The sequence below is a fragment of the Castor canadensis genome, chromosome 6, assembly GCF_047511655.1.
Source record: "Castor canadensis chromosome 6, mCasCan1.hap1v2, whole genome shotgun sequence".
Lineage (NCBI taxonomy): Eukaryota > Metazoa > Chordata > Mammalia > Rodentia > Castoridae > Castor > Castor canadensis.
In genome coordinates, this window is record NC_133391.1 from 23843272 (window position 1) to 24131629 (window position 288358).

At 42.4% G+C, this 288358-nt stretch overlaps 1 protein-coding gene, 1 long non-coding RNA gene and 1 pseudogene across 45 annotated transcripts; 2 read left to right on the plus strand and 1 right to left on the minus strand.

The window, feature by feature from the left end:
* Positions 1 to 6136: 6136 nt before the first annotated feature.
* Positions 6137 to 207970, minus strand: Plekha5 (pleckstrin homology domain containing A5). Of its 44 annotated transcripts, none has more exons than XM_074075941.1 (33): positions 207671 to 207964; positions 207473 to 207552; positions 205390 to 205447; positions 88741 to 88824; positions 87792 to 87912; positions 85876 to 85980; positions 82982 to 83054; positions 75485 to 75587; positions 73897 to 73960; positions 72380 to 72495; positions 71989 to 72006; positions 67657 to 68124; positions 60825 to 61278; positions 56706 to 56789; positions 53288 to 53407; positions 52495 to 52548; positions 38412 to 38492; positions 34500 to 34535; positions 33928 to 33990; positions 32964 to 33044; positions 32681 to 32830; positions 27103 to 27204; positions 23473 to 23584; positions 22484 to 22530; positions 21541 to 21729; positions 20278 to 20398; positions 15632 to 15750; positions 12739 to 12948; positions 11316 to 11456; positions 10537 to 10661; positions 9712 to 9851; positions 8179 to 8263; positions 6137 to 6971 (listed from the first exon to the last, which is right to left on the minus strand). In XM_074075941.1, the coding sequence occupies exons 1-33, from the start codon at positions 207760 to 207762 to the stop codon at positions 6953 to 6955; spliced, it is 3915 nt and encodes a 1304-aa protein (XP_073932042.1). In that variant the 5' UTR covers positions 207763 to 207964; the 3' UTR covers positions 6137 to 6952. The 44 variants fall into 44 exon arrangements, 39 of the variants coding, with proteins under 39 accessions (XP_073932042.1, XP_073932037.1, XP_073932038.1 ...); XM_074075936.1 differs by having other exon boundaries at positions 72380 to 72540; XM_074075937.1 differs by having other exon boundaries at positions 8162 to 8263; positions 72380 to 72540.
* On the plus strand, positions 80061 to 80781 carry LOC109683104 (small ribosomal subunit protein eS6-like; annotated as a pseudogene).
* A 79652-nt stretch (positions 207971 to 287622) lies between the features above and the next one.
* On the plus strand, positions 287623 to 288052 carry LOC141423854 (uncharacterized). Its single transcript, XR_012448625.1, has 2 exons — positions 287623 to 287774; positions 287914 to 288052. It is a non-coding gene; the product is annotated as an uncharacterized lncRNA (long non-coding RNA).
* Positions 288053 to 288358: the final 306 nt, after the last annotated feature.

The window sequence follows — 288358 nt, forward strand, 5'->3', positions numbered from 1 at the left end:
TTTAATTTGGTCACTATCTACTGGAAACCGTGTCAGGTTCCACAGGTGAGGTTCAGCCTCCAAGATGGCCCCTACTCACCTCAGATGATGGGCAGCAATTTGGGCCACCTGTACTTCGGATCTATTGCCACAGGCTAGGACAACTCATGGAACTCAGGAAAGCACGTACGCCTGGGGATACCCATGATGCTGGGAGGACAGACATCCAGAGAGCAGGATGTAGGAGGGACAGGGCCCCTGGGTCCACTGGTGTGCCACCCTCCAGAGGTGGAGGCCAGCTTTGGATACCAGGCCCAAACTCCTGGGCTTCCACATGTCAGGTCTAGCCACTTGCCCCTATACACCAAATAAAGAGATGTGGTGAGGGACAGAGAAAGGACATTTAGTACCCGGTCCAGAACATGCCATGGGAAGAGGAAAAGTGAGCACTTAGCACTCAGCCATCTTTGGGGTACAGAAGTGAGCATTCTTTTTTTTTTTTTTTGCATTATTGGGGTTTGAACTCAGGGCCTATACCTTAAGCCACTCCATCAGCTCTTTTTTGGCCTGGGCTGGCTTTGAACCATGATCTTCCTGATCTCTGCTTCCTGAGTAGATAAGATTATAGGCATGAGCCACCATCTCCCAGCTGAGTTTTAGCGTTAAGTAGACAAAGGATTAGGGCATGGACAAAAGCTGATAACCAGCCCCAGTCGCAGGTGTGCTCCAGTGGGTCACTATCTCAGGCCTTGTTTTGGGAGAAGCTCCCAGAAGTTGTTATCCAGACTCATTGTCGCCAGGCAGGTGTCCATCCTGAGGAGACACCACTGTTCTTTAGGGGTAGTTTCTCATAAAGACGCTGTCAGTTCTTTCTTGGAACCCAAGGTGATTGCAAAGTGACCACAGAGAAAATGGCTCAGAGCGAAGACAGGTACAAAATGGAGGCAGGGAGGCCAGGCGTTGCTCCAGCCTTTAGTTAATCTGTAAGTAAGTAAGGCTCAAGTAGGGAGCCTGTGCTTTTCAGCAGAAGCAGTTTAAGGACCTCTTACAGAACCTCCCCGAGTCCCAGGGATGGGAAGCTCAACAGTCTCTGTCCTTCTGGGTTTTATGAAACTGTTGACCCACTCAACCTTCAGCCCTTCCCCTCTCCCCGCAAAGGTCCACCTGTAATCACCGCCCTCAGTAGCCGCAAGACAACCATCTCGTCAGTGTGCACTTAAAGTTTTCTTCTTTCTCATCTTTTTCTGCCATTCATTTTATTAGCAAAAGATACTGTCTGGAGATTCACCTTTCTTCTCCTTCTTCTTCTTGACATGGATTTGCCCAGGCTGGTCTCAAACTGGTGACTTAAGCCATCCTCCTGCCTCAGCCTCCCAAGCAGCTGGGACACAGGCCCCGGCCTGGTTTTCACTCTGGAAATCCTAAGGAGTTTAGGAGCTGTCAGGACACAGGACAAGACCAAATCCACACATTTCACTACATCATAGAGCCATCAATGGATGCAGCTGACAATGCGTCTTCAGCCTCCTCTGCATGGGGTCAGGGGCAGTGCCTGAGATGTGACCGTCCAGCTGATGGCAGAGCAGGGACTCAGGGATCCTTCCCAGCAGCCATGGACCTGTCAGACTTCCTAAGGCACAGCATTAAATACATCCCACATTCAGCCCCCACGCACAAACCCAGCAGATCATATCTTTGAAACATATTCCAGGAAGTAGAGTTGCTGGGCCAGACTATGCAGAGCTTTCCCCTGCACTCCCACCCACTCCATGTCAGTACGTCCCTTTCCTGTGTCTGCTCTGACCGTCATCACTCCTGTGTTTTGGCGGTACTGGGGTTTGAACTCAGAGCCTCATGCTTGCTACTCCATTTTGACATGGAATAACATGTTTCATGTTTCTCTTATTTTTTTTGTGGGGTGGGAGACAGGGTAGCATCAAATTTGCAATCCTCTAGCACCAGCCCAAGTGCTGGCACATTTCTACTTTTATGTTTTGTAATTCTTCTTTTTTTTATTGTTGTGCTGGGGGGTACACTGGCGATTTACAAAAGTTCTTATGATGTATCAAATGTGTCATATTTGAATTCACCCCTCCACCATTTTCCCTAATCTCCCCATGGCCCCCATTCCTGGAACAGTTTCCACAGGTATCATTCTACTTATAACTGAGGTTTTGTGATCACTCACTGCTCACAAAAGCTAAGTTTTTTTAATTTTTTTTTTTTCAAACCCAGGGCTTTGTGCTGCTAGGCAAGCCTGCTACTACTGAGCTACAGCCCCAGCCCCCCAGATTTTTGACATGGGATGCCACTATGTTGCCTAGGCTGGCCACCAACTCCTGGGCTCAAATGGTTCTCCCAACTTGGCCTCCCAAGTGCAGGGACTACAGGCACACCCCTATATGCCTGACTCAAAAATAAATTTCAGGTGAATATGAGGGCTGGACTCTGGGTAAGAGCTCTTCTACGTGAGCGAGGTTCTAAGTCCATGTGTGCCTAGAGATGGAGGCAGGACACAAATGTGTGCTGAGGTGACACAGGACAGAACAGCTGGCTGAGGGAGCTTCAGGTTTTCAGATCGTGGCACGTATGGGCTCTGCCTTTCCAAGTCATTCTTCATGAGTGACTCACAACCCACAGGTCTGATGGCATGCACAGTACTCATCTCACTGAGGCTTCTGGCTTAGGGTGCAGACCTGATGATCCGCAGGTGACAGCGCCATCCTTGGGACATGGGTGGGTGGCTTCTGTCTGCCCTGTGGGAGTTCTCCTTTCTCAGCTGTGCACAGTCACAGGCGGCTGACAGCAGATTAACAACTTTTGGGTCTTAGAAGTCTCAGCTGCTCAACAACTCCCAAGGACCTGAAATAGCTTATGAAGGTGACACTTAGCAGAATTTGCTGCTGTGGAAATGTTCAAGTATTTATTCAGGGCTGGGTGGAGCTTAGTGATACAGCACCTGCTTGCACACACGAGGCTCTTGCTTTGATCCCCAGGATCAAAAAACATCTGTGGGAAGTCTGAGAACTCAGCCCATTTGTTTGCTGGGTGTGGTAATCCCAGCCTGTAATCCAGCACTCAGGAGGCTGAGACAGAAGGATCTCAGTTTGAGGCAAGCCTATAATATAGTGAGACTGCTTCAAAAACTGAAGAAGAGGAAGGCACCAGTGGCTCATGCCTGTAATCCTAGCTACTGAGGAGGCAGAGATCAGGAGGATTTAAGTTCAAAGCCAGCCCAGACAAGAAGTTCATGAGATCCTATCTCGAAAATACCCATCACAACAAGGACTGGTGGAGTGGCTCAAGGTGTAGGCCCTGAGTTCAAACCCCAGTACCAAAAAAGAAAAAAACTAAACAAAACAAAAAAGGGCTGAAGGGGTGGCTCAAGTGAGAGTGCCTGCTTTGCAACTTGAAGGAAGCTCTGAGTTCTAACCCCAGTCCCACCAAAAATAAAAACTAGTTAATTCATCTAAAACAATAATAAACTATGTAATAATATGACATAGATATATGTATTTGTGGTGCTGGGGTCTGAACCCAGGGCCTTGGGCATGCAAGGCAAGTGCTCTACCATTAAGCTACATTTCCAAACCCAAAAACCTGTATATGTGTGCATATATTTTTTATTTTGGTGGGGCTGGGATTTGAAAGTGCTTCATTCTTGCAAAGCAGGCTCCAGCCCATTTTGCTCTGATTATTTTGGAGATGGCATCTTGAGAACTATTTGTTTAGGCTAGCTTGAGCCAAGTCCTCATACTTTTTAAATAAAAAAGTTTCCCAAAACTAAACTGAGGTGACAGCTACATTTTCCACCTTGTAACTTTCTTTAGTACCCTTAGCAGAGTACAGTTAAGTTCTCACATGTGCGACCTGCATTCAGGTCATTATTTTTGTGGTACTGGGTTTGAACTCAGGGCCTCATGCTTTCCAGGCAGGTGCTGTACTGTTGAGTCACAACTCCAGCCCTTTTTGTGATGGGTATTTTTGAGAGAGTGTCTCAGGAACTATTTGCCCAGGCTGACCTTGAACTGTGATCCTCCTGATTTCACCTCCCAAGTGGCTAGGATTACAGGCATGAGCCACCGGCACCTAGCTTCACGTAGCCTTTTAAAACTTATTTATTTTTGAGACGGGGTCTTGTTATACAGTCCAGGCTGCCTTTGAACTCATAATCCTCCTGCCTCAGCCTCCTAAGTGCTAGAATTACAGAAGTGCGTTACCACAGCCGGCCTCTCTTGGGACTTTCTGTGTATCTCTTCAACAGGCTGGGGAGCTGGTAAGGTAAGTTCTAGGTAAGATAGAAATTACCAACCTAATTCAATTTTCTGAAAACCAGTATTCCATTTCACTGTATCTCTTCACAAGTCTCAGTGCTCTGTGCTGTGGTACTGACTTTTCACCTGGTTTTCTCAAACGTTGAGAAACAGAAACTACTTCCTACTGCTTTCTCCTGGCTCCCTGGGATTCCAGCAATCCTAGTAAGAACAGCTCTTCCTTCTTCCACTAGTTAAAAAAATATTAGCTGGGCATGCCTGTAATCCCAGTCCTTGAGAGGCTGACATAAGAGGGTCAAGAGTTCTAGGCCAGCCTAGGTTATATAGTGAGACTTTGTTTTTTTGGTGGGACTGGGGTTTGAACTCAAGGGCTTGGTGCTTGCAAAGCAAATGTTCTACTGCGTGAGCCTAGGGGCTCATGAAATATTTGCCTAGGCTGGCCTCAAACTACAATTCTCCCAATCTCAGCCTCCCCAGTAACTAGTGTTCCAGGTGTGAGCCACTGATGCCTGGCTGCAAGGCCCTATCTTTGAAAACAAAAACTGTTGGGGATGGGATGCAGTTTGGTGGCAGAGCCCTTGCCTGGCATGTCTGAAGGCCTGGGTTCAATCCCAAGTACTACAAAAAAAAAAAAGTCGTACTTATAAAATCAACATTTAAAACCACATGGCTGGGCACTGGTGGCTCACGCCTGTAATCCTAGCTACTTTGGAGACTGAGATCAGGAGGATCATAGCTTAAGAGCTGCCTTGGCAAACAGTTCATGAGACCCCATCTCCAAAATAACCAGAGCAAAATTGACTGGAAGCATGGCTTAAGGAGAGTGCTTGCTTTGCAAGTATGTAGCCCTGAGTTCAAACTCTGGCTCCACCAAAAAAAAAAAAAAGACCATAAATACACACGTGTGCAGATTTCTTAAATACTAAAAAAACCCCTACAAAAAGACCAAAATTCAAAGAATAACATAAACTCTGCCCCAACACAGACACAGAATCTGTAATAATCATATCATAATTAAAGGGACATAATGATCAGAGACTTGTGTGTGACACCTTAGAGGGTGGTGTGTGGTTATAAAGAGCGAGGCGGTCTCCTGTCGTCACCTCTCTCCACTCAGCTCCTCCAACATGGACCGTATCGACTTGCATTTTGTGTGCTTTTCGCAGATGACCTTTTATACATCTGCATCTTGTATTAAATCTAAATCCTCTTTGGCGTGGCACCAGGAGGGGAGATTGGCCGGTGACGGTTTGGCCTGGGCTGTTTTGTAGAGGAATCTGAAAGCATCGAGCTTGCCTGTTCTCTGGGAACAATATGGGGCGCACAGCAGGTTATAGGGAAGAGAGTGTAACTGATTTTGAGGAGCGTGGACAGCTGCAAAGAACGCACCGTGAGAGAAACAGCCCCAGAGGCCCCCCTTTTGGTGACATGGGCTCTGTCCCCTCAGGAGGGACTACACGCTCCTCTCAAATCCCAGCTCCTGAGCCGGGGGCTACAGACACTTGAAGCTGCTTAGCAAAACTTGGAAAGAAACAGAAGTATGGGGGAAGACCTCAAAAAAAGTTTTCCCACTGGTGACAAGCTGATGGGTTTATGCGGAACAGTCAGAAAAAATTATATGCTGGCCCAAATTCTGTCACCATATGTAATGGGATTATGACGGGAAGCCAGTATCTCTCAAGGCCTCAGGTCCCTTGACTGTGACAGGAGAAAACAGACAGACAAGGGCCTTTTATGACGCGGTCCAGGGTTATAAGAGTAACAGGCTGCTTTTTCTTTTCAAAGTCTCTGATTTTTTTCCTTTTTCATACTGTGGACTGAACCACTACTCACCCAGCCTCAGACTTAACACTTTAGATGGAAAGAAAAACAATTCCGACAAGTGATTTAAGAACATCAACATTTATTTAACATGATAAAAAAGAAATGAGATATGAACATTTGCATTTAAACAATAGTAAGGAGCCTGGGCTACATTACAGGCGCTCACGTGCACCGTCCACACGGTGAGCGTAATTACATTTGTACACAGACTAAGCAGTGATCTGAAGACCTCCTTATTGCTGTACACATCTATTCCAACGAAGTGTAAGTCCAGAACTTGAAAATACCTACTCGGAGTAGCTCTGTAGGAAAAGGGAAGGGTAAGGCCTGTGCAGAAGCGGACGCGGCAGTAACTGGCTGACGTTGCGATCTGACCGAGAGAACTATAGCGGGCAACAGGACGTACTTCACTGAGCAGTAATAAAGTAGCACATTTTAAATATATATATATATATAAAAGTCCTTTACAAATCAAGTGTGAAACAAAGCATTGCAGGAGCCATAATGGGAAGGGGAAACAAAAAAAGTGAAACGAGCTTCACTGCAGATAATAGCTAACTTTCTGTGCTTTAGTGCTGACTTAGGAACATGGAGCCCTAGAGCGAGAGGAGGGGGGGCGAGCTCTGGAGACGGCACACTGAGAAGCACCTTACTGACGTGCTGACGTCACAGCGGCGAGCTAATGTCAAGGGACAGGCTGGAGACTGGAGTGGACGGAGGCCGTTAAAGCTGCTCTGGAAGAAACATTTTCCAGAAGTGATAAAACGATGCTCTGTGGCCAAAAGCATCAGAACTATGAATTTCATAGATTTAAAATATACTGTACAATATCTTCTCACATTGCTGAAGGGCCGTGTCTGAAGCTCTGAGCGGGCTCAACAGAAGTCAGGAGAGCTGGAAAATAAGAGGGGACATGCTGTGACACCTGCAGTGTTAATGAATGACCATCCCCAAGTAACCAACAAACACAGGGCAACAGAACCACTGGCACAGCTAGAGCCCAATATTGCCACAGGACACCTCAGCTCCCTTCCATAGGCCTGACTCACAAACAGAATATAATTCAGTAGCAATTCAGAGTGACAAATGTCCAAATCAGTGGCTGAATCTAAACTTCAATAAAGTAAACAAAGGTTTGCAGAACTTCATTAAAATATGTAATAACATACTAAGTCATATGCGAAGTTTTGCTTCGTCCTATGGAAATGACATGTACCCAGGGAGAAGACATAAAGCTATGTGAATTCTGTGCCACTAGTTGATAGTGGTGGCTGATAGAAAGGATCTGGCAATGACCATACAATGACACAACCTGGGAACACACTGGGCTGTGGCTCTGGACATTCTTGATTTTTTTTTTGCAGTACTGGGGTTTGAACTCAGGGCCTACACCTTGAGCAGCTTCACCAGCCCTTTTCTGTGATGGGATTTTTCAAGATAGGGTCTTTCAAACTGAAATTCTCCTGATCTGTGCCTCCTGAGTAGCTAGGATTACAGGTGTGAGCCACTGCTGCCCAGCTTCATGCATGGTTTTTTTTTTAAGCTGCTATACTGACTGAAAAACTCAGTTGGGCAGAGTGGTACACACCTATAATTCCAGTTATTGGCAGGTGGAAGCTGGAGGTAGAGCCTGGGCTACATAGCAAGACCCTGTCTCAAAAAACAACAGTGAAAACCAAAAACCAAACCACCCCTCCCAAACCAAAAACCCCAGAAAATCAAAAGCCCAAACAAACTAACAAAGAAAAAAGAAACCAAGAAAAAGTTTTTTACAAGTCATTTCTAATAGCTCTTAAAGATTGTACCAAGTTGAGTGGATCATAAACATTTCTTTGTCCTTTCAGATGAAAATAACACGTTACGGTGGACAAGTCACACTGAACGTATAAAGGATCTGCTGGCCATACAGTGGCTTAGGCAGCGCTCTGGGCTCCCGGCACCGAGGCTGGCGCTGGCCCAGGCCGTTCCCCGCACAGCGGAGCTACTGCGGCCTATGGTTCAGGTTCATGGCCAGCTTGTGCACGATCCTGCACGTGCAGTCCACAAAGTACAGCAGCTCTGTACGTCCCAGCAGAGCCACGTACTTCGAGACTACACGCACATGAAGTGAGATCCTTCCGTGAGCTGCCGCTGAGCCGGTGCATCTGGGGATGCTGGGGACTCCGGAGACGGAGACAGGCTTTTCACTGAAACATCAAGAAAACGGGAGAAGGTAAGAATCTTGAGGACATGTCTGGAGGGGTGACCCCTTGCTGTGACCCCACAGCAGTGAGGACGTGCTTGGGAAGGAGGCAGTAACAGTGTCATGTTCTGCTGTGACTTTCTAACCAACAGCTTACTGCTCAGCAGGAAGGGTCTCCGAGGCCTGGCGTAAAATTCTTCCCCACCTTTTTGTGCTTTGAAGTTGTTTTTCAGAGGCCTTGGGATGGGTTCTGTAGGGTCTTTCCTATTCAGCAGCTAAACACTAGAGTTCACGTGGCCGGTTAAATGCAGTCACTGCCTTTGATTCAGAGCTGCTGTACAATGACCAAATGACCAGTGACAAAAAGATGACACTGTGCTCACTGCCTCATCGATGACGGAGGACATGGAAGAGTGTTCAGTGTCTGCTGGGGAACCTCACCGAGGACGCACACAGGCATGTTTCATGAATGTGAGACACAGACCCCATGGCCTTCCTAATATGTCCTACAAGTGAAATTTCATTGCTCTGACCTTCCACACAAGGGGGCCGAGGGCGAGGGCAGGTTTATTAGGGATGGCTTGTTTATGAACCACAAGAGGCAAAGCTGACACAGGCACTGGCGGTGTGATCCCACCGCACTCTCACGCCACCCCTATGCCCACAAACCCTAAAGAAAGAAAAAGAAGTCCAAATCACAGAGAGGGAGGGGAGGACGAGGTCAGTACTGGAGCACCTGCCCAGCACTTGCAAGGGCACGGGTTCCATTACTCACCCCTCAAAAGGAGAAGAGAACAGAACGGCACACAACCATTTTTTTTTTTATAGCTATGGACAGTGATGCTCTATCAAAGAGAAATTCAGACGTGGACTGCAGCAGAGGCTGGAGAAACAGGTCACTCTGCCACGTGAGACAGAAAACCTCCCACCGGAGATGGTCCAAACAATGTATACACATATGAATAAATGTATAAACAATTTTAAAAAATTAAAAAAAAGAAAACCTCCCACTGCCTCAAACTGTCAGGTTGTGAAAGCTGACAATCCAGCCCTGAACCAATAAAACTCCAAAGTACTGAAGAATATTCTTCTTTTTTCCTTCTTTCTTTATTTTTTTGGTGGAACTGAGGTTTGAACTGAGAGTTTCCTGCTCGCAAAGCAGGTGCTCTATTGCTTGAGCCACACCTCCAGTCCTGACAGACCTTGTCAGAAAGTTCACCACCTGTGTTATGACTGGAAACCAAATCCAAAGCAAAACCAATCTGCTGATCCCCAAGGCTGAGCACTCAGTGGTGGGGTGTCCTCTCTGCCTTGGTCCATCACACCCCTGCAGGTGTAGGGAGGTGCAGGCCTGTGATCTGCAGTCAGGGTATGAAGCGACTTCCTTGTTAGAAATACACTCACAAGTTCAGAGAAGTACCTGGAAGGAATGTGTAAGTCGTGTTACTGTACCTGCTGGCGTCCGACTCTCTCTGGCAGTCTCAGGAGCTGGTTCAGAAGTCACCATCTCGTCCTGCTTGTCACCACTGCTCTTCCTTGCTTCAGGACAGTCTTCTGGTTTATGACTGGCACTCTGTGCCTCACCCGGAGGGCTATGGGAAATACACTGCAATGTTAATATTTACATTGGAAAATAAGTCTTTTTTTTTTTTGAGACAGGATCTTGCTGTGCAGCCCAGGTTGGCCTCCAAACCATAGTCATCCCGGGAGTACTGTGATTACAGATGTGTGCCATCATGCTTGGCTAAAATTTATTATTTTTTTTTGGTGTTCTGCGGTTTGAATTCAGGGCCTTGCGCTTGCTACTTGTGCTTGGATGTCCGTCCTGTCAGCCTCTACTTCTTGTGTAGCTGGGATTACAGCATGAGGCAAAACATTGGCCCTGGATCTAGTCTTTTAGTGAAGAACTTTAACTTTGGAGAGAAGACGCCACAACCTTTTTTAGCAACTGCTAACATTTTGCTTCTAATTACTCTTATATTCTTTTCTTTCTTACGGAATCTCCAAACATAAAAAAGATTATAGAGTCACTTGCTAGCCCTTTTTTGTGTTGGGTATTTTGGGGATGGGATCTCTTGAACCGTTCCCCAGGACTAGCCTTGAACCTTGATCCTCCTGATCTCTTTCTCCTGAGTAGCTAGAATCACAGGCATGAGCCACCAGTGCCCGGCTGTTACCCACATTTTGGAAGAGGACTGTGCTCAGGAAGGCTGCGCTCTGCTGCAGTTCACTACTCATGAGCAGTAGGTAGCCTGGCTTGTCTGTGCCCATTATTACCTGTGGGTGACACCTGCGGGCTCTGTTCCCTCGTCCTCTCCTTTATGCAGAGCTTCCTCAGAATCTGTTCCATTTGGCTCAGGTGTGAAAAGCATTTCATAAAAAATATTTTCAGTTCTCTTCAACTACAGAATTAAAAAAAAAGTCCTTTTCAAATCATTCTTAACCACATTTAATGTCAGTATATCTAAAAGGATCTCAAATGTTTATTAAGTTATACCCAAGTGACAGCCTATTATTACCAGTAATAAATCTAGATTCATGTATATTAGAAATGTCATCATTATCTATCACTAGAATACAAAAAGCAAATTACACAAAGAGAGGTACATTGGTACACTGCTAAGACCCAGATGCTGGGATTTTTTTTTTTTTTTTTTTTTTTGCAGTGCTGGGGATTGAACTCAGAGACTTGCACATGCCAGGTAAGTGTGCTCTACCACTGAGCTACATCCCTAGCCTGGGATATGAAATGCTTTCAAGTGGGTTAGCAATACTTTATTATTCAGCTTTATTTTTTACATTTTCTTTTTTGGTGTGTTTTTGTAGCGCTGGGGATTGAACCCAGGGCCTTGCACATGCTAGGCAAGCATCATACCGCTGAGCTACACCCCAGCCCACGTTTTACTTTTTCAGTTAACGCATACATGTTTTGTGTGGCTGACTATATCACCCAGGTGAAAGGAAATCTACCATTCCTTCAGGTTTATGGCCTCTACTTTGAAGCACCTGGGCCAATCTGACCTTCAGGAATCTACCCCTTGGAGCACCATCGCTACCTCAGTGCTGATATCCGTGCTTTGGGGTTCGGCTTCGTTTGGTTGGACAGTGTCTGCCATGGAAGCATCGCAGCTTGGCGTTGTATCGTTTTCTCTACTGCTGGAGTCCAGCTCCTTATTGTGATCTTCCCTCCTTCGAGCCTGCCCAAAAGACACATTGCTTTTTATTTATCTTTGGTTTTTGTGTTTTTGGGACAGGGTCTCACTTTGTAGCCCAGGCTGGCCTGGAACTCAAAATCCTCCTGGCCCCCACACCATGCAGAGCCTACAGGTGTGCACCACCAAGCCGGGCCACATAGCTCTTTTAGATTCATTCTGTGCATGCATGTATATTTTAGACAGTGTCCATTAGTTTTGAAGACAAAGCTGGAGCTCCACTCACAAGGAAAATCTTTGTGAACACCAGCAAAGGAAAGATACACTTTTTTTCCCTCCCTTTTCTAAATCACCCATCTTGCAATTTGTAGAATGTAACATTATTCAGCTGTCACTTTGTCTCTCTCCAGTAGTGAGGGTTGTTTTTTTTTAATTTTTTGTTTTTTTTTTAAAAGACAGGGTCTCACTGTGTAACCCATATTGGCCTCAGACTTGAGATCCTCCTGTTGCTGCCTCCCGAATGCTGTGATTACTAACAGGTAAAGGTCTGTCTTTGATTACAGTAGGGGACGTCTATGAGGGCAGGGAAGCACTGTCAGCTGATGCAACCATTTTATGCTGTATGGATCAGTTTTATGCACGGGTGACCACTGTCCACTGACAGGGACAGAACAGAGGGAGCAAGCCACTGCAGAGGCTTGCTGGTCCGCTGTCTCCTCCTGTCCTTAAGAAGGCAGTGGACAAACAGAAGTGGCATGGTGATATTTTACAAGCATGACACTGAGAGGTGATGGATAGCAGGCTAACAACTCTTATTCAGATCTTTGCTGCTACAATTTAGGTCATGTTACATTAGGATAGAGTAAGTCACACTTTATTGGGAGGGGAACTGGGGACTCTCTTGGTACCCTGCATGGCATTTCACACTGTTGAGAACTCTCTCACGTCGTAGCGTTTGTGCACGGGCAGTGAGGCTGCACTGCTGGATTACAGCGGAGAAGGTGAAGTCCACCCCAGTACAAGGGTGTCCACCAAGTATTCTGGCTTTTACATACTGGGCCTGGGGTCCTTTCATTCTGCTCCTGCTGTTTTACCTTATCATTGTAAGAATTAAATACAGAGTTACTATCCATACGGTAGCCTTTTCATTTGTTTAGGTTGTACCAGGGATTGAACTCAGGGCCTCCAGCTTGCTGAGCAAGTGCTTGATCACTTGCACCACACCCTGACCCCGTAGACCTTTAAAACCCACCACTCATGTAGCTCATGATTGTGACATTCGAGCGACGGCAGATGTGTACGTGAACAACCACAGCATTGGCTCTACCTGCGTGACCCTGAGTGGACTGTCCCTCAGGTTGGAAGGACTCTGGAGGGGGACTGGGTCTGGAGCCCCGATCACGCTCAGCGCCTTCTTCCTCTCCCTCAGGCAGGCCTGCTGGTGCCTGCGGAGCCTCCTCATCTGCTCTTCCACGGTCATGCGAGGTCGAGAGCTCTCAGCCAGACACAGCTGCTCCACGGCGCTCCTCGGCCTTTCCTGGAGACGGAAGAGAAGCCCGTGAATACTTAAATTCAGAGTTCAGAGCAACTTTGGAAAAGGTGAAATAAAATGTTAGAAAGGACATTTACTTTTGTTGCTTTCATTTATTTATTTAACCAAAAGTGAGGTTTTGAATGCCAATACAGCATCATCAGAAGGCCACTCGAGGTTACACTCACTGGTGCCCGGTGAGCACGGCTAGCATTAGAAAGAGAGACATGAAGGAGGCCAGAGAGAGAGGAACACAGACGGGGCATTGTCTGCTTTAAAATGAGGCAGAGCAGGGCAGAGCAAAGAAAGCGAAGCAAAACCAACCAGGAGAAGGTATTTAGGGCTGCTCTGGAATACGCTGCCCCAGGGCCCTGGAACAGGAAGGTGCGCACGTTAAGCTCAGACTAGAAGCGGGGAGCTGCAACGTGGCCTTCAGATACCAGAGATGTCTTTCATTTTAATGCAAATGTGAAGTTTAGCTGGCGTTTACTGTGAAACTGCCAGTCACAGCAACGCCTCAGATAGTTCATGACCAACGGTCAAACGGTGGACATATTTACTTTCTATAAACTAGGCGGTTCCATATTTGAAAACATGTTGGTGGGACTGGGGTTTGACCTCAGGGCTTCGTGCTCGCAAAGCAGGTGTTTTACCTGACTCATACCTCCAGTCCATTTTGCTCTCGTTATTTTGGAGATGGGATCTCTTGAACTATTTGTCCCAGCTGGCCTTGAACCTCCATCTTCCTGATCTCATCCTCCCAAGTAGCTGGAATTACAGGTGTGAGCCACCAGTGCCCAGCTGACATTTTTTTTTGAGGTACTAGGGACTTAACTTAGGACCTCCCGTTTGCTAGACAAGAGCTCTACCATCTGAGCTATACTCCCAGCCCTTTTGGCTTTATGTGTATTGTTTTTAAGACAGGGTTCCCCAACTTTTCCTGAGCTGGCCTCAAACTTGCAATCCTCCTTCCAGTGCCTCGCAAATAGATGGAATGACAAGTGTGCACTTCCACATGTGGCTCTGTGAGAAAGTCTGAAGGAAGTGCGGGCTGTTCCGAATTATCTGAAAAGGCAATAAGGGTAGGTGCCAGTAATCCTGGCTACTTGGGGGCTGAGATCAGGAGGATCACAGTTTGAGGCCAGCCCAGGCAAACAGTTCTTGAGACTCCACCTCCAAAATAAGCAGAGCAAAATGGACTTGGAAGTGTGTTTCAAGCAATACAGTGCCTGCTTTGCAAGTGCTAAGCCCTGAGTTCAAACCCCATTCCCACAAAAACAAAACAAAGATTATGTAACTACACTCCCCTATGTTTATTTGTCACATCTTCTAATATTTAATATAGTTGTAGAACAGCAAGAATCTACTCGTATCTTTCGGTTTGATCTCGACATGTACTTTTACTCCTTTCTCTTTTTTTTTTCACCTTAAGTAAAGTGAGAGAGTTTATCAAGATAGAAAAGGAGCGAAGAGTAGAGCTCCCCAATTTGGGAGGGGTCCCAGAGAGGGTACCTCCTTTCTCTTTTGTTATGGTTGCTGGGATTGAACCTGGGGCCTTGCACGTTACCAAGTGTTCTAACACTGAGTTAGGTTTGAGCCCATAGTCTTCTTTTCTTTTTTTTTTGGTGGTACTGGGGTTCAAACTCAGGGCCTCATGCTTGCTAGGTAGATGCTCTACCACTTGAGCCCCTCCACCAGCCCTTTTTGGTGTTGGGTATTTTTGAGATAGGATTTCTTCCCTGTGTTGGCTTCGAACCTCGATCCTCCTGATCTCTACCTTCTGAGAAGCTAGGATTATGGGTGCTAACCACTGGTGTCCAGCTAGTCCTACTTTTTTTGATTTGTTATTTTCCCATTATAATTTCCAAAGAAAACACCCTTCTGCTCCATAAAAAATGTCATTTGGGTGTGGTGATGCCGCCTATAATCCCAGCCTTCAGAGACTGAAGCAGGAGGATTGTGAGTTTAAGGTTAGTCTGGGCTACATAGTGAGACCCTTTTGCAAAACAAATAAAAGTAAAATAAAATCAAATGTCAGTATTAAAGAAACAGCTGGGTGTGGTGGTGCAAACCTGTAATCCCAGTACGTGGGAGGCGAAGGCAGTAGGATCCTGAGTCGAAGGCCAGCCTGAGCTACAGAGTGAGACCCTGGGTCAAAGAAACAAACAACAGGGCAACCTTTCTTGGGACCCCTCCCAACTCTGAGAGCTCTACTCTTTGCTACTCTTCTATCTCAATTAACTCTCCTGTTTACTCACCAAAAAACTCCCCCCAAACCAAAACAATCAACAGCCCCTCACCCCTAACCCAACCCATCACATGGTCAGTGCACCTTTCAGTCTTGTCACTTGTTTTGTGGTACTGGGAATTGAACTCAGGTTCTCCCGAGTCACGCTCCCCGCCGTCAGTCTCTCCTTATGTCACAAAATTAGCAGACACCAGTAAGTACAGCACGTATCTGTCTCAAGCTTTGGCTAAGATCCCAGAGGGAAGGCTGCTCAAGACGCCTGGATTACAAACTGATTAGGTCTGTCCTCCAAGGTGCTCGCTCTCTAGACGTAATTAAAGAAAATTACCAACTTTTTTTTAGAGTACGTAAAAGAATTTTAATCGAATGCTAGATGTGGAATGAAGTAAGAGCGCCAGGTAGGTTTAGGGTCCTTCCGGAAGGTAATTTCTAATTCAGTACCGTTCTGAGATCCATCATCTTCTTACTTTTCCTCAAGGTCACGTAGGAAGCTATGGTGGAGGACTCGGGGGTCGGGGATTTCGTTCTTGGAGGGACCACTCCCACTGGAAAGTGAGAACCTGAAAATTAACACACCAGTAAATTCCAGAACTGCTGTCTACACAACATGGCTTTCTCCTACAAATGTTTTGGTCATGCTGGGGACTGATCCAGGCCCTTGCACGTGCTGAACCAGTGTTCTACCAGACCCTCTCCTCTCCGCTGCTCTTCTGAGGCTTTTGTAATCAGAAGGCAAATTTTCAAACTGAAAGAGTCATGGCACGGTTGGTGACATTACTAGACAAATTCACGGTTAACCTTAGAACCAAAGGTTTATAGTTGGCAGAGGTCACTAAACTTCTTGTTGCACTGGCACCTACCTCTCTGTCGTAATCTTAACAGCCGGCCGAACCTACTCACACATGACAAGCCATGAAAGCTGCAGCCTACGTGGCGCAGTGACTTACCGAAATGTTCCTTATTTTTCAATCACATTGCATTGGCTCAACAACGCACCCATGTCTAGTGTGACCGAGTCAACTAGAAGTAACCATTACAGTTAAGTCCCCAAGGACCATGTGTTAAAGGCCTGGTGTCTTTCTGAGCTGCTACTGGGAGGTGGTGGAACCTTCAAGCGGTGGACCCCCATGGGAGGTCTTAGTCACTGCCACGTGCCCTCAGAGGGACTACTGGACCCAGCCTCCTCTTCTCTGTCACGCGTTTTGACACACATAGCTTTGCCACAGGCCAGAGAACAGGGACAACATGGCCCAAAACCTCCAAACTCGTGTGGCCAAGGAAACCTTTCATCTTCCAATCTGGCACCCCGGGTATTTATGCAGCAGTGGAAGGTTAACACAACAGTTAATTCTACTTCTTTAAAAGTTGTTCCAATTCTACTCTCTACTGAACACACACACACACACACACACACACACAGTTTAACATGGCAGTAAAGACCAGAAACTCACATTTTCACAGACATCTTTTGTAAGCAGAACACACGCCACTTGTCCATTCAGACACCAGTAAAAGAAGTAATTATTAAAATTTCAATGGTTTTGTTAAAAAAAAAAAAAGAAAAAGAAAAAGAAAAAAAGCATCACAGGGCTCATGGCAGAGCTCCTGCCCAGCAAGCTCAAGGCCCTGAGTTCAAGCCTCCATACCACCAAAAAAAACACTACAAGTTGTAATTCAACATTTCAATATATATAAAGAAAAATATGATGACACAGATAATAAATTTTGATATTATTGATTTTTTTTCATGAAGAAACTTATTAAAATGAGAGTAGGCTGAGGAACATAGGTTGGTAGCCCAGTGCTTTCCTAGCATGCTTGAAGCCCTAGGTTTGATCCCCAGCACTGGAAAGGAAAAAAAAGAATAAGTGAAGACTATGATATGCCAAACCAAAGCTGGCACCACTGCCCAGTGGGAAAAATTCAAAAGCGTTCCCACTGCAGCCAGCAACAGAACTGGGACATCCACTCCCTCCTCAGTTTTCTTGCTTTTCTTCTTTTGTGAGATGGTCTTGCTGTGTGGCTCAGGTTGACCTTAACCTTAGGATCCTCCTGCCTCAGCCTCCCAAGTGTTGGGATTACAGGTGTGGAGCAACCCAGCTTCTTTCATGTTTTCTATTTTTATTTTTATTTTTTGCGGTGCTAGGGATCAAACACAGGTGTCCAGCATGGTAGGCAAGCCATTTAAAGACATATGCAACTTTTTTCCTTTAATTTTATAATCTTGTGGAGTTCATACCTTCTGAGAAGGAAGACATAAAAATCAGAAGGAAAAATGGAAATTATACTTGATACAACTATATCTGGGAAATCCAAGAAAAGTCAATAAACAGTTGGAATAATTAAAAATATATTGTCAAGCTGTTTGCCAGTGGCTCATGCCTGTAATCTCAGCTATTCAGGAGGCAAAGATCAGGAGGATGGCACTTCGAAGCCAGCCCTGGCAAACAGTTTGTGAGGCCCTATCTTGAAAAAACCCATCACAAAAAAGAATAGGGCTGTTGGAGTGGCTCAAGGTGTAGGCCCTGAGTTCAAGCCCCAGCCCTGCAAAAAAAAAAAAAATCTATATGTACATCTACATCTATCTGTCTATCAATCAGTCAGTCAGTCATCTATCTATCTATCTATAGACATAGATAGTATTAGCCAGGTGCAGGTGGCTCACGTCTATTTGAGAGGGTGAGATTGGGAGGACTGAGTGTCAAGGCCATCCCAGGCATATAGTTCTCGAGACCCCATCTCTAAAATAGCTGGAGCAAAGTAGACTAGACGTGTGGCCCATGTGGTAGAGCACCTGCTCAGGTGAAGCCCTGAGTTCAAACCCCAGGCCCACCAAAAAAAGAAAGATATTGCCAGTTGTTAGTGACGGTGGTATGGTGTAGGTTATCGCACTGGTTTTGGTTTACATTTCCCTGGTAAAGACAAAGCCCTAAGCGCCTTACCTAAGTGTCCTTGCTGTGTGAGTACAGTCTTTCGTGGGGTCTGCACGAGGAGTGTCCACCCCCTAATTTTATACTGTGCCCATGTATTATGTATTCACCAACAAGAATGAGAACAAGGATCTGGGTAGAGATGGCTAGCTGTGGCCCTTTGGTTTACTTGTTATTTTGTATTTTAGCAATGCTGGGGATAGAACCCAGGGTCTTGCACGTGGTAGGCCAATGCTCTACCACTGAGCCAACCTTTCTGCACCTTTACTTCCTACGCACACATACCTGGTATTTCATCAACTCCAAGACTACCCAAGTCTTTATTTACCATCTACTTTTTCTTTCAGTGCTGATGACTGAAACCAAGGCTTCACGAATGCCAGGCAAGTGCTCTACCACTAAGCCAAATGTCAGCGCAACTACCGACTGGATAAACAGTATTTCCTTCTTTCTTTACTGTCTTTATTCAATAGAGGAGATGTAACATGGTAAGTGTAAGGTATGTGAAAGTAGGAAGAAGAACAGATCAACTGAGCAGTTTGTGCCTTCAGGTAAAGTTCTGTGTCACATCCTGGAAGCATCTTAAGGCTAAATAATTCCCTTCCACTGAATGTATCAGAGCCATTCCCAGTTATTAGTGTGCTGTTTTGACTTTTGGTTTTTGATCTTAGCATGTTTTAGTAAATTATATGTGTGAGTACTACAAGTGAATATATCTGAGAATATATTGAGAAAAACCTGCTCAATAAATGTTAAAAATGACACATCTATTTACTGACCACCTATCTCAAAACAAACCGTTCACATACCACATTCTCCTCCATTACCAGTACCATGGTATTACTAACTAGTATTTAAAAGATGTTTAAATTTCCACAATTCTCCCCCAAAAATGTCTTTACAGCTTTTTTCTTTGTCATTGTTTTTTTGAGATGGGGTCTCATTTTGTAGCCCAGGCTGGAGTTCAATTCCAGATTCTCCTGCCTCAGCCTCCCGGTGCTGGGATTACAGGCATGAGTACACATATCCAGCTACAGCTCTTTCTTTCAAACAACGGTTCAGTCAAGTTTGGGTTTATTTGTCTCCTCTTCATTTTTTGAGACAAGGTCTCTTATGTAGTTCAGGTTAGCCTTCAATTCCCCATCCCCCTGCCTTCCCTCAGCCAGCGCTGTGATTACAGACATGCATCGGCACTCCCAACTTTGTATTTGTGGAGACTGAATCCATGGCTTCTTGTACGCTAGGTAAGCATTCTACCACTGAGCTACTTTCCTAGTTTTTTTTTTTTTTATTCTTTAATCTTTTTACTTTTTGCAGGTATGGGGAATTAAACTCAGGGCCTCCTGATTGCTAGACAAGAGCTCTACCACTTTAGCCACACTCCAGCCCTCTTTTTAATCCAGAAGAGTACTGCTGCTACTTTTTCCTCCCTCCCTTCTGTCCTCACTTTCTCCCTTCTCTTTTCTTCCTCTCCTCCTCTCTTCTCCTCTCCGCTTTTTTTAGACAAGGTCTTGCTATGTAGTCCCAGGCTGGCCTCAGACTTGACATCTTCATGCCTCTTTCTGACCTGACTTCTCGAAGACGAGCAGCGTTCATGGCTGGGGTAAAGCTCAGTGGTAGAGTGCTCACCTAGTATGTGCCAGGCCCTGGTGTTTGTTTGCAAACAACAAACAAAAACCCAAACAAGAATGACAAAAATTAAACAACAGTAACAACGAAAGTCACAGTTAAGAAAGTGTTATTTTAACATTGATTTTCTAAAAATTCTGTGCAAATTTCTTTCAGCTATTAACCTCCTATGAATAATTTTGAAATGGGGAAAAACCCTCAGTCAACAGGAAGAGTTCAGTTTGGCATTAACTTATTTCTTGGTAAAACACTTTCTGGTCTTTAATCGGCTTGGGATGAACATTCTAGAAAAAGCAATGTGTTGAACGGGGTGCTGCCTCATGCCAGGCTGAGATGGCATGAATGGTTATGGAAGAAGCCATCATCCTCACATCTTAGTTCAGAAGCCTACAAGATCCCAGAAGGTTCAGGGAAGGAAGTGTTGACTACCAGGTCAACATGGAAGTTAAATTGATTGTTAAGATGTCTGCAATCAAAGCCAAACCAGTGCAAAACAGACAAGGGGATCCCGCACCCCTAAATGCTGACCTTTAGTGGAAGGGGTGTCCGTCTCCAAAACAGGCTCAGATTTTTCCTCGCCGTTAGATTCATCGACCTCAGCCACCGTGCTTAACTCTGGCTCACTCTTGTACAGCCTATAATCTGGGCCCTTGGAAGGAAGACTCAGAGTTACAAAAGAGCTGCAAGTTTCTTTTAGAATGTTTGCCTTGGGCCGAGGTTGGAGCTCGGTGGGAGAAGCTTTTGCCTAGCATGTGGGAGGCTCTGGGTTCAACCCTCCAGCACCGAAATGTAACAACAACAACAAAAAAAGAGGAGAGAAAGTTTACCATTAAAGAATCGGCTGAAACTAAAAACTAAAAGCCCCCATTGGCTCTCTTGGCTATAACACAATCCGTATGTGACAACTAAGTAGAAAAAAGTAATTCAAAGGTTGGCCTCAAACTCACAAACTCACAATCCTCCCACTGTAGTCTCTCCAGTGCCGGGATTACAGGTGTGCCCCCCACCATGCCTGACTTCAAAAGATTTTTAACTAGTAAAGTTTATTGCTTTAAAATTAAGAAAAAGTCACACTTTCTTAGGAACAAAGTTACTTTTTTTTTTTTCTTTTGTGCTGGGATTGAGCCTTGCAAACATTGTACTACTGAGCTATACCCTCAGGCCTCTGAAGTCACATTGTTATCCGGGTAACTAAGATCTAAAAATAATCACATAGCTCAATAAATTTTCATTTAGAAGGAGATGAAAGAGCCATCCCACACTAAGTTCTTGCCCGAGAGCTTTTAATTTTCTCAAAATCGGCTCAGTCTGGTTTTGTTACTCTTTTCCTGTTGCTTACTACATTTCACGCTGACCTGCTTTGTGCTAAACCTCTCATTTCTGGTTCCCAGGGGTGACATCATTACACAGCAGTGTCACACCTCCAAGTGGCTTTCCTACAGCGAATTAATGTATCGTCCACTTGGCCATTCCCAGCAAACACCCTTTCCTTTCTCCCTTCTTTCTTGTAAGACTCGATTTTGCCTTGAATATCCTGAAATGGCATATTTAAAATGTGGCCCAGTCAACAAGTGCAAAGTAACGACTTTATGAAAAAAAAAGTGAAATTATGAAACATTAAAATGTGAGAATGACCAAACAGAAGCAGGAAAAGCATGAATGACAAAGTCATATGTAAACAAAAAGCACTGGCTACACGGGGCGGGGCGGGGGGGGTAACAAAAATGAGCTTGACTATGAAATAAACCAGTCTTCAGAACTGAGCTTCTGGTGGCCATGGCAGCCACTTACACAGTGAGATCCATTTCTTGGATGTCCTTGAACTTGGGGCACCTTCTTCTCTTCAGGCAGATGCACTGGGCCCCTGCTATAACAGAGCAAGGAGCTGCTGTCACTGGGCAGAGGGGGGACTATGGGAGGCTGCTCTGTAAAGTCATAGGACCGAGGAAGTGGAGGACGAGGTGGGACTACTTCCTCTTCCTAAAGATTGTAGAACAGTCACCTTATTTAGACAAGCAGATTGAGTTAAGCACATCTCAATTCTTTGCACAGGTGCATGAACTTAAATCTATCATATGTAAAGGGACACTGCCAAGCAAAAAGTACCATTGAAAAGTGAAAGCCCCAATTTTTATGATAGCCAGCAGTGGGTTTAAATACAGTTGCCTCTGGTTTTATCACAACACACAAGCTGGCTCACTGAAGCTCACCAAAGCAGTCTGCTGCGTGAAACTACAGCATTTTGCTTTAAAAAGAGAAGGAAAAGATTCCTTTACCAATATTGCTATTTTTTTTGTAATTTCTAAGAAAAATAAAAACATTTCTCTTTGATTGGCTTGTCTACAAAATTCAAGACCACAGAGTCTTTCATTAGGTTGACAGTATCTCTTTGTAGTTATAATTTCTCTGCATCCATCATGCATCACACAGAACCAACTTATCTATCAATTATCCTACAAACTGTACCCATTAGAAGAAACCATGATAAATAGTCAAATTGCTCAGAAAAAGTATGAGTTAAAGTTCTAACATAGATGAAAAATTGTGACTTTTTAAAATTTTGCTTTAAGGGAAGAAAAATGTTAGAAGCACCAAATTGCTGAACCAATAAACGTCAAGACTAAAATGATTTCAATATAGTTAAAAACACTTCTGTTATAAAACATGAATTATGCCTAATTTCATGTGTTAAACGTTTAAAATAACTTATAGTTAGAAAAAAATCCAAACATACCTCACTTTTGTACTTAACTGTTGAGAAAGGCTTTGATCCAGCCATACCTGTTGGAAAAATATTAGAAAACATTACTTAAACTAAACACACATTCTAAATCTACACAAAGAATGATTTCACTTCACTTATTTCATTTACTTATCTTTGTGTTTTTTGAGACAGTCTCACTATATAGCCCACACTGGCCTCAGCCTTATGATCCTCCTGCCTCAGCCTCCTGAGTGCTGCCATGCCCAGCTCATGCAGAGCTTTCACTTTTTAGGCAGGTGTTCTACCACGTGAGCCATACAAACCAAAACATTTAGGTTAAATAAAACTATGGGGAAAAGGAGAATGATGGAGGGTGAATTCAACTAGGATATATTGTAAGAGATTTTATAAATATCACTTTGAACCCCAAGTACAACAATAATATGATTAAAAAAAAATCTATGGGAAATGGATTTTCTCAAACATAGCTGGTATAAGGATAATATGATATAAACTTTTAGGTGGGCAATTTGGCTACAGCCATCCCAATGGGAAATATGTGCTTATTTCTCCCTTGTTAGAGTCTGTAGTCATCAGCTGGTGTGTTCAGTTATATGAATAGTAATGTTCCCTATAGCATAGCTTACTGACAGTTAAAAAACAAAACAAAACAAAGTCCTGGAAACAAAGTACATGTCCACCAACTGGAAACAGACAGATAAGTGAAGCACTGGGATTTGAAGTCAGGGCCTGTGCTTAGGCAATCTACCGCTTGAGCCCTACACAACCCCACATAACGAATCCACATGCTCAAAGAAGGTGCAGTAGGAACTCTCTCCCCCATGAGAAGCTGCAGGAGAAAACGCTTATTTCTGTGTGGTGGTGGCTGGCAGAACCTTTTACTTTACAAACTTGTGCACTGACTCAACATGACACAGTGCTTGTTTTCTGATGTGACAGAAGCCACTTAAACAACAGAAGGACTCAGTGCCGTGAGCCATCCCGTGTAGGCAGCTCACCCGCCTCCGAGACGCCTCTGTGCTGCTTGTGCTGGCTCAGCCCCTCCATGACGTCCTGGATCCTCCACAGCTCCTTCTGGATCTGTGCGCGCTGGATCCCTGCAGACTCGGTCTGTCAGCAAAGCCCACAGGCCGCACGAGAGAGAGGAAAGCTGTGAGCGCCACTAGTCACGTCCATACACGAGGACTGCAGTGGATTAGTTTAGGAATATTTACCATTTTGATCCCCAGTACAGGCTGGGGAACGTAGCTCAGTGGTAGGGCACTTGCCTAGCCTGAATCTGACCCCCAGCGACACACACACACACACACACACACACACACACACACACACACACACAGATGGATAGACAAGACAGACACACACAGATGCACACAGACAGAACACTTAGCATGATGTATCTGACTCTCCTAATTGTGTGACTCCCATGGCAAAGACGAAGGACAAAGCAGAGAAAGAGAGCATTTAACTTTTCAGACTGGCACAAGTCACCATCCCAGGAAAGCATCCATATGAGGAGGGACTTCAAATGGGAAATAGAAACTCACTAATCCCGAGTGAAAGGAAGTACAGTAGCCCTCCCTCCTGTGCACTTCCACCTGCTGTGGTTTCAGATGCCCACAATTAACTGTGCTCTGAAAATGTTAAATGGAAGATTGCAAGAATAGGTATCATGTTTTTCTTTCTTTTCTTGTACTGGGTGTTGAACACAGGCCTTGTGCACAGTAGGCAACCTTTGTCATTGAGCTCCATCTCCAGCCGTTTATTGTATTTTGATTTATTCTGGAGGTACTGGAATTTGAACTCAGGGCACTGCGCTGACTAGGCAGGCACTCTACCACTTGAACCACACCCAGCCCTTGCTTCTAGTTTGTTTTTCAGATAGGATCTGGTACTAGCACTGGGGCTATCCTCAAGCCACAGTTCTCCTACCTCCACCTCCTGAGCAGCTGGGACCACAGGCCTGCACCACCAGCCAGGCCTTCATTCTACTTGATTATTAGTTATTGTTGCTAACCTTGTACTGTGCCCAATCCTATAATAAACACTATCATGGGAATGTATGTCTGAATGGTGGTGTAGCAGGGGTACAGCTCTGACTCAGCATTCCAAAGACTCTAGGTTTAACCCTCAGCACCCCATCCCCCATAAAAACAACAACATTGCATATGGGGTTTGGAATATTAGCAGTTTCAGGCATTCACTGAGTTTCTGGACACATCACTGAGGATGGGAGGGGTGCTATACCACTTCTTAGGTCTTAGAACGTAAGAAGGCCACCAAGGAAATACGCTCAGATAAGTTTGTCCGACAGGATTAAACAACTGTGTCTACAGGACAGAATTTCAATCTTGGAACTCAAATATTTACTTTTTAAAATTTTAATACACACGTCATGTCTTTAGGCTAAACATACCAAGTGACCAGAATAAAATTGCACTGTTTTCACTCACTAAGGTTCTACTAGAATGATATGATATGAGTCTCACAGAAAAGTAAGATAGTAAGAATACACTTTTTAGGAATGTAACTTTGTTTTTAAAACGGCATTAGGGCTGGTGGAGTGGCTCGAGCAGTAAGAGCACCAGCCTGGCAAGTGTGAGGCCCTCAGTTCAAGCGCCAGTGCCATCAAAAAATAAAAAATAAAAAATAAAAAAACTTCCATAAACAGGGGGTTGAGGGTAGGTCAGTTAGTATGTGTGAGGCAAGGACCTGGCTCAGTCTGCAGCACCGAAACCAAAATAAAAACTAGAAGCAAAATGACCCCCCAAATCCTACCAAAACCCAAACCCTAAAACTGAAACAAAGTCACGTTATACAGAAAAACCCTTTCTCTCACCAGGTATCATTTTTGATACTCAGTGTACAGGTAACAGAATACAGTATTTATTTCATCAGTATGCTAGAAAGTCCTCTGAGGCACAGAACCCTGGTTGTTTGTCACTGGGGACCACCGTGCCCAGCTCAGTAAAGCCAAACATCTTTAGCAGTCCTTCTCCCTCTCGCCCCTGACCTGTGGACAGCATATTTCGGGATGTGTTCGAGAAGTCTGTCCTCAGCCTGCATTTCCTATTTTTATTTTTATTTTTTTTTGGTGGGGAGGATTGAGACAGAATCTTCCTATACAGTCTAGGCTGACCTCAAACTTCTGATCCTCCAGTCTCAGCCTACAGAGTGCTGAGATTACACCTCTGTGCCCAGCTTCTTTGCCTTTCATGGGCAGTGGGCAGGTGTGTCATGCACTTGAAGTTCACCTCTGATATGAGGGCACAGTAAGGGAGTCCAGGAAGCTTGCACTCCAGCACCTCCGATTATAATCTGTCTTTGTCTTGCTATAAGCTCTCGCCTGCATTCTTGCCCCAGTCGACCATTTCTTCCTGTCCACATTAAATACTGTGGTTCTGTGTTACATTGGCTCATTTAACAAATGCTTATGAAGTGTTTTCTGTGACTTTATTCTATCCTAAGTGTTTCAAAAGTATCAACACATTTAGTCCTTATAATAACCTAATACAGGAGGAAGTACTATCATTTTCTTTTTATTCTTGTGAAAAATGAGACAGAGCTGCTATGTAACCCGTCTAAGGTTAAACGTACAATGCTACATTCAGTGTGCCTTCTAGTTCTTTACTTATTTTGTTTATTTAGAGACAAGGTCTCTGCCTCAGGCTCTTCAGAAGTGGGATTACAGGCCTGCAACACCAAGGCTGCCCCCCTCACCCCCCGGGAATATCTTAACTCTTGTGACTTTTAGTATCTTTTTTTTGGGGGGGAGGGTGTGCAGAACTAGGGATGAACCCAGGGCTCACATATGCCAGGCAAGTGCTTCACCACTGAGGTACACCATCCCCACTCCTGTTTTATTTTGAGATAGGGTCTCGAAAAATTGCCCAGGCTGGGCACAAACTTATGAACTTTGGGCCTTAGCCTCCTCAGCACACCTGGATTACAGGTGTGCACCACTCTGTCTGGCTTCTTACTTACCTTTTATTTGTTGTACTGATTTTTCTGTTCCAATGCAGATTATCATATTTACATAGGATTGTAAGTATAAAATGACATTTATTATATTTTTAAACATATATGTATATATATGTGTATGTATATATGTATAAACAGGGTTGTTTATACTGAATGAATCATTTCCCCATTCTAATAACATGCCAGTCAAGACACAAGGTTAAATACAGTCTGGCAAAAAGACTGGTATTTAGTACAGAATGGATCAGGACAATTTTTAAAAATTAAAAATAAATATTATATGATAAATATTCATGTAACTCACTGGGCATTGTGGTGCACACCTGTAATCCCAGCACTCTGGAGGTTGAAGCAGGAGGAGCTCCAGTTTGAGGCCAGTCTGGACTACATTTGAAAACTGTCTCAAAAACAAAATCAAGTGACACAGATGGACTTGTCAGAGTCTGAAGCCAAACTTCTAGGCACTGCTGACTGAGCTAAGGCAGTTATGGAGCAGCAGAGAACACCTCAAGGCTCCCCAGGTGACCCACAGAGGGAGCGGTTGCTGCGACAGGAAGACTCTTGTCACTGACAAGTACTCGGGGGCACAGACGGTTGCGGGCGGCTGATGAAACAGTCAAAATCTATAGAAAGAGCTCGGACCATACCTGAACCTCACCCAGCCGGCCCAGCTGCTCCTGCATCTGGTCCCGGGTGATGGTGACCTCGCACTCCAACTTGTCGCACTCTCTCCAGGCCCGTTCCAGCTCCTGAAGCAGAGGGAAGATGGCTGTCACCGTTATCACGCACACAGCACTGCTAGCCTTGAGAAAGTGGTGTCGTTTACAGTGGCCAAAGAAAGCTCACCTTCTTTCCTGTCTTCTTTTTATTCAGTTCAATAGACCTGTGTGAAACAGAACTAGAAAACCTCCTGCAACTGCTTTAAATTCGGCGGGGAGGGGACTAAAGGGGAGAGATGGTGGGGCAATGTAACTAATGTACAATGTAAGTGCAGCCCGAACTGTCACTACGAAACCCTCCTGTGTCATGAATAGAGCCTAATAAAATCTACTTAGAAAAAGAATTTACTGGGCAACTTAAGTATTTACACTGTGTTCCTGTTAACTAAAATAAAACAAAACTCACCTGAACTATTTTTTATTCCTTCATGGTATCAAAATATGTATGCCTATCATTTAAAGAGTATTATTTTGAGGAAATAGCTTAGCAATGTGGTAATTTATTGAAGGTAATTTCCTTAAATGCAGAAGAAGTATAAATAAAATATTCCTATTTGCTCTGATTAAAAGTTTTCCATGAATAATGAGGGAGAATGATGAAGGGTAAATCCAATTAAGATGCCCTGTAAGATAAATGAAATCCCCCAGTATAACTAATACACGATAATAAAAATTAGAAATAAGTTTTCCATGAATAAAAACAGTAAATTTTCTATATGTTAGTGTATTGGATTTTCTGTAACTTAGAATAATGCACAATAATGCAACACAACAAATTAATTTTGCTATTATATGAACAGTTCAGTGAATCTTCTCATAGAGACTCAGTATAGAAACTACCTGCCTAGACTTTTGCCCTTTGGAAAAAGGAAAATCACCCCAGAAAATAAAATCTCAGAAATGTTTGGTTCTTCTTTTTTGTTTTTTTTGGGCAGCAGTGCCTCACACTTGCTAGGCACACATTCTACCACTTGAGCCACTCCATCAGCCTTTTTTTTTTAATGCTGGGTATTTTGAGATAGGCTGGCTTTAAGGGAGATTCTCCCATCTCTGCCTCTCTAGTAGCTGGGATTACAGGTGTGACTCACTGGTGCCCAGTTTTCATTAACAATTTGCTGGAGGCATGGCTCAAGTCATAGAATGCTGGCCTAGCAAGAGTGGAGCCCTGAGTTCAAACCCTAGTACTGCCAACAAAATAAAAAATAATGGCTTATACCAGTACAATGTTAAAAACGTTAAGAACAACTTTTTTGGGCTGGTGGAGTTGTTCAAGCAATAAGAACACCTGGTTAGCAAGCTCAAGGCCCTGAGTTCAAATCATAATGTGCCAAAAACAAGACAAAACAAAACCTTTTTTTCTGGCCAAATGTATATATGTACACTTAGGCAATTAAAAAGGAGCAGTAACTCACAAATACGTGTGTGTGTGTGTATGTATGTATGTATGTCTACATATATATTGTCCATTTTGCTCTGGTTACTTTGGATATGAGGTCTCACAAACTTTTTGCCCAGGCTGGCCTTAAACTGTAATCCTCCCGAGCTCAGCCTCCCAAGCAGTTAGGATTACCTGCGTGAGCCACTGGCACCCAGCCTCCCCAATCTGCCTTTTTTTTCTGAAAGGGTCTTGGTATATAGCCCAGGCTGGGTTCAAACTCCTGAGTGCTGAAATTATACACGTGTACTATCATAACCTAACTTACTGTACTTGCTTTCTGATGCCAGACATTCTTTTGTTTATTTATTTGGTGGTTCTGGGGTTTGGACTCAGGTCCTTGTGCTGCTAGGCAGGGGTTCTATGGCTTCAGCCACTCTACCAGCCCCTGAAATCCCTTATTGAGCCACTAATTTTAGATTTTTTTGTGTGGTGCTGTAGATCAAACTCAGGGTCTTGTGCATGCTAGGCAAGTGGTCTACCACTAAACTACACCTTAATTTTTGACTTTTAAGTGAGAAAAATTGAGATTTAATCCTAAATAGCAGAAGATTGAAGTTACAAAACCAGACAGTGAAGCTGAACAGATAGAGCAAATTAAATTAAACGTCCTTGGCTAGACACCGATTGTCTTCCTCATTCCTTATGTCACCTCCACAAATCACTCAATCTCCACAAACCTCAGCTTCTTCACCTGTGGGTGGAGGTGCTAAAAACAAGAATGAAATGGAGAAGCTCTTCCCATTGTTTTGCACAGGGTTCTTCTAAATTCCGACCCAGATAATTCACGGGAGAGGTATCAATACACATAGCTGCTATTATCAGTGGTTCATTCTCTGAGCCTCTGGTTCCTCATCTGTGACATGAGTAACACCAGCTCTATCTGCTCCCTGAGTTGTCGTAAGTCACACATACACTTCCTCTCACATTTACAGAGACAGATGTGACTTCCCAGTGGTGATGGAGCCGCTGATTGTGGAGCTCCCTGCCCTACTGCCTTGCAGAAGTGCCAGGGAATGAAGGATCCCAGGGCGATGGACCCCCAGCTTCCCACTCCTTAGTGGGTGATTCTTCGGTGTTCTGCTCATGCCCTCACAGGGAAAGGAAGCCCCATTGTGCGTCGTGGTAACCGCTCAGCAGCACTATGTTTACTGGCTTTTCTTCTTTCCTGTCTCCTCCTCACACCCTCATTTCTTCTTTCTGCAATCATCTCCCAAATCAGCTCTCAAAGAGCCCGGTTTACATCTCAAGCTCTGTTTTCAGATCCAAACTGCAACAGTGACACCTTAAAAACTGGTTTGAAGATATATCTGACTATTAGTACAACCTTTTAAATAAGAAGTGGAGACAGGAGCGATCCAAAGGCACCAGGCGTGAATACCATTGAGGGGTGGGCATAGGACAGGAGCTGTGACATCAGGAGCAAGCAAACACTCAGGGGAAGCTGCCTCTGGCTTAACCCACGCGCATCCTGGTCTATGTGCTCTCGTGGCCTGCCAGGTGAGGAGTGGCCGTCCTCAAAACTGAGGCTCTGATCTGCAGAAGCTCAAATGTTGTACCTCTGTGCCCGGGGCTTGGATCTCAACGAACTAACTGTGAAAGAATCACGGGAACCCTTTGGGACTCAGTCAGTGTAAGTAAACCTAGTCAGCACTCTCGAGTGCCAGCCGTATGCCCAGAAAGTGTGCACACACCAGCGTTTGCAGCATGAAGTCCCAAATATAAGTAAGTTACCATAAAGACACAAATAATCATTTGCGTTATATGTGGGAAGACATGTCTTAGAGGAACACATTCAGAGCATTTGTCATGGCCACTGATCAATGCTGAAGGCAAGGAAAAAGAAACCAGGAGAGTGGATATAGAGGGCAACAACCAGGAAGAGGGCATTCAGACAGCATAGCTTCTATCAAGACATTTTTAATAAACTTCCTCCAAGGGCTGTAGTTAACCTTTGGGTGGAATAAGTTCTAAGTCTCTGGATGAGATTTAGGGTACTAAATCCAGCTGGTAAAGGAAAAACCTTTCTAAAATTGGAATTTCAAGAACAAATTAAGTCATTTGTTTCCAACTCAAAGTCAGTACAGCCGCCATTTTGATTTGACTTGAGTTTTTGTTATCTTGGCATTGACATTTACTCCCTTCTCTCTTTCTATTGTCACAATGTCTGTCCTCTACAAGGGTCTACAAGGGTCTTGTCCTCCAGTCAGCAGTTAGTTCTGTTGAATGCGTCTCCAAACATGTCCCCTGTATTCTCATCCCTTGAGCTGCAGGTCACGGTGCTTTATCCTGTAAGCTTCATGCTTACAAAGAAGGCTCTCTGCCACTTGAACCATACTGCTCTGGCTATTTTGGAGATGGGGTTTTGAGAACTATTTGCCTGGGCTGCCTTTGAGCCTCCATGTTCCTAATTTCATCTTTCCAAGCAGCTGGGATTACAGGATTGCGTCACTGGAGCCCAGCTGTGAGTACTTTCTTACAGTTAATATTTCCTCTATGACTGTATCGTAAAAGTCCACATAGACCCTTGTCTTCAGGCCTATGATGATGAGACTGGGATCAGAGTTCTAGGCCTATTATTTATTAGCTCTGTCACCTTGTGTAAGTGATTCAGGTCATCAGTCATCGAATTTTTAATGCATGTTCCTACAGAGCTGCATCCGTGTTGGATGCTAAACCAACACGGATAAATGCTACACGGTTCACAATGGAAAGGGCATATAATTTTTTAAGTCTATAAATACCAAAGCATAATTAAGAAAGTCAACTGAGATAATGGAAATAGTAGTATTTCAAAAACGGGAAGAGAAATATAAGACAGTGCCACATACTTATAATCCCAGCACTTTGGGAAGCTGAGGAAGGACGATTACAAATTTGAGGTCAGCCTGGGCTATATAGTGAGACTCTCGATCTCAAAAAAACAAACAAAAACCAAAAACAAATGTAAGATACTTTAGAATCACAAAAACCAGGTTGTCATTTACTTAAAACCAAGGTATATTCCTTTAAAAGTAAGTTAAAAAAAACAACTCAAGGGCTGGCTGAGTTGCTCAAGTGGTAAGAATGCCTGCCTGGCAAGGGTGAGGCCCTGAGTTCAAACCCCAGTGCCGCCAAACAAACAAAAAACAACTCAAACAATATTTGGAACGTTACGTTGGTGTTCAGAAGGCAGGCCACGTAGATTCTGCTACCCTGAAAGTTTGGAAAGACCCCTTAGTCAGGCTGTGCTGTCTGTGGACCTCCCCACTACACGGCCATGGGAGGTCCAGTTTTCCGTAACAAGGTGGCTTCTGTGAGCCCTTCCTCAAGGGGCTGCTTGGTGAGGCGTTCACAAATGTGTAAAGAGGACAATATCACAGGGTTAAAACAGACTGCCAAAGCCCATAAAACAATTTATAAACTCTAACCAGGACTTGGCGATTTGGTAATCCCAAGAGACACATAAAAAGTCACGCAACTAAAGGTTAAAAGATCCTGCCAATTAAACTTCTTACTCAAACCTATCATCAGAACTCAGACCACACAGCAGCTCTGAGAGGCACCACTGGTTTCTTTAAACTTTTATTGACATGCCTGTTTGATCCGATTACCAGCATCCCCAAATTACCCTAAATCCTCTAAAATTCACAAAATATTTTTCTTAACACTATGAACATTTAAACATTCAAGGATTTTTATTTGCGTAAGACATAGAAAATACTTATCTGCTCTGTAAAAGCCCATTTCATAAAGAACAAAATGTCTACTACTTACAGAAATAAAGATCACCCTTCATTTTTATTCTCCTAAACACAAATATTGGGATTACAGATGTGCACCACCATGCTTGGCTAATATTTCTTGCTATAATAATAAAGAATAATCCTAAAGACTGCCTAATTATAAACAGTGAGAAAGGAAAAAAGAACTGTGTAATTTTCCGTGATTTTTTTTTTTTTTTCTTTTTCCTTTTTAGACAGGGGCTTCCTCTATAGTCCAGGCTGACCTTCAATTCGAGATCCTCCCGCTTTGGTCTCCTGAGTGCTGAGGTTTTCAGTGACTTTTAGTAGGAGAAAAAAATGTACTTACAGCAGTGGCTCGAGAGAGCTCCCGACAGGTGCTCAGCAGTCCGTTCTGCAGGTCGTCCCTCTGTAGTACCACTGTCTGGATGGCTGCCGGGTTAGCGGCATTCATTTCTATCTCCTGGCTGGCTGACAGCAAAGCCTGCTCGAGTGTGTACTATTGCAATGAAAAGAACACCCTTAGTATTCTGTCCCACTGAAGGAACACTGCTTACTTTCCTCATCAGTGTCCTGATGACATAGAAAGCAGCATCAGCATCAGGTGTAGGGAAGGAACCTAATTGTCCTACTTTCTCCTTGTGGAGCTGCTGCAGCCTCTCTTCCAGGGCGTGTACCACTTTGTCTTGCTCACACAGGCGGCTGAGCTTGGCCTGGGTGGGGAGGAGAGGGGAGAAGTATTTTGTTAGCAGTTTTTAAATTTTTACTGTAAATTGGGGTAGGTGGCCATTTAGAACAGCTGCATAATACATAATTAGGTCTTTTTTTTATTTCAGTCAGAGCCATTAAAATGAGTACACAGCCTATAAAGATGAAATATACTTAAAAAGTAATATGCATACAAAATTTGATGAAAAACATTCCAGCTATACTTAACTTACACGGCTCAAAATGTCCTTAGTGATTAAGCAGTCTAGGACTCCAGTTCTAATAATTCAGTATAGTTAAGAGTTTTCCCCTAGAGTCTATTAGATGGGCCAAGTCCTTCCTTCAATGCAATAAAAGAAAAACATTGCTTGTGGAGAAAAATCTTTTTTTTGGCAGTTCTGGGGTTTCAACTCAGGGATGCACACTTGCTTAGGCAGGTGCTTTACTACCTAAGCCACACCTCCAGTCACAGAAAAATCCCTTTTGATATTAATTTAGATGGGGTCGTGCTATGCTGCCCAGGCTGGTCTTGAACTCCTGGGTTCATGTGATCCTCCCACCTCAGCCTCTCAGGAGCTGGGCCTACAGACAAGTGGCTTGGTACATGGTCAGTCAGTCAGTCTGTTTGTCTGTCTGTCTATCAGTCATCTTTCTCCCTGAGGGTGGAACCCAGAGCCTCATGCATGGTAGGAAAAAGTGCTCTACCATCAAGCTGCATCCCTGGCCCTAGTTTTATTCTTTGGGGTTCTTGGTACTATCCTACTTTTAAATGCTGAGAATCTGAGAAGTGACTCTGATTTCAACAGGGTAATACACCACTTCTCCTAATGTCTCAAAAAAAAACATGGACAAAGCTTTATCAGCACTGACAACAGGTATCATACTTACGTCAGTATCTACTTCTTCAGGTCTGTATTTGTACATTGTGCCTCTACATTCATCTTGTGACAGCTACAAGAAAAAATGCCACATTGCAACTTTAAAAGTCATGTTTAAGAAATCTGCTTAGTCTATAGTTAATACTTTAAATTTATATCAGCTATATAACAATATGACAAGGAGGATTTTAATGACCTTAAACTTTTAGAAGTTTAATTAAACACAGACCATTACAAAAGTAGAAAAATGCTTTACAATGATGCAATATGCAAGACACATCAGAATGATGTAAACTGAAGCTTCTCAAACAATAAGCCGGCCAAACAAAATTAATACGGCACCTTACATTTTCCATCTTGAAGACAAATGTTACTTTAATGAAAAATGGACCGATACATTCATAGCAACTGTACTGAATAAAGTACTCAAATCAAGCATAGTTCAACAGTTAGGACTGTCCTTAAGGCATACACATAACCACACTGCCTACGTGTACACTGGAATGCGAACACATCTCAGTACAACTTTCTTAACAAAGCCTGTAACATCGTATACATATACATAATATAAAACACACATACACAGTATAAACTTATCTTGTTCTTCTGTCTTAAGAACTAAAAGATAATGGAGGAAAAGGATGGGTTTAATTGAAAAGAGGAAATTATTTGGAACCTCATAAAACTGAAAGGCTACATTATAAACTCATAACGGTCAAATTTCATAGAAACTTTATAGCTGTTGGTTGATACCAATTGTATTAATATGGTACAAGCAATTCTTATTCATTACTGTTTCTGCTGTGCTGGGGATAGAACCCTGGGCCATGCACGACAGGCAAGCACTCTACCACTATGCTACACCCCCAGCCCTGGAAGGAATTACTTTTCAGTGTATTTACACATCACTTCTGTAGCCTCTTCACTTCTGATGTGCTTACCAAGATTACACCAGGCATCTCAATCAACTATGCGATGTGAGAGCCTCTGTAGGTCTTACTTCACTATCTCGCCTATCTTTTGATTTTGCATCCACTGCTAGACAGTAGCGAAAACCTAGCAGGAAAATGAGGGCTCAAATTGCATGTGCACTAAAGGGCACACTTCCTCTTGAGATAGGGGATGGGAGCGGCATGCCCAACTACAGCTTAGTTTGTAAAGGTAAGTTTTGTATATATCTATAAACACATAAGAAGTATAAATGCATGCTTCCCCTCTGTAAAAATCAGCTTGGCAGACGCATCTTTAAAATAAGCAGACAGCTATTGGGAGCAGAAATACTGGGATGGGGAAGAGGTTAAAAAATATGAGCATTCCAAACATTCAATAAATCCTGGATCTGCATGTTTCATCTCAAGACATCACTCCCACTCCTCATGCAAATGAGTCTGTGACTAGTTAAGGATATGCACGGTGATCGTTAAGCCACATTTTCATAGAAATGAACATTACATGAAAAATGAATTTAGTGGCAAAAGGCAGAATACCTGTGTGCTACTGTAAATAAGAAGTCAATTGTCATTCTTAATTAAAGCACCTAGATCCAAGAAAAGCATCTACATTTCTACCTGGAAAAGCAATGAAAATGAATTTAACAATGCTTAGATCTGTGACAGAAAATCTAAGACAATGACAGTTAGTTCTTCACATTTATAAGAAAGAAGAAAGGCCTGAATATATATATTATATATATTCCAATATATTCTGCTTAATATTTAAAGTTAAACGCAACACAGCTTTACTAAACCGTGGAATTTGAACTTAACTAGTGGACAGTACCACACTGAAGTTAAAGGGTGAGAAGAAAAAAGAATTGCAGAATAAAATGGAAACAGAAGGGTGCCACCTCATAAGCACAAGGTCCCCCAAAAGAAACTGTAATGTATAATAAATATTTTGAAACTGGTATACTATTTTTATTTAAAGAATGTTACTACAGATTCATTTTAATATCAGTTGGCATATTATAAGACATGTCCAACTGTGTAGTTACAACTGTTGGACGGTGTCTTCACAGTCACATAACTATATTATACATATACAGTGACATACTGACAATGGCTTCCCTGCGCCTCCTTTTCCTCTGTACTGAGCATTGAACCCAGGCCCTTACACATGCCAGGCAGGTGTTCAAACCACTGAACTGCAAGCGCACACCTAATTTGCTTATATTTTGAGATAATGTCTGGGTAAGCTGCATCCTCTGGCCTCAGATTTGTGACCGTCCTGCCTCAGCCACCTGAGTGGCTGGAATTATAATGTATACCACCATGCCCGGCTGGAAATTTTCTTTGAGCTTTTTTTTTTTTTTTTTTAAATTGATTTACCCAATAGATATTCATTGGACACCAACTAACTAAATCCTCAAATCAATCCAGCCTCCCTACTTACTGTTTCTTCGTGTGAGAAGAACAGCATAAGATTATTCTCTTAAAAAGCCAAATCCAAGCATGGCCTAGTTTCCACTGCTGATAGTAATTACTGGGGCTTTTTGATTTTTAAAGAAAAGATGGATATAATTTACTTAAGAAAATCTGTCTATCTAGGATTGAAAATTTTGCTATTTGGCCTTAAATTAAAAAATTTTACCAGTAGGAAAAACATAAATTTCACATATTCTAATTAAGTTTTGCATATTTAGGCTCATGATTATCTATATATCTATCATTTATCGATCTATTTTTTTTTTTGTGGAATCGGGGCTTCACGCTTATGAGGCAGATGTTCTACTGCAATAACATTCAAGAGACCCTACCTCGAAAATACCCATCACAAAAAAAGAGCTGGTGGGGTGGCTCAAGATGTAGGCACTGAGTTCAAGCCCCAGTACCGACAAAAAAAAAAAAAATCAAATCAGTAGTGCTAAAGTTAGCAAGATGATCTCAAAAACAAACACAAGCCAGGCAGTGGTGGTTTACACCTGTAATCCTACCTACCTGGAGAATGGGATCAGATGGATCATGGTTTGAGGCCAATCTAGGCAAAAAGTACATGAGATCCTATCTCCAAAATAACCAGCATAAAATAGACTGGGGGTAAGGCTCAAGTGGAAGAGCACCTGCTTTGCAAGTGTGAGCCCTGAGTTCAAACTGCAGTCCCATCAAAAAAAAAAAAGAAAAGATATAGCTTGAGATTCCCTACTCTTGCCACCAGGGGTAACATTGATTTTCTAGTAAACAGGCAGGTCTGGCTGCCGAGAGTAAGATATTCAGACCTTTCTATGTGTACAGTTCTGGTTTTTGTCTTTCAAGTATTAACATGAAGATATATACAAATACACTGCTCTTTCAGGATTCAGGTAGGTGAGGCTGTCAGACCAGTTTCAGACATTTCCACAAGGAAGCTTGCAAGTCCCAGGCCATGTAGGAGACTGTCTCGAAACACCAAAAAAGAACCAAAAGATTCTTTCGTCTTTTGAACAGTAAAGCTGTTTAACTTTAAATATTTAACCTTTTATCTCTTTACTGCAAATTAAAAACTTTTCAATCATGAAATGTATTTTGAATATTTTGCAAGCTGGGCTTGGAAATAGGAGTCATCCTCTCACTCTCATGTCCATCTCCTCGTGACGGAGCCCAGGGTGAATCCCGAGGACAAACACGGGCCTTTACGGCCAGTGGGAGCCAGGGGTGGGTAGGGGGGGCTTCTTTTCACAGGTGCTTTACTACGTTCTGATTAAACCCACATTCATTTTTCATGCTAGTCAATTTTCTTCTTCTGGATGGTTTTAGATACTGTACCAGGCCACAGCCCGGAGTCCCCCCAGGGGCTGACATGGAGGAAGCTGATGTGGACACACGGCCAGGGACGTTTAGACCATGAATACAAAACAACTGGAGAGAATGTGCATGACTTCTTTTGCAGATCTGCAGATCACCAAGGTCCTAAATTAGAGCCAGCTTGCTTCAGGTCACATATTTGGATTTAGAGAAAAGAAAGGGGTAAGATGATGACTGTAAGACTGGTAAGAATTCAGGGAAGACTCTGCTCATAGGTAAGGAAACGGGCTAGGTTTTACCCCGTCTCTCAGAGACTAGATTCAAGTAACTCCCATATGAATGCAATCTCTTCCTAAAACACTGGGGTACAAGAGGTTTGGGGGACTGTGTCTGAAAGGAAAACAATTTTAAAAGCCCTTTCCCTACAATTCAGTTGTTATGCTTTCAGAGTTAGTAAAAACATGGAACGCTAGTAAAAATTTGCATCCGTACTGCAGACCTCCAAGTACACATCAGTCAACTACTCTACACGAGAACTTGAGGGAAATGACACACTTAGTGTTCAATGGAAGATGTTCAGCAAAGCCATGCGAAGAACACCGCAGCATCCCGGGAAGCACGGGTGAAGTATGGTTTCCCAAATAAACAAAAAATAAAAATGAGACAAGGAAAAACACTGATGTGATGTGATGAGCGGATCTGAGGATGAACCAAAACTGTCACTGAGGGGTTTTGCAGATGGCAAAGCAGTGTCATTCACTGTCCAAGACCTTACTTGCTGGTACAGCTGTGGTCTTAGCGCCGAGTTCTCAATCATTGTGTGAACCATGGTGATAATAGGTTCATTTTCTTTCATCTATTTCAAATCAGGAGGAGCATACAGCAAACATCAGTTTACAGCACAGCTAGATTTGAAAGACGACACTGTGAATATAGCCTCTAATTTAAGACTTTCCCAACAGTGCACTGGTTTACATTTTACCCTGCCGTTGTACATATTTAATTTGTATCAACAATTTCAAACAAGTCTGAAAGGCTGCAACTTGATTTTACTTTATAAATACCACCAATATAGCTGATTAACAAACAGTCATGCAAACATTAAGACAGATCGTAAAGCATTGTAAGTCAAAGGACAATTTTAAAGGGTGACAGCCAGTGACTCAGATGGAGTTTAATTCTGTTCAGTAATAAAGCTGAAACAATACTCAGTTCCTTATAAGGTTAATTAGAAAAAAGTTAGCTCTACAGATATTAAAATTTCATAACATAAACTCAATAAATCTTGTCACTTAGACAATAACATATTTCATTAAAGCTAACCTCGATAAGCATTTGCATTACTCTCGGCATTTCTCACAGTATAAAGCTGCATGCAGATTTACTCAAGGACATGGGAACTGAAACTTATTCAGCAAAAACTCAGCCAATCTTGTTAGCTCCTGACAAGGCAGGTAGAAAGCACGTTCACATTTCCAGCTCTGTTGCACTTAGTTACTGCCTCTGGAAAAGGGCTCTGCACTGGAGTTCAGCATCCAAAAGACAACCATTGTGGTATGTAGAGTACATGGTCAAGAAAAACTGAGCATTTGTAAGCAGACAGGTGTGGCGTTTACAGCTGTAGTTTGTGAATTTTATATTACCTAATTTTCACCTTCTACACAATAAAAAAGGAGCATTTATTTTATTTTTTCCTGGTGCTAAAGATGAAACCCAGGGCCTCACACATGCTAGGCAAGAACACTACCACTGAACCTGAAGGTAAGTGTTTCTGTCATGGTTAACAAATGCTACTTAACTGGCCTAGCTAAGTTTATAACAAAAATAAGCAAAATCTTGGAAACTACTTCTAGACAATTTTATTTTCACCCTTGTTACCAAAGAGACACATACCTTTCACAATATCCCAATTAGCTGTGTTGATGACCTTGACAAAAGTACGCACTGGCACAATCACCGCTACAATCAAGATCGACATCACTTCCATCTACCCAGAGCATTCCCTCATGGCCTGAGACCACCAATCTCTACTCTCTTAGGCAATCATCAATCTGCTGTCTAACTACAAATTCATTTCACCCATTCAACTTCTTACTTAAATTTATCTGGAGCTATATAAGGTACAACTCAAAACTCTTAACTTCCCCTAGTGTTATCCAATAAGGAGCCACGGTATTTATATATCGGTGACATTACTATGCAGTATAGGACAAAGTTTTTACAATGTTGGAAAGTACAAGTAGACAATTACACTGGTAGAGCACCTGCCTAGCAAGCAGGAGGCTAAGTTCAAACCCCAGTGCCGCCCAAAACAACTAGACAATTACACAATAGGTTTTCTTTAGAAGGAAAATGTTTCTATTACAGGAGTTCCAGAGCTGTGTTATATTTTTACCTGCCTTGTCTGCTTTCTAATGGGGTGGTGGTTATTTCAGTGTAGTGACACACGCTCTGGGAATGAGGCCTAGCTAGCTGGCTTTGCTGTTGCTTCCGTCACTGCAGAGGCACACGCTTCAGGTGAGATCGGGCACCTTCAGGGCAGTACGGCCATAGACTTGACACACTTTCAACAGCACACGGTCCTTGAGTCATCACTCCTAGTATTATTTAATTTTAATTTTCAAAGTAAGTTCATCTATACCTACCATTACCTGACTCAGGGTTCATGGGCAGGGAGGTGACAGGAGTAGGAGCACATTAGAGAAAAAAGGATCAGAATCCAAATACAAAGAACAATCACGCTCAAAGTGCAACTGTCTGCTGAGTTTTGGGGACGTGGTAAACTGGCCACTGTATCAGGTGGCCATCTGCAGTTGAGTGGGATGCTGGAGAGGGAAGGCACATGCACATACAGGACTTCAGGTCTGGGAATTCAAAACGTGTCTATCTATGTCACACATCAAAGACCATTTGACACCCACTGAGGGGCCCCTCTGCAAGAAAACTAACTTAGGTACAGAAAAGCTAAACGCATGAACACCACTTCCGATCATTTCTGGACTTGGCTCTTTTTCCTCATGGAACATTTCAGACATACACACATTCCATTCTTTAATACTAAAAACTGGAAGGCATCCTTCAACTCTTTTTGTTCCCCTGGAGGTGCTGGGGGTTGAAGCCGGGGCTTGCGCACACTAGTGAGCGCCCCAGCACTGGCAACACCCCAAGTCCTCTAAGGCATCTCTGAAAGCCAACAAGTTATTACAAAATAAAGAAAAGACTAAAGTGAGCATCATGATGGCTTGTATTTTTTTTCCTATATGCCTCTTTATATCTAAACTTTCTACCAAGAAGATTGCTCTCCTTCCTTCTTTTTTTGGCAGCATCGAACTCTGGGCCTCACGGTTGCTAGGCAGGCACTCTACCACTCGAGCCACTCTACCAGCCCTGTTTTGTGTTGCCTTAACTGTTTGCCTAGGTTGGCTCTGAACCATGGTCCTCATGATCTCTGCCTCCTGAGTAGCTGGGATTATAGGTGTGAGCCACCCACACTCAGCAGAATGCTTTTCTAATAAAAGTTATTAAAGAATGAAGGATAAAAGTATTTGAGAGTGAAATGAAATAAATTCAATCAATGGACTAACCACATCCTCTGGCCAATGCCCTTCCTGACACACAGAAGCTGGGGCACTCATGTCCTCACACCAAGTCTGGGGCTGGAGGCTTGGTAGCACGCACGAGGCTCTGGGTTCAACCCCAGCACCTCTGGGAGCCCTCTAGCACTATGCGTCCATTTATAGAGGCCTCACCTGGAGTACTGCTCTCCCTACCTTTATTCTGTCTGCATGAGAAAGTATGGAAGACATATTACCTAATTCAAAAAAAGACATTACCAATTCACACATAAGTGCACACGACTATCTTGTAACACCTCGCTGTCTTATCATTGCTGCTTCTGAAACGAAGTCCAAGTTTTATTAGGAGGTGCTCCTTCACCCACACTGGAACCTTTCAGGAGCTTTAAAAGTACAAGCACGCCCTGATTCTCAGCAACCCACAGTGACTGGGAGCCTGTGGTGTAGACGGAATCATGAAGTGGAGGTGGCCCCTGGCGTTTAAAGTTAGTCCAAAGCAGCTTGTGCCAGTGAACGGGTGCTCGTTCTCCTTGGAGCCCACTTTACCCGAGCTGGAGAGACATGAGACTGCGTGTGGGAAGTCTGTCACATGGACTTCACCACGGGTTTCTGGGATGACTGGCAGTGGCATAGGCGAGGCCAACTGAACACAGCCATCAGTCCCACACTCAGGGCGTCGGTACCCTACGAAGCCATTCCTATACCTGGTTGGGGACTTCACTATTACCACGCTTACTGAGTTAAAAATATTAGAGCTGCTTTATTTCCTAACACATTCTAGAAACAGACTAGTGTTTCCTTTCACTCAGCTAATTTTGAATTATTCTATAAGCATTTTAATACTTAGAAACTGATTGTTTCTGTAACTTCTATTGAAACACAATAGAGCACCTTCTATCTGACTTCTGCCATAAAATGTACTAGAAACTTTAGAATTAAATCAACAAAGTATGTTCTAAAAAACAAAATACATGTTACCCGAGTTAACTCGGGATCTTTGTGCTAAAGTTCTTAAAAAATAAAAGAAAATGGAAGTTCCCAGTAATTCTCTTCTGGTTCGAATACAATAATCTTAGGAAGCATGTTTTGTTTTTAGGAACTCAGAGTAAGACAAGGCAGTAAGTGTAATGCATGTAATGATTTACTCGAGAAAGAGTTCACCGTTTTGATTCCTGCTTTAGTTCTTTGAAGTAACAGGTATTGTCAATTTGGATTTCAGTTAATTGCTAAATTATAAAGCTATTATAGAAGGTTCATTATTTCCTAATAATAAAAACGAGAGATTCAGGTATTACACAATTTTCGTAAATAATTTCAGCAACAAGTCCGAAAACACCGTGGAAACACTCTAGAAAGACACTTAAGTGATGCCAACGTATTTGTTTTCAATAAAATCATAATTTTACTTGAAATTTCTAAGCCTAAATGTTTAGAAAAACAGCTAGAAAATCTGATACTTAATCCTAATCTGTTTCTTAATTTGAAGGTTTGTTGGGCTAGTATGGCTATTTTGATTTCAAAAACGTATCTAGCTGGGGGATGTAGCTCAGTGGTAGAGCTCTTGCCTGGCATGAGCAAGGTCCTGAGTTCGATCCCCAGCTCTGCAAACAAGCCAAACCAAATGAAGCCAAAACAAACCTATCATCAGGGAGAGAGGGGAAGCCAAGAGAGGACAGAGGAGAGTAGACCTGACCAAACCATGGTATGTGCATGGATGGAAATATCACAGGGAAACCCGTTAATCCACACAGTTAATGTGTTAATAAGGATAAAGGTGGAGAAAAATCAGATTCCATTATCAAACACCTTCACTCACTGCAGTCACACATAACTATGTTATACTCGCTAGGATCTTGAGCAGAACATTCCACCTGTGGAATTCTTAGAAGTGGATTCTAAATGTGGTCAAGGGGCTACCGAACGTCAGGAGGCCCAGGGCTTAGGACAGCACCTCTGCCACTGCATCACCGTGCTGTACAAGTACACATAGTCATGTGTGTTTCGGATTTCTTCCCTTGGTATTCCTTGTGATTATGTATCCGGATAGTTCTCAAACATGACTTCCTGTGGAGATTTAAAGCACGTGTGGGCCAGACCCCAGCAATTCTGAGTGGTGATTGTCTTTCTGATGATGCACTGCTGGTGTTGCTCCCTTGGCACCAATTCAAGGAACTGTCATCAAGAAGGAATTTTTATGAACTTTTTTGGCAGTATGGGGACTTGAACTCAGGTCTTCTACTTGTTAAGCAAATGCTTTACCACTTGAGTCACCCCCAGCAAAATGACGTTCTTTTTTGGTGGTACTGAGGTCTGATCTCAGGGTCTTGGGTTTGCTAGGCAGACACTGTACCCTTGAGCCACTCCCCAGTACGAAGGACTTTTTGAAGTTCCAGATGAGTTGGTACTAGACTTGTTGGTCAAGACACCTGCACAGGTGTCAAAGATGAAATATCTCAAACTAGGTATCTAAGTACTGAGTACTGCACCTTTGCATGAGAGGTAGCAGTAACAAACCTAGTCTCTTTTTACAATAAGCTACAGGATCTTATAAAATAATCTACTGAATCTTTTTATTAACATTAGTGGACTCAGCAGAATCACAGGAGGGAGATGTGGTGTCATGAGGAACCCAATTTCCAAACTGCCAGGGCTTCTATCCCAGCTACTATTTCATATATGTTACCAAGTCTCCATTTTGGTAGAAATAAGACCAGCTCTAAATAAGAAAGGAACAGTATATTCAAAGTCTTGAGGAGTCTGTGTGTGTGTGTGTGTTTGTGGGGGGGGGGTCTGGGGGGATGGCAGGGAGAAGAAAAAGAAATGGAAAGCAGTAAGGAAACCCAAGGAGATGGTCATTTGTATAATCTATCGTTGGAGAAGATAAATTCCCCCAACCTCCTTTAAGTACAACTGGTTAAATGGTGGCTTGATTGCTTTTTTATTTTCTGGGTGCTACTGGGATTTGAACTCAGAGCCTCATGCTTCCTAGGCAGACACTCTACCACTTGAGCCACTCCACCAGCCCTGCCCAATTACTTTTTAAAATTTATATAATGGTGTGGTGGCACTCACCTGTTAATTCCAGAATTTGGGAGGCTGAGGCAGGGGGATTAGGCCAGACAGGGCTACATAGTGAGACCTTGCCTCAAAAACCCAGGGAAAAAAGTTTATCTACTAAATTGGCTAGAACGGTACAGTCCCATTGAGCTTCCTGTAATGGTGGACGGGTGCTGTATCTGCAGTCTAACACCACAGCCGCCAGACACAGATGCCTGCTCAGCACCAGATGGGCTCCTGTGACTGAGGAAATGTATGAATGCAATTCACAAGGTCACATGTGGCTGGTGGCTTTCATATTGGACAGTGGGCCTATAAATTTTAGACCAAGAAAATAAGGATGATCTTCCCCTCTCTGGATCTTATTTCCAGAAAGTACATGTGCCCGAGCTGTCTTGTAACTGAGTCTTGATCCTGTGCTAACAGTGCCCTGCTAGTCTGGAGGAGGCCCTATGGACGGATTCTGAACAGAGCCATTGTCTTGCACTGGTAACTAATGAGCAGAACCATCTCAGTACTGCCATCTTGCATTTAAGTGGAGTTCTGTCCTTAATAACCTCTTAGGAGAAGATTTTTTTAAAGTTGGGATTGTATTTTAACAATAGGAATCCAAAACAAACACAAATGAACCGGCAGCTGCATCACAGAGGTCTATGTTCCTCAAGAATGTCTTCCTGTGTCTAGGTCAACAAACTTTTCGGATGGGTGGAAAAACTAAAAAGCTCAAGAATGTGAAAAGCCCAGGTGAGGCTGTGGAGAACTCAGGCCTTTATAAACAGGTCATTTAGATGGGCACAACTGACAATCCAGAACTTGGGATGGAAGAGCGGAAACCTTTGAGGCACTGTTTCACAGGAAGCAGGGAGGTCTTAAGTGACCTCAAGGGCACTCGTGGATTGGGATCATCTCAGAAATTTTTAAGCAATCTGAATAAATTGTCCACATTAAATTTTCCTCAAAGTAGAACAATGGCAAGTTATTACTCTTGCTGCAAATTCAGAAGACGCTAAGAAGCTTTAAGAGAGTTAGACGTTGCGATACGTCTCCTTTCTGAAAGAAAATACATTATGTCCCTAGGAATACCTCCAAGGGCTGGGCTACTGCTTTCCTGGGCCATTTACTTATAGTTGACTGGCTACTGGATTCATGTTTTGAATCTGATTTTTATTTCAGAAACTTAATCTGTTCCTTTAAGTGACAGATTATCTGATGTTATTTCCACATCTATTCCTATCTAGGACAAGAGGGAATACTAAAAGAACTCTGTTGACATCATGTTAGAAATGGTCACTATTTGCCCGCGCTGCTTCGAACCATGGTCCTCCCGATCTCTGCCTCCTGAGTAGCTAGGATTACAGGTGTGAGCGTGTGAGCCACTAGTGCCCAGGTAAAATCTACTGTTTTTAAGGGATAAAACATTCTCAAAGTAAAAATCTTGCATGTCTGCTAGTCATAGTGTTTGTTTTCGTCATAGGTGAATCTAAAGTGTATCTGAGCTTGAAATCAAAATAAAAATGTCTTCTAGATACAATCTGGATTTTATCACTAGAAAATGTGTTCCTGTGGGGTTAGAAATGGTACCAGGTAGCTAAAAGCCACCACTGATGTCACACTGGGGGGGATACACAACAGAATCCAGATATGAGCCTGAGACACTGCCGTGTGTGTGTGTGTAACTCAGGAGACGCTCTGTAGAGGCGGCAGGCATTGCTGGACTGATGATTACATGCTAACGAGGCACTCAGGATACAGGTGACATGGTGGCCTTTAGTCCTTACCATACATGACGCAAACACACCACCAGCTAAAACACCTGTCCAGACAGTTACAAGCTTTTCTGCTATTAGCAAACTGGCTTTTTTTGTTAGCATGTAATAGTTGTGCAGGAGGATATGGTACAATATTTACATATGTAGCAAAACTGTTCTAAAAGTCCATTTAATTCCAGCTTCTTTTTTTTTCTGTGGGACTGGGATTTTTGCAAAGCAGGAGCTCTACTATTTGAGCCACACCTCTAGTTCATTTTTGCTCTGGTTATTTTGGAGATGGGGTCTCTCAGATCCTTGCTGGGTTGGCCTCAACCATGATCCTCCCAATTTCAGCCTCCTGTGTACCTAGGATTACAGGTGCACTGCCCCCCAGTTTAACTCCACTTTCATTGCACTTTAATTTTTTGGGGGGAGGAGGAGTCTTTTTTTTTTTTTTTTGAAACAGTGGAAGTTAATAGTGATATTACATTTTGATTTTTCAAAACTTTCATTAGCATAAATTGCAAAAAGTTTCCTTCTGCTACTTACAACATGTGTACAAACCTACCCTGATAAAATTTCCCCAGCTATGTCACTCTTTCTTGACCACTTTCTCTCCTGCCCTTCCTTTTTAAACTGTTTTTGGTGGGTCTCATGCTATTTTCCACACATGACATGTTGAACTGTTTTTAGTGTTTTTTCTGGGAACTGAGGGACAGAGATGATACACTTAATTTTGGACATACTGGGCATGTGTTGAGACAGAGCCTGTGAGTCTAAAGTGAAGCATGGAGAGAGGGGCTGAGGTCCTCCCCACATCTTGTTGGCTGGTCTTTAACTTCTGCAGATGGGAGCACACTGATGCCCAAGTATGCACGAATAATCTGGATTCATGGAGACTTAGTGTCCGGGGTCACTGTGCAGTCTCTACTCACCTGGCTGAGCTGCCTATGGTGACTGTTCTACGCACACGTTCATCTCCTGCCTGTGTCATTTCCAGGTAACCCTTCCTGCAGACAAGCCCTCACCAGGGAGGCCACACAGCTCTGCCTTCTGGGAGAAAGCCCGGGGAGGCTAGAGAGGAGGGCCTAGTGACAGGCAGTGAGGTGAACAGCTGAATGCTCAGCTGAGAGCTGGCCAAGGACACAGGGAATGCTCCTGCTGAGGGTTAGCATGGGCAGAAATAGTTGGCAAAAACAGGCAGATTAATATTGGTGAGAAACAGGAGGACTGCACATTGCACCAGCACTGGACAGAGGGTGTCAGAGCAGAGCATGACATGCATGGTAAGTCTTTCTGCATTCTACATCCTATCCAATGTCCAGATGCTCTTCTTAAGAATTCCACCACCATGATGTCCTGTGCTACTTAGGGATTTCCTGAGTTAGTGGAGTGACTCAACTGGTAGAGCACCTGCATTCAAATCCCAGTACCATGCACACAAAAAAGAATTTTCTGGTTTCACCCCCATTCTCCCACACCTCTAAGCTCAAATATGCTGAGGAAGGGAGAGAGAGAAAAAGCAAAAAGGGTAGCAGGTGTGAGGGAGAGCCGTGCATGGCCATCCTGAATAGTAGGAGGCAGAGAACATGCAACATTGCACCGCACAGTTTGGGAGAGTGCATGGTAAACACAGGATTTCAGTTTTGCTGGCCTCTGTACTTCACCTCGTCCAAATGCCTGTTCTGCATCAGCCCCTCCAATGCCACCTCCAGGTGCAAGGAGCTCCAGGGCTCCTTGCGAGTCACAAGTGGGGTATGCTCTACGGCTCAAGAGAATGAAGCTGCCGAGTTGATGGGAACAAAGAACGCACCAAGAATCTTTTCAATGGTCTTGTTAGCGTTTCTTCCCTTGCAGGGGTGCTGTCTTTTGTGAACACAAAGAACAAAGTGCACAAAGTATCCTTGGAATTTTATAGTGAATAGTTCCAGCACGATACGTACGACCAGTTAAGAGTCCCCTTTTATATTTTCCTGGTTTAAGTCTGTTTAGAAATGGTACAGGTCCTGTCTGCACAGTTTTTCCCACTGTTGTTTCTCAGGAGAACCTACAGATGGCACACTGGTGAGGAAAGGCCACAGCAATTCATGGTGGAACTGCACATTTCACCCATGTCACTAGCACAGTTCAGAAAATGACGGGTTATAAAAAAAGAGTCACATCATTAAATGTAAATGCTACTGCAAAATACCAGCAAATTAGAAACTCTGGCTTACTCTTCAAGATGCTTTATTAAACAACGTTCTCACTCCCCAAATCATTTAGTTATCCCTTAAAAATGTACTAGGTGACATGAATGTGTGGAAATTTCACAATGAAACCCTGCTGCACAACTGATTTTATGCTAATTAAAAGGACAAAAGTGTGCTGCTGAAATATGACAGGTTCAGCTACCAGCTCTTAAAAATCTCAACATCTTGTGCAACAGAGTGCACAGGGGCAACAGTGGGGGATCCTGTTCTGTCTCTGTGCTGTGGCAAAACGTTTGCTGTGAAAAACCTTCAGCCTCCCCGGGAGCTCAAGGACGGTCTCTAGCCGCTGGTGGTTAGAGGGGAGGCTGGTCACCAAAGTGACTTACAATCCTTGGGGACTTGGCATGGGTGTGGTTTACCCACAAGGGGGCAGCATGCTCACAGGAGGCTTGCGAAGCTTACCTCCAGAGCTCTGGATCCTTCCATGCACCTCTCTTTCCCTCTCCCTCCGTCGTGGTGCTGGGGAATTGAACCAGTGCTTCCCGCATGGCAGCCGAGTGCTCTACCACTTGAGCCCTTGGCCTTTTGTTTGAATTTATTTTGTCTCAATAACTTTGCCTGGCCCAGCCTTGAGCTTGGTCCTCGAGTAGCTGGGATTGCAGGCAGGCACACCACACCCAGCTTCCTGCTCTGCATCTCTACTTACCTACGCTGGAGTCACTGCTTCTCATGTCTCCCCCGTTACGCCCGCCTACCCAAAAGCTGGCAGGAAGATTTAGGAACATCACCTAAATTCCCTCACATCATTCTTCAGTCACTCAGGGGGAAGTGAGGAGGTGAAGGGAGGAAGTCAGAAATGGAAAGAACGAAAAAGGAGGTGAGGAAACAGTTGGAGGGTGGGACGGGTTGACTTCCCCATCCCATCACCCTCCCTTCACGCTCTTCACAAACACGCCTGAGGCCTTGCCCAGTCCCCCTCTTTGGCTCTGCCAAGGTCCAGGCCAGCACTCTAAGCACGCCTTGGGAGAGAGGTTTTCCTCAGGGTGGCCAAGCTCTATGATACTGTTACGCACTGTGAAGACTATGTTATTTTAAAATTCATAAAAATGGTGAATAAACCTGGGCTAATATTAATTAATATATACTTTAATCTCCTTTCTTTTTTGTGGTACTGGGGACTTGAATTCAGGGCCTCAGGTTTACCAGGCAGGCACTCTACCATTGAGCCACACTCCAGTCCCTAGATTTTAATCTGCTAACTGGACTGTATGAACAGAAGCAAAATTGTAACAGTGCACTTCAAGTAAAGCAGAAAACATCAGGTACTTGTACTATGTAATTAGTACAGGTATTAGCTTTAAGCCACTTTAATCCATGGCCTGTCTGCACAGGTGGTGACGAGAAACCAAATTACGCTAATCAAGCCACAGTCCCAGGAGTCAAGACTTTCTGACTCTACCACAGAAATCTCCACACTTTCTAAGAGGCATTTCCTTCTCCTGTGCTATTTGTAAGCATTCCTTAGCATCCGGGATGAGGTTACCTAGGAAACAACTCCACCTACCCAATTTTTCATGAATAGTGGCAGGATGAACAGAGGTTAAATCAATTACGGATCTTCTTTGGGGGGCTGTGGTATCAGACAGGGGCAGGAGGAAGCCTGCATCTTAATACCTCTGATTTTCTGGGGCAAGGAGAGCAAAGGTTGCAAGTGGGAATTGATTTAGCACATGTTCATTTGGTGTGACACACAGTGCAAGATGTGATCAGAGCCTTTTCCACTGACTTTTGAACCCTAGAATCCACTTTCCAATTTGTAGTTATCTAAAACTGATGAATCAATTTGTGAATCCAGGCAACCGATAATGCCTACAAAACAACAGGCCCGGGATCTAAAATAGGTTATGGCAGTATCAAGAGAAAAAGCTGGAAATGTGGGAGCTTAATGAGAATTCCATTCAATTTCACAATCACCAAGTGTTATTTTACGTAACTTTTGCTATAAAATATAGTTTAGTTCAAAAGTGCAAAATTTCATTTCAATGCAATTATTAGAAACCTTAAAAAATTTCAATTTATTTAAAGAGAGACTTGCTTTAGGTAACCTTAAGGTTATATACAGTTAGGCATATTTGAATTTCTGCCCACCATACTTTTATGTACTAATTATTATCTAAAAATGGTCAACTATTTTTGCACAGCATGTGGAAGGCCCTGGTTCAATCTACCAAACATCGTTCAAACCATCCAATTCTGTAATTCTTTCCATTGCTATAAAATTTAAAAACTGAAACAATGTAATCACTTAATACAACAAGCCAAATTACTGGAAACCTTTGCTAGCCTGCTGAGAGCACAGAGAAGAGCAATGCAAGTCACCGGAAGAACCAGAGCCCCGAGCAACGGGAAAGGTGCAGTAAAGCATGCTGGGAGAGGAAGGCCAGGGATGCAAACCCAAAGGGAGCTGTGTTACTCCATCAAGGATAAAACACAGCCTGACTTGGAAAAGGTGCTAAGGAGAGCACCTTAGCAAATGCGCTTCCCATGGATCGACCTGTCCTTCCCTACAATTTCCAAAGTCCCAGGGCTCTGGAACCGCACCACTGATTTCACTGATATGTAGGAAGTTATCCCAGAGACCTCAGGTCACTTTCGATTCATGCTGTGTTACTGTCTTTCAGTATAACTTTTGTTTTTCATGACTGTCTCTAGCTTTAAAAGCAAAGGAATTTAAAAGGTTTATTTCCTATGTATTCTAGAAGCTTTTCAGAGCTCTGAGGGCAGATGTATTTCCTTATTTGTTAGCTGACATACCTTTCCTAGACTGCTTTCCAAGTGCATATTACACACTGGCTGATGCAAAGCACTATCTCTGCAGAGAGTACTTGAATTTGAACACATGAAATGCTCAGTTCTAAAGCCAACAGGCAAAACCCACGCAAACCAGTTTGAAAGGATATAAATTTTATATTGAGAAAATGTGCAAATATATATGCACATGAATACATATATATCTATGAGCACTTTTTGTTGGCAGTTCTGGGGTTTGAACTCAGGGCCTCGCACTTGCTAGGCAGGCACTCTATTGCTTGAGCCACACCCACAGCCCTTGTTTGGTTATTTTTGAGATAGGTCTTGCTTTATGCCTATGTCACAATCCTATTTATGTGTCCTGCCACAGTGGGATGACCGGTACATGCCACTACACCCAGTCACTGACTGAGATGGGGTCTCATGAGCTTTTCACCTAAGCTGGCCATAAACCCAATCCTCTTAATCTCTGCCTCCCAAGTAGCTAGAATTAAAGGCATGAGTCACTATGTCTGGCAAGAAAAGTTTCTCTCTTTTTCCTTACCCTTTTCCCTCTTTTCCTCCTCACCCCCTCTCTCTTGAACTCGGCTTCACTCTTCACTTTTGCTTGACTGGCCCTCTATCAGCTCTTTTTAAAATTTAAATTAAAAAATGATTTCATACCTTTTGAAGGGTTATCCTAATGCAAAACCTCTCTTTAAATAGTAATTTATAAATCTGTACATTACAGTTGTGTTCTAAAAAGGCAAATACAAACATGTGAGCATTCATCTTACATTTTCCATAGTGAACTCTATTTGATAAAACATTCAAGTCTGGATATTTTAAAACAAGCTAGAATAAGTTTTACCTTAATTCTGATTAAAGAATGTGTAATTTTTATTCAAGAAATATGTATTAAAAAGTAAAATTCCCATGCTCTAAAGTCTGAGTGTCAGTTTTGCTCACTGCCCCTCCACTTGGGAATGGACCCTGGGCCAGCCACGCTGGGGTAAGACAGGACCTGTAGGTCACTATGGACAGGCTCTGCACACATGGGCAAAGTTGGAACGTGGAGGAGACAGCAAACAGGGAGCCAGGACAGGCAATGGGGGCTGTCAGCGTACCTGTCCCCATCCTAACCTCCCGTGGGAACATGGACACACCATGTTGCTCTCCTCCCAGGTCCCAAATGCATGGGCAGCTCAGTGCTGTTCTTCCTGATGTCAGTCCCGAGCAGACCTGAGCCTCAGTGAGGAGCCCTCAGGGGCTGAGAGAGAAGTTAGGCTCTGGACTTCAGGTGACCTAGTGTTTGAACCCCCTTTACTTCCAAATTGCCCTTTCTCCCTGTTTGTTGTGCTACACCTAGTCACCTGGTCAGGGCTGTCTCATTCTGTCACTAAGGAGTGACTGAAATATCTAAGTAGCTAGAAAAATGGAAGTACAATCACGCAGTGGTATTAGGTATCAAGGTAAGAAAATTCCATGAATCCCACCTGGTGATCCAAATATATGGTGTTCCTTTGAAGATGATGAGAAAGAATTTCAGTCTAGTAGGCACAAGCAAGGAGAAAGGGACAGAGAAAGAGGGCGCAGAATTCATGAGAAGGTCAGTTTTGAAGTAAGAAAAACAAGGGAGTCTGTTACATTCTATGACATCACAATACACAACTTTCATATGCATGATCCCATGAATGGTACATGACACATTGAAGTAGTAGAAAATGAGACTCAGTTTTGTAAGGAATTAAGTAGACAGACATACACACATTGAATTACTAAGTAGAAAAACTCTTCAAACGGCTGCAGGGGACTGAATGTTAGACACTGTACATGCTCATACTTTCCTGCCATATAATATTCCTTCTTTCTGTAAGATGCTTTAAACATAACCAAAGGCTATTAAACCATTTGAGAAATATTTATGTGCTCGTTTTTCTCATCAAGAACAAAATACTTTTGGGATTAATCTTTGGGATTTAAAGAGGGCTGCATCATTACAGTTACACTGAATTTTCAACTTACTACTTTACTGGAAATCACAGGCCCCTCAGTGTGTTCTGCCAGCCATGGAAGTCATGGTATTCAGGGAATCCCAGCCTCTGTGTACAGCCACCATCTGGCAGTGAGCAGGTGGATAAAAGACTCTACCTGTTTCCTCAACATACAGACAAGCAGGGCTCTCAAAGGGATGCCTGTCCCTTGCTGCTGAGATGGGCCAGGCTCACGCTCAATGCAGTGACATGGACACACTGACTGATGAGTGACAGACACGTGCCGCACGCTGACCTGCGGGCTGCGGGCCTCCAGCTTGAGCTGCGTGAGCTGGGCCAGCGTGTGCTCCCGGGCGCTGTTCAGCTCGGCTTGCTGCCGCCTCAGCTGAATCAGCAGCAGCGTGAGCTCCTCCGGCTGGGACAATTTAAGAATCCAAACAGTGGAAAAGAGATTAATTGTTGTCCTAAGTGACAGACAGTAAACAAGATTTCCTCTGAGGGCTGGCATGGCGCCTAGGCCCTACGACAGTCCTACATAAGCACAGGTATCTAGAGAGACAGAAGGACAGGGTTACTGCACAGACAACACAACAGCAGCCATCTTCTCAGAACTCGAGAGAGCATTCCAGTGCCAGTGTACAAACACGGAAGTTTGAGAGTGTGTTACAGGATACTAAAAGTCACACCTAAGACTTCCAGGAATGGAACAATACCTGCATGTCCAATACTCTAAAGAAAAGAAGGCAAATAAAAAGATTTGAGGTTCATGTGAAACTTGGATGATATTTTCATCTTACCAAATTCAGTACCTGGGGGCTGTGAATTACTTCCCAGTTACGTTTTGTAATGCAATGCAGCATTAGAGTTTTCACAGCAGTTGTATGAGTCAAACACTGACTTTTTTTTTTTGGTGGTACTGGGGTTTGAACTCAGGGCCTCACTCATGCTAAGCAGTTGCTCCACCACTCCAGCCACTGCACCAGTGCGGTTTTCTATTTTAAGAAAAAAAGACATTTCCCTGGGTGCACAAGCCCTGCTTGGACACCGGGGAAAGCAGAGAGCCTGTTGCTTCCTCACTGGTTACTGTGAGCCCTAAGGAGAATATTGTCGGTGACGGCTGAAATTTCTTAAGACTGACCATGGGAGGGTCAAAGGTCCAAGGTCAGCCTAGGCTATATGGAAGTTCCAGGCCCACTGAGCTATCGAGACCCTATCTCACAATAAAACGAACAAGCAATAGCTGCTTGCTAGACTTGCTCCAGTAATGTGGTATACCAATTTTGTTGTTTCCCTTCCCCTGCAGTGCTGGGGATGGAACCCAGGGCCTCACCATGCTAGGCAAGCACTCTACCACTGAGCTACACCCCTGGCCCCTGGTTTCTGGAGTTGTGGTTTCACTATGCTGTCATGAGTTCACTCTGAGCTCACTAAGTGGCCCCAGCTGGCCATGAACTTGAGATGCCAGCGATGGGTTTGGTAGTTGTGCTGCCAATAGAATATTCTCTGGTGTTCCTCTGAGCTTGCCTGTGATTAGAAGCTGCAGGTGAAGGAGAGGAGCTGCTTCCTGACCCAGTGTCCTCATAAGCCCTGGGCCAGGCTGCCCGTGGCTTTGGGCTTTGCATCGTGTCCGTCGCTCTCCTCTGTGCTGCTCACCTGCTCTTGCTCCTTGTTTTCTACACCACGGGTTTTTTTTTCTTAAACACACAGAACCCATTTTTAACTGATATTTGAAATCATGTTAAAAATTGTTGCCTTGAGACAGGGAAAGCATCAGGAGCAGAGAGCCACAGCCACTGCTGGGTCCCACAGATAGAAGTGGGCATCGGCAGAGGAGCAAGGCAGTGACCCTTCACACTCAGTGGCCGAATGCTTAGTGCATGGGACTTCAGAAGAAAAGCCCTAAGTGAGCAAGAGCGGCACCTTGGGGCCCGGGGACAGCACGTCCCGCACTCTGCCAGGGGTATGGCAGGTGAAGGCAGGGATTTTGAAATGCTAACATACAGAGTGGTATCTGACAGAAAACCCAAAAGAAACCCTGAAATTCTGGTTATTTGTACAGCTGAAAAGAGGGAGAGCTTTTCAGAAGAACGAAAGGTGACAGGAAGTTTGTTACACATCTGAGTTTTGAGGCCAAAGAAAAAGGCCCATTTGAGAGGAAAACAGATGGCCGTGGTGAACCAGGTTTACCTGAGATGTCCACTAAGGGGAGCAGAGCAGAAGAGCAAATAGGCACGCTGTGTCAGATCAACAATGTAACATTTAAAGGATTTACAATCTTTACATGTGCAAGTGCTTTAAAACAAGGGACTATTTCCTTGTACCTAACTATGCAAAAGATGAAATAAGACAATGTTTATTAAAAAATGAGATAAATTTGTTTTGATTGTTGTAGAAGGGAATTCTGAGTAATGAGCAACTGTGTAGGTGCTAAAATTATATCTTCACAGAAATTGAGACTATCTATTGATATTAAAGCCGATTCTCTGATAAGAGTGCTATTGAAATAAGTCGAGGTGGCCGGGTGTGGTGGCTCACCCTTGTAATCCTAGCTACTCAGGAGGTAGAGATCAGGAGGATCATGGTTGGAGGCCAGCCTGGGTAAAAACACATGAGACCCTATCTGAAAAATAAGTAAAGCAAAAGGGGCTGGGGGTGTGGCTCAAGCGGTGGAGCACTGGGCTTACATATCTGAGGTGCTGAGTTCAAATCCCAGTACAGACACATTAAATAAATAAATAAACTGAAGTGATGAAAAGCCATCTTTTCTCTTTGATTTGAAGACAATAGTACCCTGGTAATAAAAATCTTTCCAATATGTGTCTAATACTGACAAGAAATGGTAACAGTAAAACTGGCTTTGGCCAAGCACTTTTTTTTTTCTTGATCCTTCCACCTCAGCCTTCCAAGTGCTGGAACTATAGGCATGTATCACCACACCCAGACCCGGCTGAGTATTTGTACAGTTTTTCTTCCTCTGCATAAGAACATAAATCAGTTTCTTTTGGCTCTAAGGTAGGTAATTACATAAAAATTCATAGGAAAGCCAGGTGTGTGGGTGCATGCCTGTCATCCCAGCATTCAGGAGGTTGAGGCAGGAGGATCAAAAGTCTGAGGTCAGCCTAGGCTACATAACAAGTTCCAGGCCAGCCAGGCTACACGGTGAGACCCTGTCTCAAAATAAAAACAAACAAAATTCATAGGGAAGACTTCTTAGTAGGCCTGTAGAATGGTGACAAATGGCTGCTTGCTGGACCTGTTCCACCACTCACTCCAACTTCTTGCTCCCCTGGACCACCCCCAGTGCGGGGGATGGAGTCCCAGCCTCACGCATGCTGGGCAAGTGCTCTGCCCCTGAGCAGCATCCCTAGCCCTTGGGTTTTTGAGACAGGGTCTCCAGTGTGGCCAGGGCCATCTGGCCTTGAACTTGCGATCCTCTGCCCTTTGCCTCCCAAGTGCTGGAATTCCTGGCGTCTGATAAACTTTAAAACATAATCCTTAGGTAGATGTTTGGAGAAAGGATCTGCTGAGACACTGACATGGCTGGATGATTCTGAATTCTTCTGATGCAGAATCTCTGGCACAGAAGCACTCATGTTTTTTCTTTGGGAGACAGACACCTCTAAAAATTCAACCTAAAGACGAGGAAGGATGTGTGCCTTCCTGGGCAGCACATAAATAAAACATGACACAGAAAATAAAGATACCACACTCACCGTTTTGCCTTGGAGGCTCTGGGGACTAATCGACTGTAAAGTTAGGCCGGCTGGCATTGACCTTCTGTCAGGCACATAGACATGCTAGGAAGATACGAGCACAGTTTCATTGTGAGGTGAATGCCAGGAACAGAAACATTACAAAACACCAAGTTAAAACTGCCAACTGTGCTCATGAAGATGACAGTAATGTTCTTCTCCGGCTGAAGTTCAGATGCTGATGGACTGGGGAATGCTGTGTAGACCGTGCGGGCCATGACCCAGGGATCACTGGACCCCCTTTATACTCTGCTTTTCCCGCAGTACAGGGATTTGAACTCAGGGCCTCACTCTAGTTAGGCAAGCACTCTACCATTTGCATCATGCCCCAGCGCTTTACTATTTTGAGTTAATTTTTGGATAGGGTGTCACATTTTTGACCCACCAGTCTCAGATAGTGATCCTCCTAGCTATGCATCCCTTAGCTGGGATGGCAGGTGCACACCACCCAGTCCAGCTTACTGGTCGAGGTGGGGTCTGGCTAACATTTTGCTGGCCTGGAACCACAATCCTCCCAATCTCAGCCTCCTGAGTAGCTGGGATTACAGAGGTGAGCCACTATGTGTGCCTTCCCCCTTTACTGTCACAGCAAGAAAACTTAGTGACAAGAGTGGCACTGTTTGACAGTTTTACACATCTTAATCTGGCTAGATTCTTGTATCTGCTTCTACATTCAGTCTGCTATGATAATCCTTAGTAAACGTATGTGAAGAAAATCTGATACCTATAGTTGGAAAAAGAAGAACTTAAAGGTTTTTTTTTTTGATGATTGTATTATCTTTGATATGGTATTAAAGCTAAAAAAAGTGGCACTTTCTTAGTTTGGTTGCAAAGTGGTATCTGAGCCCACACCAGTGAGCATTTGATATTTAACTGGTCTGTTAGCACTTTTTCTTTCATTCTTTTTTTTGTTGTACTGGGGTTTGAACTCAGGGCCTTGCACTACCACTTGAGCCATGCCTCCAACCCTACTAGCCTTTTAAACCTCAGTTTCAAACAGTGGCATTATGGAGTCCTGGTTCAGTGATATTCAAGTTCCCAATGGTGACACATTTCAGGATGCAACAGCAAAAATCAAATTTCCAGGCTTGAGGGCTCTAGGAAGCCATGAAGCTCAGAGTGGCAGATACTTGATTTCCAAAATTCTCGTTTTTGGGAATAGGGTCCCACTTTATGCCCAGGCCAGACTGGACTGTGATGCACCTGTTTTAAACTTTCCGCCATCGCTGGGATGACAGGCGTGCAAGATCAAGCGTGCTTTTCTGTGGAGATGGGGTTTTGCAAACTGTTTTTGTTCAGGCTGGCCTGGAATCACAATCTCAGCCTCCCACCATTGCTGGGATGATGGGTGCATGCCATGAGCCCAGCTGTTGGTTGAGATGGGGTCTTGTGAACTTCCTGCCCTGGCCAGCCTTGACCAGGATCCTTCAGCTTTTAGCCACCTGAGTATCTGGGATCATGAGCCACCAGGGCACAGCTTCACCAAGGAATTCTTAAGTGAACCTGCTACTGTACTGGCCTTTGTGCTCCAGTGTGTGCTAGGGAAGTGTACATGACCTCTACAATGGGTTACAGCTACCGTCTTGACTTATGAAAGGGCACTGCTTTGGCAGCGTTAGCACAAATGCTAATAAGATGAATAATGCCTCATTATTACAAAAATAGTTCTGAGTCTACAGACACCTGGACTCCCTCCCCGAGGGCTCATGGACCGCACTTATAGACCTACTGATGTAGATCAAGGGAGATGAATGCAAACTCTGTCAGTACTGGAGGCCTCCTGAGAAGAGCAGTCGTATTGAGTTGCCTGGGGAACTGGGCGCTAGGACACACTTGTCTCCTACAAGTTGACGTGCTGGCTGAGCATATGAAAACATCCAAAATCATGAGAATATATGCAACTTCTCCACTGTATATAACACAGAGTTGTAATAGATCAGATTTTTCTTACGTGCTATTGCTATTTTCATTAATCGCGATTTGGCCTGTGGCTATACAAAGTGACAAAATCCTCGTTACAATGGCAGTTGAAGTGAGCCCCTTTCCCCCTTTCTTCCTGCCTCTCTCTTTTCTCTTCTTCTTCTTCTTTTCTCCCCCTGACATTTTTAGGAGCTGGGATCTGTCTACTTATTCCAGGCTGGTTCCAACTTATGACCCTTTGCCTCAGCCCCGAATCCTGCTCAAAGGGAGTCTTTCTTCTTCTCTGTTTAATTTTCTGGTGATGCTAGGGGTTGAACAGCGCCTCACACCTGGCACTCCAGCACTTGAGCCACACCCCAGTGCTTTTGCTTTCACTTTGTTTTTCAGGGTACGGTCTGTGCTTTTGCCTGGGCTGGACTTGCACTGTGATCTTCCTCTCTCTCCTTCCTGAGTAGCTGGTATTACAGGTGAGAAACACAGATTCAGCCTAAAACTGAGCTAAAGCTTTCTTCAAAAGAAAGTCCCTGATTGATTTATTAATTTCTAACAAATGCTTACCTATGGAAATATGAAGTAAACACTTGGTGCAATAATACACCTGAATGATTTATGCTGTCAAAGATAAGAAGGCACATTTTACAATGGTGTAAAGCAAGAAATTCTTTAGGGTTAGAAAGAGATAACATTCCTTTTCTTTTCTTTTAGTGCAGACATTAAAGCGCTGGGTATAAACAGGCCAGATGATAAAGAACCACTTTAATGTTATGCAAAACTGACCCAAAGCACTAAATTCACCTTAAATAATCTACAAAGTAATCAACTAAAGGCACAAATTAAAACGTCATCTATGGAGCTGGGGATATAGCTCAGGAACAAGAGTGCTTGTCCAAACATGTGTGAGAGCCTAGGTTTGTATCTGTATCTTAAATTTTAAGGGTACATATACCATCAAGCATTGTTAGACTCTCTATTGAATTGGCTACATGAGGAAATCTCAATATACCACATAGGCAGCTAGTTACAAGATGAAGTTAATACTTTTAGTAAGAAACAAGATGAAGTCAGGTGAGGTAGCTTATGCTGAAGAAGGAGGATCATGAGTTGAGGCCAGCCTGGGCTACACAGTGAGACTGTGTCTCAAAAGAAAAAGAAAAAAACAGAAAAACAAACAAACAGAAACAACAGATAAGCTTGCAGGTGTGCCACAACTGGCAAGTGTGCAGAGCCAGGAAGAGTGGACTGGGAAGAGCCAATGACAACACATGTGGTCATAAGCTATTTATATGCTGAGGTGCTTTGAAGGTGATCAGGAGAGTGCAGAACGCCTCTGAATAGAGAATTTTAAACCTGTTGAAATCACTGTAAGAAGGGGACTGAGGTAGAAAGGAGAAAACTAGAAATGAACCAATTTGGTTATAATACATGAGAATGTCACAATGAAACACCCTGTATAATTATCTTAAACGAATAAAAATGTCATTTTTTTTTTTCTTTTACAAAAACAGAGAACAGAAAGGCAAATCAGGTCCTGCCTGGGGACTGGTAAAAGTGGGAGGGGAGGACACAAGGAAAAGGTGTAGGAGGGTGAATATGGTAGAAATATTATGTATTCGTGTATGAAAATGGAAAAATAGGTCCTGCTGAAACTATTCCAGGAATGGGGAGAAGGGAGGATAAAGGAGAATGACAGAGTGGGTGAATTCAACTATGATATATTGTAAAAACTTTTGTAAATGTCACAATGTACCCCCAGTACAACAATAATTAAAAAAAAAAAAGAAAAAGAACTTTTCTCTAGGCACAGGTAGCTCATTCCTGCAATCCTTGCTACTTGAGGGGTTGACGTCGGGAGGACTGCGGTTCAATGCCAGCCTGGACAAATAATTCCTGAGACCTCATCTCCAAGAAGTTACCTAGAGCAAAATGGACTGGAGGTGTGGCTCAAGCATTACAGCACCTACTTTGCAAGCTCAAAGCCCTGAGTTCAAACCCCAGTCCCACCAAAAAAAAAAAAAAAAAAAAAAAGGCTTGCTTCACTTCCTCTTCCACCTCCTGCCTTCCACCTCCTCTTCACTTCCACCTCCTGCCTCTCACCATTTTGGAAAGGAAACGTGACCTCTATCAAGTAGCGAGTTGAACAAACGAGCAGACATGGCTTACCTTAGGCTGGGGCACCCTGTGCCTGCGGTCTATGGTCACATCCCCTCTCTGAATTGGCGAGGATACTTCTGGTCTGTATGTTCGCTGAGGGGAGAATCCCTGGAAGGCAGCCATGGACCCATGGGACGGGGATGTAGGTATAGGGTACATCGTCTGCTCAGACACGTTAACCATGGCCTTGGGGCTGTGTCGAGGGAGCGTGCTCTGTTTGTTGTAGAACTGGCGCTGCTGCCACTCGTACAGCTGCCACATGGTGTCATCTCTCATGGACCGCCGCTTCTCCTCCGGCCCGGGCCCCCCCGTCTTGTCGTGGCTGGAAGGGTTGGCCCCACAGATGCTTTCAGGCCTGGTCTTGCTGTTTCTCGGGAGTGTTCTGTAACCTTCAGGGTAGCGGGCCACCATCTGGGCTCTGTGGCTTGGCATATTTCTTGGTAATGTTTGGTAAGCAATTACTCTAAAGTAAAGAAATGGAAATGTAAAAATGAAGGAGAGCGTTGATCCCCAAATTTCAAACCTCAGAACAGTTCTTTAATTCTGGAAGTAAAATATACATCAGGACACGTATTTTAAAGGATCGAAATACTGGAATGGGGCCATAGCTCAGAGGCAGAGCACCTGTTTATGTGAGCAGGGCCCTGGGTTCCATTCCCAGTGCCCCTCCTCCTCCCATGCAGGCACACACAAATACACAAACAAAAACCAAAATACTATAAAAGTATATTCATAGACCTAAACATTTTTATGAAATTCTATTTGATGAATACATTATATAAACAACACCTATGACAATTACATAAGACTATTCCATAATATTTAGTTCCTAAATTAAACATTATTTAACAATAATCAATATTATCATTAAATAATAATTTAGTTCCTAAAATAAAAAGAACAGGATTAGGCCTAGGGTGGAGGCATGCTTCAAGTGGTACAGTGCTGGCCTAGCAAGCTCGAAGCCCTGAATTCAAACTCTAGTATCACCAAAAAAAAAAAAAAGGACAAGTATTCATCTTATGCTGTCATCTCCACGGGAAAAAATTCATATTATTTATTTTTTTGTAGTACTGGGGTTTGAACTCAGGGCCTGCACCATGAGCCATTCCACCAGCCCTTTTTTTTGTGTGTGTGAAGGGTTTCAAGATCGTCTGTGAACTATTTGCCCAGGCTGGCTTTGAACCTTGATCGTCCTGATCTCTGCCTCCTGTGTAGTTAGGATTTCAGGCGTGAGCCACTGGCACCTGGCATAAATTTGTATCTTCATGTCAGATTTAACACCATCCAATAAACAAATAGAAGGGGGTCTGGGGACCCCCATGCAGCCAGGTTTCCTGAGCACTGTCTCCTAATTAGGCTTTGGAGTCTGGGCCTGCACAAGTGCAGTCATAACCACCCCTTACCGAGCATGAAAATGTTAGGGGTCTTGGTGACTGCAGGAACCACAAGGGGAGAAACCAGGTGTGCAGGTTACCTGACTTTACTCTTAATGACCTGAATCTTCGCCTAACAACGTGGACGCAGACATCTCTTGCCACAAGAAGAGTTGTCACCAGCCACAATGCACAAGTATCAACTATTAAAGTATAAAAGGTTACACGGTGATCAGGTATAATGAATTGTGTGCCTCCTGGTTAGGAGGCGTGTTAGGAATAATCCCTCTGCGCAATTAATTCCCATTGAATGTAAAACTATGCTACTTTTATACTAAAAAAACTCTCACTTCTGTTCCACACACCTTCCTTCTATGGGTTTACACACCCATAAAGGGAATACGGCTGTGACAAACAGCAATGCAGGGGGAAAGCATGTGATAAAAGTCAGAACAAAGTTTGATTACTGCTTTCCTACTGAGCACTTAGACCTGAGATGAGTTATCTTCTGGGGCTTTCGGAATGTTGGGGCCGTGGTGGCCAGGGGCACAGAGACCCACAGATGACATCATTTTAATGCTTAGGGTCTTACAGTATGTGACCTACCTAGACCTCAAATGCACCACCTGCTTCCTAAAGTGGTCCTCTTCACTATGCCCGAGGCCTCCTCCTTTTGTATTTAGTGAAAAAACAAGATAATCCTTTCTTTTTAAATTTTGCCACAGGTAAGACCATTTTTTAGGGGGAAAAAAAGCAAACCATTCACCTATCAGAATGACTTAACGAAAAATAAAAAGACACAAACAAAACCCTAGGAAGAACACTTAGGAAGAATGCTCGGGAGCCCTCGTAAGCTTCCAAAGTCTAGCTGAATGGCCAACCAAAGCTTTTTGGGATTTGCTTTCTCATTCAGAAGATGATTTTATCACAAATCCCATCCCTTACTTTATATTCAAAACCATTTCTGATCCTTCAACCATCTTTCCTAAGTGATGTCTTCCATCTGTTATTCACATTTTCAATGTTCTACTCAAAAACAGGCTCATGCAAAACTGAACAAAATGCTCCCAGGGAAGACCCCTACCTTGGGGACACCCGTCTGATGACAATCAAGATGGAATAAGTCAGAAAGTTACCAACACCCTTCTAAACCACCACAAAGCATTCAATACTTAAGGCCTTTCCTGTCTTCATAATTCCAATTTTTCCTTCTCCATCTCCCTCCCTATCCTTTCCTTCTCTGATAATAGGAAAGCCAAAAAGCGGGAAAAATCCAAAGCTGGCAACCCCGTGGCTGTCTCTTTAGGAGGATGTCAGCCAGTGGTTTAGCCATAATTTCCTAATTTCTGAGTACTGAACCGTATCAGGGAAAATATTCACAGGAAAGATGACACACACTGTCAGTCTAAAACACACCAAACACTGCCTGTGAGCTGTGCACAGACTGCAGTTCAGAAACTACCTTGCCATGCTCGCACTGCGTGGACACATGTGATAAACTTAACCTGTTCACCCATGATACAGTCGTTAGTAGCCACTTTCTAGTTAGCTTGGCTAAATAATAACCAGAAAGTTTTAAAGGTTCTTCTGCCATTTTTGGAAGCCACTTTTGGGGACTTTTCATTGGCAACTCTGGGGTTTGAACTCAGGGCCTCATACTTGCTAAGCAGGTGCTCTACCACCTGAGCCACTCTGCCAGCACCACTTTTGGGGACCTTCAATAGAAAACTGGGTGATTATCAAGTAAATTCCCAGACACTTTCTAGCATTTGGGGACTTGTTTAAAAAGTACGATTTCCTTCAGCATTTCCCCCTGAAGAAATTCAAATTAAGCCACGTGTGATTCAGTTTTCAGTGCAAGGTCCTTCCCATGGCCAGGGCCACTCAGCAGCAGCAGCTGTCAACACCACGGAACTGGTCCCTGTGAGTCTGCCATGTGGAACAATGCACTAACACCCCACCCCAGCAGGGTGACCCACAAAAAAGCCCCAGGCTTTGTCCACAGACTCCAGGGAAACATTTAACCTGCCTCCCTCCTATCTGGACTTCAATAATAGAGGAAAGCCTTTCACACCATTAAAAAATACACGAAACCATGAAGTAAAATTATGCTCCCTTTTACCAAGAAAAGTACCACAACTGCTTCTCATGACGAAGTTTATTTAGTAATGCACTTGATCTTTTCCAAAGACCCAAAGTGCACTCAGCCATCTCAAGAGCACCAAATGAACAGCGTTTACAGAAGCTGTAATCACTGTGCACCCGAAGATAAGAGGAGCCCAGAGAAAACCAGGGCTCAAATCACTCCAAACACTTTCTGGGGACTGGGGCGCGCTCAGAAGAATGGTTCTCAGACAGGCCTGATGAAGACTAGTCCTCTGCATCAAAGGATCCTGAAAGCTAAAAGTAAAAGCCTCATTTCCAATACTTGTTGAATGGCTCTATGTCCTTTTACACTTAGGAAGAATTGTTCCATTCAAGGAGAAGTGATTTTTTTTACTAGCTAGCATTTGTTGCCCTTAACGCAGAGAAACTAAAGCAGATACCTTAAAGCAACTGAGGCCAATAGGAAAAGGCGAACAGGTACTAGAGAAAAGGTTAGATCAAAAAGTATTAACCTAGAAGGTAACACCCACGCACAGGAAATCAATGTGAGTCAATGCCCTGTATAGCTATCCTTATCTCAACCAGCAAAAACCCTTGTTCCTTCCTATTACTGCTTATACTCTCTCTACAACAAAATTAGAGATAAGGGCAAAATAGTTTCTGCTGGGTATTGAGGGGGGGGAGAAGGAGGGGGCGGAGTGGGTGGTAAGGGAGGGGGCGGGGGCAGGGGGGAGAAATGAACCAAGCCTTGTATGCACATATGAATAATAAAAGAAAAAAAAAAGGAGAAGTGATTTTTTTTTGAGGTGAGATTTAAGTTGACTGGAAGAGATCTGAATTGTTGTTGTGTGGAGGTGATGGGTATACCAAGTGTACCCACATACCTGTCATTTCCTGCCTCAGAGCCACCACCTGTTTTCTGGCTAATCAAACTTTCATTATTAATTTATAGTTTCCTGTTAGTAATGGATGAGTCTGTTCATTTTGTCATTTTCTCTTCAACACTTAAGTAATTCAACTTTGTTTCTTTATTCATGTATTAATTAACTCACTTCCTTATGATGATTTTAGCCAATCTGGTAAGTGAAAAATAGTACCCCATTTCTAAAATACACAATTTCCTGATTACTGAGAAATTGGAGGATTTATTCCCATTCCTTTTTTTCTTTTTTAAGAATTGACAAATAGAAGTTACTGATGGTGCACAGCATGATCACTTGTGGAATTGCTAAGTCAAGCTAATTATCATATGCATTACTGTGCACACTTTTTTTGTAGTGAACACTACACTCAGGTTTTAAGTTTCTCTTCGCAATTTTCAAATTTCTGACACATTGCTGTAACTGTCAAAGCCATGACATATGACAGATCTCTCCATGCACACGTCTGGCCCAGCAAACGTCTCACAGCTCTCCCTCGGGGGAGCAGGCCAAGGGTGGGGAAGAAAGCAGGTGAGCCCCACATGACGGGAGCTGGAGCAGAGTTCTGAGGTGGCAGTGCGTGGAGCCAAATGCACGCAGTCCTGAAAGGCACACCCCTGACCACTGCAGGTGTCAGCCACTTAACTGAGCACAATGGAAGAGCATTCCTACACCCATGAATCTCACTATTAAATAAATCAGTCTTCATTCAATTGAAAACATCATTGAAGGGCTAGGGGTAAGGCTCAGGTTCAAACCACAGTACCACCCACCCCCCCAAAAATAATCATTATAAAGTCATTGTTTTCTACTATTCAAAACTTACCACAACTGTCTGTCTTTATATATGCCACGAGCTAGGCAACCACTCTGCCACGAGCTATAGCCCCAGCCTTAAAACTGATTTTTTAAAACGTATAATTTTCTCTTCCAGAGACAGTTACTTTTTCTCCATTTCCTTTGGTCTATGTTTTTGGTATTCTTTGTAAGGTCCCCTTCCTCTAACTCCTTAAATGCTTTTAGTTCTTTCTTTCCTTTATTTATTTATTGTTAAATTGAGACAGTCTTGCTGTATAGCCTGAGTTGCCCTCAACCTCTTCAGCTTCCTGTCTCGGTCTCATGAATGCTGGGATTATAGGTGTGCCTTACTGAACCCAGCTCTTTAGGTTTTTTTCCTCTCCGCAGAATGAATTCATCTACTTTCTTGCTCACTTTTGACTTTATTTATTTATTGGGCTGGGGTTTGGACTCAGGGCTTCACGCTTGAAAAGCAGGCGCTCTACCACTTGGGCCTCCAATCCATTTAGCTCTGGTTGTGTTGGAGATGAGGACTCTCAAACTATTTGCCCAGGCCGTCCTCGAACCACAATCCTGCCAATCTCAGCCTCCCAAGGAGCTAGGATGACAGGTGTGAATCACTGGTGCCCAGCCTACTTTTGTCATATTGGTGATATTCTAAAGTTCAGATCCCTCTTTGTAGACAGGCTCACAGGAACCCTGAACTTAACTTGTCTAGCCACACGTTATTCTCTTCCCGAATCTTCTCTCTGTGGTGAGAGACACCACACACCCTTGCTGCCCAGGGAGAAGGCAGGTGTCTTTCCTGACGTCCCCCAACACTGAGACTGAGCGAGGCTAGGCTCTGATCCAGCACACAGAAGCAGCTGACCAGTCCTGTCAGCGACATCGTGGACACAGCCCATCCTCTCCTTCCACCCTCTCATGTAGCTTCTGACCTTTCTCTGCTTCATTCTCCAGATGTGATGCCACAAGGACCTTTCCTTCCCTTTTCTTGCAGTGCTGAGGATTGAACCTGGGACGCCAGACATGTTTGGCACATGCTCTCCTACTGAGCTATGCCCTCAGCTCCACAGTGACCTTTTGGTTTTGTTTTGAGACAGGCTGGCCTTGAACTTATGGTCCTTGTGCCTCAGCTTGCAGAATGCTCAGATTACAGATGTGCACCACCATACAGGTCATTCTTTATCTCTCAGTTTGTATTTTTCTTCCTCCAGAAAGAATTTAATGAACTCTGAATCTTTGAGATTGCACTGGTTGACACAGAAATGTGTTCTTCCATTCCATCTGGCACACTATCCTGCACTTGCTTATTCAACTGTCTCCACTACTAGACAATTATCTTTGCGAGAGCCTGGAGTAAGTATTTTCCTAGTCTACTTGCTAGCCCCATGACTAGCATATAGTAGACAAATAAATCTATGAAGAAAAAGTCACACAATGAATGGATGCATAGATGAATAAGTTTACTTGATCAAAAGCAAAGCTGGTGACAGCACACTGAGAGATGGAGGAAAAAATACTTATGTCTGACTCCCCTGAGCAACAGACATGGTGATGAAACAATAGCACCTAAGATGCAACTGAAACCATTCTCCCCCACCACAGCATGGAGACCTGGGATTCTAACAAGACACTCACCCCCTGGTTTCCTCTTCATGACCCCGCCCCTTCTGGATTTTAATCCACTGCTCCAGCTGCTGCATGGAATTCGTTCTCTGAATGACCCGCTCTGCCTCCACGTGGAAGGGCCCTGTGTTTGAGTGACTCCCGCCTCTGACATCAGCGAGGCCGACGCTGCCTGCTTTGTTCTCTGAGCTGTTCCCGTTGACTGGTCTGTAGTGTGCTGTCTGGGCTGGGCACGCCGGCCCACTATCATATTCAGATGGCAGAGAATTCAACTTTACACTATTAATTTTTGTTAAAGGCCTGTCTTGACCATCCTTCTGAAATCCGTATTTTTCAGCCTCTAAGGCCTTTTTGTCTTCAATTTTGCTTATTTCCTTGTTTTTCTGGTTGTTCTGGACTTCTGGCTTAATTAGCACTCTGTGGTTGGGAATGTTGTTGGTTTCTTTCGTTGGTGCACTTTCAGATGTAATCTTGTCCACTCTGAAATCAGAGAAGAAAGTCAGAGTAAATCAGATGAAGTAGGCATGTATTATCTCTGACAGTCAATGTAGGAAGATTTGACTTTACACAAACACACAAACAAACCCAGAAAGAGTCAGGAGAAGTCTGCCCCAATCCTCAAAGCCGTGGTGTGAACATCCGCGCACAAGAGCAGCACGCACACATGGAAAGGAGGAGGGAGGTAATTCAAAACTACAGGGCAAGGTGTGTCCTGTACTGGGAAGCTGGGAATGAAGCAAATGTATCTCTCCTCTACAGGTGAGCCACAAAATCCACATGCAAGACCACTATGGCTCCCAGCCATGGTGTCAGCTCATTAAAAGGCAAACTGGAGTCTTACAGTGCTTCAGTTTCCACTCTGGTAAATGGGCACAATAGCAACAATGCCGGAGGGCTACTGTGCTACCTACCAGGTGAGGTAGCCAGTGGAGGCAGAGCCCCGACCCCACTGCTGTTCTGTCTGATCACTCAGTCTTGGACTAGAAAGTGGCATGCCCTGTCCATGCGCCCAGCAGAAGTGCTGGTCAACAGTGTGTTGGGCCACTTGACAGTCGTTACTCACTAGTCCAGGTGCTATATCTATGTCCTTCTCATGCTTCCTGAGCCAGTCACATGCAAGCTCTGACAAGACTGAGCCTCTCAGTATTTGGCCAGGCTTCCACATCTCAAACAGGGCAACAGTCCCATCAGATGCAAGCTGTATGATGTGCCGGGAATCCACACATCCACACACACACACCTACATTCAAGTGCAAAAGAAGGCAGGCAGGTGTCTGTTGGTAGTCTGGAATAGGGTCACTGGGAAAAAGTGAGATGTGCCTGTTTTTCTTATAGCAAAGTTATAGACTACGAATATGTTTAAGTGAGATAGAAACCACAGCTTCCTGATGGGAAACAGGACAAGACACTGGACAGGTCACAGAGGCACTGGAGCTTCACAGGGAGCTTGTGCTAAAGCACACTTACCTTTGCTAAATTCTGCAGGCATAGTTGTTTAACAATGAATATTAAACATTTCAACATTTCTTAAAACTCTAGTCTACCTCAAGCTACTGTTTTAAATTAGAACTGTAACACCTTTTACCCCTTTTTCAATATCAAAAAAGATATACATGACTTCTCAAAACAGAACAAGACTGACTGAGAAAACTATGCTGAGATAACAAATAATGCAAAACTTGGGATCTAATTTCAAAAGATGACACTAAACTATTACAGAAAACATACTGAATGTTAGTGCAGCCACTACGGAAAACAATAAGAAGGTTCCTCAAAAAACTGGAAATAGTTTTGATCCAGCAATCTCACTACTAGGAATATACTTCAAAGAAAATGAGATCAGTAAGTTAAAAGATGTCTGCATTTGCAAGTTTAGTGTAGCACAAGAAACTATTGTTCCCAGTAACCAAGACGTGGAATCAGCCTGGGTGTCTACCAGTGGATGGATGGATACAGAAAATGAGGAATGTGCACACACTAGAATATTATCCAGCCATGAAATGTTCTGCAATTCTGTCACGTGTAGCAACATGGATGGAACTGCAGATCTTTATGATAAATGAGTTAAGGCGGGCACAGAAAGACTTGTATTTGGAATCCCAAATAGAACAGAATGGGGGTTTGAGGGCCCGGGCAGGGTGTGCGGAAAGGATAGGATGGATGATGGGCTGAGGGATGTAGGTGGACGGGAGGAGAAACTGTACTGCTCTGCAGCACAGCATGACTGCAGCGAGCTTTTTCTCACTCCTGTTACTACCAAACCTAACTGGTGTAACTGGGAGCAATGGGAGATGCAGAAAGGACAAACAATAGAGGACAGACATGCAGAAAGTTGGGGCCAGGTAGGCTGGGCAGTTGGATGGAGATGCACAACAGCCTCGTTGCTTCTTTTCTCTGTAATTCTCTTCATTTACTTTGCTTCTTTTCTCTATCTTTACTCCTTAAAGCTTTGCTTCTAAAGTCTTCTTTTCTGTTCTTGAAAGTCTCTTTCCTTAGACTCACTCTGTCCCATGTTTTCTCTTAGCTTTTCTTTAGCATAATCTCTCTTAAAGCCTTTGCCCCAGACTTGCACTGTCCCACGTTCTCTTTAGCTTAGCTTTTCTAAAGCCCACGTATAAAGTTCTCAGGGCTGAAAGCTACTCTGGTGGAGACACACAGCAGCCAGCTGCGTCATTCAGCAGCAGCCTCACAAGCAGCCTGCAGGCAGCCAATCAAAACCCATCAAAAAACCTCATCCTCCTTCAGCAAGTCTTTTATATCCAGTGGTAAACAAGGAGGTGGAGCAACAGTTCTCAGGGACAGGTGTGACATTGTAACAAAAACCTGCATTCCTACTTCTCTGAACATAAACAACTTAGGAAAAGCAGCTGCACTGCATCCTCCACTCTTCTGCCGCTGGGGCCGTGCCAAACTCAGCCTGCCAATTATTGGGCACAGCTGTGCTTATGTCAAATTTTCATAGGCTTCTCATAATCCACTCCCCACACAAGACAACTACAGTGGAAAACAGTTAATGGAATATTTCAAAATAACTGGTGGAGGGGATTTTCAGTATTCTCAGCACAAAAAAATGGTAAGTGCTAGGAGTGCCAAGCACCCTAATCTGACCATTATACACTGGACACATACTAAAATGGCACACAGTTCTCCATGGATATGTATAATTATTATACGTCACTTGAACATAAAAATATATGGCTGAGGCTATAGCTCATGAAGTGTTTGCCTAGCATGTGTGAGACCCTAGGCTGCATTCCTAGCAGAGAAAGAACACAGATACACATTCACACACACACACACACACACACACAAAAAGAGGGGCTGGGCATGCTGGGTTATCCCTATAATCCTAGCTACTTGGGAGGCTGAGATTGGCAGGACTGAGGTTCGAGGTCACCCGGTGTAAACAGGTCACGAGACGCCATCTCTAAAACAACCAGAGCAGAATGGACAGGAGGCGTGGCTCAAGCAGTAGAGCACCTGCTTTGCAAGTGCAGAGCCCTGAGCTCAAACCTCAGTACTGCCCCTCCACTCCCCAAAAGAAAGGGGACAAGAAAGATCAAACGTGCATGTTAGAATACTCCCTAGGTAAGATGTGTACCTTATTATCACTGACTGGGAACAAAATTTAATTGACTCACCAATATTTTTTCATATTACAAGAATACACACACACACACACACACACACACACACACACACACAAAAATGTATATCTATTCAACTTCTATTTATGTTGTTTGAGAAACAGATTTCGTCTGACTAGTTCCTCCCTCCCTTCCTTCTCTCTCTCTCTTTTTTTTTTTTTTGAGACAGGCTTTTGCTATGGAGCCCAGGTGGGCCTTGAACTCACCATTCGCCCACCTAAGAGTGCTGGGATTACAGGTGTGCACCACCATGCTGGTGAATAGTTCTAAATATAGTTGAAGATTATTAGCATGATTCATGTTTTCAATCAGGGCAGAGAAAAATCGTTCTTAGACCTGCTTTTACAATACCTATCTACATTATCAAGAAGTCTAAGTACTGGAGTTTTAAAAGAAGGACGGTACAATTCATCAAGAAAGAGATATATTTAGAAATAATCTAAGTGGTTGACAAGCTATTTTCTGAAGATATTCATCATAAAACAATCAGAATGAAGCAGAAAATGTTGAAATGAAAATCTCACAATTTCTTACTGTAATTTATTAAACTCACAGAATGGAAGCATAATATAAAAACACAATTAAATTAACTTCATAAAAATAAACTCTCTTCTAACATTTAGGGTGTTTTAAAAAATACTGCCGGGAAGGAGAAAAATCTTTGTAATTCTAAGGTAACAATGAAAAATGTACTTACCGAAAATTAAAGGTAATTCTGTAAGAAGAAAGAACATTCAGTTTGAACGTTAGGATTCTAGATTCACCTCGGTACACTGACGGGTGAGCATGAGTGACAAGGAACGGTGGAGTAAGAACACGGGGCTGGTGGTGTGGCTCAGGTGGTAGAGCGCCTACCTTGCAAGGGCGAGGCCCTGAGTTCAAAACCAATACTCAAAACAAAACAAAACAAACCCCCAAACAAAAATCCCCACAGGTGGTATCTTAAGCAAAAGGTGTATTAATTGAGTACAGAACATGGATGAATGCTTGCCTTCAGAGGGAAAATGGTTTCATATGACTGTTAAAATGACGCAGACTAGGACAGTGACATGACGCATCGCGAGGTGAGCATGGAGGGATGCTGGTACCTTTTCACGGGCTCCGTGTGCACCAGGGCGGCGTCCAGCATGGCTCTCATCCACAGCTCCATCTCCTGCCCTGTGTCAGTGCAGAAGTAATAAGTCCGCATGTTTGGATGAGCTGCCTGAGTGAAAACGACACCATCATTTCCATCGTGAGAACACGGGCTCTAGAGGAAGAGGAGAGAAGGTAAGCGGGTCCTTACCTAGTCACTGGTACCAAATTTAAAGGAGGAGACGTGCCTTTCTAGAAGATATAGAAGTGATTTTGAAATACATAAACAGTGATATCAGAAATGGTATGATATTAATGATTTTCTTCTAATTTCTCATTTAGCTGTGTATACCCTGAAGTCACAAGTGCTTAGGCACGGTGCAGGACATGAAGCACTGGTGGCATCTGGTCCATCCCTGGTGGCCCTCATCCTCTTCAGCGCCCCAGAGTAATGCACTGGCAATACCAAGTGAAACACCCAAATTCTCTAATCTTCAAAAGGTACCATCTTACTGACACCCATATATGAACATCAACGAATTATAAATGGTTGTAAACGCCATCTTCAAGTTTCAGGGTTTAAGAGGAAGAATGACTATGCAATTGGATGTAGGTCTTTATGTTGGCTTGACCTGCTTTTTGTTTGTTTGTTTGTTTTATTGAGACAGGGCCTCAGCCTCCCAAGTGCTGGGACTGCAGCCATGCACCACACACCTGGTACAGTGTGTTTTTCTTTTCTTTCTGGTGACACTGGGGTTCGAACTCAGAGCCTCACGCTTTCTAGGCAGGCGCTCTAACACATGAGCCACTCTGCCGGTCCTCAATGTGTCTCTTTATCAGAGAAAAAGAAGGAGAAAAGCAGAGAAGATGCTGGTGTGGGACTGGACTGCTACCCATGGCGTGGGCACCGAGCACTCATCTTAAGCCCTGTTCAGACGTGGCAAATATGGGAGCAGGAGGAGCTGTGTGAGACAGGCAGAGTGCTGCGGGCAGAGGAGGGAGTCTTGATTTCCACTTAAGATGCTGGTGCTATTTCCTAGCCGACATTCAAAGACAAGGACAAAGAAACAGGCTAAAGCGAGGTAAAGGGGAGAGTAGCAAACACCAGCCTGCTGGGTACAGAAGGCAAGAGGAAGAAGCGTGGGGCCATAAACTTGACTCCTATCATCTCCAGGGCAAATTAGCTTCTTTTCAGGATAAAGTCAAGAACCATAGTTGTGAAAATGCCGACATAACCAACAGACTTCTCCTGACTAGGTGAGCAGTCACTGCATGGGAGCTGTCAGAAGAAGCAGCTCAAACATGCTATAGGACACAGCCACCACCAAGTGTGGGGCTGGGCAAAAGGGACAAAGACCACCGCCCATCTGCGATCAGTGGAAGGAACACTGTGCTGGAGGCACGAGGATCCAGTGCCAGCCCCAACTCAGACACGAGCAATGCCCCAGTAGAAGTGTTTGCGGGTGACAATGAGGTGCCCGTGGGCTGTGTAGTGCTTGTGCTCAGTCACTGTCCACGGAGTTCCACTTACCATTCTGATAAGCAGTAGCAGCAACGTCAACAACAGTGATAAAGCCACTCCCGGACTCAGGGACACCAGAGGAGAGAATTTGGAACAGCAATTACTACTCTTGTTACAGGTAAAATAAGACAAGTCATTATAGAGAAAATGCACTAATGTACATGTGCAGTCACCTGTAATGCTCTTTCTACTATATTTAAAAAGTCTAAGAATCCAGGCAAAATGTCCAACAAATAGAACAAACTCAATAGCCAATTAATCTGTAAGCAAACAAAAAATTTAAAATAAATGTTAACATTACATGGAGCTATGTGTATACTTTATTGTTTAGTTTATTTTTTGCTGTACTGGAGTTTGAACTCAGGGCCTACACCTTGAGCCACTCCATCAGTCCTTTTTAGTGATGGGTTTTTTTGAGAGAGGGCATTACAAACTATTTGCCCAGGCTGGCTTTGAACCACGATCCTCCTGATCTCTGCCTCCTGAATAGCTAGAATTATATGTGTGAGCCACTGGTGCCCAGCATAAAGTTATTATTTTAACTTATCACTACTAAAATTTGTCATTACACATCAAAATATCTCATTGTTTCTCTAGTGTACCCATGCTGACAGTGTATTTTGATAAGCTTTACTCCTATCTGAAGCTACTTCCCTTTTGTTCTCAGATGTCTGCCTCAGATTTTTCCTTCTCCATGAGGCGATCCACCACTCCACCCCCAATCCATCCCTAAATCCTTCCTCCTCTTGTCTCCACAGTTAATAAGCACTCCTGTTTCAAGTTAGTTGCAATCCTCAGTTACTCTTTAAAAGTGGATAGGAGTTTAAAGGTGAATTAAACATTTCATTTTAAAATAATGATTTATACTATCCTTATTTGGCCCCTTTTCCTTAAAATAAAATTTCTACAATAAGCCCTTTATAGTTCATACAAAAATAAGTGGCCAGGAAAAAAAGGAGGGAAGCAAAATAATGTGACCTCAACCATAATTATAAAGCCAAGAATGTAGCATGGTTTTTAAAAAAAAAAATTTGCCAACTTAGCATCAAAGTGGCCTCTTTCTTGAGAGTGAGCCACAGACCAGCACTGCCCAGAGGAGAGGGTAAGGTGAGTCACCACAGGGGGCCTGGCTTTAATTTCAGGAACCTGGGCAAAGTGTCTGATGGTCATTAATGTACTTACACCTAAGAACAGCTTTTAATTATCCCACACATCCACAAATGTACTCCCACTGTGCTGGAAAACTCAGTTTTTTATATGTCTTCCAAAAATTTATCATGAAAAACTCAAACACACAGTAACCTTCACAGAACACACACTAATCACCAAGATGCACAAAACTGTATCACCTGGGACTGGAACTGTGACCTGCTTCCTGTACCCAAAACCTCTGGAAGCCATAGAACTGAGAACACCTGAGCCCTAACCACCTTAGCATGTGCTTCCAGAGGGGACGTGGAGGGGACAATCTCCACACAAAGACAGTTACATTGGTGTAACTGAAATGCCCTTTTCCAGTCATCCTTGGGTCCATCTCTGCTTTTTACCAGGTGCGGGTGCAAGTTTCAATACAGAATAAAACACAGGTTGCTTCCTTACCTTAAAGGCGTACTTGCGGTTGATGTGGTCCTCTGAGCTAAGCACGGCTATCTGAAAACTCGGCAGCAGGATGCTCCCCAGGATCCCCTCCTCCTTCTCATCTAGGAGATCATTCAATCACTGGTTAGAATTTTAATGTTCTCATCAAACAGTGCATTGCCTCAGAAGTCACCTGGGCCAAATCAAAAGGCTCTTGCACATAAATGAACTATATTTAAGTTGTAACAGGTCTTTATAAGATTTTAAATAATAATATCCAAGAGCACAAGGATTTTTTTTGTGGGGGGTGGATTCTGACATAGGGTCTTTGTAACCTAGGCTGGCCTTGAACTTACAATCCTCCTGTCTCAGACTCCTGAGTGCTGGGATTACAGGCCTGCACCACCATGCCTGGATGAGATTTCTTTACTTTCAAAAAGTGTCTCTGTTCTAAGCAAACACAAAATTGGTCTCAAAAATGAAAGAAAGCCCATTTACATATAAATACATCATACATTTGTTGTTGGTGTGCTATGTTTGACAAAACTCTTTCATATGAGTTACTGAAAATATATATAAGCATGTTAAGTGATGACAAAGAAACCTTAAGAAACAAATCCATCCACATTTAGGGCAGGACTTAAATATCCAGCCGCTGTAATTCCAGTCAAGGATGAGGCTCACTGGTCACATCTTTAGCCACTGTTTGAATGTCTCATTGATGAGGTGTTCGGTGGTCTCTGTGACTTAAAGTGCTTTCCACCCCAAACCACTCCAGTCCTCTTATTCTTCTCTGGGGACTTCACCACTTCCTATTCCCATTCTCGCTCACATGCTACATGCTTTAGTTATGTATATTTCTTTCTCTCCTCTCTACGTTCTAAGCTGTAAGATAATTAGAATGGAAACGGTAGATACCCAAAAATATCTGTTAAACAAATACACACGTGGATACGCACTTTAAGCTATGCTGTAAAAATTTTAGCTTTAAACAGTATGTAACTTTGGCCTGGCATGGTGGCACACAACTATAATCCCAGCTCTTGGGAGGCAGAGGTAGGAGGACTCTGAGTTTGAGGCCACTCTGGATTACATAGTGAGACCCTGTCTCAAAACAAAACAAACCCCTTAACTTTGAGGTTTATTTTACCAGCTATTGTGATACATAATAAAGCCATGGGAATAAATTAGAACTCTGCAAGGCAAGCTCACACAACATATCTAGGAAAAGGACAAACACAAATCTTGACACAGCTGGGTCCACGCTATTCACTGTCACTGGTGCTCGAGAAATATGAAATGTACATTTGCTACAGACCCATCAGACAGGATAATATAAAGCCATGCCCTGGGCTGACAAACTCACCAGTGGGGAAACCGTGACATCATCACTTTTATTACACCTGCTGATGTTTAAAAAGTTATCACACGGTTAACAAGAAATCATATTTATTTCTTCCTCATTTCTACAGCACATGGCAAAACTTCCAAAAAGGGAAAAAAGGTACATTAAGTGGAGGTTATTTCTATAGTTCTTCTCATAAAATGGAACAAAAATTTGTTTTTATACTGTGAATGAACAAGAGTGCAGACTAAGCTTTAAAAAAAGGTAAAAAAGAAATGCTGGAAAGCAGCCATCAATTATGGAAAATGACAATTTGAAAGTGATGCACACCATAAATCTGAGCCCAATTCTCTTTCTTTCTTTCTTTTTTTAAAACCCAATTCTGTTTATATTTAGGGAACAATCAGAAGCAACTCCTGAAGTCATCTTCAGTGAAAATCATTTTTATCACATCCCTTCCTCATCATCCCACAGTGACATCATCTCTTCCTAAGCTGCTTCTGAACATACCGAGTGACATCCTTGGTGACCTGGGACTGCTGGTCAGCTGGACACTAACCACCTCTGGGATCCTGGGCAAGACCTTTATTTTTGGTTGGACCAAGGTTTGAACTCAAGGCTTTGTGCTTGCTAGGCGGCAGGCCCTATGACTTGAGCCATACCCCACCCCTTCTTTCTTCAGTTATTTTTTCCAATAGGGCCTTGAGTTATGCACAGGCCAACCTGGACTATGCTTCTCCTGATCTCACCTCCCAAGTAACTGGGAAGACAGGTGTGCCACCACGCCCAGCTTTTATTGGTTGAGATGGGGTCTTGTGAATTTTTTGCCACGGCTGGCCTCAAACCAAAATCTTCCCTATCTCAGCCTCCCAAGTAGCTAGGATTATAGGTGTGATATGCTGTGCCCACCTTGGGCAAATTATTGATGCTCAGTGCATCAGTTTCATCATTTTTAAAACTGGGGATAACAGGACTTAATGCAAAAGATTGTTATGTGGGTTAAAAGAGTTAATCACACAAAGAACTCAGCACATTGGTAAATGTTTAAAAAATCCTGCCATTATGCAAGATTAAATATAATTACCATTACATATCAAATCGTTCTCTTCTGTCAACTGACCATCCTAAGAGTCCTTTCCTAGATTCTCAAATGCTCCTGATCTCGACCTTCTTCTGTTTGGCTCCACATCAAACCTATCCTAGGCACCTACATGCCTTATTCTCTACCGCCTGGAGCCGGTCAGACACGAGCAAGGAGCAGAGCTGAGAACTGCTGCAGGATGAGCGGGCTTGCCCTGGGGCTGGCTGGGGCCTTTTACAAACCGCATGGTATCTATTGTCTCAGTCCCATTTTCCTTCCTTCCCTTCTGTGCGACAGCTAGTGTCCCAAAGACTCCCCAATAAACCCAGCACAGAGTTTGTTTCCCTGAGAACACACCTGGACAGGAGTCATAAGAATCTCAACATTTTACTGGATTCAAGTGATATTTTAGATCTCGTGTTCTTACTTTAACTGTATTTGTTTGTTTAAATGGTATTCTTTCTCGTGTGGTACTGGGTTTTGAACTCAGGGTCTTCTGCTTACTTTTGCTTACTCTACTACTTGAGCCATACCCAATCGTCTATTTTAACTTTAAAGACACTTGAGAACAAGACAAGACAATATATATAATTAGAGCTAGGTAAATGTATTAATACTAATTATCATTTCTAATCTGGAATACTATGATACTCTGTTACCTGGTCTCTTGGCTTCTAGTTCAAGTGTTAGTAATTTTTCTAAAATTATCTGATCTTACTATTATTATCATCTAAGACTGAGTTCAAATTTACTGGGGTGGCATACAAATGACCTTTGTGATCCACCTTTTAAACTTGCCTCCTGCTGGGTCTCCAGACTTAACTTTCATTCCAATTGTGTATACCACATGTGCAGCTTTAGAATTACACCAAGCACACTCCCGCTTCACACGTAAGTCATGTGCACACACACCCTGCATTCCCGAGCCCTTCCTGGTGCAGTGTGGGCTCACTCCACCCAACTGAGCACTTCTGCCGTGACATTCTTTTAGCGTCCTTCGGGCTTATTTTCTGCATCTCTGCATGCTACTCTCTAAAACGGTATCTAGTGCCTCAGACGACTCACTCCCTTAGTTCATCACCTCATCATCTGTGTAGTAACTATCTAAGACACCTGCTCGGAGTACTTATCCAGAGACCTTTCGCTGTTCATCTTTCATACTGTGACCTTACTTTCCTAAAAGCACCTACATGGTCTTCAACATTTCAGCTTACCTACCATGTTCTGATCCCTCCACAATGGAAGTTTCATGCGAGCTTTTCACACTACTGTTTTCACAACACCTGGAACGAAGCAGGCCTCGTTCAGTAAGTTTGTCAAATGAAAGTTCTGTCAGTGGAATGACTAACCACAGCATAACGTAAGTGCTGTGTAGCCATGGGCTCACCATCATCTAGTGATGGGGCAAAGAACAGAAGGAATGTGGGTTCCCATGCAGTATGGGTTGTTAACCTCTCAGATAAAAAAGTAGCAAGTCGTTTTAGTTTCCATTTCTGTCTGTAAAATGTGGAAATTCTGACAGCACACTTTGTATATCAGAAACTGTGAGAAACACAGCAGAAATGGTCAGGACTATTGTGCTCAGCGGGTCAGCCCTGCAGCTAGAGCCTGGGTGCAAAATGGTGGAGATCCAAGCAAGCTATTTGCCCGCCTGTGTGTCAGTTCTGTCTTGGGTAAATGAGCACAGTGATTTCCCACCTTAGCAGGAGGTGGTGAGGAGGCACTGAGATGGATCAGGTATGTCGTGTGCTTTTCACAGTGCCTAGCACATGCTAACACTCTGACAGATGCCAGCTGCTACGCTCACCCAATAGCTTTTATTCAAAACCTGGTATTTCTTGTTGTTAAGACTTTCATATACTTCCTCGCCACTTGAAGAGCAGAGTGAATGAAATGTTTCCTTCCTTCCTGTATTTCTTTCTTCTTTTTTCCTATTTCCCCTACCTGGCAGACAACTACCATTAGTAAAAACACAAATATAAGGTGGAGGTCATTAACAGCAGTAAGAACTCAGACCCAGACTCATCAAACACAGGACAGACTTTGTAGATTGCAATAGAAGTGATGGGCAGTGACAGCAATGTTGTCAGAAATTTGGTGTTATTTTCATTGCAAACAACTAACACTGATAGACTTTCATATTAAGAATTAAAACAATTAGGCACCAAGATGAAGCCAAATCTGTCCTCCCCGGCCACTGGCTGTCAGAAACTCACTGAAGTGGATGATGAGTGCAAACGTCATGCTTTCTATGAGAAGTGGATGGCTGGGTGAAGAATGGAGGGCTGTGTGGTCTGAATCAGTGGTGGGAACATCAAACAAGGTTTCCCATGAGGCAGGGTGCCCTGACCCATGGCCAAGTTCTCCTGCTACTAGGAAGGGGCATTCCTGTTACACATCAGGGAGGATTGGATCGAGAGCGCAAATCTGCTCAGGGTTGCATTGTGGATGCCAACCTGAGTGTTCTCAGCTTGGTCATTGCGAAACAAGGAGATCTGAAGACATTCCTGGACTAACAGAGCCTACTAGGCCTCCTCCTCCTCCGATCCAAAGAGTCAGCAGAATCCGCAAATTTTTTAGTCTCTCCAAAGAAGATACTGTCTGCCAATTCATTGTTAGAAAGCCCCTGACCAAAGAAGGTAAGAAACCCAGGAGCAAAGCACGCAAGATTCAGCATCTTGCTATTCCACATGTCCTGTAACACAAAGGCCAGCATATTGCTCTGAAGAAAGAATGTGCTAAGAAAAATAAGGAAGCGATTGCAGAGAATGCTAAACTTTTGGCTAAAAGGGCAAAGAAAGCCACAGAAAAGTGCAAGGAACAGATTGTGAAGAGAAGGCTGTCTTCTCTGAGAGCTTCTGCTTCTAAGTCTGAGTCCAGTCAAAAATAAGAATCTTTAAGAGTTAACAAATAAATGATTTTATCAGACCTCAAAACAAAAAAGAATTAAAACAATTACAAAAAGTAAGCATTTTCCTGTTCTTTCTTTAAACTCAAATTGTCTACAAATAGACTGAAAAGGGGAGGAAACTGGAAATGACAAGCCCTAAAGAGTGGGAAGCCTTTAAGGAGAACTGCAGAGCAAGCCTGGTACTCAGCTGAAGTGAACCCCACAGTGATGTTGACTGCCATCTCTGTGGCCAAGTGCAGCTCCAGGGCTCGCTTGCTTGTGAGCCGGCAGCACTGGGCCACACTCTGCTAAGGAGTGAGATGGTGAAGAAGATTACGCTGACTCCAAGGTCTAAGCATTAATGCGAGTTAGAGGCTTTGTTGGATGACCACAGAATTTTGCCACATATTCTTTGCAAAACTGAAAAGTAAATTTAAATTTAAAAATCACTAATTGGTCTTAAAAACCTTTGTGATATCTTGTACCTCTAAAGAACAGTCACAACTCATTAGGCATGGACTGATAATCTCTTTTTTGGTTGTTTTGCAGTTCTGGGGGGTAAGCTAGCACCTGCTAGGCATACCACTTGAGCCACCTTACCAGCCTGACAGCCTAATTATTTTCTTTCCCCCAATAATCTAATTCTCCCAGCCCCCTGACAATCTAGAACTTCAGTGATAGTTTCCCCTCAGATTTCAAAGTAGGGAAGGAGAGATGGGCCAGATTCACAGATCATATTCCAGCTGTAGCAGATTTCTCTGGAGTGGGGTGTCCTGGTCTCCTTTCTCTGGCAAGAACCAACCCTGTAGTAGCTAAGAGACCCACGACACATTCGAACAGACTTCTCTGGACTTTTATTTAGAACTGAGTTAGTCAGCTGGGCATTGTGGCAAGAGTCTGTGTCCCAGGTCTCAGGAGGCTGAGGCAGGAGGATCCCTGGAGCCCAGCCTGGGGAACAATAGTGACACCATGTCTCTTAAAAAAAAATGTAATCAATACTTTACTGAGAAAGACAAAAGAAATTTCTCATAACCATACAGAATATGAAGTCTCTCAGTGCACACCTAAAATAATTCCTGTGTTTCTTCACTGCCAACATTAACAGTGCTATATATGTATCTCTTACACAACTTTCTTCATGTTTAAGTGAGACGGTTCTTGTTTGGATTTTTAAGGTTTAAAGTAAACTTATTTCTTTGTAACTCATGTTTTCTATTTGTCAACACATGAGAGTGGTCCCTGATAGGTCCACAACCATTTGCACACAATCCTAGCTCTAGTGTTAGTGGGACAGCTGGATCTGACAAAACCAGCATGTGAAAAGAACCTCAGCATGCCAAGGATTTTATCTGCTGGGCACTGAATGCAAGAACAGTGTAACAGTGTGAAGATACACATGCCCTCCACACGAACAAATCAGGTTATAGGAACTTGGCGAAAATTCACACTCATATGTTTGACGCGCTCAAACCCCAATAACTCAGACTCTTAAGTCAGTGAAGAACGCATTTCCTTCAGACTATTTGCTGATAATAGAACAGCTAAAGTGGCAATATTTTTTCTTTTAAGAAGTACTCAAGGCTGGAGGTGTGGCTCAAGTGGTAGTATAGCAGGGAGGAGGATCAGAAGAAAACAGTTCTGATAAAGTAGCAGGGGAAAGGATGGCATAGCAGAGAGATAAAACCTAAAGAATTCAAAGGTGAAGAAGGTCACATAGCACTAGGGGTAGAAGGGCACTTAGCACTAGGCTGTAGTAGCCTATAGAATTGCATAGAACCATATATGGGTTAAACCTTGTTTTTAAATTTGAACACAAGTCTGCTGGGTCTGTGCCGGCACAATAAAACATTGCTTTCTGCTAAACTCCTTCAGTGTCCCCTGTCTCAGCTAGCAACTTCCCACAACAGTAGAGTGCCTGCCTTGCAAAGCACAAAGCCCTGAGTTCAAACTCTGGTACAGCCAAAAATGAAAATTCCTAATTTTTCCAGGCACCAGTGGCTCTCACCTGTAATCCCAGCTGCTTGGGCGGCTGAGACTGGGAGGACTGCCGTTTGAGGTCAGCTTGGTGAGATCCCACCTCCAAAATCACCAGAGTAAAATGGCCCGGAGGCATGGTTCAAGGGGTAGAGCGCAGCGCCTGCTTTGCAAGCGTGAAGCAGCCGTTATAATAAGGTGCACCAAGGGTTCAGGGGTGGCTTACCTCTGTAGTAGAAGAGGCAGAGGTCAGAAAGCACGAACCAGCGCTTCTTCCACAGTTTCATACCAGTGCTGTCCTGTGGAAATGGACAGGCTTGAAGGAAGGTTTTTATTTCACACCATTGAATCTCACTGCTGAGGATTTCTCTCCAAATGCCTTTGGAACATGAGTGTGCTGTTCAGTAATATTCATCTCTGATACGCATGTAACTAATGGAGTTCAAGTTCAGGGTAGTAAGCTTCAGTTAGAGAGGAGAAATGCATTCTGGCGAGTGCCAACAATGGTGCACTGTGCACTTCACAATACGCTGGAGGAAGGACGCTGAGTGTTCTTACCACAAAGAAATGAGAGGTGCTGAGGAAGCATATGCCTCGTCTGCCCTGAGCGTCACATAACGTCTACATGTACTTCCGTGCATTAGATGGTACCCTGTAAGTACGGCCAATTCTCATGTGCTGATCAGAGAAAACTTAGAGGGACTTACAGGAAGATATCCCCTGGTGGACTGGTCTCTGAAGAGTAACACTGTCACGTAAAAGGAAGATGCTGAAGCAATTTAGTTTGGTTTTCTATTTATCAGCTATTTGAAATTCACTCTTCTCAACACACAGGTCTGCTAGGGTGAGGACAAAGTCACCCGGCAGTTGTGTGCTGACTCTGGCAACCAGACTAATAAATATGCTAAGCAAACAAGAAGCAAAACATGTGAACTGAAATTATTCTCAAGGTAAGATGATTTGAAATGACTGTGAGTAAGAAAACCTTAACATATAAACACATTGCATAGCCATCTTTTCTTCTCTTGTCTACAGATTGGGTTTTGCTCACCTTGCAGAAAAGACTGCCTATTTGACAGCTATTTCTAAGTAATTTAGTTCACAAAATACCAGGCTCAAGCAAAATTACTATTTGAATAAAAATTACCTTCCCACATGCAGTAAAGCAAAGATGCAAGATTAAATTAGATAGACACCCAGAAGATGCCAAAGAGGCCAGCTGAGATTAAATGAATTAATGTTTCTTAATTTATTTCTAGTTGTGACAATCATCTGATGGTGATTTATTTACTTATTTCTGGAGATACCAGGGTTTGAACTCAGGACCTTATGCTTGCTAGGCAGGTGGTCTACCACTTGAGCTACTCCACCAGCCCTGACGGTGACTTCAGAACAACAGAAATGAATATGGGTAAAAATCCCAGCAGTGAAAGATTTGTCTTTTCAATTAACAGCTACCCCATGGAAGAGACAAAGGAGGGGGATGGTTAAAATGATACGTGGCATTTTAGTCCCTTAAGTATATTCTTTCTTTCGTACAGATAAGGGACCCTCCAAACATCTTAAATCACATATATACTACAAAACAAACCCTTAGGTTACTTGGCAACACTTTTGTCATACTACATTAACCAAGAGAGCAAGAAATAAGAACAAAAATTATTTCAAGCAAGGAGTCCCATTATCCTCCATCAGGTTCAATACTGCAATGAACTATCTGAACATTTGCATAATTATTAAAAGACTGGTTAAAAATGAATATGGAAGTTCTTTTAGGAACTAAATGTGAGAAAATGTGAGAAATCTTTTAGCTTATACAAATTTAAATGTCAAACAGTTAAAATATAAAAATGATCCTTTTTTTTGGTGGCACTGGGGTTTCAACTCAGGGCTTCATGCTTGCTAGGCAGGTGCTTTACCTCTTGAGCCACTAAAAATGATCATTAAATAAAAATTTTTTATCCACATTACATATTAAACCAACTCAGTGAGAAATTGGCAAAATTGGTTTTCTGGTATGATATGAAATTCTCTTCCAATGCATCCGTTTAGTCTGCCAACCAACTTTCAGACAAACAATCTCTAATGCTTCACAGTAAGTTTATCATGAGTTTTAATGAAAGAAAATTAGGTCGGCTGAAGGCAGTTAACAATATCAAGAGAACAGATTAGCACCATCAATGAACTCATTTTTAAAGGATTTTAATTTTCATCAGCACAGCAAGTGTGCATTTTTATGAGTACAATGTGATGTTTCAGTACCTGGATACAACCTGTTAATGACCAGATCAAGAGAACTGGCATAGCTAACTAGTATAACAAACTGGTTCCAGGAAGTAACATTTAACTTGCTTTGTATTGTCTATATACATGTAAAATAAGAGCAAATTGACAAAAGCTCTGAATGTTGCTTATATCATTTTGGTTATCTGGCAGTCACTTATCTGAAACCCAGCTGCAAACTGGAAAGAAAACAACAGCTCAAAAACAAGAAACACGATGCCAAAGTCTAAGGGAGTAATGTCTATGCATGTTTACTAATTCTTGAACTAGTCTACAGTTTGCAAAAAAAGCTCAGTTATCAAACATCCCAGATAGCATCCAGGTGTCTGAGAACAAACCCCGTTTGAGTGAACAGTCAAACGAGAAAAAAAAAAAAAAAAAAAAAAGGCAAAACACAGCATAAAAACGTGAAGAGGAAGAGAGAATAGGCTGAAAATACAGAAGCAAAAATCTGAAAAAAAACGCAGAAAAATCAAAACATCAGAGTTCTCTATAAAGAAGGGTCAAAGAATACATAAACAGAAAATGAGCAATACCCATGGTTTCAGCTCCATTTTGACATTTAAGAAATACTTCTGCCCAGATTTTAGCATGCTATTCCTAACATACAACATATATTTAATTTAAAATTTAGGAAAACCTATAACAGACATATTAACAGCCTTAGCCCTAAGTAACGCCCACACCCTTTCTGTAGGGGAAGTCACAGAATATGGGGGATTGCACTTCCCTTTCCAATTTATATAATTTTATACAATTGTCTTAGCAACATTTGGCCTCAAATATTCCTTCTGATTCTATCCTTTTACTTCACACCAAATGGAAGAAAGGAAATACCTGTTTATAAAGCCAGCCTCGTCTGACCACAGGAGCATTGGGGTTCCTTTTAATGGAATTTGACCTCTTTCCAAAATTATGAACTTTTTTTGAAGCCCGTGAAGTCTAAACAGAAAAGAGCAGGACAGATCATAGATTTTACAATCTTCCCTTTAAAACCAGCACAAATGTTAAAAAGACACAGTATGTCGCACTATTTCATCCTACCTGAATAGGACTGTGAATAAAAAACCACTAAGGAACGTTTAACCATAAAGCAAGTGATAGGAATTTTGTTTTGTATCTGCTTCTGGTAGTGTTTCAGCTAAAGGAAGCTGACAGTGGTATGTCAGAGAGGAGGTCAGTATGAAATACAAGCAGACACCAAGTCAGTTAGGCAGGGAGGACCGCCAATGCGCAGCGCTGTCTTCTCTCTGGACAACTCCAGACAGACGGTGTGTGTCCCAGAAGGCACACACAAGGACACGCACACTTTCACACCACCACTGTACTCAGCAGGAACATTTATTTTGGAAGAATGGTAGTGGCAACCAACAGACCTTAAAACAAGCTGTTTTACGTAATAGAATTTTGAGAGCCAATGCGACATCACTGGAAGAAAGCTCCAACGGCACAAAAAGACAAGGAGCAGTGTGCCTCAACCCTGGGACCGAGCACCCAGCCAATCCCACCCGCAGCCCTGTGTGCTGCCAGCACCAAGGTGCCTGTCCACGTACACTGGCTTCTCACGGCTACGGAAAAGCTTATTTTCTCAAATGACTGTGCAGACAGTCCCACTCTTCTCTTCCACTAGCCCCTGAAGCTCACTGCAGAGACGATGCCCATCTGCTGTGCTGTGAAGGCCTGCAAATCTTAAGGTAAAAACACCAGTGTCTTCTCTGGTTATGATTAACATTTTTCTTATTATGAATGAGGCTGTACTTAAGGATAAATTCCACTATCTTTTTTGGTAACTAATTTTATATAATTTGCCCGTTTTTAAACTGGGTCATAAGGCTCTTTCTTATGGACTCATAGCAATCCTTTAATTATAAAGAATTATTGTTTAGTTTCTGTATGAATTATAGATATTCTACATGCATGGTAATTATAGATGGCTGGATTTCTTATTTTTTATATGATTACTTCTGGGTTTTATGCCATATTTTGAAGGTCTACCCGCATTCTAAGTTTATTCTTTAAAAAAATCTTTCCCTTGCTTTTTCTAGTGCAATTATAGTATTGCTTAAACATTTCAACAAACCATCCATCTGAAAAGTTTTTGGTGTGAATTAAGAAGCATGTGTCCAATTTGATTTCTAGAGAATGACTTAGTGGTCCTCAATCTATTTATCATTTCTCTAAACTTTAATTAAAAAATATTAATGAAGCATTACTCTCAGTAATCCAACTGAATTTCTAGTGTTGTTGATAGTAAGAATTAGAAACTACTTATATTGCTTGAAAATTTATTTCCTTATAATATCCTAAAAACTTTACATACTTAACAGCCATTTGCAATACTACTATAACTCTGTTATCCATTTCCTTGAACCTAAGTTATTATTAAGTTGTTTTGTTACTGTAAAATACTGTTTCCAAACTTGTGCATTCTTATAATCACAGTGTGATTTCTAGGCTATTACTTTTCCCTCAGTTGAGTCAATAAAGTGCCAATTCTCTCACATAAATATCCATTACACTTGTGAAATCACTCAAAATCTGAACCCAGCATTTAAAGGAAATGTTAGCCATTAAATCAAAATCTTATTGCTTTATATATCAAGCTATCGCTCCATCCATCAATTACTTCCAATATCATTAAATTCATGTAGCAATAAAAACATAACGATAATTCTATAATTTCAATTTTAAGTGTGTTATGCGTGACAGTAATAGGAACCCATGAATAATTAACAGTAAGTAAAACCACTCACTCTGCCTACAGGGCTCATTGGATGAACCGCATAATCTGAAGTCATGCTGTAGTTAGAAGCTTCATTTACCATGCTTATCGGTCGTTCCTTCTTTTCTTCAGATGTCATGGTTGCAACAGTCCTGAAAATATAGCATGTCAAACACTGGAACCTGCTTTGTGTGTAAACTGCTTTTCTAGAGTTACCAATGCAGGTGTCCGGCTTTTCCAGATGGGGTGGACGCTAAGTTACTGTGGAGTGAGATGTGGAATACAAAGCATTTACAATTACTTTAACTATAACCATCAAATCTCCTACGTCCAGTGTAAGTTCGTAGCATGGTAGGACGTGCAGCTCAAGCAGTGGAGCACCTAACTAGCAAGCAGGAAGCTCTGAGTTCAATAAGCACATTTATATTAAAAGGCACAAATGCAGACATTCTACTTGGTCATCCAGCTGGAAAATGAAAAATGAATTATGAGGGCACTGCCCCGGGTTCAACAGTTAACATTTAAAATAAGAAAAAGGCCAAGATGAACCACTATACCACTCACTAATGCTGCTGGAAAGGTTTACAGCATGTAAACACCTGTTTCATTTGAGGCTTACAAAAACTTGGTGAAATGGTAATTGCCACAACCCTAAATTTAAGTATGAGAAAACTGAGCTCAAATTATGTGAATTTAACTACCTGATCAGGTTTACAGTTTCTTTAACCTTGCATCTTGGGCTCTAGAGCTTACTTCCTGGACCTCAACTCTCATAAAAACAGCTTCTAAAATTACATTCCCCATGAAAAATAAAATTTAGGTCATGTTTCTAAACCACATGTAGCAAACAGCGGACATTCTGTCCTACTTGCCTGCAAATATGCAGAAAGGGAAACAGCTAAATTGTAGAGAATAGAACACGGTTTTACAGCAGTGATGGTAACCCCTTGTGAACACACATTCCACGACACTCTACTTACTGTTCATTCACTACAAAAATGCAATTGTCCTGAGACGGCTGGCCAGTGACTGGGTGTTTGCAGGTCACTTTCCTTTCATTATGGCTGAAAGAAGAATAAAAGAAAAGGAGCACAAATGTAGATAATTCTGCAATCAATAACATCTTTCTCATGTACCTGGGAGCAAAACACACATTTCTTTACTGTGACATTAAGGTTACTGAACAAAGGAGATGAAACTTAAAGCACCGGCTTTAAATTTAATTGAGATTACTGAAAATCCCTTCCTACCATCCACCACAGGAATAGGTGTGCAAATGCCATTTACAGTTAGGATATTGCTAAGCTGTGGTCAAGCTTCGCGCTCCCATGTCGTCAAACACCTCCTCCCAACCTCCGCACTGCCTGAGACCTCATTCCTTTTCCTCAGTATTTTACAAACAAAGGTAAGTTGATTTGGATAAATCACCATGTTTTACATTTTATAGGTGGACTATGAAAAAGGAGTATGAGTATCTAGCTACCTCCACTACTGTGTGGCCCATTTTGTGCACATTATAGGGACCAAATTTATATACGGGTCGGAGTATCTAACAAGTACTGGGGCATCAGTACACTAAAAAGAAAAGATATCACTGAACAAGCAATCATCTGTGCCACTTCCTCTGCACAGAAGGTGTCTTACAGAAGTATAAATAATGTAACAGTAGTGATTTTTGTGAAGGTGTGCTGGAGATAGATGGAATCTGATGGGGAAACAAAAATTTAAATAAAGAAGTGCAGAAACAGAGAATAAGCCTTGTTATACTTGTTCGAAGAAATTGCAATGAATTAAAGGATGATTTTTTTTTTGGAGGGACTGGAGTTTGAACTCAGAGCTTCATGCTTGCAAAGCAGGCATTCTACTGCTTGAGTCACGCTTCCAGTCCAAACGTTAAGTATTTCTGGAGAATAAGGCCTTTGTAGGAAATATTATTTCATCTATGTTGACAGGGAAGGTTTCTTACTATGTTCTTGAAATAACAAGGTAAGAACCCCTATTTATCGAAGCCAAAATTTGAGACTCCCCAATACACAATTTACACGGGTATACTGTCCACCTCACCATCTGCACATAGCACAAAGCAGACTGCTGGAAAGAGCTATCGCCGGTGCTTCTGAATTTAGAAGACTTACTTTCTTTATGGAGAACATTTTCAAGATGTTGTGATGAGTGTTACCGCTTTTTCAACCTTACAAAATCATCACTTGTGGTCTGTCGTGTGGGAAGTCTGTAGCCATGTGCCGAAGTTTTCTGGTAAATTTCATATACTTAAGTTTTTCTAAATCCCAACCTTCATTACTGTATTTTCAACTGGCAAGTTGGTACACTGAAAATTTAATCCACCAAAATTAAAAACCATATGAAAGCCAAGGACTTTTTTTTCTGGTTCCTTGGTTGCATTTTCCATCTTTACTTCCTGGGAGGTTTTCTGGGCAGAGGGAGCATGGTACTATATATAGTTTGAACTCAGGGCTTGAGCTACACCCCCTTCCCTTTTGCTTTACTTGTTTTTCAGCAAGGGTCTCCCAGTTTGCTCAAGATCAGTCTTGGACCATGACCCTCTAACCTTGCCTGTGAAGTAGCTGGGGCTGTGCACCGTCAAGTCTTGCCTTTGTTTTGAGACAGGGTCTCACCACATAGCTCAGACTGTCCTCAAAGTTATGATCATCTTGCCCCCGGCCTCCACTGAGGGCTGGGACTACAAGTGTGTGCCTCCATGCTCATTTTGGAAATTTTAATGCTCTAACAGAGAATAAAACTCTGGGGCAGGGGAGAAGTAACCTGAGCAGGACAAGACCTTAAATAAAATAATGAATGGAGGGTACTGTCCTTTCTTGGATGCCTCACCTCAATGAGCCTTAAAATGCTAGAGACAGTTCAATGGTAGATGAAACACAAATAAACAAATTATTTGTACTACAGAAAGAAAATGAGGCAGGAGTGTGGCTCAAGTGGTAGAGTGCATGGCCCTAGCAAGTGCGAGGCCCTGAGTTCAAACCCAGTGCTGCCTCTGCCAGAGTAATGTAGCAGATTCTACTCTTAAGTGTTCTAGAAGCTCTCAGTTGTAAGAACAAGGCTCTGTGGTGGTTAGAGAGCTAAGGTACACCTCTGGCCTCTGAACACTGAGTGGATCAAGTGCCCAGCAACTGGGCAGGGGACATGTTTAGACAAGGAAGGACTAAGAGGAAGCCCACACATTCTTTCCCTCAAAGTGGATGCCATTTCAATTAAACAGACATTTTCAGTGTCCAAGCACTTTTAAGGATCACAATGTCTTAACGTAAATAAACCTTTGGCTTTTTAGCTATTAGATCATTAACTAAAATCAATACAATTTCTATCTTTTTACTTTAATACAATGGTGTATTTTAAACTGCAGCCACATGATCACTAGAGGCTTCTCTAAAACTCAAAACCAGAAGACTGAGATTTTTACAGGTAATGAGAATGAGAAACTCTTGACATCTCCTATGAAACATACTTACAAAGCAGAAAAACCATTTTATCAAAAGTGAATAAAAAGCATGACAAACCAAAATACCAACTCCAGTTTTAATTGTTTAAACATAGGAGTTTTCTATTGAATAGTTAGATTGTCATTCCTTGCTACTCCGGTGTTCTTCCTGTGTAACTATTTTTATCTAGACTTTTGTATAGTTTATTGTAAATTTCAAAATCGTTCCTCTTTGCCATGTTAGAATTTATACAGTTTGCACTAATGTTGTGTTTTAGAGAATCGCAATGACAAAGGATAAACACAGAGTCTGAACCACACAGTGTCTGAATGAGCTAATGAATGAGGCTTCTATGGAGCATGGCTGTTAACACAGAATTTTTTGAATGGACACAGCACTTGACACCATGGGAGGTGGGTGGCCAATTGTTAGGTACTGGGCACTACCCTTGGCACAAGGGGTGGGAGGTGACTGCTCCTGACCATGGAGAAGACAGGGCCAACAGTGATTGACAGCTTTTCCTTGATTCTACAAAATCTGTCCCCTGCATTATTAATAAACCAGATGCTTTCACACTGTACTTGCCATCCTTCTATGGCTTGCCAGGACTGATTATTCTCTATTTGTTCTGAATGGCCTCAAGATGATACCAAGAGAGTCATGAGGTCTACTGTATTGCTTATCTGGAGACATGTTCCAAGGACATTCATATGGTAGAGAAGGAGGTAAGTAAAATTCTGTTTGCCAGAAACACTAAGTGAATGCAGAAAACCACACCCAGCGGAGCCCAGCCACCTGGGAAGTCATCAAACACTCATCTGCACACACCTCAGACTGCTCCAGTGACTTTCAGTCATTGGCTGTTTCATGAAACACATCCACCCACATCTGGGACATGATTTCCCACTTGCCTTCCCATAATCTGTCTTCTAACATTTCCCACTAACAAGTCTGTTTTTCAAGGCCAAGTATCATATTCATGGTAGCATCTGTTTTGCATTTCATAATCAATCAACATGTGTAAAACTATATTAGCATTTTAATTTGATTTTACCTTTATTTTTACATGTCATTAATGAAATTTGTGTTTGTTGATTGAATTTCTCCCCCCTTGGTTGACATGTCTGTTTTGGTGCCTATACCATGCTATCTTTGTTTGTATGGCTCCACTGGATAGTTTAAAGCCAGCTACTGCAATATCTCCAACATTGCTTTTTGCTCAGGATTGCTTTGGTTTTTGGAGGTCTTTGGCTATTTGTGCTTTCATATGAATTTTAGAATTATTTTCCTATTTCTGTGAAGAATGTACTGGAATTCTGATAGTGCTGCACCAATTTTGTATATTGCTTTTGGTAATATAAACATTCTAGTGATCCACGAACACAGGAGGTCTTTCCATTCTCTAGTGCTTTTCTTTGTTCAGTGCTTTATAGTTTTCATTATAGAGGTCTATTAATGTCTTTGGTTAATTAATTTTATGCCTGAGCCTTTTTTTTCTTCTAGTCTATAGTAAGTGGGATTGTTTTCCTGACTTCTTTCTCAGTGAGTTTGTTGCTAATGCAAAGAAAAACTTTTTTTTTGAATGTTGATTTTGTATCCTACACCTTTGCTAAAATGGGTATTTTCAGAAAGTCTCCATCTGCAAACAGCGAAAGTTTGACTTCTTTCTTTCCTGTTGGAATCCTTTTCATTTCTTTCTTTTGCCTTATTTCTTTGGCTAAGAATTCACACATTCTATTGAATAAGAGTGGAGAGAGTGTGGATATGTAATATTGAGAAACATTCCTTGTATTCCTACTTCCTTCAGGGCTTTATCATAAAAGGATGTTGGATTTTGTCAAAGGCTTTTTATTTGCCTATGTTGAACCAACCTTACATTCTTGGAATAAAGCCAGCTTGATCATGATGTATGATCTTTTTAATGTGTTGCTAAATCCAGTTTGCAAATATTTTTGCATGTAAGTTCATCAAGGAAACTGGTCTATAATTTTCTTTTTTCTTGTCGCATCCTTGCTGGGTTTTGGTATCGGGGTAATAGTGGCTTTGTAGAATTAATATGGGAGTGCTGCTTCCCTTTGTATTTTGTGGAATAGTTAAGAGAGCACTGGTGTTAATTCTTCCTTAAAGGGTTAGTGTCATTCAGCAATGGACCCCTCTAGTCCTGGGCTTCTCTTTGATGGAGAGGTTTTTTTCTTTTTTTGGGGGGGGGTGGGTGGGGTGGGACTGGGGTTAGGGAGGTTTTATATTACTGTTTTAATCTTATCACTTATTATTCACCTGTAGGTTATTTGTATCTCCCTGGTTAAATTTTGGTAGGTCACATGTTTCTAAAAATTTATCCATTTCTCACACACTTCCTAATTTGTTAGAGTATAAATTTTCAAAATATTTCCTAATGCTCCTCTGGATTTCAGTGGCACCTTTTTGCCCCTATTTTTTATTGATTTATGTCTTTCTTTTGGTTAGTATGGTTAAGGGTCTGTGAATCTTCAAAGAAGCGAGCCTCTGCTTATTGATCCTTTGCTTGTTCTTTTCATTTCCATTTTATTGGTTTCTACTTTTATTTTTATTATTTCTAACTTTCTACTAATTTTGTGATTGGCTCATTCTTGTTTTCGTAAGAGCTTGAGGTGTATCATTAGGTTATTTGAGATCTTTGATTTTTTTACTGAACACACTCAGCTATAAACTTCCTTCTTAAAACTACTTTTATTGTATCCACAATAAAAGTGCTTCCATTTTTGTTTCTAGGAACTTTTTTTTTTAATTACTCTCTTGCTTCTTCAATGACCCATAGATCATTCAAAAGTGTATTGTTCAGGCTGAGGACTCGGCTCAAATGATAGAGCACCTGCCTACCAACCATGAGGTGCTGAGTTCAAATCCAGGTACTGACAAAAGAAAAAAAAAATCCTGTTCAGTCCCCATGTGATTATATATTTCCCGTACTATCTCTTGCTGTCAATTTCTAGTTTTATTCCATTGTGGTCTGATTAAACACAAGAAGTTATTTCAATTTTCTTGTATTTCTGAAGACTTGCTTTAGGTCCTGAAATAGGATCTACTTTGCAGGAAGTTCTATAAGTGCTGAGAAAATGTGCACTCTGTGGCTGTTGGGTGGAATATTCTGTAGATGTATGTTAAGCTCATTTGATCTTTAATATTGTTTAATATTGGGTTTTCTTTGTTGATTTTTTTTGGTCTGGATGACCGCAACAGCTTGATTGGTGAGTGCGGCACCTACTATTACTGTGTTGGATTTTACCTGAGCTTTCATGTCCAGTAGTGCTTCCTTTATGAAACTGGGTGTACCAATGTTTGATGCATATGTTCACAACTGTTATATCCTTCATCAGTATGAAGTGACCTTCTTTGTCTCTTCTAATTTTCATTTGAAGTCTGCTTTATCAAATGAGTATAGTTACTCCTTGTTTTTAGGCTCTATATGCCACACCTTTAATCGGAGAACGTAGTTCTGAGCTTGACAGCACCCCAGATAAAGTGAAGCCGATGGAGTACAGCTCCTATCACATGTTAATGGGAGCAGAGAGACTCACCAGAATTGAATCAACTCTGTAAGAATAACTTAACTTGCATGGCAGCACTGAGTGAGAACGGGAAGCTGGCACCTCTCTCCCTTCCCGGGGCCACTGGAGGAAAATACTGCACATGCAGGCCATGATGCTACATCTTCCTTCAGGAGACTTACAAAGGAGGATGACAATGCCAGTCCTGTCAAAATATTGTTGCACCCCCATGATGCACAGAATGTACGTTTCAAACATAAACCACTATAAAATGGTCAGATTAGAAAAAAAGATTTGTTTGCTAATATGGTGTTTCAAATTTCTAGCTTTTAAAGTGATAAAAGCCAAAAGACCTGAAGGAACTACTTCATTCTTAATGGAGTCTTATTTCAAATCACGCAAGGAAAGAAATTAAAAGAATTCAATGTACTTAACTATGGACTAACAAAATGAAATGTGGTATTACAACTCCTGCTGTTTCAACAATAATCAGGCCTAAGCTACACAAACTTTTGTTCAATGAAAAGTTCAACTAAAAGAACTAGATTTAAAAAAGTAGAGTAGTGCTATGTATAACAAATGGTATATGATAAATTCTTTAAGCCAAGTATGGAAAGCAATGATTTTCAAGGATTGAACACTTGCCTACCATGCATGGGGTCTTGAGTTTGATTTCCAGCACAGAAAAAACAAAAAGAAGAATACTCATGATTTCAGGGAGATACGATTCCAGACTTCCTTAACACAGTATCACTGTCATCTTCATTAGGTCAGCACGTCCTTTTTCAGTTAGGCATTCTCACAGGCCCAAACTAGATGATGTATCCCAAGTATGATATACACAAACCACAAAGTTCAGGTTATTCTTGGCACATCCTTTTTCAAAAATTTCCCTAGTGTTTCCTGGCTATCTTTCCTTAGAATCTCATTAGCCTGTGATATGAAAATCCATCACCAACTGAACAACTGGCAAAAGAAATGAGACCACTATGGAAAGAGTGCACCAGTCAGGATTCACAACTTTGTTTGCAGCTTGCATTGAGGGAGTAAATAAAACAAGAATACATAATCTCTGGAAAGAAGAGAGGGGAAAGGCTAGTTAGCCAAGAAACATCCTATTTTTCTTAGATACAGAAACTTGTGTACGGTTCAAAGAAAGTACCTACGCTTGCATATTCAAACCTCCATTCTGCGTGGGAAAAGAAGACAATGGTTTTACTAATTTTTCCTTTGGAGAATTCTGGAGGTTGATTTAACTTGAACTTAAGAACTCTAGAGGTTTTACTTCCACCCTCAAAAATATCTTAATGTTTTGGTTAATTAATAACGACATACTAGCTAGTCCTAGTACTGCAATTCTTTCCCACGGGAGCATTTGTTTTTGTGGGTTTTAAAAATCACTTTTGTTTTTTTTGTTGTTGTTGCTAAAACGATCTACCTGTGCTAAATAACTTGAAAGAGAAAAGGCATTAGGCTCACAGCTTTGGCAGTTTCAGTCCACAGTCAATTGATCTCAAACCTCTGGGCCTATGGTGAGGCAGGGCGCGATGGGGGAGCACACTGTAGAGCAAACCCGCTTACCTCACTGCTGGAAGCAGAGAGAGAGGAGGGCGCCAGGGTTCCAGGCACATCCTCAACAGTCTAAGGACCTCCCACAGGTCCCACCTCCTGAATGTTCCCCTACCTCCCAACAGCACCACCTCAGGGACCAAGCCCTTTAACACAGGAGCCTTTGAAGGACAGGAAGATCCAACCACAGCACATGCTAACAACAGTACCAAGCACAAAGTTGGTTGTTTTTAAATTTAAGAAAAAAATACTGAAAGGGCACAGGGGAGTGAATATACTACAAATACTTCACACATGTATGCACATGGAAAAATGAGAGCTGTTCAAACTGCTCCAGGAATGGGGGAAGGGGGGAAGAAGGAGATGATGGATAGGGTGAATTCAAATATGATACATGATACGTCGTAAGAACTTTTGTAAATGCCACAATGTACCCACACCCAGAACAACAATAAAAAAAAAAAGAAATACTGTAATTGGTACTAACATGTTGCCAATAACAGCTAATTCTATTCTTCAGAGTGATATATTATAGCTAAACAAAGCAGGCTTATTAAGCAGTGTTTTCTGTGTAAGTGGCAATATCACTGAAAATATACCCGCCTGCAAAAAAAGAAATATGTAGTTTAGAAGACTCTGTCTCTTATTAAACTCAGATGAAAGCCCATTTATATGATTCGCTCTGAGTCATGCATTTCCCTGAAGGGAAAGAGAAAAGGATTTAATTTAGTCTAAGCAAAACAGGGTATCTGAGTGAGGCTGGGCAGCTGCAGCTGGGTAATTCTTCTGGCAACCCTGGTAGCAAAGCCAGTACCATGATCTGGTTTTCTATGAAGGCCAAACTATAAAAGTTGCCACACAGTCACAAGCTGTAGACAAGAGGGGCACAGGAGACCTGCGGAAACTGTAGAAGGTTCTGTATCTCTCCAATTTTGGTTCTGCTGTGCAGCACATAGCTCAGAAATATGCTCCCAGCTCTGGGTTCTGTGTACGTCCACTTGAATGAAAGACAGCATGAGGCCAGACAACAAATAACCCAAGACACCACAGACAATTAGATTCTCCTGCTCACTTCAAATTTGAAGAGATTTTAACAATGGAAATGATTCAGAAGCTGGGGACAGGGACAGAGCTCAGGGGTGGAGCACTTGCCTGCCACAGCAGCACAGGCCCTGGGTTCAATCCCCAGCATCGCCACAAAAAGAAACCATAGAGTAATCGCCTTATCACTCAAAAATAGTTAGATTTAAAACACATGTCTGCAGCAGCAAGTTATTATTAAATCGACAGGTTCTATGCAGGCCCAAGGCAATCTCTAAATTATTACTAAATGTAAAGTCCACTACTGTTTATATAGGGTATGATTTTAACTCACTTCATTCTAATACAATGGAAGAAAATGGTATTCTGCAGTCTGGCTGCCACGATGACTGCTGCACTCATTTCTTTTTAAACTGAAAATGTGCTGGCATAGAAAATTATGCCTGTAATTAAAGACACTGCTTTAAGAACAAAAGAAAACACCGAAAGCAAGCGGCCTTCCTTGAGAAGCAGAATTCCTGAGCGTTGCTGATGTGAAGAAAAACCACTGAGTAAGCGATCTGAGTGACTCGTTCCTTTCAAAACCAGCGAAGTATATATTTCCTTCCCCACATTGGCTCTTGGTGCCACTGGAGGTCACTCAGAGCTAACTGCTTCCACATGTCCTTAGACTGTGGTGACTCACTTAAGAGATTAACCCTTCGTCTGCCTTCCTCTCCTTACTTACAGAACGGGTCACCTCTGATCTTGGGGACAGAGAGAGGACTTATCAGGTGTGCCAGTCTCATTCCGAGCCTCACTCCCATGACAAATAGCAGCAGCACTCAACAGCAGCTCTCCTGGCACCTGCACCCAGTGCTGTTCCCAGCACTCCGAGGTCACAGTCCTCTGCACAGACCCCTCTGGGTCAGCGCCCAGAGCTGGGTGCTGTCGTCTGACTTTAGGGACGAGCAAGCTGAGGCTCACGTGAGCCTGGGGTGGCTGTGGGCCGAGCTGATTCCTTTTCAGACCCCATCTTTGCACAGTTTGCCCGCCCCTGGCTCCTACAGAGTTGGTGGGGATTTTTGGTTCTGCAGATGACCTCTCATTTTCTGTACAGTGCCACCAAAGTGAGACAGAGCAGGCTGTGCTCAGAAGTCATCCCTGCCCAGAGCCACTGAGCCACTCCTCTTCCATCTGAAGCACCACTCCCAGCTCCCATTTAATTTTAAACTCAGTGCCTCTCTCCCATCTTCCCATCCTCTGAGACTCTGCCATCCCTTTCTATCCTCAGTCAGCTGTGCAGCCAAAAATACCACCACAATCGACTGAGGTGCCACCTCACATTCCCCATCACAGGTACCTGAGCGCCGAGGCACACACATCAAGGACTGTGAGTCAGGGTCACGCCAACAGGAGCTGAGAATGTGGCCTGACTTAGGCTCAGCAGGGAAACAGGAGGATGCTGTAACGAGCCAAGTCCAAAGCCAAAAGTATTGCTATGGGCTTGGAACAACAAAGGGAGAAAACCTAACTTCAAACAGAAGAGCTCACATCCCAACCTCACCTGCTAGAGTTTTGGCTATTTACAGAGAATTTATAAATCACCTTGTGAAAAAGCTTTTTAAAATAAAAATAACATGTACATTATAAATCTACTCAATACTTTGAAATGGATTTTGTACTGTATTGGAAGTATGCAACAATAATTCAATTAACACCATGCTAGTTAAAAACGAAGTGTACCTATCACATCCATTGTGAGTGTTATGACACAGTTACATTTTAGAATACCTGATAAATTAAAAACAAAAATGACTGCAGGAATTTAGACAGTTCTTTTCCCGGAAGTCATCCCAGTGAGTCTGACCCTAAGAAGGTCTTAAGTGGGCCACTGGCCAGTAGTACTACCTGATTCAAAGAGAAGGATGGGTCTTAGAATGTACATAACTCAGTCATCTTCAGAAAGTGCCAAGAATTAATGATACATCTGGTTGCTCCTAGAAACCACCCCGTGAATTCAGACAGCCAGCAACATCTCAACTGCTAGACTCTTTTTGGGGGCAGGGGTACTGGGAACCAAACCCAGGGCCTTGCATGTAACTAGGCAAATGCTCTACCAGTGAGCTACATCCCAGCCCTAAAAAGTTTTATCTAATTCTTAAAACTTACTAAACCAACAAATAAGAACTGTGTGCATCTGTGAAGTACAACATGTTGTAAAATCCTAAGGACTCATTTTAAAGCATCTGAGCTGACCTCATCACACCCCCCTCTCTCCTACATAATCCATTCTCCTGCTGGAACCTCAACTTTTCTATAAAATGCACATTGAAGGGAAAAAAAAAAACCACAAAAGAACAAGAAAAGATGAAGTGCTTGGTAGCTCCTTGGTCTCCTACCCAGGTGTAACAGAGTCCTCGGCAAATGTAGCTGAACTGGAATGTTGGAGTCGTTGGCTGGGCACTGGTGGCTATAATCCCAGCTACTTGAGAGGTTGAGATCAGGAGGATCACAGTCTGAGGCTAGCCTGTGCAAATGGTTCTTGAGCCCCTATCTTCAAAATATCCAGATCAAAAGGGACTGGAAGTGGGGCTCAGGTGGTATAGTAGCTGCTTTGCAAGTATGAAGCCCTGAGTTCAAACCTCAGTTCCTCCCCATAAAAAAAAAAAAAAAAGAGCTGGAGCTCTTGAAAACAAGTAAAATCATGTCATTTCTTTGCTTTAAACCTTTGTTGGTTCTCCTGTACCACATGAAGTCCAATGTGAAGACAGTGACTTATATAGAAGCATAATTTGATGAATGAGGAACACCAAAAATGCAGTCTAAGCTTAAAATTTATTGTTGAATCATCTATGGTAAAAAGAACACATATAAAGACATCAAATAAATGATCAGTGTATATACTAGTGATCAAAAGACTATTTGCAAAATTATAACCTGGATAAAACTATTGTTACAAAAGTCTTAGAAAAGGAACTTTGAAAACAAAACTAATCAGAACCTCAACTCAGAACCATGTCAACAGTCAGAAACACTCTGGTCACTGAAAAGCAAGAACATGGCATTTGCCAATGTAACCAAGAATTCCATTAATTCAGGCAGCTCTCCTACTCCCTAATGAATGCTAAGCAGTAATGCTTTATTGCAATGTACATTAAATAGACATTTACTATACCAGTGAGAAGGAAACGAACATCAAATTAGAAAGAGGTAAGTTTAATCACTAATCTATTCCTCCCTCCTTCTCTCCCCCGCCCTCTTCCTTCTTTCAACTCACTATGTAGCTCAGGTGGGCCCAAAATGTGACCCTCCGGCCTCTGCTTCTCAAATGCTGGGATTACGTATGTGCACCACCATGCCCATCCAACACATACCACTTACACAACTTTAGATAGGTGACCTAAATTCTAACATACATATAAGTTACCAGTTATTTTATTGTAGATGAAATACGTTCTTTTATGTTCTTTTTGCTTGTATGTGACACTGAGGACTGAACTCAGGGCCTCTACTACTTGATCCATGTCACCAGTATTTTGTAGTTTTTCAGATAAGGTCTCACTCTAACTTTAGCCAGGCTGGCCTCACATCCTGATCCTCCTACCTTCACCTGCCAAAGCTTGGATTCCAAACATATGTCACCCTGCTCAACCTGAAACTCTTTTCAACAGAGTCAGCTGACCAAGTAAATAGTTCAATCAAATAGAAAACATGCTGATATTATTTTCAAATACTACATGAGCTTTACCAAAACAATCACTTTAAGCGCGTAAGTCAAATGATGCCCTTATGAAACAAGATTCTGTAAAAAAAAAAAAGGTAGTTTTTCTCTTCAGATGGCTGTATCACAGTGCAGCAAATACCCTTATCTGTTGAATGAGCTAGGCCCTGGTAACACGGCCTTCATAACGTTTTTATAGGCAAACGAATAACCATGAAGAGTAACAGAACTATAAACCAAACACAAAGACAACTAGTAGCACTTAATTAAAGCTTAGCTTAGTCAATAAATCATTATCCCCAAGCAGAAAACCTCACAGACGGGCAAGACAGGGAGAGAAATGCAACCCAGAAAGCAGGGCGAGGCCACTTCCTCCAGCACAAATGGAGCAAGGACAGTGGGTAGTGCCGGAGACACTGGGGACAATAGGACACTGTGTGACTTTGGGGTGTGTGACACACAGTGCCCTCAGACAGCGGAATGCTGGCCAGGTTGTGACTGGCAGGGAAGGTGGGGTCTCTCTAATGCAGACTTGGTATCCCTTAATCCTCTAACGTGCCTGTCCACTTTATGCACCCATGGTGAAACACTTGTCAAGCATCTGCTATGCACATGTCTGGCGCTGTTGGCCACCAGACACAGACCATAGCTTAGGCCTCTGAGGCTCCAAGAGCCACCTGGGTTTGCCCAGCTACCTCCAAATGAGGATGCTGTGATGGTCCGGGAGCCTCGCACCCTGCTGTGCACAGTTTTAGTCTCGGCAATGTGTCTACCTGGACCTCCAGACATCCCCCCACAGCCCGCTCGCCACCCTCTTCTTCCTTTGCTTTGGCAGATCTAATTTCCTGTTCAGACAAAAAGAAGCTGAAGCAGCCCCTTCTCACCCACACTTGAGGGGCAACCCGTGACCTCTGATGTCATAATGCCTCAAAACCATCTTTGTCTAAAATCTGCATGGAATACATTCCAATTCATCAGCACCACACCAATTTACTTCTCATGTTTTTTTTTGTTTTTTAATACAATTTAAAAACCATGTTAAAATGTTTAAGTGGACTCATGATCAGTTTTTAAAGGGAATAGAAATATTCATGAATCTTTCATACAGTACTTAAATTTTCAAGCTTTGGGCAGAATTTTAGCTGGAAGTTGAAATTCAGCAACTTAAGGGGAAAATTGTGGTTCTTGAATTATGACTGTCAAGTTAAATAAAATCAGCCTGAAGCCCTACTTCTTTATTTCTGTGTTTCTAATTACAACAGCATAATGGACTGGGAGTCATAATATAAAGTAGTTATTTATTCCTTAAATCTGATATTTTTACACATTCACACATAAAAAGCTGATTTAAAACACTTCCTTTCAATACCACAGTGTATAATTCACCTTAACGTAAAAATCTCTATCCCTTAAGAGAAAACTTTGAAAATTCTTCTAATAGATCTTAAAATCAAAATTGCTACTGAAACTTTAGTAGTAGAACAATTTTGCCAGAAATGTCAAATTATACATATATAAAAAAACCCAACTTTCAAGGCTTTAGTTTGTGTATTATATCAAATGAAATTATAATAATGTCACTCATCCATGTAAAGTAGAGAGAAAGACATCCCAACCCAAATAGAAACAAACCCCTCACCCGACACAGGGTACTTCTTACACTGCTAATGCTCTCAGACTAACTGAATCGATTCATGCCACAGGAAGTGACACTGCTAATAAGAATAAATCCTTGAATGACACGTTTCCCAGACTCCCACCAGTGACAGTGGAGTGTTTTTAATTTCTTTACATTTCTGAAATTTTTCCAATGCTAAAATACTGACTATAATATGTAATCCCTGCCAGCTGGCACACTGCTCTTAAACTTTGTAAGTAGGTTAGTAAAAATTCCTATTCTGAATCACATCACAGAAAATGACCCTCAAAATTCAAGAGTTCAAGAAAATATCAGCAATTTCAAGCACTTGCTAATGAGGCTAGCGGTGAAAGTATTTAAGAACATGGCATAAAGATACTTCCAGTGCACCTAAGAACACGTCATCTCCTGAATGAGGTGTCAAGCTCTCCCTCTGAGTAAGTTCAAAGATAAAGAATTTTAAATAAAAACCTTTGGCTTTAAAGCAACTTGTGACTGTGACATATCCATGTCGCTTGAAGTTAAGGAGATCCAAGAAGCATTCCTGATCCCCACATCTCAAAATGATCAGGTCGCTGAAAACCTATCAGGAACAGTTATGTTTTGTGAGATGAGAGTTCTAGAAACATTTATGATCTGTGCATCCTTTGCAGTAGACACCCCGCCAGGCTTCAGGGCTACAAAGATTGTCTACCACAGGATCGTTAAGTGACAAAAAGGGTACCATGCATTTAGACATTAGCTGTAACACAGAAAAGTAGAAAGAACCACTCACCAGCCTTCCTCGGACTCAGCCCGGAAAAGACATTGCAGTGCAGCAAGGACGCTGGCATAAAAGTAAGGCTGGATGCCTTTGTCTAGGAGCTGCTCCACACCGGCCTGTGGGACAAGCCCCGCGGAGGCAATGTGGCTGTGAGCTGGCTTGCCACTCTGCAAGTCTGACACCAGACTGACGTCACAGCTGCCAAGTCCCCGCAGCCGCAGATTAAGGCAGCCTCTCCAGGAAGAAGCTGCTAAGATTCTGTATGCCTCTGGCCAAGAGTAAAAGATGACTTCCACCTCCTTAAATCTGGATGAGTGTGGGGGACCACAACTTCTGGAAGTGCTCAGTGAGAATTCAAAATAGCCTCAGCCCACATAGATGGACACTTCCTATTAAAAACTTAACCCACAAAAATGACCCCTTTCAAAATACTGCTTTTGTTGCTGCCTCCAAAGTTGGTAACATTGTCTCACAATTCAACCAATACAGGCATGAAAAAGGCTACAGCTGTCTAGACTCCCACCACACAGAAATGATGAGGATAGCTGCTCAGACTTATACTTACGATGTCAAGCACTCAACAAACCCACTCAAGCCTCATACCCAACAGGGTAAATTCTGTTATCTTCATGTTACTGAAGAAACTGAGGCACAAAGTAATTGAATAATCTACCTATGGTCACAACATACGTGTAGACATTGTCACTAGGTTATGCTAAGTAGCAGAGACACAGGCCGCTGTGTCTGGTAAGCACACTTTCAGACCAGAGTTCACACATGTGATCAGCATGTGCAGGTTGCTGTGCAGCCGCTGGTTTTCATTCTGCACCTGTCCGCGGCAGAACTTGCACGTCTCACTCCCCCTTTTTAGGCTTTGCTTTTGGTGGCACTGGGGCTTGAACTCAGGATCTCAGGCTTGCCAAGACAGCGCTCTCTCACTTATAATTCCTTTTTGAGGTTGCCTGAAACAGTTACCTAATCTCACATCCTACTGGCCACTTAATTTCAAGGTCTTGCTATATTAGACAAACAAACAAACAAAAAAAAAAGCAAAGAAAAAAACTTAAAAAACTAACGAGTGTCTCTCATTGCCCTGCTATGTTCGTTATATGGGGTCAGAGAACTCTCAGGAGCAAAAGGGTGGAATCAAAAGTCATGCTCAACCCCGTCCTCCAAAAAGAGGGAACAACTTCTGTTTGTCTCAGTACATGTGGGTTTTTCCCCACATCCTCACCCAACCGGAACCCTGACATGGTTTTTCTCTGGAATCTAACAAAAAACTCATCGCAGGCCAAGGCCCCGCACCTGCGCCTGCCCTCATGGGACTGGGGGGACAGTGACTCCCTCAAGGGTTCACATCCCAGGTACTCACTGAGCTCCCCTGCCTCGACCTTCTCAGGGGATGCACTCAGGAGTCAGGCAGTCCTCATGGGACTGGGGAAAATTGAATAAGAGAAGCCAGGGAAAGACTCGAAGCAGTGGGTCATCAAATTTTCTAAGCCACCGGTAATGGCCGCCTGTCCTTCTGCAGCCATTCAGGTCAGAATTTTCAGGTATCTCAGTCTGGGTTGTCTTAAGACTAAAGGGGACATGTCACCTGGTCGGTGCTTTCACAGAAACAGCTGCAATGAAAATTAAAAACAGCACCTCAAATCGAGAAAATGAACCTGTCTCATCGCTGGTCTGAAGTAGAGAAAGGCAAGCCGACAGTCTGCTGTAGCTAGAAGGCTCTGCATATGTTCTTGAAAAGTAGTGATTCATGGTCTTTCCCATTTTGCTAATTTCAATTATATTCAGTTTAAACTTTTTATACTACGAAAGAAAAAAAAACTCACTCTGGGAAATATCAAAAAGAAGCCAAATCTTCCTCATAATCCTAAAAGCAAAGGTATTATGCCTTTCAGGAATCATAAATCATAATAGCTACAAACAGAATACGTGAAGGTTAAAATGCAGTTAAATTACAATCCCTAACCCTCACATCAGTCAGACTTTCTACTATGGAATAAAGAAAGATTGGCCATTGGATAGCTGTAACAAAATTTAATTTTATTTACTTTTTTTTGGCAATACTGGGGTCCGAACTCAAGGCCTCATGCTTGCTAGACAGATGCTCTACTACTTGAACCACTCTGCCAGCCCACAAAACCTCTTCAGAGATTTACCAATTGGTGTAGCATCCACCTGTAATCCCAGCACTTGCAAGGCTGAAGTTGGAGGACCGAGAGTTCCAGGCCAGCCTGGGCTACAAATGGAGAAGCTTTACATTCCTCCAGCAGGTCTGGCTAAGGTGTGCTCGGTGCGTTGTGGTGCAATCTTCTGTGAGGACAGATGTTTTATGTCTGGAATGGAACACAAGGTGCTTAGGCTGCGGGTACAGAATGATCAAACCAAGCAGCTGAGATGTGGGGAGATGGAAGATTATGGAGCTTTTGAGGAGCGGGGAGCAGGCCGAGCTCTTGGTTCATGGCCTCTTTACAGGGGATCCACAGGGAAGCTGAAGTGGGGCATGGGGTGTAAGAGAGAACAAGACAAGGCCTCCTCTGGAGGCCCTAACAGCCTGAAGGGGTAGTGAAAAAGGGACAGCGAGCTGTAAACAGATTACAGCAAACCTGATCTGCAGAGCTCCAAAAGGAAATGCTCACCACCTCAGGGACCTAGACCAGGCTTAAGGAACTATGCCACAGCAGACCTGACTATTTATCTTGAGGTGAGACTTCAGGTAGTGGTACCCATAGCTCTAAAAGCACACCTTTAAGAGAACATCGAAATTTCACACCTATGAAATGTGCCCAATTAACAGGGACAGTATTTACTTAAGGTAAAATATGTATTACCAACAGGGCAAGTCCCACTAATGTTTGTTCTGTCCAGTTTGCTCAAAACGTCCGCCCAACCCTACTTGAGAAGTGGATGGGCGACATCCCTGTCACAGCTAATGAAGTTTAAATCAGTGGGGAACCCTGAATCTCACCAAACCCTCATTCTCTTTCGGTGTTTATACTGTATAGACAGCAGGAATCATGCCTCATTAAAAAAGCCAGAGTATTCAAGTATGATATATTTGATACATTTTAAGAATCTGTGTAAATGCCACAATGTTCCCCACCCAGCACAACAATAAAGAAAAAAAAAAAAAAGAAAACAAAGAAAAAAAAACCAGAATAAAAAGAGATGTTTTGCATTAAAACCCTGTCTTAGGATCATTTCTGCGTAAAGAAAAAATTAAACTGTCCAACTACATTAAAAAAAAAAAGCCAAAGAGAAGGTCAGAGACGGCCTGCTAAGTACGCCACACCGAGTACCATGTTTAACGACTGAAGATCCTGTGGGGATACCCATTTTTCAGCTCTTATGTTACTTTACCTCCCGGTGGTATTTAAAACCCAATCACTCTTCTTAAAATGCCACCCTTGACCTTGACCTATACAAGCTGGGTCCCCACTACTCACTCTACAAAAAAGGCTTATGTGCAAACAACTCAACCCAACACCTGGCTGCACCCATAGTGTGGTCCCAACTTACAACCAACATCCAAAGGAGAAGCTCTTCTACTGGGTGAGACTTCCCAGCAGTGCCTAGCTGCTGTCAAGAGAAGTGTGCACACAGTTCATGTGTCATCTCACTCAAACCTGTCAGATCAGAAAATACTAACAGGATGAGCAGAGAACCATTGCACACCCAATCCCAACTCTTTGCATAGGCAAAGAATGTGACAGCTTCCATTCCTTCACCCAAATTTCCATATTTATCTTAGACACACCAAAGCAACATTAAATGTAAATTTAATATAATTTGAAAATACGATGTCTTTCTCTCATATCTCATTTATCTAAGTTTAGTAATTAGGTAAGGTGCACATCAACTCACAGAACTTAAACACACGCCTAAGCAAGGTTCCCTGCACTTAATGTGATGGGTGACTCCATAGCAACTCAAGTCTAGTAGAGGAACATGCCCTGTCTCACCAAGGCAGACAGTCCAAGTGAGTGCTGGGCCATCTAAACAGTCACTTTCATTTGACAGACCTAACAGTTTAGGTATGTTCAAGGGCCGTTCCATGATGTCATTTTGGAGATCTTTTAGAGCTCAAATTTCACAACACAGCAAACTTCTGGCAAAAATAATTGGAAGACTTCAGTGATTTAAGACTTAAGTGAATCCGTAAACACCTGCTTAGGGAGACCCAATTATAATGAAAAAGCCTCCATAGGACCAGACTCTTCCTCTGGGATGTGGACTAACATTCAGAACCTTTTGAGAATGTGGAGTTCTCGGGTCCTTAATGAACAAGTTGCCCCTTGAAGGCCGTGCAGTAGAAACTGACTTGAACATTTTTAATTCTCTTTCATTCGTTTCTTCTTCCAATTCTTCCTAAATTCTTCCAGTTTTGGTGTGAGATTAGTTGTAACTATTCCTTGAACAACTTTCTTCTGAACTATGTAGGAACTTGCGTATCCGACCAACTTACATTACTTGGTGCCGTTCAAATGCTGCCCTCTCAGAGAGACCTAGCTCAGGGACAATCACAAAGCCTTCCACCTCAAGGAGTGTGGCAGTAGGGGATGCATACTAAAGTATGTACTCATGGAGACTGGACTGCCTACACAGCACACAAAAGAACAGTGGAGGACAAAGGTGGGAGGGTGGGGATGCCAGCACTGGCCATCATCTCTCCTTCCTTCCTCCTTGCTATCCTGTTATCTCAGCTTCTAAGCTACAGGAAAGATGCATGGTTACATTTATGCCTCCTTTGGCATACTTGAACTCTCTAACTTTGGATGCTTTAAGACAATTTCACTTGATGGAAAAAATGGCCTCTGAGTGCTGAATCTTTAACTGTATCTTCATCATAGTAATCACAGCTCAGAAAAACCTCCAAAGTTGTATATGCAACAGTGTGAAAACTTTACATTTATGTGATCACTTATTTTTGAATGTTTGTTGCTAATTATAGATTTTTTTTTTAACTCTGAAAAAAATCATAAAATCTAACTGATTTTCTCCATAGTCTGGTTTACCAACAAAACATCTATTATTCAAGTACTAACAGTCATTTTTCACTTGTCCCATCTGCTTGGAAGCCACATGGTCTGCTTTTGATGCAGGAATAGAATCAAACACATGACAGTATTCCAGTTTCAGCCATAAAAAACAGGCCTCAAAGAAAGTCTATAATGGTTGCTTTGTATTCTGGCTTTACTTACTTGGGAAATCCAGCCGACTCTTCCGCAAGGAACCAAGGATACCCATGTGTTAGAAGTTTCACCACTTACAAACGTGATGCGTTGCATTATGGAGACTCATGACTAAGACATGGCCTTGGGATGTAAAAGACACTCTCATCCTGAGAAAGTAACTGACTTCCTAAGTGGTCCTTACCCAACATGAAACGCACATCAGACAATCAAGAGTGTCTTGTGTCAACATTCCCAACAAGACCATTTGCCTGCCAAGACCAAGTTTAATTGGGGGTGTGAGCGTTCTCTGTTAAACAAAAACTGAGCCAGGTGTGGAGGTGCACGCAGAGGCGGGAGGGTAATGAGTTCAAGTCCAGCCTGGGTCAGGGGACGCTATCTCAAAAAAATTAGAAAACAAAAGGGCTGGGGTCGTAGCAGCTCAAGCAACAGAGCACTTGCCTAGCAACTACAAGGCCCGGGCTCAATCCTCACGCTGGGGTTGGGGAAAGAACCCATATATTTCTTTGTTATATGACTTAAAATACAAAGACCAAGTCTTAATTCGCCATATTTCTATACTTACATTTCTGGAACTGGAAAGTTTGTTTGTTCTTTGCCATACTTTATTCACACACATTCCTTTGCCAACAGGCTTTATCTTTCCTTTAAATGAAAACCTTATTCCTATTTTAGAAGTTTAAAAATGTTACCCATATTTTGCTGCCTAGTATTTAAAAAAAATTCAAAATCAAACAAACCTGGGTTGAGATTTAATTTCCTTGGCTAATAATAAATTTGTCATTTACTTAACAAACATTTACAGGGTATATATTTTTTTCTTTAAAACAAGTACTTTCCTAAGGCCATGTGGGAGAATTAAAAAGTGGAAAAGAAATGAGACCTCCGCACTGACTTGTGGGCAGGTAAGCAGGATAAAGAAATACCTAAGTAAAATACAAGAAAGAATTTTTTTTTAAATTTCCTTTATTCGTATGTGCATACAATGATTGGGTCATTTCTCCCCCCTTCCCCACGCCCCACCCTTCCAAGCAGATACTGTTTTGCCCTTATCTCTAATTTTGTTGAAGAGAGTATAAGCAATAATAAGGAGGACCAGGGGTTTTTGCTAGTTGAGGTAAGGATAGCTATATAGGGAGATTCCTAGTTTTGCTTCCTGTACATACGTGTTACTTTCTAAATTGATTCTTCTCGAACTAACCTTTTCTCTAGTTCCTAGTCCCCTTCTCCTATTGGCCTCTGTCGCTTTAAAGTTTCATCATTAGTTCCTTTGCATTGAGGACATCAAATACTATCTTTTTTTTTTTCTTTTGGATTACCTACCTATCCTCACACCTCCCTTGTGTGCACTCTCCTTATCATGTAATCAAAGTCCAATCCCCTTGCGTGTTTGCCCTTGATCTAAAGTCCGCATATGAGGGAGAACATACGATTTTTGGGCTTCTGGGCTTCTGAGTCCCTCTGCAAAGGAGGGGCAGGGTGCAGAGGACAGTAAGGATGAAAAAAATATTGGGTCCGAAATGAGCTGGTCAGTTGGTGTGGTTAACACTCAGTGGTTGAGAAAGGCAGAGGAACAGAGTGGAAGGTTGTGAGGATTCTGCAACAGGGCCTGGTGAGTGGGCACGCTGACATATGCCTGTAATCCCAGCACTCAGGAGGCTGAGGCAGGAGGATCTTGTTCAAGGACAGCCTGGGCTAAACAAGTGGGCTGGCCTAGGTTTGGAATTGATCACAAATGGCCTTGAGAAAACTGATTACCCCAGGAAGCAGTCTCACTCACAGTGGTACAGGACCAATATCAACAACCCCACTGCAGTGAGTAAGGGCCAAGGCAGGGATCTCGGTGGGAGCCACTGGTTTTGTTCTGGGGGTGGACTCTCACCATGCTGCCAGTGCTAGAGGCGCACACTGCCATGCCCGGCTAGAAAGTGAGACTCCATGCTGGGACACGGGTCTGACTTAGTCTCTCCACTCTCTAACTCGGAGTGAAATGTTCTCTTACAAAGGTTTTTCCAAAGCACTCACTGATGAACTCTCAATAGGTCTGAGACCTGCCACTGCCATGGCCCGGCTTCTCTGGCACAGAGCTGAGATGCTGCGGGGCCCCATGGGACCTCTGCAAGGAGGTGTTCAGGGACCGAATTACATCGTTTCCTTCCGATTTGCGTTCCTTCTGGATGTCATTTTGGACCATAAAGTAATCTTGAGAAGTGAAGTCTGACTTGAGGCGGGTGAGGCAGGAAGACGGAAGGAATTCAGGGCGCCATTCCATCCCTCCCATCCCTAGACAGGGGCTGGTCTTAAAACAACGGCTCTGTCTGTGTTCAATTCACTCAGCGCTCTTCATCTCAAACCAACCACCATCGTGGGGAACAGAATTAACTCTTCAAGAACGGTTAGTGTCTGCCCCGGGCTGAGGAAGCTCACCTTCTCAAAGCACAAGGGGAAGAAACAAAACCCACCCACTAGAACAAAGTCTGGATTATTTCCAACAGGAAGAATGGTGAAGGGAAGAGTGGTTCCCAGTTGTCACATTCTGTGACAGATTAATAAACCACACTTAAGTCAATCAAAATGCAATTATCGTGAAAAAAGCCAGTTCAAAGCATTAAGTGACTGGAAAACAAGAACAACGAGCAACAAAGGGAAGATTCAGCTGCCAAAGCTTTAAGCTCCGCCTAACAGAAACCACCACAAAAGATGTATTCAGCTGGAAACGGGAAGGATATATAGCCCACTTCCTCACATGGTAAAATTATCATCAATCACATGAAAACATCTCGACAACTGTGATATAGGAATTTTCTTAGTCTAAATAATTTAGCTATAATTCTGATCCCTACATCAGCTGAGTATCTTAGTGTTACTCATATATTAGCTATAAAAGACAAAAGGAGAAAGGAGTAAGGTACACCCATTTAAATAACAGAGAAATTTCTGTTTTTAAATACTACTTTAAAATTTTTAGTGCAGATACGCCAGGATCACAAATTATGGATACCTAGACAGACTTTGGAAATGGACCAGTTTTAGACTTCTTTTAAGATTTCATAGTAATATGCATGCCAGTGTTATGTAACAACAAAAATTCTTTTTCAAAATCTAATCTGGAAACTATAGAGTCAGTTTACAAACTCGCATAAATATTTAGTGCTAACAGGAATGGAAAATAGGGCACAGCCACTGTGGAAAAGCGTTTAGCTCAAAAAAATTAGACACAGAAATGCCAAACCAATAGCATAGATGGACACTGTGGTACAGGACTCTAGTAGGATCACCTGAGCCCAGAAGTTTGAGGCTGGCCTGGACAGCACAGTGAGACCCTGTCTCCAAACAAAACAGAAGAAGAGGAGGGGAGGCAGGGAGGAAGGAGGAAGGATATGCACCATCAGAGAGCTGAAACTAGGTACTCAATAAAAATCTGTATGGGAATGTTCGTGGCAGCACTACTACCAGAGCCAAAAGGTGGACACACCCCAATGCCCATCACAGATGGATGGGTGAACAAAATGAGGCATACGCACACAGTTATTCAGTGACAGAAAATAAAGCTTCTACACATGCCACTACATGATGAAGCCACAGCAACACAGGGAGTGTGAGAAGCTAGACAGGTGGTCTCATATTTCATGACTGCACTTGTAAGATATGCCCCAAATAGGTAAATTCAGAGACAGAAAGTGGACTAGCCCTCCTTGTCAGGAACCGAAGGAGAGTGAGATGAGAAATGACTGATAGGCACCAGGGGTCCTTTGGGACCTCTGTGTTTTGGAGCCAGATCCAGGCAATGGGTGCCCACCACTGTGGATGAATGCATCACACCCTGATAAGCTGCATACTTTAAAATGACACATTTGATGGTGCATGAGTTTTCCCATAATTTAAAAATAATTGATGTGCTAATATGAAATCTGTAAAGATCTAAAGGAAGATGAGCTTGGAACTTAATCGGTTCTGTCCAGCAGGTTTCAGCTTGCACACAGACAGACCTCATAGACATGGCGGAGTAGTTGCCAGGTGCCCGTAAAGCATGTCACACAAATGCCTGGATTCCCACCGGACCATCAAGTAAGCACGCGGCAGCACTGTGTGTTAAGAGTTGCACACACCTTCACCTCGAAATACTTTATTACTGAAATATACTGATGGCTGCCGACTAACCAGGGTTCTGGTCGCCGGAGGCTGGACAGCTGTGACAATGTCTCACACGTGAGACAACAAGGAAGTGTGTCACAAAAGATGTCTCTGTCACATGTGCCACTGCTTGATGGCACTTTGCCCACAGCAGACCTTCCTTCCAACTCGGGAGTCAGTTCTCTCACTCGGCCGCTCTGTGCTAACCAAGTAATGTCATTCGCTAAAACTTTTATTGTCACTTCTGCACAGCAGAATCGCCAGGAGTAATTCTATTTCTCAAGAAACCACCTTCCTTGCTGAGCCAAAAGAAGCAACATCTCATCTATTCCATTTTTTAAAAAAGAATATTTATTCACTGTCAGACAAAAGTCTTTATTCTTTTGATTCCCTCACCTTCATCTCCTCCATTCACCCTCCTTCCCACACACCGCACCTATTTTACAGTCCTCTCTTTCCTTATTAATATTTAAGTTGATGCTCAAAGGGGTTTCTTTTTTTTTATTATTATTTTGTTATTCATATGTGCATACAAGGCTTGGGTCATTTCTCCCCCCTGCCCCCACCCCCTCCCTTACCACCCACTCCACCCCCTCCCTCTCCCCCCTTTCCCCTCAATACCCAGCGGAAACTATTTTGCCCTTATTTCTAATTTTGTTGTAGAGAGAGTATAAGCAATAATAGGAAGGAACAAGGGGTTTTGCTGGTTGAGATAAGGATAGCTATACAGGGCATTGACTCACATTGATTTCCTGTGCGTGTGTGTTACCTTCTAGGTTAGTTCTTTTTGATCTCACCTTTTCTCTAGTTCCTGGTCCCCTTTTCCTATTGGCCTCAGTTGCTTTTAAGGTATCTGCTTTAGTTTCTCTGCGTTAAGGGCAACAAATGCTAGCTAATTTTTTAGGTGTCTTACCTATCCTCACCCCTCCCTTGTGTGCTCTCGCTTTATCATGTGCTCAAAGTCCAATCCCCTTGTTGTGTTTGCCCTTGATCTAATGTCCACATATGAGGGAGAACATACGATTTTTAGTCTTTTGGGCCAGGCTAACCTCACTCAGAATGATGTTCTCCAATTCCATCCATTTACCAGCGAATGATAACATTTTGTTCTTCTCCATGGCTGCATAAAATTCCATTGGGTATAGATACCCAATGGGTATCTTAATCCATTCGTTGGTGATGAGGCATCTTGGCTGTTTCCATAACTTGGCTATTGTGACTAGTGCCGCAATAAACATGGGTGTGCAGGTGCCTCTGGAGTAACCTGTGTCACATTCTTTTGGGTATATCCTCAAAGGGGTTTATCAATGTGTCCCTGCTGTGGGTGTGCTTTACTTTGGCCCATTTGACCCCCTTCACTGCTCTCCCTTACCCCTTCCCTGTCACCCCCACCCCCATTTCTCAGCAGCTTTCAGTACACATCCTTATTTCCTCTACCTTCCCAGAAATTATGCTTTATGATATTGCTGATGCTTTATCATTCTCTTTTCCTTTCTCTCTTTCCCCGAGTTCCACTGTTACAAACATATTCTACATCTGAGTTTGTATATGATCATGCTTGTTTTTGTGTATATGTTTATCTTTGGATCTATCTTCCATGTATGAGAAAGCATAAGATTTTTGTGTTTCTGATCTTGGCTTACTTCACTTAACATGATGTCCTCTAATTGCATCCATTTACCTTCAAACCACATCTTTGTTTACTGTGGCTGAGAATACTCCATTGTGTATGTACACCACAATTTCTTGATCCATTTATCAGTTGCAGGGCATCTGGGTTGTTTCCAGAGCTTGGCTATTGTGAATAGTGCTGTGATGAACACTGGTATACAGGTGTCTCTACTGTATCCTGCCTTACGTCCCTTTGGGTGGATGACCAGGAGCGGGATCACTGGATCATATGACATTTGAGGGATCTCCACACTTCTTTCCATAGTGGTTGTACTAGTTTGCATTCCCACCAGCAGTGTATATGGGTTCCTTGTTTCTCCACATCCTCGGCAATATTTGCTGTTGTCTGTGTTCTGATGATGGCAGTGTTCTAACTGGGTGAGATGAAACCTAAGTGTGGTTTTGATTTTCATTTCTCTTATGACCAGGGATTGATTCACGTATTTATTAGCCATTTGTACCTCCTCCTTTGAAATACTTTTTATTTTTGAGACAGTCTTGCTACACAGTCCAAGCCGGCCTGGAACTTACCATCCTCCTGCCTATTCCTCACAAGTGCTGGGCTTACAGTACTGCCATGACTGGTCTCTTAACTAATACATAAAAACATAAAAGACCGTGCACACTGGTGGAAGGACGCAGTGTTTCAATACACGTATATGCTGCGTGATGTGTCCTAATATTCATCATCATGTGGAGATAAATCTTCCCTTTCCTTCTGGCAGTTATTTGAAAGGCACAGTCCATTTCTGTTGCTCTGGTCTAAGGTTCATGACGTCACAGCAACTCACACTCTGCTTCTAGACCCGGCTCTCTGCTATCTCTACCATATCTGCATGTACCCAATGGAGTACCTTGTGGACCCGAAATCGTCCACAAGGGTGGCAACCAACACCGTCTAAATGTCTCTTCCTGCCCCGAGTCAAGATGCTCTTGGGGTGGGGGCAGGGGGGAGAAATGACCCAAGCCTTGTATGCACATATGAATAAAATTAAAAAAAAATAATAAATAAATAAATAAATAAATAAAATGCTCTTAACACCATCTGGAGTAGTGAGTCCTTTCTAGAAGATTTTTAATTTACTTTGCCCACATCCCTCAGACATCACTCTCTATAGTGCCTACTGCCTGATGAAATGAATTTCTTATAAGTCTCGAATGTCAAAATTACTCCTTGGACAGCAGGCTGCAGACACATTAATCTCTCTCAGAGCTCTCACGTGACCAGGGACAATGAAACGAGCACTAAATCCTTTTAACCTCAATATTGGGCTGAAAATATTCCGTAAACCATCCCTGGGTTGATGGACTGGCACAGGTGGTAGAGCGCCTACTTAGCAAGTGTGAGGCCCCGAATTCAAACCCCAGAACTGCCAAAACCAAAACAACAAGACCAAAAAACCCCAAACATCAACTTAAATATTAATAATGAAAGACAGGACTATAAAATAGGTACAATGTGTGTGTGTGTGGGGGGGGTACTAGTGGGAGGGAGGAGGGTGAATGAAGGAGATTACGGTGAGGGTGTATGGTTGATGGACTTCATATATGAAATAGAACAAACCTCTTGCAATTGCTTTAAAGAGGTGGGGAGGGGAAGAGACGATGGGGGAGACATAACCAATGTACAATATAAGTCTAATCAGAAATGTCACTATGAATCCCCCCTATATAATGAATATATCCTAATAAAATTCTTTAAATAACCCACAAAACCCAAAACAAAACAATACACAAACAATAAAAACCTAGTTTGTTCTTCCAACAATTCAGCCAGGCACTGCCTGCTCCTCTCCAGCTGTGAATGCCGTTGCTGGCGTCTTCTTACAGAAAGCTCTTCCATCTACACTTCACAGCTACTTGCATCTGTCACTTGGGCCATGTGTGCTGGATCACTGGCAGCCTCCACGTCCACACCTGCTGCTCTACCTGACTTTCAAGTTGTGGAGCCGGCTTCCTTCCTGAGCCCTCGTGGACCAGCCTCCCCTGCTTTCAGACTCTCTTCTGCACCTTCCTCATCCCTTCAGCCTCTGCACAACTGAAGACAGGTGGGGCCTTGCTTTGGATTAGGCACTGGTGTAAGGGAGAGTAGTGAGTAGTTTTATCTCCTGTGCTGACCAATGACACTTTCTCCCTGTCAGCAATAAGGCAGGTTCTGATTTCTTATCAACCCTGTGTTCACTGTGCAGCACTTTTGATTTCCTTCAAGAACTTTCGCTTCACAGGCATAACTTGGCTAACAGGTGCATGCTTTTGACGTGATTTCTCGCTCAGTTAATCACTTATGGCTTTTGAGTTAAAGTGAGTGACTCCTATTTGCCCTCCAATGCTTATAGGCCATGGCAGGGTTTCTACCTGGCCTAACTTCAACACTGCTAGGCCTCAGGGAAGGGAATGATGGGGAAGGAGGAGACAAGAGCTGGGCAATGGTGGGGAAGGGGGTGGTCTGAACATTCAGCCATGACATACACGAGCATGGCTCATGGTACTGAGATCAACCACAACAGAAACTTAAAGAGCTTAAAGATAGACAATGATAAATCACTGTAACAGATATAGTAATGATGATAAAAAGGTTTGAAATATTACAGGAATTACTGAAATGGAACACACACAGTGCACTGCTGGATTTGCTTGACATGGGGGTGTCACATGAAGTTCAGTACAGCAGACCACAAGAGAGCAAGGTATGCCTGAGCACATCCATCACAGACACCTGTGACTGTGTGGCTCAGGTATTCACACCTAACAATTAACCACACCCACCCCCCAGATTGCTCAGCCCAGCTCACAGAACACCTAAAACTCATTCCATGAACTCCCAGTGACTTGTGGAATATGTTTTGGGAAATGCCAAATTAAAGTTGTACCTTAAAAAAAAAACTAACAAAAAATAATCTAACAAAACAACTATAGCTATGGGCTATAGTCTTCCCAGATTTCCCAAGTGAGTTGTTTTTTGTTTTTGTTCAAAAGCATTACGATGGGCTGGGGCGTGGCTCAAGTGGTAGACCGCCTGCCTGGCAAGTGCAAGGTCCTGAGTTCAAACCCCAGTACTACCTAAGCCAAGTAGCTTATGCTATGGTCTGGATGCAAAGTGTCCTCTCAGAAGGCTCACGTGTCAGGGCTTTTGAGAAGCGACTGCATCATGCAGACTCTAACCGCCCCCCAAGGGACTGATCCACATGGGGGTTCGTAACTTATGGCATTACAGGTGCTAGACACTCGGGAGGTGGGGCCGCTTGGAGGAAGTGGGTCCCTAGAGGGCGTGGCTGCCCCCTGCCTTCCTGGCCACCATGAAGAGCAGCTGCTCCCCCTCCGCTACGCCGCCCTGCCTCACAGAGGCCACAGCTGTGGAGTCAAGCAGTGTGGACGGGACCCTCTGAGACCATGAGCCAGAATAAGCCTCTCCTCCTTTAAGTTGGTTACCTTAGGTGCTCTGTCACAGCAGCAGAAGGCTGTTTTCACCCTACAGTCTCAAAGCCAACCAGACAGTTTAAAAGTTGTATTTGTTCATGTGTTTATCTTTACTAACTAAAGTGCCTGGTTTATTTGGGTCCCCCATGTTTTCCCTACTGTCCCTTTCTGTTCCTCCGTCCTCAGGCTCCTCTTGGCTGTGATGTTTCTCAGCCTTCTGTTTGGACGACCTCTAGAGGGAAAGCGTTCACATAGTCTCTTTTGTCTTCAGTCCCAGACGCTACCCATTCCCTTCAGCAAGTTAAGTTCTTTTTCATGGTCTGCATTCTGTCCTGTGGTCTCGGAACCTCTGAAATTACTTTTTGCACAGTCAGGTTTTTGTCATTGTACTGTACTGTGACTTTAACAAATGCTCTGTCACACACACAAAAGTTCCACCACTCTAAAAATCTCCCTCATGTCACTTACCCCTTCCTCCTGCTCCCATCTCCTGATCTCACTACCACTATAGGATTCCATTTCCAGGATGTCTGTGGAAATCATGCTGTGTGCAGACTTTTTAGACTGGGTTTCCACTCAGCAATATGCATTTAAGATCCATCTATGTCTGTCAGCTTGACAGCCCATTTGTTTTCACTGCTGAGTAATATTCCACTGCATGGATGGGCCACAGTTTGTCTATCCACTCACCTACCGAAGGGCATCTTGGTGACTTCTGGTTTGGGCAGTGAACCATGAAGGTTCATGTGTAGGATGATGAGTGAGCATGCTTGCAACTTGTCAGAGCACATGCCTCAGAGCACAAGTGCAGGAGTCTGGAGAGATCATGCTTTGGTGAGAGGCCATCAAACGGTCTCCACCTGTGCACTCCTTCCAGCCTCATTGTGAGCGCCTGGGACCCTCAACCCTTTGGGTCACAGCCACTTCACAGGTGTGTGTGCTGTCTCACTGGCACGGGAGGTGCAGTTCCCTAAGGACTAGTGTATGGAGCAACCCTCGTAGGCTTATTTGCCATCTGTGGACTTCCTTTGGCAAAGCGTGTGTTCACATCTGTTGCTCATATTTTAATTGGCGTGTCTGTTTTCTTATTGCTGACGACAGACATTTTTAAGGAAGGAATTATGCTCTTTCCAGACCCACACAATTTACAGAGAATAGATTACAAACCAATCTTCTCAAGTTGTTCAGGAACCAGCAAACTAATTCAGTCTTCGGTTTTCTTTCTTTTTAAAAGTAGCAGAAAAGAAAAGAAAAAAAAAAAAAAAAAAAAAAAGAAACCAAAGACTCTAATTGCTTATGGAGAGATGACTGAAGAAATTCATGGTACACTCACAGAACGGGGCAGGACGGAGCCTTGGATGTGCTCTTCATAAATTCTGACCACACGTGGTTTTATGAAACATTTAGAATTGTATTCTTTAAAATATGAGCCATGATACCGGCACTCGTGGCTCACACCTGTGACCCTAGCTAGACTGGGAGGACCGTGGTATGAGGCCAGTATGGGCAAATAGTTCTTGAGACTCATCTCCAAAGTCACCAGAGCAAAATGGACTGGAGGTGTGACTCAAGTGGTAGAGCACCTGCTTTGCAATTGTGAAGCCAATTTCAAACTCCAGACTCACATGAGTCCTACAAGCATGTCCACCAGTGGGGCTTTGGCAAGCATTCCTGTTTTACCTTCATACAAACTCTAGCAGACTACATCCTCCAAGTTGGTTAAGTGATGACTTTTCTCAGGTCTTAGGTGTTTTACTGGAAGTGTGTCTAATCACAATTTGGGGATAATCGCTTCTCTATTGTCTGTAGAACTCACAGTGGCATCAATCAGTCAACATGACTGACAGGTGCATTCAACCAAGGGTATAAAAAAAATAAGCAGCATTGGATTTTTCTTTGTGTCAATTTCTTTTAGGAGAAAAAACACCCTCAGCACGGGTATGAGCTGCAGCGCTTGACTCGAATAGAAGGAAAGTGTGTGTACTGTTTCCACTGTTAAATGACTCTCCATCCATATCCACCAAGCCAAAGGTTAAAGGCCTTTCATCAGCGATCCTCCGCTGGATGACTCCAGGAATTCAGGCTGCACCTCCCCTCTGAAAAATTCACAGGAAGAAATTCAATGACGTCTAAGACCTAAAAGAACTGAAATGTATTTCAGTCCTAAAGCGACATGTGAAATATTATATCAGCATGCTTGTTAAGTGCTGAGTAATCTTGAGGTATTGCACATAAGGCAGATCAGTCTTCCTATGCAAGTTATGATTGCTGGCTCACTGGAGGGACTAATGAAAAAGAGGGAACAGAAATAATCTCCAGGCCAGGTGTGGGGGCATATACCTGTAATCCCAGCCACCTAGGAGGCAGAGGCAGGAAGATGGGAAGTTTGAGGTCAGCCTGGACAAAGTTAATGGCATCCTATCTCAAAGACAAAATACAAAAGGGCCCAAGTGGTAGAGAGCACTTGCCTACCAGGCTCAAGGCCCTGAGTTCAATTCCCAGTTCTGTAAAGGAACACAAACAAACAGAAAGCCCCCCAAAAGAAGCAGAATATGGAATACCAAAATCCAAATAATGCACAAACTTTTACAGTTGTTTCTAAAAACAAAACAATATAATCCCCAGAACGAACAACAAGGAAAGCCAAAAATAATAGCGCCCTACCAGATTAAAAACAGTAGGGTGACAGATTTATTATTAAAATGTTTCCACCTCAAGTTTGGAAATAGTTATTTTCCAGAAGTACTAGGATTTGAACTCAGGACTGTATACTTGAGTCACGCCTCCAGACCTTTTTGCTTTTAGGTTATTTTTCAGATAGGGTTTCACTTTTTGCCTGGGAATGGCCTTGAGCTGCAAAACCTCCCACATATCCCTCTTGCCAAGCCAGAGGCACAGGCAAACTCCACCATGACCAGCTCGTTGGTTAAGATGGGGTCTTTTTAACTTTTTCCCAAGGTTGGCCTTGAACCACAATCCTCCCAAGTAGTTGGGCTTTCAGGCCCAAGCTATAGCACCCAGATGGAAATAATTACATTTGAAAACATTTTTATATTGTATCTTCCTACACAGTTTCCTTTAAAATGAATTATATTTATTGCTGTTTTTTTTTAATCCAGTGACATTAGAAGAGACTGGAAGTGGTTCACTGATGTCATTGCCCAGGATGATTTGCTGATATACAAAGGTAAGTAAATGTGGTGTCTACACGTGACAGATAACACAAAGGCTCTGCACACAGTCTTCATGTATGCAAATTCCTGAAATCCTCCTGCTATTTGCAGAAGCAAAATCAACCACATAACTTTAGATGTACTTTTCCAGAGAAGAGAGTCCATGTTAGGAAGCTATTTCCACTTTGCTGCTAACCTGTGTATTTCTAAGTGCTGGAGCTCGTGTTTTTATCCTGCTCTCTGTGGGTCTCATGAAATGTGCCAGGTGGGTGTCTGGCACTTCCCTACATTCTTCTTGCCAACTAACTATGTTTTGCTTTTATTGTTTTTAAGCATCACTGGTGTCTCCAACTTCTCAAACTACAAAGCAGGTTGTGAGAGCTGGGGTTTGGGCAGCCTAACCCTGTTGTATCGTGTGGCCCTGCAGTGGACCCCACTCCACTCTGCAGCAGTTCACTGTGAGCCAAGGCCATGCTGCTGCACAGTGTCACCCCTCCCCCATGGTCATACCCCAACCTCCAGGTAGGCCCCCATCTCCTCCCCACACTCGGCAGGTGGGCTCACTGTCTCACCTGCTCAAGTGACAAGGGTTCTCCATTTCTTCTCCTGCAACCACCAAGATGCACCCATCGGTCCAGAGCCAGACCACCGGCTGCACGGCAGCACTTCCTGACCCCCAGATGCCCCTCTTGCTTTAAACGTACATCCTGGATGACTGTTCTGTACCAGTAGACCATGTAATTTATTTATTGCACTGAAGCCTCAAGTCTTACATAGGCCCTCTCAGATTTAAAAGGCCCTCTTGCCCACCCAATCCACTCCCTCTACTCAAAGGCAATCAAGGCTCTAGATCACCACACTAACCTGTTTCTTCTCATACCTTTGCTAGCTATCAGCTTTATAGGTGGGACTGAGGTTTGAACTCAGGACCTCACACTTGCTGGGAACACACTCTATCTCTATGAACTTTTTAAAGAGTGGGACTGGAATTTGAACTCAGGGCTTTGCAGTTGCAAAGCAGGTGCTCTACCACTGGAGCCACACCTCCAGATCGTTTTGCTCTATTTTAGAGATGGGGCCTCAAACTGAGATCCTCCTGATCTCAGCCTTCCCAGTACTATTATTACAGGCATAAGCCACCAGCACCCGGCTCTATGAAACTTTTCACAATTGGCTATCTTTCCTTCTTAGCCTCCACAACGCTGGATCCTCCTTAGCTCTGACCTGAGGTCTGGGATGACTTTCTAACTTGATTCACACACTATGTTCTTACTCACAGCACTGCAATTTAAACCCCACTGTTTGCCGCTGTAGGCATCAGGGCAGCAACAGGGTACCAGTGCCAGGCCTCGGGCAGAGCTTTGCACACCACATGACCATCTTTCCATTAGGTCCTTGTTGCCAGAATACTGTGCAAATCCAGGTTCCCTGTTCCTTTAGTGAAACCTACTGTGCAGGTCTTCCCGTGCTCCATCATCCCCCGGGCATCCAGGATAGTGTTCACCATACAACAGGAGTTTGCAGAGCAGAGCAGATATTCGCTACATAAGTGACTGGAGCACTCCACCCTGCCGTACACCCTTCCCACCACTGCATCATTGACTATGGTTAAGTTTAAAAATCATGATTGTAACAGAACCGAGTCACCCGGCATTGCCACTGTTGAAGGTCAAAAACAAAGAGTGGCCATGCATTTACTTAATTTAGATAGTTTCACTGCTTGGGCTGTAAAATGCAATGAAAACAACTCCACCGTAGTTATATGGAAGGACTGAGACAAGTCTTGGAGAACACTTTCTGGAGGAGAGAGAAAAAGAAAGGGAGGTTAGAAGTACCTCAGCCTATGATCAGAAGTTGAGTTAAAAGTTGACAGTGGTGGTAGATCCAGAAGACAGCAATGTGGTTTGAACCCCACTTTCTGCTTTCATTCCCTCCATGTTCCAGCACTGTGCTTGGACCTCAGCCATCCGGGCAATAAACCCCCAGGCAGTCTACGCTCTGCCCTTACCAAAAGACTCAACATCCAGAAGGATCCCGGCAGCTAAGGGCCTCTAAGACTTGTCTGCATTAAGATGTGGCCTGTATGATTGTCACAGTTCTTCTTTTTCTCTCCCCAAAGGCAGATGTAATGAAAACCCTAGGAAGCTGGCCTATTATGCTCAAAAATTTTGTAGAGCAAACTGTCTGTTACACCACCCTAGGCTCCTAACCAGAAACCCACAGGAGAAATTCCACTCAAGGAAGAATGGCCTGTCTGGACAAAGCAGTCCACCTGTCTGTCCTGACCATCTGTGACCTGTGCTGCCTCTCTGCTACTCACACAAGCCAGACTGAAGCTCGATTTTGACCGACAGCATTCCCGTTAGCAACTCTCATTTCGTGACATTCCTCAGTTATGAACTTAATGATACTGTTTTACTTTTTGTTGTAAGTTTTCTAGAAAAACTGACAAAACCAAATGTAATTCACACCCAACTCCACATTAAACTCACTTTTCTGGTGCATCTTATTTACTGTTAAATTACCATCTTACCTTTGGAGATATAAATTTAGTCACAAGGCCAGACTCCAGCACCTGTCGACCTGTTGGAGTGGGTGCTGTTACACTCCTCACGGTGGCAGTTACTGAGGACCCTCATCTCAGGGAGTTGGCAAGAACACATCTGTAAATCCTGCTGAATAGCTAGAGATGTCTTTAAAACAGCTAAACTTTTTAAAAGCGCTCCAGGTATAGCAGTGCGTCTTTGTACGGTGTATTTTAGGACACATTCCCAGGAGGCTATGAATAGACTGTTTCAAATACAAAAGTGCTTTAAATTTTTAAGAAAATACAACTTGAAGTGCGAGGAGGTGGGATGGTTGTTATTTGCAATTTACACACCCACTCCCACTCGCACACAAGCAAACACTCAGCTACAAACCTGTCAGAGGCTGTATCCACCAGGCCCCCTGTGCACACGAGCGCACTAAACACTGAACAGTTACTCAGTGTCTGAGTTAACCCCGAACAATTTATGAAACTCACGATATGTTTGGGGGGTGGGCGTTCTATCACTTGAGTCACACCCCAGCCCTTTCTGACTTAGTTATTTTTCACATAGGATCTTCCACTTTTTGCCCTGGCTGGCCTCAGACCACGACCCACCTACCCATGCATCCCATGTAGTTGAACTGACAGGCGCACACCACCACACCCAGTTTGTTTGTTGAGATGGAGTCTCGGTAACTTTTTGCTGAGGTTGGCTATGAATGTGACCCTCCTGATCTCTGTCTTCTGAGTAGCTGAGATGTATGCCACCGTGCTAGGCCTGTGACTCTTAACAGTTTAATATTTCACAGTAAAAAAATCTTTTGGCTAACCCAAATAATCTTAAACCGACAGGGAGATTCCAAGTACTACAAAAGAACAGTTTTTAGTAAGCAAATGAATTTTGGAGAAAATAAGGGCAAAGAAACATGCCTGCTTTCAAAGACAAGTGGTCACGCGTGCAGATCGGCACAACCGGCAGTCTGTCCTTCCAGCTTCAGATGGGTCTGGATACCAGTTGGCAGGAGCCCTGTCACTGCCTCTCCTTGTCTGTTCAGCAGCATGGTGACATTTTTGTCCCTCTCCTTAAGCCACCTCCCTAATCACTCCCATGTATCTGTGGGCCAGCAGCAGCTTGAATTTCCACTGCAGTTAAAACCCATTCTTCCCTACTTCAGAGAGTGTGGTCCCCTCTATCTCCCCCACTCCCCTGGGACCTTCTTCTAAGGACTGGTCCCCTCCTTCCTCAGTCTCCCTCTTCCTCTCCTCACCGGGTGGAAAACACCCTGCAGTCCTTCCCATTCTGTGACGCCCGTCACTCGGTTCCTCCTTCTCCCTGGCCCCACGCAGCACACTGGCTGCTCCCACCCCCACCCCCTTTCACCCCTCCCTTACTCCCCCCACACCCCCGCCAAGGACACTGTCATCTCCCAGGTGCAGGTGAGAGGCTGCTTTTCCCCTTGTCCCCCAGGACAGTGGGTGGTGCTAGTGCCTCTGCTGGCTTTCCCAAGTGCAGGTCTCTGCTGCCCTCGCACGCACCGTGTGCTGGTCCTGGGCTGCCTGGCCCCTGCTGGTCATCGGTGACACACCAGCTCCTTCACTGTTCCACCTCACCCCCACCCTGAAGTGACTGAACTCATTTCTTATTACTCAGCTCCTGTTATCACTCAGTAACAATACTGATGTTCTGCTTAAAACTATTTTCTAATCTGTTGCCCTACTTCCCTGTCTTGCTATATAACCCAGGCTGGCCCAGAACTCACAATCCTCCTGTTTCAGCCTTCGGGGTGCTGGGATTACAGGAACATGCCACCATGCCCAGCCTGCTGCCCTCATTTTTCTTGCTTTGTAGGAGCTTAACATCCATTTCTTGCTTCTCTCAACAAAATGCCCATACTTCTTTACTGCCAGTCAAGCCGTTGTCTCCTGGTTTCTCACCTCAAAAAGAACTCACATGCTGGAGAACAGTTCTTCCTTCATGTTTGCAAACCCACCCTAGTTCAGCAAACCCCAGTGTTCTGCTTCCTTAACTTATGTGTGTTTTCTGGTACAGTTTAAAATCACTGCACTACTGTAAACATCAAGGAATCCCAGCTCAGCGTTCCCTCCCTTCAGCTCATCCTCCACACTGCTGTAGGTTTGTCTTTCTAATACATAAGAATGTCCTGTTCTGCTCCTCTTAAGCCCTTATAAATGTCCTATCAAGGCTAGGCATGGTGGTGCAAGCCTGTAATCCCAGCTACTAGAGAGGCAGAGGCAGGAGGATCACAAGTTTGAGGCCAGCCTGGGCCACAGCACAGGATCCTGTGGACGGAGAGACAGAGAGGGAGGGAGAGGGAGCAGGAGAGGATTGTGTGATGTTTACAAGCTCCGTGTAAACACGACGATGTCTTCCCATGTCTGAACTGAGGCAGAGGCTGTCTGAGATAAGTAGACTCAGTCACTGCCAACAGAGTGCAGGTTACATTTGAGGATTCATGAACATTCCAGCCATGCAACATTTCAAAAAGCATTTCAGACTAAAATCTAACTCAGAAGGTATGGACTGACTTCTCAAATCCTACCTACCAACACGCTTATTGACAATCATATTTTGAAAGGTGTGTTATATTTTTATTTCCCTTTGGACTTTGGCTGCTAGTGCCTCTTGTTTAAAGTCTTTATAATCCTTGTAATAAAGAGAAACAGGAAACCACTAACTTCATCTACTTTCCCCAATGCAACATGACTCAGTTTCAATTGCTTCCTCTTCTCCATACTTGGTAACTCTGGTGCTTAAAATAAAATTGAAAAGAAGGTAACTGAACTAACAGACACTAGAAAATTTGAGAAAATACATTAGATATAAAAAGTCATTTGGACTCAGGCCAATCTTGATTCAACAGCAGCAGTTAAAACAGAACACAGGGAGAGGCTAGAGTAATAGCTCAGAGGCAGAGTTCACCTCAGCATGCATGGGACCCTGGATTCAATCCTAGCCAAGGGAAAAAAAAAAAAAAAAGAAAGAAAGAGTCAACAAAATATCAATATTAAAACAGTAGGGTCATAGGTGACTTTTGGGGGGGGGGGAGTATTAGAGTTTGAAATTAGGGCCTCATGTTTGCTAGGAAGGAGCTCTACCACTTGAGCCACTCCAGCAGGCTGTTTTGGGTTGGGCATTTTAAGATAGGGTCTTGCTTTTGTCACCCAGGCTGGCCTCAAACCTCAATCCTCTTGACCTCTGCCTCCTAAGTAGTTAGGATTACAGGCATGAATATCTGGTGCTTGGCTCATAGATGACTTTTATTTGCCCATTTAAAAAATTTTCTATAATAAATATGAATTACTCTTCATAACAAAAATTACTACAAAACCACTCTGAAAAAGAAACTCAGGTGAAAAGCAAATTGTCAAACAGTATGTCCCAAACCATCCCAACTATGAAAGCCACTGTGGCTGTGGGAACTTGTAAGGTCCTGGAGATTAAACAGAACCCTCTGCTAAGTAAAATCTGTTGGCTCCTACATCAGGCCAACAGAACAAAGGTTGTCTATCTGATGAGAGAGAATGAATACAAGGAGCTGCTCAAATGCCTGTTTCAGCTGGCACAGTAAGGAAGTCCTCGCCCTAACCTTCACAAGGCCACACCTTTTTTTGTTCTGCCCTTTTCTGTCTCCAAAGCCAGCTCTCCACTCCGTTCTCCGGACATGTACTGCATTTTGTGGGAGGTGTTGCTTACTTCTTCTGCATGTATATGTGGATCCAACTGAGGTCTCAAGCTACATTTGCTGTAATTTTGGCTTTGGACTCTTGTACTGACTTAAAACAGTAGAAATTTATTCTCTTGCAGACCTGGAGGCTCTACAGAAAAGCAGCCTCTTGCTCTTGCAGCTTCTGGAGGTCCTCGGCTCGTGGCCCCATCCCTCTGTTGTTGTCCACCAGCCACACCACTTTCTCTGAAAGCTCTGCCCACCTCCTCTTATGAGGACACTTATGACTGAACTTGCTGTGCACTCCCACAGGAACATAATCTCCATCCTTCACTTGGTCACATGTGCAGAGTCTCTGTCAAGTCAGGCAATCTTCCCAGGTCCAGATGAGGTTATCAGTGTACACCCTTAATGCAGCCTGGGTGGGCTTTGTCTATGAGACTTGAGGACAAGCAGCAAAGGGCAACTCCCCACTGTTTAAAATATATTCACAATCTGGTTGACTGAGGTATAAAAACTGTTCCTACGGCTCTGACCATCCCTGGATACTGACAAAAGCCTCCATCCTACTTACCTACTCACGTCACATAGCTGCTTCTTCAACTCTTTGTTGTCGCTCATGCTGGTCTCAAACCTGTGATCCTTCCTAATTCAGCCTCCTGAGTGCTATGATTACAGGTGGACACCACACTCCTGGATTCTATTACCCTTGCAGTATTTTTTTATTTAGAAGAAAAGACTGTCTAGATTTGAGTTTCTTATAACAAAAATCACAGTAAGAAAGGGACCTAAACAATATGCTATTTCTTTTTAAATGACTTACAAATATATGCATGCATATGTGTGTTACATGTATTTGCTGCAATATATAAATCTAACAGAAAAGGAGGAATTAGACATTTAATATTAAACCACTCTTCTCAGCTCCGAGAAACAACAGAAATGTGTATGATCCACAGTGCTAAATGATTCACAAGCAACCATTTATCAAGCTTTTTTCCCCCCGGTGGGACTGGGGTTTGAACCCAGGACTTTGCACTTGCAAAGCAGGTGCTCTACTACTCCAGTACATTTTGCTCTGGTTATTTTGGAGATGAGGTCTTGTGAACTATTTGCCTAGGCTGGCCTCAAACTGTGATCCTCTTTATCTCACTCAGCCTCCCATGTAGCTGGGATTACAGGAGGGAGCCACCAGTGCCCTGGGGAATATAAATTTTTAAATGTACTAGCATCCCTCTCCCTCCTGGCATATGGGTGCTAATTTATGAAGTAAGAGGCTTACTTGGCTTATCATGCTGGTGGCCACAGTGTCCAAACAGCATGACGGTGACCTGGAGAGAGCCTGGACTGCGTTACAATGTGGCAGAGAAGCAGAAAGGGGCCTGGCTGTGTGTGAAAGGGCCAAGTGTATGGGGTGGGCCTGCTGTACAAACCTGTTAGACCTGACCTTCCAAAAGACCAGCACTGACCTGTTCTTGAAGGTACAGCCCTCACGACATGGTATTTTCTGCTCACCAGGGGCTGTGTTTCTAGCACAGGAACCTTCATGGACAAACCACGCCAAACCAGAGCAGCATCCTACGTGTCTGCACCAGTTTTATAATAATAATTTAAAATTTTTTTAACATTATAAAGAAAAAGAGTCCAATCTAATTCTCCTCCGTCAGCTCCACATTAAAGTTACATTAGTAACGCTGGGGTGTTACTGTGAAAATATATTAAAAGATCAATTCTTTGTGTGTGAACACATTCTTACACCTGTAATCCCAGGTACTTGGGAGGCAAAGATTGCAAGGATCATGGTTGGAGGTCAGCCTGGGCAGTTTGCAAAACCCCATCTCCAAAATAACCAGCACAAAATGGACTGGAGGCGTGGCTCAAGCTGTAGAGCACCTCCTTTGCAACTGCAAAGCCCTGAGTTCAAATCCCAGCCCCACAAAAAAAGAAACTATATTCCAGAGGACATGAAACTGTAAAGTAACGTCGTGAGCTGGTGGTGAAGGCCAATAAAGCAGCTGGTTTTACAAAAACAGGCCTTTCTTTATAGGCGGCGAGTGCTCTGCTGTAACTTCCTTGGCCACACAGCCCAGTCTGGGGAGCACCACTCAGGAGCTCTGAAGCACTACTGAGTTTATAAAGGTTAAGAAAATAAACATTCCTTAATTATGGGGGCCGAGTCTCCCTGCTGTCGAAAGTGTTCTTCCCACAGACCTCTCCTTTCATTTTCCCCAGTAAATTCCTCCATGCTTTTCTTCAGCAGAGCTTCTGTTGATTATGTTCTGAAGATCTAGAAAGATGTATGAGTAGAGGAAAATGAGACTAAACATGTAAGAGAAAACAGTGGAAGTTCAACCCTGTCATGAAAAGGTTAAGGTTATTTAGTCTTGAGGAAATACAGTGGAAGATGAAAACCAAGGGCCGGGGTGCCGCCCAGGGCAGAGTGTGTGATCAGCACACAGAGGAGAGGCTCTGGGTCCCCTCTGCAGCACTGGGAAAAATTAAAATCTTACCGGTTACATAACGTTCGTGCAGTATGCATTTCTGGCAAGTTGGCTTCAGAGGTAACAGAGAAGTTACTCATTTTGCCCATGTGAAGTATCTCTAATTAAAAAAGGAAAGCCTTAAAAGAACTGTAAAATGGAACGCTGGTTGGCTTTCTCTGTGAGTGAGTTCTAACACTCACGGAATCTTTGCCCCGGCCAGCATCACCTTTTGACTTCAGCAGCCTCACTGCCACCAGGAAGTGCAATTTTCTTCTGAAAATCAGCACAAGCAAGCAGGGTGTGCAGGTGCCCAAGGTCACACGGTGAGTCAGAGTTAAGGAGTGGGAACAGACTTCCTGAGTTCCGCCACCCGTGCGCACGTCTAGCTGCCAGCCCTCCCTCCTTGCACGCACACAGGAGCTCAGTGCACGCCCACCTCCTGCACATGTGCCAATCCTGGGAAATGGCACGGTGGGGGCAGCGCACAAAATGAAGATATTTCAGGAACGCACCACACCACTGCCTGCACTTGGAGGTACTGAGCTTCCAGCGTTCCTTGCGCCCTCCCACCCTGCTCCCCGTTTTCCCAGCAATAAGGCACCTTCTGTGCCGCAAATCCCCACTGGCATTTATATGTACTAACAGGATTTTCCCTAAGGAAACACATACAGAAATTTTATGCTTTCTCTCCAAATCTTCAAAAACACACTGATCTCAAGAACAGTGACGCAATTTTAATATTCAGGAGAATACAGGAGGGTTGGTTGCCGAGTTTATCTATTACAAATAAATAAGCAAAATCAGGTGCATTAGGAAGCAGTAATATAGGTTTCAAATATCACACGACAGCATGAGAATAAAACCTGAAAACGTATAAAAACACCCATCCTTTAACTTTGTGGTAAAACATAAAACATTTTGGATTTAAAAAGTCACAAAATACTTAAGTATGGTTACCTTCCTAGCAGTCCCCAGGGCATGGTTTCAGGGAAGAACTCAAAGCAGTGAAGCTATTACTGTGCCCCAACACTTGTGTAGTTAATCCAGTAACTACAACCAGACCTAACTCAAACGGAAGATGCAGCAACAGCACACACTTCACAGAGCTGTTCTCATCCTTTAGACAATCTATTATCTCAGTGACCGAGTACACCACAAAGCAAACTTTTATTTTTGAACCAGCAGTCGATACACACACGCAACTATAGTAAGCCCTTTTCTTTTCTTTAAACCACCACCGACCTCATGCTAAATAGGTCTCACCTATCACTTTGATATAGTACAGAAATGTGAAGGCAAAAATTTTAATTTCATTAAACTACAAGAACAAAAATATTAAACCATCCAACCCCCCCAAATCCTGAAGCTCTCAGGACACAATTCTGCTAGCATTATTCAGCACAATGGAGCAAGGGAAATTTGCGGAGAACATGAAGTATTATCACAGTGATTTAAGGACTGACACCTCAGAGATGCTCTGGAAAGAGTTCTAAAGAACAGGATTCAGGCTGCAGAAACAAATTCCTCCCAGTCTTAGCTAAGTCACTCTACACAAAGCTTCAGCTCAGCATAAAAGCTGCAGATGTAAGTAAAGCCACAGCCTTGCTAGGAATAAACAAAACAGTCTAAAACAGCTAATTAACTCACCAAATAGCCTTTTGCTAAAAACCTGCATTCTTCTCTTCCCAGCTCCTGGTTTCTGAAGACAAATCACATGCTTTCTGACAGAAGGATGAGCCCAGGTGGGCTCTCTCCACTAGAACAACTGAAACACTGCAACCTTCAGGAGTAGGTCCCTCCTGTGAGCATGCTCAGTGTCTGCTTTAAATGACTTGGTATTTCTTCTCAGCATGTGATGACCTACTTCCAAACAAACTCAGAGCTGCAAATTCAAAGATCATCAAGTGTAATGAGCTAAATGGAGCCACCAGTGATAACTAACTTGTTCTTCATGATTTTTGTGGCTCATTTAGCTTGATGTCACTGGACATGACTCTTTCTACACTTAACAAGTCCTTACGTTTCACTATTACATTAACTAAGTCAACACAGGTATCCCCAAATGCTAGAACAAACTCTAATCCAAAGACCTCCAGGAGGCTGGCAGAATGGCTCAAGTAACACAGCACCTGCCTTGCAAGCAAAAAGCACTGAGTTCAAATCCCAGTACCACAAAAAAAAAAAACCCAAAAAAACAACTTATCAAAGACCTCCAGGATGTGATCCGAAAATGTATGACCACTGCTGATAAAGTAAGCAAACTGTGAGCCATCCTTACCTCGTTTTTTCACCTCTGATTCTGTCCCCACCAAGTAAAACAAGTTGCAAACTATGTAGTGGTATTTTAATTTCTCCTGTGGAAATCCTGGTAACCTGCATGTCCTTTTTTTTTTTTTTTTTTTTTTTTTTTTTTTTTTGTGGTACTGGGGCTTGAACTCAGGGCCTTCACCTTGAGCCACTCCACCAGCCCTATTTTTGTGAAGAGTTTTTTGAGATAGGGTCTCATGAATTATTTGCCCAGGGTGGCTTCAAACCACCATCCTCCTGATCTCTGCCTCCTAAGTAGCTTGGATTACAGGCTTGAGCCACCAGTGCCCAGCTCTTTTTTACTTAAGAAGTTGTTCTCTTCAAACTACAGCAATAGAATTTTCCTAAGCTAGAGATTACACATGATGTAACAGATCACAGATGACTGCACACCCAAATATTGATAAACCTATAAAACAGAATCTTTTAAAAAACTGTACTTTAAAGAACAAATTTTGCAAAGATGCCACAAAACCAAGCAGAGTTTGCTCATAGAGATGTCCATGCTGTCACATAAATAACCTGCCTGATAGTTTTGGAGAATGAGAATACAGTCAATAGGTTTAGCATTCGCTCTGGTTCAGCCCCCACCAGACCAACCAAACAGCTGTCAGACCTAGTTCCCATTTTCACCTCAGGCAGGCAAGAAAAAACGGGAAGTGTCTGTGTGCTTGACACGCACAGAGCTCAGGTTAGTAAGCCACCTACCAGGGCTGACCCATCTTTCTTCACAGCTGTTCTGTTCACTTGGTCACACAAATGGAAATGCTACCCTGTGATTCCAGCATTCAGTAGGCAGAGGAAGGAAAACTGTGACTCTGAGCTTGCCTGGGCTGCACAGCAAATCCAAGGGGCAGCCTGAGCTAGTCAGGGATATCCTGTCTCAAAACAGCAAGGGCCAGGGATGAGGCTCAGTGAGTGCTATAGCATTTTTACATACAGGGCCCGGAGTTCAATGCCCAGCACCACAGACAGACAGGAATGTTAAAGGGAGTGAGGAAGTCAAATCTAAGAAAGGGGCAGGTATAGAAGAGTAACAGGGACAGGTAGTGGTGGGAACTCTAGCAACACGGCACGCTCCTTTCAGACTCACTTTTGAATTTCTCTGTATCACTTAGTTATTCTTTAACATGAATTCCCCTCTCCAATACATTCAACTTAAGGTTTTCTTTTGATTAGAGGGTCTGGTTTTGCTGGAGTTTTGTTTTTGTTTTTCTGCAGACAAGGGTCTTGCTATGTAGCTCAGGTGGCCTCAAACTTGAGTCTTCCTTTGTCAACCTCTGGAGTGCTGGGATTATAGGTGTGTACCACGATGCCCAGCTGTGTTTTTTTAAACCTTCGCTTGTCCTTTGATTTACTGGATTACCCTTTCTCTACCAGCAAAGCCTAATGCAATGCTACCCCAGTTGGAATCGATGTGTACAAATTCAACCAAACATATAACCCATTTCCCTGACTACTGATTGTCCTCTTCATGGAGATGAACAGACATCTCCATGACTTAACATTACCTGGCTTTCATTCCATTTTTAAAAAAAAAATCCTAGGTGTGTTATTTCCTTCTCCCAACACTGGGTATTGTTAGTGGTTGTCAAGGCTTAAACTCTGAACTGATCAGATTTTCCAACCTGTTCTCTCTGTCACTGGACTCGGTCTCTTTTAAACGCGTCCTTCTTTCCTGCCTTCCTCATCTGTGCCCTCTGACTGGCTTGGTGACTGTCCTGCACCCCCTGCCTAGCCACCATCTCTGGTAAACTCCACTTTTCCAACAGCTGTCTTCAAAGTGTCCCAGGTTCACTATTTTTGCTTCACCCTTTTCCTTCAACTGCTGCTTCAGGGTGTCCCCGTACCTCTCGCCCTCTGACCTACTCTGCCAAGCTTCCTCTGCCCACCGATTTCCTACAGGTACCCACCAATACCACATTTAAAAACAGAAGCAAGACCACATCATTGCACTGCTTAAAAACATTTAGTGTCTGAAACACATGCAGGACCGACCTCCTGCTTTCATTCAGCAAACTCCGGGGTTATATCTATCAACAGTCCACTCTCTGCTCTGCCCCTCACCAGCCGCCCTGTGCCCACACCATCCCAGCTCCTCTTAGTGAAGTGTTTCCTGTCACTCCTGCTCAAGTCATTCATCTGTGGCCTGCCCCCTGGCAAAATGATTATACCTGTATCATACTTTCTTCCCAGTGAGTATTTTGTGAATCAGTTTTTATTGGTTTGTATTAAATTGTACTTTTGCTACCTTGGAGTTTTTTTTTCCTAATTTTTTTTCATTGTTTTGTTTTCCCTAGAAAACGTGGGCACATTTACTCACTGTTTCACTTACTATTCACAACTTCCCTATGCAACAACAGATCCTGTCACTATTATACCTGTCTAAGGCTGAGGCTCAGAAGCTTGTGTCCAGTGTCACCCAGGTAAGTGAGCACAGCTGCATTTGGACCCAGATTTTAAGACTCCAAGAGCCATGTCTAAACAAGATCTAAAGGGCAACACACTTTTAAAGGAGGCAAAATCCTGCTGGCTGAGTAGCTCAAGTGGTTGAGCGCCTGCCTAGCAAGTGTAAGGCCCAGAGTTCAAGCCACAGTGCTGCCAAAAAATAAATTAATTAAGTAAAGAAGGCAAAAATCCTTCTAGAATTTTCAGTAATTATGGAAATACAGGTGTGGGAAGAGGAGGTAATAACTGAAGAGGAAGTCCAGGGTGATGAAAAAGCAAGCATCAATGGCGCAGCTTATTTAGCTTCAGAAAACCCACCTACAGTGAGTTCATATGGTCCTACAACTACCACCATCACCACATCTCCATCCCTGTGAGCCTCCTCTGCAGTCAGTTCCCAAGTCCACTCTAGCCATAAATACCCACTGATGTGTTTTTCCCAGTAACTTGCCTTTTTGATGAATTTCACCCAAACAGAACCATGCAGTGTGAGCTGTCTGCTTCTTCTGGCTGTGCCACATCCGGCCAGCTGTTTCTCTTTACTACTGCACAAGGGAGCTGGCTTGTTTATCCTCTTAAGGCAGATGACCAACATGGGGATGGGATCCAGGCTGGGGCTCTGAGGGACAACAGCCATCACCATTTCAGCGTGACTGCTCCACTGACTTTGCAGGTCATTTCTGCACAAGGTGGCCATCCCACCTCATGCTGCACGCAGACCTCAGATAGCTCATCTCTCCTCCGTCCTCTGCAGGACCGTCAGGTTTCACTCTCCCCACCCGATGCCACCTGCAGCTCCCAGTGTCTCCCACTCTCAACATTTCTTTCATGCATCTTTTGTGTGATGTTTGGAGCTTCTGTCCACTTTCACTCGTTTGCGATGCATATGTGGCTTGCTCTGCATTTTCTTAAGTGTCTTACATAAAGCAGTATCATTTTATTCTTTTATGACTCTTCTAGTATCATATACAACAAATCATTTGCCAGACCCAAAGTTACAAATATAAGTTTTGTAGTTTTTTTCTCTTACATTTAGGTCAATACGTTTGGAATTAATTTTTGTGTATGATGTGATTATTACATGGGCCTATAGTTTTTTTTTTTTTTTGAGACAGATCTTAACTATATTGTCCAAGCTGATCTTGAACTTGCTATGTAGCCCAGTTGGCCTCAAATGAGATCCTCCCGCCTCATCCTCCTGAGTGGTGGGATTACAGGTGGGTACCACCATGCCCAGTTGGGTTGTTTCATTTTTGTTTTTGCATTTGGCTTTCCAATTATTACATCATTACAGTCTGTTGAAAAGATTATCCTTTCTCCACTGAAACTGTCTGGTACCTCCGTCAAAATTCTTCCCTTGATTTTGGAAAGCACAAAAAATAAACAAGGAAACACAGAAAATGAATCAAGATATAGACAGATTTGGGTTAAAAAAACAATAAACTAATAAAGTTTATGCCTGATAGTCTCTACTTTTCTCTCCCAGTCTACTAGGAATGAAGAAAAGTGGAGTGAGAGCAGCACTGGGAGGTGAGTGAGCAAAGCCTTAGCACATTTGCTGTGGGGAACTTTCCACCATCACCTTGACAATGGAGACGGTCGGTCTAGATGCGCCATTTCCTCTACTGCTGTTTGTGACTTGAGTAAAGCTGGGGAAATGGAGGGTAGCAGGAGAGGGTCATGATGGGTGAAGACAAAACTAGAATAATGAAAGCCCAAAAAACACTGTTTGGGGGGTATAAGAAAGAGTAACAGAGGGGGTGAATTTGATCACAGTACATCATATGAGATATGGAAATAACATAAAAAGACCTATTGTGCAACTAATATATACTGGAAAAAAAAAAAGAAAAAAACAACCAGAAGTGTAATCAGTCATGCTTGTGCAGACCCTGGGACTTCCACGACTTCTCCATTCCCAGGAAGCCCGAAGAAGAAGGGTGGGAAGAGGAGAAGGACAAGATCTGAACTGTGATCTTTTTCAAATAGTTCGAGATTATACCGGGTTAAGTTGTAAAATACAGAATCACATGGCTCCTCCAAAGTGCAAGTCTTTAAAAGCACTTTGTACCAAAGGCGGCTGGGGTCTGCAGGCTCAAGGCCGTTTTTCACCAGCACTGAGCACTCAGTACCTTGCAGCGTCCATCAGCCATCATTAAGGTGTGGTGACGACTGAGCCACTATACTGCAGCCCCAAGACCTCTGAGACAGAAAGAAGTAGGATCAACCAGGGGCAGGATAGGGGGGCCAATGGCAGCAGAACCTAGAAAATGAGACACAAACCACAGGATAGAAACGGCCACCACTGCCACTGGCTCCAGGGAGAGAATCGGGTTGTGAAGGACCGACTGCTGAGTGCACACAGGCCTGTGTATAGGTCACCACTTGCCCACCTAGAACGCTTCAGAAAGCCTCAGGAAAAAGTGGTGGGGACCACTGACGAATGGATTAAGAAAATGTGGTATCTATACACAATGGAATTCTATGCAGCCATGAAGAAGAACGAAATGTTATCATTTGCTGGTAAATGGATGGAATTGGAGAACATCATTCTGAGTGAGGTTAGCCTGGCCCAAAAGACTAAAAATCGTATGTTCTCCCTCATATGCGGTCATTAGATCAAGGGCAAACACAACAAGGGGATTGGACTTTGAGCACATGATAAAAGCGAGAGCACACAAGGGAGGGATGAGGATAGGTAAGACACCTAAAAAACTAGCTAGCATTTGTTGCCCTTAACGCAGAGAAACTAAAGCAGATACCTTAAAAGCAACTGAGGCCAATAGGAAAAGGGGACCAGGAACTAGAGAAAAGGTGAGATCAAAAAGAATTAACCTAGAAGGTAACACACACACACAGGAAATCAATGCAAGTCAACTCCCTGTATAGCTATCCTTATCTCAACCAGCAAAAACCCTTGTTCCTTCCTATTATTGCTTATACTCTCTCTACAACAAAATTAGAAATAAGGGCAAAATAGTTTCTGCTAGGTATTGAGGGGGTGGGGGGGAGAGGGAGGGGGCGGAGTGGGTGGTAAGGGAGGGGGTGGGGGCAGAGGGGAGAAATGACCCAAGCCTTGTATGCACATATGAATAATAAAAAAAAAAAATAAAAATAAAAATAAAAAAAAAGTGGTGGGGAGGAAGAAATTTGATTTTTAAAAAAATATTCTTAGTAACTAAAAAAAACTAGAAAATGCACCCCAGGGTTATGAAAGGACAAAGGAAGAGTAACAAGAAGATCCATACAAAAGCAGGGGCACAGGTTTGCAAGTCTTTGCAGAGGTGTAAATTCTACATAAAAATTTGTTACTATCTGACAAAATACTGCAAATTTTAAAGCACATTTTTATAAGATAAAGTTAAACATCCCAGTGACTTTTTCTGCAGCGATAAAGCCTTAGCATCTACTTAGCACGTGGCACGGTAATGACTAGGCCTAATTACACACTATTTTGGCATTTAAGCTGTCTCTTGCTACAGACAATGCTTAAACCAGAAGAAAATCGCACGCTTCCCCAGAAAAACAAAAGCACATACTAAATAATTTTGCTGCTGAATGGAGGTATTAGAGGAAACTAGTTTTTAAATATTGCATTATGAAGTGAAAAGAAAACTGGGGGTGGGACAGCACTTTTCCTGCCTTCTGCTAAGAGAATAATAATAAGCATGTCTAAGTGCTCCTGCCCCAGTCACAAGTCATGTTCCCATTCTGCTAAGGAGTCCAGCTCACCAGATGGCTAAAGGGTTATCTTTAAGTATTGCAAAAACCTGCAACTTTTGAAAATAAGTTGTTCCCAATAAATATATGCTAATAAAAATCCAAGTTGTTCCCTCTTGTTCACTCAGTCTACAGATATTCACTGAGCACCAACCTGTGCCAGGTGCTGTTGTGCATACTACAGACAGAATGGCAGAAGAAGCAAGCCCTCAGAGAGCTTACATCCTCACAGGGAGGAAACAAGCAATCCATGACAGCAGAGAAGGTTATGCAAAGAACTGTGGTAGGTGACTAGTGAATGGAGGATCAGAAAAAGCCTGAGGAGGCAACATGGAAGCCCTGACTTAAATGGCATCTGGGCACCAGTGGCTCACGCCTGTAATCCTAGCTACTCAGAAGACAGAGATCATGGTTAGAAGCCAGCCAAGGCAAATAGTTCATGAGACCCTATCTTGAAATTACCCAACACAAAAAGGGCTGGTAGAGTGGCTCAAGTGGTAGAGCGCCTGCCTAATAAGCATGAGGCTCTAAATTCAAATCCCAGTACCACCAAAAAAAAAAAAAAAAAAAAGGCACGGAAGTGGGAAGGAGATGGAGATGGGATGGACAGCAGCTGTAGTTTCGGCTCTAAGCCTGGCTGTCCAGAGGAAAGGCGGCGAAGGCCTGTGCAGCTGAGATGGCAGGAGAGGAGATGACCGAAGGATGAGGTTGGAGAGGCAGGAAGTCAACTCTTACTGGACTCCAAGCCCGAGATGCAGTCGGATGTGAAGAAGATACACCAGCCACTGTGTACAGAATGAATTACAGAAGGTCAAGAGTGGAGTCGGAAGTGCTGAGGGGTAGGGCTGACAAAGTGGCTCAAGAGACAGAGTGCCTGCCTAAAAAGTGTGAGGCCTGGAGTTCAAACCCCAGTACCTCCAAAAGGAAAAAAAAAAAAAAGAAAAGGAATTGCCGAGAGACTACTGCAGTTGTTTGGGTAAAAGATGGTGGTGGCCCAGCTGGGAGGTGTGGCAGCAGAGGAGAAGCAGGGACATTTGGAAAACCTTTAGGAGGGGAGGAAGTATCAACAGGGCCTACTGACTGATGGGAAATGTGTGTGTGTGAATAACAGAAGGAGAAATTAAGAATGGTGGGGAAGACTGCAAACTCCTTTTCTTGACTGTGTTATAGACACTATATAGAAAGGTAAGGGAACGTGCAGATCTGGTAGAAGAGGAGGTACAGATGCACATGTGGCTGGCACAGGGTGCACACAGGATAAGTGATGCATCCTTGTCACTCACCAGTGACTACCGTGTTCCAAGCCCTATGGCTGGGATGTCTGTGAAGACCCTGCTCACATGGAGCCTACACTATTAGGGAAGAAAAGTACAAATGTGGCAAAGTAAATGAAGGGCTAGGTGTAGCTCAGTAATAGAGCATTTGCCTAGCATGCAAGAGGACCTGGGTTCGAGCCCCAGCATCACAAAAGTAAATATGTAAATGGTGTAGTTTGTTAGGAAGTGGTAAGTGCTATGGACAGAAAGGGGGCATCGGGTGTGGCTAGAATAATGCAGTTAAATGGGAATGGGGTAAATGGGGCAAAGCAAAGGCCGGTCTGAGCCCCGCAGTGGGCATGGGTAAGATTCCACAACTAGTACTGCTGGTTCAGGAAAGGAAGACAGGGACAGAGTAGGGACAGCCGGTGAAGGGGGGGGGCAGTCAGAAAAGCAGTGTGAAACCATGAAGTTTCATAGAAAGGGTATCAAGGACCAGCAACACCACATTCTGCCGAGATGGGCACAGAGCAGTTCCTAACACTGCAGGAGTGGTATGGAGCAGTGGCGAGAGCCCAGGCCGACCGTGGGCAGGGGACAGTGGGCGCGCCCTTCTGCAGCTGATGGACAAGCCACTGTCAGGAGAGCCATCTATCACAGCAAACAGACAAGGGCTTCAAATTCCTAGTAATGCCAACATCGCCAATTAATTCTAGAACCCAAACATCTGATTTTGTTTATTTTCTCACTCAATTACAAACCTCGGGGGGAAAAAAAATCACTGCTCTCAGCTGTTTCTCAGATAGCTGAAACACACAGAAAGACAAAAAGCTAAAGCCCACAGCTACAGCAGAAGTCCCGGTCAGCAACTGCTGAGCCCTCGCCTCATGGACACACGGTCATCTTTTGTTCGCATGGGAATGCTGTCAGAAAGGTTCACTGCTCACAGAGGCGAGGAGCGGGGGGACAGACGGAGGCTGCCAGGACACTGAGGCAGGGGCTAGGAGCTGAAGTGCCTTCCACTGTGTCATATGCGTCTCTCTTCTACAAGAGGAAGAGGGAGCGGTTTTCTTCTTGCTTTGTGAAATATTCTTGTCAACTCAAGGGAGGATTTCTTTATTCCTTACATCCTAGTGGAACCATCTCACCACTATGCCAACAAGTGAGAACCCCTCAATTACTCTTTTTCTAGCCACCCACCTGTCCATTAATTTAATAAGAATCAAGGCCTCGGCTTCAAGCCCACACTCTGTAGCTCCATACAATGGTAAATAAGCCTTGCTGCATTCTACAAGTTAGTTTTCTTTTAAAAAAATCTTCCAAAATAAACACTGCTGCTGTACGAAAAGCACAATTAGCCAGACGACCAACAATGATGGTAAATTGTGCTTGATCGAGATAAACTACTAAGATGACACCAAGAATTCAGTTAGTTCTGTAAAGCTCGTGTGGAAAAATGAGTTACTGACAGTGTGTGGTTCAAATATTTTTCTACTACATTCACTTAATAATTGTAAGGTTTCACAGTCCAATGACCTATGAAGAACCAACTACTAAACCATCTTTAATGTGGTAACTTAAACATCTGCTTGAAATATCTGATCCCTAAAAAAATTTAAATCAGTACTGACATGTGGACTATAATGCTGATGGGCCTGAGTTCAAGTCCCAGTACTGCCAGGGCCAGGAGGAAGAAGGTCGATAACTAAAAAACAAGAGGACAGATTTTTTGAGTTTATGAAAATGTCACAAGAAACTAGTGTTGCTGCAACGCAATACTATTCAAGAAACTAGACTCCACAAAGTATTTAAAATCACAGAAAGAATGTAACCATCACGTTTGAAAAATTAAAACTGGACAGATACACTTCAGTTCTCTCCACTGGTGGAGGTAAGACGAACACCAGATGTTCCTTAAGCAAAACTATAAATAGCAACAAAGAGAGAGCAAGATGGCAGAAGTCAAGAGAATACTGCACAGAGAACGGCTCCAAATTACATCTTATCTACACTATGGAGCACTTCACTGAGCTGCTAAGAGAGCCGGGGTGAGCGTCCCTCCATGCAAGATGTGACACACACTATCTGGAGTACACAGGGCAGTGACGCACAGTAAACGCTGTGTGGACAGGGCCACTTTCACTTTCTGTGTTATCTGCCATGAGCTTAGAACCATGTATTAGCAGAGAGAGGAGGAAAAAAGGGACGGAGAAATGTTAGGAGTAGGGATGGCATTATAGGTACCCAGGTTAGCAGTGTGGTGCCAAGAGATACGGAATGACACACTTCAGATTCAAGTCCTAGTAGCTCAGGTTCAGTTCCCTCGGCGCTGAGTGGATAACACTTTTTTACTTCACAGAGTGGGGAGAGTGTAGTTCATGGTACAGCTTAAATGCCCAATAAATGACATGAATTTTATGTTCTAAAATTAAAGTGCCAAAGCTGCTTGTCCTTTAAGCCATTTCCATTGTTTTGTTCATCCTTTTTTGTTTTGGAGACAGGGTCTTACTACATAGCCCAAGCATCCTCCTGCCTCAGCCTACCAAGTGTTGGGATTACAAGTGTGCACTACTGTGTCCAGCACCATCTTCTTTTTGTTCCTCAGTCTTAAAATATATTCTATATATTCTATTTGATAAACATCCTTTTCATCAGTTCAGAAAAGCAGGCTTTCATTATGATCATAGAGTAGGGCTAAGTACAGCACACCTATAAGCCCGGCTACTCAGGAGGCTGAGGCAGGAGGATTGCAAGTTTCAGCTCAGTCTGGGCAACAAAGTCAACTCCGGACTCAAAAACAAAATGCAAAGCGAGACAAACAAGAACAACCTCAATGCCCAGCAGTAGACTCAATGTTGGTGGTACTATTACAAATGCTTTCCACCTGAGATTTCCTGTTGCAGTTGTATAAATACTTAACTTCCTGACTTTGCTGACACAGACCTGAGCCCTGAGTCCTGTGCCTCCTACCCAGAAATGTGAACATCTGGTTTGCCTGCAGAGTAAGATGTGGATACCCACATCTTCAAGTCATTCTAAGGAGAGTGCAGAGGGAGACCCATTGAGGGCATGTTCTCATATCTTAAAGAAAGAACTCTTCCAAGTAAATAATAATAAAATTACATCTAACTTCCAACTGAAATAGAAAATGGGGTAAAATTTAGTCAACAGTGCCTACACACTTGAGGTCAGGCACACTTTCTTGATCAGCCAGGCCTAAGGAGGCACCATTTGGGCACCGGACTGTATTCTGACCCTTTTCTCATTACCAAGACTTGCCTTCCACAAGCAGCAGCCACAACGCTAGCACCGGGGCCTTTTCCATGTTCAAGCTCACTTACATGCCAGCATCCAGTGTCAGTGTGTCTTCTGAGCACTCCCTAACCTTCAACAAGTTGAAAATTCAACTTCTAAAACACAGGCCAGCATACTGATTCCACACAGGATCAGACAGTACATATTTTTGGCCTTATGAAGCAAACAGTATCTGTCACGGCTCTCCACTCTCCCATTATAATGAGAACTTGTTATGGACAATGTATAAACAAATGAGCGTGGCTGCCTTCCAACAAAACCTTATTTATGCTGAGCGCCAGTGGCTCACACCTGTAATCCCAGCGACTCAGGAGGCAGAGATCAGGAGGATTGCAGTTCGAAGTCAGTCCAGGCAAATAGCTTGCAAGACCCTATCTCAAAAAAATCCAACACAAAAAAAGGGCTGGTGGAGTGGCTCAAGGTGTAGGTCCTGAGTTCCAACCCCAGCACTGCAAAAAAAACCCACAAAACTTTATTTATAAAAACAGGTTGGGTTTGGTCCATAGCTGCTGACCCCAATATGGACTGGTGTCATCCCAATTAAGTGAGATGTCTGTGACCGTTTACAGCCACTCTGTAAGAGTTAGCACTCGTGTTTCTGAGCAAGTGTTTAGTAGATCATTTCACTTATTTAAGACTGCCCATTACTGATTTTACAGAGTCAACTCTTTTCTATCTTCATTTCAATTCTCCTATTTACATGAATTTTTATAATTTTGCATTTCACTATCTAAATAGACTTAATGATCCAGTCTTTCCTTATGAATACCATCTTGTAATAGATGGTATTTACACCCTTTGTGATACTTGAGTCTGGCTTAGTTTAGAAATATGAAGCTCTCCAGCTCTATGCGTTTCCTGCAAACAACATGAACTCATTCTTCTGAATGGCTGAATGCTACTCCACTGTGTACACACACACAGTTCCCTAACCCCCTATCTATCAACAAGCACCCAGGTGATTTCATGACTTGGCTATGTGAACAGTACTGCTGTAAACAGGGGTGAGGGGGTACACGACCTGCAGGAGTGCTACTGCTGGATCACACAGCAGTTGTACTTCCAGGTTTCTGAGGAACTCCACACTGATTCCCACAGTGGCTGCACTAATTTACATTCCCACCAGCAGTGGCTGGGGTTCCTTTCTCCTTCACATCCTTGCAGCATACTTTTGGTTTGTTTTCTTAGTGATTGCCATTCTGCCTGGGAAGAGATGGAATCTCAATGTCACTTTTTCTTTTTTTTGTACATTTTAATGGGTTCCATTATAACATTTTCATACATGTACATAACGTACTTCCGTCATTATTCACCCTCCATCATCTCTTCTTGTCCCTTTCCTCTTCCCAGATAGTTCCCCTTCTGCTTTCATGTGTTTTTTTAAATTTAGATTCCACACCTAGAGAACACATACAATGTCTGTCTTTGTGGGTCTGGCTTATTTTGTTTAACGTGATGACCTCCCGTTCCATCCATTTTCTAGCAAAGGACGTATTTCCATTCTTCTTAATGGCTAAGGGAAACTCCACTGTGTACACTACACATCTTTACCCACTCATCTGTCAATGGGCCCCAAAGCCTGAATCTTGATGTAGTTTTGAATTATATTTCCCTGATGGCTAAAGACACCGACCATTTTTCATGTATTTATTGGCCTTTTATACTTCATGATTTGATAAATGTCTGTTCAATTCATTTGCTCACTTCTTTATTCTCTTGGGGTTTAATTTTTTTTAGTTTTTTTATGTATTTTGGGTATTAATCCCCTTCTGATGGATAACTGGCAAAAATTTTCTCCCACTCTGTAGGCTGCCTCCTCACTCTGTTGTTTCCTTTGCTGTGCACAAGTTTTTATTTTATTTTGATGCAATCCTGTCTGTGAATTCTTGCTTTGAATATGTTCATATTTAGGGAAACAGCACACTAGAGGGTCCTGGTTCTGACCCTCTCCCACTCCTTTCCCACTTGTCTTTTGACTTCCCTTTAAATAGCAGGGCTTCTCACTCACTTTGTTTTCACATTGATATACCAAATTCCCTCTTAAGGGCAGTTGTGCCCACCCTGAGTGTTAAGAAAAGGAAGGTCTTGTTTAGGGGAGCCCCATTTAAAGCACACTTAGGTCAGCAAAGAGGAAGATCTTATACGGAATTTGTAGTGACTCTGAGATCACCGAAACTTCTAGCTAACTGAGTCAACCTCACTTCTCCAACATGGCAGAAGTAACCAGATACCCTGTGCTGGCGAGGCTGATCTTTAACTCTACGATGTTCAAGCAATAACTGTCATTCTTATGAGGTGTAGTTGAAGGCTGTTGTCACGGGTAGCAGGTCCCGGCTCTTCACTGTCGCTGTCGTGACACGAATCCTGAACACAGGCATCTCCTGCTTTGTGTTCGGCAGTGCCTGGCACAATGCTGTGCAGGAGACTGATGAATGAATGAGTGACTAATTCCAACAAGTTATCTGGGAATCAGAAGACCAAAACAAAGCCATTTCATCCAGCTGAGAACTTGCGCACTTATTTGTAATGCTTCAGAAGAAAAGCACTGTTATCCAGAAAGAAAGTTTGCTAGCTTTGCAAGTGTGAGGCCCCAAGTTTAACCTCTAGTACTGTGAAGAAAAAACAAGAAGTTTTGCCAGCTTTAAACCAGTATTTCTACCACTGAAAATATAACTGCTAATAAATACGACTAGCCAATCACTAAAACTTTCTGAGAAGAGGAGGGAGGGTTTCAAGATTACTCAAAGTAAGAGAGAAACCAAGGGGATGACTGCAAGGATGGGTTTCTCTCCATCAAAGGGACGGCGAAAAGCCATGAGAAAATGGTAGGAAGGAAGACTCACTCAGCTGCAGTAATTTTAACTATGTGCCGTAAGGGGAGATGGAGAATCGGCATGTTGTAACCAGATTTCAACAATCAATATGGAGACAGATTAATGTCTTGGAAAAGCACATACAAAAAAAACCAATTAATCAAATTCCTCTAGAGTGAGATCAGGAACAGAAAGAAGGCATTAAATTGCAGAAGGCTCTACTGAAAGGGAAATTTTGGCTGTTATCAAAAGAGCCCTTTAAAAAGCAGCTTCCCAAGTTTTTGAAAATCTTTCAAAAAGCAATTTATTATTCATGTCAAAAAAATTTTAGCACACTTAGGTCACCCCATGCAATCCTGTCACTGATGTAAACAAGACTTGAGAAGTCAACACGGGGGATATGCTGGAGTGAGCCGACACTGCTGTCCTAGCTCACTCCTGAGTTCCAGACTGGGACACTCAACTGCCTGCCTGAAATCTCCACCTAGCTTTCCCACAGCCATCCACACTGAACCTCCCCAGGACAAATCTGTTCACTTCCAACCCAGCTCACAATTCCTTCTTAACACCTCAGGCCTCTCCCAAAAAGAACAATCTTCCCCATTCTAAAATACTGAACCTCCACCTGCTGCCTAAGTGCCAAAGCCGGAGAGCAACCCTTTCCTCCAGCTCACCCTCCCCCGTCTTTGCTGCTACTCACTTGATCCAGCCACAGCCACCGCCCTTTCTCACTGGACAAGGGCGACAGCTCCTTCACCGTTCTCCCTTTCCTCCCATCATTCTCCAGGCATCACAAATCTGACCAGCAGGGTCTCCCTGGTAAAAGAATCAGCTGCCTAGCCTTAGCTTAGATCCCCAATTCACCTGTGAAACCGTGATCTAACGCCGCCACTCCTTTTGCTGGCAGCTGCAGTAATTCAGGAATGGTCCCGTGCTGTTCATCACCACAGTGACGCAGAAGCTCTCAGAGGCTTTTGCACGTAATGAAGGCTCGGTATGCATTTGTTCAGCTAAAGGAGTTTCTCTTTTAAATTATCCCACTCACTATTAAGTATCCACAATACTTTACACACAAATTGTAAGTGTAAATAAGCAATCAAGGTAAAATAAGAGAATAAATTAGACTCATAAAAATTTCTAAAGGAAATATATTCTGTAGCATTCTTTTGCCTCTGAGATTACATGCTTATCAATATAGCAACATCATAAGCATGCAAAACAAGGCCTTAAGGACAGGCACTCGACTGCTCAGCCTCTCCGCTGACACGGCCACTGGAGGCTCACCTTTGCTGGGAGCACTAATAACACTTCAGAGCCAGGAACGTCATCTCTTTTCTAGAACAATATTATATAAATTACTTGTCCTTCTATACTTGAAAGTATCATTGATGCACTGTCAGAGTGCACATGCCAAGTGGATTCATGGGAAAATGTGCTAAGGCTGGATCTAAAATGGAGAAGGAAAGTAAGCTGAAGGGAAGGTGGGTGAGACAGGATCGGTCACTTTAATATTCCTTTCAGTTTTACTTGGAAGTCCTAATGCTCTTAAAATGAAAGTGAAATTCCAGTCTTTATACTCAGCTCTCTTCACTCCTCTTCTTAATTAATAACCCAGCAATGTTTGAAAGCCACCTGTGTGGGATGCATCCACACTCTCTACACCACCCCACCAACTTCATGTGCTCTATTTTATGTCATGACTTTGAGGAAACTAGCAGGGTCTAACAGATGGTAAACCAAAAATGGTGCTCACTGCTTGAAGACAGAAACACAAACATGTACCTAATTTGATGAAGAATCCTAGAAAAACAGGAAGTTGTTTTTGAAGCTTGGTGAGCCATCATTTACTAAGCACTCTCTCTGTAGCAACAGGTCTCACCCGAGGGACACAGAAACATAAATTAAAGATCGCATTTTTTTAAAGAGTAAAATGGTCTAGTCTCCTTTTCAAAACATATGCCTCAGATGTCCCTTTGACGATTCTCTATCTCAGGGACGTACGAAGATTCCCTCCCCGGTGCCTACTGCCATTCTGTTCCTGCTGACTTAAGTGCTCCATCTAGACCAGTCAGTTGGGAGCACTGAGGACATAGCTACATCCTCCCAGAGGAGTGAAGAATGGAAAATAAGGTGAGAATGAGCTGGTCTAAGGTCTCCACTTACTTTCTACCTCACTCTAAAATACGCCAATTTGAAGACTAACTTGTGTTTCCTTCATCTGGGCTCAAGTTCACTGATACGGGCTTGCACACACAGGGTCACAGTGTGCAGGAACCATCTCCAAGGTGGCCCCAGTGAATCTCACCAGCCTGGCATTCAACCCTTATATAGTCTTCTTCCATGTTAAACAGACCCGACTTTTACATCCAGCAGGATATTGCAGAAATGACAACACTTGACTTCTGAGGCTAGATCACTTAAGATGGCATGGCTTCTCTTTTGCTCTCTCTTGGATCCCTCCGAGTGAAGCCAAGCACAAGGACAAAAGACCTGTCAACACAAGGATCCACCCGGAAGCAGATCCTCCAGTCCCATTCAGACTTCAGATGACTGCATCAACCTGGAAGTAGATCCCCTGGTTCCGTTCAAGTCCTCAGTGGCTGAAATTCTTCTAAGAGAACCTGAGCCACACCACTTGGCTAAGTCACTTCCTGGCTCACAGGAACTCTGGCATATTACATTTTTACAGTTGTTTTAAGATACATGGCTTCTTACTTTTCATTCATCACTTGAATAATCAATTTAAATCTCAGGAGTTAAAATTTTGGATGCAGATAGGAAAGCATTTTACAACCCACATGTAGGGTACAGAAAGTCAGATTGAGGTCTGACAAGACACCTTGTAATGTGGCCATCCAGAATGTGCTCATTTCCTGTTTGACACAGTAGCGAACCAATAAATGCAGTAAAATAAAACTTGGATGCCAAGGATGGTTAGCGGTAATTACTTTTTTGCAACCTCTCTTCCAACCACCAGAGGGCAGGAGTGGCACATTGTTCGTCCTTGACCTGGCACTTGACATATGCCTAAGTAGTCAGAAGGACTAAAGTAAAAGAAAGGAAGGTGCTGGTAATAAAAGGAAGAGATTAATTTTGGCTACAAGCCCCACCAAAGCTTCTTGTAGGTGAAAGCTGAATTACAACACAGAACTTCAAGAGATGGACACAAATTCATAAACAAAGTATACAAGTAACAGAGGCTGAGAACTTCAAGCCAGTGTCACGGAACATACAATCAGAGTACAAGACATATGGCCTAAAATGTTGTGATCTCACATTTCAGGATTACTTCTTTTGCTCTACATACTAATTAGAAATCAGCTGATATTGCTATCTTATTAATGTCTGTTTCTACAGAAAAAATAACTCTGGTACCCTAAATTCAGAATTATTCTCACTCATCTACATGCGATTAGAATTCAACTCCTTGTTTTGTTTAACCAAAACAAATACCACTATCTGCCTGGCTCCCTCCTTTGCAACTGTGGTGCCCAGAAAGGAACAATCACCCTCCCTGGGTCAACAAAACTCAAAGCTATTAAGTGGCTGCAGATGTGACAATGTGACAAAATCCTCTTAAATCTTATCATTTCAAGGACTTTCCACATACTCCATTACCTTCAATGCTGTCTTCCAGCAAATAGTTGACTGAATTCTATTTTAAAGTATCAATCACTTTCTACAGAATTGGAACCTTTCGCCTAATAGCAAAATTAGTAAAACCACTCCCTTTTTTTCTTCAAGTTATTTGGCCACAGCCAGGGACAACTTTCTATTTTATGGGGCCTTCAGCAAATTATGCTTCTTCTATGGTTTATGGTCTGATACCTAAATCAAAGACTTGTGGCTCACAAGTATATTTATATAGCTATAGAGACAGATAACAAATAAAACAGAACCTGAGTATTTAAAAAATGATATCCTTGTGAAAGAGGCTGAGGAAATAAAAGTGTTAACTGTAGACTATTTTGAAAGGCATTTATCAATGCCTCTTATTATTTAAAAAAAATCCCTCCTCCTCGATGACAATGACAGAGGTTGCATGTAGTAAAGAAGCTGCACCAAAGGTGGCCATTGATTGATTGGATGGTAACAATACTAAATCTGGATTTGTGAGGCATAATATCAAGTAGAACAGAGGCACTTGTTTGGGTCAGTGGTTCCCAACACGTGCATGAATTCCTGAATTATGTGCATACTTTTAAATATGTAAGTGCATCAGTACTCTTCAGGGGGTTAGGACTCAGCTTCAAATTCGCTCCTTGTAAGTCCTGAAGTTGAGCACAGTTTAGATCTTGAACTCATCCCTGCCACTTTGCCTGCATTTGAATCTCCTTCAAGTCATCAAGTTTTGATGGTGCTTGTTTTCACTGTTGGCTTTTACTCTCTGTTTTACTGCTGTTCAGAACTCGACTTTCAAAACGGTGTGATAAATTTGCTTTGCTCATCTGTGATGGCAAGAGCTTTGCTGGGGGACTTTAATGCCAACTTCAACATCTGTCCTGTTTTCTTCTGAAGTCTGTTCACATGGACACAAAATAGTTGCAGTGTGTATCACTTTAGCATCACTGCCATACACACAGCCTTAGAAACCAAATCCTATTCAATACAGCCCTGACAGCCATCAGTACAAATTAAAAAGTCAAGCACGCTGTATTTCTGGTATTTTACTTATACTTGTTGGACTGTAGTGCTGATATTTATTCTGGCTTCCAGGCAACAAGAAAAAAATGCTTCTGGAATTTTTATTTCCTCTCCATTTGTGCTGAATGCTTCTGATGAAGAGACAAGGCCACATTAATTCAATGTAAACAACATTAGGTAAGAGAGGAGAAAGCCTCGTCGATGCCACTTAATCTTGCTATGGACAAACTAAGAGTGCTCCAATTAGGTTACAAGCTAATTTCAACATCCATGGATAATTAGTCCAAAATTACAAATCGAACATACATTTCTAAAAACTGCCTGTTCCATAGAAATTTTGTCAATTATTTTAAAGTTTCCATATATAAAAACTTTGCAAGAAACTGGAATTTTGCTTTTTAAGATCGATCTGCAAGAATACAGCATAGCCAAAACATCAAGGCCACCAAAACAATTTGAGAAGAACACTGGAGGCACAGATCTGCCTCCCAGCTCACTCAGAAATGAAAAGAGAAAGCGCCTTCATCTGGCCAAACACAAGCCTAATGCTTCAGTACATGGATTAAGTCCTGTTCAAGAGTGCTTCCCAGGGCTTTAAGTAGTTCATAAGAAAGTCTGAAAAAAATAAAAATAGTGATCGAGTGGTATACATTTTTTGCTGCATTTACAAAACTATTTACTGATAAAATCCATCACTATTTAAACCATAAAATATGAAGCGAATTAAATCCCAACCAGATATACTGGAAATACACTAGAAGAACATAAATTGTTATCAGTCTCCTTACTGGCAATCATTACAAAATAGCATAAATCTGGATTATAACATGATACACTTACGACTGTCACATGCTAAGATGTGGAAAGTAACTTTGCAAAATTTAAGTTTGCACTATTTTTTTTTTCCCTTTCTAACTACTTCTAAAAAAGAATACAGATTGAGCATCCCCTGTCTAAATGGTTGGGACTGAAGGCATCTCAGATGGCAGATTTGGGGATATTTACATAGACATAACTAATTCAGCATCTCTAATCTGAAAAACCAAGATTTGAAACTTTTTGAGGACCAACCTGGCTGGCACAAGTGGTGGAGTTCTTGCCTAGCAAAATCAGGCCTTGACTTCAATTCCCGGTATCAGGATGATAATGATGACAGCAGCTGTAATTACCTAAGTATTTGAGTGCTGACATGATGCTGAAAAAGTGTTCGCTTCTGGAGCATTTTGGCTTTCAGATTTTCAAATCAGGAATGTTCAACCTGAATTATTAAAAGTTAAATTTGGTAAATTATTTGTAATATCAGACTGACATTCCTGAAAGCCAGACCCAATAGAGCCCTGAATGAAAGTTTTTAGCCTTCCTGTGACACTAATGTTACACTGAGATACAGCTAATGATGACAATGATGGTAATACTATCAGAAATGATCAAATGTCAGCTGCTTGCCAGGCACTGTGAGTGACAGGCAGAAACATGTCCCACCCCCTACCCCAGAAGTCCAAGTCCTAATCCCAGAACCTATGACTTTGCACATGTGGTGAAATTCAGATGGAGCGATGGGGCACAGAGATTATTTAAAGGACTCAACATGACCACAGGGTCCTCGCAAGTGGCACAGAGAGGCAGGAGGCAGAGGGAGATGTGGCTGCAGGAAAAGGGTGGGCTTTTTTTTTTGTTTTGTTTTTTGGCAGCACTGGGGTTTGTACTCAGAGCCTCAAGCTTCCTAGGCAGCACTCTTACCACTTGAGCCCTTTTCTTATGATGGGTCTTTTCGAGAGTCTCACAGAACTATTTGCCTGGGGCTGGCTTCACAGCATAATCCTCCTGATCTCTGCCTCCTGAATAGCTAGGATTTTAGATGTAAGACTGATGACTGAGGGAGGAGACCAGGAACCAAGGAAATGGGCAAATTTTAGCTGCCAGAAAAGGTAAGGGAATGGAGTCTGCCTTTGAGCCTATGGGAAGGAATCCAACCTGCCAACACTTTATTTTAGCCCAGTGAGGCATGGGCTCGAGTTCCGGTCCACAGAACTGAAAGCTAAAAGATCTGTGTTGCTGTAAGTCACAAAGTTTTTGGTAATTTTTACAACAGCAACAGAAAGCGAACACGCTGAGTTAAACTCAGGCTACAGTGTACACCTGACGGAGGTGCTTCTGTTAACCCTACTTCACATGGAAAGAAACAGACTTAGGAAGTGAGATGAAGTTCGCCTGTCTGAGGTCACACAGCTGGTTAATCGTCACACCTGGGATCTGTCCACTTGACATCAATGTCAGATGAGGATGATGCCACATCACTGGCTTGAGCATACCTTCACAATCAGAATGCCTCCCACTCATTCACTATCCCAGCCGCACACCCAGTGACGGCTTCCTCCTCCCTTTCCCTGCTCAAACAGCCTTTGGATCATTCTACCTCACACCCATTCTCCACATGTCATGTCTGATGCAGCCACGCTGAAGCAGGTACAAACCACCAGGATAAAAATAGTCTGCCTCACTTCCCTCCTCTCAGCTCGGGTGACATGGAGTCCCACCAAGAATCGGACTCCCATCTTCTACCACTTCTTTGCACAATCTACAAAACCCATCCAAGAGCACTCTGCAGCCCCAAATTCACCCTGCCGCTGTCATTCCCACATCCTTCGTGGAGCCATGACACCTAGAATGTGTGCCTACCAAGTCACATCCACTCCTTAAAAATACCACATCAACACAAAGCCTTGCCCTGCCCTACTGCATTTAGTTTCAGATCCTGAAGACCCAGGTAGGCTGGAGGTGGTGTCACAGCAGTTTTTAAAAACCAAGGCTTTGAGGCCAGCCATTCTGGGCTCAAATCCTAGCTCTGTAAACTTCCTTGCTTTGTAGTCTATCAAGGTCACTTCATTTCTCTGTTGTGAGATTCCCCACCTGCTTGTATGTTGTATGTAACATGGCTTCTTTATAGTTCATCTAAAAGCCCTTTGGGAAAAACGTGTGGTCTCATTTCCCCCAGCAGGGAAATGCTGTTAACACAGCAGGGGTCACCATGCCTCCTCCAGTGGCCCACCTTCTGGCTGCCATCTCTACCATGATGCAAAGTGGCAGACATGCGGTCCACACCCTCATGTTACCTCCTAGGGAAGACTGTAATTAATCTATGGCTAAAAGGTGTAAGAATGCTCTAAGTTAATATAATTGTATGTACATCTGCTATTTGCATATTAGTCTATCAGGCATTGGCCAAAACTTCTTTTGCTTCTTTCCAGAAAACTGTCACTTTTTTTTTTTCATTTTTATGCACGTTTTAGTCTTGGCATACTTAATTTAAAACTTTGAGTAGTTTTGTATAAACATCTGTAGGATGGTTCATAAATTGCTACTATAAAGCAAAACAATTTTCCTTAACTGAAAAAAAAAAAAAAAAAGGAAAAATAATAGTATTCCCCACAGGGAATTATTTCAGGGCTAAATGGATTACGCCCATGGTACAATAGCTGGCACAGATGCTGGGTTCTCACCACAGGTCTCTCGACAAGAGGCTGACCTCGGCAGTGTCAATCTGTTTGGCTGGTCACAATGCTCACTGATCCCTCCCCTCCCTTCTTCCGGGAGGCCGACCCATTGCAGTGCCAAGTTATACCTCCTCCCGTTGGATGCATCACAACTCCCAAACCACCAGAAATCTCTCTCCCTTTAACATCTTTCCCCTTCTCCTCCTAACCTATCTCCTCATCTCCAGATTATGCTTTCCAAACATACTTCACCCACTTAGAAATTATGACTATTGACTGCCCTGTAAAAGGACCAGCTCTGTAGCGGGGGAAGCCTCCAGCACAGGCTTCTTCAGCAAATCCCTCTTCCTTATAATCACACCAATGGAAAAGGCCAACAAAAACCCGTGAGATTACTTTTTACCAGTGCAAACATTCAAAGGCACGCCTGCAGTTACTTTCCTACAAAACTCAAAGTTTCTTGAGAGCACAGAACCATGTAGTAGTTAGTATCACCTTCGTGTTTCCCCACACTCAGTTTGGGTTCTGTAAGCTACTGAATGGAGGGCTGAACTGCAGCTGAGTACCAGTCAACAAAAGCATGTTCTTGTCCACTCCCCGCCAATCGCGGCACTAAAGGACAGACACCATGCATTCATCCTTGCTTACAGTGAAACAGCACCACTGCACTGCTCTCAGGGTTTCAGCAACATTACCTAATTATCTTAATTATCTGTGATCAACAAACTAATGCACTCTTTGGAAGGCTTTTAAAAATACCATAATAACAATCCAGACACACTGACGTTTTCTGTATTATCTTTTGTTATATCAAGCAACGTTACAAAGTTACTGTGCTTCATTCAACAAGAAATTTCAAGTATCTTTAAAAGACAATCCCGTACCGCTGTTCCACTTCATTTAACTGCAGTCTTCCCATTTAATAATCTTAGTTTATTGCTAAATTTGAGTTGTGTGGCCAAAATTGGCTATCAAATAGTCCATTTATCTAGGCCATCTTAAGTAAAAGGGGAATTTTATTCTATTTAATTTTTCACCTGTTTTCTAGAATGGTAAGGAATTTGAATCGATCACTGTAAGATAACTGGAAGACTTTCATAAGCTGACCAAACATGTTCTTTCAACTCTCTGCCCGCCCACGTGGAGCACACAAACTTTCTTGTGTGTTCTGAGCCCTGACTGTGTGTAGCCAGCACTGTGGGGTTGTGACTTGGATCCCCAGGCTCCACGTCACAGGATCCGGCCTGGCTGGCTGCAGGTGAGCCTGAACTTAAACTTTGTTGCGATACTTTGGCCAGAGCCACAAGTGACCACCAAGTGCAGCCTAAGGAATCAACTTCAAACAAAACGAATATAATGGAGTTCAAAGATACATATTTTAAAAATATGAATGTTATTCTATGGTTACTCACTTGATCTTTAAAACCCATGTTACCAACACATTGTACGCAGGTGGCTTTGAAGTCTGATTTCAGCATTCATTGCACTCTCCCACCTGACCAGTCCTCTAGCTCAGCCAAAGTAGCAACACAGGTTCCACTCTAAACATGTTTACTCCTCAGAATCCAACAAAATCATTCCCTATCTGCTGTTGCCAACGTAAGACCCGTTTTCTGGATTAGCCTACAAAACAACCCCCTGTGTTTTTATTCTTACATGAAGCACCTCGTGGGCCTAACAGTCTTGAGAAGGGAACGCCCTTGACTGCTGCCAAATGGCCTAGTCTTCCAGAGGAAATTTAAATCCCAGAAGTGATTTAAGGTCTACCTTCAGCTGCTGAGCCCTTGTGGATTCAACAACAAACACACCTAGATCTCCAAGCTGCAGGTTTGAGATTTGCTTGCTACCTCTGGCACTTCATGCCCTAAAAACATCACTGGCACAGGCATAAAAAAGAAGCATGTAACATTAACTGGCTATGGGGGAGGGGTCTGAAAGATTTCTCTTTAATTAAACACCACGTTTCCACTAAGTTGTCACTGCTGTGAGTTCTGACAAGTAAGAGGTACACACACAGCTCCTCTGGAATTAACCTGCCTTTGGCTCCTGCAAGGAGCCCCCCTCTCGCCCACAGTCCAGAGGCTAAAACCTCTATATGGGGCCAATGCTTTGGAAGGTTCCATCATCTCTCAAGTTTCTCTTCAGTCTTTAGCCACATGCACAGATTTACAAAGCTGAGATCCTGTACCTCATAAATGCTGTCTACATAAGTGATGTAAATTATCTATATAAATAATACCATTAAGCAGAGGCCCTGGCAATTGTGCGTGGGATGAGAACAGAAGGGAAAAGTACCCAGGAATTCTGCACTTAGATAAGTCACTTTCACATTTAACAACTGCACTCAAGAAGCTGACTTTTCAGTGCAGTGCAGGGGAATTAAACGTCCTCCTCAAAAACATACCATCATCCTTCCAAAAGAAGGCAAAGCGTCACTGCAGTGACGGTCACACAGATGTAGGACTCACCCTTCTTCACCCTGAGCATTCGGTTCCAACTCCTGAACCTACTAAACCAAGACAGACAGGGTTTCCTACAGTCCAACAAGTTAGGCACAACATAGCCTACTAGAAATAAATAATTCCACTTTTTGGTTGTTTTTAAGGAAGCAACTCACAGACATTGTAGAGTGTGATTCCTTTGTACAGATGAGCAAACAGCCAGGATGGCACACTGATGACAGTGACAGGGAGGAAGGCCAGTTGAGTCAGAGCCCTGCCAGCTCAGCCCAGGACAGACCTCCATCAACCTCAATAAGCAGAAGCCAGCAGGCTCCCAAGGCCACCAACCATGTCACTCTACTACCAACCTTGTCCTGAAAACTGAGAATAAAATGGCGTGCCACTTGGTGCAACCCCATGTCACACCCATCTCTCTGGATGCAGATCCCTCTTTTCTACCAAATGAGGGTGCCAGCCTCAGGGTCAGTAAGCCCTGAGCACAGCAGTGTCTTTAGCTAACAATAGGTCAGTGTGACATCCCACTATCTCTGCAGTGTCCATGCCAAGAACAAGGAATTGTGAGCAAAATGTACTATAAAAGGGAAATCAAACCAATTCCTGTCTGCACTCATTCATGAATACATGGTATTCCAGGAGTGCATCCTCAACTCCTTCCACGTCGAGCACACCCAGGAAATGACAACACTTGCACTGGAGTGGCCAAGGACACAGCAGGGGGTGCGACTCCAGCCCTGAGGGTGGGTGGGGTGAGCGTCTGAGCTGATCGAGTCACACCACACTGCCATGAGGAACACGCTGCTCATGGTCAAAGCTGGGCTTGCACCTCCACGGTGACTCACAGACTGTGCCATCGGTCACACAGAGATTAGCAATGGAAGCCAGCCATCCTACCATTATAAAGTACACAGCGCTGAGCAAGAACTTGCAAATGTACCCACAGTCACAACTTCTCAAGTACACGTGAGCATGGGCTGACTGTTCTCCACTATAAGCTGAAAATGAGAGACAGAAGGGAGCCATCCTTGGGCATGCTGGAGTGCACGTGTGCTCCTGCACGCTTTTAAACCACTGCTGTGGATCACTTGAACATATCACCAAGATGAAGGCAAAGCTTCTTCCTGAGGGCAACACAGTACTGGAGCGCGCTGCGTGGGTCAGGGTAGGAGGTGGTTCAGGGCTTCCTCCCATGTTGAAGGAAAGCTCTTCTGCATGACGACTGTCTAACACCCTCCCCTCGGTTTCCTTGTCTATCATATGTAGTATGTTCTTCTTCATGGGTGGTTTTGGGCAGTGCTGAGGATTGAACTCAGAGCCTTGTGCATGTTAGGCAAGTGTTCTGGCACTGAGCTATACCCCCAGCCACGTTTGTTTGGAGTGCTTGTGTTTTGGTGAAGATTACAGACAATAATGAAACCAGATTTCTACCATGCTCGTCTGGTACTGAAATACACTCAAAAGGCATACTAATAATCCTTGATACAGATCTGTACTGCACTTTTGTTTACTCAACATTAATTAATGCATCTTTTTACAAAGTACCTGTACTCGACATCTTTAAAGTTGCATAGACAGTTGATAACAATGCTCTACTACTTGAGTCACACCCCCAGCCCTTTTTTACTTCAGTTAGTTTTCAAGCAGGGTCTTGCTTTTTTGCCCAGGGCCTCATGCTTGCTAGGCAGGGTCTCTACCGTGGTAGCCCTGCCGCCAGCCCCAAAATATTCTAAAGTGTTTACAAATTCAAGTAAAACTTCTCATTACAAAATAATTCTGAACACTGGCTATAGTTACCTATTTGGCATGAGTTGCTTCTTTAGAAGTCTTGAACCGGACAGTGATGGCCACATGTGGATTTGTTTTTACATGCATAAATCTATACAAATAAATAAAAATGCAAACAAGTGACACCTCAGTGTGAAAGAAGTGAACAGGACATGGCATCCTGCAGGTGGATCTCACTCTAGCTAAACTCTGCTACAATAAGCTGAGTAACCCAGCTGTCTGTCACCTTAGCCCTCAACGTTATCAGCTCCTCAATCGGCAAGGTCCAACAGGTGGGCAGAATGGCCTGCAAGTGTGCTGTAGGTGCACAGACCATGAGTCCAAAAGGGGACAGTATTTTTCAGGATCATGAAAAACCTATAGCCCAAAGGGCAATAACCGGATCATTGTGAAGTAAGAAGGAAGTAACAGATACAATGTCAGAAATAAGTGTTTTGTGGCATTGGGCTTTGAACTTAAGGCTTTGCACTTCCCAGCAGATACTCTACTGCTTGAACCACTCCCTCACAGCCCAGAAAAAAAATTTTTCAAAAAGTAAAGTTCAAGTCATTAATATGACAAGATTATCAATAAGATAATATTCATAGATATTTAATGTTTTTGTAGTGAAAGTGATGGTAAAGTTTACTAGAAAGGGAATACACTTTCAATACACTGACAGTGGGTCATCTCTAGAGAGACAGAAAGAGAATGACTAGATATTTAATTTTTAAGTCACCAAGTTAGGACTTGGGAAAATATGCTCAAAGCATTGTCTTCCAAATTTTGATGTAATCTTCTTATAATCACTTCATGAGTACCTCAACAGAAGTAAACTGATAAAAAAGCCCTGCTCTGAGAGCCCACTGCTATTAGAAGCTTCTTGTTGCCAGACAAATATCATGACTTTTTAATTGCTATTTTTTCAACTTCTATATTAAATGAGACATATCCACAAATCAAATTAGACCTTCGGTTGGGTTTTCATGCTTCTACAGATGAATTTATTAAAAACAAGTCCCTTTTCTTGTGATCTGGAGAATTATTTCTGAGCTACAATGCCTATGCTTATTCATTTTATAGTTTTAAAAACTGTGTTTAGGAAAAATCATCTCAAACTCAGTTTCCATAGGGGAAATCATTGCTATAGCAATAGCAGCCTGAGTTTCTATGACCTGAAAGGTAAAAAACTCACATTTCTAACACTGAGAAATTAAGGACCTGGTTTCTCATGGCAGAGAGCACAGGACAGTAGTTCTTGACCTTCTGTCACTGCTGCCACGAACTTGGGCCCCCACGGTGCCCAGCCTTAAAGGAAAAACGTGGTGTGTGTTGAAATGATAGGGTTGGTTACTATAAATCAAGCATGGTTTAAGGCTACCCTCCAGGCTGGTGTTCCTCTTCTGCTCATGTTCCTCAGAGCTAAAAGAGTTAGGGGGACAGTGACACCCTCAAACAGTGAGTGACCTGTGCTAGTACAACACCATAGCACCACGCGACCACCATTGAAACGGTAACAAAACCCCGCTGGTGCCAGCCAGCACTGGTTTCATCCCAGCCTCAATCATGTCTGGCTCCGGTCTTCTTCTGAGGACCAGCCTTCTTACTGTGCTGATGGGCAGAGGTTAGAAACTATTAGTGGGGGGACTAAAACTTATTTTTTTTCCTAAACAGATGACAAAATTGTGAGTATATGAGTGTGTATACATGAAAGGGAGTCAGAAGCAATTTGCAAGTGCTTTCTCCTAGTCACTTGTCTCTTGCTCCTCTTAATCTTTTACACAGAGTAAAATTTATACATAGTAAAATGTATACAGAGCAAAAACTTACACAGTAAAACTTTTATACACAGTAAAAATTGTCAGTTTTGAGGAGTTCAACTTACCAATTTTTTTCTACTTACAAACTATGCTTTTGGTGTCATCGCTAAGAAATCTTTACCTAACCCTAGATCACAAAGATTATCTGATGTTTTCTTCTAGCAGTTTTATAGTTTCAAATTTAGGTGTATATTGCATTTCATTGCTAGCCATCAAACCCAGGGCCTTGTATATGCGAGGTAAGCACTTTACCACTGACCTTCATCTCCGCCCTATTTTTATTTTTATATAAACTATATAAGGTAAGAGAAAAAGTTCTCTCTGTTCTATGAATGTCCAGACGTGCTAGGGCTATCGTGACAACAGACTAACCTTTTCCATTGCAATGTCTTTGCATCTTTGCCTCCTCTTCCCCCTCAAAAAAAAAATAGCGTACTGACCATGTACGTGGGGCTTCTTTTGGCCAGTAGGTATGGTTCTATTTACCTTCTTCTCACTGATGCTGTCTTGATAACTTACAGTAAGTTTTGAAATCAAGGCAATATGAATCCTCATACTTTGTTCTTTTTCAAAATAAATATATAGCTATAAATTCACACAACATGTAGAAAGCTACACCAAACATTCTGTTTAAAAGAATTTGGCGGGGGGGTGGCTGGGGGTTGTTTAGGGAACAAACATGCATGAGCCACAGCCCAGCTCTTCACCAAGCACTCTTTAGCCCACAGATAATATTGGAGCCCTCTTCATTCTTATATTAAAAAAAATTTTAGTCTTCCCAAAGGCAAAGAAACCGATGGCCTCCACAGTTTCCATAAAGTCTTCACAGTGACAGCGCTCACCTGTTATCTATTTTTCTTATCCTCTCAGTCTGTTCAGGCATAACGGACATGCCAGTCCTCAAGCCAGGGTGAAGCTACTTCTTTCTAGCATGTCCCCTATGAGCCACACCAAAGTGTTTGGGGATTCTCTCTATAACAGGGGAAAGGAAAAGGACAGGAGAAATAGCTCAATTGTTCATTTTAACTACTATTTCCATTTTACATCTCAAATGTAGAAAACAAACCATCACTTGATTAAAGATTTTATGAAATTCTGCAATTGTCTGATTAGCCAAACACCAAAAGACACAGCAACAGTAGCAGACCACCACCCTTGTGGTCAATAAGGATTTGACCACTGTGGGCTTTTTAACCACATAGGCTAGGACAGTCGTCCTCAACCATCTGCCAGTAGAGCAGGCTACTTGCTTTGGGACCAAGGTATGTAAGGAAAGACAGAAAACCATGGTTTCAGAAAACCATGTGGTCTCAGAAATGAAGGATGACACGTTTCTCATAAAACCATTAGAGGGAGACTTCCATCGTAGTTAGCACAGAAAGTTATCCTGGATTGAATGACAAACAAAAAACCCTAGATAATTATAGCACAGAGGCCTTTTCCCTCTACAGTCTGTGGGTGGGGGGAGGCTCAATAAACACATACAAGTGACACATCAAAACTTAACATGTAAAAGAAAGGTAATGCATTATTCATTTGATGTTGTCAAAGCTAGGTTTAAAATTAATCTCCTACATAACAAATAACATGGGCTATCCCCCTTCCCCCATTCCACTTTGAGAGATTAAGAACAAACCTATGAAAGGTGTCTCACTGTTAAAAGTTCTACCTGAGTTTCCTACAGTTTGACAAAGTTAAAGCCAATGAGAAAGAGAAAAGGTGAGATTAGGAAACTTCTGAATTGCTGCCTCCCCCACGTGGTCAAATGGTTTTACCTTACTTGTTCCTACACTCCCAACTCCTCCCACTCAGAAAGAGCATTTCCAAGGATAAGCATTATACAGGGCTTAGTTTTTAATTCAAGGAGGACAAAGAAACATTCCCAGTTAAGCCAACCACAAAAAGGTATTTGGGTCATACAGCAAAGGTCACATATTTGAATTGTACCAATGAATGAAAACAGAGCAATTCATGACTCTCAGCTCTGGTTTTCATACTTTAAGGCAGGATGACATGTGGCTGCTTCCTAAAATGGTTCACTCTGGGCTAGAGGTTACTCAGCTGGGACACAGAGTCAGAAAAGACCGTTAGCAATGGATAATAAATACTGATAAACATTAATGCATCTTTTTTATCGACTGCCCTTCCTTGTATGTGTAGTACTTAACGTTCATTTCTAACCTCACACCACTCTTAACAAATGGCAATGACAGGGCTGGTGGCATGGCTCAAGTGGTAGAGCACCTGCCTAGCGAGTGCCAAGGCCCTGAAGTTCAAAGGATGAGAATGACACAAACAGGTTACCAAAAAGGAGAGCAGAAAGTTACACCAAAAAGAAGTAAAAGCACTGTGAGTGATCAGCACTGGCCACAAAATGCTTGATCCAAGCACTATCTAAGATACTGTGGCCCTACCTGAATGGGAGCCACTGATGGTATCACAGGACGGAAGACAAGACTGAGACCTTAAGAGTCAGCAAATGCAAGGTTGCCAAAAAGAAATCCTTACAAATGGGCTCTCCAAATTACACTATTTCCTGTGTTGATACATCTAGTTTCACATTTTACTGTGCATGAAACCAGGCTCACCTTATCGATGTGTACATTTAATGGAGTACTCTGTTTTCCCAGAAGTTGGTATTAAACTTCTGATGAATTCTTCTGTGTTTTGGGAGGCACTGTGACACTCCAGTCTGTCACTGGCAGGCAGAGCCGGCTGAGCGTGGTTCTAACAATCCCTGAAACTGATGGAGGCCAGGAGACTGTAGGCCTCGCCAGTCCTGGGCAGGGAGCGGGCACAGGTTCCCTTCAATGTAATGTCAGCAGGAGTCAAGTAGGCCAGTAATGCCAACTTCATTCATTCATTTATTCACTTGTGGTGGCTTTAAATAACAAACATTTTTTTTTTTTTTTGGTTACTTTTAAACAGCTATTAATAGACCTTTGCTCAGGTTCAAAAATAAAACTCAAACTCAGACACTGGTCTTTAAGTTAGCCACCTGGATGTAAAGTAGCTGTAGAACATTCCCAAGGCAGTTATAAACCCATTACTGATAGCTCAATTTTTCTTGAAGTGTAAAATGAGGAAAAGATGCCTGCCGCGTTTCTAGGACTAGGAACAGAATAAAATTAATTCACTAATTTATTTTATCTTTGGTCAATTGTTTTAAAACAAGAAATACTATCTTGTTATTTGAGTTCTACTAGGTGTCATTACCTTTAAAAATATCACTTCAATCTTAACGGCAGCTGTTAATTCCACTTTACAGAAAAAGACATGGCTAGAATTAGGTCTGGGGTTCAAATACATGTCCCACTGATCCCAAAACCTGACTCTCCCCACTTCACCCAGTTGTCTCCACTTATCAACCCACTACTTACTCATTGCTTGTTTGTCTCTTGCCTTGTTTTTGAAGACAAACACTCATATAGGACAGCTCAAAACTTGGTGCTCTCTGCTCCTATTGCTGCCATTACTGTCATTGTCCTCTCATCTGAAGGGCTCGTTCTTGTTGCTGTTACTATCTGAAAAGTAGCATTATGAAAACCAGAATGTGTGGCGTGTGAGTGTACACAGTGGGGGAATACAGGGGAGATGCAGATTTTTAAGTGAATTTAAATAAAGACGAGTGCTAGTCTGCTTTCCATCACTGTAACAGAACACCTGTGATGAACACCCTGAACGGAAGAAAGGCTTGTTTAGGTCCCCTGGTTTTTGGTCCATGGAGAGGCAGTCCAAGTTGACAGAAGCATATGGTGGAGGAAACCTGCTCCCTTATGGTGGCCAGGGTGCAATGAGGGACAGGAAAGGGCCAGGACCCCAATATCTGGTCAAGGGCACACACTCAATAGCCTAACTCCCTTCCCTTAGGCCCCACCCCCAAGAGTTCCACTGTTTCCCAATGGTGCCACAGACTAGGGGTCAAGCCTTCAGCATCCAGGCCTCTGGAGGACAGTCAAGATCCAACTATAGCAACAAATATTCTGGCACCAATTTCATTTCTCCCACCCAACAGGAATTGCTACAGAACTATTTCTTTGTAAATCAATGCAATAAACTGCCTTCAATTCAGAGTCTAGTAGTTTCCACAAATGCACTTGCCATGATTGATTTGTTTCATTTGCAGAGTAAAAAAATATAGCTTACTTTAATTGTACAAACTGTGAACTTTTAGTTTGTGCTAGAATAACCTATTTGCACACAAAAGAATTTTTTTCCAGGAATCAAATCCAAATACACAATTTCAAAGAAAAGTGAATCTCAAGCCCCATTAAACCAACCAAAGGGAATACTTTCAGCATAAACAAAGTAAAATGGCAGCCAGCAGATGGCTTTCTGTTGATCTGAAAACATTTTAATCCTGAAGCTAATCTGAAGATGTCTCTATTCAAAACACATGGCTTTATGGATTAAAATCTACATTTTGAGGAAATCAACAAGTCCTTCTAGAGCAGGGGGAGGGAGGGAACAACACATAGAAGACTTCGTCTGGTATGAAGGAGAATTCAGTCTCTCCACTAACTGGTACCACACCGTCTAACTAGAACAGGAGCACGCCTGTACTAAGGAGAACCATGACTAATGCTATGACCACAGGTGCCATACAGGACAAGTACAAGGAGGACAGGGCAGCATCAAGAGCTATCACTTTCCCCAGCAGTATCTACCTTCCCTGGAGAGGAAAGCTGATCCAGATTTAGGGGTCTTATGGGCTATGCCACAAGACAGAAAGGAGTGTAAGGAATCTGAGATCCATGGAGCTGAGATGATAAAAGGACCACGAGTGTGGCTTATTGTTACCACCTCAGGGCTCTCCAGCTCTTTTGTAAGAACCCCTCTGCTATCAGGCTGGAGCATTAAGCTGTGCCTCTGCTGTACTCTTGCAGGGTCAAGAACAGTCTGGGACTAGCCAATTCATACAATTCAATCCACTACCTCTGGCTCCATCCTCCCATCCATCATCACGTTCTTCCTTGGGGACTGAGACCTGGGTGGAGAGATGGGCAGAGCCGTGCAGTCTCAGTGGCTGCACTCCAGAGACTGCAGAGGCTCCCACTGCCAGTGGCCGGGGTTCCAATGGTGCCCACAAGCTGGCTGTACAGCAGTCCTCACAAGAGGCAGGCTCATAATAAACAGCTTCTTTTGATGAAGTTTGTACTTTGACAAATACAAACTGTGAGCCTGGGAGGTTTAGGCAGGTAGTTCTGGCAGGCGCTTGGGCTATTCCTCCAGCAACCAAGTTTTGTTTTTCTGTTCCCAGAGCTTGTGCAAGTTTTGTTTTCTGTTCCCAGAGCTTGTGCATGAGACCAACAGAAGCACAGCAGGCAAGCAAGAAAGGTTCCCTTCCACCTCTCTTAGACCTTGCGACGGCTGCATACATGCAGACCTGCTCCAACCAAGTGTGTCATGGAATCCCAGGGAAAATGATGTTAACACAGTATCTAGCCAGGCTCAAGGATTTCGGTTATTTTTACCAGTGACTTCAATACAGTCCCACATATTAAACACATTACATGACAGAAATGCTCATGAAGAAAAACCCAGTCTCTAAAGCAGTCACAATCTCAATTTCCAGTAATTAGACTCTTTCAATTTCAGTCAGCACCCAGCCAGGCAGGGACACTAATCTCGGTGAGAGATGGCATCAAAAGCAGATGAAGAGCCGGGTACTGGTGGCTCACGTCTGCAATCCTAGTTACTTGGGAGGCTCAGACTTGGGAGGATCTTGGTTCAAGGCCAGCCCAAGCAAATAGTTCACGAGACCCCCATCTCCAAAATAACCAGAGCAAATGGACTGGAGGTGTGGCTCAAGTCGTAGAGGGCCCACTTTGCAAGTGCAAAGCTCTTGAGCTTCAAACTCCAGTCCCACCAAAAAAAAAAAAAAAAAAAAAAAAAAGAGCAGATAAGGTAGCAGCCAAATATAATCCCAAAACAAATTAGATGGCAAACCCATCACTGGGGACCAGCATGGTCCCCTGTGGACCAGCATGGAGATTTGATTTGCCTAATCTAAAAGGATGCTGCACCTCTGAGTCAATGGAAGGCAGCTGACCTTGTCCATGATGAAGCACTGACTGCCTGGGGGAGGAGGCGTTCTGCTTCTTATTTGAGGCAATATGGCTTCATCTGCTTCAGCTGATACTTCCTATCTACTCCATCCTAATCGTTAATCATAAAGATATTTTTAAAACTTTTCAATAGTTTTATATAGAGTTCAAACAGTCTTACATTAAAAATGCTACTGGGACAGCCAAACTATCATTTGGCAAAAACTAAAATTGGGTTCTATAGGTAAGGTCATTTCCAGATGGAGTGGAAACAGCAAAGTATAAACACTTAGAAGGAAAGATGGCTGTTTTTTTTTTTTGTGGGAGGTAACTGGGAATTGAACCCAGGGCCTCATGCATGTTAGGCAAACATTCAACCACTGAGCTACATCCCCAGCCCCAAGAGGGCTATTTTTATGACCTAAGGGTAAATTCAGCATGACACCAAAAGCAGAACCCAGAAAAGAAAGAGTGACAGATCTGACTACATTAGAACAAACACTTTGCTGGCAAGAACAAAATGATATGGAAAATGCCAAGGGCAAAACTAATTTACTCAGAATCACTTAACTCAAGGGCTATAGTTAATAAAATTGCATTTTATTAGAATTCTTAAGTAAGTAATAGACTTTAGCTGCTCTGGTGTGAGGTGACACATAAGTCTAATCATTTTTACTGTCTATATGCATCCCATGACGTCATCTTATAAGCCTCAAATACACACAATAGAGTCTATTTTTAAATCAATTAAACATTTCTGTTTGTTTGATAACAGACAGAAATGGACACTGACGACTGTCTGGAGACCAACTTGGGACTGACCTCAAAAGTAGGCCTGCTTTCTTTTTGACCCTATTGATCTACTGCTAATAATTTATCCTATGAAAGCAATTTTCTTATCAAGGTTCCCCTCTGTATCACTGTTGACAAAAGCAAAAATCTGTTCAATGAAATAATCCGCTGCCATTAGCACAGCAGTGACAAGTGTGTCCATTGACACAACAGACAGGCACAGTGTACTAGAACATGAGAAAGGAATCGAGAAGAAGGTGCCTGTGCAGGACTCCCACATCTCTCCCCGTCACTCAACAGGGTGGTGCAGTCATGACTGCACCTCTGCAACAGAAGGTGAGCAGTTGAGCCTCGAGCTATGTGCTAAAGATGGCAGAGTTGATACTGGCCCAAGTCCTGAAGGATGCACTGAGTAGAAACAGGCCCTGCCTGACCCTGGTCTGGAATGTGTACCCTAGACTGCTGTGTGAGCAAAAACCACACTTCTGCCATCTTTGTGCCATTACGTTTTGAGCCTATTTTCAGTACCCTGACCTACCCAACAAAGCAGGGTACCAACAGCTTTTAAAGAAACCTATATGCATAGATCAATATCACCATTTCTATTCTTTTTTTGAGATAGGGTCTCCCTAGGTAACACAGGCTGGCCTCCAACTCGCAATCCTCCTGCCTCAGCCTCCCGAGTACAGGGACTCCCAGCTAGCTAAATATCTCAACAGTATAGGAAACACACACATCGACCTTACCTGTGTGATATTTAACCATCCTGCTGACACAGTTGTATATTCTCACTGCCACACATCACTGTACTGGAACACAGTCTATCTACCCACTCCTGGCGGGCATGTGGGCAGCTTCCAGCTCAGGGCTACTGCTAATACAGTCTTGCGCGCGTCTTCTGATGAACATTTGCACATGGTCCTACCAGGTGCTTTCTTGAGAAGGAGCAGTTAGGTCTTAGGTCTTGGACTGCACTTGCTCGGCCTTCAGATACCACCACACAGCATCCAAACTAAACACATCTCTACCCACAGGACCTCCAGCCAGGCTGTGTCTGCATCAACACTTGATTTTCCAACTTTTTTTTTTTTTCCACCACGGCCACTGCAGTGGGAAGCACCATCCACTTCTAATCATTCTCATAACAAAATGTATTATTATCTAAAATTAAAAGACGCTCAGTAAGTTACAGTGCATCCCTAAAAGGAAATTCGATGATTTCAAAATTTTACATAAAATGTGGTCTCAATGATGTAAAATACTGTCTAGAAAATAAGAAAGAAGATGGGTGGACACTTTGTAGTGTGATCTACTGCAGACACTCCCTGCATTAAAGTAAAGTACTCTCCGGAAACACAGCCTAGGTGTAGCTGCCCTGACTTCTGCACAGTGTTACCCTGGCTCTCCCTAACCTTGCTAGCCCTATGTCAGCCTAGATGCTAGAAGTGAGCTATGTCCAAACCCTCTTCGGTGACTTTGCAACTTTTAGACTTCGTCCTCATCTGTAAGCAGGGAGGTGGAAGTTCAATGAGAGAAAAACCACGTGCATATGTGGCGGGCTGGACAGTCTGACACCTAAGCTGTACTATCTCTACTACTTCTGCCACTGCTGCCACAGCACTGCCACCATGTCTCCTACCTAACAGCAGACAGGCAAGGACAAGACACCACTGACCTCCCGAGGGACAGAGGCAGCACCTGTACCACAGTTCATCTGAGCCTGTTCTCCAAGAGTGACTAACAGCTCATCATCTCAGGCCACATGGCTGTGGGGTCTCAAGTGACCTTCTCTACACTCACTCCAAGTGCAAATGGAGAGACACGCCCCCATCATGCAAAGCACAGGACTGAAAGTTGACACCATTTTATATCTGTGAACGAATTACGATGTGCAATACCCTCCTAACTAACCTCCCTCCATCCGTCAGGCTTCTCCAGCTTCCTCTCATGGGAAGAGAGTTTCAAAACAGAAATGTGATCTCCCCCTCTCCTGACCTTAGATAAACATGGAAATCTTCAGCGTCACCTTCCTGGTCCACACCTACCTCTCAGCCAGCCGCCTTCCCTGTGTCCCTCCAAGCTACCATGCTGCCTCCTCCGCACGCTGGCAAGTCCTGTCTATGGCTGGTGTGGCCCGCCATCCATTCTTGGCATGATTCCTCCTTCTCCTTTGGATGTCAGGTGAGGCAAGGTCCTGGATACCGCATTCCTCTTCCTTACCAAGCTTACCACCACTGTAATCCTACATTCATCTGTGACAACTGGTTTCATGACTTCCTCCCACCAAAGTGAAGACCCATGAGGACGGTGACCATGTCTGTGTGCTCAGAACACAGTCAAGAACACACTGCCAGTGTACACTGGAGGCTGACTAACCATCTGTGGTTGGCTGAACAAAAGGAATGCATAGAAGAAATGAGATGAAGACTGGACCAACACAGGTCAGACTGAGAGGGAAGCAAGGATTCTCAGCTATCAGCATGGCTGAGAATCACGAACACAAAATTACCTCAGCATCAGGCTGAATCGGCCCCTACATTTTCAAAGCAAAAAAAAAAAAAAAGTCCCAGAAGACTTGCCGTCTTAGGTGAGCCAACATTAAATCAAGTCTTCTACACAGGCTCCTGAATCTGGTAAGCTGAGGACACCTTCACCACCTCCTCAGAGGCTGCTTCCACTCGCCCTTCTGAAACACCTTCTTCTTCACTCTCTGCCTGGACTCTTAGTGACCAGCCACTGCTCCAAGGTCACCCTGGAGACTGCTGTCCTCACCCGCCTCTATACAAAGTGTAGACACAGCAGTGGGGTGGGGGTGTGTGACTACATCAGTTGTCTAATGAAATGCCATGTGTACAGGGACTGGTTACTAACTTTCTGGATGAATAGATGCTTGACAATTGTAGGGTTTTTTTTTTTTTTGGCAGTAGAAAGATAATATATAGAAGTTTTTAAACCAATGGCTTGATAAATTTAGTAACTCAATTTCAGAAAAACATAAGAAAGGACACACAATAATAGATAGGAGTAACAAATCAAAGGACCGATGATGCAAACAAAATCAGGGAAGTGATTTATGTTGCTACAGTGGCTACTACTTTGAAAAAAGAGAGGTTATCACCTACGCCAGTGTACCAACATACACGGGGAGTCAGCACAGAGCTGCAGAGGACAGCAGACTGTGTCACCTTTGCATAGGTGACAGGGAGGAACACTCCTGACCCCATCACCAGTCAGCTACGGTGGAAAGGACTGGTCTGCAGATGGCAGGCGTGCAGGGGTCATCAGACACAGTCACCGGAATGAAGAAGAGCCACAAGCTGGGATGACAAGGTGACCCTGTCATCTGTGCCTTCTAGGCACAAACATCAGGGGGAAGGCATTAGAACCGTGATGTGTTTATGTAAGTTCCGTATATTCGATAAGGTCAAGACTACATGGAATAAGCTAAATAAAATTAAGTGTTAGGTTAGGTTAAACTCTGTTCAACCCTGTTCTAATTTGAGACTTCTTTTTATTTTAAAAGCCCACACATACTTTATTGCAAAAAGAGCATTTGGAGAGACAGGTAACCCAGCTCAAGAGGAAGACCTGGGAACCAGACTCCACCTCCCTGCTTGCTGCCTATGTGATGGTGGGTACTCACTGCCTTCGGTCTGCCTCAGTTTCCTCATGTAAAATGTCTTAAGGTTACTAGACCAAGTGTCCCAATATTTATAAACATGCAAAGTTCTAAAACACAGTATTCCTATGCAAGCATGTGGTAAGAAATACAATTTCCATCTAGGGGTCTGTTAATCGGGTTTCAAGTAGATTTATGAAATCCCAGGTCACAACACATGAAAAACTTCAAGCATATTGCAGAGGCCTAATTGCTCATCCCTTCCCAATAACTGCTATTAAAAGAAAAGTTCAACTTTTACCCTTTGGTTCAGCTTAAGTAAAGAAATGAACCTTTTATGTAACTATCACTCACTGAGTATGTACTATACATCATACACACTTTATAACTTGGTTACCTCATCCTTATAGCAATCTTTTTTTAAATAAAGACACAATCATCTACATCGTTTAAGCTGGCCTCATACTCACAGTCCTTCTGCCTCAGCCTCTGAGAGCTGGGGTTACGGCGATGATCTCCCACACTGACTCTCATGACAATCTTGTAGACAGGATATTATTATTCTCACTTTACAGATAAAGAACTGAGGTTCGGTGATAATAAACACAGACCATGAGCTTCAAGCTACAATTCTAACCCAGAACTATCTGATTCCAAAATCTGTTCCTTCCCCACCCTACCCACAACACGCACCCCCTGGTTTTTTTGAGGTAGGGTATCAAAATGTAACACTGGCTGGCCTTGAACTGGTGATCCTCCTACTTCCACCTCCCAAGTGCTGGGATTATGGGCCTGAGCCAGCAAGCTCAGCCCCTAAGTCTATCTTCTTAACCACAAAGTATCATGTTTACAAAACAGCCTTTGCTATCTACTGAGTACAGTAATCTTTAAATACTTAGCATAAACACAGAAAAACCAAAAAAAATCTAGATCATTTTAAAAAGCAGGGTTTTAAGTAGTGGATAGGTATTAACTACTTCCAGAATCAAAATGACGAACTGAAATGTTTTTGTATTAACAAGTATCACAATAATGAGCTGAGATTTTAGTACCGTAATTTCAGAGTGTTATTTTGATAATCCTGGCATGGATAAGCAGACACACTAACTGGTTTCCTCTCAATAGCTAAGAGTCTTCCTGTGCAGTCCAAGCAGTAATTTGACTGCTATCGGTATACAGCCAAAACGGAATTAAAATGCATAATTTCTGAATATTTTTATTCTTAAACGGGTCATTCACAAAGTAGAATATGAAAGTAATGACTCTAAATGCAGTACTCAAGTCCTCTTTAACAGTGAGGAGGCAGAGAATGAGGCACACAGCGAGCCTGGGTCCATCAGTGACCCTGGAGCTGGTGGCGCTGGCAGCGGTGTTCAGAAGGTCAGCAGACAACACGTGGCTCCCTGAAGGGGCCCATGCAAACCCATTTCCGAGTGTGTGATCTTGCTTGCATGTGCCACGTCCCTTGGGAACGGGAGCTTTGAGTCCATGCTGTGTTCTCTAAGGTTCCAATGACAGTGCCTTTGAGAACTGGCCTTAGTACACCTCTGCTGCTGAGTGAGAAGTTCCTACGGCTTACCCGCAGCTATGGAGTTTAGAAACTGAAGCCAAATTTAAAGAATGGCACTTGGGACAACTATTGCAACTATTTCCTTTTGTCAACCTTCTTCAGAAGCGGTCACTGTATAAGTAGGAGGCCTCGGTGGAGGGACAGCAAAGCAGCACAAGCAACTGCACCATGGAGGAAGCTCCTCAGAGGCCAGCACAGGCTGGATACTCCTGCAGGTTCTGCTCGCCCTGCACTTGGACCTTGGCTCTAACACCAAGATTCCATCCCTGTCCACTCAAAACCAGCAAGGCTGACACGAATACTCTCCAAAGACCTGAAGAATGAGGTCTAAGACACTAGACCCAAGCTCTAACTTCAGAGAAAACGAGAGAGGGCGAGGCCCTCCTATGCCAGATCCCCAAGTAAAACAGCAGGTGTTTGCTGAGGGGCGGCATGTACCAGCTAGAATCAGCTACAGTGATATGTGTGCATGTGTGTACTTGTGTGTGCGTGTGTGTGTGTGTGTGTGTGAAAGAGGGAGAGAGAGAGAGAGAGAGAAAGGAGAGAGAGGGAAAGAAGAAAGGAGGGAGGGAGGGAGGGAGAGAAAGAGAGAGAGAGAGAGGGAGGGAAGGAGGGAAGGGAGAAGGGGGGAAAGAGGGAGTGAGTAACTTTCAGCAAGTCCAGAACTGTGGCCCTTAAGGTTAAGGTTATTTTACACGATGTGAGTGGCTCACGTCAGCGAGTCTCAAGACTGGGAAGCTTGGGAAGGATGGGCCAGGTTTCTGTTGCTGCTTTATGTTGTTTTGTTTGTGTGTTGGGGTGGGGGGTTAGTTGAGGTGTAGCTTTGGAGGGGAAAATGGAGGCGTTGAGGTGGGGAAGGGGCAGGGACTGGGTATACTTTGGAATTCCTTGCACTGACAGTGGAGAAATGGAAAAGAGGCTTTGAAGCTGAGTAAAGAAGACAAGTAGAAGAAAAACAATGCAAACCATGGGAGGTGCCTCGGAGGGACAGCCAGAGCACGGTTGTATCAAGAACTAACACATTTGATGTGGCGCACCATACAATGGAGTATCATTCAGCCATAAAGAATGAAATTTTATCGTTGGCTGGAACTGGAGAACATCATCTTAAGTGAAGTTAGCTAGGTTCAGAAGGACAAAGATCACATGTCATTCTTATGTGGAAGGTAGATCCAAACTCAAATATAAGCATTATCATTTATATATATGTATATGCACATATGTATATTATATATGCAGAATGTGTTTCCCAAAGTCAGACTGTTAGAGGAGACTAAGGGAGGAAGAAAAGAAGAGAAGAGTGTGAGTAACTGAAATACAGCATATCTGTGTAGGAATAAGACAAAGCGAAACACACTGACAACTGCTGAACAACACAGGGTAGGGAAAAGGATGAGGAAGGGTGGGTGATAGACTGGGTTAGACTCATTAAAGTACAATATATTTACAGGCAAAAAACCCCCACTGAGCAATAAACAGACACAGAAACAATGAAGGACAGGAGTGTAAAACAGGCCATGCAAAGGAGAGGACACTGGTGGGAGGGGGAGGGCAAATGAAGAGGGAAAGGAGGCGAATATTCATACAGGTATGAATATGAAACATGGAAACCTGTCTCAGTCATTTTAAGAAGGGAAGAGGGAAAACAGTGGAGGGATGAACTAAACTGAGGTACTAGTATATGTATATAAGGAAATGTCACAACGAAATCACCTTATAATTATCATATACTAACAAAAACATTTTTAAAAAAGAATCAACACATCTGAAAGATACCAGTATTTCAGGCTGAGGACGCACAGTGCTGGGAGATCTGGGAGGACAGTGGCTGGGCCAGGTAGTGGTGTAGAGAAAGGTAACTCATGGCCATCTCAGGAGCAGAGGGAGAGAAATGTCAAGAGTGAGAGCAAGTTAGACAGGCCTTCTCAGAAAAGCAGAGGCTTGAAGCAAACTTTTGATCTGAAGAAATGAAACAGAAGGAGAAGGACAGCCCCTGACATTCTACAGACACTTCAGGTGGGGTTAGGCAGAGGGAAGAAGAGAAGAACGGGGGCCACCCTTTCACAGCGGAGCAGCAGTAAACATGGGGTCAAACTGCTCTGAGTTTGGAGAGGGAAAAAAACTGAAAGTTGTCAGCCAGCCTCACTTTTCTCTGTTGGGCGAGAAGGCACTGCTGGGTACTTCTGCATGTGACCTTGGGACACTGGGTATGACTAAGAACCCACATGGGACTTGGAAATCAGACATCAGTAACAGCCCCAGATGACAGTCACTATTTTTTGAAAATGAGTAGAAGACAGAAGTATGGAAAGTGCACACTGAAAGTCCTGGAATAAAAAGGACCAAGAAGTCCACCAAGACTTCCAGAGAACACTGAACTTGCCAGCTGTGGACAGCAAGACAAGACATGGGGGAATACGGCCTCCGGCAACAGGGGGCTCGAACTCTTGTCCCCACTAAACCAGCCACGACGCTCAAAGAACAGACTTCATGTGACTGGAGTAAGGGCAGGAGAAGTAAACACCCCTCTGCGGATTACTCTGAGTATCAGGGGAGATGAGATGAGAAATGAAAGGACCACTCTTTCTGTCCCAGGTCAGGCACCAGCTAGACGCTAGTTTTTTCTCTGCATAAAATGAAGACTGTGGGCCTCACCAGCTGGTGTCCATCCCACTGCACAGGGCCATCCTCACACCCTGTGACCCTGAGTTTCTCTCAACAGCACCATGGCCGCTCTGGGGCACACAGGAAAGGTGACCTAGGAGCGCGAGGAACCTGTGCAAGGGCAAGTCAGTGACAGGCTCTAGATCTGGTTAACATTCACCAGGTTCTCTGTCAGGGATGGTGCTGAAAGAAGTCCATTGAAGAGGAGGCAACCTGACCTGTGACAGACGACAAGTAGGCACTGGCTGGGTTTTAACTAACTCACCTCTGGTTTCGTTCCTATCTGCTTCGCACAGTGCTTTTGTCACATAAGCTCCGTGTCTTCTCTAGGCCAGGGTAAATGCTACGCACGAATAAGAGAATATTTAAAGTGAGATGATACAAAAGTGCCTAGATCAGTGCTGAGCGTAAGTGCCCAACTAATGCCTGATGTGCAAAACAGCTTTTGATCGACCCCAATAATGTCTTCACCTTTCACGCCTGTCACGTATTTGCCTGCACTCTCTGTTGACATAGGTAAGAGGACTTCACTGGGGAGGAGACATGATTTCAACGTGACCTCTGCTGTCTGATGAAGTAAACTATTTTAGGTGAAGATTTTCATGATTCACGTGAAAATCATGCCTATGGAATCCAGGAGCCCACGGGCCTAGGGACAGAATTTAGAACCCCGGTTAAGTTGTGTGGGAAGGAAATTATTCTTTACATCTGTCTGTCCATCTCTATCTGAAACTTAGCATTTCCTTCAACCACAAATACAGGCAAAAAGCCGCAGTGTATAAGCACCTCTGACTTTTGTCCGCAGTAGGATTCAGACACCTGGAAATACAGTATTCCACCTTCAACTACCTGTGGTCAACGTCAGTCCAGAAATATGAAATGGAAAAGCTACAGAGTAACAATTCACAAGCTTTAAGTTGTCCACGTAGTGAGTGGCCCCAAGCTCCCTAAGGCAGCACCCCTCTGTGCAACATGTTCACAGTGCACACCACGTGCCCGTCAGTCACCTGTGGGGCCTTGTCCTTGTGCTTAAGGACCTTTATTTTGCTTAATCACGGGCCCAAAGCACAAGAGTAGTGGTGCTGGCAACTAAGATATCCCAAAGAGAAGCACTGAAGTGCTTACTTTAAATGAAAGGCTCAGAGTTCTCCACTTAATAAAGACAGAAGAATACTGCACGCTCAGGTTGCTGAGAGTTACAGTAATTAGGTACCTGGAGACAGAGGCCACACTCACATAACTTTATCAAGTCTATTGTTGAAACTGCTCCATTTTATTAGTAGCTGTTGTTAATCTCTTACTGAGCCTAATTCATAAGTCACCTTTATCGAAGGTGCGTATGCACAGGAAAACACTGTAGGCACGAGGTTCGTATGTCTGCAGTCTGGAGCATCCACTGGGGTGCTGGAGCGCACCCCATGGAGGACAGGGCGGCCGTGTCATTCACACTCATCACTACTTCAAGAAGACTTTATCTAATGTCGAATTTGTTTAAATCTTCACTTCCGTATCTCCACACAACCGGTCTCCCCTCCAACCGTATGTATGTATGTCAGATGAAGAGTCACAAGGACCCAGCTGTTTGCGCTCCTGCACTCTCCCAGAGTTTCTCCTCCTTTCTTCTTCCTGGTTGACCCTCCTGCTGCTCCTGCTCTCCTCCCTGCCTAGCTTCCCTGCAAGAAACCCAGAAAGAGAAGGCGGGGGGAAGAGGGAAACCTAAGGGTAAGTGGCCTCTTTTCTTCTTTCCTCCTAGGGCACTGAGATCCTGCCCCCTGGACTATTAAACGTCTTTTGTCATTCCTAAGCCCTCACACCAGTATCAGTGATAAATGCACAGTTTTCAAAAGCGTCAATCTGAAAGTCACACAGTTGCTTTTTAGTTCCCCATCCCTACAGTCTGGGTGGCTAGACAACAAGCACAACCCAGTCTACCAAAAAAAGGAGAAAAGGCTGGGATGGGAGAGGGGCGGGCAAGTAGACAGGGGGCAGGAAAGGCAGGTGGAGAGGAGAAAGAGCCTACTTACTTTTGACCTTCCTACTGATAAGGAAGAGAAGCAATGAATAAAAGAAAGTAAGGTTACATCACCCACACCCACATGGACTGCGGAACTTCTTTCGAAAAGCCAGAAGAGGGAGCATGTAACACAGATTAGAAGACACACGGGATGAAACTGAGGACAGTGGGAACAAGAGTGGCCAGGACCCGGCTCAACACCGAGAAGTTGCAACATGGAAGGCCCAGGCTTATCAGCCTTCCAACTTCTGTCCTCCACTTCCACGCACCCAGACAAACCTCCACTAGGCCACAGAAGCCATCGTCAGGCTCAGACTAGAGAAGTCACCATCACAGCAGCTTAAGCAGCAAGGGCAACACCAAGAGCCCTACTGAGGTCACGGTTGAGGGGCATATCATACAAAGACATACCACAAGTGAATTTACATTCTCCTTCACCATCAGTACTGTACATGCTGAGGATGTAACTCAACAGGAGAGACAGTGCTGTCATGATACAGTAAATGTTATCCTTTCAGATAAAGCAAAAATTATTATGCATTTGTAAGACTTACGTGAAAAAATAAGAAAATTTTACACCTCATTTATGAATAAAAATTAGCCTTAGAATAACCTAGCACTTTGTTCATCCAGTGATTAATATTCAAGTAAGAATATTTTAAACCCAAGTTATGGTGACAGCATCCTGACTTTAAAACACGGAATGAGACAGAAGATACATCAAGACTTAAGCATGTGAAGAAAATGAAAAGGTCCACATTCGCAGCCAGCTGGTTTTCAACAACTGTGCCGGGAACGCACTGGGGAAAGGACAGTCTTTTCAATGAAGTGCTGAAAAAACTGGATATCCACATGCAGAAGGATGAAGTCAAGCCCTCCACCTCACCATACACAAAAGCAACTCAAAATGTATTCAAACGTAAATGGAAAACCCCAAATTATGAAACTACAAGAAAACATGCAGTAAATGCTTCAAGACCTTTTGCTTCAGGGCAAAGATTTCTTGGAAATGACCTCAAAAGCAAAGACAACAAAAACAAAAACAGACAAGCAGGATCACATCGTACCAAAACACTTCTGTGCAACAAACAAAACAAGCAACAAAACAGGATAGGAGAAAATATTTGTAAACTATACATCTTTTAAAGAGTCAACATCCCAAATTTATAAGAAACTCAACTCGCTACCAAGAAAACAAATGATACTATTAAAAAATGGGCAAAAGACCCAGACAGACATTTCTCAAAAGACCACCTTCATACGGCCACTAGGCACATGAAAAAATGCTCAACATTAGAGAAACATACGTCAAAACCACAAGGAAATGTCATCTCACCCCAGTTAAGGCATCTTCTCACTCTGCTGTCAGTAAGACTCGAGAAGGAGGGCTAGCAGGTGTTATGGAGAGGGAACCACGGCACTCTGCTAGTAGAATGCAAACTAGTACAGCCATTATAGAAAATTGTGTGGCAGCTCACTGAAGTACTAAAAAATAAAACTAGGTTTGACCCACAATCTCAATGCCGGGCATATATCCACAGGAAAAAAAAATCAGTATATTAAAGAGATATCTGCATTGTCATGTTCTCTGGAGGGTAATTCACAATAGCCAAGATTTGGAAGCAGCCTAGGTGTCTGTCAACAAATGAATGGATAAAGGAAATGTAATACAAACGCACAGAGGAATACTACTCAGCCATAAAAAGTACATGCAAACAATGCAGATGAATATGGAGGATATTATGTTAAATGACATTAAGTCAGGCACTAAAATACAAATGCTGCATGATCTCACTCATGCTGAATCTAGAAAAGTCAATCACATGGAAGTACAGAAGAAAACTCACATTGTTATAGAGGCGGGAGGATAGGGAAAAGCCAGTCAAAGGACAAATAACTATAGTCAGATAGGAGGAGAATGTCCATAGCAGCCAACGTGAAGGGCTCAGGCAGGACTGAGAGCTTGCCAGGACTGCAAGGAAAAGATGGGGGAGGGGATGACTACTAAGAGTTATAGGATTTTGAATTTTATTAACATAAATTAATTGTACAAAAGGGTTTCGTTGTGATAGTTACATCATGCTTACAATGTACTTTGATCAACCTTACCCGGTTAGTTTCCTGAGTGATGAAAGTGTCCTACAACTGATTGTAGCGATTGATGGCTGCACAACTCTGTAAGCATACTCGGAACCTTGAAATGGGTGAGCTATATATGTCAATGCACCTCATTACAGCTGTCTTTTGACAAAAAGGTGGAAAAGTATGGCGATTTTTCCAAAGAAATTAGGAATGCTGACCCTTGTATACCAACTACATCGTAATTTCTGGAGGTACACTCCACAGAGTGTTATTTCTTCACTTCCTTGCTAATGTTACTTTACTTTATATGAAACATAATACAAATTTGTTCAGAAGGTTCACATTCTTATTAGATGAAATACTTCAGTGCTATGTTCTTGAGCTGAATTCACAAAGCAATCTTGATTTGGAATATTGGACCATCCTAAAACTGACTTGTCAGTTAGGAAGTACAGGTAGAGGCTTCCTCAGAATTTTAGTTCCTTTAAGTCTTAAAACATGACAAAAGAAGTGGAAAGGTCATCAATGTCATGGTTAAATCTATTTTACCTATTTTCTTTGTCTAATTCCCTTATCAGAAAACATTTTCCCTAAATTGCTCAGCATTACACATACACAGCAGAAGCATAAACAGAGACCCAGTTCTTATGAACTGTGCAGTGTATCGGGATGTAGCTCACAGCAGAGCGCTCCTCTGGAATCTGCATCTGATCCCAGAACCACAGGAAGAAGACAGAGAGAGACAGACAGGCAGACAGAGAGAAAGAGAGGGGGAGAGAAAGAGAGAGAGATCAATGGGGAGGGAGGGAAGATAGTGTAATAAGAAGTTAGTGGCCCTCATCTCAAAACCATCCATCCTAATGCTGACCTGGGAAAAATTAAGCCTCATGGCACATAAGAACTCTACATGTAAAGGAATTTAATGCTGAAAACCTCCTAGTGGGACTCAAACGAAAGGTGGACCACCACCTTCCTCCTCTCCTGCAAACTGTTGAAAGCAAAGTACGGTAGTCAGGATAAACTCACTAAACAGCAGCAAATATATCATAACATCACTTCCAATCAATGCAATGCTTCTTTAAGCCTGAGATCTAATTGTGAAGCTCTTGTACTTTCCCAAAAATTCTTTTATCAGAGTGCAAGTCCTTTTGCGAAGTTGAAACATTTTCAGTTCAGATTATATGACTAGTTTTTGCTACTTACTTAAGCAGATGTATGTGAGTCCATGTTACTGGAATACAAGCCAACTTTGTAACCCCACAAAAATCTCATTCTGTTTTAGAAGGGGCATCTCACTTGAATAATGAGGATTTTAGTTCTTTCCCCTGAAGGAAAGAACTTTCCGTCTGTTTTGAGTTTGGCACCACAGACACTGGATCTTAATTAACTTGCAAAAGCACATGTGCTGTGGACATCCTCTTCATTCCATGCCAGGTGGCTTTTGCTCCAAGAATCAGCTTACCTGGGATATTTGCACACCAGTGTGTCCTATCTGCTAACCTAGGAGAAGCAAGAGTTACTGACACACTGAGAAAGAGAAGGTTCCACTCTAAATCCGCAAAAGGCTGAGTGTTACTCTGGGCAAGATCCTACCTTCTCAATCTGGAATTCTGGGGTGACGCCCATGAATTGAGGCAGGGGGACACAGGGAGCTGGAGGGCAATGACTGTGTTTGAATTACCAGCTATCAAACCCTTAGCTCTTAATACACCAAGGGTTTCTTATAAATGAGGTATCGACATTTCAGTCTTCGGAAAAGTACAGAAACATATTTTGGCTAATTCCAATGGAATTTTACAATGTTCGCTGAAGTGTTTTTCCAGAGAAAACCCAATGATTGACTTGGGGGGCAGTGTGGATCAGACTGTGCATTTGGGCGCACAGTGGGGACGCTTAGCAAATTTCAATTTCTCCTCCTTAAAAAAGTGAAGTGAACACCAGTAAGGAAAGAAAAAAAACAAAGTATGCAAGTTTCTATTCTCTTTCTTCGGAGAACTTTCCTTCTCCCTTTTTCCAGGTAACGGTCTGAAACGTTTCTAAGTGTAAATATTAGTACTTTCCTAACAAGGAACTTAGACATTTGGAAGCTTAGATTTAAAAAAAAAAGAACCAAAAAACTGAGTGTAGGACATTTCAATAATGACTAGGGCCTCTGTAATAACAATGAAACCAAAACCTGACTGCTTCTTTGTAAGTCTGAGCTGTTACTTTGATTAATGTGGTTGGAATCGATCCTCTCAGCAGATAAAAGTATAGAAGAAAACTGAAAAGCACATCTGCCAATGGTCCAATGCACAGTGGTCTGGGGTACTATGTCCACAGGTGCTCTAATGGGAGCATGCATTCCTTTTATAGTCAGAAAAAAAATTTTATATAACATAATATTAGTGCCGTATATGGCTACAAATTAACACCTAAAATTAAAAGTTCTTGGGTTAGTGCAAGTTATAAAATCATACTACAAGATGATGATACAATGACGACAAGAGGAATGGCCACGAAGTGGAGTCTCTGATCACAATGGCTTTTAAAACTGACAACCTAGAATTCTGTCTCCACGTCTAATAATGAAAGACAAAACTGCACTACAAAAAGTTGACTGCTTTTTTTTTTTGGCAGAAACTCAGGGCCTCATGCTTGCTAGACAGGTGCTCTACCCCTTGAGGCAGGCCCCCAGCCCAAGTTGATTGCTTTGTATATGCTAAAACAATGGATTCAACAGGGAAAGTAAGTGTGTGGATGACAGAAAAGTAACAATAGGTCACTCAACACGAGAGCTGTGTGGCCCATCGTGGCAGCTCTCACACACACTACCAGATCACCTCCATGTCACCATGGGTGCACCAGAAGGACCCACGTCAACCCTGCACAATGATGGCTTACCAATTATCAGTATGGATGAACATGCACTCCTAAGTGGATATAAAAAGAAACTCACCAGACCCTTTGATGCAACCCTTAAGGCTTTGCCTATATTTAAGATTTAAGAAGTGTTTCAAATACTGAGTGTTGATTTCAGCTGTTCAATGAAAATTTCTTATTTGCCCATGAAGTACTGTCTTGAACTGAAACCTGCAGACCTATGGCAATTTGCATAGCCTAAATGGCTTAAGGAGAATGTGCTAACATTTAGTGCAGAAAAGACATTTTAAAAGTAAAATTTTAAATGTGTGCTATTCATCACTGAAAGTAGTATTCTTTTGGAATTAAGGGAGCTGTCCCAAATTTTAAATGAAATGTTTAATAAGAAATGCCAAGCAGAGGTTACAGTTATCGTGTTGCATATGTTAGTGCAGCCATCAGTGCAGAGTCCACACTAGATGCTACCCACATCATGGCTACAACATGTGAAAACAGTTTACAGTGATACTGTGGGTGACTTTCAGAAAGTACCTAAAGACAATGAATGTGTCACTGCCTAAACTGAAAAGGGCAGTGGACAAGGGACCTAAGGCGATTTCTCTAACCTAGCAGCAGCTCACTTTTGAGATGCACGTTCTAGTAAAGGAATAGGAAGATAAACTGAGCACACCTGTTTGCTTCTAGGAACATAAGCAGGAGGAGATACAAGGATGCAAACCGCCTGCTCCCAGCTGTGTTTTAATCTGTCTTCCAAACAGTACAAAGCCCCTTTTTATAACAGAGGCTGAGATTTTCCATTTGTGCCCAGCCAGACTTACAAGCACACTAGAACTATCTGGAATGGAAGTTCGGCAACTCCTCTGGTCCAGCTTCTAAACTGGATCAAAACCTGTTGAATTCTTCCAGAGTTAAATGACTCTGATATGAATTCAGCAATGGCAAAGGTGCTTGATGGCTCACAAGTCACTTAACTAGAGGAGGGTGAGCAGTTCCAGTCACACCCTGGGTGCTGCAGGAAGAAAAGTGACAACAAAGCTGGAGTGCCGAGGGGAGCTTCCGCCACTGTGTCACAACCCCTAGTGCTCTGCCCTCCACCTTTCAAAGGCTCCAGAGATCAGAGACACAAGGACAGGGACACGGACAGAGACAGATGGCAGTGAGGCAATGCTAACGCAGGTGTGTGGCTTTTATCAGAGCTCATCTTAGATGCAAATTCTTTCATCTTCTTTTAAATGGAAAATCATAAAGTCAGTACAAGTCCAGAACTTTAAAGACATCAGGAAAGAGACATCCATGAACTTTACTGAAGGGAGACATTCTTCAAGTTACCAGTCTTCCCTTCTATCACATAATATGAACACCTCCACCTGAAAACCTGGCTGTAGGAAACACGCCAATTTTATTTATTTATTTTTTAGCAGGACTGGGATTTGAACTCAGAGCTTCACACTTGCAAAGTGGGTGCTCTGCTGCTTGAGTCAGGCCTCCAGTTCATTTTGTTCTGGTTATTTTGGAGGTGGGGGGGGGGGTCTCGTGAACTATCTGCCTGGGCTGGCCTCAAACTGTGATCCTCTGTATCTCAGCCTTCCAGGAAACCAGGATTACAGGTATAAGCCATGAACCAAGAAACTCACTAACTAACTAACTAACTAACTAACTATATATATATATATATTTTTTTTTTTGGGGGGGTGGTACTGGGGATAGAACCCAGGGCCTTGCACCTACTGGGCAAGGGCTTTATCATTTGAGTCACACTCCTAGTCCAATAAGACTTTTAAATTTTGTCGTTGGTGTTGTTTATTTGCAGTATTGGGGATTGAACCTAGGGCCTTGTGCATGCTGGGTGAGATGCTTTCTCAAAAACAAAGTCCTAAGTTTCAAACTGCACACTGTTGTGTTTGCCCATCCTGCTGCTCCACCTGCCTGGGATGTGAGTCCTCCCTTGTCTGGCGAAACCACATTGGATGGCCGTCCCAAGGCATCTGCAGGGATCTGGCTTTGCAACCCTGCAGGTACCCAAGATTCATGGGCTCCAGTCCCTCAGCTAAGATGGTGATGCATTTGCACGAAACTTGCACGCATCCTCCTATGTACCTCACACCATCTCTAGGTGACGTGTAGCACCCAGCACAACGTGAATACAATGTGAACAGTTGTTACACTGAATCGTTTAGGGAATAAAGAAGAGGCAGGAAGTCTGTACATACTAGCATAGAACTAAATATCCTCATCCAAGGCTGCCTGAATCCAGGATGCAGAGGCCACTGGATGAATACCTCCTCATCAGCTACTCAGTGGTCAGTTACCAAAGCCTCAATCACATTACAGAAGTGCTGGGTGCTCAGGTCACCATTAATTTAATTAGTGGTGGCCCCAAAGCACAGAGCAGTGACACTGGCAATTTTATTACAGCATGTTGTAACTATTCTATTTTATCATTAGTTATTGTTGTTGATCTTTCACATAATTTATAAACTAAATTTTACTGGAGATGTACGTATAGGGAAAACGTTTTGGTTTTGGTACTACCTGTGGTTGCAGTCATCTACTGGGGGTCTTGGAATATGTGCAGATTATCCACAGTAATCTGATAACGTATTTTTTTTGGCGGGGGGGGTGGTGTTAGGGTTTGAATTCAGTGCCTGATGCTTGCTAATCAGGTGCTCTACCACTTGAGTCACTCCTCCAGTCCTTTTTTGTGTGACACAGATGGTCCTGCTTGTCACCATCGTAATTCCTCAGAGTTCGTAGCAAGCAAACGTCCTGCAAGGCTATGGTGAAAATAGCATGGCACACACTAAGGAAGCAACGGGTGGAGGCATGGCAGACACTGATCTCAGTCAGTAAGTCAAGTCACGGTGCCAATTTCACCTCAAAGCTTTTTTTTGTTTTGTTTTGTTTTTTGGTGGAGGGGGTGTCAGGGTGCTGAGGATGGAACCCAGGACCTCCCACATGCTTGGCAAAGCCTCCCACTGAGCCACATTCCCAGCCCTCCTGTGCTTTCTTCTCAAAAATAAACTTAGAAATCCAGTATCACAGATGTCACTTTACCAATATCCCACAGTTTTAACCACACAAACTCCCCGCAGTCAGCTTCCTAGTGCAAAAGGCTGCGTGCTCACAAGGCTGCACAGACACTTCTTTATGACTTCCTCTTCTGTGTTATGCAAGTTGTAACCACTGGCTCAGTTCTTATCCCAAGGGTAAAGGGGGCAAGGCCAGGAATCACTCCCATCTCACCCTCTGACCCTCCCAACAGTCCAGGACCCCACTTCAAGGATGTCCCTGCAATACTAACACTGAGGCAAACTCATACAGGAAGCCTCAAAAACTTACCTTCTGTAGAAGAAAACCTGCCTCACCGATTCTGAATAGGTCACATCACAGTTCTAACTAACATGAATGCTGGCTAGGCTTCTACAAAAGCCCCCAGATCCCCAACTGTACCACACCAGTCAGACGGCTGACTAGAGACCAGCAGCAAACCATGCGTGCTCCCAAAGGGACCAGAAGAAAACAGCGAGGTCTGAAGACTCCAGGAAGGAATCTACCTTTCAGCCCTCCCCGACAGGGGCTCTCCTCCCAAAAACAGTTAGGTTCGTGACTCAGAGCTTCTGCTGTAAGTGTTTTTACATAATCCCATGTCGACACAGGGTTAGGACTGCTTAAATCACCTTCCTGACAGATAATACTTATTTAAAATAGCCTTGGTGAGGTCTTCCCAGTGACAACCAGCTTTTAGATAAAGACTGAGTTACTATGACAACTTTTAAGGAATTTTCTTAAAGATCCAGTTGGGCTGGGGGTGTAGTTTGGTGGTAGAGCACCTGCTTAAAGTGGGCCCTAGGACGACTGTAGCACCACAGACAGACAAAGAGAAACCAAACCTGGCAACAGAAGGCACCTAGGCCACACCACAACCTCTGGAGTGTTCTCTCTACTTTTCTAACTGGCTCTGGTTCTTGCTTCTTCGTTTTCCTCCTTGCCTCAGCTACACCAGTGTAAATCTGGAGGTCTGGCCCAATACTGCCATGGAAAGAGGTTTCTCACTGTTACCTGGCAGTAACTTTGTCTCAAAACAGCCAGGTGCTGGTGCACAACTGTAATCTCAGCTATGCAGAAGGCAAAGGCACAAGGATCTGCCTCCAGCAACCCTATCTGAAAAATAAAGTCAAAAGGGCTGGGGCATGCTCAAGTGGTGAGTGTTTGCAAGGCTGAAGCCCCGAGTTCAAACCCCAGTACCAGAAGAGAGGTGGGAGAGGGAGGGAAGGAGGAAGGGAAGTAATGCTGGGCCTCTGAGCCCTCAGGGGAAAGCCTGTCATTCCTGTGTCTGCACAAGCTACAGGTCAAGCCTCACAGAAGGTACTCAGAGCTAGCTGGTATCTTGATAAAAGATGAGAGTGTGTCTTAAATGGCAAGAAAGCCAATATAAATAGCAGACCATCAAGAGAATGTTTCCACTTTTAATCTAAAAACACACTAAAAATCTTTCCATCAATGAATACAAACAAGTGAGAATCATTTAACCAGGTATTTAATCATTCCCACTAATCAAAAGAATAATTGTTCTCAGGCCAGTGGTGTGGCTCAAGTGGCAGAGCACATGCCTTGCAAGCATGACACCCTGAGTCAAACTCCAGCACCACAAAAAACAAATAGATAAATAAGGCCTTTTATTGGGCATTTTTTCTAATAATTTCATACTAAATTTGTGGGACATGTTTTTTACTACTAAGTATTTTGGTATGTGCAATTTAAAAGAATATACAGATTATCCTACAATCAAAAAAGCAAGAGAAGAAAGCATAAGACAGTAAAGCACAAACTACGAACACATCAATAAATCTAAATGAACCCACAATCCTAAGATAGATATAATGTGACTAATTTTCCATAGTTAAAAAATATAAATTTATCAGGGCATGGTGTCACAGGCCTGTAGTCCCAGCAGTCGAGGCGGAGGCACGAAGTTGAAAGGTTCGAGGCCAGCCTGGGTTGCACAGGGAGTTTGAGGCCAGCCTGGGGGGCAGTGAAATCATGTCTCAAAGAAAAAAACAGAAAATACTGAGAGAAAAATCCAAACAACACAGTGACAAAGGATTTTTAAAAATTTGTGTATATTAATTGAACAAAGGGGTTTAGTTGTGAAACATATAAGGTAATTTAATCAAGTTCTTTCACTATTACTCTTTCCTATCACCTCCTTAAACAAAGGTTTGTTTTGTGTTTGTTTTTAATAAAAAATTTAGAAGATCAATGGAACATCATAGAGAAATCAGAAATAAATCCACCTACTTACAGTTGTCTATTTCTTTACAAAGGTGCCAAGAATATACAGTGGAGACAGGAGCAGTGGTTCACACCCTTAATTACATTTACTCAGAAAGCAGAGACAGGACCCAGGTTAAAAGGGTCCTGGGCAAAAAGATAGCAAGACTCCATCTCAACCAACAAGCTGGGCAAGGTGACACCCGCCTGCAGTCCCAGTTCTATGGGTGGTGTAGGTAGGATTGCAGTCTGAGATTGGCCTCTGGCATGAGCCCTACACCTGGCTCAGTATTTCTTATTATACACTTACATGCACTGCATTCTTTTCTCATTTCCCAGGAGAATGAAGCAAAGCATCTTTTATCACAGAGGTTCTTGCTCTGTGAAAAAGTGCCTGTCTATGTCTTCTGTCCACTTTTCTTACCATTTTTCTTAATAATTTTAGGAATTTTATTATAAAAAAAATTTTGAGACAGGAACTCACTACGTCCCCCAGGCCGGTATCAAACTCCAGGGCTCAAGTGACCCCCTGCCTCAGCCTCCTGAGAATTGGGACTGTGGTGCTGGTCCACAGTCTGTGCCACTATGGCTGCACGGTTTATCACCTTTACGTCTTGTGTGTGTGCGGGGTCTACTTGCCTCTGTCCTCCCTTGAGGATCAGGGCTTTTAATTCTAATGTGACTGGTCATCAGTCTTCACAGACCGTTCCAGGCCCTCGGTCTCCACTGCTGCCCATGTCCCCGGGGACAGGGTGAGAGAAGCGACTACAGCTCAGACCTGAAACCACCTGCTTCTAATTTCCACCACCGAAACTGAGACTGTGAAGATTTTTGGAAGATACTCTTTTCAGGTTAAGGAAATTCTCTGCTGTTCCTAATTTGGTAAGAACTTTTGTAACAAGAGAGTGTTGAATCTTATCAAGTATCTGTTCTGTGTCCCTTGAGATGAATTATTTTCTTTTAATTTGCTGACCTGGCGAATTACATGAATTGTATCAGCACACTTGTTAATGCCAAGCTAACCTTATATCGTTTAAATAAACCCAACTTGGTTATGTTGTACCTTTCTTTTAGTGAGGAAACTTTATTTTTTTAAGAGCAGTTTTAGGTTTGCAGCAGAACTGAGCAGAAAGTACAGGAAATCCTGTCCTCACACACATACACAACCCCCTACTATTGATTCCATGTCCTATAGTGATACATGTCACAATCGATGTACCTACGCTGACAGGCCATCACCATCCAACACCCAGTGCACTGGGGTTCCCGCTTGCTGCTGCACGGCCAGTGGGCTTTGGTAACTGTGCAATGACATGCACCCCATCTTAGACTCCTACAGAGTGGAGACACTGCCACAAAATCCACCACGACATGACAGAAGGCGATGTGCCCTCACTGTCTTTAATACTAAGGTTATTCTGGCCTCAGGAGGTGAGGGGATGTCATCTACTCTTTCTTGCTCTGGAAGAGGTTGTGTGACATTGGAGCCAGTTACTGAGAGAGGTCTGTGACAGTTTTCTGCTATGTGACTGCTCTCAGTGTGCAGCTGTCACTTTTTAAAAAACTGTTGTGTGATGCATTTAAGTACAGCACTGTTCTTTGAAGTGTAGACTATGTCATCAGAATGAGTCCAACATTTTATCACAGGAGTGGACCTTTGACCTCCACTAATACTCGTGACCTCCTCTTTGATTTATGCATCAGCTTTGTATTATTTTGCACTTACTGACTGTAGTTTTTCTACCGTTCTGCTTTTCTCATATTTTAATTAATACGTAATAACTGTACATATTTAAAGGACACCCTGTGATATTTTGAGACCTGTGCAGTGTATAGTAATCAAATCAGGGTAGTTAGTGTGTCCTTAAGCATCATCTCTTTGGGTTGGGGACATTCCAAATCCTCTCCTCTTGTTACTGTGAAGTCTACACTCAATCATGTTGACCTCAGTCCGCTACCATGCTACAGAACTCCAGCACTCCCCACACACTACAATTTGGTGCCCATCAGCCAGACTGTCTCCACCCGCTCTTCTCCTCCACTTCCCAGCTTACGGTCCACCATTCTCTCTCTTCTGCATGACAGCAACTTGCCTAACTCCCAGCTGACTGAGAAAATGTGGCATTTGTCTTTTGGTGTCTTCTGGTACCTGACTCAGCTTCACTTAACATAATGTCCTCCAGGCTCACCCATTTTTCCACAAATAGCAGGATTTCATCTTTCTTTGTTCTACTTTACGGCTGAGTGTTGTTCCATATCTGTATCACAACTTTCATTATCCATTCCTCCACTGATGGCCCGAGGGTTGGCTCCATAGCTTAGTGTTGCTAATAGTACTGCAGTAAACATGGGAGCAGGTATCTCTTCAGCGTGCTTGTCCTCTTCCTCTGGAGAGGTTGACATAGGGAAGTCAGCAGTGCCAGGCCAGTCCAGGCACAAAGGTCATGAGACCCAGACCCAAGCTAGGCTTGATGGTGCACGTCTGTCAACCCATCTACTGCGTAAGGATACAGTCCAGGTAGGCCAGGAATGAAGTGACACCCTTGCTCCAAAATAACCAGAGCAAAAAGGGCTAGGAGCATAGCTTCAGTGGTAAATCACCTGCCTAGCAAATGTGAAGCCCTGAGTTCAAAACCCAAACTACAAAAAAAAAAAGTAGAGAAAGATTTGATCCAGAGAGTCCAGACTATTGCCAGTTACATAAAATGAACTGATGGAGGTTGGGGTGAGCATGGTACACACAGTACTATACTTCAGACCTAGATAGGCGAATGGCCCCCAAAAGTGTGTGGGTTAAAGGCCCAGCCTCAGTTTTGTGCGTTTAGGAGGTGGTAAAACCTTTTAAGGAGCGGGCTCTAGTGGTAGGTCTTAGGCCACGACATGTGCCCCGCTACAGGCCCAAAAGCAACGGGCCTGCCTGACCATGGACTGAAACCTCCAACCTGGGAGCCAGAAACCCCTTCCTCCTTATAAGTGGATCCTCTCGGTTATTTCGTCACAGTGATGGAGAGAGCAAGGTCCTGAGTTCAATTCCCACCACCAAAGTAAAAAAAACTAACCTCATTGCACAAGCACTTTAAATTACATAGATTTAACCCATCTTGCTCCTTTCATGGGAGCAAGAAATTGCTACTCACGATTCTGTGTGTTCAAAGTCCCTGTCTATGAGCTCACAGCCAAATGCTTTTCCTAAAACCATTTGCAGGGGGTCATGTAAAACCCACTGCTTGCATTCCTACTCTGCTGCCTGTCAGCCAAAGACTATGAACTTGTGTTGCAGTTCGTCACGCATTCTGAACTTTCAAAATGACCAACAGCAAAATAGGAGATTAAATGTTTACATTTAAAAATGTCTGCTGTGAATACCAATGGAAAAAATTCCACCACTAAAAAACAGAAAATACTAACCTGAAGATCTTGATACTTGGATTTTAGATCTGACTCAATAAACAGCATTGTATCCATTAATTAAATCATCCTTCAGTGTTTGCATATATCATTAATGTTTTACATCTTTGAAGAGTTTACATTTGGAAAATGTCATACCTAATTTAAAAAATGATGGTAGGGCTGAGGTAGTATAAGTGGTACAGAGTTGCCTAACATGCATCAGGCCCTGGGTGTGACTCCCAGCACCGAAAAAATGAATTAAATAAGTAAATAAACGTGAAATATTCCAGTAGGGTACCCGTGGCTCACACCTGTAATTCCAGCTACTCAGGAAGCAGAAATCAGGAGGATCGCAGTTCTGAGCCAGCCCAGGCAAATAATTCACAAAAGCCTGTCTCAAAAATACCCAATAAAAACAGAGCTGGTGGACTGCCTGCCTAGCAGGTGTAAGGCTGAGTTCAAACCCCAGTACCACCAAAAAGAGAAAAAAACTGGAAATTTTCCAAAAAACCTACAGTGAAAAACATGAAAGCTATTAAACGAGCACATAGTCAGTCCTCCACACACCTGCATCCCACATCTGAGATTCCAATAGCAGATAGAAAACATCTGGGGAAAGAAGTCAATGCTCTAAAAAGCCAAACTAGCATTTGCCACAGGCAGTACGCTGCTTTGTGTGTGTAAAAGACACAAGGCACCCCGTGGTGGCCAGAGGTCCTGTCTCTCTCCAGGACTCCCAAATCCAGTTCACGTGTCATAGTCAGACCTGTGATGGTCGTGTTGAGTATTGAGCACAGACAGATGTTCCTCTGGCCAATGTAGCATAACAAACAGTAAGGATCACTTACGCTGAATCAGGAGCAACAAGTAAGCTAGACATGGCTTAAGTGTACGGAAGGAAGTGTTTAGCTCTACACAAATGCTACATCACTGTATACACGGGACTTGAGCATCTGTGCATGTTGGTGACTGATGGGCTTTCTGGAGCCAATCCACTGGGGACACTGTGGGGGTGCTGTTTGCATTCAGTACCTAAACTCCCAAGCATGTACATGTGTCTACTGAACACCCTCGAGAACACAGAATGCACCAGAAACTCCTAGCGTGACCGCTACCCTTGGCCAAGTGAACCAAGGCCTTTACTAGCTCTGGGGTCACTTTATCTACTGAACCAATGTCCAGCAAACCTTTCAATGCCCCAATTCCATCGTCTCATTGCCTTTCCCAGTCCATCCATCAAGGCTGCTCTTTCTGTCCCTGTCCTATTCTCTGGTCCACCTCTATCCTTCGAACAAAACATCTACGCAAACAGTGCTTCATACTCAGCCAACTCCCTCGGCCCCACATCCTCACCTGTTTTCAAAGCATTTCCTCAGTCTTAGCTGTTAACAGTCCCTGAGGACACAGGCTGTCCTACTGAGCGCTCTCAAAGAGTACCAACTTATTCTCTGCCCCCAAAGTTCTTCCTCCGCCTGAGCCAGCCACGCCCTTAGCCCCAGGACCTCCTACACCCATAATCTGACACACATGAAATCATAATTTCAGAAGCACACTGCACCACGGCCCCCAATCTTCCAGTAACCATGTTTGTTTACTCCCTCCATGTGGGTTCTCTGGTCTTGGCCCAACCTCCACCCTAACCCATCAGATTTCTTCCTGCTCCACTTCCCTCCTTATCAGTCTCAAGTCCAATGGTCCAACGCTTTGACAAATTTATCAGCTCCTAAACCCCCCGTCATCAGGCTTTCACTGTATTCACCAGGGATGGGGGCAGAACCCTTTGTGGTTCCATTCATTTCTCTGAGCTCTCACTACCCATGAGCCTCCCTCCAGACTCCACAAACACCTCATGAGTGTCTACAATATACCACTCATAGTCTTTAGTATCTGGGATTTCAACAAGTTGCTGCAAAATGTGTATGGCAAATGTTCAATGAGTATTTATCATGCATCTCCTAAGAAGAGCTCCGAGAATTCACTAGTGAACAGGGTCACAGGAGGTTACCACACTTACAAAGCTCCTGTCACCAGACAAAAAAAAGTAAACAAGCAAGAACGAGCCAGTAGTGAGTCTATCAGTGAAAATGAAACAGGGCACCAGGACAGCAAGTGCCTGGTAAGTAGGCTTTGGAGTGGACAGAAAAGGGGAGGTCCTTCCTGGAAATACGCTGAAACTCACAGTACGTCCCTCCACCCCTTCACCCAACGGAAAAGAAACCCTCAGCCCATTCTGGACCTTAAACTGACTGCAACAACTCCAATGAGACTACCAAGCCACTACACACAGGGCCAAAAAGATGTCACCTTCTTCTCCAGGAGCAGGACTCAACTGTCTTAGTTAGAGGAGGAACCTTCACACGGGTCCTCTTAACTTTCTATACACCGAAGAGAGTGCATGATCAGCAGTGTGCCCACAGACACGTGTCATCCCATAGTTGACATCAACAGACCATAAACTTGAGTGGCTCGGTGGATAGGGTCCAGTAATTTTCTCAGCTTCTGTTATACAGATTACAAAACCCCCCAATTTTCTTTCCTCATGTCCAGTCTTTGCAATTTGAATCTGCAACTCCTCTCATCAAAAGATAGTCTTGCTGGGCGCTGGTGACTCACACCTGGAATCCTAGTTACTCGGAAGGCTGAGATTAGGGGAGATTTGAGGTTCGAGGCCAGCCTAGGCAAATAGTTCATGAGACCTAATCTCCAAAATAACCAGAGCAAAATGGACCAGAGGTGTGGTTGAAGCACTAGAGTGCCTGCTTTGCAAGTGTGAAGCCCTTTCTGCATTCCCATACAGGACTGACTAACTGGAGCTGGACTCCACCTGTCCTGCTCTCTGCCCTGTAGGGTTGTTCTGAGAATCGGATGCGGGGAAAGAGAAGAGAGGGATCGGGGGCCTGTGGCCCACAGTGCACAGGATTCACAGCTATTCCCAGCCTCCTTGCAGAGCCTGAGTAGTGATCTAGTAAACACTCCACACCCATGCTCTTCAGTCCTTTATGAACAATGAGGGACTCATTCTCACTCTGTCACTTGTCCTTCCCCTACTTGCCTCCTTCACTGATAACAATTTATTCTCACTTTGGAAACTTAAAAAAGGTATTTTTTCAACTCCAGCAACAAACACCTACATTGGAATGTGCCTTTCAGAGTCCCTACTGGGTACACTATGTCCTGGGTACGCTGCACTGCCTTGAGTATGCCCTGCCAGCGCTTCTGTGCCACCCTCCTGCATAATATCCCAGGTTCCGATGCCTGAAATTCTCCACTCTGGAGAAAAGCTTATGCTAGGTACTACTGCCTTTTACCTGCACCCTTAGACAACAGCTATGTCAAGTTTTCAGGAAAGTTCTCCTTAGGCATTTTCTAAAACAATTGGTTTCTAATTCCTGACCACAGGGCTTTCTTAACTAGAATACAGCACTTTAAAACCTCATTTGCATATTATAAAACACACTGTTATACATACTAGGCCTTACTCTCAAGAGAGATAAGTCCTACACAAAATGAAGACTTTATGACAAGGTTTTAAAACTGCTATCTGCGGGCCATCCATGTGAAACTTTCCCAACACAAAGGAAAGTGAAGCATGTTCTCTTAGACAGCCAGTGCCAAGGACTTGCAAAAACAAATACCCACGCGTTTCAAATCTGCACCATGTTTTATTTTTCCAAACTCTGTTCATATAAATCAACAGTACCAGAAGCCTGTAAATAGGCAAGAATTACCGTCTTCACTTTGGACCAGAGGAAGCTGGCACACATCAAAGTAACCTCGCCAGTAAGGTGACAGAGCCACAGTGTGACGACAGCTTCTTCCACATCCCTACCGCACTCAGTGCCCACAGGCACTAAAAACTTCTTACTTGTAGGAATATGCACTGAAACATTCTGGAGACCTCTACTAAGCTAACTGGCATAGACATCAAAAATACAAATAAATACCTAATGTGAACCACTAAGAAAAATAGCTCAAGAGAAAAACAGAAAACGCACGGGGCAGGCAATTCACAGCAGAGACCAAAACAGGCAACACTTGTTGGAACGAGGCCAATTCAGGCTCAAATGGGGAATGTGCAGATGCAGACAAGAGCAATCAGCCCAAAAGATCAGCCAAAACTCAAGACTAGAGTTCAGGAAGTGACTGTGCTGTTATCACTTGGGGCTTTTTGGTCAGTTTTAGAGTCAGTTTCACGATTATCACTTTTGTGGGGGTCTCTGTGACTACAGATTTACTGCAGTAATAATCTTACAATTATGCACTCAAGCATTTTAAGATTTTTCTGGACCCACTTACTGTGCTTAGCAGGATGTCTTTGCAATAATTAAAAGCTAAGCTATACATATAGTCCAATCCAACAATTCCACAGCTAAAAAGGATTTTATAAAAATATGCTTAGCACTTCAAAGTTTATGTGTATGTCCACTAAGGTAAATAAAAAAAGGTAAGCAAGACAAATTTAGAAATTTCTCGCATTTAGAAAGTTGAGAGCCAGGCATAGGTGCTTCATACCTATAAGTAATCCTAGCTACTTGGGAGGCTGAGATCCAGAGGATCATAGTTCATGGCCAATCCAGGCAAACAGTTTGTGAGCACTCTCCCCACAACAAATAACCACAGCGAAATGGACTGGACGTGTGGCTCAAGTGGTAGAGCTCCTGCTTTGTAAGCATGAAGCCCTGAGTTCAAACCACAGTCCCACCAAAAAAAAAAAGAAAGAAATTTGGGAGGAGGGGAACAACTAAATGTCCAACAATGGGGTATAGCTATAAAAAAGAGTGAATTTGATCTCTAGCTACTACTGTGAAAAGAGCTATGATATTTATTAAATAAAAAGTTAAAGAATAGTGTATTTAAGACTACTCCATTTTGTTAAAATATACATTATGTACACCAGCACAGCTGTGTAAATGAAAGACAGGGAAGTAGAAGGACGGACACTTACAATAACCTTATAGGGGTGGGGGTGGGGGTGGGGGCAAGAAAGAGAACTTCACCTCTGGATCAGGAGGAACAGGAACTTTTCCCTGTAGATCTCCCTTGGAAGCTCTGGAGGTAGAGTGGCGACTCTTGCTCAAACGTTGCCACTGATAATAACTGTACAGCACCACAGTTAACCCAAACGTCAACTTGACAATTCAGTCAAGAACGTCCCTGTCTTCCATCTACCTATCTCGCAAGTACAGACACACGTACACACGGAAGATTTCTATCTACCCACCCAGGATACTGGCATCGTGACCCCTGGTGTAGACGCCAGGACACCTTCATGCGGTAGCCCTGCCACAGCTTCTCACTCAGCAATGGGAAACAGCAGCCCTGGTATAAAACAGTCTACGAGCTAATGTGGCTCCTACAACAGAATGCATGCAAGTTTAAGACTCACTCTGCTCCAGTAAACTGCTCCAGTGCTTCACTCAGGGGCTTCTCAAGAATTCGGCTTCTGGGCAAGCCACGACTTGCTCTCTTTAGGGCTGTGGCTTTGTGCAAAAACTCACAGGTGTCAGGCATGATGTGCACACCTCCTCACCTGGGCCCTTGCACATGCACTACTAGCTTGTCACAGAAGCTGGCCTCCACGTTCCACTTTCTTGAGAGTGCGATAATCCACACACAGAGGAGCAGTGCTGATTTGCTATCGCTGAGGTCCATTCATTAATGGTCTGCAAGAGGAAGTAACAGCCCTGGGTTGTCCTCCTCCCATGTGTGACTTTGGCCTTGGCCACATGACTCAAGATAGACTACTGAGCAGCGAGAGCCCGCAGGTGCTCGAGACCTAGCCAGGTGCCAGTGGAAGATGCCCCAGGAGGTCAGCTGCGCCACACAGAACACAAAGTCCAGGTGAGCTGAGCTCAAAGGGAGAAATCAGAGACCACTGCTGTCCTAAGTCACTAAATTTTGTGTGGTTGTTTATGCAGCAACGGATAATGAAGCAACTTAATCCCTACTCCAAACCTCTGAGTCACTAACAGCAATCCACACAGACCACAGACACTCCATCAATTACCTGTGAATTTCATCTACCCAATCAAGAGCATTTACCGCCAGGTGTGGAGAAATGGGGCACTTTCACAAGCTCAGACACTGCAAGTGAGAACACACACCGGCACAAATTTCCTAGAGGGCAATTCACAAAATGTTAAATAATAATCTTTTAAAAAGCTCATATCTAGCTTTTTGAGGTGGGGGGCCTCAAGTGGTAGAGTGCCTAGCAAGCATGAGGCCCTGAGTTCAAACCCCAGTACTGCCAAAAAAAAGAACTCACATCCTCTCCCAATAATTCCAATTCTGAGAGGCAGACCCGCATATAAGAATGTTCATATATAATTTCTTTCTCACAGCAAAAAGTTGAAAACAACAAATCCATCAAAAGGTGCAGTGATTCAAGAATTACATATTCACAAAACAGGTCTGGTGGTGTTGCGCACTGGTAGAGCACTCACCTAGCCCTTGGTAAGCCTTGCATTTGATCCCCAAACAAAAATATTCTATTGAATAAAAGAAAATGACATGAGGACACACAGTTATCACTAGCGAAATTAGGACGTAATGTTTAAACATCTAGTGTATGCCTGTCCATGTATACAGAAATATTAGTAAAAATTTTCTCTGTGTAGCAGGACTGCGGTCAATTTCACACCGGCTTATCACCAACTTCTCCCCTGCAATCCATGGCAAAAGCTTCCTTAAGACCACAGGCACGTCGCCCTTTCTCTCAGGAGTGTGCACCAGTCAGACAGACGGCATCCAGGCATTCTGCACTATCTGCAAGGGAGGCACCAGACGGCTGGTCCCTGTTTTCTGCACTCTGACTTCCTCTCTAATCACGTTCACGTTAGGGTCTCAGCCAGCTAAGAACAAACAGCTGAAGTCCAGTGGCCCAGTGTCTGCTCCAGGATCAGCCATGTGACCCAAGCTGGCCCAAGATTTCTTTCTTTTGGCTTAAAAAGGATATGAGTAAATGAATGAACAACAAAAAAAAGTCAAAAAGGTGTAACTCAGGGCTATGGGTAACCATCTTCTGGTTAAGTGGAAAGAATCCTGCACTGAAAACAGGTAGGCAAGGGCAAGCCTTGGGGAGTCATCTCTGTCACTCCTGAAGGACAGTGGAAATGCAATCTCCTTTCTGCTTATACCAGCTGACTTTGGGCCACTCACAGCAACAAGCTACCATCCCAGCTGGAAGGTACTAGACAAAATGCACCCTGAGGTGTTCAGGTGAAAGACTTGCTTCTCCCACAACCTGCTCTCAGTCTTCACTTCTATCTCCCCGTCATGTGCCGGGCACTGGAAATGCCCTTGACTAGAAATGACCTTGAGACTGCCTCTGTCTTTGGAAAGCTAGTGCTAGAGGAATTCTCTCACGTGCTCAGAAAGTCACTGTCACTTCAGAAAATACCCAAATAGCTCAGAGCACACCTAAGTGGTCACGGTGCTCCTAGTGGCTCAGAAATGTCTGTCACCTGTACTGTCTGGTGACCATGTTCTCTTTCTCTCAGGTCTCTACTGGACCCCTGAGTTAAGTGTTTTGAGTGTTGGTCTACAACAGATCTCTAAACAGATCCTTCTTCCTCCCCCTCTCTCTCTGAGTAGAATCGAATCACACAACCAAACTAGAGAGCCAGGTGACTTACTGATTCATTTTGAGATAGGTAAATGTCACATGGACAGAGTATTAAAACTTCACAAACAGCCAAATGACAAGGCTTCCGAATAGCACAGAATTAAGTACAGCACAGTGGGGTGAGCAGAGCCCTTTCAAGCAGTCAGCAAACAGTACTGAAGAGCTACTACGGAAAAGGCTGAAGCTAAGGGATGAAAAGACTGAAAATACACAAAGTGACCTAATGCCTGGGTGCAGGGAAGCCAGTATTAAATGAGGTTCTCTTGACGCCAACATGTGCTTTTCATATATATTAACGCTTATTTAACAGAGCCGTGTCTCCTCCCTCCTAAAAAACTGCTATCAAATCAATGGTTGTAACTTATGCTCACTGGCAACTTAAAAGAAATATGGTAATTATGCAATTAAATATTTCATCACAATCCTGTAAGTACTAAAAAGAGAAACATAGAAAGGGGAGCTGAGGGGGACAGACGCTTTCTGTCAGTCAGAGGGGTACTTTCAAAGGGCAAACTCAGTGCCATGTCACCTCTCAGGGCTGCCATGGTCACACATCCCTGAGTTACAGCCAACATCCAAACTCAGCCCATGAGCCCTCCAGTCCAGCCCTGCTACCTGGTTCATTTCACCTCCTTGCTCCACCCTCTCTCCTGCATACTCTGGCTCTGTATTTTTCTTACAGCACTTACATATTCTTACAAACTGTAAAATTTACTTATTGGTCACTCTGTCTGACTTTGTCCCTCACCCCCCAGGAGCACAAAGGGTTTCACTCTATTTTGTTTGCCCTGATCACAAAAACACACACATTCAAAACATGCTGAAGAGAACAGAAAGGACTCCTTGTATGAATGATTAACTGCAAGTCCCTGGCTGCTGAAATCATCATCAAATCCAGCTGGAGAAGCCTCATTTCTGCACAGTCTTGACCTTCCTCCAGATGCCCAGGCCACGCCAACTCCACCTTACTTTGTTCTGTTTTGACTGTGCTTTCCCTCTGCCTGTGGGACAGTATCAAGACCAGATGCTGTCTATTTCCTTATTGGTCAGGTGGCTTTGCATTGGTCTGTTCTAACCCAGAGAACAGAGCTTAGCTTTCTTATGTCGGTGCAAAAGGCCTCTCCCAGCAACTCTCTCACTGAGCCAAAGGCGTCTCAATACACCTGCAGTCAATGCCTTATTAATAATTATTTCTAGCACTGGCCACAGCTCACTATACATTTATGTGACCATTTTACTATCTCTCTCAGTAATTTGACCACGAGCTCCCTCAGAGTAGGGCCCACATCTGTTTTATCCTGAACCCTACAGCACTTGGTAGCATAGCAAATACTAGATATTTGTTGAATGAATAATTAGACAGGGGAACATGACATTCCTAGCTTGGATCTATATTTAGGTAGATGGTCACTTAGGTACCTGAGATTGGATTTTTTTTGATGGGGAGGAAAGAGTTGTTTGCTTTTTTGTGAGAGATAGGCAATAAAGTTGGGAGTTCTTTGTGAAGGCCAAACCTCTAGGGTTAGCTCATCTAATTTGCCTCTTCCTGCTGTGAAATCTTAGGACATCAAATGACAGCTGATATTGTGTTCTGTACCATTAACTCCAACTGACACTACATATGCACCTTTTCTCGTAAACCCCAACAGACAAATGAAAAGGTCTCGGAAGAGGACCTGTGAACAAATGCTAAGAAGCTCTCTTTCACAGAAGGAGAGAGATGGGCATACAGGGGTGTTTTGCTTCTATCAGGCCAGTCTCCGGGGCCTCAAACTCCTATACTCTTTCATCCCCTCTGTCTCAGTCTACTCTTCACTCCATCTTCATTCCATGCCCCCTTCCCAAATATACAACTTTGAGAGTAGCAACAAAGTGTTCTTCCCCACTGTGAGCGAGGGGAAGATCAGCTGAGAAATCCAGAAAGTATTCTCAAAACTCTTGGGCTGTAGGGGCTCCTCCTGCTCTACCTTTACTAACTCCTTAAAAGACTGGGAGTCCCTAGAGAGGCCACCTAGAGGCAAGGCACTAAGCTGTATCAGGGGAGCGGAACTACAAGGCAGGGGCGGTACTGAGCAGGCCTGGTCCTAAACAGTGTCCTGGGGCCAAAAAGCAGGGAAGGCAATCCCATCAGGAAGCCCTCGCTGGCTGGAAACTCTCTCCACTGATCATCAGCTATGATCAACTGTCCTAACCATTACAGCATACTGCACTTCCCCTTTGGGAAGGCGTCATTTTTAAATTACATGTTCTTTTATCTGTTATTTTTTGTCTTAATGTCTGTTTCTCCAATTAGACCAGAGGATCGAAGAAGGCAGGGTACCTGTGAGGTGGCCATTCATCCCCCGCCCCACCTTCCAGAACAATACATGGGTTTACCAGGCACTCCAGGTGAATGTAAAGGAATGACCAAGTCACAAAGTCCTGTAAATACTAGTCAGCAGGGAGGATTAAACAAACCTTCTTTAATGGGTTGGTCTACTAACCTAGCCACCATACCTGTTACGTGTTACACACTTGTTACATCTCCAGTCCCAAGCAACCGATTTATAGAGAGACACATGCTGCAGGACCTGCATAATTATACTGTAGGGCATTTTAGCCCAGAAACCTTAATTTGAATGCGAGTGACTACAGTAAAGCTTTATAGCCTACCTAAGATAGAAAGGTCCTTACAGCCTCTCGGCTTCATAAAAAGCAAGGAAAAAAAAGTAACAACAAGAAATAGTACTGAGGATTGTGAGCCTTACACAATCTGCAGTGCCCAGCACTGAGTCCCTCGCCACCTGCCCACCAACACCTGCATGTTTCTTGTACATTAAAAAGTCCTCGAAGGTTACGTGCACAGCTGTGTTGTGCCTTGTGAACTAGCATAAAGTGCTTCATACATGTAAGAATTACACACGACAATCCAAGTCTTCTGCCATGAGTATGGAAAAGAAATATAATGTCCATGAATTGTTCTAAAGATTAACTTTATATTACTCCACTAGTCAAAACTGAATTATAATGATTACAGTACTAAACTATAAAACAACTAAATTATCAAACACAGTGGATCTATTTTAATGCTCATATGGAAGTGTGTTTCATTTCCTCCATCCTTATTCGTATTTAGAATTGTGGTCATCTATACAGAAACATGTTCTTTTCTCTCTTGCAACCTTAAATGACTATTTCATACTAGAAATCCCCTCACTGTGGGCATTTTGGAATTCCTGGCACACATTCAATCCCAGCTATCGAAGATACTGAAATGAAACCTCATTACCCCAAATCAAACATTGGTTTATTTACTTATCTAAAAAAAGTTCAAATTTCAGAACTTTATAGTTTAAGAAAAAAGCAAGATGAAAATATAACCTCACAAAACCTGCATGTTACTTTACTAGGGCGCCAGTCCTGTTTTGATCCTCATTGCTTTAAGACAATGGCTTTAAATAACCAGAACAAAGTTTCTCACTAGGCAGACAGCATTGTTCTCAGACTTGCTGGCTCTTTTAAGTTACCATCGTAAAGCTCTGAAGCATCCAGCATCTGGTGACACCTGCTCCATAAGCCACCGTGGCCTGTCATTAAAGAATCATTAAGCAACACTTCCCAGGTCTATAAGATTATCTTCTGCACTTTATGAGTTATTATTTGATTTCCAGTAAGAATCCGGACTACTCAAAGCTATCCTTTTTAAGTTACAAAATTCAGTGATAATAATTTTGAGCATTTTTCCTGAAAATAAATATCATGAATTGAGTTTTTAAAAGCAGTACGGAAACCTAATAATAAAATTCAAACTTTGTGTATTAATTTATACACACATGTAATAAAGCAACCTACAGGGGGGATGGGCGATAAAGGAGAATGATGAAGGGGTTGAAATTCAACTATGATATATTGTAAGAACTTTTATAACTGTCATAATGTACCCACAGTACAACAATAATAAAAAAAATTCATTAAAAATAATTTAGGGGCTGGCTGACTTAGGGCACATTGAAAAATTAGTTATTCTCACAAAAAATTTAAGTATTATAATTGAGTAGTTTTGAAATAAAAATTTTGTTATGTTACCTTTTGGGGGCCGAATGGCCACAAAGTAAAATACATTCTCTCAATTTTATATCTTGTGACCTAACTGCAAACTTACATTAAAGTGCATTTTCTGTATTTCATACCTTGTTACCTAACTGTAAACTTGTATTAAAAGAACCAGTTTCTAGAAATGCATGAAACAGACTGATTTCCAGCTGAAACCTTCACAACTCTTACTTTGATCAGGTTTTGTTGATCAAATGAGGCCTGCAGAGAGATGTGTATACAAACACTCTTTACAAGGAAATGCATCAGCAGAGAATGCACACAGCTCTGGCATGCACACTTTACCCTGACCCACAGTTATCTCGAGGAGCCCTCAAGAGAGAGCAAGACAGTCATGCGACACAAGGGAGCTCAGTGCCTTTCCCTATTTCCCATCATCCCTTCTTGTTACTGTGAGTTTTCATCAGACTATAACTGAAAGCAATTTGTAAATGGAATGTAACTTAGACGTTGACTTTTCTGCTAGCCTCACTAAAAGATGTAAAGACTGAGCACCATGATTTTTTGATGGTGCTGGGGTTGGAACTCAGGGCCTTACCCTTGCTAGGGAGCTCAAGTTGTTACCAAGTTTTTATAACATCCTCATTTCGATTGCTTTCTCTCCCTTCCCACCTATGGAGAAGCAACTGTTGATACCACAATATTCTCCAAAGATAAATTCTTTTTGGCAAGCTGCCATTTTGAATAGTCACCAGTATTTTTCTCAGCAGCAGAGTAATTTTAAGGTTCAATGTACTTCACCACTTGAGAACCAAAGCAGAAATGACCCAAGTTCTTTAAGCCTCCCCACTACAGGGGTAGGGGGCCTCCCAGAGCACAGGAGCCAGAACAGCTGGAAGCCAAGGGTCTCTTACTGGCCTCTCTATTTCCCCCTCTAGTTTCCATGTGAACATAGTCTACCCTGGTTACTCTATCACTTCCTTTTCTTATAACCTGATCTATAACCTCCACCAAAGAAACAACCAATAAATGAAAAAGTGTCCACCAACATGAATCACTTCTGACATCAGACCACTGTCTTTTCTCTACTCTGAATATCCTAAATATAGGGCAGGTCCCTGCTGTTTCTCCTAGCGCTGTCTTTGCAGAATGTACATTTCAAAGGCGTGTTCCTGTTTTATTACTGCGTGGGACAATGGGAGAAAGATTCTCCTGATGACGTCCACCATTAACAGGAGGTCCATACTTGATGATCTGTGTGAAAATACTCTGTAAAGACATTAGACAAAGAAAGAGCGTCCCTAATTACTCAGAACAACATAAGGGGAAAGATTCCGGGGAAGGGCAGCCTTCCTTAAGGATTTTAACTAATCTTTAAGGAAATTATGCTCTGGTAAAACCCAGAGGGTCAGCACCTACCATTCATTCAATGATCATGTATTTGTGTATGGTTAATTTACATAACAGAAGCTTAGTGACTGATGTATTTCTATGATGCACCCAATTTTAGAATGAGCTATTTTCATCATATAAGTTTATTGCTACCTGAAGACACAGTTATTGACTATTTATTAATACCACGATTAAAACCCACTATTTAAGAATGTCCTTAGAGCACAATCATTACAGATTTCCTGTAATAATCTTCCTCAGTTACTTAGGCATTGTACTGAAATAAAACTCTAATTTGTTTAAGTCAAAATAAGAGAAAATCTAATCAAAATGGCTAGGAAAACAAAAAACTTTCAGTCCTTCTACCAGCTCAGTTCTAAATTAAAACATACATATTCAGCCTACACAAATAACATTCTGTACTGTCAAAAAAAAAATTACCAAAGGATATTTACACTCACAGAAATTAAATATATTAAGAATTTTAAAGTGTTATCCTGTGAGATCAGGTAGGCTTAATGTACAGCAGTCGACATTGTATTAAGCAAATGAAAATCTAAAAAAAAGCTATCTTTCTTCACAGCATCAACACTACATCCAAAAAAAGGAAGCACCCCTCTTCATAGCAAACGAAACTTGCTTTAACTCAGGATGAAAGCAACCACCAGGAAAATACTTGCTGGCTCCTTAAGTTTCCAGTTTTCAGGCATCTAATAATGCAAAGCATGATCTCCAAATTAAAAATTTAACAACAGAACAATCCAGAGGAAGACCACATTGTGAAAACACTCCTCATCCCTGTGTCTCACTTCAGCTCTGTTCCTACATTCAACAGAAGCATTACTAATACCTATAAATATCCCTTGACATTTTATATAAATATCCTTCAAAAAACTGAAACAGCCACACAATTATAATTTAGTGGAAATATAGCATGATCTTAAAAATATCATTTTTCCAGGCACTGGTGGCTCACTCCTGTAATCCTAGCTACTTAGGAGGCAGAGATCAGGAGGATTTCAGTACAAAGTCAGCCTGGGCAAACAGTCCATGAGACCCTATCTTGAAAACACCCATCACAAAAAAAGGGCTGGTGGAGTGGTTCAAGGTGTAGGCCCTGAGTTCAAACCCAGGAACTACAAAAAAAAAAAAAAAAAAAAAAAAAAACCATCATCTGTCAGGCTGGGGAGTGGCTCAAGTGGTAGAGCACTGGCCTAGGAAGAACAAGGCCCTGTGTTCAATCCCCAGTACCACCAAATAAAAATAGCCATTTGTGGAAACAGCTTGCTAAGCCAAATAAAATGAATAAATGCACCTTTATCTAGGCTATGGGTCATTAATAAACTGTCACATCGCCACCAAATCTTCTATTTAGGCATCTTCTTTCGACACACTGCACTCTTAAACAACAATAAAACAAAGTTCTTAAAGAGTTTCCAATTTAAAACTAAGACAAACACAGGTTTCCCTTTTTACATTCTTTTGGGACATTAAAATTTGTTCTACATAATGCTGGCTATGTCTGTATCCAAATATCGCCCACCAAGTTCAACTGGACTGGAAACTAGTTCCGTGTTCTATAGAAGTGGGCTGGGGCACTCATCTGTCCTCTCAAGCTCACTGAAAGCCTTGTACTCCACCATAGACTATTAGTAAAACACAGTGACTTAATGGCAATAAGCTGAAGCAACATTACAGACAATGCTGCGGACCATTCAGTATTCATCTCTGTTTGCTTTACTTTTACTTTCTTGTCATTGCTCCTAGCTTTCTCAGCTTTGTTACTTATTAATAGCTCTGGTCAAAATACCCAAGAACAGGATTCACTTTTAAAAAACCAAAAAGATGGCAACTTACAGACTTTGTGTGTGTGTTTGATATCTCAGCACAGGTAATCAAGGGTCAAAACTTTTAAGTTACATTGAGCTAAAGACGGAAGACTACAACACTGTACCACCCAGGAATACATACAGAAGCAGAAAACATCACATCGTGGCCCAAATGATCTAATTTTCAAATCAATAAATCAACAAATATGCAAATAACAAGAAAACTAAGACTGTCATTTTTTCTCCTCTCAAAATTTCAAAACTATATAAAGAATACATTATATGATAAGCCTATTAAAATGTCATGATGTCTCAACTGTCATGATCATAGTCTCCAATTATTAAAGTCAAGATTAAGCACCGCATTTGAATTAGCAAGAGAAAAAAATCAAAATTTTTAAAAACTCACTTTATATAGTATCTTGCACCTTCAAAAGTATATGCTTCTTCCCAGCCAGTGGGCAAATCTAAAAAACATATATATATGTATATTACAATTAGTATTACTTCAATGGGATAGCAAAATAAATTCCAATCATTTTAATTATTTATTTTCATTAAAGTAAGTTTCTAATAGGGAAAAAGTGCTGACTGGCAATAAAATTAGTAGTAGATAAAATATTGTTTTGGCAAGGTAACAATTCACTTTCAAGCCATCAAATAAGTCCTGACAATATTAACGACTACCTTACATGATTACGTATACCCTTTAGTATCAGAGTGCACAGGAACTACCCTTAGGCATCCAGAAAAGCAACAGGAAGTGTTCTAAACCCAGGTAAAATGCCCACCAATGATGGACAAAAAACCCAAAACCATGCGTAACAGTTAACACCTGCCTCTTTTAGACAGATTGTGTCTATTGAAAACCTTATTTTTCAGCTACATAAACAATCCATCTAGGAAGTGTCAATGATACGAAAAGGAAAACCTTCCTAAGTTCTTAAATAGTGGAGAAAAAAATCTGAGAGTGAGCACTACGTGGTATGTTTTACACACTTGACCTTAGGAGAAGTGAAGTTTCAGGAAATGAAACTGGGAATGACTCAGGTAAATGATGGTATTGTTACATGTTATAATGATAAGGGATTTGGATTTAATCATAACACCTCTTCAAAAAAAAAAAAACATTGATGTGTACACAAAACCACTGTCCAACCAAATGAGAAGAAAAAAATTAATGTGAAATCACATTTTTCTGTGGTGTGAGTTATCAAATCTGTGGCAGTGCTTAGGACACATAAGCAAAATAAGCACGCAATAATTCCACTGGGTTGATTAGGCTAAGTCATTTTAATACCACATTGTGTTCTCTGAAATGAAGCCATCAGTGAGGCCATCAAAGCTGAAATATGTATGCAAAACACCTAAAAGGTATACCAAAGTCAAAGAACTGCACAGGGGAGGTAAGAAATATGACGGTGTATTAGTCAGAAATACCCTAAAAATGTAACCTCCTCATGCTTGCTACACCAGCCTTCCCTTTCCTCCTCCACCTTTTTTGCAAATTTGGACCCATTAGTCACTTCGCTGAACTCCAGCGATGACTAGAAGAGGCAGGTTGTTCACCATCCAGGCAAGTTCAAGAGATCCACAGAACCCCAGAGTTGCAGAGAAAGTGCCGGGGAGCAGGCAGCTAGCTCTGCAGAGCAGGCGGGTGCCGGCCTCACCTTGCAACCAACCCACCTCTGCTCCAACCCCGGCGATGGCCAGGCACCGAGGCGGGCTGGCCGCCCGGAGAACACATGCTTCAGCTCAGACAAACAAGTTCCACGGATGTAAACAAAGAATGACAAAAGCAAGCCGGACCCGCGCTGAAGTTACCCCGAGCCCCTCTGCAGCTGCATTCTGGGCGTGCAAGCCAGCCAGCCAGCCCGAGGGGCCTCCCCTACAGCGGGGCCCAACTCCCCCCGGCGGGCCACCCGCCCCGCGCTCGCCCCCCGCCTCCAGGCGCCCGGTGCAACCCGGCGCCGCCGCGGGGACCCGGAATCGGGGTCTCCGGGGTCGGGCACTCCTCGGATGCAGGAGAGCAAGCGCCTTCTGCGTGTTCCCAGCTGACCCCCGATCCCGGGAGGGTGGGGGGGGGTTCCCAGCTTCCCCCAGATCCCCGCGCCTCCTCCCCATCAGCCGCCTCCCCGTAGGTCCCACCGGGGACGAGGCGGAGGCTGCGCGCGCGGCAGGAGGAGGCTCTCGGGGGAGCGGGGCCACGCACCGCGGCGGGGTCCTGGAGTGCAGGGCACAAGGGAAGGACTTCGGAGAGGGCGCTGGGGGGCGACGCGGCTGCAGGGGGACAAGTCGGGGTCCCTAGTTCCAGGGTCTGGGATGGGGAGAGAGCGCCGTCTGCGGATGAAAAGAACAGCGCCTCGTGCCAACTCTGGCCGGCGCCCCTCTACCTGCGGCCGCCCCCGCCTCGCCCCCGGCGGCCCGCTTCGGCCCGTCCCGGTCCGGTCCGGCCCGGTCCGACCCAGCACCGTCGCGCTGCGCCGCCTTACCTGTGCTCTGCCGCCGGTGTCCGGTGACCACGGCCTCGCCGGTGACCGGGTGCAGCCAGGTGGTGCTCTTGGCCTCCTCGCTGCGGGGACACAAGGGGCAGAGACCGAGCGTGAGCGGGGGCGCCCGGCAGCCCAGGGGGATTGGGGGGGGACAGGACCCCTCCCGCACGCCAGCCCTCCGCGCCCCCCGCGCCTTACTTGATGAAGAAGACGCGGCCGCCCCTGGTGATCCCGTACGTCCACGAGCGGGGCAGGGAGCAGATCCACTCCAGGTTCAGATCCGCCGCCATGTCTGCTCCCCAGCCGCCGCCGCTGCCGCCGCCTTCTCCTGCTGCCGCCGCCTTCTCCTGCTGCCGCCGCGGCTGCCGAGGGCGGAGGGAACGAGCGAGCGAGCGAGCGAAAGAACGGAAGAGAGAGAGCGAGAGCGAGCGAGCGGAGGGAGCGCGGCCCGCGCGCTCCTCCCCGCCCGGCGCGCCCCCGCGCCCGCCCTACCCCCTTGGGCGGCGCCCGCCCCGTCACCCCGGCTGGGTCCGGCCTGCGTCGCCACCCCTAGACATCGTCCCCCGGCCGCCGGCCGGTCGCCCCGCCGCGCTCGGGGGGAGGGGCGACGGCGCCGCGCCCGCCGCAGGCCCCGCCCCGGCCGCAGGCCCCGCCCCCGCCCCGCCCACCCCGCGCCCGCGCGCAGGTTCAGGAGCGGATAGGATTGGGGCGGGGCGGGCACCGCGGACCCCCGGGCTCTGCCCCCGGCTGCAGCCCCGCGCGCTGCGTCCCACCCGCGCTCCAATCCCGATCTCTCGGTTTTAAAAACCACGCACCCGAGCTGTGTTTGGTCAGAGTCGAGAGGGGCTGCACGTCTCTCTGGCGTTTTAAAATAGAAAGCTGTTTTGATTCAAGCACACGGAAGGGCTTTGCTTATTTGTTTGGGCGTCGTGTGCCAAATCTCAAAGGTTTGAGTAGTTACTGTGGACCTAATAAAATCTGAGTGGATTCAGACTTGACAAAACAAGTTTTTCCCTTTTCCGAGGCCCCTTAGGTCATTTATTGCTTTATAATATAAAAACTCACCTTTTTCCTCTTCCTTTAAAAAAAAAGGATTCACTTATTAGCCACGTGAATTTATACTCTCCTTGTCTCTCAGCTATTCCAATAATAGCCCTTGGGATGGTGCTTATCTAAACCACCAACAATCCTACAGAAACTAGTATGTTCCCCGTTTTACAGATAGGAAAACTGAGACTTTAAAGAAGCAAATGGTGATTTGCTCAAGGTCACAGTAGTAAATGCCAACGCCTGGATTCAAACTGGCTCTAGGTTTTCAAAAGTCTAAAACCACCTTGCTGTACAATACTCTAAAAATAAGTCTTGTCCCCTCGCCTTCGCTCTGTGAGCAAGGGCAGTTTTCACACAACTAAGATCTTCTCCAGAGCACCTCTAAGAGTACTCTGCTCGCCTCTGACCGTCTCTGGACCTGGTCACACTTGGCTTGCCTGTGCATCTTTGCAGCAAGATGACTCATGCCAGCAGGATACGGAGTTCAATAACAGTACCAGTTGGTAATCTCATAACACCTTGCTTTGATCAGTTTTGGGTTCTGAAGCATATCTCATGCGACCTCCCGTAACTAAATAGGCAATCTTTTACAGTATTTAAGGAAACTAAGGCACGGAAAGGGGAAATGACCTTGGCCAAAGCCACATCCAGCAAGTCAAATGGGCCTGGAGGAGAATGCAGTTTCACTGGACTCTCCTCCCATGTTCTGCTTCCCCAAGGCAGTTGTGTCTTTGGAGAAAAGAAGACAGCAATTACTGCTATAATTTTCCTGTCCATCTGCATACACAGGGGAAAAAAATAACATCACTTTGTTTTCTTTCTGGTCCCTTTGCATTCTGCGCCTTCATTTCGCTACTTATTACTTCTTGACATCTTATCTCCTGCCCACTCTCTGGAAAATGTGTTTTGTTTTTTTTTTTAAATCGATGAATAACTAGCAGGAAATATTCTACCTTTGCACCAGTGGTCGGTCTTTGGATATAGCATAGCAAGAAAATCCAGAGCTGTTGACCACTTTGTATTGCTATCATTACAAATCTAAAAAAAAAAAAATGTAATAACATGATAAGTTTCTAAATCCAGTACTTGTTAGCCCAGCTGTATAATGTGTGCATACTACCAGGAAGTCTGTAAATTGACCATATGCTCTGCTGGGATTCCTCTTACCTCTGAATCTTTTGATTTGACAAGATTCATTCCTGCAAGGCATAAAAAGCAACAGAGATTGACTTAGGGTGTGTATCTTAGAAATCACATTTGGAGGCTAAGGGTGTAGCTCAGTGGTAGAGTCGCAGTAGACCATGAGTTCAATTCCCAGCACAACAGATTGGAGAGAGAGAGAAATCACAGTCATGGTGCTCAAATGGGAACCTAGAATCTTAAGTACAGTTCTATAAATTGTCAGCAAGTTTAGGAAAGCAGCAAATAAAAAACAGCAGCAGATACACAAAATAAAGTATGCTGATTTGGGGAAGTAATAGCCTGTTGAATTCTAGAGCCAAGAAAAACAGCCTCCTATGTTAGAATGTTGGACACTCTAAATTAACAAATAAAATTAATCTCTCTTAAAATCTTCCTGGAATGCCATTCTCTGCACCTACATTTTTACCCAGGTCTGTTTCTTCTGTGGCAGGGTAGGATTCGTGTCTTTCCCTTTGCCAAACCTTCAACCCTTGAGTCAGCACTGGAATGGTTAGTGAGTTTAATTTTCTTCCCAATACCTTGACCTCCCACTGGAGTTATTTCCCACTAACACATTCCCTTTTTATCACCCTGTACCTCCTCAATAACTGACTCAGACCTAAACTCATATCCAACCTCTGCTTCTTATTGTATCTTTCATATTTCCTTCCTTTTCAGTTTCTTATATCATGATCTGACTCTGGGAGAAGTATTATTCTATGACTGTCACAGCTACCTCTAAAAAAGAGAAGGTTTAAAAAGTACTGAGTGCTAAAAATAAATGTCACTCTCTCCATCTATAGAGGACAGTCCTTGTTCTAAGGTGCTAACAGGTCAAATCAGAAAAATACACACGATTACAAGAAAAACCCAAAATTGTTTCCTAAAATACGTGAAAGGAAAGGGAACAAGGTGACATTTTAGAAAACAGTAAATCAATGTTTCCCCTTTTAAAGGGAATAAAAGAGCCTGGAGGCATGGATCAAGCAGTAGAATTCCTGCCTAGCTAGCGCAAAACCCTCAGTTCAAACCCCAGTATCACCAAAAAAAGTGGGGAGGGATGAAAAAGTGTGAGTTCTAGAAAGTGGAAGAGTCTTGTGAATCTTCCTTTTATTATCAAGAGACACTTGTTATTCATACATATTGATGACTATTAAAATCTACCAACTGGGCCTGGAGACATAGCCCAGGGGTAGAGTGCTTGCTTAGCAAGCCTGAGGAGCCCCTGGGTTTGTCCTCAGCACCTTAAAAGAATCTACCAACAAAGTTCTATGACATTAAGTTGTCTTTCTCTGTCTTATGTCTTTCTATGACATAAGTTGTCTTATATATATAACTTGTGAAACTATATTTTTTTCTTTAATTAGTTTATAAGACAAAGAATATTATAAATATTTCCTTTAATTTTTAACTAGTCAACTGTAGGGTGGTATATTCAAGGAAAAGTCTCTAGCAATGGGCAAAACGTATGATCCAATTAGCTTAGTGAAAAGCTAGCCAGAAAGGATGGAGACTGAGGTTGCAGGGAGGAAAAGTAAGTCAATTTATCAAGGATTTTTTTTTTCTGTTAAGAAATAAGCTGATATGGAGTTATAGGTAAAATGATTTCCTTCATTTATCCTGGCTGTGTGCAGCCATTCTGCTGCAGGATAAAGAGGAAAAGTCTTGGCCTGCTTTGAGTAGCTAAGGGAAGGAGATAGAGGTAGAAATACTTGAGTGGCAAGTAGCATGTCTGTCTTTGTCATGGGATATAAACCTTCCGTTGTGTTCCAAGGGTGTCATGTGAACCATTCAAGTTCTACCTCTAACTGCTGTCTGTTTATTGTTGATGTGTTGGAGAGGTCTTTAATTAGGAACGTGGAGAGTTGAGAGATATGTGTATAGTACCAGTTCCTTCGCTACTCTAGCCCGAGTTCTAGACTAAGTTTGGGTGTCTGTCTATGGGCATGGAGAATAAGAGAGAAAGAGAAAGTTTAAAAATGTCTTCAAGGAGCTTGCATCTGAGCCTTTGGACTTGTTCAAACTAAAGACCTCTTTCTTCACCCTAGTCAGCATAACTCCTGTGTCCTACTTCTCACTTTTCTATAAAAGAGAAAGATTAAAATGGCAGAGCATAAAGAAGGGAAGTATAAGACAGGAACAGAGCATGAGTGGGGCAGAGGGGAACACTGAGTCAGGAGTCTGGCTCCATTTTATACTTAGCTTTGTCTTTCATTCGCGCTGTGACTTTGGACAAATCATTTGACCTGCATTTCCCACTCAGAACTCTGAATCCTCTCTGTAGAGTCAGGAAGGCATTGGTCTATTTAATGACATTATATATGACTCTTTTTTCCCCTGAAATCTGGTGGGGCATTTTTTTTGATGGGGGGAGGGCACTCCAATGACTGGAGTTAGGGATATTTTGTCACAGTGGAAAGTCACAAGTAAGATAACCGCTCTGTAGTAATCGTTTAAGGTATCCTGCCACTCAGATGGCTTGTTAATAGAAAAAGTTTTTCTATCATACTTACCTTGTATGAAGGTCTTTGTAACATAAGACCATACTCACACGCCATAAGCAAGAACATGAACTTTGCAGAAATACTATATCTACAGCCATTAAGTAGCAGACTCAGAACTTGGACCAGGTCCTTTGGCTGTTAGATTTCAAATTCTGTTTGCAAGCTATTCCGTTCCTAGACAAGCTTCATGCATTAGTGTCACCCTAGTAGGCGTCTGTACCAAACACCCCCTGTACTGGTCCCTCCAGGTCATCACTGTCTCACTACTGGTTGTAGATCTTTTCAGTTCCATGTTTTTAGGAGCTCCTGCTGTGCTCACAAAGTCACCACTCTTATTCCTGGAAAGTCTCCACTTTGGGATCTTCTAGCATCACTTTCTTGCAGTGTTCCTTTTGCTTTGTTGGCAATAGTTCTAAAAATTGGTTCTACAGATCATATGCAGCTTTAAAGATTGACTGCTGGACTCCTCCCCAGACCCATCGCACCAAAACCTCTGAGGGTTAGACCAAGCAACCAGCATTTGACGAGCACCTTGGGAATTCTTACATATACTAACTGCTCAATATGGCGCTTATTCCTAAATCTGTATTTCCAACCTACGCCTCTCTCTCCTAAGTTCTAGGCCATCTAACAGATTTCCTTCTAGACATATTCTTTAGGTCCTTCAAACTCAACATGCCCAAAAGGCCACTTTTCCTCCAAATTCTTGCACTATCCCACGCATTACCTTTTTAGCGACTGGCATCCAACCAAATACCCACATCAGAAGCTAAAGACCACCTGTAATCCCAGCTACACAGGAGGCATAGATAGGAATATCACAGTCCCAGGTAAAATGAAGACCCTATCCCCCCACCAAAAAAATAATAATAACTAAAACAAAAAAGGTCAGAGGGTGGAGGCATAGCTCAAGTGGTAGAACACCTGCCTAGAAAGCATCCTAAGGTCCTGAGTTCGAACCCTTATCCCACCAAAAAAAAAAGAAAGAAAGAAATTAAGACTCATTCTTCCACAACTAGCCAGTTAATAAATTGTATTAATTACCCATTAAGTGTGTCATAGTTACCTCTTCCTCATTTCCCGTATCCTAACCTGAACACTCATTGCTGCCCTCAGATTCATCTTCAATTTGCAAATCTGAATTTTTTTTTTATTGCTCAATATCCTTTCATGGCTCAAAAACTTAGAGCTAAAATTCCAAACCTACTGTTTGTCATCTGGGGACCTTCCTGATCCAGACCCTGCCAGCCTACATGCTAGCCATACAGAATGTCCTACTGTTCTCCAAACAAGCCAGGCTTTTTCAAGTCTCTGGCATGCTACTCTCTTCTTAAAATCCCTTCTTTCTTGTTTACCTAACAAAGTCCTACCAATGTTGAAATTCCTAGATCAAAAGTTACTTCTGCTAAGAAATCATCTCCTTAGGACTGGAATCAGTTATCCCAGCCAACCCCCATGTCTTCTCCACTCAATCACCATTAGTGTCTGTATGTCTTTTTTCTCCTTAAACTTCCTCAATGAAACATTTTGTTCAACCTTATCATCTAACATTTTAATCAACATTATTTAAGTGAATAAATACTACTACGTACATTGACAGAGTGCTCTATATTTTGCAAATCTCTCTTATTTCTGTTTGTATTACTGCAACCTGCCATGAATCACATTTCTATCCTTCCTTGGACTTAACACTCCCTGTGGCTTTTTATAGACTATCCCATATAGAAGAGACAAAATGGCAGGGGCCCAAGAGTGGCACAGCAGTATATGAAAATAGCTGCGTCTACAGAGCTGTCTACCTGTCTTAAGGAACACTGAGCATGTCTACTTGTTTTGAGTGATGTATTGAAGAACACAACTCAGCATTATATCTAGTTCATTAAAGAGCTCTATGGAATCTTTCTTTGAAAATAAATTCTTCCTAGAGAAAACAGCACTGGTTAAAATAATATGTAGTATCTAGAAAATCAAATATTGTAGCTGAGTGAGCTAGAAAAAGAAGCTATATAGGGCTGGGAATGTATCTCGGTGGTAGAGGACTTCTCTAGCACATGCAATAGCCTCAGCACCGTATACATGTGTGTATATATATATATATATATATATATATATATATATGGATCAATAATGATATGTGTGCCTGTAAGTAAATGACAAAGGTTATCAAATCTCACGTTGAATTCATCAGCTTCAAGTTACTACAACAAAATCCATGAGGAAAATGACTTATAAAGAGAAAAAGGTTATTTTGGATCATAGTTTTGGAGGTTCCAGTCCAAGACTGGGTACACCCATTACTTGGGTCCTCTGCTGTGGGTCCAGATGGCAATGGCAGGGAGCATGTGACAGAGAAAACTGCTCTCATCAAGAACCAGGAGACAAAAGAGAAAGACTGGATGTCACTCAAGGGCAGGACCTCAGTGACCTAAGTACCCTTCCCAAGTCTCCACCTCCCAAAGGTTCCTATACCTCCCAAGAGTGCCACCCTAGGGACAAAACCTTTAACCTATGGGCTTCTGGGGGACCAGTGCCTTCAGCCCAAGTGATAAATGGAGATTAATTTTCCTCCCTTATCACTAGCATTTTGTGTGAATATTCTCTAGACTATTTTACTTTAATGTTTTGGATGACTATTTTCTTAAAACAAAAATTTTTCCCACCTGACAACTTAGGTATTTTTATAAAATTATATATACACATGTTGATATGCATACATTTACTTTTTAACCAATCTCCTGAGTTTTCAATTCAGTGCTTGATTCAGTTACATGTGGATTTATATAAATAATAATCAAAAATAGAGTATCACAGCTAATTATAATGTAACATAAAGACCGAATTAAGGAAAATGTAATGCAAATGCAAATTTTTGCATTATCACAGGCACTGTCTTGTGCATCATTTGTATGCAACAATATTTAGTAATTGAATGAATCATAAAATAACAGTGTACAGTGCTGGGGCAGGAAGTGGAGGCTTTTTAACAAAGCTCTTCTATTTTTGCATACATTTCTCTTAAAACCAAGCAGTTGTAAATTCAGAAGAGTGTTGTCAGTTGAATTTCTGATCTGAAGAACATACGTGTATGACCTAAGAAAATAGAGGAAAAAGTTATAAATAATTACATTAAGGACTGCCAATAGGTTTAAAATGGAAAGGTCTAAGAAAATGAACCCTATCAGCTTAAACTTCATTCTTTTGTAGTAGAGGGAGGTAGAGACAGAGCTGTGTGGAACCATTTTGGTGACAGCCTTGTTTTTCACCAGAGACCTGCCTGGCTGGGATTATGTGAGTAGGACCTACAAATGCTTAGAGCATCAGTGTGTCATTTTAAGTGGGCCGTTCTGAGACGTTACCATTTGTATAGAGTGGATACAATTAGCGAGGTGTGCTTTTTCACTAGGATATTTTAAGAGAGTTGATTTTTTTTCTTTTTTTTGGCAATCTGGATCAAAGAGTGAGTTTAGAGCTGTCATAGCATTTATCATTGACAAAAATACAGCTAATTCTAAGTTTGCCAGCAATATTTAGCATGTTCAAAGATCAAGTGATACTCTAAATATTGATGAAAATAAAAGATTTGCTTGTGTTCATAAGCCAAAAAAATCGGTATTAAACATTTTGATAGCTGGTGAAGTTCTCTGTATACTATTGTCCTATGCATTTGATCAGCAATGTCTGTACACTGTTATTGCCTTTGATTAACGATCTTTTATTTGCAATTTGTTTATTCAAACAATTCAAGTAGAAAATACTTTCCATGAAGCTAGTGTATGTATATCAGGTATGGGTGGGTGGGAGATACAAAATTCAGTTTGTTGGATTTTTTTTTTCCCCAGAGAAAGATTTAATTAACCCATCCTTCCCTTGCTGACATTTGCTTTCTGTTTAAATAGAGGAGGAAGATTTGGGAGAATGGGGAGAGAGCGCTGCATAACTATTAAACAGTTCCAGTTCTAGCTGTGTTCCAGTGGGTGGGCACAGGTGGTGGGCACAGGTGTGTTGTTTCAGGATTGATCAGATGGGGTCTTGTTAAATAAGAGTCACTGCTGCCTGGTGGGTGGGTAGCTTTGTTTTCAGTCCTTCTTAGATTCCAAGATGGATGCAAATCGACTGCAGGAGGGACCAGCTCAGAGCAAAGGACACAGATACAAAATGGAGGCTGGGGTGCCAAGGTACAAAATTCAGATTGTGACCTTCAGGCTTTACAGTCAAGTTGGAAGGGAGAGGCGTGAGGAAGATAGAAACAGTTACTGTATGAGAGATAAATGACTTGATAGGCAGTGCACAAGAGGAAAGATAAAAGCTTGTAGAAAGGGCATTGAGCTTGTGACAGAGGAGAGATAGCTAGGGAAGCCTTCCCAGAGAAAGTGGTACCTGAGTTGTGAAGATAATTAGCATTTCCTTTACAGGTTTCTCTCTTCTCTCTCTCTCTTTCTTTTTTGGAAGTCCTGAGGTTTGAACTCAGGGCTTTGTGCTTGCTAGGCAAACTCTCTACTACTTGACCACACCACTAGTCCTGTAGGTTTTTCTTAAAATTGGTAAATTACACCTTGAGCTAACTCTGCTCTCTTTCCTCTTTCCTCCAGCCCCACTAGGGTGTTATAAACAAGAGATCTGGGGCCAGGTCTGGCAGAAGTTGCCAAGTGCTTACTCCAACATCATTTCTTGCCTGATTTTCAGACACATGGATGCCTGAACTGAAGACTTTTCCCTCCACATGAGAGCCCTGGGATTGGGGTTGGGCAAATGAAAACAGGGAAATGTTTGGCAGGTTATGGGCTATTTTCTTGTTCTTTCTTTTATTTTGTCATTTTTACATTTACTTACATGCGTATACATTGTTTGAGGCACTGCCCCCTCTCCCCCCAAGGGATATTTTCTTAAAAGATGGCTGGCAGGTACTTGGTACTACTTCTCTCCTTCTTCCTCTATCTGCTGCCTGGGATGAGGATGGAGGACTGCAGCTCTCCAGACAATGAAGACAGGGACCACACCCTAAGCATCGCTGAGCACAAACCTGGATACAACCTGGCCCCTAAGAGCGTTAGGCGGTAGTGCCAACCCAGAGCCTCTGAACTGCTTTTTTCAGATTTACAAGTGAAGGAGAAATCAAATTCTACCTTGATTAAGCCAGTGTTGTTTTGGGGACATTGACTTGCTGTTGGGTGAACCCAATTTCATGTGCTTATATGGTATTTCCCTTGTTTATGAGCTTTTAGTAAAATGAGTAGAACATATCTGGTGCTCAAAATTTTTCCCTGAATGCATACATGAATGCGTGAATCCCCTCCACATGTTTAAAATCACATACTAAAATTGATCATGTGCCCGAATAACTCCTGATTCATTTCTCAAGGTATCCAGATTGTTCATTGCTTACCTTGTTCTTTCCTGAGTGGAAGGCAAACTCTTTCAGAAGCTGCTTTAGCTCAGGATTCTGGTAATTAGACTATTCACTTCTTTGATATCTTAATTTGAACTAGGGCAATCAAAAGTTAGTTAGCCTTCTAATCCCCATACTACCTCACTATCTTTATAAACTACATATTGTCATGTTATTGCAAACAGAAAACTTAAAACTCTTGCCAACTGTGCGCTGATGGTGGTGATGTTTTGTCTACTGGCTCTCTGGGAGAGGGATAGAATTTCAACAATGCCGGTATTATCAAACTTCTTCCAAACACATAATCTGCAGAAAAACCACTACTGCTAATTATTAGGGCTAAAATGGCATTGTCAAGAAGATGGATATAATATAGTTTGTTCCACCTGTAGTGAAGTCTAAAGAGTTAACATTTAGCTGGGCGCCAGTAGCTCACGCCTATAATCCTAACTACTTGGTAGGCTGAGATTGGGAGGATCACATTTGGAGGCAGTTCTCTTCCTAAAAGACCCCGATCTCCAAAATAATCTGAGCAAAATGGACTGGAGGTGTGGCTCAAGTGGGAGAGCACCTGCTTTGCAAGTGTGAAGTCCTGAATTCAAACCACAGTCCACTCCCCCCCAAAAAAGCAAACATTTCAAAAAAACATTTAAATATGCTTCCAAATTGTTGCCGTCCTTCATGTGACAATGCCTCTTATTAAATACTTTGAGCTGTAGCAGAGAGCATTTGACTCAGAGATCTAAGCTGTAGCATCTTGAAATAGCATGAACTGCTCAGATATAAATGTTTTAAAATAGAGATGGCATTCTCTAAAGTAGAAAAGAAGAAAAGGTAATTTACATTAGTAGTAATTTACATGCTGTTCCCATCTCTGGGCAGCTTGCTGTGTTTCTTCCCTCTGTAGCCCATCACTTATTTTCATAATGATCACTCAAAAATAAATCCAGAGTGCCATTTGTTCCCTTCTGAAATAATGTATATGAGAATTGTCCTCTATGAAATGATACTTAATTTGGGAATGGAGATTAGTTGTTTTTTTAAATAGTTTAAAGAGAAAGAAAAGCTAGAGAAAAGACCCATGCTATACCAAGATTCTGATTAGCTGTGTGTTAATCGAAGTGATTTCTCATTTTCTGTTTTATAGAAAGCTGTATTGGATAAGTCTCTCTTTCTAGTCCTGAAGAATTGTCCTCAGAAGAAAGTCTCTCTTTTCCTGCCCTTCATACTTCAAGGTTAATGGTTGTAGGGATTCAGAAGTGAGTATAATCTGATGTGATTATGAAGCCCAAACAGAAGGGACAGGATGAAGGGCGCCACTGATGGAGTAGGGTTCTCGGAAGGGGATGAGTGTTTTGCAGAGGGAAGAATCTTCATCAAGCAATTAGAATGCCTCTCAAAATCATTCCAAAATATTTATGTACCTAAATTTCAGTCTCTTGTGTCATAGTCAGGAGAAGCTCATGGAGTCAAATGACTGTAGCTTGAATTGGCATTCTTTTTGGTATCTTTTTTTACAGATGAGGAAAGAGAGCAGGACAGGTTACAGACTTTGCAGGAAAATGTTGGGCCCATTGCTCAGCATTTATTAAGCATTTCAAGATGGTGACAGAGGAGCATTAAATCAATTACAGGCACCTCTGAGTGCAGGGCCCTACATTACCTCACAGGTTACACACCCATGAAACCCTGCTCAAGATAGCAGGCAGGTTAAATTATTTGCCCAAGGAGATAAAACTGGGGGAGCCAGCTTCCTGATTCCCTATTTCACTTTTTTTCTGTTTCTTTTCCTTCCTTTCTTCCTTCCTTCCTCCCTCCCTCCATACACTTTCACTTAATGTTTAGCTTATTAGTGTATGCACTAATTCCTTCATTCTTTACTTAGTATTTCTTGAACACAGACTTTGCCACAGGCACGGCATTAGGAGTTGGTTAAACAATGGTAAGATTGTTGCTTTCCTTAAACTCTACTTAACCACTGGATGCAACAAAAAGACTTGAGAGGGAAAATCCTATTTCTATAGAGGCTGTGGGGAAGGTAGAATTCTTACAACTTTTTCTTTTTCTGGAGGGCAACTTGGCCATATGAAACAAGCACCTTAAAATGGGAAGGTCTTTTGGCCCAGAAACAACACTTCTTGGAGTTCATCCTAAGGAAGTAATGTTAGAAAAGACACACACACAAACACAAAAGGTCTATGGCCTTTTTTCCCTCCAACTCATGCAGTAACTACCCTCTCCTGAAACACAGGCCTCACTGCTTTTGTCCTTCCTGTGTACTCTCTTTTTTCAATTTGGACCTTGACAAGTTGGAAATTTCAGCATCTCTATGGCCAGCCTCAAGTAGTACCATTTTTTAATCCCAACGTTATAAGGAAATGTGCTGAGAAAAATGTCTAGAGGGATTACAAGAAAATGTTAGCATTAATTATGTCTGAGGAAAAACATTAAATAAAATTTCAGAATAACAAAAAGAGTTCTTGCTGGGCACTGATGGCTCATGCCTGTAATCCTAGCTGCTCAGGAGGCAGAGATTAGGAGGATCATGGTTTGAAGCTTAAGGGTTTGGCTTAAGGTGTGGGCCCTGAGTTCAAACCCCAGTACCAACAAAAAAAAACAAAAAAAAAACCCAAACCAAAAAGAGTGCTAAGAGCTACAGAAGGACCTGAGCCACATTGAATTTATCGCACAATCAGAAAGAATTTGGACAAACCACACAAGTGAGGTGCCTAAAAGGAACTGTTACACTGGCCTAGCTGTTCTTTTATTTAAATCCCATTTTCCATTCCACTAACAGTTTCATCTTTTGTTTGGGGGTGGGAGTAGTATGGGATTTGAATTCAGGACCTTATACTTCAAGGCAGGTGCTGCCCTACTACTTGAGCCATGCCCTCATCCCTTTTATGCTTAGGTTTTTTGTTGTTGTTGTTTGGGTTTTTTTTTTTTGTGGTGGGGAGAGTTTTATACTTTTTCCCCAGGGCAGGACTCTGATCATGACCCTCCTAGCTCTGCCTCCCATAGCTGGGATTATACGTATGTACCACCAGGCCCAGTTCTTCTTTTTACTTTTTTGCCTGTAAGTACAATCAAATTACTCTATATTAGTGGATCTAAACGTTTTTTATTTTAAAAGATGTAATTGATAACCATTATACTTTTAGTGTTCACTGATTGAAAAAAAAATATGTACATGGATTATTTGATCTGGGGCACTACACCTGCTTTGTGCCCCAGATTTAGAAGGATTTTTTTTTTTTGTGATAGTGAGGTTTGAACTCAGGGCCTACAACCCTTTTTTTTTTGGTGATGGGTTTTTTCAAGATTGGCTCTCATGAACTATTTGCCCAGGCTGGCTTCGAACCCTGATCCTCCTGATTTCCTGTCTCCTGAATATCTGGGATTATAGGTGTGAGCCACCCATGCTTGGTTTGAAGGATGTTTTTAAGACACTGCTCTAGATAATATAGAAGAAAAGAAATTTTCTTTAAAACTTCTTGCCTTTTGTTTTGGGAGCTGCAGTTTAACATCTACCTCTTAAAGCTAATGTTACTTTTTAACATAAGAAAGTCAAACAGCCCCAGTACCACCAAAAAAGAAAATTAAACCGAAGAGAGACTGGGGCTGTAACTCAGTGCTAGCCGAGCATGTCAGGATCCTGAGTTCTAACAAAAAAATTCTGCAACTTTGTGTTTATTTCCAATCTTAATGCAACTAGGAAAGATTTGCAAAATTGAGAGGTAGTGGCAGTACTTTTAGCAAACTCTAGACTAATGTTAGCTAATTGTGTATGTAAAGACTAACAACAAGGAAGCAAGAAAATGAAGCACTGAATATATAAATATTTGAGGAAATAGTGAATTTTGCCTTCTCTTGGGGAGGTAAGAATAAAGGGATAGTCAAGAGGTATTAACACATTAACTCCATGGAACTAACTCCATAGTAGCCAGCTTGCAGAATCTGAGGAAGCATGGTTGAGGTTGGGAGGGAGGGAAGCAAGAGAGACTGTTGTTACTATCTTTACCTTCTGGATGGAATACCACAGGACGACAGCACTCTCCTCTTGCCAAATCCCAAGAATGTGCTTTAGCCCTACACAGGGTGGGCTGCTTTTTCCTACAAAATGATTATGATTAGCTGAAATTTGAATAAAAATTATACGTTGATAGTACAAACTCCTGCACAGCATAGCAGAATTCAGGCCTTCTTAGCTTTGCAATTCAGAAAAGATTCTGTCACATAAAGAATAAAGTTCTTTTAAAAATTGAATGTAGCCAGGTGCTGGTGGCTCATGCCTGTAATCCTAGCTACTGAGAAGATCATGGTTCGAAGCCAGCCCGGGAAATAGTTCTAGAGACCCTATCTTGAAAAACCCTTCACAAAAATAGGTCTGGTGGAGTGGCTCAAGGTGAAGGCTCTGAGATCAAGGCCCAGTATCTCAAAAAAAAAAAGAACATGGAGTTGTCTCATGTCCCTGTAATTTCACTTCTAGGTACACATCTCAAAGAATTGAAGACAGGAGCTCAAGCATATTTGTTTATCAATGGCCCTAGCAGCATTATTTATAAAAGCCAAGAGTAAATTAACCCAATATTCATTAATAGATGAAGGGATAAACAAATGGGAAATATACATACAATGGATTATCATCCAGCCTCAAAAGGGAATGGAATTCCAATACTTAATGCTAAGGGAAGTAAGTCAGACACAAAAGGACAAGTGCCATGTCATTCCACGTATGTGAGATAATTGGTAGAGGTAAACGCATAGGCACAGAAGATATAGGGGCTGGGGATGAGGCTCAGTGGCAGAACACTTGGCCCCAGGTTCATCCCCAGCCCCACAAAGAAAAGACAACATATTAGAGGTTACCAGGGGTTGAGGGAGGAGAGGAATGTGGAGTTATTATTATTATTTTTTATGTGGTGGTACTGGGGTTTGAACTCAGTACTTGCTAGGCAGACACTCTACCACTTGAGCCACTCCACCAGTTATTTCCTTACTAGGTACAGCGTTTCTGTTTGAGATGAGGAAGAACAGGGAATGGATGGTTGTGATGGCCTTGCACACACAATGCCACTGAACTGTCCATTAAAACAGTTAAAGTAGTAAGGTTTGTGTTGGACATATTGTATCATAATAAAAATTCATAATAAAAGCAAAACACTAACAGTATTTAACTACCACACACATTGTGAAAAATGTCATAGATGATTTCTTACCAGAAATTATTTGAGCTGGGTATTGGTGGCTCACGCCTGTAATCCTAGCTACTTGGAAGGCTGAGAGCTGGAGGATCACAGTTTGAGACCAATGCTGGGCAAAACATTTGTGAGACACCATCTCAATCAATAGATGGACCCAGTGGTGCACACCTGCCATCCCATGCTACGTGGGAGGCTGAGATTGAGATGACTGCAGTACCAGGCCAGCCTAGCAAAAAATAAAATAAAAAGTACATGAAACTCCATCTCAATGGAAAAAAGCTGGGTAGGGTGGTGTGCACCTGTCACCCCAGCTACTGCAGTAAGCATAAAATAAAAGGATCATGGTTCAGTGCAGCCTGGGCAAAAAGGGAGGCCCTATCTCCAAAATAACCAGAGCAAAAAGGGCAGAGGGGTGGCTCAATCGGTATAGCAGCTACCTAGGAAGTGAGGAGCCCTGAGTTCAAACTGCAGTCCTGAAAAATAAATAAGTAAAGTTCTTGTTTTGGAATGGGCATTATTTTAGTTTCTCTAAGCATAGTTTCCCTCTAAGTGCTTTTCAAACCTGTGATCACTCCTTTTCCTAAGCAGCCAGAGTCTGAGTTCTGAACACTGCACAAGAAAAAAATGTTTCATGCTGCTACCCAAACAAAAGTAAAACATCACTAATATGCCCGGTAAACAATTCTTCACTGCACAATATGCAATCTTTTTCAAGTGTAAATGGCTACAAACCTTTTAGCATCTTCCTGACTCAGTGTTTCTTGGTATACAGTTTGGGGAATGCCGGTAACCAGCACGTCATGATAATTAGATTAGTCTCTACAAGCAATTCATGCATTCGTTCATTATTATAATTTCAATCTAGGTTTTTTTTTTTTCTTTTTGGTGGGACTGGGGTTTGAACTCAGGGCTTTGTGCTTGCAAAGCAGGTGCTCCACTGCTTGAGCCTCACCTCCAGTCCATTTTGCTTTGGTTATTTGGGAGTCTCACAAACTATTTACTCAGGATGGCCTTAAACCAAGATCTTCCCTATCTCAGCCTCCCAAGTAGCTAGGATTACAGGCATGAACCATCTGCACCTGGCAATGGAACTCTTATTTATTGAGTACCAACAATGTGCTTGTCACTATGCTTAGGGACTATTCAATGTCCATGGTGAGATTCCTATGTCTAGCCATGAATAATCTGAGATACCTTCCCTGAGTCTATGCAGAGCAAAGCTTCACCAGCTTCACTGGATCCATACACTTTATTTAATGAAAGAGATGAGGGAAGAAGAGTTTCTCAGTTGCAGTTAGCCAGGTCCTGCCCAAACGATCTTCCCTTCCTTCCTCTCTCCTCCCCTCCCCTCCTTTTCCTTCTCTTCCCCTCCCTTTGTCTCCCCTCCCTTCCCTTCCCTACTCCTCTCCTCCCTTCCCTTCTCTACTCCTCTCCTCCCTTCCCTTCTCTTCCCTCCCCTCCCCTCCCCTCCTTCTCCCTCCTTACCCTTCCCTTCCCTTTTTCTCCTATCTTTTCCCATTCTTTCCTTTTCTTTCCTTCTCTTCTCCTTCTCCTTCCCTCTCCTCCCTTCCTCTCCTTTCCCTTCCCTTCCCTTGCCCTCACTTTCTCTCTCTTTACTTCCCTTTCCTTTCGTGACACTGGGGTGTGACCTCAGGTCTCACACCCACTAAGCAGATGCTGTATCACTTGAGCCATGCCTCCAACCCCTTTTGCTTTTTAGTTATTTTTCAGGCAAGGTCTTTAGTTTTTTTACCCAGGCTGGCCTGGATTATGGTCCTCTTGCTTCCCGCCTACCTGGGAAAGCTAGCAGGCATGCACCACCACACCCAACAGTTGGTTGAGATAGGATCTTTTGATCTTTTGGCCTTGAACTGTGATCTCCCTAATCTCTGCCTCCTGAGTAGCTGGGATTACAGGCATGAGCCACAATACTCAGTCCCAGAAGATCTCTTCACCCAGTGCCCCAAGGACCTTTTCTTCTTTGCCAGAAACAGTAAGATTGGTTCCTCTACTGGTACCACAGTTCATATTGCAGCACCATGTCTGCTTTTCCTTTACATGAATCTGCGGTCTTTTCACTGGAAACATGGGATACACTGTTGTTTGAGGTGCCTCTCCTTCTGGAATCCTGTTTTCCCAAGAGAGCAATATCCTTGGCTCCCGTGTCCTGGAAGCTCACTCGTTCATTAAAAATATACTAAAGCTGGGCACTGCACGGGTGCTTCATGCCTGTAATCCTGGCTATTCAGTAGGCAGAGACAGGGAAAATTGTGTTTATAGCCCAGCCCAGGCACAAAGCCTTCAAGACCCCATCACAACAGAAGAAACTAGGCTTAAGGGGTGCACATGCCTGTCATCCCAGCTACTGCGGAAGCATAAATAAGAGGGTCATGGTCCAAGCCAGCCTAGGAAAAAGTGACACCCTATCTCCAAAATAACCAGAACAAAAAGGAGTGGATGCATAGCTCAAGTGGTAGAGCACCTGCCTAACAAGTGAAAAGCCCTGAATTCAAATCCCAGTACTGCCAAAAAATCTCTCTCTCTCCATCCCTTTCCCTCTATCTGCATCTATCTATCTAAGCATCTTCTACTGCCTGTAATTTTTTTTTAACCAGGCACTATAGATACAAAGAATAAATTTTTTGCCTTGACTAGGAAAACTAGACCGATATAAGCCTAACAAAAATGCACCTTCCTATATGTGTCAGCCAAGTTGTAGCAATTCCAAAAATCAATTGAACATCCACTAAGTGTCAAACATTGTTCTCCATGCATTGTTAGCTGGCTATATATCCATAGCACTCCTATAAGGCAGTGGAAAGCAATGGGTCTGTAACTGCACCACTAAGAACGGCAGAGCTGGGGTCTGGGCCAGGGCTGTGTGACTCGGAGTTGGGAATTAGTCACTGTTCTATGATGTGTGTCCAGTCGTCATCTAAGTCAGAGAGGAGTGGCCTCTCCTGTGAACTCACGGTGCACACACTACTTGGGCTGGGTCCTGACAGGTGAGTCACATCCCATTGTACATGAGGTAGACGTGTGCATGGGGTGGGCAGAGAGAGACGGAAGGGACTGTTGCTTATATGGTGTGTAAATTGTGCGTTGTGATGTCTGGCTAAGAAAATGGAGTGGAGGAAGGAGTAGACTGGGCTCTGTATCCCCCCTGCTCACTGAAGCTGGGCATCCTGGGGTGGGGTCTCAGCTGGTGGGAAGGATGCAGTTTGTCTGGCACTCCTTCCATCTGGAGTCTGGGCTCAGCCTTGTGGTCTGAATGAACTGCAGTTTCAAGTTGAAACTGGAAAACTTGATCTTAAAGTTTCTTTTTGTGCTTGGCTTCCAATTCTTGTCATAGTTCTATCACTTCAGATATTGTCACCAGGATTGCCTTTTTGTTATCACTGGAGCTGCCTGCCCTTCAAAGCATCCTCTATTCCAAAATTATCTCTTCCTTCTCCCTATCCATCTGAACATCCCCACATTTTCAGATATGGCTCGCAACTGATGGGGTTTTTTTCATAGTTCGTATTAAGGCCCAAGTTACTGATATCTTCTGTAAAACTGTAAAAAGAAATTCTTTTTTTTTTTTTTTTTTTTTTTTTGTTGTTACTTCTTTTTTTTTTTTTTTTTAAAGACTCTTTTTTTTTTTTTCTTTATTTTTTTTTCATTTTTCTTTTATTATTCATATGTGCATACAAGGCTTGGTTTATTTCTCCCCCCTGACCCCACCCCCTCCCTTACCACCCACTCCACCCCCTCCCGCTCCCCCCCTCAATACCCAGCAGAAACTATTTTGCCCTTATCTCTAATTTTGTTGTAGAGAGAGTATAAGCAATAATAGGAAGGAACAAGGGGTTTTGCTGGTTGAGATAAGGATAGCTATACAGGTATTTTACAGATATCTTCTGTAAAACTGTAAAAAGAAATTCTTAATAAAAAGAACATTCAATTAGTAAAGTTTCAGGCAGGGGGCAGATGTTTTTGCATAAAGGGACAACTTGACAGCTTGTGGGTGAGATTGACATGTCTAGCCATCTGTGTTCTGATTAGGTTTAAGAACCCTGCATTTGTGGTTCCTCTTACTTGGCCTCTCCTTACAATTAACCCTAGAAGTATGCCATCAACTGCGTGTCCAGGTTTTAGCTCATCTTCTCTTCTAGGCCACCATCAGCTATGTTTGTTCTTCTGGGAGTTGGACTGGTGCCCAGTTGACAACAGTCCTTAGCTTATTTCCCATCAATGCTATTCCCAGATCCACTAAGAGAAAGTCACCTCTGCTGTAGCCCAGTCAGAGTGAGGGTCAGTTAAACCAGAACATTCAACATGATAATCTGTCCTCAGTAAATTTACCTCGAATGCTACTATATATAGGCTCATTCTTCAGAGCAAGTCCAGAAATAGTGTTCTGTTGGACTCTCTCTCTCTCTCTCTCTCTCTCATCTTTTAAAATGCAAATAGTCTAAGTGTGAATAGCACTTTCAACAAATTTACACTAAAGTGTTAGTGACTTTTTTTGAAGGCTTTTTTCCTCAAGGGAATTTAGGCAGGGAGGCTAGAGAATGGAGTCAGGGAGGAGAAGAAGGGAGAAAGAAGGCCACAATGAAAAGCTAAGAGGGAATGAGTGCAAGAGAAATTGCCAAAACCCAACTTTATCCTGTTGATAATTTTTTTGGGGGGGTCTGTACTGGAGTTTGAACTCAGGGCCTCACACTTGCTGGGGAGGTGCTCTACCACTTGAGCCACTCCACCAGTCCTTTTTTGTATTGTATATTTTTGAGAAAGGGTCTCAAAAACTAAACATAGATCTGCCATATGATCCAGTAATACCACTCCTAGGGATATACCTGAAGGAATGTGACTCAGTTTATTCCAAAAGTACCTGTACACCCATGTTTATTGCAGCACCATTCAGAATAGCCAAGCTATGGAAACAGCCAAGATGCCCCACTACTGATGAATGGATTAAGAAAATGTGGCATTTATACACAATGGAATTTTACTCAGCCACAAAGAAGAATGAAATTTTGTCATTCTCAAGTAAATGGATGGAACTAGAGAACATCATCTTAAGTGAAGTTAGCCAGGCTCAGAAGGCCAAAAATCACATGTTCTCCCTCATATGCAGATTATAGACCCAAAACAAATGCAGTAATATTACTGGACATTGGTCACACACTAAGGGGAGAATACACACGGGAGGAAGAGGGAAAGGGAAGGAAACCTAAAACTTGAATGTGGTTGATGTGCTCACTTTAGAGGAGTGAATAAAGTAATCTTAAACTAGCAGAGGTCACTATAGGAAGGGGTCCTGAAAGTAGTGAAGAGGTCAGGTAGAGATGAACCAATGTGGGTTGCAATACACATGTGCATGGAAGCAACACTAGGAATCTCTCTGTATAGTATCTTTATCTCAAGCTAGCAAAAATGTTATGTCTTTCTTATCTCTTATGTTTTCTCTTCAACAAAATTGGAGAACAAGAGGACAGAACAGGATCTGCACAGAAGCAGTAGAAGGAGGGAAGGAGGGGGAGGTGGTCCAAATCTATACACATGTGAGTAAGTGAAAAAATGATAAAATAAAAGAAAGGAAAAAAAAGAGAACTATTTGCCTAGGTTGACTTCAAACTGTGATCCTTTTGATCTCTGCCTCTTGAGTAGCTAGATTACAGGCAGGAGCCACTGGGCCAGCTCTGTTTATAATTTTTACTTGGGGGACAGCATTCTAGAGTAATACTTGGGGAAATACAGTAAAGTAGTTTATTCATCAGATATTTTTCTGAAATTCAGGAGCCCTCCTGTGAATCCCAGGTTTCCGAGGACACAATGGTAGAAGGGCTGATCTGGATCCATTGCATTTATTACAGATGCAAGCCTTCTTATTCTTGAGACATGAGACACAGCTTTCTATTCCCATAGCTCATGGACTCCAGGAATTTTTTAAAGGTTGTGAAATAAAACTTTTTCTCAAAGTGTGACAATATTATACATGCCTTGGGACATGTTTTACATAAGAAACAAATCTCTTCAAAGCAATCTAAAGAAAAAAAGTATCTCTCATAAAGAGACAAGGTTTCGCACAGAACTCAAGGGCAAGAAATACAGCCAGATTGCCCAAGGGATTGAAGTTGAGGTCAGAAAAGTTGTCAGTGACCAAGGTTATACTTGGGATATTTTCCCTCGTCCTCAATCTCATTGCCTCCCCCACTATGCATTTACTACAGTCTTCCAGTTTCCTTATCTCTGTTTCTACTCTTTTCTTTCATAATTGCTTTTTTAACTGCACTTTTGCATGGCACGTTAAGTTGACTTGCCAGATTTAGCAAGTAAAAAGTATGCAATGATTTTATTTATTCTGGAAACCCTAAAATAATGCCTAGCTATTCCAGCTCCCTCATTTCCTGAGTCTACTTTACCCATAACCCAGAGCTAATCTACAAGAGTCTGTCCTTATTCAAAAGTCAGGAGGGAGGATCGTATTAGACCAGCATGGGCTACTGTCCAGCCCTGGTCAAATTTCATGGTGCTGGAATGTGTGAGTGAAGCACTCTCAGGACCTGTCTCCACAGTCAGGAGTGGATGAAGTATTGTCAGATGAGGGAAAATGCCAATGAGTCAGTCTCACATCTACCTACTAAACCTAGGCTCTCAGGAAGCTCTATTAGTCATAGGAATCTTCCTTGCACACTTCATAAGTGCACAGACCAAGCTTTCTTGGTCTTTGTAGTTCTTGGTGCCTGGTATCTGACACTCCACACATGTTGGTGAATTGAGTTAACCAAGGAAAAAACGTAAATTATTCTATCAGCTTGAAAATGTAGAGAGAAGAAAGCAACTTTTGAGAAGATGTTGTAAGTTGCTAAGCATGCTGCTTGTAGGGGATAATATCATGGGGGACATGAGAAGAGTAATGACCAATGGTAGGTAAGAGTCACCCAGGACTTAAGAATAGCTTAAATATTTTCTCCTTAGTACATTTTACCAAATAGATATTTTTGAAGAGATAAACACAGTGTAGAGGGGTGCCGATGGTTCACACCTGTAATCCTAGATACTTGGGAGGTTGAGATTGGGAGGACTGTGGTTCCAAGTCAGAACTGGGAAAAATGTTTTTGAGACCCTACTTCAACCAGTATCTGTGCATGGTGGCATGCACCTGTCAACCCAGCTACAGCAGGAAGCATAAATAAAAGGATCCCCGTCCAGGCCAGCCTGAACAAAAAGTGAGACCTTATCCTATTTGGAGATCCAAAACAACCAGAGTTCATGAAACCCTGAGTTCAAATCCTAGAACTGCCCCCTCCACAATGCCCCAAAAAGATAAACATCTTATCCCGGCAAGGTTAATATTTTTGAAAATCATAAAAACATTATTTAATTAATTAAACTTTTCATAATAGATCATTATGTTTACTTTATTGCTTCTTTTTGGCCAATCATGATATCCTTTATAAATTTTTTTAAATTATAATTTTTTTGGTAATACTGGGGTCTGAACTCAGGGCCCTGTGCTTGTGTGGCAGGTGTTCTACCACTTAAGCCATGCTGTCAGCCCTCAGAATATTCTTTACATGATGATCTAATCCTTTTCCCAGGTTCCTTTATGCACAATAGTATAAAGTGACTATTACCTATCACTAACTAAATATGGGATAAAATCATCTATCTTATCAACATCAATATAACTCACTGATCACGTTATTGGGGTCATGGAATCATATGAGGCAGAGTATAGAGTGAAGGAACTTGAACTTGGATCACATGACCTGGGATTGAAGACCCATGATTTACATTTAAACCTTAGCTCTACTTGCTGCTTATTCTGATGCCTCGCATGTTTCATAACCTCTTTTAGTTTTGGTTTCTATAAAGGAGGGACAAATATGCCAGTCCCGGCCACCTGCCAGGGCCATTAATCAAATATAATAATGTATGTGGAAGTGTTTTGTAACTTATAAAACATTTCACAAGCATAAGATCCATGTTAATATTGTTGCCCAAGAAGAGATGCTGATACATTGTACGTAATAGCTAAGAAAAAGAAATCATTACTATATTAACACTTATTGTCATCTAGAGGTATAAGCTATAAAGAGTTATTCAGAGAAAAAAAGTCCTTCTGAAATGAACATTACTATATGAAGCATCATTCAGGGCAAGTTTATTCTTATTGCTTATTGTTATTTAAATAAATAACAATTTATTTAAATAAATTGAGTTTGGGAAGAATATGAGCCCCAACCACAACAACAAAATATGGGTTATGAAAACCCTCACGGTTTTCGGTATGCTGTATGTTGTCAAAAGTAGCAACCTTGGAAGCCCCACTGTTTGGTTCTCATTCTTTACCACTGTCTCAGCCCTTAGTCTCCTTTTGTGGGGTCTCCAGAGAAGAAGAGCATAACTGTCAGTACATCCTTGCTTCTCAGAGACACTTTAACAGCAGTCTACACTTTCGTCTCATTTCATTCTTCTCCATAGTCTGAAACCTTCTCATTTAGGGGCAATGAGAAACAGCGTCTCCTCACAAAATGGTGGGAGACATGGAAAAGTGATGTTTCTCTGTCACTAAGAGCCCCTTTGTTTTTGCAGTGAGCATGGAATACACTGGCCCTGTCTGGTGATGTTTAGGATGTGATATACATAGGCGCTTAATTAAATGGTTATCAAGTGGAAAGATTGCCTATTGCTTGGCTGAATTATTGTATTCTCAAGAAGATCAGTGTTTTTTTGTTAATTAATCTATTTAACCGTATAGATGATATTATGAGGACTTTGACCTTGGAATTGTCTATGGGTACAATTCATCAATATAAACAAGCTATTGAACAGAATAATGCTATTAAATCAAACACTTGCCACTTGCCTTGGTTGGGGACCCCTTGTCAATGTCCTTTTGAATATTGATGAGGCAACATCTATATCCTCTTCTGTAACAATTACTTTATTCTTTATTCTTTAAAATGTTAAAGGCAGTTGAATTCATGTCTCAGTAAACTGAGCTTTTAAGTTTGAAATGATTAACATTTACAAAGGAAAAACAAGCAGGGCATTTCCAGGCAAAATTTATGTTTACAAGTTGTAAAATGGCTGCTTATTTTAACCCGTGAGATTGATGGTGGAGTGATGAACTTTCAAAACAAGAGGAACTGGGGCCAGTTAGACCTAGAGACACAGGGAAAGAGGTATAAAACACAACACAGGAAGGACGTTGTTGCACTGTGGGGCACTTTTCATTATGAGATTTCAGCACTGTGTGTTCTGTTCTTTCGTCAGACTCCTAGGTTTTGTATTTGGAGCATTCGGATCAGTGAATCTACCGGGTTTGCTCATTCACTTGCAGCAGGGGCTGTAATTGTATGTCATTTCTTGATGTTTCATTTGTTTCACCCCACTGCTCACCAACACTGTCCAGGTTTAAAGAATTCTGCTTCTTGTTCATAGGGTCAATTTTCTTTCCTTATGCATGAAAAGTTTATCTGTACTCTTGTCGCTTGCCTCTATGAGTTGTCTCTTGCTTAGGTCCAAGTTTCTGCCTAACTGGTTGGAGGACTACTTCTGAGCTGGCCGCTGTGATTTGTTTAATCAGGTCCAGGTCATGGGAACAGAGCAATGAGTCTGAGAGTGCTCCGCCCTCAGCTGAGGTCTGGCCACCCTAGAGATTAGACTTCACATTGTGGGAGTCACAGCATCCTGTCTCAAAGCAGAGGATGTGTAGCCCTGGGAAATCCTTCTGGGACAAATCTGGAAATTAACCTGAAAATGAGAAACTGATGGGTAGACTGGAAGAAAATATCCACCATGCTTGAATGACAACTTCAAGGTCATATACCATGTCTTAATGGTCTTGCCTTAGTTAAAATGAATATAATAAACACCTTCTATTGCTTCCACTTTGTAATAACAAATCACATTCATGTATCAGACAAATCTTTCCTCTTGGATAGCACTGAAAATTTTTCTGTCACACTTGACTAAATTGAGTTTTGGATTATAATTGTTAATTCCATTGCAAAATAAAATTTCTCTAGCAGAAAAATAGATATAACCTTTAAAAAAACTTACATCTTGTTATAATGGATCATTTGTTATATGTGGAATATTATTTATTATATGGGGAATGCTTATTACATATGGAATATTATTATATAGAGAATATTACATGATGTAATATTTATTATTATAATGGAACACTAAAAGGGAATGTCCCTGGGTATTGAAGATGACATCAGACCGTTAGGATGGTGGTACAGCAATGTCACAGCGGTGCCTTATGCTTGCTTGCAGCTGTTATAAACTTGGTAATTACCTAGTGTCTTCACCTCCCATACTTGAATGTGTGAGGTTTTGTAAAATTCTGTCTAAGAACCACTTTTGTCCCATTTGAAGCAGAAGAGTAATTAGAGTTGTCTATTTTTTTTCCCCACAAACTTTTTCTTAAAAGATGATTTGCTAACACCAAATGGATTTGAGGAACAATAAAGGGTGATTACTTAAAATGGATGCAGTGGAGTAGGCTAAGAAAACCAAACTGTTGGGGTATGGCAATGTTCTTTGGATATAATAATTTTAAATATGCTTACTGGCCAAAATATTGTTAAGATAAACCTTGCCATCTGCACAGAATTCCTAATGACTGACTTATGATTGTTGCTAACTAGCTCAAACACAATATTTGGAAAAATCTGGTCTTTGTTGGGCAATCCATTCAAGGGTGGGGGCGGGGGTTGGCGTGGTAAGAAATGAGGTTACCATACCATTCTCATTCAAGTTCAGTGGCAGGGAGGCGGAAAGGGGAGGGGGGAATTTTTTGTGCCCTTATCATGTTTGTGTAATAAAAAATTACTGCTCTAAAAATTGTGCAATAGAAAGTAGTCATAGAGCACTAAAAAAATATTGCAATACACAGGACACGCATGTCATTTAACGATGTGCTGATTTGCTAGTTCAGACATGTCTTTGCTGTTCCTGGGTAATCACCAGAAAATCAAGCACAATTTCAGTTAAGATTTTAAATACTTAGCAAAAGCCATACGTTCCATTTTGGTAGGTAAAGTAGAATAATAAGGTTGTGTCAGAGCTAGATACAAGTATAGAAAACAGATGACATTTCCTAAGATTCTGGTTCCAAGTGTTAATTTTTAACTGAAAAAAAAAAAGAAATTAACTTTGCCAATAAAAACCTGTGTTTTCCTCCACTAGTACTGAAATTTAAAATGCATTAGGCAAATCTCATTGTACCAGAATATAGCCAACTGTTGGTTAGGGTACAAGTCACACGTAAACTCTTAGGTAGATTTAAAACACTATTGGCTTGTTTAAACCATATTCAAACCTTTTTGCCCTTATTTGGCAATCTGTCAAGGATGTATTTTCAATCCCCAGTCCTTCAGCTCTTACTGAAAGTTCTCAGTATTAGAGTTCTTATAATACACAGAGGGAGTAGACTAAATAATTAAATACCATCCCTGCATTGCAGGAAAAACCAAATTCAAAATAAGGACAGAGAAACTGTGAGGAGCTAGCTTTCTTTCTGACTAAACCTACCACACCCATCAAAGGAGGACAAAGTTCAATGAGTGAACAGTGTAAGCTTCCCTGACACTGAGCAGAGGCTCACAGATTTTTTTTTCAGTGACCCTTTGGACAACAAAATGCTAAATAACCCATTCCCTTCCCCTGTAAGTGTTTTTTCTGAAGGTCATTTCTGAAATGGTTCATCAGCCAGTCTCTTACTGACAACATCCCCAAACTAATGGTAATTTAGTGCTCTAAGAATAAGCACAGGAAGGCTCTTAGGAATTATCCAGTTAGTTTCATGGTGATAAGACGATGCTTGTATATAAGCAAATGGAGAAATACAAATCTTTATTGTCTACAAAAGGGAAAATCATGTGGAAATAGTCATGGTTTTTGAAAACGTTAATGATAGTGACCATCTAGGAGTCTACTTCCTGATCCTTCTAAATTTTTGACCGTGGCATAAAGGGATAAAATATTCCAAACCACAAGCATTCTTACCCACAACTCCTTTACAAATAGGAGGAGTTGAATTTGTCTTGGGGGTATCATCTTCCTTTTGTTTCAAGAGGACTTATATTTTGTAAATGAATTGGTAAATTAATTTTTTTTTAAGTTGCATATTTCTAAATTAAGTACTCACCATTACCTAAAGGAAGCCCATTCATTAAGTCACCATTCCTCCTTCCCACCGCCCCCAAAAAATCCTCTCATCCAAGAAAAGAAAGCTAGGAGAAAGGGGAAAATAACATAATATAATGAACAGTAAACCCTACTACCCAGGAAGGACCACCTGTAGAAAATGCTCCAACTCTTGGTTCCTGCATCAAATAAGACCCTCTGTCCTCTGAAAAGGTTGCAACCGTCTGAAATGTTCAACCTGGAATCTTAATTGGGTGCAGTCCCCAGAAAGAAGTTACTTTTGGCACTATGCACTTACAACAGGGTAAATATCTACTTTTGCATTGCTCCACTTTTATTTGAGGTTTGTGCGTGAGACTTTGCAAAATTCTGTTCTGTTCAGTCTCATGTGAAGTGCTTTTCCTTTTCAAATTCTATATTCAAAACTCCTAATTCCCCTTTCCTTGTGCCCATCAGAGCTAAGAAACTTGTCTGCTGAGAAGCTTCTCCCTCATGTGCAATCATGTCCAGAGCCAACTTGAGTTCTTGAACCCATTGGTGAGCCTCCAGTGCCAAGGTTGGGCCCACCATGGTTCTCTTCCTCCTTAGGCCAAATGTTACTAGACTTGGGAGTGGCAGGAGATTTGAAGTTAAAATCACTTTAATGCTCAGTGGAAGCAAAGTGCACATTTGCCTAATTTTAAGTCTCAGGCCTGCCTGAGAAACACAGGAAAAATAGCCACAAAATTTTATGCCCTTTAATGTCTCAAAGGGCTGTGCTCTCTGGTTCTTTTTTTTCTCCCCAGCAAGTGCATAAGGAGACTCTTTCTTCCTTGTTCTGCATGAGGAAAACTGTCTAGGTGGTAAATTACAGCAGCTTGCAGCTTGTGGCCACCCTTGCTCTTGTTGAATGGGTCCCTGAATTGTCACTAAGAGGTCCAAAAAGAAGCTACAATGCAAGCACACATAAGAACTCCCTGCTTCTACAGAAACAGGTGTTCATCACTGGACAATGCTACCATAAATTCCAGTCACCATTCTACATGACCAAAAACTCAAAGCTTCACTCCCAGGCTGCCTGGCTGTTAAGTCAGCTTGACTAATGCAAGCATCTAGGAATCACTGGTCCAAGTGTCCTTCCATACACTACAATCTAACGCCCTCAGCCACCTGTCCTGACCTCATCAGGGTCATGCTTTTCTTTTTCTCCTCCTAATTCTACATCTTTTGTTTGACTTTTCAATGTTAGCAGTCAATTTATCAAGTGTTGGGGACTCTGTGGAGGCCACCAAATAGTGTCTTTCTTCTCTTGGAGTTTGAATGAATTAAAAAATAAAGAAAAGGGATGATACATGAAATGTCCAAACATTGCTGCGATTACCCATAAAGCCTTAATTCAAGAATCAAACAAAGGGCTGGGGGTGTGGGGGCCAGTGATAGGGTAGATGGCCTAGCATGTGTAAGGCCCCGAGTTCAAGATCCCTGTACCACAAAAACCAAAAACCAAACACAATCATACTGAATCCTCCATCAAAAGTCACAGAAGTGCTGGGCTTAGAGTCTACATGGACTGCTTTAATTTGACTCATTTATTGAATGTGAAGAAGAGAGTAGTATTTGCTCTCCTCAGAAGTATCAGGTTAGGGGGCTGGAGGTATAGCTCAGTGGTAGAGCACTTGCCTAGCATGCTTGAGGCTGTGGGTTCAATCCCTATCATAATTCAAAGAAACCTGATTTTGTTCAGTTAATTTGGGATTCAGCAGGAGTTCCACAGTACTGATTGTCTAAAATCAGACACAAGTCCATGCATCTGTCTTGTACCTTTTCTTGGGAAGCGTAGGCTGTAACAACCTCCTGCTATTCAGTATAGAAGCTACCTTTCATTTTCCAGAAACACTGGTTAGGTCTGTTTGAAATCAGCACCCAGCCAGCTCAGTTACCACTGGGCGACACCAACCTCATTCTGCTCCACACCTGTTGGACTTCTGGAGCAAGTTGAGTGGACTTTGGGCTAGGACGATCAGGATGTGGTTGTTGCTGTGGGTGCTGGTGGTGTTGAGTGCATCGAGGCAGGAAGGAGGCTCGTGGTGAATTCTCTTTCCATTTGTGAGCTTATTGCCCCTGGTGTGGACAGGGACCTTGGCTAGTGGCTGTGGGAGATGAAACTGAGACAGAAGAACACACATGGAAAAACAAATGTGTAATGCTAAAAATTTTAATTTGCTATGAAAATGTGACCTAATTTTTTCTAAATAGAAAAGAAAGTATGGAAGAGCAGATTTAAGGAATCATACTTATGAAAGAAAAAGCTCAGAAACAATAAGACAATAAAAGCAGGTTCATTTTACATAAGTGCTGAAATAGTTTTTTTTTTTTTTCCCAGTGAATGACCTAAGGGATTTTTGTACCACTGTGCAATTCAAAAAGGCAGCTTTTTATCTAACTTGGGGGAAAAAAAAAGCAAAAAAAATATGGAAGAGGCTTTAAAGCTTATTATTATTTTTCTTTTCAGTAAAAAGACTTTTTGATCCAGATAAAGTTGCATTAATTTGTGATCAGTAATTCTACCTAAAAATAGAAAAACACATAGTGCAACTAAATGCAGTCAAATTATAACAGATTCCTCTGAAAAGCTATCCTTCAAAGTTCATTTCAGAACTAAAAAAGGATAATAAAGAAAGAACAAGGAAGAAATAAATTTTCCAAATGGAAACTCATCGAAACTTTCCATTCTCATTGATAACACGTTCACAAGGAACACATGTAGAAAAATATTGGAATTAAGGTTAATGCTTCAACGAGGTGTGGTGATTCATGTCTGTAATTCCAACACTTGGGAGGCTGAAGCTGGAGGTTCTTGAGTTGAGGCCAGCCTGGGCCACAATAGAGACCCTGTCCAAAAAAAATGAATGTTTTAGTTTGTGAAAATTAATTCATTATGCAATTAAACATTTTTGACATTTTGAAAAACATGGTCACTACAAAGTTTGAATTATCTGGAGGAAATGAATATAATTGAAATACATACATTATCAAAACCAATAATTTTAGTGTTCTTCTTTATGGCTTTTTAAAAAAATCATTAAAAAGGAAAAACTAAATCTAATACTTTCTTTCTTACTTTATAGGGTTGCAATGAAATTAAAAGACATAATGTGACGTCCACTCAATCTTTTTTCTCCCGGGCTGGTAGCAGCTTTACTAGAGAAAAAAATGCTGGAGTTAACCAAGTTAGGGAAATTTTGGATTGAGTGAAATTAAACAGGCCTTCCTCTTCAGAGCATTGCAGAGGATTTATTTAATATGCTAACAGACCCTACATGAATATTTAAGAGGAAAACCTTTCTCAGTGGGTTTTATTTGATCATTGAATATTCTCAGCGTATCTCTCAGGTTTAACATCATACACACAGGGTGCAGCTGTTACATTATTTTTACTTAGAAATCAGTGGAAAAGAGAAAAGAGACCTTGCTACCAGGCAAGCAAAATCATCACTGTCACACGTGGCAGTCCTTAGAGACACTTGCAATATCTACCTCTGCTCTCCTCAACTTATCAAATACTGAATTTCCTAGACATTGAGTTTTTTTCTTTCCCCCACCCCCCTTGTGGTATTTGGGGTTTGAACTCAGGGCCTACACCTTGAGCCACTCCACCAGTTCTTTTATGTGAAGGGCTTTTCCAGGTAGGGTCTCATGAACTATTTGCGCCAGCTGGCTTCAAACCACAATCCTCCTGATCTCTGCCTCCTGAGTAGCTAGGACTACAGGTGTGAGCCACGGGCGCCTGGCAAGCACCAGTGAGTTTTGAGTGGAAGTCAAGCGAGTCACGTCTAGGCTGGAGCACTGACACATCAAAGCCCACTCCTTGACTACCACTGTGGCGATATCTCAGATAGTGAGAACCAAATCTAGAAAACAAAAGCCTTCCCTGTTTTGTAGAGTGGTAACCAGGTCAGAGTCTGAGTTTAGTCAGTGGCACAGAAGGCAAGGATCCAGAGACTGGGCACATTCTCCAAGTTGGCATGGATGGCCAGAGCAGGTGCCAGCTACAGAATGAGCCACCAGGAAAGCCACGAGACAGCGCTCAGTCAGGTTGACTGTGGCTGCCAAGGAGGCCCAGCATGACCTAGTGTTTGGGACAGGCCCCAAAATTGGGTGTTTGGCCATGAAGAGTGAAAAGAGCACATTTTACTAGAACAATGCTTGGTCCTTGCCCAAGCAGATTAGGCGATTAAGCTGCTGGAATGGAGCTTATTACATATTCTCTGACTAGGAATAGCTTTAATTTTGGAATTTGGGGTGGAGCTGAACCTTTAGATAAAAAATAAATGGCTCAAAATTAGAATAGCAGAAGGAGCCAAATGAGTCATTACAAATTGAAGAAACTGTGAATGGAATAATGAGGTTTTGAAACTGATATTCAAGAAGGAGTTTCTATTGGCTTTGCACCTGCTAACTCTCTATGATGGAGACCATTTGACCTGGTCATGTTTTTCCGTTCTTTTTTGTTTAGTTCATATTATTCGTACAAAGGGTTTTTATTATGACATTTCCATACATGCATATACCTCCTCTATTACTCGATTTTTTTCTTAAACTTCAGGGTACTTCACATTATATTCTGTCTAGAATTCACTTTGTGGCCTTCTAGTTGTCCTCCTATAACCCTTATAGAATTGGGTTGAATTGACAGAAGTCCATTTATGGCATGGTTGTAAGCATGGGGATTAACTTGCTAGGGCTCCTACAAGTTAATCCCCACTCCTACCAAGTGGGGGGCTCAGACAAAAGAAATTTACCATGTCCAGTTCTGGAGGTTAGAACTTCAAGATTAAGGTGTCAACAAGGTTGACACTGCCTGAGGATTGTGAGGAAGGGTCTGTTCTATTCCTTTCCCCCAGCTTCTGCTGGCTTTCTTTGGTGCTCTTTGGCTCATACAAGCATTACTATAATCACTGACTTCATCTTCACACAGCACTGCCTTCCCGCTGTGTGTGCAGGAACCCAAATCTCCCCATCATATTGGATTAGGAGCCTGTCCTATTCCAGTATGACCTCATCTTAATTACATCTTCAATGACCCTATTTGCAAATAAGGAAGTGAGGATTAGAATGTAAGTGTATGAATCTGGGGAAACACAAGTCAACCAAGAGCAGCACACATCAGAGAAGGTGTTTCTTGCACCACAACTACCTGTATCCATTTTCTCTTTTACCTGACCTGTTATAGAAGTATTTGCACATTTTTTTTCTTCCCTGGACCATGAGATTTTTGAGGTCAGACACTACATTTAAAAAATCTGTCTAGCTCCTGGCATCACACCTGTCACAAAGTAGGGTAAGTCTATCTTACCTGAGCTAATGACTCTCTAGTCTTCTCACACCATTGGTCTTCCTATTACAACTCATCCTGCTCCAAAATTCCCCCCCCCCTTTTTTTAATGTCCTTCAAGTAAATTCCCACTAGGAATTTCAAATCACTGGATCAAGCACTTTTATTTCCAATTCCTTCTATGATATTCCCAGTCAAAGATGGCTCTTGCTTGTTCTCATGTAACATTGCACATCCCTATGGCAACCATTAGGCAGTCAATAAATATTAGAATAAGGATTTGAATTAATTAAATGAATCATTTATAAGACCAATCCAATAAGGTCATTTCTGCTCTAAAAGTTTAGAGAATTTTTCCTACTTTTTTTTTTGCATACTTTATATAACCTTCTCATATCTGTATCACTTGTAACTCCAAACAGCCTACCGATAAACCAAAAAAATACAGTTCATGAAGAACACAGCCTCAATACATAATTTACTGTATTTTTAACAAAATACTGTAGATTTTAAGAAAAAATCTGTAGGGTTCTTGAATCTTTTTTAAAGATTGGCATTTCACTACCATTGTCAATGTAAGTGCCAAGAAGTGCCATTTATTACACGACAAATCAGAAAACTCCATCTCTGACGCCAAGCTCTGGATTGTCACCACTCCTTTACAAACAGGGCCGTGACAATCTGGGGCCAACTCGTTGGTTTAGGCACATGAAAGGACGAAGATGGCACTCAAGTGGGCAGGGAATTGGGACCTGGAGTGGAGTGATTCAGGATGTACCGAAAGCAAGGTGAAAGGCTCCAAGCAGCATCGCCAGGGACAGGCAGGGGATGATGGTTGTGGCACAGGTTGTGAGGTTTTGACTCTGTGAAAAACTGGATACTCTTGGCTCCAACTGACAGCAAAGTGCAGAGACAGCCACGCCTTCTGCCTCCTGGCTGCCACACCACACAGGCTTTGGCCACCACTTCTCTCCCTCCTCGGTCTCTCTTCTCTCTGTCTTTCTCTCTCTCTCTCTCTCTCTCTCTCTCTTTCTCTCTCTCTCTCTCTCTCTGGTAGTCCTGGGGTTGAACTCAGGACCTCTTTCTTACGAGGTAGGCACTCCACCACTTGAGCCACTCCTCCAGCCCTTTTTGCCTCAGTGATTCTCACGCTAGGGTCTTGCTTCATGCCCAGGCCAGCCTGGAGCACAGGCCTCATATTTGAACTTCCCAGTGTAGTTGGAAATGACAGGTGCTACCACTGAGGCCAGCCATAGGTTGAGATGGGGGTGGGAGTGGGGGTTTCATGAACTTTTTGCCCAGGCTGAGCTTGAACTATCTTCCTGATCTCTATTTCTGGAGTAGCTAGGATTACAGACATGAGCCACCATGCCTGGCCTGGCTGTCACTTCTCATATTCATTTCTCCATTTGTTTTTCACATTTTTGATCCCCCTTTATTTTCCTTCAGGCCACTTCAGTCTGACTTTTATCAGTTATTTTTTTGAGGTCATCAGTGAGCTCTTAACTCTTCTCTGTTGTCCTCATATTCCTTCACCATTCTCCAATTCCATCACAGGCTCCTTTCTTTCCTCCCTGTAGAAGCTGGTGACCCTAGGACATTTACTAGTACTTTGGTGGGAAGAACAGACACCAGAAATGAGAACTGTCCCAATCTCATCAATCATTGGATAAATGGCATGTGCCTCTTGGTGCCTTAGCTATAAATTTATCATCACCTTAATAATACTGTCCCTCACCCTGCAGTAGTGTGATCAGAATTAAATAGGGCTTCACCTAGAAAGTGCCTTATCCATGGCTATGTGGACGCTGTTTCCATAAGATCATGGCCCTTGATGGTGAAGGATCCACCTCTCATCTTCCACAGCCATCACCAAGTAACGTGTCTCTTAATAATGCAGAACAAAGACGGAAGAAGGCAGGAACAAAAACCCCTTTTTATGCCCTTGGAGATTATTTGAATATTCATATTTTATTTACTATTAAAATTTCAGCTTTCTGAGTATTTAAACTACTTGCCTATCCTGTGTGAGGCCCAGGGTTTTATCCCAAGCACCACAAAACAAAACAACAAATAATAATAGCAACAACAAAAACCTTAACAAAGCTCAGTGTGCAGTTTAAGAAAGAAGCTGATAGTTTTTTTTAAAATACTGTTTTCTGAACTTAAAACAAAAAGTAATTACTCTGGAAAGTTCAGACTCCATATCAAAGAAGACAACGCCACTCAGCATTTGAACGTTCAGAGTCAGTTTTAGCATTTTTTATTAGTATGTGTAGTTGTATGGGGTCTCGGTGCCACATTCAGTACATATGCGCCCCATGTACTGTAGTCCCTCTGTGATTCGCCCTCTCCCCCTCCCCCACTGGTAGCATTTTGATGACTGTCCTGTAGTGGTATGCTTTTAACTGAAGGAAGGAAGGCAGGCACAACTTTATACACTATTTTGTATAAAGTTGTATAAAGAGCATTTGATTAAATGTGCCTTTTTTATTTTGACGATGAAAACAATTCAATTCAGTGAACAGCAGTATTAATTGCTAAGACATAGCAAACACTTGCTGTAGATAATTAAAATGCTTACTTAATCCTTGCTTTAACCTGCAAGGTTAGAGTCACACAAGGAAGCAGAGGCTCACAAAGGTGAAATAGCTTTGTCCTTGTTACACAGGTAGGGTGTGACTTGAACACAGATTTGTATCTCTATAAATATTAAGACCTCACTCACCGTGCCCTAGTGGCTCATGTACGGAGACAGCACAATTTATTTAATCGATTCTGTACTCTTAGACTTTTAGGAGGCTGCTACTTGATGATATGAAAACGCTGGGCCTTGAGATACAACTCAGTGGTGGAGGGCTCACCTGGCATAACCAAGGCTCCGGGTTCAATCCCAGCTCTTCGAAATAACTAAATAAATAAAAATTAAAAAGCTGCGATCAGTTGGAGATTATTTCTTTATGCTAAAAGAAATAATAGTGTTTTATTTTACAGCACACAATTTTTGCAATGAGAAGAAGTACATTCTAAAATGATAATAGCAAAGTAATACTATTTGCTAGAAGTAAAAGCACTCAGTCAAAAGAATGCTTAATTACAAAAACACTTTTTATGCTTACTTTCAAGTTGTCTTCTAGAAATATAATTTGCAGTACCTAGCTTCCCAAACCTCAACACTGGATACTTCAGTCTCTGGTGTACAGTTTTCAAGGTATGCCCATGAGGAAGGTAGTACAGTTGTGATATGCATAGCAGTGTCTGGTAGACGACAGAGCCAGGAACAACCGTGGTCGAATGGATCGCAACACAGTGAATAATCCCTGTCTGATGACGTCATCTCTACCTACATGTGGCACTAGACATTACTTGTGTGTGTGGTGCTGCTGATGTCCACAACCCTACCTGGCTTCCAGTCCTAATAATTAATAATGGTAAGAAGTGACCACGTTGCTAGTTTATATATTTACTGTGCCATTCTTTTCATTTTTACTTTTACTTTTTAAACACTATTTAGGATAGCATAGGATAGGTTTATTATTTATTTATTTTTTGGTGGTACTGGGGTTTGAACTCAGGGCCTCATGCTTGCTAGGCAGGTACTCTACCACTTGAGCCACTCTGCCAGCCCTTCATTATCCTTTTAGAATGTACTTCTTCTCATTGCAAAAATAGTGTGCTGTAAAATAAAACACTATCTTACACCAGAATCAGGTTCATACACCTAGTGTTTTTTAAGTCTATTATTTAATTTGCTATTCTTATTTGTAAATAACACATAATAATTGTGTATATTTATTGGGTGCAGTGAGATATCTCAATACATAATACATTGTGTTTTGCTCAAATCAGGGTGATTAGCACTTCCTTCTCCTTGTCGTGGCTTCATGTTTGGAGTCTCTGAGCTCCTCTCTGCTGGCATTTCAGAAAACACACACCAGGCTCTCGTGCACTATAGTCACCCTTCTGTACTATGGAGTGTGTGATTGTCCTTCCTCTCTCACTGTGTTTGGTAACCATTACCCAGCTCCCTCTGTCCTCTTTTCCCCTCCCTTCCTAGCCTCTGTTAATTAATATTCTATTTTTTTCTATTTTGAGAAAGAACATGCAATTTCTGTCCATCTGTGTCTGGCTTATTTTCCTTAACATAGAGTCTTCCAGTTCTATCCATTTTGCTTCAAATTATGGAATATTATTATTTTTTTTTTGGTGTTACTGATGTTTGAACACAGATCCTTGTGCATGCCAGGCAGGCACTTTACCACTTGAGCCATGCCTCTACCCTTAGGATTTTGTGGCTGCTATCTCTTTGACAGGCTTATTTTGTTTCCTTTTCATATATAGCCAGAAGTAGAAGAGCTGGGTCATTTGGGAGGTGTATTTTTAGTGTGTTGAGGAGCCTCCATAGGGCTATACTAATTTATATTCCCACCAGCAGCATATAAGAGTTCTCTTTTCTCAGTATTCAGCATTTGTTATTTTTTCTTATTTTTGATGATAGCAATTTGTGGTGGAGTAAGATGATAACTAATTGTGGTTTTGAATTGCAGTTCCCTGAGGTCTAGTGGTGTTAGACATTTTTTATTGGCCATTTGTATTTCTTCTCATAAATTTTTATTCAGATCATTTGCCCAGTTAAAACTTGGATTATTTGAGATTTTTTTCTTTTGCTATTGAGTTGTTTGAACTCCTGGTGTGTTCTTGAATGAGAAGACTAGTTTGCAAATATTTTCTTCCACCCTGTAGACTGTCTCTTCACTCTGCCAATTATTTCCTTTGCTGTGCAGAAACTTCTTGTTTGGTATAATCCAATTTGTCTATTGTTTGCCTTTGTTGCTTGTGCTTTTGGGGTGTTACCCAAAAAAAAAACATTGCTAATACTGATGTCTTCAAGTGTTTCCCCTATATTTTCAGAAGTCTCATAGTTTTAGGTCTTATGTTTCAGACTTTTTTTGAACTGATTTTTGTATATGTCATATTTCCATTTTTTGTGACTTCTTCAATTCTTTCCATAAGTAGAGGCCATTCAACTCTTTGGTTACATTTATTCCTAGATATTTTATTTTATTTTTGTAGCTATTGGGAATGGCCTTGCCCCCCTCCTTCCCCTCTTCATCCCTCCCTTTCTACCTTCCTTCCTTTCTTTTTTCTCAGCAAAGTCATTATTTGAGTAAAATTGCTATGATTTTTATGTGTTAATTTTGTATCCTGCAACTTTACTGAATTTCTCTATCAGTTGTGAGTCTTTTGGTGGTGTCTTTTTAGGTTTTCTATAAATAGAATCAAATTGTGTGCAAACAAGGACAGTCTGACTTCTTCCCTCCATATTTATTTTCTTTGTCTTGCTGAATTGCCCTGGCTAAGAGTTCCAGTACTGTGTTGAATAAGGGTGGTGACAGTGGACATCCTTGCCTCGTTCCAGATCTTAGTGGAAATACTTTCAGCATTTCATTGTGACATCCATTATGATGTGACTGGGTTTGTTATAGATTGCCTGTAGGATGTTGTGGTACATTCCTTCTATACCCAATTTGTTAAGAGTTTTTTAAGCATCAAACAATGAATTTTATTGAATGTTTTTTCTGTACCTATCTAGACAATCATATACATATTTATGTTTTTTTCGATTGTACTGGGATTTGAACTCAGGCCTCATGCTTGCTAGGCTACCATTTTACAGCTGAGTCACACCTCTACCCTGACCATATGATTATTGTTCTTTATTTTGTTGTAATTTTTTTTTTTCAGTGTTACTGGGGTTTAACTCCAGGCACTCTGCTGTATGAGCCATACCTCTAGTCTGGCTATTTTGGAAATGAGGGCCCATGAATTATTTGCCCTGGCTGGCCTTGAACTGCGATCCTCCTGATCTCAGCATCCCAAGTAGCTAGGATTAGAGTCATGAGCCACTGGTGTCCAGTTGTTGGTATAATTTTTAAAATTTATTTGTGTTTTGTTCTTTTGTTTGAGGCTTGGTCTCTCTCTGTAGCCCAGGCTGCCTCCTCCTCCCAAGTGCTAGAATTACAGACATCTGTCACTATGCCTGGCTATTTATTTATTATTTTTGCAGTGCTGCATATTGAGCCCAGAGCCTTCTATGTTCTAGGCAAATTTTTACCACTGACCTATACTCATTGGTATAATTAATTATACTTGCTGATTCATGTTCATCAAACCAGCCTCACCTCCCTGAGATAAATCCCAGGTGATCACAGTGTATGATATTTTTGAAGTGCTATTGTGTTCAATTTACTAGAATTTTGTTGAGAATTTTTGCATCTATGTTCATCAGGGTTATTGGTCAGTAGATTTTGGCTGTGTCCTTGTCTGGTTTTTGGCCAGCATTAGCTGGCCTTATAGAATGAGTTTGGACGAGTTCCTTCTCTTTCAATTCTTTTGGAATAGTTTGAGAAGAATTGGTATTACTTCTTTAAAAGTTTAGTAGAATTCAGGAGGCCAGCCATCTGATTGCATCTATAGTTTGTATTTCTTTTTTCTTTTTTTTGTGGTACTAAGGTTTGAACATGATTTGTATTTCTTTACTGAATTTCTCATTCATATAAAAAATTACCCCAGTACCAGCAAAATAACTTGGAAATTATATTCCTGATTTGTTGAATTGTCTGCGTTCTCTTGTATCTCATTGATTTCTCTGAGAATCATTCCTTTGAATTCTTTTCCAGGCATTTCATCAGTTTCTTTTTCTTTAGGAAATGTGGCTTGAGAGCTACTGTGGTCCTTTGGAAGAATCATAATACCTTGCTTTTTCATATTTCTTCTGTTGCTAAGTTGGTATTCATGCACCTGGAAGATTGACTGGCTCTATTAATTGCCTAAGGTGGCCTTCACAATAAAAGTTTTCTCTTCAGGATGTACCTTAGGGTGTCAGTTTGGTACTCCATGTTACTTTTGGCTTCACTGAATGCTGTAATGTAGTCTCTGAATACTGTATTCAGCTGTAATTCTTAGCTTTGGGCTCAGTACCAGGACAATGCAGCTAGCGAGCTTTTCACCTTCATGGTCAGTACAGGAGTGAGGACATTCTACTGGCCCAGGTGGGTGTGGTATACAAAGCAATGAAATTAGGAACCTGCTGTGTAGCAACTCCAGTAGGCTCATGCAGGTGTAGTACCGTGCACACACATGGTGGTGGGACTGCCCTGTCTATCTCTACCAGAGACAAAGGAGTGAGGATCACTCCAGTGTGCCTGGGTGAGTGTGACTTGCTGCTTACGTCAGGAGTAACAGGGCACTAGGTCTCTCCATGGGCCATGTAGATGGCAGTGTTACTCCAGCAGGCCCATGTATTGTGGTACAGCTCAAGGGTGCCTATGTGGTGTGCAATGCACCTTTTCGTTTCTGGTGACTGTAAAGAGGTGGGATTACTCCAAGTGCCTGGGTGGTTGAAGTGCTAATAGGCAAGATGCTGATGCCATATGGTGTGCACCTGGCAGTATTTGGGTGATGTACAGGTGTGAAGTTACTCATTGCACCCAGACTATGTATGCTTTGTGAAGCATACATCTGTCAATCTCTGGCTCCACAAGAAGGTGGAGCCACTCCAGTGCCCCAAAGGAGGCAGACCATGGTTAGGTTTGTTCTAACAATTTCCCTGTGCAGCAGTAGCTTGTGTAGGGGAGAGCACTACATGAACTGGCTCTCCTCTGGAGCAGGTAATACTGTACTCCCTGACAGCTCCCCTTCAGGATTTGGGCCTATAATGGCAGTAGGATCCCCCAGGACCAAAACCTTCCATTGCCAATAGTTCCATTGTGACTACTGGGGGGCCTGCTGTTTATCTTTTCCCCACTGTGGGAGGACTTCCCTGGCTCAAAGTGGTCCAGTCTGGGGTGACGACAATTGTTTTAAGGAACTTTGTTCCTTTCTTTACTAGGACATCCTGAATCTCCATGTTCTCAATTTCTTCATTTTGTACATGCAATATTCTATTGTTCTCTCCTGAAAATTCTGGCCAAATAGTAGCTGTTCATTCACTCTTTGTCTTTTTTATCCTTCTTGGAGGCAGGGGGTGGTGGGGCAAAGGGGTGAGGATGAACACATGAGAGACTGTAGTCAGTTACCCTGCTTGAAACCAGTTTGGTTCATTTTAGCTTAAAGGGATTAATACCTCCTCAAGACAGTACCTTTCTTTCCTGGTGTCAGCAGATAGAGATCACCCTAACTTCTGGTAGGGTCCATTTTCTCCCTCCACTCTGTTTTCCTGGCTCAGGCCAGGTTCCAACAGGAAATCCTAATCTACTCCAATCTGTGTGTATGAGTCTCTCTGTTGTATGTCTTGATTGTATCCACAAGACATGTTCTGAGCTGGGCACGGTGGCACATGATCAAAATCTTGGTTCTTGGGAAGCTGAGGCAGGAGGATTTAGAGTTTAAGGCCAGCCTGGTCTATACAGTGAGATTCTATTTCAAAATAAAACAAGGCAATGTTATGTGATTGATCTATACCATCTAGATTTGTGGTAAGTATGGTGTATCATGTCTGCACAATATCAAAAGCACCCAACAGCACATTTGTCAGAACATGTCCCCATCATTAAATGAAGCATGACTATAATGCCATAGAGTTAAGGAACAGAAGCATCCCTTGTGAAAGTTAGGAAGACTGCGTCTTGATAATTATATTCACATGGAATCATATTTGGGAAATTAAGTGTATAAATAAATTGTGGTGAGCTAGCTCCTAAGATGAAAATAGCCTGGAAATTTATGTCCAAAAACCTTTCTACTCTTGATTTATATAAGAACTTAAGGCCACCAGGGATTCTAAGAGGAGAATTTGCGCCATATTGATCTGAAGGAAGTATCGTTGATGATGTGTTCTCTTTGTGATACTATGTGTTACTGTGGCTATCTTTCTTTTTTTCCTTCTTTTAAATCTATCTATCATCTATCTATCTATCTATCTATCTATCTATCTATCTATCTATCTATATCATCTATCTGTCTATCTTGATCCATACACAGAAACTTGACAGAAAAAAGTGATTTTTCTATTTCATGTTTATTCTGGGAGGTATGAATTGTGGTATTACTATTTGATCTTAACACAACCTCTGGTCGTCTTTTTCCAAACTTCTTCCTATATTTGAGGTTATGGGACAGAAGCGCTAATGTTAAATAAAACTCAGAGGAAGCTAAAGAACAACAAAAGACAGTAAGATGATGAACGGGGAACCTTAGGACCTGGATGTTAGCTCTGGCTTCTTTACCCTTGAGCAGAGTTCTAATCTCTTTCAGTTGTGTGCATATAACATACACTCTGCCATATTAGTAGTTTTATAACTGCATTTTAAGAAACTTTGATTCAACTTTTGCTTGTAAAATATGTTTTTTGATGACTAAAAATTTCAATTAGTACAAACTAAAGTGTTATCCCCAATTTCACATGTTTGTGATTACTCACACACTTCCCATCAATCTCTTTTTTATAATCCCCAGAATAAAGCTTCCGGTGCCCCTGCTTGACTCTCTCCTTGCTTCCCCCCAGATGTTATAACATCAGGGTCCAAAACAGACTTAAAGAAACAAAATAATGTGGCAAAACCAAAGACAGCTGAAATCATAATGAAACACAGACAAAAAGGTAAGAAATTAATATGTGACTTAAAATCTTTCACATAGTAATGGTTTTAGTTGATAATATTTAAAGTCATTGACTAAGACTAACATCGTTCTTGAAAATTCTGCATGTTTCCTGCAAATTCAGGCCTACGTCTGTCACAGGAAGCTACACAAATGAATGCACAGGTTGTCATCAAAGAAATGACTAGGATGAAACACATGGACATCTGATGGCCTTGCTTCTGCTGTCCACGTAACCATCAGTGGTGTGTTTCTACATCTCTCAGGAATACAAATGGTGACATCTTTCAGACCTGTTTTGTTGTTGTTTGTTTTGTGTGATTGTTATCCGACTTTTATGGAAAAGTTGTTACACGTTTTGGGTTATTTGTGCTTAACTTTTTCTTTGTTTTTGTCGTGCTGGGGTTTGAACTCAGGAGCCTGTACCTTGAGCCACTTCACCAGCCCTATTTTTGTGCTGGGTTTTGTCAAGAGAGGGTCTTGTGAACTATTTGCCCAGGCTGGCTTCGAACCATGAGCCTCCTGATCTCTGTCTCCTGAGTAACTAGGATTACATGTGTGAGCCACTGGTACCTGGCTTGTATTTAACTTTTTATATTCATATCTATAATATACTTTTTATATTCATATATAGATATAATTTTACGAGGTAGAATAATAATTTCTTTTTTTTTTTTGGTGGAAGTGGGTTCTGAATTCAGTTAGGTAGAGGCTCTGTCATCTGAGCCATGTGTCCAGACCTAGAATAATTATTTCTGCAACTACAAATGGATTGCTGGTTAAAAGCAGAACATTTAAAAAGCAAATGTGAAGATGGAAATTATAATATCGATCAGGCTCACATTTTAGGATAGACATGCTGTATTGATCAGTCCTAAGTGCATCTTCAAATTTTATCGAGCAAACTGGTAGCAGCATGAAAAATGAAAACAACATGCAGAAAATTCTTTTCAAAGTCACTGTGATACAAGTTCATGCTTGTTTAATATTTTATTAAAATTAAAAAATATTTTAAATTAAAGTGTATTAAAGTGTCTATGAAGAAATGAAAACTCATTCAGGCACTGGGGCTCACCCCTGTAGTTCCAGCTACTTGGGAGGTGGATATTGGGAAGATAGCAATTTGAGACCAGCCTACGCAGAAAGTCAGCAAAACCCTATCTCAAAAACAAGCCAGGGTGGTGGTGCACCACTGTAATCTCAGCTATTCAGGAAGCAGAGTTTGTCTGAGACTGGCTCTGGGCAAAAGTATGAGATTCTATCTGAAAAATAACTAAGGCAGAAAAGGGCTGGTGGTGTGGCTTTAGTGGTAGAGCGCCTGCCAAGGAAGTGTGAGGCCCTGAGTTTAAACCCCAGTACCACCAATTAAAAAAAAAAAAAAAGAACTGAAAACTTAAAAGCACTGTTTTTTTAAACTATTATTTACATTTGGGATTTGCTTTTGTGGTAAGAAGAGCGTGTAAATCTTCAATGTGATTGTTTTGTAAGATACGTCTATGTTCCATGACAAGTGATAACAGCTTTTATTTTGAAATAAAATACTGTAGACATACAAATAATGATTCCAGATTCCTTCAGACATATCTTGTAGCTTCTTCCATCAAGAGATGGAACCCACCTCCTGCCCCTTCCATCTGGTCTTGCCTTGGGACATGGACTGCCTAATGGATTGTTGCCGAGGCCACTCTGCAGAAGTTGGACTTCCAGAGCCTTGGAGCATATACCATGCCTTTTTGGAATTCACGGGTGTCATGTAAGCACCACGCAGAAACCGTGCAGAAAGAAGGGCTTAGCAAATAGCCAGCCCCAAGGCTAAGTCAGTCCAGCTGAGACCAGCCCAGGCAAGCCTCCTGGTCAAGGCAACCAGAGTGATCCACAGTGATGCATGCAAAATCAGCAGACAACTGCCTGGTTAAGCTATAGAACTGCAAAGAAAAAAAAATGGGGGGTGGATTGTTACACAGCAGGAGATAACTGAGACAGCATAGTGACAGATACAGGAAGAGATCACTAACACTGTCTGACAACATAGTCTAAAGAGGACTTAAGAATAGCCATACATACACAGGAGTGTCGCAATGAAGCTCCCTGGAGAGCTATCTTAAACAAACAAAAATGTCTTTTCTCAAAAACAGAGAACAAGAAGGCAGAACAGGTCCTGTGTGGGGATTGGTATCAGTGGGAGTAGGAGGACATAAGGAAAGGATGTAGGAGGGTGAATATGGTGGAAAAATTATGTACTCATGCATGAAAATGGAAAAATGAGACCTGCTGAAACGATTCCAGGAATGGAGGGGAGGGAGGATAAAGGAGAATGATGGAGGGGGTGAATTCAACTATGATGTATTGTAAGAATTTTTGTAAGTGTCAAAATGTACTTCCAAAACAACAATAATATGATAATAAAAATAAGAAAAAAAGAATGTATCTAATGGAATTGATGTATTATTTAGAAAGCTGAGGTATGAATTCTTTACAACTCAACTGATGACATTGCAGATACTTTGGGTCTGTCATTTTTGCTTATTTTGTGGGATGTTCTCACACACAAAGAAGATCTAATACTCTAACAAACCAGAAAGAAATGGTAAGAGTTAAAAGTAGTTTTTAATTTTTTTTTTTTTGTTTTGTTTTGGTGGACAGGAGTCAGAACCCAGGGCTTCACACTTGCAAAGCAGGTGGTCTACCATTTGAGCCACACCTCCAGTACATTTTGCTCTGGCTGTTTTGGAAATGGGGTCTGGTGAACTACTTGCCCTGGCAGGCTCAAACCTTGATCCTGCCTATCTCAGCCTCCCAAGTAGCTGAGTTTCCAGCTCTCAGCTTCAAATGAATCTAATGTAGGCATATCTGTGTAAGAGTGTTTGGGGGTGGGTAGGAAGGAGGGAGAGTACCAAAGGACAGGTGGCTCACAACAAAGTTGCTGCAAAATGCACTCAATTAGTGATGATGTGATTAGAAGATGAGCACCAGCTGTAAGAAGGTTCTAGCATCTTTGCATACACTATGAGATAATGTCATACAAATCTCAGTTTTATTAAAGCTTAAGTTTTCAGTTGCAGGTTTTTCAAGATTATGTGTAATGACGTGGGGAGTAAGCTTTAGAACCCAAATCAATTTACACTTTGATTAGTATTATTTTGCTAATTCTAGTTCCCAAATGAATTATAACTACAGATTAAAGTGTCAGTAAAGTAATGAAAACAAAGTTTAGACTCATGTAAAGATAGCATACCTCTGATTATTTTGAAATTGTAAGAACATTTTTAACAGAAGGGTTCCTCAGGTATCTGGAAGTTTTAAAGACCTCATTGAACATATCATATTTAAAAATGTATGTTTGAAAATTATTTTTCGAGACCAGGAATGGTGGCTCATGCCTATAATCCCGGCTCCTTAGGAGGTGGCGATCAGGAGGATCTTGTTTGAGGCCAGCCCAGGCAGAAAGTTGAGACCCCATCTCAAACGATAGCTGGGTATGGTGGCACATACCTGTCATCCCAGCTACAGGGGAAGCATAAATAGAAGGATCATGGTCCAGACTGGCCCAGGCAAAAACATGGGACCCTATCTGAAGATAACTAAAGCAAAAAGGGCTGGAGGTGTGGCTCAAGTGATAGAGAACCTGCCCAACAAACTTGAGGCTCTGAGTTCAAACCTCAGAACCACCAAAAAATAAAATAAAATAAAATAGGAAATTCTTTTTCCATCAAACCATGACAGCCCAAAGAATCTGTCCAGTGAACGTCTCCATATCAAATACTTACAAAGTAAGAAATGTTGTGGAAACTGTTAAATCTCGGAATACCATTTTTCTTTCGAAGGCCTCGATTGCTTTTTCTGAACGTGCTAGCTTGTCTTTAAGAGCACAGCCCCTGGGTTGGCAGGTGTGGGGTCCTGGGTTCGATCCCCAGCAGTACTAAAGGCAGGGAGCACTATCAATTCCTTTACTTCGAGTCTGAACATGCCACTCTCCCACGGAGACGTCCCTTCTTCCCCTGTCACACTAGGCACAGTGACATGTGTGGCTGGTAAGATAGGGTAGAAGGGACGTTGAACTTCTGAAGTCATGTCACAAGGAGACTTGCTGCTTCTGTCCAGGATGCATGAGAAATACTATATCTGAGACATAGTTTCTAAACTGAAAAAAAAATTGGGAACCACTGGACAAATATCCTTTGCATTTCCTTCAAGCTCTAATATTTAGAAAATGGGTCACAGTGGGCACGGTGGATCCGAGTGGATTTCGGTTTGAGCCACAATCTCGTTTTTCAGGGATATCAAAAACATTTTTATTTGTGTTTGGATAGGACATTTTTCGTAAGAAGGAAAACATGCTGTCTTCCCCAATAGTGACAAAGAATGATGTCACTTTTGTTTTAGAGGTACACAAAGCTGGTTTACATCTCAGTCCTCAAACTAAAGTCTGTAAGAAATGCACCTTTATTTTCCAGTGACTCAGTGGAACTTTTGCTTGGAGACCTACTCGCCCAGCGTGGTGGAAACGCATCTGTGGCAGTGTGGTTCCCATGCCCGCGACCCCCTGTCGTGTGTGAGACCTGGGGAGCTTGCTTAGTTCAGAGCCTTTGGGATGCATAGGACCTCAGGGGCCTGTGTGTGGGTGGGCAGGACACCACCTCCCTGAAAAATTCTACACGGGCACAGTGATGGCAGTGGGGAGAGACAGGAGGAGACAGAGCAGAACAAGAAAGAAGAACTCTTACCTAGGGAAAATGTTTTTATCTAGGAGGATCTGAGGAGGACAGCTATCTAAACAAATAGAAGAGAATAAAAGCATTGCATTCTTGGGGCTGGAATGTTTCATAGGCAAAGTAATTATAGAAAGAAGTTCTCAGGAAGGGTTGCCATCATTTGTGCCTCTTTTATTGTCATTCAATAATGTCCTCAACAAGAATGATTGATACTCAGTTGCAATGAATGAAGGAAATCAGGAACAAAAGTCGTGAGGAGATGTCGTTCCCAAGTTTATAAATACAAAAGGAAAAATTAAAATGGTCTGGTGGCTACAGAAATTTGTTGTTTTATTACTACACTTCTAGACAAATTGAGTCTAAGAGTTCCATTTGAAATTGTCACCACCATAAAAGCCATTGGCTATGGAATGACACGTAACTCAATTCTGACCTTAATTGCACATGACTTATTATAGCATAAACTTGAACCAAGCACTCATCTCTTTGGGGTGATCGAAATCCATGCACTGCTCTTGACACACTTGGGCGCAGTGAGTAGAAGATGTGCACGGGTCAGCTGTGGCTGGACGAGAAGCTGTCACAGAATCCACAGCAGGAAACAGTGGCATGCGTCCCTTACCCACATGCTGGTTACTCGGTTGGATCAGCTGCTTCCAGCTCTGACGGAGGACTGGCTTGTCTTCTCCATGGACATTCCTTCCTGGCTTGGGTCAAAGAAGTAATGGCCATAAAAACAGACGTCGTCAAGACAACAAGGAGAAGTACAAGCCAGCTACACAGGCCCAGGTCTTGCCTCTATGAAAGTAAGTCACATGGCCACATCCAGCACCACGCTGGCATGGAAGTGCATTCCTCCCATGGAAAGGCAAAGAGTGAATATTTCCTAAGAAATGATCTAATTAACCACAAGATGCTCATCTATCACTTTTATTCCTAAAACTTTTTAAAATTTCTTAGGATTTCAGGTTACTTGTTTGTATTCAATTGCAAATGATAGAAAATCCAAGACAACAGTAGTTTCAATATGGTAGAATAAACAAAATCCTCAGGAGAGCAATCCGAAGTGGTGAGGTATTTCTATCCTCCTCAAGAACCCAGTGCCTTCTTTTTATCTTGACCTCTATGTCCAGGTCACTCTCTGAGCCAGACATCGAGATGAAGAATGGGATGAAGAAAGTTGTATCTCCTCTCTCCATTATTTAGCTTTCCATTACCGTGCCAAGTGCCTGGGGTAATGAGACTCAGAAGAGAAGAGGTTTCTTTTGGTTTCAGAGGTTCCCATCCATGACCCATGGCACTGTTGCTTTGGACCTGTGGTGAGGCAACCCATCAGGCTGGAAGTGGATGATGGCGTAAAACGGCCTAGTCCCAATGAAGTGGTTTTTCTCTACTACCTTCCATGTTCATCCTAAAGATGGATCCCAGACAGAACTGTACTTTATCTTTACCACTGCAATATATTAATCCCAGTGCATGAGTTCTTGAGAGACTTCAATTATTTAAATTATCCCAGGGACATTGACGGATGGCCACTTTTGTCATGATCACTCATCTATAATCAGGTTATCTAAGACCTGTTCCCAGGATTCCTTCCTAGCCTTATCTCCCTCTTCTCTTTTTCACGTCTCTTTGGATAATTTATAACATGTTGCAAAAATGTCAAGTGTTACATATAACCTTCTCAAACAAAGTGGATTAATTGTGCCACCCAAATATATCCTGTATCTTACTTTTTTGCCTGTGCTTCAACCTTCTCAGTAGAGTGACCTCCATCAGACAATAATTTTATCCATTCATTTAAGACTTAAACCAAAAGATTTTTTCCATACAGGAGCCTCTCTAGGGCTGGGTGCAGTGGCTCACACCTGTAATCTAGCTACTTGGGAGGCAGAGATCAGGAGCATCATTGTAAGAGGCAGGTGCAGGGGAAGTTAGCAAGACCCCATCTCAACTAATAAAAGCTGGGTGTGGTGGTGCAGGGCTGTCATCCCAGCTATGTGGGAAGTATAAATAGGAGGATCACAATCCAGGTTGGCCTGGCCATAAATTGAGACCCTATTGGAAAAATATCTAAAGCAAAAGGGCTGAGGGCATGGCTCAAGTAGTTGACAGCCTGCCTAGCAAGGACAAGGCCCTAAGTTCAAAACCTGGTACTGTCAAAAAAACAAGTCTTTCTAGACTTCCACAATCAAAAAAGTCCAATCTAACTGTATATTGCATTTATTGCTTTGTTTATTAACAAAGGTTAATTCATAGTTAATGCTTATCAAACACCTGCCTTGTGTCACAGTGCTAGGTGTCACTCTTAGGGCTTCCATCTAATGTGGAGCATTGACCAAATCATATTCTGTTTACGTACATTGTGTGATCTGTCTCACAGGGCACTTCCACTGTTCACCTTGCTGTAGCTCCCCAAGCACTGAAAGAAAATGGGAAAACTGTGACCTGTCGTCAGTGTGCCTCTTTGACACCTAGTACGGTGCCTTGCGTAGTTAGGCCAACGTCCACAACAATGTCTGATGAACAAATACTGTTGATATGTTTGATTTACTGCCTTTCTTCTCACCCCAGGCGAAGGAAGTCAAAGGAAATATGCTACGATTAGAGCTGCAGAAGAATTCCTTTGAAATGAAAGCACACATTTTAAAATGTCTGCACAGATTTTCATAACTGGAGTGATAGAACGCAATCTACAAATGAAGTTGGAACATTTGTCTTATTAGAGATGCAAATGTGTGATTATGTGAATTTCGGAGACCAAGGATCCTAGTCTCCAGACTTGCAAAAAACACAGATAAATACACATCTCCATCTATCTGTGTCTCCTGTGAATGAATGATACCCAGTCATTAGAAATATTTGCGTCCTGCTACAATCACTGTATCATACTGTTTTCTGAGCTCAGCAATCTCTTCCTTGTGTCCTCCCAGTTCTGGCTTCAGATCTGTGGAGTGTATTATAGTGAGAAATCTGCTTACTCTTTATCCCCGCTCTAATTCAATTAGCCATGTGTTACAGTGGCTACCAAATACTGGCAGTTACTAAGGGGAAAAGCAGGAAGTGCAACCATGAATTTATAAAAAACTCTTGAAGTCAAGGGAACTCCTAATTATGGAGCATTAATCACAGTTTTGTCTGGTCATTCATCAGTCACCCTCATGGATCAGCTCTGGAAATAGCAGCTTTTCATGCACAGAAAAGTACAGACTTTTGGACACTTGTAGCAAAGGTATCAGAAAATGAAATGAATAAGGCAGGGCATGGTGCTACACAACTGTAATCTCAGCACTCAAGAGGTAGAGGCAGGCAGATCATGAGTTTGAGACTAGCCTGGGCTATGAGTTCTAGGCCAGCTTGGGCTACATAGGGAGACCTTGTCTCAAAAAGCAGCAATGAAGAGAAGTAAATATATAATCCTGTTATGTTCTTCATCTCAACAGTAAAGAAAAATCAAGAGGCTTCCAGAACAGGGTAATTGTCCTTTTCAATGAAGGCTGGTTTTTCTAACTCATAAGGGTTGGTTCCAAATAAGTAATCTATTCTTTATGGAATTCTACATGCTTAATTAAGGCTGTGCTGCTCAGCCCCACAGTGGGAGAGCCTTGGAGGGTCACCATCAAATTCATGTCACCTCGGAACAGGCAGAATTAAATTGAAACATTTAAAATTCAAAGCTGTGTGAACTCAGAACTTTTCTTCTGTGTTACATGCTGATTTGTTAGAGAAAGGGGTTGGAAGTCCTGGGGTTGGATAACATTTAAAAAAATAGTTAAAAGAAAGTGAGTATTGGAGCATGTGGTTCTTGAGGAGAAATCATGTAATTAGGTAAGCTTTGTGAAAAAACATACTGCTTAAAAAAAAAAAACACCCTATTAATTTTTGGCTAGCCTACCCATTCATGGCTTCTCCATTGAAGAGGGAACTAGGTTACAATACAGCCACATTCCATGGAAAATAACGTTTACTCAACAGTAGGTCTGCCTCCTAGGCTTAGTTCCTTACAGAAAAGACCTATTGTAAATCCCAGCAAGTTCTACAGAGTGTTCTTCGTGGTGAGTTTGAGTAGTTGATTCTACTCTAATTTAAATGTCTCAAACTATGTCACTTCAAATCGTTTCCCCTGGGAAGTTGCTCTAGTCTGGGAAACATCTTCATTAAGAGATTCTCTAGTGTTTAACCTGAATTTTAAAATTCTGTTTTATCTGCCATCAGAAACAGGTCATTTCTCTACCTTCAGCTCTGACTGTGAACTTCGTTCAAGGAGACAATATGCTTATTTTTTCTTCATAAAGTCAGGGACTTTTAGTTCAGTTGCCCGAGCACATTAAAATTCCCATTTGATTTCTTTTGGTCTAGCTGTGTGTCCTTGTCTATAGGTGCTAGTTTTGAGGTTGTGGTCAAGGAAAAGTGGAGGTGTGGTTGGTGGACGGTGAAAGTAAGAGGCGAGGATTTTTAAATGTAGAGTAAACTTTTCTCAGATCAAACACACACGCACACACAAATGTTGAGGGAGTACACATTCATCTGGTAGAATGAAATGGGAGTGTGACCTTTGGAATTTGTTCTTTCTGAGCTTAATGAACTAGGACAGGGTCTTGCCAAGAGGTCAAGGTACATTTGGGACTCCTTTAAGATCTTCTACCATAAAACTTCAGCTTTAAGCACTTCTACTTTAATTTTAATACCTTAATTGGAGTGACAAGGGAGGTGAAGGTTGCTAAAGCCCATACATTCATGCCTGTTGACGCCAGCAGGAGGCTCAGTGGTAGGGACAACTCAGCGTGGGCTACTGCCCTTCCCTGTGGTGGGCTGCCACACGGGTGGGCGTGTTGGCTGCTGGAGGTCACATGGGTTTGTGTAGACACCGACAGTTCTCATCCCAGAAACTACCGCACTCCTGTAGAGACCCCAGAGGCTACACAAATGTAGCAGCTGACAATAATTTTTTTCTATTAGGAAAGTTTTAATTAAAGCTATATGTTGTTTGATATGTTCACTGTTTTTTCTTCTTTGAAATTTCCTTGCATAAAAAGAAAACTTTGAAGTCCCTCCTTTAGTGAGATCATAGCTTCAGTAAGGACTGTGTGTTGGGCTTTAATCTAAGTTGACTTAAGTCACAAGACAGAGGCTAGGGCTGAAGTTAACTGCCATTTGGTACAAGTGGCACATCCTTGTTATTAAAGCTTTGAACATTTGAAATTAAAATAGCTACAAAAATGTACAAAACAAAAATGTGTGGCTTAAATGAACACAAGGGTCAACACCCAGGGCAAGAAATAAAATGTCTGCTGCACCCTAGAAGCTTGTCGTGGTCCCTTCATCTCCCTGGGCCATTACTGTAATTACCTCCCAGCTTCCTTTAGGGTTTTATCACTAGGCATACAGCTCCAAAGTCTACAGTTAAGTGTTTTCTGCTTTGAATTTTAGAGTAACTGGACTCATATAGTATGAATGCTTTCATGACTGCCTGCTTTTGCTCAACATATCTGTAAAGTTTATCAGTTTTGTATTATAACTTTAGTTTTTCATTTTCACTGATTTATAACCTTCCATTATATAAATAGATCTACAACTCACTCACCCAATGTCCAATTAATAAGCATTGGGTATTTTCAGTTTGAGGGAAGAACAGGTAACACAGTTAACCCTCTTAGCAGGTAGGAAGGGTGTAGCTCAGTGGTAGAGTGCCTGCTTAGAATGTGCAATGCCCTGGATTCGATCCCCAGCACTACAAGAAAAAAGGGAATAAACAAAAAGGCACTCTTGTACATGTCTCTTGGGGCCCATGAGCACACATGTCTGTGTATCTGTTCCTAGGAGTGGAGGTGCTGGCTCTGCCAAACCTCTCTAACCCAGTGGTATGGATTTTACCTGGATGACCACAGTGGGTGACAGTTCCTGGTGCTCTGTATTTGCCTTTGTGGCGGGTATTGTCAGCATAATAAGGAAGACAAAGCATTTTTGCTAGTTGGGTTAAGGATAGCTATACAGAAAGATTCCTAGCATTGCTTTTGTGTACCCATGTGTTACAACCCAAGTTGATTCATCTCTAACTGATCTTTACACTGGTTCCTGATCCCCTTCTCATGTTAACCTCTGTCGCTTCACCCATGTTTATTGGAGCGCTATTCAAAATAGTCAAGTTATGGAAGCAACCAAGATGCCCCACTACTGATGAATGGATCAAGAAAATGTGGTATTTGTACACAATGGAATTTTACTCAGCCATGAGGAAGAATGGAATCTTATCATTTGCAGGTAAATGGATGAAACTGGAGAACATCATTCTGAGCGAGGTCAGCCAGGCTCAGAAGACAAAGAATCGTATGCTCTCCCTCACATGCAGACTTTAGATCTAGGGCAAATGCAGCAATGTGGTTGAACTTGGAGCACATGACAAGGGGAGAGCACATGACAAGGGGAGAAGGGGAGATATGAAATAGGTAGAAAACTCAAAACATGAAAGCATTTGATGTCCCCACTCCAGAGGAAACTAATACCACATTGTCTCAATTACTGTCACAATGAGGCTGCATCAGTGCCCTGTAAGATAAGTCTTGTCACCACATACATCTTCAAGAGTATCTTCACACTGGGCATAGAAGTGCATGCCTGTAATCTGAGCACTTAGGAGGCTGAAGCGGGTGGATGATGAGTTGGAGGCCAGACTGGGCTCCATAGTAAGACCTCGTTTCAAACAAAACAACAAAAATGAAACAACAGAGTATCCTCACTATTCATTCATGCTTCATTGCATTATCATATATTTTGCAATCAAGCCAGCCCAATGCATTCTATATATTTTCATTTTAGGCTCACCATTTCAAGTTCTTAGACAACACCAATACAAAAACACAGACACATAAACATAAACACACCTAATATATAGGTACATATAAACACACATACAAAAAACTCAAAAAGAAGTTGGAACTTTAGCTGAGATTGCCCTGAATCACTACAAAGTTGGAAGGAAACTGTCATCTTTATAGAGCTCAGTCTTCACACTCAGGGACAGGGTAGGGTTTTCCTTTTGTTCAGTCTTCTTCAGAGCCTCTCAGGAATGCGCTACAGTTTTCTGCATCGAGGTACTGCCTATTTTTGTTTTACTTAACATTGGACAGTTTTGCATTTTGGGTTTTATGATACATGGTGTTGTTTTCGATGTTTATTTTCTGTTTATAACTGGTTTAAAGAAACTTGTTGGGAGCATCTGGAACTTCAGGCAGCTAATGGGAGAACATACTTCACCGCCCTGTGTAGGAAAAGAGATGCAATGGATGCTGTATATACCGCCTCGCTGAAGCGTCTTGTTAAAGTTGTTCATGTGTCACTTCTTTAGCATTTCCATGAGCATTCATATAGATACAGATCATGTTTAGCTCTTCTTTCTTCCTCTCCAATCCTTTCTCCCTTCCTCTGTCTTTTGCTGTATTACCTATGCTCTCTTTCTACACTGAAGGGGACCTTCAATTCAGTGTGGACTGAGGATAGTGATTCCAGACACATTTGTCTCCTTCCAGATCTCAGTAGGGAAAAGCACCACCATTCCACGCCTGTGTATTTTCCTGTTGGCATTCTTTATCAAAATAAAGAAACCCCTGACCATTACTAGTTTGCTAAGATTTTCCATTGTGAGTGGACTTTAAATTTTATCACAGTATTTTCTCCATTTGGTAGACGATCATCGTATATTCTCTCTTTTATTCCAGGATTGTGATAAATTGCATTGATTGGATTTTTGAATCATTAACCAATCCTGCATTCCTGGAATGAACTGAGATTTTTGTATTTTGCTAAATTTGGTTTGTTAGGATTCTGTGTAGGATTTTCCAATCTGTTCTGAGTGATGCTGGCTTGGACTTTGTCTTTCTCGCGATGTTTCTGTCATGTTTTGATATCAAGGCTATAAGGCTCTCTCTAAAATGATGGGAAAGAGCCCCCTGTTTGTGGTTCTCCAGAAAAGTCTGCTGAAATGCGTGGTGAGTTCAGCAGCAGGGCCGTCTGGGCTTGCCATTTTCTCTGTGGGAAGGAATCAAATTGAGAATCCATTTTCTTTAATAGACTGTTTAGATGTTCTGTTCTTGTGTTAGTTTTGGTAACTTGTGTTTTTGTCTCTATCATCCAAATTAAGAAATTTATTGGCATGAAGGTTTTTTAAAAAAATAATATCCTTTTAGGATCATTTTAATATCTGTGTGAGCTAAAACAGGAACTGGCAAATTATAGTTCTCAGGCCAGATCTGGCCCATGGCCTGTTTTCTTTTTGTTTGTTTGTTTTTGGGTGTTGGGGTTTGAACTTGGGGGCCTCATGCTTGGTAGCCAGGAGCTCCACTGCTTGAGCCACTGACGTGACTTGTTCTTTGGGTCAGTAATCTGAGAATAGATTTTGTATTTTGAAAAAGTTGTTAACAACACACAACAAGAATAGAAACACAAGAGCAGTGACAGAGACGCAATTCCTGCTCTCAGCTTTAATATTTTCCAAGTTTAAAATTCTTTGTGATTTAATTTCCTGTTCTTTTCAACTTCTTGAGAGGTCAGTTTTTGTAAATATTCCATGTTGCTGGAAAAGGCCAGGTTTGTTGTCATGCTATTCCATTCTTCTCTGTCCGTATGAATTTCTCCTCTCTTTATTCCAACATTAACAAGAGTTGTTAAAGTTACCTTTTCTTGCAGATTTGTATATTTTTCTTTGTAGTTCTGTTATTATTATTATTATTTTTTGAGACAGGGTCTCACTATACAGCCCAGGGTGGCCTTAAACTAGTAATTCTCCTGCCTGACTCTGCTAAATTTTTGCTCTGCATTTCTTGAGGTCATGCAGTAGACACAGAAACACACACAAACTTGGGGGAGTGCTGGGGATTGAACCTAGGGCTTCACACAGGCTGAGCTACCCCGTCAGCCCCATAGAAATTTAAAATTGTTGTGCATTCCTGGTTCTTCGTTATTTGTTTGGAGAGGGGGAAGTACATTTTTAAGCAGTGGGGACACTAATTAAATATAGGTAAATGAAATAGTGAAATGTGTTTTGGGAGAGGAAATAGTACTGTTTGCGGACACTGTGAGGTGTGTTTAGGGAACTATGGGAAAAGGAGGTATGACAACAGCACAGGACTCTATTTTGGCTTTCTTTTCTTTTCTTTTGGTGGTATGGGTTTGAACTCAGGGCTTCACGCTTGTGAGACAGGCACTCTATCAGTTGAGTCACAACTCCAGCCCTTTTTGCTCTGGTTATTTTGGAGATAGGGTCTCACTTTTTGCTCAGCCTGGCCTGGACCCCGATCCTCTTATTTTTATGGTTCCTGCCATTGCTGGGATGACAGGTGCACACCGCCACCATGGCCAGTGTTGTTCCCTTGAGATGGGATCCTTCAAACTTCTCTGCCTGAGATACCTGGGACTTCTGTCCTCTCTATCTCAGCCTCCCAAATAACTAGGATCACAGGCGTGACCCCCCCCACCATGCCAACTTATTTTAATTTTCTTTGTTTCAGAGTGAGGACTTTATATCTAAGACAGTCCCAGATTTATGAATCAAGTTTTTCTCACGACAATTCAAATTTGCACAGTAATAAGCAAAAATGAAGACCTCGATTGAAGGCTTTGCATATCTTTTTTGTGCCTTTACCTCAAGTTACCGTAATCATTTTCTCTTGCTTAACAAGAGAGTTGTTTTTACAATTATTGTATCACTCATTTCATTTTTCTCAAGATCCAGGGAAGCAGATTTTTATAAACAGAAGTAATGAATGAGCCCTGGTTGATTATCCTTATGTGAAAACACTCATGCGAGATTTTCCTTTGCTTGCTTCTGAACAGTGACCTTTGAAATGGAAATAACAGATGGAAAAACAAAGAGAAAGTCTTGCCTCACAGGTGGCTCAGTGCCAGAGTCCTGTGTGCTTGGATTTCACCGTCAGCCGTGGCTGTGCTGCGATTCTGACTGGGATGGTGAGATGCCAGGCTAGGATGCAGGGACTGTCCAGCTGTGGGGAAGTTGCAGAGGCCTTGCTTGCAGTTGGCTGGAAGTTGCAGAGGCCTTGCTTGCAGTTGGCTGGAAGAGGGGATGGTGGGAAGGGAGGCAGAGGAAGAGCCCTTCAAGCTTTGTTTTACACTTGTGTTCAAATCCTGGACAAAAAGCTGTTTTAAACTTCAGCCTTAAGTTCCAGCTCACATGACGGTCACCAAACCCCTAGCAGTCACCTACAGTGATTTATGAGACTGAGATACTCATTTTAATTTTTCTGAATGTTGGTCATCCAACATTCCAGCCTTCCACCAGTAGTTACTAAGAGTTCAGAAAAAGGCAAGTCTGGGACTGTGGCACCCTTATCTGAGAAGAGAGGTGTCTGTTTACAAGGCGGGTTCTGTCCCCTGCTCAGCCACTTACATGTAGTGAGGCCGTAGATAAATTGCTTTATCTGTCTCTGCTTTCTTTTCTATATCTGTAATCTGAAGATAATAGAGTTATATCCACTCCTTACACACTTTAGTGATACATTTGTGAAGATAAATTGAGGTTGAATTGTACTGTGACTGTGAAGTCCCAAGAGTTCTGCGAATAAAGACTGTGTATAAATAAAAATGTATTATGAATGCCTGAAGCTTTGGTATTTCACCCTTATGCCCTCCTAAAAAGTCATCACTGCTGAATATTGAACAGATTTTTCTCTGCTCCATGCAAGACAATATTTTACCAAAAAACCTAAGTTAGACCCTAAGAAATAGCTACAATGATGATAACATCTGTCTCTGTTCTTCAGGTTTTCCTTTTCCTTCTCAGAATGATACATTTGTGCCACCATTCCAGATGGGGCTAGGCCTTTTCTAGTCTTTGTACCTCACTAAAATATGCTTTCAGCAAAGGGTTTAATAAATGTTTCCATTGAGGTATAAATGACTGACAAACTTAATGTGTAGCTTTCATTTTTTAGTCAAAGGATTTAATCTGAAATGGGAAGATTGGATTTCAGTCTAAGTGTGGTAGAGGGATTGATGGCAGTAAAGCCAATGACAGAAGGCAATGGTAAGTTGGAGCTCTGAAGTCTTGCCACACAGGTACAGATATTTAAAAAGAACTCCAATACTAAACATTTTGCGTATTATTAATCGTATTTATGCACCGTCACAGGCAACCCTCACCGGAGTAGATATTATTTATTCTGTTTTGTACAGGAGGACATTATAGCCTGTTGAAATTAAATAACTTCCCAAGGTCACATACCTAGAAACTTTCTGATCTGAATTCAAATTTGAACCCAGCCTTGTTTTGACTCCATTGCAGAATAACGAGACGAATCCTAACGAGGCAAGTTCATGCCTAGGGGAACTGTGGACCTCCTTTCTTTTGTTTCATTCGTGCTGGTCATTTTTTGGAGCTAGTCGGTCCCCATGTTGCTGACTTTGTAATTTTTGCTACTAAAATGGATATACATGTCATCCAGAAATAATTGTGTTGTGATGAAATGTCAAAATAGATCTTTGGTATCTTCTAAATGCCTTTTGGTATTTCATCGAATTTAGTGATGGATTGTTTTATTTTAAAAGTAGCAAAAATGATTAATGCTATAATAATTCATTTAGGCATAGCCCAATCTGAAGGCCTGTTATTTATAACCAATTTTCTTGATATATGCAGCATTAAAAAAACCTCTTGATTTGCATTGCAGTGTATTTTCTTAGTTCTCTTGGTACAGAAGTCTGTAGCCACTTAGCCTGTTAGTTTTTGCTGTCTCTTCTTCCTCTACATGTGTAAAAACTCTTATGTCAGAATCCTTCTGGTTTTTTTTTCTGTTTTTGTATTCTCAATATTCTTTACGCTTACTTCATTCCACATAGTCTCAATTCTGTCTTGATCTTATTTTTTATTTCTCTCTAGCATGAACCTTGATTCAGGCAATTCAATCTTAGATTTCTATCTGTATTCACCCTCCTTCTTTGCTTTTCTGAATATTTGTGTTTCACACACACACACACACACACACACACTCATGCCATTCAGTCCAAGCTCTGTTGCCTTATGGTATGGTAAGTTACTATTTCATAGAATTTACCATCTTTGAATTTGTTTTTCCTACAACATAAAAAAAAATTAAAGTGACATATGAAAAATTAAAGTAACAAATTAAAATTAAAGTGACACAGAAAAAGTAATTTTGTAGTAAAATCAGTGATATGTACTGAAAATTTTCAGTAAAATTAACAACTACCATCAAGAGGCATTATTATCAAACCTTGTCTGTGAGTTGACAGTTTGGTTTTCTTATGTTACCTTTCTCACTGGTGACACTGGCTTTTCTCTACTCATGTAAGGCTTTGGCTCATTGTGATTTCATGAGTCAGCTGCCTGCCAACAAAAGTATTAATCGGGGCCGTTGATGACATGTCTACTTGTCACATCCACTTCCTCCCCTGCCTTTACTGTGATCCATTAGTCTTTTATCTAGAGCTCCTTCTAATCTAGAGAAGTTTTAGAGTTCTGACTTTGTACTACATCAAATCGAAAATCTCTGGTTTTACCTATTAATATCCTTCTTCCTAAGTATCACAAAGTGTATTTCATATAACTCTTTTTCTTTTAAAATTTGGCTTCCATTTTCCAGAACATACTGAAATTACTAAAAGAGAGAGTAGTTTAAAAATATAATTCTTTGCCAGCGGTGTAGTCTGTTTCTCTATGAAGCAGAAAAAAACACCCTATCAAAGTTTCTTCTCACACATAGTTACAGTGAAATAAAAATAGTTTGTAAGTTATCTGGTGGAGACTCACTTCTATCTGTAGGGTATTATATCAATCTATCCAATTATGATCGATTAAAAACTAAGTACTGTTACCATAAACAAAAGTGAATTTATTGAAGACTGTGGTGGTAGATTGGGGATGGATATGGTGCTTCTGAATGAAGGGTTAATAGGCTAGGTGGCTGCAGGGTGAGGCTTGGAAACAGAGAAAACCAAGGAAGATCTAGAGGACTAACAATCAGGAAAAAATGACAGCCATACCTTGACAAAAAGTCCTTGGTCAGCACATCTCTTGTGTCTTGTCCTGCCACTGAAATCATCTCTACAATGTTTTCATCTTTTTGTATCACTCATCAACATTCATGGTTCCAGGAGAAAGACGTTAAGTTATATACCTGATCCTTAAGCCTACCAGACAAAGGACCTGAAACACTTGTTTTCTAAACATAGGAACTTGCCCTTCTACCATGACCACATACAAGAAGGAAATGGTATTGTCACAAGAGGAAATCGGGAGGTGGTGAATGGTTTGAGCAGTGGAGAAAGAACTAGTGTTTTAGACTGAATTGTTTGCTTGTTGAAAATCACAGGAAAGCAGAGTCTAAAGAGAACTTCATGAATCAACCAAATCATATCCATTATCATAAAATCAATGTATCATTAAAACAATTTTCAAAACCATGTCTGGCCAATAAGAATTTACAGTAGTATACACAACCAAGTGGGCATAAGAGATGGTCTGTTTTTTTTTTCATTGTTTTTACATTATATATAGTGCTGCTGTTGAGATGTAGAAAATGAGGAAAGAAAAGAAGAAATAAATTTGAATAAGCGAAAAAGACAAGAGAGGCTAAATGGGGAGCAGATATGAGTGTGCCAGCACTTTCCCTGTGTCATCTGCAAGTCTAGCATTTGTGGAAACCCAGAATTGCTTTTTAAACCCTTTAGGGAACCTGTGTGTTCAACTTCCTTCCTCCACTGTAGGAGCTAAGGTTTTCTGCATATTGAATCAAATATTCAAATGGGAGAAAAAGCCACATATTTTTCCATCCACTCCTAAGCAATTTCTCTCTTTGTCGAAACCACCTTATGTACGCAGCTCATGGGTTACAGTAGGAACGTTAATTTTTCAGGAAGGAGCATCGAATCAAGAGAACTGTAAACCATTCACCATCCATCATTCTTTTATCATTAACAAGGAACAGGCTGAGAGCAAGGTAAAGTGTATATGTTTCTTACCTCCTTTCTTTGAATTTCTTTCTTTCCCTTTTATCTTTCTTGCAAGATGACAGGCAGATTTGGCTGTTTCTTGTCTAATTTGATGAGCTGACTATTGTCAGGCAAATGTCTTCATTAAGTCTGTGTAGGAAGAGGGAACAGAATCAAAGGGAAGAGGCAGAGAGTCTTCCTTCTGGTCCTCTGGAGGGGGGCGGGGTTCACATAGTTTGCAAGGTGATCAATAGGTACAAGAGTAGATTGTAGTATTTTGTGTGAGATGGTAATTTTTTTTTTTTAGCATTGAAAACACCTGTGCCAAACATCTGTTGGGTCCTGACACCTCATTTTGGAGTCTTGGGATATGCAGAGCTATCACCCACTTCAGAAAGCAATAAGAGTTCAGATATTTATGTCATGGAGCAGAGTGTAAGGCAATTAAGTGAGATTAATCAAAGGTGTGTGGTGGGGACCGAAAATGAGCAGGAGTAACATCCTCACCTATAGTGACAGTCACTATTAAGCCATTCTTTGTCAACAACATCCATTTAGTTTCAACCTCATCTATTCCAAGTAGAGGAGATGACTGAAATCGAGTCCTTCAGTTACTGAGTATTCTTTCTCTACTTTCTCTTGGAAGATTAAAATAGTCTTCCTTTTATAATTTCTTAGATTTGCTTCCTTTATGTTTCTAAAAGCTTGCAGCTTCTTCTCAGGATATGTTCTTGATTTTGACTCTTCACTTCAAGCTATCTTACAGCCTTTTTGGAGGTCGTGTTATACTTTCTGTTTAAGCAGCAAGGTACCTTAGAGATGCCCAAGGCACTGTCTTTCCTTTCTGTCAACAACTAGGTCAGCTCAGCAAGTTGGGTGAAAAAATGGAGGCACAGCAACCTTCTCTGGTGCTGGTTAAGAATAAGGAAAGATCAGTAGAGTGTGGTCAGAGGCTGGAGAGTAAGTCTGTGGCAGCTGTTTTGGATAAGTTCCTGCTCTATTAACTCAGTTACATGTCGTAATGACTACTGTGCATCCTTGATGATAAACTTCAGGTCATGAAATTTTGCCTTTTCAGCAGCAGGGTAATGTAGAAAGATATTACAAGAGAAACAGGTATAAAACGCCATGTCCTCTTTGATTCACCAAAGAATCAGGACTGAGAAAATAGCATGGCCAGGAAGAGCTATTTTCTCTCTCATCCGTTCATGCAAAGGATTGACCCAGGGCCCTGTGTGTGTGACAAGTACTCAACCACTGACCCACACTCCAGCCACTCTTTCTTTTGCTTTTAAAAGGCTTAATTTCTTCCCGAATAACTAGAAAATGCCTACTGTACATGCTGAGGACTGTATCTAATCCTTCTCCCCTTTTCCTGACAGTACAAATCTTGAGAAATGAAATAGAGTAGAGTACATTTTGGAATAGCATAAGTAGAAGGACAGGCAAGTATGTCACATCTAGAATTAAATGGATGATTGGGGGTAAAGATGAGGGCAGGCCGAAATGGGCATTGACCGATCACACTAAAACAAAGCCCATAAAACTATGGAGCAAAGTACATCTAATGCAAAGGGTTGTTATTGAAAATTACTTCCAATATGGCAGAAAACCTTCACTGATCTATAGATGTCAACCAAAGGGATACAGATAATGCATTTGGAGTATTAATAGAATCAACAAGAATTTACTGAATGTCCATATGCCAGATATTATTCTAATTGCTGTGGAACACAGCAGTGAAAGCAAAGTTCTTGCTCTGGGAGAGCTGAAAGTGAAGACAAACAGAAAGTGAAGAAACAAGTAGTGCTGGGGTGCAGGTCAGTGGTAAAGCACTGGCCTAGAATGTGCAAGGTCCTGGGTTCAATTCCTAGTACAGAAAGAAAGGAAGGAAGGGAGGAAGAGAAAGAGGGAAGGAGGAATGAAGGAAAGAAGGGAGGGAGGGAGGAAGGAATAGAAAATATATAGAATGGATGGTGAGGAGTGCTACAGAGACCAATAAATTGAGTAAGGTAGTAAGAAGGTAATGATTTCATATAAAAGATTATCTAAAAGAATCTCCAATAAGAAGATGGCACCTGACAGAGACCTGAAGGAAGTGAGGAGTATCTGGGAAAAGAGTATTCAGTAGGTGCAAAGTCCCCAGGGAAAGAGTGTGCTTGGAGTATTTGAGGAAAATCAGGGAGACCCTGTGGCTAGACCTATGTAATATAGCATAACAGGAAATGATGTCAGATAGATAGGTGGGTGGGTAGGGACAGGGTCTACTAGACCATATAAGTGTAGGAGACCCTCTGTGTCCACTGGTTCTAAATTTGCTAATTCAACCCACCACATTGAAAAATTGAAAAACAAATGCATCTGTATGGAACACACGTAGACTATTCTTTCCATTATTCCATAAATAATATAGTATACAATCTAGCTACGTAACATCTAGCTAGGTATTATAAGTAAAATGAAGGTGATTTGAAGAAAATGGGAGGATGCACATAGGTTATAAGCAAATTCTATGCTAATTTATACAAGAGAATTAAGAGCTTTTCAGTCATAGAACCAACCTCCCACAGATTCCACGGATGAAGGTGCTCACAGAGCGGGGAATAAGTGCTCTTTTCTTGCTTTAAAAGAGCATCTGGCTGCCATTTTGAGAATGTATTGCTGGAACTGGAGACAGAAGTAAGGAGTTATAGTGACTTGGACTAGATTTCTGGTCCATTGTTATAAATGAAACTTCTATGAACATTTATATACACATTTTTGTGTGGATATATGTTCACATTTCTCTTGGGTAAATATCTTGGAGGGGGGTGTCTCAGACACATGGTATGTATATATTTCACTTTTTTTGGTGATACTGGGGTTTGAACTCAGGGCCTCACACTTGCTAGGCAGGCCCTATATCACTTGAGTCCCTCCCCCAGCCCACATAGTATTTTAATAAGTTGAAATTGCCAAGCTGTTTTCCAAAGTCCATTTCATATCCCCACCACTAGTGTACGAGCATTCCACTAGCTCCATATCCTTACTAATACTTTGTGTGTGTTGTGTATATGTGTATATGTGTGTCTGTGGTGTGTGTGTGTGTGTGTGTGTATGTATGTGTTTGGTGTGTGTGTGTGTGTGTGTGTGTGTGTGTGTGGTGCTGGGGATTGAACCTAGGGCCTCAAATGTGCTAGGAAAGAGCCACATCTACAGTTCTTTTGCTAATATTTTTTGTAGTTTTTTTTAATTTTAATAATTCTAGTAGATGTGCAGTGGTATCTCATTGTGGCTTTTAAAAAATTCTTTTATTGGTGTCATCTGAAGATTGGAGTTATTAACTTTAAAATAAATATTATTAAAAGAAAAAAATTTGAATCTAGTATTTAGTCAAGGTCACATGTTACATTTGATTGTCACATCTCTTCAGTCCCATTTAATCTGGTATAGTTCTTGAGTTTGCTAGTATGTTTCACCTCCTTGGCATTTTTAGAAAATACAGGCCAGTTATTTTGTAAGATGCTTCTCAACTTGGGTTTCTTTTGAGGTTTCCTCATGATTCTATTGAATTCATTCAGTTTTTGGGCAGGAATACAACAGAGGTGGTATTTATTCATCAGTTTGTTGTTTCATGAGGCACATGAGTTTTATTTGTCTTAATACTGGTATTGTTAACTTTGACTATTGGTAAAGGGATACAAGCTAAAATGAACATTACTATCATTTCAAAAAGATTAAATGGAATGTTATTTTATGACTATTAAAAACATTGACATGGCACTGGGCTTAAAAGACAGCCCACAGAATGGGAGAAAATCTTTGCCAAATATTCATCTGATAAGGGCCTAATATCCAGAATCTATAGGGAACTCAAAAAATGCAACCCCTAAAGAATCAACATTCCAATGAAGAAATGGGAACTTTCTTTTTGGTGGGACTGGGGTTTGAACTCAGGGCCTTATACTTGTCAGGCAGGTGCTCTAGCCCTTGAGCCATTCCTTCACCCCCTTAAATAAGGAATTTTAAAAGGAAGACGTACAAATGGCCAATAAATACATGAAGAAGTGTTTAACATCCTGGCCATAAAAGAAATGCAAATCAAAACTACACTAAGATTTCATCTCACCTCAGTTAGAATGGCTATCATTAAGAACACAAATAACAACAAATATTGGCAGGGTGTGGGGAAAAAGGAACCCTCATACACGGTTGGTGGGAATGTAAATTAGTACAATGACTATGGAAAACAGTATGGAGGCTCCTCAAAAAACTAAAAATGAAACTGCCATATGATCCAGCAATACCACTCCTAGGAATATACCTGAAGGCATATAAGTCAGGTTACAATAAAGGCACCTGCACACCCATGTTTATTGCAGCACTATTCATAAAAGCTAAGCTATGGAAACAGCTAAGATTCCCTATAACTGATGAATGGATTAAGAAAATGTGGTATTTATACACAATGGAATTTTACTCAGCCACAAAGAAGAATAAAATTTTTTTGTTTGCAGATAAATGGATGGAACTGGAGAACATCATCTTAAGTGAAGTTAGGCAGGTTCAGAAGGTCAAAGGTCACATGTTTCCTCTCATATGTGGAATATAGGCCCAATACAAATACAACAATGTTATGAAAAACAGGTCACACTAAGGGGAGGTCACATAAGAGAGGGGGAAGGTAAAAGAAGGAAGTTAAGGAGGTGAATATAGCTGATGTACTCTCTATACAAGAATGAATATAGAAATTTTAAACCTGTTGAATCCACCATAAGGAGGAGCTAAGGTAGAAAGAAGAAAAATAGAGGAGATGAATCAATTCAGGCTATAAATTGTATATATATGAAAATTTCACAAGAAAACTTCCCGTGTAGTTATTTTAAAAAACAAAAATGTCCTTTTTCTTCTTTTACAAAATTGGAGAACAGGAGGGCAGAACAGTTCCTGGGTGGGGGGGGGCGGGGAAGGGGGGATGGTGTCAATGGCAGGAGGTGGAGAAAGGGTGTGAGAAGGTGAATATGGTGCAAATACTGTGTATGCATATATGTAAAGGGAAAAATGAAACCTGTTGAAACTGTTCCAGGAATGGGGGGCGGACAAAGGAGAATGATGGAGAGGGTGAATTCAAGTATGATACATTTGATATGTTGTAACAACTTTTGTAAGTGCCGCAATGTACCCCCACCCCAGCACAACAATAAAAAAAGAAAAAATATATATATGTATACACACACACACATATATATATGTACAATGGAGTTTTATTCAGTCATAAGGAAAAATGAAATAATGTGGTTTGAAGGTAAATGGATGCAACTGGAGGGCATCATGTTAAGTGAAATAACTCACACTCAGAAACACAAAGGCTACGTGTTGTCTCATGTGTGGAAGATAGATCCAAAGATATACACAAAAACAAGCATGATCATATACAAGCTCAAGCATGATCATATACATACATGAAATTGAACAATGAAACCTCTTGCAATTTCTTTAAGTGGGATAAGAAGGGATTTGGGGGAATGAGATGATGGGGTGATCTAACTGATATACAATGTAAGGCTATTTGGAATTGTCACAATGAATATAGCTAAATAAAGATGGGAAAAAAATGACATGGTTCAAAAGCCAAAGTGATTTAAAAAAATTACACAAATATCACTCTAGCTTCTCCTTCTCTTTCTCTCATTTCAAAAGTGTTGTTACTATTGCTGTTGTGGGAATCAAACCCAGGCCTCACACATGCTAGACAAGCAACTCTACCACATCCCAGCCCTTTCGTTTGTATTGTTTTTGAAGCAGGCTCTCACTCTAACTTTGCCTAGGCTGGCCTTGAACTCAAGATTGTCCTGCCTTTACCTCCAAAGCAGCTGGGATTACAGGCCTACACCATCACACCCAGCTTCCAAAGTACTTTTTAAAGGTTTAAATGTGACTATGTTTAAAACCTGGCAATCTTTTATTGTCTCAAATCCTGGCGTGATGTGGCCTGCCTAATTTCTAGGTTCTTTCTATGCAGTGCCCCTCCCTGCTGACTGACTGTGCTCTACCATGCCAGCCTCTGCAGTCCTCTGCATGGTTACACTTCTCCCTTTCCTAAGACTTTCTCACACACTGTGCCCTGGGCTTAGCACATTTTCTAAGAAAAGGAAATATTTAAGGCTATCACAAAATGCCTGAGAGTGGGTAATTTATAAAGAATACAGCTAGGCATGGTGGTACACTAACAGTCATAGTTAACGCAGGAAACTGAGGCAGGAGGCTCACTTGAGCCCAGGAGTTGGAGACCAGCCTGGGTAACAGTGATACCCTGTCTGAAAAAAAAAGAAAAAGAAAGAAAGAAAAACAAGAAAAGAAAAAGAGACCAGGTGTTGATGGCGTGTGCCCGTAATCCTAGCTACTCAGGAGGCAGAGATCAGGAGGATTGAGGTTCAAAGCCAGCTTGGCAAATAGTTTACGAGACCCTATCTTGAAAAAAACTATCACAAAAAAGGAAGAAGGACTGGTGGAGTGGCTCAAGTTGAAGGCCCTGAATTCAAACCCCAGTACTGCAAAAAAAAAAAAAAAAACAAAAGAAAAAGAAAAAAGGCAAAATTTAGGGACTGTAGCTTAGTGGTAGAGTGCTTGCTTAGCATGCTTGAGGTCCTGAGTTCAATCCCTGGTGTGTATCACAAAAGAAAAAGAAAGAAGAAGAAGAAAAAGAAAAACAAACAGTTGAAAGAGCACATTACGAGAAATGTAATGCGGGGTGGGGGGGGTGCTCCATGGCAAAATTCCTACACCTTAGTCAATGTATGTCGTGTAAGAGGCATTTGATTACCCTGAAAACAACAACAAAAACCAAACCAAACCAAACTAAAATATACCGCACAAACGCATTGTCCCTCCTCAAATTTGCTCTGCAGGACTTATGAGATGATTCTATCCACGTTGCTACGGATGCAGCTTCCATTCACGTTATGTATGTTTGAATTATAAACTCATAGGAATCGGGTTCCTATGAGTTCTCTATTCTTCAGAGAAGGGTCTTCTGAAATTTCCTTGGAAGGTCAAGAGCATCCTCTGGAAGACAGTTTTCAGCTTGAACCAGTTCAGACAAACAGATCAATGGGCTCACCCAAGACTGAAACAAAATAAGCAAATGTGGCCAGAATCCTAAATTATGGAAACATGGAGCTATCAGTATTGGTTTAAAAATTTTAGCTAGAGGGTATCAGATGCCTAGAAATAATTCACTAAAAAAAAAGAATAAAAAAGAAATTACTGAGTTTAGTTGGAGAAGTTATAAGGGCCAGAGGCTTAAGCATCTATGTAAAAATAAAATAAAAGGAATTATAAAGGAATAGAAGACAAAAGACCGACTGACTGGAGTGTGTATTACCAGGTAGGAGGCTGAATGGGAAATTATTTGGAAAGAACAATGGCTTCACTCCTGACCTATTGTGAGATGCGAGGCCAAGGCTCCCAAGCTTGTTTTTCTCTGGCCTCAGAGTTTGGTCTCCCTCTCACGGCGCTCACATGTCTAGTGACAGAGGCTTTGCCACCGAATACTCTGAGTCCACCCTTCCCCTCATCTTTGCGGGTTTACTTCTTTCTGTTTAGGGGGAGCTGGGAGTTGCACCTTCCACCTGGCAGCTCAAGTGTCTGAAGCTCTTTGCTGTTTCCATCACTGGGAAATAGTACACTAATCTACAGATTATGAAATGCATGCTACAAGAGCTCATGGGGGAAAGGAGAAAAAAGCATACCACTTGCAACACAAACCAAACTTACTAAAAGCATAAAAGGTACCAGAGAAAAACACCTGAAGCTTCATTGTTCACTCTTACACATTTTTTAAAACGATCCTTTGTACTTTACAAGATAGTAAGATTCTTTAGCTATTTTGTCAGTGATCATGGAATAAAATGGAAGCTTATTGTATCAAAAGATAGATAATTCTGAGCTGCATAAACAAAGAAAAGGTCTGTATTTTAGCAAAATGTTCCCCAAAGTTTGTACGGGACTGCTAGTATGACTCATGCTGGGAAGTATCACATGATGCTTGTTTTGAAAATATTTTGCATTTCTTAAATGAAAGGCACACTTGAACACTTCAGATTACAACGTGGGCTTACATTTCAGGTACTTTCATTCACATTGCTCCTACAATTTGGCAGAAATATTTTTTTCACCCAGTCTGTGTTTGTTCTGGTCACCATGAGAATTCTATTTTTAGAAAAAGGTATTTTAAATGCAACTACAAGCACACATTTAGAAATATCTTGAAACCTGTGAATGTTTTTCAGATTTCAGGAATGAAGGTGCTAATTGGTTTCCACAGAAGGTCCCTTCTTGCCTGACTGGAAAAGCCAAAGAAACAAACAAAAAGAAATGGATACTGGTGAACAGGGGCAAACTTTTCTTCTCTTAACTCTTTTCTTTCAGAAGCAGAGAAAGGGTGAGGGTAGAGAATTATTGCTACATCCTGCTAGGATTATTTCATATTTGGATTTAAATTTTGCCCATGCATTCAGAGGCCTCTTTATAAAGACAGGGAAAGACAAACCTGAACACCCAGAAATGCTTATTAAATCTGACACGCCTGCTGCAGATTGCACATCAGCAGCTCCTGACTCAACACTCTTGCATCCCAGTATTCCAAATATCCCTCTCCACCAAGGTGTACCATTTTTATAGCAGGAAATCAGATAAACAAGGCAGTTAGATACGTAGGTTAGTTAAAAGCAGACATATCTAAACAATTATTTTTTGAGAAAAGACTTTGAACTTGCAAAGTTGTTGCTATAAAACATGATCTTGATGTGTTTTCTTTTTTGGAGGTCCTGGGGTTTGAACCACCCCAGTTTAGTTTAGTTATTTTTCTGATAGGGTCTTGCGTTTTTGCCTGGGGCTGCCCTCAGAGGTCCCGGGATGTCCAAGCAGGTTCTGCCTGGAACTGAAGTGTAAGCACGGAGTCTGTGACTGAGAGATGGGGTGGAGATTAGATAAATCCATTTGTATGGGATCCCTCAATCCACTGTCCTTTTCCAACCTATTTTTCACCAAGAAGTCTGAGAGTTTCTTAAAAATGTTAAGTCTGACAATTTCACCTCCAGTTTGAATTCTCTCAACGGTGTTCCTTTAGCCTCTGGGTGAATCTGAATCCTTAACTTGGCCTATCAATCTTTTTAAGTTTCCTTAAACCATCCAGGGCTAATCCCAGTGGACTTCTGTCCTCCAGCCACAGTAGCGTTTTAGGGCTGCTCAGGGTTGGGGCTCCTGGTCCACTGGCTTTCTCTGCCTGGACCTCTCTACAACATTTGTTTTCAAAGAAGCCACAGCTTGTCTTTTGGCTCACAAGTCAAGAGTTACTTCCTCATGCAAGTAGGAACCAGGCGAAGTCCCCTGTTTTGTGCTGTCTGTAGCTTTCCTTTCATGGTCAAAGCAGTTATCACAATAGTGATCAAATAATTAGCTGTGCAGTTTGTTGTGTGACTCTATTCTCCCCTGCTAAGCCAGAAGCTCTTCTAGACTTAGACCACGTGTATCTCGCATTCCCACCCAGTGCCCACTATCTTAAAGACCTTTGCAAGGTAATAGCAAGTGACTGATGCATGAAACCAAGGTTGGGCACCTCACCATCATATCTGAAATCACAATGGTCACTTACAAGGCAAGCCCCATGGAAGGACTAGCCTTAGCAAAGCATTGCATCATGGGATACTGTGTCAAATAAATAAGAATAAGAACACCACCTATGGGTCACTTCATTTATTACTAAATATATTTCTGCCCATTTTCCATTTTTTAGAGTTGGACTATAATACTACTTTTAGGAAACAAAAGAGAGAAAGGAAAAGGGCTACTAAAATATCAGTCTTCCAGAATTAATAAATCAAATATATTGATGACTTTTTCCACCTTCACCCACAAGTCACGTTCAAGTTTAATGCACTTTTCCACAAATCATAGCAGTCAAACCTATTACTTACCCTAGACAGCCTAGAAGCTTGGGAGTCCTACAAGAGCTCTTCTCTCTCTGCCCCAGGGTAACTACAAATTGAAATTAAGTAGCTGCTACTGCCCCAGTCAATCAATGGAAGGGTAACATATGAGTAGGTTTCCTGCCTACTCTACCCAAGCAGTCAAAAACTCTGCGTATGTATAGCTGTAGATGACAGTTTGATTTCTAAAATGTCTCATTATTTATTTATTCATTGGCAGTACTGGGGTTTGATCTTAGGGCACTCTACCACTTGAACATGCTCCCAACTCCCCCCCTCTTTTTTTTTGCTTAAGTTTTTTCATATAGCAACTAGGGTTATTGGCTGGGGCCAGCCTCAGAGACCTCGATCTTCCTACCTGTGCCTCCTTAGTAAGCTGGAATTATAGCTGTGTACTGCCACACCTGGCCTTAAAATGTCTCTTGAATCTGTCCCTTCTCCCTGCTTCTGGTCATATTCTTCTATCACTTGATTTGGACCCCTTGTCACACCTCATCAGGACTAGTTTTACTATCTAACTGATTCTCCCCACCTTTTCTGTCTCCTTTCTCATCTTTCCTTTGCCTTGCAGCCAGAATTAGCTTCCTAAAATGCAAACATGGTCATTTAACTTCTCTAATTAGAGATCTTTTATGACGCTCGGTTACTTATGTAAGTGATTTTAAAAACAAGACACAATAGCTGGGTACTGCTTTTAAGTTAAAAATATAAAAGAGATAAATAGAAGAAATAAAGAGAGATAGGAGGAGGTGGAGGAGGGTGCAGAGCCTTGACCTGTTCACCCACCTTGTGTGACTTTGTTGTTTGTTGCGGTAACAAAACACCTGAAATTTATAAAGAATAGAGGTCCTAGTTCTGGAGGCTAGAAAGTCCAAGAGCATGGCATCAGGAACTGGTGAGGTCCTTCTTGCTACATCATAACTTGGCAGTGAGATAGATCAAGTGTGTTAGCTCCAGTTTTTCTTCTTATTATTATTAATTTTGGGGGGGAGACACTGGGGGTTGAACTCAGGGCCTTGCCCTTGCTAGGCAGATGCTGTTACCACTTCAGCCACTCTGATAGCCCTTGTTTTTGGTGATGGGTTTTTTCGAGATTGGGTCTTGTGAACTATTTGCCCTGGGCTTGCTTTGAACCGTGATTCTCCTGGTCTCTGCCTCCTGAGTAACTAGGATTACAGGCATGAGCTACCAGTGTCCTGCTCTTTCTCTTCTTATAAAGCCACTGAAGTCATCCTGGGGGCCCAATCTTCATGACCTCATGTAATCCTAACTCCTCCCAAAGACCCCCACCTCAGAATACCATGAATTTGAGGGTTACGTATCTAACCCATGGGCTTTGGAGGACATAGTCAAGCACAGGTGTGCTTCCAGTTGGGCATTTTGGAACCTGTAGGACTATGGGATGATGGCTGACTTCATTCACAAAGGCCAGCCTCTTCGGGATGGTATCCACGAGTCCTCAGGACACAACCCTGCACTGGTCCCCCACACGCTTTCCACGCTGGACTTCTCACCCTTCTTCAACACTGAGTGCTTTTTCATTCATGCTTGCCTTAACTTTAATTTTAGTCAATTTGGCAAATTCAGTCACTTCAAGTTTTAATTCACTCAATTCCCTGGCAGCTTGTAAATTTCCTCAAGATTCCAAGGCAGGAGCAGGTAGGTTTGTGGGACTTGGTCCCTGGTTGTCCTTGCTGTCATCTACGGCGGTCATCCCGAGTGGTTTCCAGATGCAGTCCCTGGTCCATAGTAGTGTCACTGTGATATCTGTGTTCCTAACCCAGCTGTGTGACCCATGCTTCCTTATGCTGCACCCCTTGTCAAGGCGACAAAGTCCCTTCCCAGGTCCTCACCCTCTGTCAACCAGCTCTCTTCCTTCATGGGGACTTTGTAAACCTAAGCCAGTTTTGTCCTGTACAACCTTAGATTACTTTACTAAACGATAGTAAAAAAATTGAGTTACTGTCCAGAAACTATGCCACAAGTATAGACCTTATTTAAGAAAAAACCCATTTATTACTAAGCAGTCTGAAATACATTTATACAAACTGGTCTGTAAGATCAACAAAGTCCCAGCTCTCTGTTCTTTCGCATACGCCATCTACCTCTTTGCGTGAAATGTGTAAGCAGATATAACAAAATCCAGAGGCAAATGCTAAGCTCTTCAAATTGGCACCAGGCAACCAAATCCTCTAACTCAATGCTTGGCTTGTACAAGGGTCAAACCTCAAATATCATCCCTAAGGTACAGGTCACAGGTGTGGGTGGAGTCTTGGATTCTGTTCATTAAACTAGACACCTTGAATTCCACTAATGTCCACAAAGAGATTCTTTCTAACAATCATTATTCTAGTGGAAAAGCTGCTAGTAAGTTTTTCTTTTTTTATTAGCATTTAGTAGTTGGACAGTAGTACATATGTAGTTTACATCTGTGCTTGCAATTTATCTTAATTAGATTCACCCCTCCATCATTCTCCCTCCTCCTCCTCCCTTCTTACAACAATTTCAACAGGTTTCATTGTTCTATTTTTATACATGGAGACAAAATGCATCCACAATATTCACCCTCCTTATTCCCTCCCCCTCCTATTGGCATCCACTCCTGGAAAGAACTTGTTTTACCTTCCTGTCCTTCATTTTTTAAAAAGTGTATATTGATAGTCCAAGACATCTTGCCTTAGTATCTCACACATATTTATATGGGGCTTTAATCACATTAACTGCCCCCCTCCATTACTCAGTCTTTCTCCATCGCCCTGGTCCCCTATTATTCAGCAGCTCACAGCGCATTGTGTCGTGTTGTCTTCACACACACACACGCCGCGTCTCAATATTTTCACTCTCTAACACTCTTTTTCCCTCTCCTGCCTTCCAGATTGTACAGTGGGTACAATCTTGTTTCCTATCGCTCTCTCTCTATATATATGCATGAGTATGTATGTGTGTCGTATATTCATATCAACTGTCTCCTGATTTTACTCTTTCCTGATTTGAATGCCAGCTGACTACTTCCAGTATTTTAATTTGTAATTTGGGTAACTAACCAAATCTTGGGCTATACCTTAAACCAACAAGTTTGTAATATCTCACCTGTTAAAAATATGTTGTAGACATGCAAAGGCACAGGAAAATTTGCAGGTCTTCAAAACAATGCTGGTCAATAAATTTGCCTCAGACTGTCTCTGTTCTGGGCATCACAACTCTCTCTGCTACCCTCCTGCCAGAAGTGCCAAGAACTTCTGCAAGGGAGGACCTCCTAAAATTCCAGGGGAAAGGCTGTACAGTTCTCTACTCTGATCTCTCCTTCTTTCCCTCCCCTCAGAGAAAGGGAAGGAAAAGTGGTGAGAAGCAGGACTCAGGACCCCTCGAAGTGTCTTAGGTATTTCATCCTTCCCATCTCAGAAAGGATGAACAGGCTTGGAAAGTATTACCTTTAAATCGCATTTACACCCAGACCATGACTTCTAAACTTAGCCAAGAATTTGTCTCTTTCATACTCTGACTTTGTCTTATTAATGATTCTTTCAGCCAGTGGTGGGCTTTGGCTAAATTGTCTGGATTTGAGGAGGGTGGTGGAGTGGGATGGGGTGTGGATACATTGGCTAGTACTTCAAAATACTCTTGCACCCGGTAAGGGGAGCTTTTTCTCATAAATCAGCAGCAGGAGGTAGATAACCCTTTCAGATTAATGCCAACATTTTTTCTTTGTGACAAGACACCCCACTGACAAGTTGGGTAAGAAACACTTAAACTGACTTCATCTAAATTTAGAAAGTGAATCTTGGCACTTTTCCTTTCTTAAAATAATGGAGTCTATCTTCATTTAAATTAATCATTACTCCACAGAAGATTGCCTTTTGTAATTAACAAATAAAAAGACAATGACTATAAAGAACCTCAAAACATCTTAATCCCTAAGTGTGGAACCCATGCATAGAGGAATGATAGCTGTAAGAAATGCAATAATAAATTATTTGCTCATTAAACATTTTTGTTTAGATGAGTAAATGGATAAATAGGACAGCAGAGAAAGCCCGCTCATGTCTTTGTCTTGTTTTGAGAGTCAGTAAATTGTCAGAAGAAATTTGGAAACACTTATTGAAATTTGACTCTTCTATTGGAGTAAATTTACTTTAATTAAATTTGTTTTGAATTTTTATCTAAGTAATGCAGGAATAATTTAAAATATAATTTTTATTAGGGGGTCACAACAACAAAAATCATATCCTTTACTTTGCTTATCCCCTCTTCCTCCTTCAAAGGGTCAAATTTAGGTCTTAGATATTAACCTGTTTATACCATTATTTCTTTTTTTTTGGTGGTACTTGGGGTTTGAACTCAGTGGCTATACCTTGAGCCACTCCACCAGCCCTTTTCTGTGGTGGGTTTTTTTGAGATAGGGTCTCACGAACTATTTGCCCCAGCTGGCTAGGACTACAGGTGTGAGCCACGGGCACCTGGCAAGCACCAGTAAGTTTTGAGTGGAAGTCAAGCGAGTCACGTCTAGGCTGGAGCACTGACACATCAAAGCCCACTCCTTGACTACCACTGTGGCGATATCTCAGATACAGATAGTGAGAACCAAGTCTAGAAAACAAAAGCCTTCCCTGTTTTGTAGAGTGGTAACCAGGTCAGAATCCGAGTTTAGTCAGTGGCACAGAAGGCAAGGATCCAGAGACTGGGCACATTCTCCAAGTTGGCTCGGATGGCCAGAGCAGGTGCCAGCTACAGAATGAGCCACCAGGAAAGCCACGAGACAGCGCTCAGTCGGGTTGACTGTGGCTGCCAAGGAGGCCCAGCATGACCTAGTGTTTGTGAACTATTTGCCCTGGCCTCCAACTGCGATCCTCCTGATCTTTGCCTCCTGAGTAGCTAGGATTATAGATGTGAGCCACTGGTGCCCGGCAGTATGCTATATTTCTTAATTATTTATTTCTTAATTATTCAATTTTAACTTCCTAATGTGCATGATGAGCTTTTTCACCTTGCCCCCTCCATTTTTTGTCTTGCACTGTGTCCTCTCCATATAATAGCATGTTTTTAGACCCCTATGCATTTCTCATAGGACTATGAAAACATTGGTTCCAGTCGGGTCACACACTGCACTGAGATTACATTTCCTTCCTTTTGTCCCTTTCCTTTTCTCTCTTCATAGAATATTTGCCTGGGTTTCACTTCTTGACTTTCTATGAATCCGAGGCAGGCCAGGATAGAAAAGATGGAGACTCCCAAACGTATAGGATTTAACATTGTATTTCGGAATGAACATTTTTACTCTCAGAACTTCCTTTTCAATTGCAAATATGTGCAGATTGTTCAGACCCTAGCCCAGGTGACCAGGAACTGTCAGGATTTTCTCCTCCCTAGATTTTTAAAAAAGAACACCTTGTAATAGAGGACTCTCAATCTCTCCCTCTTCCTCTCTCCCTCTCATCCCCACCTCCTTTTGTCTCTATCCCCCCATCCCCCCTCCCCTTTCTCTTCCCTCTCTCCTCCCCCCAGCCTACCGCTTGTACCTGGCCCCCCAAGGCCTTCTGTAACTTTTTTTTCCCCTAAGCTTTAGTAAACTCTTATTATCACCATCACAATGTATCCTGCCTAGATGCATCCACATAGGATAGAAGAACCTGGAATTTCTGGTTATCAGTCACAACAAAAAATCTGTTCCCTATTTGGCTTCAAAGTAGCCTACAGAGGTGTAAATCTTGCAGTATATTTAAATATATTTAAATACCTCCAGCACCCTCTTCATTTCTGTGTTATCTCTGTCCACCCAGTGTATACTGTAATTAGGAGCAGATGGGGGCTGGGTGTGGCTCAAGTGGTAGACTGCTCTCAGGGCATGAGGGAGGCCCTGGGTTCAGCTCCCAGAAAGAAGTAGATTGCAGGGTCTCACTCCCAGAGATTCTGCTTTAATAGGTCTGGGATGAACTACAAAATTTGCGTTCCTAACAGGTGCCTGGAGGAGGCTGAGGTTGCTTCAGGATTCTGGAGAAGGAGCATTTGAGAGCTAAAATTTAGGAGGTTTTGCTTATCTTGGTGTTGCACCTGGCTGATAACTTGAATGGATTAGAACTCTAAGTTAAAAAAGAATTTGCTTTGGAAACTTTTATTTATTTATTTATTTAGTAACAAGATGACTTAGAATAGAAAATCACTCTCTTTTGGAATTTTGGCTCCCAGCATTATAGCTTCCAGAGTTTCATTGTTTTCATTCAGAATTGTGTTGAATGTGCTCTGTTGTCTCTTTCTGTAAGCTTTTTAGTATTGTTAAATTCCCAGTGTCCTAAAGGTCTTTCTGTAATATGCCCTGATGTGTGTTATGGGATTTAACTGGGCTGGGTGCTCACCGGCTTCCTATGTCCCTTCAGCCTCAAAACTCAGCTCTTTCAACTTGATAATTTCCTCTTACCAATTTTCTCAGTTCTCTCACCCTGGAACTTCTGTTACTTGAATGTTTAACTTTCTTGTAGATTTTCTTTCTTAGCTTCTTTTCATATTTTTTACTTATTGATGTTTCTATTTCCTTTTGGACAACTTTATCTTTCAATACTTATATTGATAGTTTTATTTCTACCATATTTTAATTCTATGAGTTCTTGTTCTCTATTATTTTTTAAGAAGCATCCTATTTTGGTGTCTATTTTCATATCGAAGACTTTCATCAAGTGCAATGATTCTTGGCTTTTTATATTTGACAGCAAGACACTGTCTTACTAAATTTGTGCTACTCTCACAGAATACCAGAGACTGGGTAATTTATACAGGACAGAAATTCCTCAAAGTGCTGATAGCTGAGAAGCCCAAGATCAAGACACCAGCAGTCTTGGTCATCTGATGAGGGCCCAGTCTCCTCTTCCAAGATGGTGCCTTGTTGCTTCATCCTGATTGCTGTGCTCTCAGGGAGAGTGAGCCAAGTGAAGATTCTTTTAAAAGGACTTCATTCATGAGGGAGGAGCCCTTGTATCCTAATCACCTCTTAAAGGCCTGACCTCTTAATAGCACCACATTAATTTTGAAGGGGGTGCATTCAATCTACATGAACACTAAAAACCAAATTGAACGCTTTGTGTGTGCCAGTGGGGATGGACAAGTACCTGCTTTATGTTGGATGATTGGAGCAAAACTTGGCTTTTTTAATAGAAAATCTGTCAGCCTCTGAGGGTTTTTTTCTCTTGTGCTGGTTACTTTCTCTAAAGATTAATTTTCTTATCTTTTGCTTAAGGTCAACACTCTAGGCTCCTTGCATTTGGGAACAAATGAGAAAAATGTACTGCAGGTTTTATCTTCACACTGGAAATTTATTTTATTTTGGTGCTACTGGGGTTTGAACTCAGGGTCTCACTCTCTTGCTAGGCAGGTGCTGTACCACTTGAGCTACTCTTCCAACCCTTTTTTGTGATTTTTTTTTTCAAGATAGGGTCTCACAAACTATTTGCCCAGGCTGGCTTCAGACTGTGGTCACCCTGGCAACATATCCTGACCTGTGCCTCCTGAGTAACTAGGATTACAGGTGTGAGCCACAGGTGCCCAGCTTCAAACTGGAGATTTTTCACTTATAGCACACATTCCCTGTCCCCAGTTCTGCCATTCCTCCCCTCCCCTCCATATTGCTTCGATCGGTTTCTTCAAAGAGAAAGCTTCTTATTTTCCTTCTGAGGTTTCAGGGGAGAATTTTTCTCCTTGTTGTCCTCATTGTCCTGGTAGTTGTCTGTCTTCCCCTCCCCTTTCCCTTCCCTCTCCCTTTCCTTCTTCTCTTTCTTCTTCTTCTTTGTACTTAGTATTGAATTTAAGGCCTGCCCTTGTTAGGCAAGTGCTCTACCATGTTTATTTCTACTGTTTTCCTTTGATTTATCACTCAGCTTTCTCCTTCCAGTTCCAAATACTTTGTTGCTATCTCTCTGTCTGTGGTTGTTTCTTAGGTGTCCTGGTTCTTAGGTGTTTATATATTCTGTTTGTATAAGGATGGAGGAAAGGACTCTCCAAGAAATAGAGGCAAACTATTCAAGTTGTATTTAACCAGAAGTTAAGCAAATATATTTTCAAAAGAGTTGAAGAAATAGAACCTGTATCTTCATAGGTGACATCTGATTAATGAAATACCTTTTGTAAGTACAATAGTTTTTAGAGAAATTGATGATGGAATTTATAATTAAAAAACAGTAGTGAATAAACATGAGAAACTTGGACTTGGTACAGAGAAAGAAAAGAAACTAAAAGAAAAATCCAACACTGGAGGTTACTGGTCATCTGACTGGTTGTTTTTTTCTATCCCCCCAGCAGCTTTAAGTAGAAACTGGATGCCATCCTCTCAATGTCTTTTTGTTTATCTCATGTTCAACTGCTCCCTAAATCTTACTTTTTTTCCCCCTCTTTCCTCATTGCCCCAAGCTTAATCCAGGCCTGATGTCACATTTTACATACACTGTAGAGATTCTCTGAGATGGTTACTTTGTGTCAGTTTAGTTGGGTCAAGGGGTGCCCAACTACCTGGATAAACATTATTCTGGTTGTTTTTGTGAGAATAGTTTGAATGAGATTAAAATTTAAACCAGTGGACTTTGAGTAAAGCACATTGCTATGCAGGGGTTGGGGGTGGGGGCTCATCTGATCAGCTGAAGTCTTGAATAAAAGAAAAACTCTGGCCTCCCCTAAGGAAGAGAGACTCTTCCAGATGACTGGAATCCAAATGTCAGATCTCCTGGGTTTCTAGGCTGCTGGCCTTCCCTCTCTCTGTTCTTTCAATTTCACCCCTACTCTCACTTATTCTCCAGATCATCCAGTTGTCTTCTGAATCTGAAATAGGATAATTTCACTTGGCTTCAAGAGTTCTTCAGCACCTCCTCTGAAGTCTTTCAAATTTCCAAACTATTTTTTAAACTTTTAAACCCCTCATTGGTAAAACAGTCACCCAAAGGGACATACTGTGGTCTTTCTTTCTATCCTTCCTTCCTTCCTTCCTTCCTTCCTTTCCTTTCCTTTTTTGCAGTACTGGGAATTGACCTCAGTGCCTACATCTTGAGCCACTCCACGAACCCTTTTTTGTGAAGAGTGTTTTTGAGATACGGTCCCTTGAATATTTGCCTGGGCTGGCTCGAACCATGATCCCCCTGATCTCTGCCTCCTGAGTAGCCAGGATTAGAGGTGTGAGCCACCCGCCCCCGCATGGCTTCTTTTGGGAATGTCCTTTTCTGTCTTTTCCAACTGGAAAATTGGTCTTCACCATGAAGTCCCAGCCCGATGTCACTCTTAGTTGAAGTGTTGCTAGTAAGTTTCCTTTCTTTCTCTTTCTCAGCAAAGTCAAAGGCTTCCTTTCCTAGTCTCACAAAGTCTCTACCACTTCTGAGAAGTGCAACAAAATTGACCATATTGCATTGAAATTATTTGTATTTCTCTTTTTCATTAGAGCCCAAGGCCCTTCCAAGGAGCCTAGCCTGGGACAATGAATGCTCCATCAACATTTATTGAATTAATATCACTGGGACTGTGAAATCACTGCTCTGGCACTTCTTGTTTCAAGTGGAAGATGAATGAAAAACTATGAGGTGAAGTCACTGCATTGAATTTAAATTTCAGTTCTGCATGGTGTTGCTGGCATGGTGGAAGTGCTGCTAGCAGGGTAGAGTCTGTGATCAGAAGACCTCCAAATTCTTTGTGTACCACCGGGAAGAATCCATGGCAGAACACGTGGGTGTAAATGGAGTTTATTAAAAGTTAGGGAAGGGAAATGTAACAGGGAGCATGGTGGGTGCAGGTGGAATCTGGAGGCAGAAAGAGCCTCCTTCTCTTCTCCAGGTGCTGACTTATGGGAAGGGAGGACCCAGATAATTCCCATCCAATAATCAATGAGT

Excerpts from the sequence above, each read along its gene's own strand:
- Plekha5 (XM_074075936.1), bottom strand. The coding sequence starts at position 207,762 with ATGGCGGCGGATCTGAACCTGGAGTGGATCTGCTCCCTGCCCCGCTCG. Across the intron at positions 205,448-207,472 it reads ACACCGGCGGCAGAGCACAG|ATTTGCCCACTGGCTGGGAA; the intron begins GTAAGGCGGCGC and ends TATGTTTTTTAG. Across the intron at positions 8,264-9,711 it reads AGAGAGTCGGACGCCAGCAG|TGAAAAGCCTGTCTCCGTCT; the intron begins GTACAGTAACAC and ends TTGATGTTTCAG.